Genomic DNA, 240,820 nt, shown 5'->3' on the forward strand with positions numbered 1-240,820 from the left:
GATTGATGAATTAGAGATCACAGTGTAAGGAAATAGTATCTCTTCAACATCCCAGTGTTAGGGAACTGGGACCCCCCACAATCTGGAAAATCTGCATAAAAATTATTGACCCTTTGTACCAGAGAAATCTGAATTGTTTACTGTTTAACAGTACTTTACATACATTTGTGAGTAAATAAACTTTTAAAGATATCTCTACATGTCTAGCCTTTGTGTGTCATCTGGTTTTCATGTTCTTTTCATAAACTTTAACTTTTTACTTATTTTAACTTTAAAATGAAAACTGTATACTTAGGGTACTAAAAGAAAAAATATGTTGATATTATACAATGTACTACATATATTTATGAGTTTCTAAACTGTTGTCTGTGTTATCTGCTGGCCTTCGTGTTTGTCTGTGGTTTCTGCAAAACTCAAGATTCCGATGTGATTTCTGATGCTGACCTAGGGCCAATGGGGAAAGTTGAGATCTGGAAGGGATTACCTATACCGGGTTTAGAGTTGCAATGCAGAGGGGAAGGCAGAATGCCCATAATTCCTCATCAGATAAAGATTTCTGATTTCATGAACATGAAAGTGGCTCATTGGGGGATGACGGCAAGACCAAAGGTATGGCTGTCTTTGTGTGTGGCTGAAGTGAGGTGGAATACTAGATCATGCAAAATGAACAAATTGGAGAATTAGGAAGTTAAGTATTTGAAAGAGTATGTGTGCTGAAATCTTCTATTATGAGGATAGGAGTTGGGAAGGAGAGAGAGAGAATGAGTCAGGTATTAAACTTCACATGGCTGCTGATGATAGTCCTCCTCAGGGCCAAATCTAACCATGCCATCATTCCCTTTCTGAAAAAAAAAATCAATGGCTCCTGTTGTTTTGAGGATAAATACAAACCTGACATTTCAGCTCTGAACTACTATTCTATCCTCATTTCACATGATTACATACTGCCCACCTTTTATCCCTTGCCATGGACTCTGCCTCTCAGTCACACTACAACTGCTTTTTGATCAGCATGCCGTCTTCTGCTTCTGTTATTCAGACAGGTTATACTCCTGGCCTGTCATTCAATCCCATCTTATCATATTCCTAAAGTAAAAGTTTAGGCTGGGGTAGTGGGGTTGCTACAGCTGACAGTGCCAACCTGGAGTCAAAAAGATTCATCTTTGTGACCCTGGACAAGTCACCTAATCCCCATTGCCTAGCCCTTACCACTCTTCTGCCTTAGAGTCAATACATAGTATTGATTCAAAGACCTAAGGTAACAGTTTAAAATGTTTTATTTATCTAATAGACAGTTATAGACTAAGTTGTAACTTTTAGCAAATAAAGAAAAATAAATTGATTCTAGGGAAAGAATACATAGCCTCCAAAAGAATCCACAGATTTGATAATGTCACTCCCCTGCTTTAAAAAAAAATGGTAGGACACCATTTTCTCTAGCAAAAGTTGACTAGCTTTTTTTGATCTCATATCTCATTAAAAAATTGAGCATGCAGATACATGTAAAACCCAGTGGAATTGTGCAGCAGCTATGGGGGGGAGGGAAAGAGGGGGGAAGGGAAAGAACTTGAATCATGTAACCATGGAAAATATTCTAAATTAACTAAAATGTTTACAATTTAAAAAATTGAGCATGCACCCTAATTAGTGTAGGTTTTTCCATTTGTAAATGACATATACATACCTTTATGCTAATAATATTTATGAAACTCAAAAATATGCATTTTTATAAAGATGAAATAACGTTTCACTCGACAGTCACTGAGGAAGTATTAAGTTCCGTGAATTGGAGAGCGACATAATCTGACCTGCACTTTAGGAAAAGTTCTGTGACTGCTTTGTGGAACATGGATCTGAGGGGAGGGAGAACTCTACCTGCATAAAACTGGAGAAGGAAATGGCAAACCACTCCAGTATCTTTGCCATTAAAACCCCGTGGACAGTATTAAAAATGCTAAAAAGACATGACATTTGGAGATGAGTCTCTCAGCTTGGAAAAGCATGGCATGTTCATGGGGTCAGGAAGAGTTGGAGACAACTGAACAAGAGTAAAGTCGAACTCATTGACATCTAGGGTAGCCCATCTCCCTTCTGAATAGCTCTACCGAGGCAGAACTTTGTCCTAGTATCTTCAATATATTCTCCTTTTGATAATTCCACTCATTTCTTTCAATATTGTCCACTGGAGCCAAATAGAAGGAGCCTAATTCTGCTTGCATGTCATACATCTCTTCAGACATGTGAGGGTACTTAGTGTGTTTTACTCTGCCAACCCCTGTCAAATCTCTTCTCCAGGCAAAACAGCCCCATTTCCTTAAACAAGTCCTTATATGGCATGAACTATAAGACTGTTATCGTAGGGACTTAATAAATGTTTTTTAGGCAGCCAAAATGGACCTTAAGTTGAGGAACAGCAAGTTGATTCCGAGGAAATAAATGAGACATCTAATTAAGTGAATGAGCAATAGAATTGAGCTGAAATCATAAACTATTTTGAGGTCCCTGAAAAAAATTAGATAGAATGATGTAGTGGCTTAAGAACTAATGTCAAAGTGGAGATGACCTGAGTTCAAGTCCCATCTCCTACACATAGTGGCTATGTGACCTTGAGCAAGGCACTTAACTGTGTACTGCTTTTGGCCAGTATATTAAACTTGGGTAGCAATAGGGGCCACTAAACTATATGATAGGATCCTTGTAGACACATTGACTTAGAAAAGCACATATTAACATTGTTTTATTTCTCTTTATTTTGTTATCTATTTCCTAATTACATTTTTGTCTGGTTCTGTGCATACTCAAAATTTTGTAGACCACAGGCTGGTCAGAGGGCTGACTAGTTGGGCACTTCTGCTTTAGGCAACTCTCTGAGATCATAAGTTGGAGAGAAGGTGCCTACTTGCATCAGTTAGGAGACTTCCTTGTTCCTCACCTGGGAATGCCTTATAGAAATGAAATCACAGGCCCAGTTCTTATCTTCAGAAAAATTACATATATATGTTTTTATATATATGATTACATCTATATATTACATACATGTATAAAATTACATATATATATAAACACATATATATGGATAAAAAGGAATAAAGTCATATCAAAGAATTTTAAAATGTAAAAAGTAATAACAAAAAAGTTTGGGCTTTCAGCAAGGGGGAAAAAAAACCCTATAACTCCAAGGCAGTAGTTGTATTGTTTGGCCTTAAGTGCAATTTGGAATTTCACTCAGACATTTGTAATGTTTGGCTAAATGCTAATCCGGTGCCGCAGAGCCAGCTGATATTCCCCCGATAGATTCAAGAATTTCTCTCAGTGATCCCAGGCCTCTGTCCCAGTGGCATTTGATTTCATTAATTAGCTCATTCATTCGCTCAACATTTATCAAGCACCTGCTGTGTTAATATTACTGCACTGTGCCTATGGAGAACAAATACAATAATTTAACTCATAATATACAAAATACTTGCATACTATGTAAAATAGTCTAATTATGATCTTTCGTACCTCCAACTTCTTGAGAAGAATGTTGTGGGAGAAGAGAAGGTTTAGAACTGGATAAAGAGTAGTAAATCAAGTAACTCGAATGGATTTGGACTAGTGAAATAGGTAAAAGGTTATTATTACAGAGATATATGGTAAAATTAAAGAAAGACCTAGAAAAAATTGAAGGAGAACAATCTCCAGGCCTGGATACCAATCAAGTGAAGGGTCAAAAAGCAGGATCAAGGACATTTATTTTTAATTGTAAATTTTTATTTAATTTAGAATATTTTTCCATGGTTACATGATTTGTGTTCTTTCCCTCTCCTCCCCCCATAGCTTACACACAATTCCACTGGGTTTTACATGTGTCATTGATCAAGAACTATTTCCCTATTGATAATTGCACCAGGTGAGGATCGAGGACATGTAAAAGCATATCACAGAATTAAAGAATAGAACCTAAAGTGGTATTGCTGGGTAGGGCAAATAAATGAAACAGATAAAAGGTTAGTACAAGGCTAAACTTGGTATGAAGTTAAGCATTTGTATATCACCCACTTCAACTCCTAACTTTCCCATTAAGTCATTCTTGATCAATCCGTGGTGACATTTTTCCTCATATGATCAAATAGTATTTAATATTTATATGATATATTTGACATCTATGTATACATTATGTTATTATTTGATTTTTCACCAGCACCAGTCTTGTCCCTCTATTAAATATTCCTTGAAGACAGCTATAGAATCCATTGACAGATGTAGAAAAAGTAGGAGTCATATGAACACTAAAGGGGAGAGGAAGTTATTTGAAAGTATCGGATAGACTGAGAAAACATCTCAGAACCAGGATCTTACAAGGTCTTTTAGGCAATAATGAGGAGAGGAGATTTCCTGGAGCACAATGTTTAGAGTAGGGATTGCACCTGTGACTTTATTAAACAGAGTTGCCACAAGTAAGGAAAGTTACTCAACCAATGCAGATCAGCACTTCACTGCAACTTAAAAGTCTTAGTTACTTAGATCACTGAGAGATTAAATAACTTGGCTAGGGTCAAACTCCTAGTATCAGTCAGTGGGGGGTTTTGTACGCAGGTTTTTCTGTTCTCCAGGGCAGCTTTCAATACACTAGGTCAATGATTCTTGAACTTTCTGTTCTCTTTACACCCTTTAAAAATTTTAAGGACCCTTTTATACTCTTAAAAATTATTGAGAGCTTTTAAGAACTTGTATTTATAGCAGCTATACCTATTGCTATTTAGCATATCTGAAATTTAACATAAAATTATAAAATATTTCATTAGTTTATTTTAAAAACAACAAACCCATTCTTTATTTCCAAAGCATATTTTGATGAAAAATAACTTTTCTTTTTTAATTTTTTATTGCCATGCAAAACACACTTCCATATTGGTCATTATTGTAATAGCAAAGTCATATATAAACGAAACCCCAAAATAAAACCATTAATACACTAATACACAATGAAAGGTGACTCCTACAGTTCTTTCTCTGGAGATGGAGAACATTCCTGGTCTTAAATCTTTCAGGATTACCCAAAATCAGTGCATTGCTGAGAGTAGCCAAGTTTTCAGAGATAATCAGTGTCCTATTAAAAAATAGTTGTATTTTCAAGAAAAGAGGAAGTGGCTTTATTTGACACGTTTTTATAATATCTAGCTAAGTAAGAGTCAGTTGGATTCTCATATTGGCTTCTGAAGTCATTTTGGTTTAAGTATATGAAGATTGGCAGCTCGGTGGCACAGTGGACATTATGAAGATAGTTTTGACTTTGCTGACCCCTTAAAAGGGTCTTGGGTAATTTCAGAAATTCATGGCCAATATTTGAGACCAGAGGTAGTATGCCAAACTGCCTCTCTGTTGAAAATTGTAGAATATGTTGTAGGAAAGACAGTTTGAATATGATTCACTTCAATTAAATAAACATTTATTAAGCACCAAAGATTGTAAAGGGATTTGGATTCCAGTCTAATTAGTTTAGACTTTATCTTATTCTTTCCACTTCACAGCTCTATACTGATAGCTGATTGAGACCTATGGAGCATATTTGGGCAGCATATAATGGCATTTTAGAAGATTTATCTTGAAATGGTATGTAGGACATAATGGAAAACAGAAAATCATGAAGCCATGAGGTCAGTTGGAAATCTATTACAACAACACAGGCATGAGATGAAAAGGGTGGGAACTATACTGTAGGTAATGAGAATAGCTTCAGGTAAGAAATGTGGCAAAGAAAGGATTGGCAGGACTTGATGACATGGAAGTAGATCTTCATTTTTCAAACCAAAAGAAGTCAACTTTTTTTTCTTTTTCTTTTACAAGGAGGAAAGAGCTATATTTCTACAGTAAACTGTTAAAGGGAGAAAGAAGAAGGAAAAGTTGGGAGAAGATAGACCAGTTAAAGATAAATAAGAGTCAAGAAAAGGATCACAGATTCTTTGCAGGCATACATAGTATACATATGGGACATTTTATAGGATACAATAGAAGTTAGCTTCCTGGATGCTGGCTTCTAATAAGAGATCTTTGGACTAATCTTGCCTAGAGTCCTTCTTCAATGATACTTTTCACGCAATTTCCATACCAAAGCACCGTGAATATAACCCAGTCCTCTTAATGTGTGGTCTTGGCTCATTAGAACATAAGTTTCTTGAGGGCAGGGACTATTTTACCTGTGTTGTATTCCTAGAAATTAACACAGTGCTTGGCACATTGATTTTCAGTTATGTCTGTCTTAATGACTCTATCTGGTATTTTCTTGACAAAGATCTTCTCTAGCTCATTTTAAAGATTAAAAAACTGAGGAAAAACAGGGTTAAATGACTTGCTCAGTATCACACAGCTAGTAAGTGTTGAAGACCAGATTTGAGTTCATATCTTTCCCCAACCAGGACAGTGCCCTATCCACTATACTATCTAGACGCCCCTAGCCAGGCTTAGTTGCCTGGCAAATAGTAAGCACTTAAGAAGTGCTCTTTCTGCCTACCCATCCATCTATTTGTCTATCTCTCATAAGCCAATGGTAACAGACTAGACAATCACTAACCACTTCTAGTTATAGATGTCATCATGTAACATTATTACTAGGAATGTATACCCAAATTCAACACATGCATAATGCAATTATCTTCCCTCCTCCTTTACAAACTAGTTCCTCCTTTAAAAGTCTGGCTAGCATAGTCCTGGAATCGGGAGAACCTGGGCTCAAATCTGGCCTCAGACACTTCCTAGCTGTGTGACCTGGGGAAATCACTTAACTTCAGTTGCCTAGCCTTTGCCACTATTTTGTCTTATAATTGATACCAAGAAGGTAAGAGTTTTTAAAAAGCCCTCTTTTCTATCATACACAGTCTAGTCACCAAGGTTTACCATCTCCATCTCAACACTTCAACTCTTTTTTTGCCTTTATCTCCCATATTCAGTCAGTTGCCAAATATTGTTCATTAAAGGGGTAGCTAGGTGGTTCAGTAGATAGAGTCAGGGCGTCCTAAGTTCAAATCTGGCTTCAGATACTTCCTAGCTGTGTGACTCTGGGCAAGTCACTTAATCCATTGCCTAAGCCTTACCATTCTTGTGCCTTGGAACCAATATATAGTATTAATTCTAATTTGGAAGGTAAGGATTTACTAAAATGCATAATATATGAAATAATAATTATATATAATTATAATTTTATAGATATCATTAAGACTCCATAATTCACTTCAGTCCTGGCTCTTATCCTGATGCTCTAGACTTTTTTACTTCCTCACAAATACATCTTCTCACTCTGGAAATGCATCCACCTCTGCAAATCTCTCCTCTTTATTAACGAGTCCCTAAGCCTGGGCCACCATGTCATGAAATACTTAGGTTATCCATGCTCATTCTACTCCCAGATTCATTCCTAACTCACTAGACTTTTCTTCCTCCTAATAAATAGCTCTCTTGACCTCTTCCTCCTGCTCTTCCTCTTCTAGATCCTCAAATCTCCTTCAAACTCCCTTTTCTGTGTTATTTTAGAATATGAGCTCCTTATATCTAGTAACTCTTCATGTTTGCATTTCCAGTTTAACACATTAGCACAGTGCCTGGCACATAATAAATTTTTAAATAAATGTTCTCTCATATGTCTCTGTCTCTGCCCCTCTCTTCCTCTGGCTCCCTCTCTTCCTCTGGCTCCCTTTCTCCCCCACACGCATGCACACTCTCTGTCTCTCTCTGTCTCTCTCTGTCTCTCTCTGTCTCTCTCTGTCTCTCTCTGTCTCTCTCTGTCTCTCTCTGTCTCTCTCTGTCTCTCTCTGTCCCTCTCTGTCTGTCTCTCTGTCTCTCTGTCTGTCTCTCTGTCTGTCTCTCTGTCTGTCTCTCTGTCTGTCTCTCTGTCTGTCTCTCTGTCTGTCTCTCTGTCTGTCTCTCTGTCTGTCTCTCTGTCTGTCTCTCTGTCATCTCTCAGCAGCCCCCTAATCGAATTCTCTCCTTCCAAGATTTCCTTTCTCTAATTCTTTATACATCTAAATAATTGTATTAAAGCAAAGTCTGAACATATCACTCCCTTGTTAAATAAAACTTTAGCATCTCTTTAGGATAAAATACCATCTTTTCACTTTGACATTTCAAGTCCCCCACAGTCCCTCCAGATGACTTTTTGGGATTTTGTTCCCTTTTCTCTTCCTCACAAATTCTCCATTCCAGCCTAACTGGCTTATTTGTAGTTCCTAAAACTAACATTCACTCCTCAGGTATCTGCATCCTTGTATAAGTATATGATACATAGAATAAACTTCCTTTTCTTCACTGCTTCTTAGAATCCTTAGCTTCCTTTATGGCTCAACTCAGGTGGAACTCATTCATGAAATTTTTCCTGATCCTCCTGGGCAGTAGTGCTCAATTCTTCTTCCAATTATGTTGTGTTTGTTTCCAGGGTTTACTCACCCCAATGTGTATAATGTAAGGTCCTTGAGAGCAGGCACAAATGTTTTGCTTTGTCTTTTTATCATGAGAGCCTCATTTTATAAAGGATGAATGAATGAGTAAAAATATAGGAATGTGAAAAATGTTCCAATTTAAAGGAAAAAAGAGGAAAAGGGGAGCCTTTCAACTATTTTTTGTAAACTTGAGTTTGATTCCTGCTCTAAATTTATAGTATATTATTAAGGGATAATTTCTAAATGGAAAATGGAAAGGATCATCACTAAGAGTTATATGGGTTCTTCAAGAACAAGTAGAGCATTCCATACCAACTTTTTGACAAGATTAGAAGACTAGAAAACATTTTAGCCAGCATGCCTGGTTTCAACCATATACTCCATGAAGTCTTTATTAAATTCTTTCTGGATAAATACAGAAATGTGGGCTGGATCTACAATTTGAGCACCCCTTCCTAACCTAAAAACAAACAAAAAAATAAAGCTACTATGAATTTGGTAACACAAATTTGTATTTTTTTTAAATGTGACATTTAAAGAGTCAGCTAGATAAAGTAGATAGAGATATTAGGTCTGAAGTCAGGAAAACTGAGTTAAAATCTGGCCTTAGACACATACTTGTGTGACCTTGGGCTAGTCATTTAACTTCTGTTTGCCTCACTTCCTTCATATATCTCCCAGGGGTATTAAGGGGACCAAATGAAACATTTGTGGAATCTTCAGTATGCAGTATATGCTTAATAAATGCATTTTCCTTATTAATCACAACAGCTATATTTGAAAGAAGAATTGTGTGTATGTGAATGCACAAAACATTTTTTCAATTCATAGAAGCAATGTTTGCTTAGTCATTTAATGAGCTGGCTAGTGCTGTCCAATGGCTTTCAGAGATTTGAAACCTAGGTAAACCAATGCAGATTGTAACCTAAAATCTGGTACCACTTCCAACTTTCTTCAAATTTAAGTTTTAAGCTAAAAATATTTTTAAAATCCAATATACATTGTTGGAAAGAGTCTCAGCTATCTCTCTAATTGAGTTAGACAGTAGAGGATGCTTAGAATAAACATGTGGCCAGGTACTTCTTGCATGAAGATTACTTTTAGGTAACTTTAGCTCTATTAGATATAAATTGAGCATCAATAATGTAAGCCAGTAGACACAAAATCTATTATTCACATGGCATATTTTGTTGTAGGTAAATTGATTTAAAAATGAAAATGCTTGGCGTGGTTATGGGTTTTTTAAATCATTGCAACAACTTTGAAACTCTCTTGGCAACTGGTGTCCATAGGTTGTAAACCAACAGCCTCAAGTGAGAGTCTCCAAATGGGCAAGAGCTCTGGGGGAATATGGTCTGAACTCAAAGGGGTCATCCAATGGGAAGGTGGATTGTATCCTACCCTCCCCACAATATTTAATTTATTGTAAACCCTAACTCCAGCACAACTATATGTGTGCTTATATCTAACTACACTCTCTCCCCTTTTTTATGCAAACTCTTAACTCCTCAAAAGTCCTTATTATCATCAGGATACTAGTATTTTTCCAGTAACCCAAGTCTCATCTTGAACTCTTCAATTTCCCTTCTTCCACATATCCTATTAGTTGTCAAATCTTGTTATTTCTACCTCAAAATCTCTCATGTTTATCCCCTTCTCTCTGCTCACACAGCCACTATGCACATGTAGGACTTTATCACTTTGACTAATATTGTAGGCTGCCTCAAGACTCTCCCTTCTCTAATCCATCCTCCATATACAGGTATCCTTTCCATATTGTTACTTTCTCTCTATATATTCTCAATATATTGTGGGTCACCAAAAGAAATTAAATGGGAATGGAGGGGAGTCAGTTACAGAAGCTACAGACAACATAGAAAAAGTTTAGAAGGTCAGAAATGCATAATATATATGATTTTACAATATCAACATATTTTATCTTCTGATGCCATAAATAAATACATACAATTTCTTTTTTAAGTTAAAATATGGAAAAAGTTTGTGAAAAGATGAAAGCCAATAGGCAACACAAGCTGGAAATTGTAATAAGGATTATTTGAATGATAAATGATAACTAAGATCAGAGCTGCCGGTCTCCTCCCTTCCTCTCTTCTTCCTCCCTCCTTCCTTCCTTCCCCTTTCCAGTTGATTCTTCTGTTGGTCTCTCTAAATCAACTCAGGGTGAGTTTTATGATGTCTCAAATAAAATACTCATTCTCTTTTCTAAGATTAAGTAAGGGGTGTATTAGGGAAAAGGGAAAGATGAGGAAATGGAAGGAAAGAGGATTTGGGGTTTCCCTAACACTAAAATAATTCCTAGGTTGGTGGATGGTGGAATATAGTTCAGATTGGGGAAAATTGGTTAACAGGTCTGGAAATTCAGTTACTATAGCACAGCAGAGAAATCAGAGAGAGCTGGACTTTTGTCCTTCTTTCCTTCTGTCTGCAAGCCAAGAGACCCTTCTTCCTTTCTGTCTTCAAGGCAAAAAGGTCAAGATTCTCAGTCAGATCCTTCTCAACAGTCCTTCCTGGTCACCATTCCAATTAGAATGTTCTCCTTGAGTGACAGCTCCGCAGTCTCAGCTGTTGCATCTCTGTTGCAGACTTTTCCATTTTCTCTCTTCCACAACATTACAAAATGTAGAGATATTTTAACATTGACCTATGTATAGCCTGTGACCAAATATTGAACTCAATTTTACAAATAGGGTACTGTGAACAACCCATAAAAGAAAAAAAAAGCTTCAGACTTCTCTGGTACAAAGGGAGTTCCAAAAACTTATACTAGATTTTGCAGATCACTAACCACTGCAATGTGGAAGGAATACCTGTAGTTCCCAAAGTCAGTTTCCTAAGGGAAGATCTGACCTTGCCTTTCCCCTTCTCATCTTCCTTGACACCTGATGGCCTCTAGAGATAAATGTTACTTTATTCTTGTTGCTTTAAAATAAAATTGATTTGCTTTGTAATCCTGTATGTTTCAATTAAAAATCATTTTTCTGAGAAAAAGGTCTAATGCTTTCAACCAAACTGCCAAAAAGTTTCAAGGCACAAAAAAGGTTAAAATCTACTGGATTAGAGAATATCAGAGTCCATATAAGCAACATTTTCAAAATGCTAATGATATCTAAGTACTCTGCTAGGTACTGGTGATACAAACAACACAAAAAACAAGAATGAAATAGTTCTTTCCTCTCAAGGAGCTTACCTTCTACTGTAGTGAAATGATGGGTTTATAAAAAATGCATTCAAGGAAATAGGAGGGAATAAACAGAAATAACTGGGGTAGAAAGAGGAGACATCAGGGAAGACTTCATGAAGGAAGATGAACTTGATCTGAGACTTGCAGGATGATAAATATTCTGAGAGGCAGAATCCAGTCCAACAAACATGTATTAGTTACTATAAGTAAAATACTGTGCAAAGTATTAGCGATATGATAAAATCAGTTCCTGTCCTCAGATGCATTTTTCTTAGGGGGATACAATTGAAAAAGATGTAAGTAGATATCTATAGTCTCTCTAAGAACCTAGAAGAAACTACATTCCAGGCACGAGACGGCTTGCGCAAGGGTATGAATGTGGAAGACGGAATGTTGGATATGAGGCACAACTAGCACCCCTGTTTGATAGGAATCGAGTGCATTAAATCAAATAATGAGAACAAGGCTGGCAAAGTGTTTGAGAGTCAGAGTCGGAGGGCCTTAAATGCCAGGACAAGAATTTTATATTTTGTCTTAAGAGGTAAGGGGGAGGCAATGTAAGAATTTCAGCGGTAGAGTGATATGGTTAGATTAGTGTGATAGAATATTATTTAAGCAGCTCTTCTGAATAGGGGAGAAATAGAAGCAAAAAAAGATCAATTAAAAGATTATTGATGTCATTCCATAAAAGAGGAGATGGGGACCTGGATTACATTGTTGGGCCTGATGAGGAGAAGGGAGGTGGATCATAGGATCATAAATTCAAATTTGGATCTTCTAGACTGACAAGTTCTAGACTGATTCTTTGTCTATGAGGAAATGGAGTTTTAGAGAATTTAAGTGACTTACTCAGGGCTATGTAGTTAGAAACTGAGGCTAGTAGAATTTTAATTCATTTTCTGAATTCCACTGTTCTGTATTTAATACCTAGCAGCCTTGAAAGAATTTAGGATCTCTTGACACCCTGATTCTGTGTCTGCATATGATTCTGTTTTGGATTCAGCTGAAGAGAATAAGGATATATAGTCCTATCTTTTCTTTTCTTCCATGGCTGATCCAGGCGAATGTTAAAAGTTCATACTTCGAAATTCCTAGTCAGATTTAAAAGAGAAGGTGCCTAGGAAAGAAATGATAGGATTACAGCCTCCAGAAGAGGCATGTGCCTGTTCTTTGAGTTAGAGGATTTAGTCCTTAGCTTTTTTTTTTTTTAACTTTAGGTATCCTGATTTCAGAGAGCAAGGAATAAAACTCTGCAGATGTAATTATAAGCAAATCAAAGGAAATTCATTGGTATATGTTTAAAAAATAATTTTCTAAAATTTCATTCCTAAACCAGAAAAGTGATTCTAAAAAGAAAGAGAAATTTAAGTATATTCAATGCTGCCTCACTCTTATTTATGAAATATTTCTCTCCCTTTTGTGAATATAGAAATTTGTCATTTGATATTTTTGTGGTCTCAGCATATTTGTATTTTGCAATATTAGATTTATTTGAAACCTTAATCATATCTCAATTTGGAATAAATGAAACACCACATGTAATATTTGTGCTTAGTTCTCTCTAGTCCCTTTATATTCTTGAAATCCTCATATTATTGACTAGCACTTTTGCTATCAATTATCAAAATTGTGAACTTGCTGAGCTTCACTGAACTATGATGACCAGAAATTTCTGGTCAATTTATTACTTCAGGTCGTTACTTCTTTGCCCTTTAATTATTTTTTTTTGCAGTAAAAATATTTTTAATTAAACTAAGCTCATTATTATAAACTATGCAATACTTGATTCCAGGTAATAAGTCTAAATGTGCATGTGCCTGGCAAACTAGAAGATATTTACAGAAATCTCTAAGCTATAACTAATTAAAATTTTTTAAGAAATTTTTTTTAATTTTTTGCCAGCCTAACTCCAGGACTCTGGCAATTCCTTCTCACCTTGATCATCATGCAGGGTTATCTGCTCTGCAACCATGCATGTAACAATTCCATTTCTCCCTCATCTCTAATTCACTCAGTGCTTCTTTCAAGGATAGATGACCAAATGAACATGGGCTTTGCTACTGTGAAGGGAATGACAACACTATCTCGTGACTCTACTCAAAATCCCTCTGATTTTGAGTTATGGGCGGCATAGGCCAAAGTTCCTGTCTTTGACTACCTTACTCTGCCCTCTTACACTCATCTGTATCAGGTTTGCTCCTTCCTATTGTCCCTATTCTACACTTCTTCCATTGTGAACTCTGGGACTTCTGTTCTGTTATTAACAAACTGCCCTTCATATTAGACCTGTGTTCTCCTCTTGGAAACAACCTTATGAATTATTTTTATTTACTTCTAGGTAAATTTTGTGTTTCCCCTATCACTCCTAAGTCCAATAATACACCAACTCCTTGAGAGTTGGAGCTGTTATTTTGTCTTTGGAGCCAAGTCTAGTGCAGCAATTGGTGAATAATAGGTACATAAGTGCTTTTCTAATTTAATTCAAAACATCATAAATGTTGGTGTCTAGGCTATGGCATAGCACAGCTGCAAAGGATTAGCTGAAACATAGCCTCACAGGAGCTGTGTCTGCACTTAAAAGGCAAGCTTGCTTGGTTACAAGGTAGAAAACATGTAATTTCCACCCATTAGTTCCATATCTGGCTTCCCGTGTGAATTGTTTTTTTCATGTCTGGACTCTTAGATTCTATTCCCCCATTTCTTAGGAAGCTAGGTGATACAGTGGGGAGGAGAGTAGGGCTTGACATCAGGAAGACTTGAGTTCAAATCCTGTCTCTGATCCTTTCTACTTGTGTGACTCTGGGCAAGTTATTTATCCTTTCTGTAAAATGGAAGTAACAGCACCTACCAGATTGTTGTACAGGTCAGATAAATGATCATATGTGAGGCATTTTACATATCTTAAGGTATTCTATAAATGCTATTCTTGGCTCCCCCTCTTTTTCTTTGGACAGTTCTTTCAGCATGTCTGGGAAACTACTGAGGCTGTGCCCCACTCCCCCTATCCTCAGGTTGTATTCAGTTCTTCCTCTCTACTAAAGCATGGAGGAGTTATAATCTGTTATTCAATCATGTCTCACTCTTTATGACTCTGTGGATCATGCTGTCCATGGGATTTTCTTGCCAGAGATCCTAGAGTGATTTGCCATTTTCTTCCCCAATAGATTGAGGCAAACAGAGGGTAAGTGACTTGTTCAGAGTCACAGAGCTAGTAAGTATCTGAGGCCAGACTTGAAATCAGGTTTTCCTAAATCCAGGTCCCATCACCTAGCTGTCTCCTTTACATATTATGTACCTATGGAATAAATACTCATTCTGAGGAAACCACCAAGTCTTTGCAATTTTGAAAAAGAAAAATGGGCATTCAAAAAATTCACTGGAATATGAAATGCATGAGAATCTAAAATTTTAAAAGGAGGGTGAATTTCACTAATGTCTTTATATTTTCCCCCATATAAGATTAATGAAATATATTTTTGAAAAAAGATATCTTTAAGTATCTTTTGAATTTTTTAAATTAAGGTACATACTCCTAACAGGTACTGAGAGGCCTTAGAAAAATGATCATTTTCTTCCTATTGTTACATATTTTCCTGAGGATTTATTCCAATAAAATTGTAAGAATCATGTTAAATTATAAGAATAGGGGATAAGGAAATTACCACTCATTAGAAAAGGTTTATTGAAACAGGTTTAATTTTCTTTCAAATATTCTATTAGAACATAGTACACAAAATACAGTAAAATGCACTTTTCCCATTTCAAATAAATATATTTTAATTTTTTTAGAAATTTCATAATTTTTGTAACCCCAGTGTCAAAATTGAAGTGACATAGCAAAAAAATTACTAATCAAACAATATTTAATTTATTGAAATTATACCTCAGGCATGTCACTAGATAATAAGAATAGTATATGCTATAGGCTGAGGGCAACAATAAGTGTCTAAAAACGCGCTAGTTTTCATACTGAGCCACAATTTAGCAAAGTACAGCTCTTGAGTCTTACAATATAAACCCAGTTAAGTGAGAACTACCTCGTTAAAAATTTTCTGAAGACAGGACCACATTCTTTTTTGTATGTGTGTGTTTTCTTTTTTAATTTTATTTAGTCAATTTAGAACATTATTCCTTGGTTACAGGAATCATATTCTTTCCCTCCCTCCCCACTTCCTGTAGCTGATGTGCAATTCCACTGGGTTTTACATGTAATATAGGACCATATTCTGAAAAATGATGCCTATTTATCACATGTGATTTTCCAAACCTAGTGATTTTTAATAGTTATAAAATATAGGACAGGACGCTAAAAATAAAGGTGCTGTGCAAAGGCAATATCTTCCTTTTCACAATTGTTTTTAACATTTACTGGATTGAAATCTACTAAAATATACAGATTTATTTAACACACGAAAAAGTCATTTACACAAATATCCCTGATCAGCTTTAAGACATTGGGTTAGTTTTTTTAAGTGGTAAAGTTCATTTTTAGAAATTTTAAAGAAAGTCACATTTAATTTGTTAAGCAACACAGAATTTTTTTTTCTGTAGAATCTTTTCAAAACCCTCAAAATAATTCACCATCAAAGAGTAAAGGTCATTATTAGTACTTTTTACTTTCCTAAATTAGTCATTAGTCAGTGCTTTATAAACTAAAAAGCCTGTGGATGTAAGTCAAATTTTATCATAGTAAACTTCCAAACGTAACTACATCTACAAACAATAAGAATCTTACGTGATGGTCTAAAAGACCAATGTTAGTTCTGTCCCCCAATACTATAAAGGAGGTGTTTTTTTCAACTGTACAGTCATTTGGTAACTTCTAGTATGACATAAAATCCTTTTCTCCCTTGTTTAGGAAGCAGAAAATCAAGTCTGAGTATTCTTTTATGGAGATATTTCATAAACAGATGGACAAAGGATTGTATGATCTAAAAAAAAAAAAATCATGAGTCCAATCCAAAAATTTTGTGGTCTCATCATCTTGTATTATCTACAGCTCCTCCATTTCAAAGTGTGTATTAAAGCTGTTTGCCATGGTTGTATGTTCAAAGATCCTTGACAGACTTGGTTTCAGCAGCTCTACTGAATGACATGACAGGTGCTGTGAGGTATCATTCTTCAAGGACATCATCTGATCTGTCCCAGGATCCCTTCTGTCATAATACAAAGCCCACAGCAGAGTAATAGTGAGGATCATTGCCAGAATTTGTGTAACTCCAATAGAAATACCCAAGAATCTTAGGACTTGCAATTGTTTGGTTCCTCTCAAGAAGGTGTACATTTTTTTCCCACAACCCTGTAAAACAAACAGATGCAGTCAATATCATTTCAGATCTCTTACAACTCTTTTTAAAATATAAATTTTGCACTAGCTAAAAATACCAAGTCATGTTTGCACAACTCTATCTCTTTAAGAAATTAATTTACTTTGCATGATGTTATATGAGACAACCAAACATTCTGGCTTATCAATAAGTATTAAGTTAAGCACTATACACCAGGCACCCTGCTAGGCAACAATAATACAAAGAAAAAAATGTCACAGTCTTCAAAGAGCATACATTTCATTTATAATGACAACATGCACATAAATAAGCATATGCAGAATTTTTAACTCCAGTTTGCACTATATTTTTTCAGATGAAAACTCAGTCTTTTCACCTGTACTAGTAATTTGAAATGGAATATAATTAATAATGCATCTACTATTTATGACCAATACTTTTTTATCAATGATAAGCATAGTTTTTCCTAATCTACAACTTAAGTGGCAGTAAATGTGTAGAGATCAAATCTCAGCTCTTGCTTATTATTCTATGTCCCTAGGAGGAGAGACCAAGGGAACCTGGGAGAAAGAATTATATTGGCCATCAGCTATTGTACTGCACAGTACTACTGGCAGTCAAGAACAGGGGCACAGGACAATTCTACCCATTAGTTGCTATTTATGCAAACCTGATCAAGAGCTCCTTACATACCATGCAAATTCATGCCCATCTGGGAAGAGTTAAAAATCTCAAAATATCAACTGATGCCCCACAATATCCTTTAAAAAACAAACAAAACCAATATATGAAGGTCACTTCGCACACTAACACTTACAATAACTTTTGTTTATAAGTGACTGGAGAAGCTCTTAAATAGGCACACAGTGAGGAGGAGAAAAGAGCATAAAATATAGTAAACACAAGTCATTGACATATGGCTTTAACTTACACAGTGATACCTGCTCAGACACACACACAATGACTTCCTTGTTCTAACATCTCTGCCTACTCAATTTTATCAGGAGCCCCATCCAACAATTACCTGGAGAGGGAGGAGGAAGATATAGCTAATTTATTTAAGAGGTGTCTAATGAAATTCTAGATATCTGTTCATACACTAAGACTTTAGGTTCCTATCTTTTTATGCAAAGAAATTAATTTTCATTTCTCCAAGGCAGAAGAGATAGGAGCCTAGAGAAGGACAAGTCATCCTCAATTGTACTCTGCTCCATGCTGTGGATTCTGACAGTTCAAGGCAATTTGGTAGCCTGAAAATATAGAAGACAAAAGATTCAAGAACAACTATTTAAGTTTCTCAAAAGAAATGTATTATAATCTATTTAAGTGCTTTGATTTTAGTCATTTTACTTGCATAATTCAAAATTATTTTCCAAAATGGCAGTAATAATTCATAGCTTCACCAAGAGTGTATTAGTGTGTCTAATCTTCTTTTGTATTATTACTATTTCTAACATTTACAAAAATATATCAAGTTATATATACTTGGCAGCTGGATAGAGCAATAGGCCTAGAGTAAGGACGACCTGAGTTCAAATCTGGTCTGTGAGACAGTTTTGGGAGTCTGGGAAAGTCACTTAACTCTATTTGCCTTGGTTTCCTTATTGATAAAATGCACTAGTAAAGCACTCTATCATTGTCCAGAAAACCCAAAGTGGGGTCAAGAAGAAACCGAAATGACTGAACTACAACAAATCAAGTTATAGTGAGGAGAGTGGGCATACATGCTTTATCCCCATATTTACTATGTAATATTTTTACTGAAAGATGGGTGATATGAAGAACAGGGGATACAGAAGGTTTGTAGCAGGGAACGGAGGAGTTGAAGGGAGAGAGGGATTTTGGCTGCCAGTGAGGCAAAGGAGAGAGATGCCCCCTGTTGAGGAGGCTATTTTTGAACAAAATGGGGTGTCTGAGAAATGGGCCACATATGATGGGACGTCTTCTCTATAGATTGATGCCGAAGATGCCCCAAAGCAGGTAAATATGGAACCTCCTGAGGTACAAGCCTCCCCCAGACTTTGGTTGCCCAGTAGGGGTCCAATAAGGACCATTTGTAGTTGAATGACTGTCCTGAGGTTCAGCTCCCTCTATGCCCCCTGAAAAGATAGTCCTCTTATCTGACTGTGATATTCAAATAAGATAAATTTTAATAACCAGTTCGGGTTGGAGAAGTATCAGGAAAGAGGGCTTTCACTAGATAAGGTTTGAGTCTCTCTCAGCATTGGAGCTGAGGCCAGGCCTCATAGGCTGGTGGAGGGTTTCTCTTATTCCTGTCTAGTTTTCTTAATTTCAAAATCTTAGTAGTAGCCAGCAAGCAACAAGAAAAGTTCTGACCTTTAGAGCTGGTTGGGCCTGTTTATTCAGGTTGAAGAAAATAGAGGTACTTCTATCCAGAGACTGGTAAGGAAAAACTCCTCATACTTCCAAGGCCAGCAAGGAAGTGCTCATCACAATACCAACTACCACTCCCAGTTGCCCCTTCCCCCTCTAACTGTCCTGTCAGTCTTGTCAATTTCTTCTCTCTCTAATATTCCCACTGTTGCTTGTTGCAACACAGTGGCAGAAAGTCCAGAACTTGTTTGTTGCCTTTCCACAACTAGAAGAGGTTCTGATGTAGCCACATTGTATATGTTTACTTTTTATTTTAGTAGATGCTTTTTCAAGATGTTAAGAGATTTTTATATCATGATTTGTAGGGTTTGAACACTGAAAATTGTTATTTCCTCTCTAATTTGCAGGATATGAAGTGAAAACAGTGATGTGTTGAATTGCATTTCTCTTATTATTAGTGATTTGAATATCCATTTACATGATTTTGAATATTTAGTAATTCTTTTGAAGACTTCATATCATTTTACAAATTAGTCTCAAACATGTTGATTAATATTTGTCTTAGAAACCAAAACCTAATCATAGAGATTTGATACAAAGATTCCCCATCCCATTCAACTGCTTCCCCTTCTATCATGTGTGCATTAATTTTATTTGTTCAGAAGCTTTTCAGTTTGATTAAACAAAGGTTATCTAGTTTAACTTTTGCATGTACTTATTATTCTTTTTGGGTTAAGAATGCATGTTCTACCTAGAGCTGTGAGAGGTATGTGTTCATCTTCTGAGCTAATAATTTTACATTATGAGTTGAATGTTAATTTCATGTATCCATACAGAATGTACTGGTGAATATAATGTAAGGTTTAGTACAAGTCTACTCTCTACCAGACTGCATACCGAAGGGATCTTGTCAAATATGGAGTTCTCTCCTAGGTAACTTGTGTTCCACTTTATCAAACATTGTGTTGTTGAGTTCCATTGATCTAGCTATTTTTTAAAACCAGTATGAGGTAGTTTTGATAACTGCTGTTTCATAATAGAGTTTGAGTGTAGAAGTGTTGTTCTCTCTTTATGCTCACCTTTTCTAGTCATTTCCCTTGAAGGATGAAACCCTAGTTTTTTTTTTCCAAATGAATTGTATTATTCTATCAAGTATCCCCTTGGTAATTCGACACTTTGGTACTATTGTCATTTTTTATTATATTGGCATTGCCCAATATACTGAATACTCTTCCAGCTGTTTAAATTGTTCTTTTTTAAAGGCCACTTTGTAATTGTATCTTCACAAGTCTTTGTAGACCTCAATACTTCAATTTACAGAAAGTTTATTTCATAGTTATTGGAATAAGATTTTCTCTGTTTTTTATTGTTATACAGAAATATTTTTGACTTTTGAGGGTTTATTTTGTAACTTGAAATTTTGCTAAAGCTATTAGTTATGTTTCTGATTCCTTATAATATACTTGGAAAAATCCCAGTAGAAAAGAAATATTTTCCTTTTTACCTATATACCTTTAATTTATTTTTCTTTTTTATTACAGTTTTATTATAGTTAGTAGATTTTTTTTTCTAGAACTACTTCAAGTGGAGAAATTGCACATCCTTTTTTTACTACCCTATTTACAAGACAAGGTTTATTTTATCCCCATTACAAATACACACTCTGTTTGACAGGTGCCCTTTATGTTAAAAAGGTGCCTCTGTGTCTATTTTGCATAAACAAACATTCTTTATCAAAGGCACTTTCTGCACTTATTAAGATAATCATATAGTTTTGGATGTTGGGATTTTTTGAAATGATTGTTGACTTCCTTATTTTGAACAATCTTTGTATACCTGGTAAAAATCCCTCCTTGGTCATAATGAATGGTTTATAAGATAAATCACTAAAGTATGCTTGATAGGATTTTGTTTTAAAATTTTGAGTCAATACTAATTAACTATATTGTCTTTTTTTCTTGCTAGGACATCTGTCTCATAAGAGAATAAGGTAGGATGCCTTCTCAACTTGAGAATAGTTTAGGTAGTGATGGCATAATTTACTCTTTATAAGTCTGATAGAATTCTCCCATAAATCAGCTTTCTGTGACCCCTTCATTATTTAAGGTTTCATTATAAAATCTCTATTTGACTTTGTCTCTTTTGTGGTCCCCAAACCAATGCCTGTCTTTTGTTGTTGTTATTGCTATTATGTGGGCTATAAAGGATGTATTTGCCTTGTCTGCCTTTGAACATTTATGCTGAATAACATGCAGTGATCAATTTTTCTAAAGGTGCCAGATGGTGGTCAGAAATACATATTCTTTGACAGTTCCTCTTAGAAAACACAAGTCTTTTTTGCTCTGGTTAACCAGCATTTATTTCAGTTCTTTATTTTTTTTTTGTAGAGACCCTTTCATAAATCTTTGCAATCTCCCTCACTTACTGTAGGCTCTTCTGAGAGACCATAGGAGTCATTTCCCTCAATCCTTCCCCTTTCTATATACTTGTCCAACTTATAATTTAGTTCCACAAAATAATATTGATTAACTTCTAGTCATGGTGCCTCAAAGTTCTGTCTTAATTTGTGACAGACTTATTTCCAGCTTTCCAAGGAGATTGTCACATGAGGTGTTCTTTCTTCAGTAAAATTTGTTTTCCACTTTATGAAACACTGACTCATTAAGTTTCATTGTTTTATCTGTGGATTTTTCTTAACAGATACTAGATAGTTCTGATGACTACTGCTTTATAATAATTAATTGTCTTCTCTTAACATCTTAACAGGAAAGGATCAATTTTTCTAAAGGTTCCAGGTAGTGGTGAGAAATACATAGTCTTTGAGAGTCCCTTTAGGAAAAGACAAGTGTCTAGTGAGTGAGGGAGTCAGTGCTCTACTGTCACCTGAAGGGATCAGCATTTTTCTGAGAATGAGACAAATGGATGAGGAAGAACTGGGGGACAAGCTATGCAAAAAAGATGCTTCTGAGAGAAAAGCCCATAATAGATACTTTGAAGACTTAATGATGAAACCCTAAATATATATGGGTGAAAGAAAATAAATTCACAGGAAAATTTTGTCAAATAATTAGTATCCATATTGGGCAAATTATTGTCAAAATTTAAGAACGTGCCATATTAGAATGCTATGAGACAAATACATCTCTAATGCCTACACTAGGAAAGGATAAAACAGTAGAGAAAATGTAACCCAATATCATTATTAATGTATATTTACTCAAACTTCTTAACAAAATCCTATCATACAGGCTACAGAAATTCATCTAATAAATCATTTATTATGACCAAATGGGATTTATACTATGGAAGCAAGGGTGTTTCAACATTAAGAACCAAAATCAACATAAATTAATCATATTAAAAATCCAATCATCTAAAGGCAAAAATCATATGTAATGAGGACACACTAGAGAACCATTTCCAGTAAATATGGAATCTATAGAAGGATACCCACTGTTATTTGACATAATTCTGGAAATGCTATTAAGAAAAATAAGATAAGAGAGAAATATTTGGAAAATTCTAATGAATCAGCAAAGTAACTGAGACAACAGCAAAGTTAACAAAATTCATATGGAAAGAGAAAAGATCTTGACTGTCAAGGAAAATGATGAAAAGAGATAGGCATAAAGAGGGAATAGTAGTTCTAGAACTCAAATCACATTATAAAGCAGCAGTAATCAAAACCATCTAATTAATATTGGTTTAAAAATAGAAAGCAATGGAATTTAAAAACGTTTGATAAAGTATGAATAACACTACCTAGGAACAAATTCCATCTTGGACAGGATATACTGGGAAAATCAGAAAGCAGTCCAGAAAAAAAGGAGGCTTAGTACTATGTACCTTGTACTATGTCACAATATATAATCTAAATATATACATGACAATTGAGATACTATAAAATATTAGAACAGAAGATAATCATATATTTCCCTCACATATAGACAAGTTACATATAATGTATTATTAAAATATAATATATAATTTAATGATTAAACATATTAAAAAACAAAATAGATAACTTGGGCTTCAATTAAAAAGGTTCTAAGATAAAATTAATGAACCTATGTTAAAAAGGAAAAGTTAAATGATTAAAAAAATCTTTGCATCAAATCTGTGATTGGGTTATCCAAGAAAAATAAACCCTTAATAAACATATCTGAGTCTCTTAGTCATTCCAAAATAGTTTATCAAAGAATTTGAATAATTTTCAAAAGAAATAGCTTAAGAATTCACAACAACATAAAGGGATGCTTCAAATTTCTATTAATAAAAATGCAAAAAATGGTGACAAAAATGGCAGTATTCAGTGCAGGGTTGTGGGAGGTGAGAATTGGTACAAGCAATTTGGAATTATGCAAATAAAGTGACAAAATATTCTATCCCTGTGACTCAGAGATTCTATTTGCTAGGTTCATATCCCAAGGAAACCACTGATAAGAATGCCTTTATGTCCACCAAAATATTTATAGCAGAAATTTTGGTAATGGCACATAATTGGAAACAAACTAGATGCCCACTATTGGGGCAATGGATAAAAACATAATACATAATTTTAGTAGAATATGACTGCATTTAAAGATCACATGAAGGTATCAGAGATAAGAAACCAAAGTATACAATAACTAAAATTATATAAACAGAAAGCCCCAAGTACATAAAAAATCCAAAGTGGATATAGTAAAATTACAAAGATCAAGCTTAACTCAAAGAGGAGAGAATACCCCTCTGTAAAAGTGACAAGTGTGCAATCATTGCATGGTTTTTAGACTTTTGAATGTATCACTTGTGCTGATTTTTCTCCTTTTGTATAAAACGATATAGAGTGTTGTATGGGGAAAACCATAATATAAAAACAAGACATTATTAAAACATTTTTGGGGCTGATGAAGTAGAACATAGAATATAGTAATAAAAAGATCTTTAAAGCAAGAACCTAGGTGTGAATCATGACTTTATCCCTTACTTAATGATGTTTGGCAAGTTATTTTACTTGAGTCCCTGTAGTCATGTTTTAGAATGATGAAGAGGGTTGGTCTACATGATCTGTAAGTTCCTTTCACTCTCTAAGTTTATGATGTGCAGGGAGAGAAAGAACCTGAGTGCACACACACACCTCTAAGCAAACTCAGTAAAAGAGCAAGGTTACACTGCTCTGTTTCTCTAAACACTAAATGCCTTGTCTATTCAAAGTAATAGTTTATCTTCAGCATTTGAGTAGAATCCTCAAGATAGCCTGTGAGTAAAGGGGGTGTGGGGTGGGAAATTAAGTCACTGTACTGTGTTATCATAAGGCACATGGGTTAACAGAAACAACAATGTATTGGGAGTCAAAAGAACTGGTTCAAGAGTTTGTTCTGTCTTTGATTCATTGTGTAGAGGCTGAGCAACAGGAAGTCTAACAATCCTCCCATTGCCCTTCAAAATATTCTTGCATATAGACCTAGAAACTGTTCCAGAAAGAATCCTGATGAGAGAAATCCAAGAAAAAAGTCAAAGTGAGTCATTTTTCCAGTCCATGTTAATACAAGGAGACAGATGTTGAAAATGAGAATGGGGGGTATTGAACTACCTGAATGCTAAGATAGCATCACAAGACATTTCAAAAGAAAACTGCCTGGATCTCTTAGAGCCAAGAGAGTAAAATGGAAATATAAAGAATTCACATATCACTTCCTTAGAGAAACCCCAAAATGAAAACTTCCAAGTATGTTACAGCCAAAATATGGAAATTTTAGGTCAAAGAAAAAATACTGAAAGCAGTCAGAATTCAAATACTGAGGAGTTACAGAATTGCACACAACTTAGCAGCTATCACCATAAAGGAGAAGAGAACTTGGAATATTATTTTTAGAAGGTAAAGGATAGGTGCTCATAGCCAAGAAAAACTGAATATAATTCTATGGGGGTGGGGGGGAATAGGCCTTTAATGAAATAGGCCTCTAAGCATTACTAATGAAAAGACCTAAGCTGCAGAAAAAATTTCAAACATGAGAATTAAAAGAAACCTAAAGATAAACACAAATAAACAACCATAAGGGACAAAAATGTATAAATTTTTCCATTAAGGAGAAGACATGTGTCTCTCTGAACTCCATAATATTTGGGAATCTAGAGAAGGGTCTAGGAGTGATTCTGCTATTGATGATAAGAGAAAGGGGAAGAACAGTACACAAGGGAGAGGAAGGTTTGGGCATAAAAGTAGATATCCATACAACCAAGAAGGAAGTGTGGACAACTGAAATAAACTTTATTTTCATCTGATCAAAAGAAACAATATACCCAAAGAGTTGGGTAGAGAAATATATTTTACACAACAGAAAAATAGAGAAAGAAGAGAAGGATGCATTAGAGGGAGAGAAGACTAAGAGAGAGATCAGTCCTAAGCAAAACAAACTCCAAGGTGATACAAAATGTAACTTATTAGGTGGAAAATGAGTGTGAAGGAGTGCCCATAACCTTCATAATGATTATGATGGGATACTGATGTGCAGTAAGAAATGAAGGAGGTGGTTTCAGAGAAACCTGGCAAGACTTGTATGAACTGGTGCAGAGTGAAAAGAATCTGGAGGGCAAGTTATACAGTGACAAGTTTGAATAAATCAGCTACTCTGATCAGTGCAATGACCAATGATACTTCTATAGGATTAAGAGGGAAGCATGCTTTCTACGTTCTGAAAGAGGGGCAAAGGACAGAATGAGACATGGTCCATGTAGAAAATTGTTTTCCTTGATTATACATGTTTTTAAAAGTGGTCTTGCTTTTATTTTTTTTGTCTCAATTGGTAGTGGGGTGGGAAAGAGTAGGTAGGATTTTGCTGATTAAATATATATACATATATTTATAATTTTTAAATTTTATTTTTTGACTTTCAAAAAAATTACTTCAAATTCCATGGCTTCAATTTTTTCATTCATAAAATAAGATCAATTCTGATGATTCCATGATTCTTTTCACTTCTGAAATTCTACACTCCAATGCCTATTATTGATTCTTGCACAAAGCATAGGGAAAATAGAATTTTGAAAGAGAAAATAAGGAAGTTCAATAAAGAGAAAGATGAAGAAAAGTAAATAGAAAAAGGAGTGATGTTGGCATGCCTCTGGAACTGTCTGAAGTGCCTAGGACCTATGCCATAGCTGACTTGATAATGCAATAGTATGATTCAGTCCTTGAAAGAGAAATTATACACAATAGTTTCATCTGTCTTAAAATTTAAATATCTTCTAATGGCTTAGTGCTATGTTTTTCTTAAATTAAAAAAGAAATGTTCTAGAATGAATCTAGAGAGGGCTTTTGAGGCTGAAGGAGGGAATAGATTTCAGATATGGAATATAGTGAATACAAAGGCAAAAAAAGAGTGGAAATGAGTTAGATGTAAGATCAGAGTAAATGTCAGTATGACTAGATGATGAATGGGAAGAAGTATTATGCCCAATACTGGGAAGATGGGTTGAGGTCATGGTTACATAGTTTTAAAAGCTAAACTGAGGAGTTTCAATTTTATTCTCAATACACAATGGACTTGGAGTTCATCTGAATTGGGGGATCACAGCCGGATCTATATATACTTTGACAGCAATGTATAAGATGGAGTAGAGTATTGAAATTTATGAGAGGATGATCAGTTAGTAAGCTCTTGATCCTTTAAGGGAGAGGTATGAGAACCCGAATAAAAGTGGTAACTATGTGAGTAAAGAGAATGGGTCAGTTGAAGAAATGGGAACACCGAACTGGCAAGATTTGGCAACTAACTGAATATAAGGAGGTGGGAGATTAAGGAGTTGAGGATAAGAGTGAAGTTATGAGCCTGGGAGAAAGGAAGGACTATGTCGTCTTCCCCCAAAATAGGGAAGTTTAGAATAAAGGAGGATTTAGTGGAAAATAAAATGAATTCAGCTTTGGATATTTCTGGGACAGCTAGTTTGAAATGTTCAATAGGCAGATTCTGGAAACAGCAATGGTCCAATTGGATTTAAATAGAAAATACATTAAGGGGAGCATTGTAAAGCAAGACCTAAAATGTAGTTTTATCCAGATTGTGAAGCATTCAATTCCAAACTGAGGAGTTAGTATTTTATCCTAAATGAATTAAGTAGCTACTTATGATTCTTAAACACTGCAGGGATATGGGCAAAGGTGTACTTAAGGAAGTTTATTTATACTTTAATGTGGAGGGTCAATTGGAGAGGGGAGAGATCAGAAGCAAAGAGGATTTAATTAGGATACTGAAATCAAGTCAAGGAGAAAAATGCTGAGGGTCTGAGCTAGGATGATGGCTGTGTGAGGACAGAGAGGGAAGCAAATGTGAGATATACTATGAAGGTAGAATAGATAAGACTTCATTGCTGAGGATACAATCATTGTCCCAGTGACTCAGGCCCACATCCTACCTATTATCCTTTATTCTTCATTATCTCTCACCCGTGATGTCTAATCACCTGCCAAGTTCTATTGATTCTACCTTCCTAACATCTTTTGTATTTGCTCCCTTCCCCCCAATGCCAATACCACCACTCAAGTGTAGGCTTTTATAACCTCATGTCTAGGCTATTGGCGTAACCTTCTGGAAGGTCTACTGTGCATCAAATCACTTCCCACTCTAGTCTCTCTTCAACTCAGCTATCAAATTGACCTTCTTTTAAACACAGGTATGACCATATCAAAATCCTATCCAGCAAACTCCAGTGGCTTCCTATTAGATCCAGGATCAAATATAAAATCCTATATTTGGCGTTTAAAGTCCTTTATGACCTGGACCCTTTCTGCCTTTCCATTCTTCTTACACCCAGTTCTAACACATACTTGTAGGATCCAGTTAAATGGGCCTCATTGGCTTCCTTGCCATTCCTTACGTTACATATTCCATTTCCTGAATAGACATTTTCATTTACCTGGAATATTCTTTCCCCTTATCTTTGTGAATGTTAAAAACTGTAAATGCCAAACTGTAAAGGTTTTGGCCAAACTGTAAAGGATAATTTTTAGTGTTTTGACTTAAAAATTTAAGACAAATGGTCTTAAGACAAATTCCCCAAATATGAAAATAACCGAGTCAGCTGGGATTTATGGAGATTTTTTTTAATATAAATGAAGGAATTAAGGGAAGGAGAGGGAGAAAGCGTGAGGCCAAGCAGTAGAAAAGGGCCGAGGTCAAATGGCCTAGGCTTGAGCCTAAGGGAGAGCAAGTCAGTCTTTATCACTCACCACAAGACCGGTTCCAAGCAAGCTCCTGTCCTCCACTGAATCTCCTGAACTGAGTTGAGTCTAATTCCAAACTGAATTCAATTGCGAGCTCCATTCAAAATGTCCTCACTTCAACTTAGAACTCCAACTCCCAATTACCTTTTACCCTTTCCTTTTAAAGAAATTTTCTCTTATGTCACCTCCCCTAAATTTTCACCAATCACAGTAGACGCTTTTCCCCAGGCCTGCCCATTCTTAGTTCTCATCTTCTTTGGTTAGATTAAATCCTCTGAGTACTTCACATCTCTTGTTAAGCTTACCTTTTGTAAATTGGTGACCTTTAAGTGATTAATTTAACCTTTATAGGTACTTAACACCCTTTTGTATTGGATCTAAAAACAGACCTAGCTTAAGGTTCTAGCTCTACAATAAGTATGAGTTGGGGACTTTTCATTGTTCCATCAGGAGTTTACAACTTTATCTTCCCCTAAGGCACTGTCTGAATAGGGTGGAATAATTTTAAAAGTTCTCAAAACATTCCTGATCAAGTACCTCCATTGTTAAAATGGGGAATAGCTTAATCAAATCTTTTAGAGTCTGAGTAGTTTTAAGATTCACATCTTCATCTCCTGGTTTCTCTGACTTACTTTAACTATAGGCAAAATCCCTTCTATCAGGAGCTTTTCCTGGACCTCCTTAACACTAATGCCTTCATTCTGTTAATTATCCTCAATTTATTCTGTATTCTTATTTATATATAGTTGTGTCTATGTTGTCTCCTTCATTGGACTGGGCAGAGAGTTGTCATTTTTGTTGCCTTTGTAGCCCTTGCACTTGGCAAAATTTCTGATACAGTGTAGGTACTTAATAAAGGCTTGTTGATTTGCCTTCAATTCATTTAAACAATTTAAACAACTTCCCATTTCCCTTTTTGTTACATCTGTATCAGTTATTGTACTCCCCACAAAAGGCAGAATACTTGTTTAAAATGTACAATTAAATAAAAAAATTAAATGCATTTTTGAGTTTTAAAGAATATGCATTAAGGTTATATTAAAAAAATTTTTTGTTGTGTTGTAGAAAAAAAAAACATTCATCCAAGGAGACTAAGAATTTAAATGTTGGCTGAATCAAATGTAGCCCTATTCTCTGCACAGCTTAACTTCCTTTTTAAACCTATTTTTTATTGGAAATTTCTAATCTTCAGATTTTTTTTTCAGAACATATCTTATGGAAAACTAAAAAGACGGTGACCAATTATCTTAATAAAAAACAAAGCTGGAATGTCTGAAAAGCTCCTTTCAACTATGGAACCATCTTTTATACATCTTATAGTATCATTCTCCATATACATCTATGTATATACATAGACTTATTATTTTTATTATATGAACACAATCAATATATCAAAGGAAGAAGTAGAAGAATACCAATGGCCTTGTAAGTCATGGTGTATGAAATTTTGTTTGAGTCATTTATTCTGGTCTATTAAAAAGGTAACTTTTTTCCAAATCAATCTTATCACTACTATCAGTCTAGAAAAGAGTTTTCCTTGCTGGTAGTGCTATCTGGCAACTGATTATACTAGAAAGAAACCATAAAACAACAGTGTTTTCTAAAACCAATTTAGATGGCCTATACTCAGTGATGACCTATCAAAGTCTTTTCCCCTCTTAAAGAAAACTGGGTATTCTTAAAAAATATATATTTCTGTTATAATAAACCTTTTCAAGTATTCTCTGAGCTCTGTGTAGAGCTCAGGTAGCAAGTTTCATGCCAATATTAACTCCACAGGGCCTTCCTCTGTATTCCATTCATATCTCATTCAGCCATTTTCTTGCTATTTTTCCCTGCTGTTGTACCCAATGGCCTAACAGACCTCCAAAGACCATGCCACTCTTCCCTGAGAATGTGCAGCCCCAGCCCTTAGCAAGTAAATGACTGCCATATTCTCAAAGCCCACTATATTTAATTCCCTATTCCATCCCTCAACCAGACTCTATTTTGAATTCCATCCATTTATACACACCAGCTACCTTCTTGCAATTCATTTTGCTGGCACATGTACCTCATCCCACATTTTCCATCTCTTGCTCTCAGAACTACAATTAAACTAATACATTACTTTGGAAGGATATGTCTTGTGTAGTGACACCATCCCCTTGTGACTTCTCAAATCAAAAGACTTTCTTGCAGCCACTTGTGTACTGCTGCCCCCATCATTAGAAGGTAAGCTAACAGAAGGCAGGAAATGGCTTGATTTTGCATTTGTATCCCTCAGTGATTAGAGTCCTAGCCACAAAATGAGCTTATAAATTAATTAATTAATTAATTCATTCATTCATTCATTCTGATAAGGCTTACTCTAAGTGCTCATCTCTTAACAAATCCCACTGTGCCCTTTGGAGCCCCAACTTCATACTTAAAAAACTTTGCAACCTTCACAAAAATTTCAAACAACTCTATCATTCTATAGCCCTACCCATCTACCCTTGTTGCTGCAACCATTCATCTACCAACCCTACAGATCATTCACAATTTTCTCAATTATTTTAGCACTTGGCTCTTCATTTTCCTCTCTATCCTACATCCTGCCATTATCTTCAGACACTTCAACATTTATGTTCAGCACCTCTCTAATGACCTCACCACAAATTCTTTGACTTCAGCAACTCCAAAGACCATCTCATATCCATTCTGGCTAGTCAGGTTCATGGTCTCCCTTATCTCTCATAATTGTTCCACCTCAATGATCTGGAGTTTTGAAATTCTACTGTACATGACAATCTTCTCACATCTCTTAATTCATTTATCAAATCTACTCTTTGCCCTCAATATTCTTATTATGACCTCTATTTTATTTTATTTTAATTTTTTATTAAGAACATGTTTCCATGATTACATGCATATTCTTTCTCTTCCCTCCTCCCAACTCCCTCCCATAGCCCTTAAGTTTTACATGTATGACTTCTATTTTAAATCACTCTCATTCCTCCACACTCTAACCCAAATTGCTAGTCTGTTATTCTTCACATATGGCACTCCATTTTCTATCTCCATGCCTTTGTACAGTCCATCCTTTATGCCAAGGAATGCATCCCACCTCACAGACTGCCTTACTTCACAGCTCAGCTGAAATGCCATCTTCTCTATGAAGCCTTTTCCTGATCATCCAAGAGCTAATACCTACTCCGACCATAGTTTATATTTATTTCACATTTATTCTGTATATACGTTTATGTACATATTGTCTCCCCCAAACAAATGTAAGTTGCATGAGAGAAAGGATGGTTTCATTTTTATCTTTGTATCCCCCCAATGACACAATGTTTGAAACACAGCATGTAACAAATGTTTTTTGACTGATTAGTAATCTACTACTTTGACTAGTCACAATTCTACCAGTCTATCTCCCTTATTCCAGCCTTTACCTGGGACCTACTTAAGCTAAATTTGACTAATCATTGCCCTATAATTCTTTGTTATTCTGACATTCTGCTATCCTTATATTTCTAACTATCAGTGCTAGGTAAGATCCAGTTACTTTTGTCTTCTTCCTTGTCCTGAATATCATTGGAGACAATCATTAACTTAGCTAAATTCACCCAACAGCAATGTGTAGTATATAAAGTCAGCCTAAGCTCTATTATTTGACAAAGTCTACTCTGTTCTTACTGACTCCCTATTTCATCCTTTGACATGCTGCAAATTTAAAAAAAATTTTCCTGTCAAGTCATCAATCACCATTCTCACTCCTCACTTAAATGATTTAGTCTTCTATTTCATTAATATGAAAACCATGTTACTATCTTCCACAATTCTTCAAAGTTCTCAGCATTAATTTGACATATTTTCAGCATCTCCCACTTCCCTGGCTCCCTACAAACATGTTAAACTTCTCTACAATCCTGAAAAAAAAAATTCCCTTCCATTTTTCTAGTCCAACCAGCTACTATTAGGTATTATCCATTTTCTCTCTCTTTCACTGCTAAACTTCTTGACTAAGTTGCTAACATTTGATGTAAATATTTAAACACTCTTTCCTCAACTACCTGTAATTATAATAGCATCATTCAATTGAAACTGCTCTAAGGTCGCCACAGACCTTTTTTTCTAATCACCAAATCCAATGTCATTTTTTTTCCTGGTCTTCATACTCCTTAATCTTGCTCTAATATTTCATACTACTGTACTTCTTATGGGAAACTCTTTCCTCCTTTGACTTCAGAGAAAAATTTTTTTGCTTGGTTATCCTCCTACTTCTCTAATAGCCACTTCTCTCTCTCTCTCTCTCTCCTTTGCTGACTTTTTGTCCCCTCCTCAAACTTTTACTTAGGATATTCAATGATGCCCCCTTCTCTCTCAACAAATTTTCCCAAAGATTGAGATGGCCAATCTCAATAAATGACAGACTCAACTACCAACTCTATGTAGAAAGTTTCAAAATCTCTACCTCTAGTTCTGATCTTTCCCCCTTCTCTAGATCATCTCTAGCTGCCCAAAGAATACCTTGAACTGAGTATCTCAGCACCTCAAATACATTTTTAAAACTGAATTCAATACCATTTCCCTTATCCCTCTACCCCAAACATCTCCCACTTCTAATCATTGGCTAAGTCCTGCTGATTCTACCTCCACATCATTACATCAGTTGCTTCCTTTCTATTTTGACTTTTGTCAAGCTAGGAACCTGATGTCATCCTTTATAGCTCTTCCTACAATAGGTTTTCCCACCTCAAGACCCTGCTTCATCATACACTTTAATGCCCCAGACTAATCTTCCTTATATAGATAGGGTCTTGTTAGACATCTCTATAATGTTCACAGCTCCTGATTGACTGTCATTTTTTATGTGATTCTCTATTATTTGACATTAACATACCTATCTCATTTTATTCAATTCTCTGTACTTTGAATTCAGAAAATTTGTCATTGCTCTACTGGAAAGAAGTTTCAGAGTTCAAATCTCACCTCTAACACTACTTCTGTGACTTCAGACAACTTAATTAACCTCCTTGGGCCTCAATTATATTATCTAGAAGGTTAGGAAAACATGCAAAGAACTTGGCAAACATGTCTACCATTTTTTTAAAGATTATATTAGTCACATACATCCAAGAAGTCAACGATAAAAAAATATTTCACATAAATCACAAATTTTGTCTTCATTATTAATTGTTCTCTGACCTACATATACACAGTTTCTATATATAGAAAAAATGTTTATTCAAAAACTTTAGTAACATAGGTCACAGAGGCAGCTAGGAAACTCAGTGGATAGTGAACCAAACATGAATACAGGAGATCCTAGGTTCTAATCTGGCTTTAGACCATTTCTAGCTGTATGACTTTGGGAAAGTCATTGGCTTAGCCCTTAGAACCAATAGTCAGGCATCAATTCTAAGACAGAAGGTGAAGATTTAAAAAAATGAACACACAGGGAGTGTTTGTAAACTCATGAAAATGAAATATCAGAATTAATAATAAATTTTAAGTTCAATACATGTTCTTATTGAAAATATGATAAAATATCAACCTCTAGTTTTAAGAAATGGACTCATCTAGCAATAACAGCTGACATTTATACAGTAATTTAGGGCTTACAATATAGTTTAGTAATGCAGCATCTATATGTTCCCTTGCAACCCTCATATGGATCAGTATCCATTCAAAAATTGCAGCCACAAATTCCTATGAGTAGGGTTCCTTTCACTATGTAGAAGGAGAAATTAATTCCACACAAAGTCATTTAATGAAATAGTAGCAGAACATTTTCTCCATAAATCTGAAACATATTCTTTCATAGACATACCATCCATGAAAATAATGCTCAAGACTAGATGATATGAGTAAAAAGACACAAGTTACATGTGTGACCAAGGCCCACATATGGAGAGGCCAATCATGCCTCTAATGTGTTCTCGTGAAACCATACTATTCCTGCTGATCCTCACTGTTCTTATGAGGCATAATGTCTCTGCCAGGTCAATATTCTCTCCCACCTCTATAGGCATGGTGTATAGGCTCTGCCAAGCATTGTCCCCAGATGACTTCATGGGATCATTGCTAGATGGTGCAGTGCTCATTCTTTGATTACTTTCAGCTGAGATGCTACTACACCCACCCACACACACCCAACCACCTGGAAGAAAAAGTGAACATTCTTATTTCTCTATAAGTTTAGAGCTCAAAAGCTTAAATTTTAGCTCTTTTAAGACAGTAACCCCCTAATACACCCATTATCAAACTAAGAAAAAACTTTAGGAACTTTTATTTGCACAAAGAAAACCTGCCAAATCTCAAAGCTTTGGCTACTATAGATTTTTCTCTTCCAAGTGGAAAAATTTTACTTTCAAAGGCTGAGCTCTTTGGGAACACAGAAGAGTCAGTTAGTGCCTGCAGGCATTGTCTATATTTTAACCTTCTTCCAGCTTAGCAGAAGCAAGAGGTCTATGCTCAGTTCCCATTTGACTTAGGTTTAGAAAGTTCCAGGAAGCCAAATTTAATTTCTGATTGCCAAAGGAGAAAAAATGGCTCTAAAAATGACTTGAGTTCAAATCTCACCCATGACATTTAAAATAACCCTGACCATATCACTTAACTTCCTTAGGCCTCAGTTTCCTCATCTATAAAATGCAAAATTTAAAAGATAGGAGCTCCAAAATCCCAGCTAAATCTAAATCAATGAACTAACAAAGGCCCTCTGGCTCTGAGCACTTTCATACTCATACTTCTCCCTCACCAAGTCTGATGAAGAAAAATGAAACAAAACCTTAGGTGGAACCACCTGAAGGCATTTTCTACCTTAATCCTTTCTTCTAAATTCCCGCTTTTATTTTCAGCTTGCCACACACTTTTTACATATGTAATCTCATTCATTGATCCATCCTCAAGTCTTCAGCCCATTTGAACTTCAACTGATTGGCAAAATCACCACAGTTACTGGAATTATTTTTAAACTTAAAGTCTGAGAATAACAGCCAATGCCTAATAAGAAAAGTACAAAAAAAACTTTTTTAAAAAGCAAGAAACTGAATGTTGCAGGAACAGAGAATAAGGAGGCTGCATCTAGCTCTGGCTCACACTCTCACAGCCATTGCGTTGAGCTCCACAGAGAGATCTGGAGCAAGTAAGAGCTGGCCAGGATCTGGGATACCCTGTGAGATGCCGAGGGTAAATAATTTTTAAATGGGCTGAGGTGATATTAAGAAGCCAAAAGGGAAAATGTCTTCATATGTCTTCTTTGTGCAAACCTTCTGGGAGGAACACAAGAAGTACCCAGATGCTTCTGTGAACTCCAAATTTTCTAAAAAATCCTCTGAAAGGTGGAAGACAATGTCTGCTAAAGAGAAAGGAAAACTTGAAGACATGGCAAAAGCTGATGAGGTTCATTATGAAAGAGAAATGAAAACCTACATAATACATAAAGGAGAAACAAAAAGAAGTTTAAGGATCCCAATGCACAAAACAGGCCTCCTTCCACATTTTTCTTATTCTGTTCTGAGTATCTTCCAAAAATCAAAGGGGAACATCCTGGTCTTTCTACTGGAGATGTGGCCAAAAAATTGGGAGAAATTCAGAATAATACTGCTGCAGATGACAACCTTATGAAAAGGAGGCAGCTAAGCTGAAGGAAAAGTATGCAAAGGCTATCACTGCATACCAGGTTAAAGGAAAACCTGATGTGAATAAAAAGGGAGGAACTGTCAATGCTGAGAAGAGCAAGAAAAAGTAGGAGTAGGAAAAAGATAAAGAAGATGAAGACGATGAATAAGTTGGTTCTAAAGCAGTTATTTTCTTTTCTATAGAGCACTTAATGCCCCTGTACACAAATTTTAAAGAAAAAAAATTGAAATGTAAGGCTGTGTAAGATTTTTTTTTAAACTGTACAATGTCTTTTTCTGTATAGTTAACACTACCAAATATATCTTTAGATAGCCCTGTCCTTTAGTGGTATTTTCAATAGCCACTAACTTTGCCTGGAACAGTATGGAGGTTGTAAATTGGCATGGATATTTAAGGCAGGTTCTTGTTGGTGCACAGCACAAATTAGTTATATATGGGGGTGTAGTTCATTTTCATCTTCAGTTGTCTTTGATGCAGCATATGAAAAAATTATTGTTCTTTTTACTGAATACCAGTCTGTAATTGCATAAAAAAGTTGCAGCAGTTTTCTTGACATTCTGAATGCTTCTAAGTAAATACAAAATTAAAATAAATAAAAGGCAAGAAAGAAGCTTGCTTAAGAGAGGTGACTCAGTGGTTTGAGAGTAAGTCCCAGAGACAAGGATTCCCAAGTTCAGATATGACTTTAGAATCTTCCTAGCTGTGTGACCTTGGACAAATCATTTGACCCCCATTGCCTAACCCAAGCATAATCCCTGCCCTGGAACAAATACACAAAGTACTAATTCTAAGACAGAAGAGGAGTTTGCTTGTTTTTTTTTTTTTAAGTAAGAAATTTGACATTTTTCTTAAATATCTACTATAAAACAAAACCAAAGCCAGTTCCTTCAAAGAATTTATATTCTAGTAGGAGATACAACACAAAGATAAAATGTATGCACAATAATACAATATAATTCCAAAATCTAAAGTGTAATGACTATTAAAGGGGAAAGGGCACAGATAAGAAAGGCTTCTTATAAGAACTGGCATCTGAGCAATGCTTTATAAGAATTTAGGTATTTTAAGAGGCTAAGGTGAGGAGGAAATGGTTTCTAGATGTGGAAGTTAGCTGTGTTCAAGGAATAGCTAGAGGCCAGAGTGACTGAAACAGAGAACAGATAGAAATAATGGGATAATGACTCTAAAACATATAGGTGGAAGTGCATTTTAGATAGCTGGGATAGCCTGTAGGAATTTACTTTCTCCAGATGCATCTCTTTTCCAAGATGAACAACTGTCCTCTATTATTTGGAAACTCAGAACTACAGCTAGGGGATAGCCTATAGGATTCTAACTATAGCTTCCAGGCACTGAGGGTGGATACAAAACCTCTAAGAGGACTTTTGAGTTGAGATGGCTATAGTGTAGAACCAAGGATCATCCTCTACTCACCAACAACCTCAAAAGGACAAAAAAAAATCAGATAAGTGAAGGCGCTCCACAGCAGGACTCAGCCTTGAAGGTGGCATTTGCACACTAAGGGGGTTAAATTATTCCCACCAAAGCACGTGCTGATCACCCCTCCCTCACTACACCTACAGCACTAGAGTCAAAGCCAGCATTCCAGAATCAGAGTGAGAACAAGGTAATTGCTAATTTCTTGGGAATTGGCTGAGGATATCACATACTTAGCCATGAGAGCAGCTAGATTTGGGACCCCAGGAGGCTGAAAAATGTGTATCTTGGGCTCAGAAATAGAACATAGAGGGGCAGCACATAGCAGATACCACGGAAACTTGAAAAATAGCCTCAGGGCAAAACCCTCTCTATTGCTCAATACACAGAGAGTCTGCATTCCTCCCTCAAATTTCTGCCTGGAAAAGGAAGGAAAAACCAACAAAGCAATGGCCACCAACACCCAAGAACTACAATCTATAACTACCACAAAAAAAAAAGAAAAAGCCTTTGACTCTGGATAACTATTACTTAGAGTAATAACAGACTACAGAGGAGATAGAAGAGGACAACAAATAAGCAAACACATCCAAACTTTAAAAAAATGGAAATTGGTCACAAAAAAGCTATCCAAGAAATCAGGTTGGAATTTGAGAACCAAGTAAAAAAGATAGGAGAAACATGGCAACAAAAGTGGAAAAATAGTTCAAAGAGAAAATAACAGTTTAAAAGACAGAATCTCCTACTTGGAAAAAGAAGCTCAGAAATAAAATGAAATGAAAAGCAAATTGAAGACCAGAAATGACCTGCTGGAACCCACGAAAAGCAGGATAGACCAAAACAAAAAAGGAATATCATAGCTGAAAAACCAGTCTTTAAAGACCAGAATTAGGCAAGTAGAAGCTAATGATCTCACAAGACAGCACAAATTAATAAAGCAAAGTCAAAAGAATGACAAAATAAAAAGAAACATGAAATATCTCACTGAGAAAAATGACTGACCTGGAAAACCAATCTACAAGAGAAAATTTGAGAATCATTTGTCTACCTGAAAACCTAGAAATAAACAGAAACCTTGACATCATACTACAAGAAATTATCCAAGAAAATTGCTCTGATGTACTTCAACAAGAACAAAATAGACATTGACAGAGTCCATAGATCACTCTGTACATTAAATCCTCAAAAAACAACCCCCAGGAATGTAAATGCCAAATTCAAGAGCTTCCAAGCTAAGGAGAAAATATTACAAAATGCCAGAGACAATTCAGATATCATGGAGCCCCAAGCAGGATTACACAGGATCTGTCAGCTTCCACACAAAAGAATTACAAGGCTTGGAATAGGATATTCAGAAAGGCAAGAGAATTGGGTCTTCAGCTGTAAACCTTGAAATTTCTTAGACTTGTGAATGTTGGAAATTTCACCATTGGAAAGTTTCATACTTGGAAAAAATTTCCTACTGATAGTAAGAACTCTATTGGAATGTAAACCCCCTTGGCATGGAAGGATCCTTCTCCTCCCTACTTGGGACTGCTTTAGGACAGAAATCTTTTGCTGAACAATGGAAAGGGCTTTGACCTATGCTTAAGCATAGAACAGGAAGTTCTTTGACTCATGATTGATTTTAGAATTGCTACAATAGAGATACTTGGAATGACACAACCAGGTCTTGAAACTACAATCTCCACCCTACTCAGAGTAAAAGGATTTAGGAAGGGCTGCAGCAAGGATCAAGATTTAATTATTTGAGAATATGACCTTCAACAGACATGTGCAAAGGGGCAGACCTCTGGGAGGTCCTGGGTTAAACTAGAGCCACCATTGGCACAGGGAAGACATGGACAGTGATTGGTAGATGTGAGAACTGAGGGGAGGGAACTTAAGATGGTTTCCTTAAAGATAGCGGGGTCTGAGGACTGGCGAGGTGGAGAGGTTTTGCTCTGAGAGGTTGTGCTCTGAGAAGGCTTGCTCTGAAGGAGGCTGGAGGTGGAGGCCCCTGAGACTGTTTCTCCATTTTGGTCAAGTGAGTGATAGGGACTGATCTCTTTTCTTTGCCTAAGCAATCTAAGGGCTTGGGCCTTTTGGCCCAGCCTAAACAGAGGGGGTATTTAAGCCCTATTCCCTTCTCCCCCCCCCCTCTCTCTCTCACTATCTCTCTCTATCTCTCCATCTCTAATACCTTTCTTCCTGTTTGTAATTAAAAACTCCATAAAAGGTTGACTGCTGACTTGAGTTTTCATTTAGGAATTACATAGCTGAATTCCTTGGCAACCTTAAATTAATATATATCAGTCTTTTAAAGTGATTTCCTTGTCACAAAACCAAGGGTCACCTACCCATCAAAATTGACTATATAATTCCAGGAGAAAGTATGGATATTTAACAAAATAGAAGATTTTGAGAAACACACTTGAGGCAGGTAGACACACACAGGGTAAAGGTAAAAGGGTGGAGCAAAATCTGCTGGGCATCAAATGAGAAAAATAAGGCAGGAGTCACTATCATAACATCTACAAAGCCGAAGTAAAAATAAATCTGATTAAAAGAGATAGGAAAGGCAATTACATCCTGATAAAAGGCAGTATAGACTATGAGGAAATATCAGTACTCAACTGTATGCACCAAATGGTATAACATCCAAATTTCTAAAGGAGAAACTTTAGGAGGAAATGGATAGTAAAACTCTTCTAGTGGAAGACCTGAACATTCCTCTATTAGATCTCGATAAATCAAACCAAAAAATAAAGGAGAAAGAGTTAAGAGATGTGAATGAAAACTTAGAAAAATTAGAGTTAATAGATATGTGGAGAAAAATAGAGACAAAAAGGAATACACCTTTTAAGCAGCACATGGTACATTGACAAAGATTAACCATGTACTACTGCATAAAAACATTGCAAACAAGTGCAAAAGAGCAGAAATAATAAATGCAACTTTTTCAGATCATAATGCAATAAAAATGAAAATTAGGGTACATGGAGAGGTAAATAAAATATTAATTTGAAATTATATAATATGATTCTCCAAAATAGGTTAAAGAACAAATCATAAAAAACAATAATTTCATTGAAGAAAATTATAATGATTAAACATCCTTTCAAAATCTATGGGATGCAGGCAAAGCAATACTCAGGGGGGAATTTATATCCTGGAGTACAGATATTAACAAATTAGGGAGGGCAGAGATCAATGAATTGGGCATGCAAATAAAAAAAGAAAACTAGAAAGTGAACACATTAAAACTCCTCAGATGAAAACTAAACTAAGAGAGATCCTAAAATTAGTAAATTAGTAAAATTGAAAGTAAAAGAACTCTTGAATTAATAAATAAGACTGTAAGCTGATACTTTGACAAGTACTTTGTCTATTTTATTTGTTTTTTTTTACATCTAATTAAAAAAAGGAAATAAGAAAACAAAATTAACAGTATTCAAGATGAAAAGGGAGACCACTTCTAATGAAGGGGAAATGAAGGTAATCACTATAAAAGTATTATGCCTAATTATATGGCAATAATTATGGCAATCTAGGTGATATGGATGAATATTTAGAAAAATATAGATTGCCTAGAGTAACAGAAGAAGAAATAGAATACCTAAACAACCCCATATCAGGAAAAGAAATTGAATAAATCATCAAAGAGCTCTGTAAGAAAAAATTCCCAGGGCCAGATGGATTCACAAATGAATTCTATCAAACATTCAAAGAACAACTAATCCCAATATTATATAAACTATAATAATAAGCAATGAAGAAGTTCTACCAAATTCCTTTTATGATACAAATATGGTACTGATTCCAAAGCCAGACAGGTCAAAATAAGAGAAAGAAAACTATAGGCCAATCTCCCTAATGAACATAGATGCAAAAATCTTAAAGAGAATACTAGGAAAAAAAAGACTCCAGCAAGTTATCATGAGGGTTATACATTAGGATCAGGTGGGATTTATACAAGGAATGCAAAGATGGTTCAATATTAGGAAATCCATCCACATAACCAACCATATTAACAAGCAAACCAACAAAAATTACATGATTATCTCAATAGATGCAGAAAAAGCATTTGACAAAATACAACATTCATTTGTATTAAAACACTAGAAAGTAGAGGAATAGAAAGGCCTTTTCTAAAAATAAACAATAATATCATATCAAATGTCATCAGAAAGCATCATCTGAAATAGGGATGAATTAGAAGCCTTCCCAATAAGATCAGGAGTGAAACATAGATGTCCATTATCACCTCAATTATTTAACATGGTTCTAGAAATACTAGCAGTAATAATTAGAGAAGAAAAAATTGAAGATATTAAAATAAGCAATACACTCTTTGTAAATGATATGATGATCTACTTAAAGAGTCTTAGAGAATCAACCAAAAAAGCTAGTCGAAATAACAACTTTAGCAAAGTTGCAGGATACAAAATAAACATACATAAATCATCAGTCTTTCTATTTATCTCTAACACATCTCAGCAGCAAAAACTAGAAAGAGAAATTCCATTTAAAAATCACCCTAGACAATATAAAATACTTAGGAATATATTTGCCAAGACAAACACAGGAATTATATGAACACATCTACAAAACATTTTCCAACCAACTAAATCTAGATCTAAACAATAGGAAAAACATCGATTGCTCATGGGGAAGACATGCTAACATAATAAAAATAACAATCCTACCCAAATTAATTCATTTATTCAGTGCCATACCTACCAAAATACCAAGAAACTTTTTTTTACTAAATTAGAAAAAAACTACAGCAAAGTTCATTTGGAAGAACAAAAGATCAAGAATATCAAGGAAAATAATGAAAAAAATTGCAAAGGAAAGGAGACTAGTAACTGTGATATTGAAATCACTTTAAAAGACTGACATATATTAATTTAAGGTTGCCAAGGAATTCACTTATGTAATTCCTAAATGAAACACTCAAGTCAGCTGCCAAATTTTTTATGGTGTTTTAATTACAACAGGAGGAAATAAGTATGAGAGAGAGAGAGACTATTTGACAAAAAATGCTAGGAAAATTGGAAAACAGTATGGGAGAGATTAGGTTTAGATCAATATCTCACACCCTACACCAAGATAAACTCAGAATGGGTGAATGAACTGAATATAAAGAAGGAAACTAAAAGATTTTAAGACCAAGCAAGATTTAGGAAAAATTACAAAATGTAGAATAAATCATTTAGAGTACATTAAACACGTTTTGTACAAATAAATCCAATGCAACCCAAATTAGGAGGGAAGCAAATATTTGGGGAAAAATATTTATAACAAAGACCTCTGACAAAGTTCTCCTTAATCATATATATAAGGTGCTAAATCAAGCCATTGTACAAAAAAATCAATTGTACAAAAAATCAAGCCATTCCCCAATTGATAAATGGGAAAGGGGCATGAGTAGGTAATTTTCAGATAAAGAAATCAAAACTATTAATAAGCACATGAAAAATTGTTCTAAATCTCTTATAATCAGAGAGATGCAAATCAAAACAACTCTGAGGTATCACCTCACACCTAGCAGATTGGCTAACATGACGGCAAAGGAAAATAATGAACATTGGAGGGGATGTGGCAAAGTAGGGACATCAATGAATTATTGGCAGAGTTGTGAATTGATCCAACCATTCTGGATGGCAATTTGGAACTAGGCCAAAAGGGCTTTAAATGACTGTCTGCCCTTTGATCCAGCCATACCACTGCTGGATTTATACCCCAAAAAGATAATAAAGGAAAATATTTATACCTAAATATTTATAGCCATGCTCTTTGTGGTAGCAAAAAATTTGAAAAACGAGGGTATGCCCTTCAATTGGGGAATGGCTGAACAAATTGTGGTATATGTTGGTGATGGAATACTATTGTGCTAAAAGGCATAATGAACTGGAGGAATTCCATGTAAACTGGAATGACCTCCAGAAATTGATGCAAAGCGAAAGGAGCAGAACCAGGAGACCCTATTACTCATAGACTGATACACTCTAGTACAATCGAATGTAATGGACTTCTCTACTAGCATCAATGCAATGATCCAAGACAATTCTTAGGGACTTTTGAGAAAGAATGCTATCCACATCCAGAGAAAGAACTGTGGGACTTGAAACACAGAAGAAAACAACTGCTTGATCACATGGGTCGATGGGGCTATGATTAGATATGTAGATTCTAAAGGATCACCCTAGTGTAAATATCAATAATATGGAAATAGGACTTGATGTCCTATAGGACACATGTAAAACCCAGTGGAAATGCTCATTGGGTAAGGGAGATGGGTGGAAGGAGGGGAAGAAAAGAACATGAATCATGTAACCATGGAAAAATTTTCTTAATTAATCAATTAAATAAAATTTAAGAAATAAAAAATACCCTCTAAGACCCAAGACACAGATAATCTTTTATTCCCCAATTCCAATAATATAAGCACAAGTTTAAGACCATCTTATTCCCTATATACAGTTCACATCCATGAGATATAGTCACAGGAACATTGCATGTCATATTTTGCTCTTTTTCAAACAAGCTTTCTCTGGGCCAAACCAGTCTGTAGTCTCTATTACTGGTTCTACTGGAATTAGAGGAAAAACCTGCAATAAGATATCATGAGGCCTTTTTGTTAATAGTGATCAATCCTTGGGGACAGGTGGGTGGATCAATGGATTGAGAGCCAGAGTTAGAGATGGGAGGTCCTAGGTTCAAATCTGGCCTCAGACACTTCCCAGCTGTGTGACCCTGGGCAAGTCACCCCCATTTCCTATCCCTTATCACTCTTGTGCCTTGGAACCAATACATAATATTGATTCTAAGACAAAAGGTAAGGGTATAAAAAAATTATGATCAATGCTTGGCCTCTCTCCTTCTCAAACCAAGTAGCAAAATTCTAGTACAAAAACTCAGGGACCAGGGAGAATATGAAAAATTGGGAAGGGGATAAGGAGGAAGGCAAAGAGTGTAAATTTTAAAAGCTATGCTACCAAATCTCCCCAAGTGTAAGGCATGACAGAGACTGAGGGACTAAACAGGGAAGTTGTTGCTCTTACATGGCCCTTTAGAGAAGTCATAAAGACTCCATTATCTGCCTAGGGGAACAACAAAATGAATTCTGTAATTAAGATACCATAGAACTCTGACCCACTGTTCACCTATAAATCCATCTTTACTCTAGTAGCACTAAATATTTTAAAACACAGATGGACATAAGATGAAAAAGTATGTGGACCAAAACTATCCTTTTAACACTGCAAAAAATATCATAAATGCTAGACTCTGGGGAAGAAGATAGTAATAATCATGATTTAATGTTTTGTTTTTTAAACAAAGTTGGTATGAGAAAGCAGTGAGTTGGCTCAATGGATACAGTACTGGGTTTGGAGTAAGGAAAATCTGAGTTCAAAACCAGCCTTCAGCACTCACTATCTGTGAACATAAAGGGTTCTGCCCTGGAGGGCCAGAGGGTACAGGAATTGGGGGATTCATATATAGGTCCCATCCCTCCACTTTGCTCTCAGTCACTAATAGATTTCTTGGAGGGGAGTGGGCAGGGAAGGGAATGAGCATTCATATATTGCCTACTACATGCCAGGCATTATTGTACGTGCTCTACAAATACTATCTCTTTTGATCCTTATAACAACACTGTCAAGCAGGTACTATTATTATGCACATTTTACAGTTGAAGAAACTCAGGCAGACAAAGGTTAAGTAATTTGCCCAAAGTCAGGTGACTAGTAAAGCTCTGAAACTGGATTTGAACTCAGATCTTCCTGACAGTGATCTGTTCATTGTGCTACTATGTTTGTGCTTGCTTTCTTGGTGAAGAAGTGCTTTATAAGAATTTTAGGTGATTATTCAACCCAAAATGGAAAGAAAAGTTCCCAACAATAGAATTTCTCCACCCTGAAGAACCACCAAAGGGTGCATTGAGGTGGGAAAATGGAAACTTCACATGCTCACCCATGTGGCTTGAAATTATCAATGATGTTCCTAAACTCCAAACTCCTGTGGTGAGGGAGGGATAAGGATGAATAGAGCTAAATTTCTTAGGCTGCGTGGTCCTAGACTCTAACCTAACAAAGGTCAGGTGGTACAAAGCCAGCTTTGTGGGTTACCTCAAGAGTAACTTCAAAGAGCTGAGGAATCAAATCTTCCAAAAGAAAATTAAAATTCCTTAACGACTTCTTGAGGAAGTAAATAGATTACAACCCAAATTACAGTGCAGTAACAGATTAACACTACCAGATGGAGGCAGAAACAACAGGTACTTTGTTGTGCTCTACTATTCCTATGATTTATATCAGTGAAAGACAAATGGGAAGTGATTTGCTTGCCTAATTCTAATGTATATTTGCCTTCTGTGGGAAGTCCAACCCAAAGGGGAAACTATGAGTCTGGAAGGTTCTGTTGAAGGCTCTGTGGAAGAACTGAGATTCACTACAACATTGGACTGCTGACCATTTTAAATTCTGTTTCCTTCCAAGAAAAGGCTATGAGCTATTGTAATTACTATCTGAGTTCTCTACATCCATTCATGGACCTTTGAGTGTTTAGTATGATCTTAGTTTTCTGAGTAGTGAAATAAAGGCTGACTTCTATCCCATTCTCAAAAATAATGCTGAAAGGGTTCAATGTCAATGAACTCTTTTCTCTACAAAGAGAGGCAGTGCTGGAGAATGGAAGGAATATTAGAATCTGAAGACGTGTTGGTGTTTATTAGGTGTGAGCTGGGGGAAATCATTTAGCCATTTGTAGCTCATTTCTTGTCTATAAAATAAAAATAGTAACACATACACTTTCTTTCAGAAGGTAGGATACCAAACATTTTTAATAAATATCACAGATGTTATTAATAAACTGAACCAATGCATTTTGAGAAAACATAACTATTGATCAATATGCCTCTTTTCCATCCCTACAAGATCTTTATGAAAACTATCTAGCTATGTTTCAAGAGCATTTTTGATGAAAATATTAGAAGTAAACTGATGGGCTGATAATTCTATAAAAGACTACAGCCAGAATGTTCTGTAATAGACTTCTTTAAAGAACTGATCAAAAAGCACAGAGTAAAAAATCCCACTATAATTAATGGGTTTTTTTTAAACATAAAAAGGCATGTAGAGGCAACTAGGTAGCTCAGTGAAGAGATAGCCGGACTTGGGGAAAGGAGATCCTGACTTCAAATCCACCCTCAGACATTTCTTAGTTGGCTGACCCTGGGTAAGTCACTTAACTTCAATTGCCTAGCCTTTACCACTTTTCTGCATTGGAACCAATACTCAGCATTGATTTTAAGACAGAAAGTATGGGCTTATTTTTTTTGAAAAGCCATTTGATTCAGTAGGGCAAATTTTCACCTTAAAGACTCTCCTCTAACAAGATTTCTCCCATCCATATTTTAACTAACAAAATGCTTTGAAAGATATAACATTTTTATTCAATAACCTTCTGATTAATATCAAGCAAGGCATAAAACAGGGAGTGCTATGCTTTCCAACAGGGTCCAAAGAGAAAAGTGTGATCATTGCAGAATCTCCTGACAAAGCAGTTTGTCCCAACTATTGTGATAATTAAAATATTTAAAGTGGTTACTGCCATAAACTGTGGCAGTTAAAAGAGTTAATGCCATAAACTGTAGTGAGTAAAATAGTGGAAGATACAAAATTATGATAGATATAAGAGTGGGTGAGTAAATTTGACTGCAGAAAATATGTTTCACTACAGCATCTTGGTTTTAAATTAAATATAAGGTGGTCGCCAGGGAATACATTCCCAATTATGAATATGCCCAAGTCAACTGGGTTTTATAGAGAATTTAATTAATAATACAATGAGTAATCAAAGAAAGAGAGAGAGAAAAAAAAGTATAAGTATGAAGGGCCTTAAGCCAACATGGCCTAGACCTGAGTCTTAAGAGAGAGAGAATCAGTCAGTCTTTTATCACTCACCATAAGATTTTTTGTCCAAGTAAGGGATTCAGAGGGACAGAGTCTCCCCAGAGGGAGTTCCAGCCAGAGTCAGCCTCCCTTGAGAGACCTCCTTAGAGAATTCCTCCAAGAGCTCCTCTCAAGTGATCTCCAAAAGAATCTCCTTCTAAAAGCCTCCAAAACCTCTCCTGAAGAGATCTCTAAAAGGATCCCTCATCAGAGATTCTGCTTTTTCTTATATAGGGGGTTTTCTCCTATGTCACCTCCCCTAAGTTCTTCCATCTACCAATCACTGTAGACGTTTTCCAAAGGACAACCCATTCTAAAAACACTGCTGGGTTGACTAATCCCTTTAGGAGAAAACCTCTGAGTAAATCTGAACCAGAGAAAACACAGCTGAGTCGACTAATTCCCTCAGTAAGTTTGAACCAGAGAAAACACAGCTGAGTCAACTAATCCCCTCAAGAGAAAACCTCTGAATAAGTTTTCACTTCTTTGCTCCTGGCAAGTTTACAAGTTGCCCGACTTTTATAGGTACCTAGCATCCCTTTGTATCAATTCTAAAAACAGGCATGGCTCAAAGAACTCCCTGCCTCATCATAAGCATGGGTCCAAGTACTTTCATTGTTTAGCAAGGACTTTTCTCCCTTAAAGCAGTCTTAAGAAGGGGTGGAGTAGAGGTCCTCCCATTTCTGATCTTGGCGAGTTCTCACAGTCAAAATGGGGAATGTTCCCCATAGGGAATTGTTCCAATTGAGAATTCCCCGATGGGGAAATTTTTAACATTCACAAGTCTGAAAAATTTCAAGATTTACACTATTCAACATAAGAAAAATTAACTGATAGAAGAATGTTTGTCATCTTAGCTGTCATATACTGTTGTATTGATAATCAGAGAGGCGGTGGCACAGTGCCTGGGACAAAAAGTGATTATAAATGCTTACTGAGTGGTCAATCGATACTTATATCTTGAACACAAACTAGTGATGAAGATTAAACTGGGTTTATAATTGATTAAGTGAAAGACAAAATATAGGACTATAGTTGAAGATACAACTCAGCTTTTAGTGACACCATGATTCCCACTGATAGATACAAGTTCCATATTTTAACACACACTTTCTTCCAGTGATGCTATATGACCAGAAATCATGTGATGATTTAAGAATTGGCTTGAGAGGAAGTGGAGTCAAGATGGCAGCCTAGAAGGAGCAGAAGTTCAGATCTCTGAATACCCTTCCTTACCGATCACAAACTGAATGCTCCTAGGGGACTGAAAATCAAACCTAACAACAAGACAGAGCCAAGGAACCCTCCTACTGGACTCAATTCAAAAGGTACACCCCCCAAAAGCCAGAATCTGAGGACACTCTGGTTTAAGGGGAAGGCAGAAGGAAGGTCCCAGGACAGCTCCCCCCACCCCCGCCCACCTAGAGTGCTGAGACTCCAGTGGCAGCTGAAACTTCTAGGTGGACAAATGTGCTGCTCTGGAGGGTGAACCTTGTGGGCAGGGCTGTGCCAAGCTCAGAGCATCGAACACAGATGGCAGGGAAGGAGCTATAGAGGAAATATAGAGCTGGCAGCCTGCCCAGAGCTTTGGAGATCCTCCATATTTGCTCCAGCCTTACAGGAGGTGTTGGCCTCAGAGCGTACCTAGCCCAACCAAGGTGAACTTAATCCCATCAAAAGTCTTCAGAACTCATGGAAATCCAGGCTCCACACCCCTCCATCATTGACTGCTGGACTTTAATCCAATCAAAAGCCTCCAGAGGACAGGAAAGCTCAAACCTCCAACAACCTTCCCCCAGAGATTGCACCAAGAGATCTTCTGTCAAAGCTCCAGGAGGGGAGACTGACAGAAGCCTGAAAAACCAAAAAAATGAGAGGATCAAGAGCACAGACAGATACAGGGAGCAAAGAAGGGGTGGTTATGAACAAACAACAGAAAAATAGAAAGAAATTACAATAGATAGCTACTATAAAGTGAATGGAACTGAGCGGGAGGGATCAGCAAATGATAAATCAGAAATCCCAGTGAATTGGATACAGGCTTTGGAAGAACTTAAAATGCAATTCAAAACACAATTAAGAGAGGCTGAAGACAACTTTAATAGCAAGGTAAGTCATCTGGAAACAGAAAATAGTGTCTTGAAAGCCAAAATTAATCAGCTGGAAAATGAGGCAAAGGAGATGAAATATGAGGTAAAGAGGATGAAAGATGACTTTCATAGAAAATCAGACCAGAAAGAGAAGGATGATCAAAAAGCCAGGGATGAAATCCAGTTTTTAAGAACCAGAATACAACTAGAATTAAGCAACCTCACAAGGCAGCAGGACACTAAAATACAAAACCAAAAGAATGAAAAACTTGAGGAAAATATGAAGCATCGCATTCACAAAATAGAGGATTTAGAAAATCATTCAAGGAGAGACAATTTAAGAATTATTGGTCTACAAGAAGACCATGACAAAAGAAAAAGTCTGGACATCATACTACAGGAAATTATGAAAGAAAACTGCCCCAATATCCTAGAACAAGAGGGAAAAGTGGAGATTGAAAGAATCCACAGATCACCTCCTGTACTTAATTCCCAACTGAAAACACCCAGGAATGTTATAGCCAAACTCAAGAACTATCAGACTAAAGAAAAGATATTACAAGCAGCAAAGAAGAAGTCATTCAGATACCACGGAACCACAGTGAGGATAACATAGGATCTGGCTTCATCCACACTGAAAAACCAAAAGGCATGGAATATGATATTCTGGAAAGCAAGGGAATTAGGTCTACAACAAAGAATCAACTACCCAGCAAAACTGACTATATTCTTTCAGGGGAAAGTATGGTCATTCAACAAAATAGAACAATTCCAAGAATTTGCAAAGAAAATACCAGACCTGAACAGAAAATCTGATGTCCAAGCACAGAACTCAAGAGAATCATCAAAAGGTAATTAAAAAAAAAAGGAATAAAGAAAAACAAAAAAAAACAAAAAAATTTAAGAGACTCAATAAGTAAAAATGATATGTATCTCTATAAGAAAAGAAGTCATTGGTAACTCTTAAAAACTGTTGTTATCACCTGGGCAGCTAGAAGAATTACACTTAGAGGGAACAGTGACAAACTGTATCTGATGAAAGGACAAGATATAAATAGGTATATAGATATATGCATGCATAAATACATATACGTGTGTGTGTGTGTATATATATATATACACACACACACACAACAAGAGCTAAAAAAGAGAGGTTAATACTAAAAGAAATGAGAAAAAAACAAATGAGGGCAAATTCAAATGTCACAATGAAGCTCATGGAGGGAGGGGGTAGAACATCAATACACTGGAAGGGTAAAGAGATTGGAGATAGGAAATACTCAACTCTTATGTGCTTTGAAATTGACCCAAAGAGGGAAGAACAATCTAATCCATTGGGTCAGAGAGTATATTTGCACCCTATAGGGGAGTAGAAGGGTAATAAACAGACTAGTGGGGAGGGAAGCAGTACAAGGGAGGGAAAGGGTGGTGGGGGTAATTTTAGAAAGACTACAGGGAAAATAAGGGGGGAATAAGAAGGGAGGGAGGTAGAAAGGGAAATAAAATAAGGATGGGAACTAGGGGTACTGATTAAAACAAACATTGGTGTAGAAGGAAATAGTGAAAGAAGAAAAGGCAGGATCAGGAGTAAAAATCAAAATGTTGGGAAATACACAGCTAGTAATCATAACTCTGAATGTGAATGGAATGAACTCACCCATAAAATGCAAGCGAATAGCATAGTGCATTAGAATCCAAACCCTACCATATGCTGTCTACAAAAAACACACATGAGAAAGATAGATACACATAGGGTAAAAGAGGATGGAGCCAAATCTATTGGGCATCAACTGATAAAAAGAAGGCAGGAGTTGCAATCATGATATCTGACAAAGCCAAAGTAAAAATATATCTAGTTAAAAGAGATACTAAAGGTAATTACATCTTTATAAAAGGCAGTATAGACAATGATGAAATATCTGTACTCAACATGTATGCATCAAATGGCATAGCATCCAAATTTCTAAAGGAGAAACTAGTGGAGCTGAAGGATGAAATAGATAGAAAAACTATACTAGTGGGAGACCCAAACCTTCCTCCATCTGAACTAGATAAATCAAACCAAAAATAAATAAGAAAGAGGTAAGAGAAGTGAATGAAATCTTAGAAAAATTAGAGTTAGTAGACATGTGGAGAAAAATAAATAGGGACAAAAAGGAATAGACCTTCTTTTCAGCAGCACATGGTACATTCACAAAAATTGACCATGTATTAGGGCATAAAAACATTGCAAACAAGTGTAAAAGAGCAGAAATAATAAATGCAACCTTCTCAGATCACAATGCAATGAAAATAATAATTTGTAAGGGTACATGGAAAGGTAAATCAAAAATTACAAAATAAAAAATACACAGGAACTATATGAACACAACTACAAAATACTCTCCATACAATTAAAACTAGATATAAATGATTGGAAAAACATTAATTGCTCATGGATGGGATGAACTAACATAATAAAAATGACAATCCTACCCAAATTAATTTACTTATTTAGTGCCATACCCATTGAACTACCAAAAAACTTTTTTACTGAATTAGAAAAAAAATAACAAAGTTCATTTGGCAGAACAAAAGATCAAGGATATCCAGGGAAATCATGAAAAAAAAATTGCAAAGGAAGGAGGACTTGCAATCCCAGATCTCAAACTATACTATAAAGCAGTGGTCATCAAAACAATTTGGTACTGGCTAAGAGACAGAAAGGAGGATGAGTAGAATAGACTTGGGGTAAATGACCTCAGCAAGACAGTCTATGATAAACCCAAAGATCCCAGTTCTGGGGACCAAAACCCACTTTTTGATAAAAACTGCTAGGAAAATTGGAAGACAGTATGGGAGAGATTAGGTTTGGATCAACATCTCACACTCTACACCAAGATAATCTCAGAATGGGTGAACGACCTGAATATAAAGGAAACTATAGGCAAATTAGGCAAACAGAATAATATACTTGTCAGATCTTTGGAAAGGAAAGACTTTAAAACCAAGCAAAAGCTTGAAAAAAAAAACACAAAATGTAAAATCAGTAATTTTGATTATATCAAATTAAAAAGTTTTTGTACAAACAAAACTAATACATCCAAAATTAGAAGAGAAGCAACAAATTGGGAAACAATCTCCATTATAAAAACCTCTGACAAAGGTCTAATTACTCAAATTTATAAAGAGCTAAACCAGTTGTACAAAAAATCAAGCCATTCTCCAATTGAAAAATGGGCAAGAGACATGAATAGGCAATTTTCAGTTAAAGAAATCAAAACTATTAATAAGCATATAAAAAAGTGTTCTAAATCTCTTCTCATCAGAGAAATGCAAATAAATCAAAATAACTCCGAGGTATCACCTCACATCTAGCAGATTGGCTAACATGACAGCAAAGGAAAGTAATGAATACTGGAGAGGATGTGGCAAAGTTGGGACATTAATTCATTGCTGGTGGAGTTGTGAATTGATCCAACCATTCTGGAGGGCAATTTGGAACTATGCCCAAGGGGCGATAAAAGACTGTCTGCCCTTTGATCCAGCCATAGCACTGCTGGATTTTGTACCCCAAAGAAATAATAAGGAATAAGGCATGTACAAAAATATTCATAGATGAGCTCTTTGTGGTCCCCTCCATACCTAGAAAAGAGGTTTATAGGAAAAGAAGAGGAGATTTAGACACTGAACCACTGAAAATGTGATCTATTGCTTTCCTCACAGGATTGATTTTTTAAAAAAACTGGGCAGTAATGGCATTAAGTGCTTTTTTTGCTTATTCATTCAATAGACATCTTTTTTTTGCCCCCTTATAATAATTCCATATGAGATAGATAGTCCTGGCATTAAGCCCATCTGACAGATAAGGAAACTGAGGCACAGAAAAATTAAAGTGCTCCATGGTAAGCAATAGAACTAGAATCTGATTGAAAAACCTCTCACTCCATGTTAGGGTTCTTTGCACTATACCAGAACACTAGCCAAAAATTATATCCATGTTCTTGCCAAGGTGAATAAAGAAACAAAGACCTATCTAAATTATATTACAAATAGACCACAGTAAAATGAAATTAACCCATACTCACTGCATGATATAAAACAAAAGACTTGATTGTCTTTCAAAGATGAATTTTAATTGCACATAAGAAGTAGTTCCATTCATCTTATTTTAAGTTTAGCTTACAGCATGGTAAATACTTTTGCTAAACGTCATACTAAACTTACTTTCACTAAAATTTTTTTCTTCCTTGTGAAAAAAGAAAAGTATAATCACTGAGTAGCACATTTTGTAACTATATTTGTTACTTGAAAAAAAAAAGATGTTTCATTTAAAAAAAGTTGCTAAACACTGTTTTGTTCTTCTGTTTTTAATCTTAAATGTTAATGATATTGGGCTTGGTTTCAAAAGGAACAACAAAACATTCCAGTTTGTTTTTTTACAAGGTTTTATTAATTTCCATTAATTTCACCAAAGTTTTTTCTAATGATTTGCCATGGAATGGCCATGACTTTCATTTGTCAAAGACTGTGAAAGTAGAATATTAAACTCTGATAGATCACATTAAGCTGGATAAATTTTAAATAAAGTCCTAGGGATGGACTTGCTGTCTATTGTCCAAAGACTAGTCTAGATGTTTGAGAGGTTCTTCACTGACAGCTGCCAAATTGTAGCAGTTCTGTCTCTATATCTCTTAAACCCATCCATCTCCTTCACTTCACTCACAGGGTTTAAGTTACTTTAGAAGTTTCTTAATTATCTGCCTCCTCTCTCCCTTCTGTAAAGCATTCTCCACTTAACTGCCAAACAATTTTCCTAAAACACAGGTTCAAACCATATCATTTCAGGCTTGTTAGGATCAAATACAAGCATTTTTAATTTTTTCATTTAAAGTCCTTCACACCCTGGCTGCAAATTGCCTTTATAGACACAAAAAGGAATAATGTGAAGGCTTTATAATCAATAAAAAAGAAGAAATTTCTTAGGTTTGAATGACAGGCCCCTGTGGCAATTGTTTGAGAGTCAAACGCCTTTTTCATGCCTCTTTACAATGTAACAGAGGTGACTGCCTCTTCTACTTAAATGTAAAGTTGGCCGAAAAGTTACTCAGTATCTAATTTTTTTTCTCATTTCTTTTTTATAGACTTAAAGTAATGCAAACTGTGTAAAGAATAGATTATAATAGAAACAATAATAGAATTTATATTAACCTATTCTAATATGAAAAAGAAATCCATCAGGAATTTTTAGTTTGAGCTGGTAATCACGAAGACCATTAGATATGAAAAATTATTTCTTGATTTAATTCTTGGACTCAATACAAGAATCTTTTCTATGAAATTCATGATGGCCTTTGTAGACTACATCTCATTATGAAGATAAATACTTAGTAATGGAACTAGTTCAATTATAAAGCTTTAGTTGGAGAATTTTTAAAGTTCTTCTATATAATGAATTAAAATTGGACTTACTCTAAACTTCATCTGCAATTCCTAATTTTATCTTTGGGGACAACAAGTAGGCAAAAAAAAATAGGGTCTATTTCATCATTTATAGGAAACAAATGGGAAAAAAGATGGTTCCTTCTATGCCCTAGTTTTATAGGCTTAACATACCAGACCCTTAATTATGCTTCATATTAGATTATTTCAAGGCTCTTCATCATGCTAGTTATCCTTTAGAAGAAATATAGACTACAAATAATAGTTCACATTTGCACAGTGTTAGAATTAATTGTGGTTGGAACTCTGAAATATATTAATTAGGTGGTTGCCAGGGGTTTTATTTCTAAATCCCAAAATGAATTACTAAAGTAAATGGAATTTATGATAGCTTATTTACAATATTTATAATAGAAGGAAGATATTAAGGAATGAGAGAGAGAAAATTCTGGCTTCTTCTTATACCAGTTAGAATTTCTAAGTCCCAGTGAGGGGAAGAGAGTCTCAAGAAGTTGGGCCTTTCCTGGAGGCTTCATGCCTCTAGAAAGGTGCGGTCACCAAGTCTGCTTTCACTCACCAACTGTGATAGTCTAAAAAGAAGTCTGGGTGTCTGTATTCCGTTCGCTTCTAGGAGTCAGTGCCCTAATGAATCTGAATGAATCTCCGAATGTCTGTCTTCCCTTCAGCTCCAAGTGACTGATCCTTTACTCCAAGCCTGGGTGACTGACTGTGTCTTCAGTCTTTTTTTTTCCCTTTAAAGACCTTTTTTTTCTTGTGTCACCTACTCTAAATTTTCATGTCTACCAATCACAGCAGATGCTTTTCTCCAGGACTGCCCATTCCTTAGTTCTCACCTTCTTTGGTTAGATTTTATCTTTTTGGGTTACTTAAATCCTCTTTTGTTAAGTTCACCTTTTGTAGTTACTTCACCTTTTGTATTTACTTAACACCTTTTTGTAGTTAGAATCTAGAAATAGATTGTAGCTTACAATTCTAGTTTCACTATAAAGGAAGAGCTAAGTATCTTCATTGTTACAATCAGGAGATAGCTAAATCCAATCTTCACAACAGAAATTTCTAATTAATAAATTTCTTTATATTAACACACTTGGATAACATATGAAGAAAATGTTATTTAAAATAGGGAAATGACTTGCCATAGGATACATAACTAGAAAATGTCAGTACAGGGCCTTAAATATATGGCTTTTGACTCCAAGAACAGTAAATATACTTATCATGAATTCACCAGGGCTAAATCAAAGTGATGTCCTATATCTTAACTATTAATTTAATCTGTATTCTGAATTTTTAAAATCTATGTAACTCCACTATGAAAAGTACATATTAAATGACATACTTTTTGATTATGTAATTAGTCATATAGCAAATTAAAGTTAATTAATCTCATCTACCTTTGCTTAAAAGCATAATAAAAACTCATATTAAATACATGTATATATCATACATGAAACAGATATACACACATGCTCATACATGTGTAGTGCTTTAACATTTGGAAAGAAGTTGGACCAGCACCCTGAGAATGAAATTACACCCCTGTAAAACAGAAGCTGTCTTTGTCTCTACAGAATCTAGCACACACGGTTCTTCATACTTGGGGAAGAGGGAGATCTGAACCAATTTTTTCATCAGTCTGGGGAATCTTTAATTTAGAAATTTCTCCACTGATGAAGGACAGCAACTTGCATTCTTAAAAAGTTAATTGGGTGTGACAGAGGCTGGCACTAAAGAAAAAGTGCCAGGCTAAAGAGTGTGTGAAATTGATCATCTTGATGGGGGAGGGGCCCCAGGAGTTTGGAATCTTGAGGAGGAGAAGACTCAGGTTGGTGGAGGAGTTAGTGGCTCTCAGTCTTGAGAAGCCGAATAGAGAGGGGGGAAAAGACTTTCTCCTGAGGGTTACCCACTTTTTCCTGCTGGTGACTGGAAATCCTTCCCCCCCAACATTTCCCAATTGAAGGGACTTTCTGAAGAGATACCTGAGCAGACTTTACTTCAGCTCCTGTTGCCCTGAGTCTGAACTGTGGCCAAGGGGCCAAACCCAGGGTGAGTCAACCTGACTTTCTCTCAGGGGGCTCAGGCTGCCATGGCCTGAGTTCCCCCCAAACTCAAGGAGGGAGGGGAAAGGGTTTAGATAGAGCTAGGGACCCCTTTTTCCCCACATTCCTTTTCCCATTCTTCTCTGCCTGTTATTCCTTTTGTGTTACCTGACTGAGTTGACATTAAAAGTTATCTGTTCCCCAAGCTGAATATGAGTGGACAGATCAAAGGGGAGACCCTTTGGTCTGAAGTAGTGGAGGGGGGACAAGATGGACAAGAGCAAATTGGGGATAGCAGCTTTAGCTAAGGAGGGAAGGCAGAAGGGGGAAAGTCTTCAAACCCCCTCTCCTCTCTCTGAGCCAACCCTAAACATCAGCTGTCTCCCCTGAACCCCACTTTGGAGAAGGGCGGTCTCCACTCTTTCCCTCTCTCAATACTGAAAGTCTTAACCCCTCGGGATACAAATTAGCCTCCCCTTTATAATACATGGGACACAGAGTTTAAGTGATTTGCCTATGATCACAAGACTTAAATTCAGGTCTCCCTAACTCCAAGGTCAATCCCACACAACTTTTTGATTTGGAGAGAGTCAGCACTAAATAAATATTTACCAGAATATGTCAATCTCAATCAGATAAAAAATATAAGTATTAGTCCAATTTACTGAAGAGGAGATAAATTTAGAGAGCTCACAAGATCTCAACATTATTAGCATAGAGATCTGAAGCTAGAAATGACCACAGAAAACTAGTCTAAGTCTTTGTTTTACTGAGAGTGATGAGGCTTAAATGGCTTACTACTCACATAATAAATAGCAGCTCTGGGATTCAAACCCTTATTCTACTATACAAGAAGTTCTTAAACTTTTTGGTTCCAGGACTTCTTTATACTCTTTAAGTCATTGAAAAGTCCAAAAACTTTTATGTTGATTATATCTATCAACATTAACAGGATTAGAAAATCAACAATAGGAGGAAAATTGCTTTGAATTTGTGGGACCCATGAAAGGGTCTCAGGGACCCCTAGATATCTCCAGACCATTCTGTGAAAACCACAATACTATAATGTTTCTTTATGGAAGCACTTTACAGAGTTCTGTGTTTTGTTAAAAATAATTAAAGTTTTATATATCTCAACTGATTATAATGTAGATTAAATGAGATATATGAAAACGTGATAGGATGGAGTTTTTTTTTATTAATGTAATTTACAATCTACTTCCTGCCCCTTCAAACCCCACCCCACTCAACCGTCATTTTTATAATTGAAAAGATTAGAATTCTGGACACCATAAAAAGATACTACCAACTTGGAAACAGTAATCATAAAAGTGCTACAAGAAAAAAATGGACCAAAACTATGATTTCATTAGTTTAACATACAAGAGATGAGCACATGTTCCTCAAGTGATCATTTTAGGCAGCTGCCTGGGGTACTGAGAACTTATATTACTTGTTCAGAGCCAGGTTGTATCAGAAGTGGAGTACTATATCTTATGTCCTCCTGAGGCTAGTTCTTTATCCCCTATTCCACTCAATAAATACTTTTAAAAATGGCAAAGGAGATAAAGAAAAAAAGTGAAACAATCTGCTAAAATAAATCTTGAGACAGCTTTAAAAACAAGAAATAGAGTTTCCAAAAGGAAACAGGAAAAGCAATTTTTATTAGAACTACTTTAAAATAAAGTGCTAACATATTTGTCCAAACTCTAAACATGATAAGGGTTTGAGTAGATCTGTTCATTTTTGCCATTTTCATAATCAGTCCTGATGGCTGCCTGTCAGATCATTCAGTATCAATGAATGAGGATGGTAGAAATGAATGGATTTCCAAGTTGTCCAGTCACTTTTCACACTGAGCTGTTATATTCAAAGAGCTAATAGGGCAAAATATTGCAGTCACAAAAAGCCTATTTATTCTCTATGTTTCAGTCAGACTTTTACTGTCTCTGAGTTTACATTACTCAGTATATGCAGTAGGTATTTAACAATGTATAGAATTTCTACAAGTTTTGTTTGACTTTTACCTGTCTTATCTTTTTCACAGTAGAAGCAAAGGCTCAACATTGTGGTAGTACTCACCCTGGACTATAAATAATAGGTTCTTATTAAAAATGCACATGTATAATCTTTAGTATGGAAAAGACTCAACTGTTGGAATATTTTAATGCTCTTCCTGGCTACAGATAATGGGCAAAAAATAGCCTTTCATCCAGAATGCAAACTCCCTAAGCTCCTAAATACCAAGGTCACAAACTTAGAAAATCTGACTGAAGAGCCCATAATGCTCTGTAAACCAAGTCAACAAACATATATTAAGAATTTACTATATGCCAGCAATGTGCTAAACATGGGTAATACCTAAAAAAAAAAAGGCAACTAAAAAGTAGTCCCTGCCCTCAAAAAGCCCACAGTTTGCAGTGGAACAATATACAATCAACTATGTACAAATAAAGTATATATAGGATAAATTAGAGATAATTTCATAAGGAAGGCCGAGGCATTAAGGGGGACTAAAAGACTATTTGCAGATGGTAGGATTTTAGTTTTATAACCCTTATGATAGATAAGGGGCAGAGAATTGGGTGGGGGGGGGGGATAACCTGAATGAGAACAAATAAGCTTTAAAGCATATTATTATAAATAATATTTCACAGTACACTCAACTCAATTTAATTTGATTCAACAAGCACTCATTAATTGCCTACTAAGGGCCAAACAGGAACAGTGCTAGGCAATGGGGATACAAAACAAAAATTCCACTAAATATAAAATCAAAGGGCAGAGCCAACATGGCAGAGAAATTATACAGACCTATATGAGCTCTATCAAATTATACTCCAAACTATGAAATAATGCCTCAAAACAAAATCTGAAGCAGCATAACCCACAAAAAGACAAGGTGAAAATTTTTTAGCCACAAACAACTTAGAAGGCTGGTACAAAAGATCTATTGCACCAGAATGGAAGTAGAGCACAAAGCAATACACCAAAGCAGGCCCTACCATGGCAACAAGCCTTGGGGGTTCCTGAATCAGCAATTCCAAGTCTTCCAGAGCTCTCAACCACAGACAATAAGGTGGAGTTGGACAACTGCTCAGAAGGAGATTACAGAGGGAACCTTCACTGGCTCTGGGTATTAGACTTTTGTTGCATTAAACATAAGTAGATTCAGATTGCGATCCTGGGTCAAGTTCTCAAGAAGAGAATTGGCATGCACCAGTGCTCTCAGCCATAGGGGAACAGAGAATACAGGTCATGGTTACAAGGAAGGAAAAAGTACTTGTGAAAAGTACTTGTGAGAGTGCATTTTGGGAGAATATTAAACATCCCTCTCCTTAAATTCCACCACCTTAGAAGAACTGTAAACTTATAGATGCCCTAGAGTTAGCTTTGAAGGCAGCTACACAAAGAACCTGAATGCTTGAACAATTATTTTGGTGACAGGAAAGACCAACACACAAACTCAGAAGATGACAACAAAGTCAATACTACTGCATCCAAAGACTCCAAGAAAATATTAATTGGTCTCAAAATCAAAAAGAATACATGGAAGAGTTCAAAACAGATTATAAAAATCATATAAGAGAGATAGAAGAAAAACTAAGAAAAGAAATGAGAGTGATAGAATAAAATCATGAAAAGAGAGTCAACAGCTTGATAAAGGAGGCACAAAAAAAGAACCAAAGAAAATAATACCTTAGAATTTAGACCAGGCCAATTGGTAAAAAATAAAATAAAATAAAATTCAATGAAAAGAAGAGCTCCTTAAAAAGCAGAATTAGTCAAATGGAAAAAGAAATACAAAAAAGTCACTGAAGAGAACTCCTTAAAGGGCATAATTGACCAAACAGAAAAGGAGGTACAAATACTCACTCAAGAAATTTATACATTAATAACTAGAACTGGGCAAGTGAAAACAAATGACTCCATAAGCCATAAAAAAGTAGAAGAAAATGTGAAATCTTATTGGAAAAACAACTAATCTGGAAAACAAATTCAGGAGCAATTATGTAATGATTACCATACTACCTGAAAGCCATTATAAAAAAATAATAAATTATAAAAAAAACCCCTCAAACATCATCTTTGAAAAAATTATCAAGAAAAATGCCCTGATGTTTGAAAGTTAGAGGATAAAATAGAAATAGAAAGATTCCACTGATCACTTCCTGAAAGGCATAACTCCTAGCATATCATAACCAAACTGTAGAACTACTTGGTCAAGGAGAAAATATTTCAAGCAGCCAAAAGGAAACAGCAAATACCATGTAGCCACAGCCAGAAGAACACAAGATTCAGCAGCTTCTACATTAAAGGGCTAGAGGGCCTGGAATATAGAGGGCAAAAGAGCTAGGACTTCAACCAAGAGTTACATACTCAGCAAAACTGAGTATAATCCTTCAGGGGAAAATGACTATTCAGTGAAATAGAGGACTTTCAAATATTCCTGATGAAAAGACCAGACCTGAACTGAAAATATGACTCTCAACACAACACTCAAGAAAAAAATAAAAAGGTAAAACATAAAGAGAAATCAAAAGACATGCAATAAGTTTAAACTGTAGGTTTACTGTAAGGTAAAACTTATATGGGAATATGATTCTTGAAATTCCTAAGAACTTTATCATTATTAGGACATTTAAAAGGATAGATAGATAGATAGATAGATAGATATGTATACGCACAAATATGTATATATATGTATTACTAAATAAGAAAAAATAATAACAAAGTTCATTTGTAAGAATAGCAAAAATATCAAGGGAAATAATGAAGGAAATGTAAAGGATGGGGGTCTAGAAGAATCAGATCTTAAACTGTACTTATAAACCAGTGGTCATCAAAATATGGTACTGGTTAAAAGACAGAAGGGAGGATCAATGGAATAGAATTAAGGTAAATGCCCTCAGAAAGATAGAATACTACAAACCTAAAGATCACAGCTTTTGGGACAAGAACCCATTGTTTGACAAAAACTGCTGGGCAAATTGGAAAACAGTATGGGAGAGATTAGGTCTAGATCAACATCACACACCCTATACCAAGATAAATTAAGAATGGGTAAATGTCCTAAATATAAAGAAGGAAACTTAAGTAAAGTAGGTGAACATAGAATAGTATACCTGTCAGACCTATGGGAAAGAAAAGAATTTAAGACAAAGCAAGAAATAGAGAATATCACAAAATGTAAAATGAATAATTTTGATTACATTAAATTTAAAAAGGTTTTGTACAAACAAAATCAATGCAATAAAAATTAAAAGGGAAACAACAAATTGGGGGAAAAATCTTTATAACAAAAATCTCTGACAAAGGTCTAATTTCTCAAACATATAAGGAACTAAATTAATTGTACAAAAAATCAAGCCATTCCCCAATTCATAAATGAGCAAGGGACATGAATAGGCAATTTTCAGATAAGGAAATAAAAACTATCAATAAGCACATGAAAAAGTGTTCTAAATCTCTTATAATTAGAGAAATGCAAATCAAAACAACTCTGAGATTCCACCTCACACCTAGCAGATTGGTTAATATGAAGGCAAAGGAAAGTAATAAATGTTAGAGAGGATGTGGCAAAATTGGGACACAAATGCATTGCTGGCGGAGTTATGAATTGATCTAACCATTCTGGAAGGCAACTTGGAATTATGCCCAAAGGGCTTTAAATGGCTGCCTGCCCTTTGATCTAGGCATCCCACTGCTGTATTTGTACCTCCAAAGAGATAAGAAGAAAAAAAAAACTTGTACAAAAATATTTATAGCCATGCTCTTTGTAGTGTCAACAAATTGGAAAATGGGGGGGGGAGGTGTCCATCAATTGAGAAATGCCTGAACAAATTGTGGTTTCTATTGGTGATGGAATACTATTGTGTTGGAAGCAATAATAAACTGGAGGAATTTCATGTGAAATGGAATGTCCTCTAGGAGTTAATGCAGAGTGAGAGGAGCAGAACCAGGAGACCCTTATACATAGAGATGGATACACTATAGCACAATCAAATGTAATGGACTTCTCTACTGGCAGCAATGCAATGATACAGGAGAATTCTGAGGGATTTATGAGAAAGAATGCTATCCACATCCAGAGAAAGAACTGTGGGAGTAGAAACACAAAATAAAAACATTTCCTTAATCACATGATTCGATGGGGATTTAATTGAGGATGTAGGCTCTAAATGATCACTCTACTGCAAATATTAATAATATGGAAATAGGTCTTGATCAATGATGAATGTGAAACCCAGTTGAATTGCTCAGTTGGCTACAGGATGGGGGATAGATGAGGGGGGTGTAAGGAGTATGAATCATGTAACCATGGAAAAATATTCTAAATTAAATAAATTTTAAAAGGAAAGAAAAAAAGCAGGGCAGAGGAGATTAATAGAGCAAATCAGAAGATGTGATAGTCAGAAGCTAAACACTTGTGAAGATGAGGATGGACAGAATTAAAAAATAGAAAAAAGATAAATGGAGGTGGGAAAAAACAGGATGGAGTATAATGCACAGTTGTCAAAATGGCAAAAAGTATTTTTATACTAATTCTCTTTAATAAAGGCCTCATTTTTTACATAAATAGAAAAATGACTTTAATATATAAGAATACAAGACATTCCCCAATTGATAAATGATCAAAGGATATAAGCAGACTATTATAAAAGTAATTAAAGCTCTCTAAAGTCATGTAAAAATGCTTTAAAGCATTATTAATCAGAGAAATGTAAATTAAAAGAACTCTTAAATGCCATTTCACACCTATTTTGAAAGGAAAAGAAAATGACAAGACTTGGAGAGAATGTGGGAAAATTGTTGTGAGTTGTGAACAGATTCAAACATTCTGCAGAACATTTTGGACCTTTGCCCAAAGGGCTATAAAAGAGAGTACATACCCTTTACCCTAGCAATATTATGAATAGGTTTATATGCCCAAGAAATAAAAACAAAAAGAGGAAGGACCTATATGTAGAAAAATATTTAAAGCAATTCTTTTTGAGGAGGCAAAGAATTAGAAAGTGAGGGAATACCCATCAACTGGGGAATGGCTCAATAAATTATAATCTATGATTGTAATGGAATACTATTATGTTGTAAGAAATGATGAGCAGGAGGAACTCAGAAAAACCTGGAAAGACTTAAATGAACTGAAGCAGAGAAGAAGCAGAGCCAAAAGAACATTGTACACAGTAACAGTAATGAACAACTGTGAATAACTTAGCTATTCTCAGCAAAACAATGATGCAAAACAACCCTAAAGGACTTGTGATTTTTAAAAATGCTGTCTGCTTTCAGAGAAAGAACCAGTGAAGTCTGAATCCAGATTGAAGCAAAACTTCTTTTTCACTTTATTTTTTTTATTGTTTCCTTCCACCAAAGGATTAATATGGAAAATATTTTATATGATTGCACATGTAAAACATATATCAGATTAATTACCATCTTAGCTGAGGTTAGGAGAGGGAGGAAGAAAATTTGAGAATCAAAATTGTTTTTAAAAAATTGGAGACTGTTTTTACATGTAATTGAGGGAAAATAAGTTAAAATTTAAAAATAAATATAAATTCAAGATCAACAAAGAATAAAGAATATTTCAATAAAACTCTGAAAAATCAGGAAGTAAACACTTTTCATCAAGTCTCTTCATTTTATAAATGAGGAAAATGAAGCTCAAAGAGGACCAATGGCATACTCCAGGATCAAACAGGAAGTTAGAAGACAATTAAGACTAAAAGCCACATGTGAAGACTTTATAAATTGTTCGTTTCTAGCATTATTGTGAATAACAGTGACTATAAATTAATAGCCTTCATTTTCGGGTGACTATATAACATAATATATAATTCAAATGAACATTACCCTATAATATTGAGAGACTAAAGAATCAGCTATCCATCAAAACTGACTATATACTTCCAGGGGAAAGTATGGGCATTCAACAAAATAGAAGATTTCCAAGTTTTTGTAAAGAAAAGAACAGAGCTCTGTGGAAAGTTCGAGATCCAAACACAAAGAGCAAGGAAAACTTGAAAAGGTAAATATGAAGGAAAGGGAAAAGGAGAAAAATGTTATCTTTTTCTTTAATTCAAACTCTCTTCTATAAGGACTACATTTATATCACATTATATATATTAATATGTGAGGAAAATGTAATGAGAGACTATACACTTATTCTGATGACTCTACCATTGCTTAAAGTATTTAGGAATGCATGTTTTTGAAAAATAGCTTTCAGAGTCTATGGAATATTCTTTTCAATGGTGGAACATTTTTATCCTTCGAGGGTATATTTGATTTCTGAAGACAGTTAAAAATCATTCAGAGGCAAGTCTGAATAAGGTGAATAATGAAACCAGGCAATACAGCTGTTGTTTAAAAATGTGGTATGGCTATATAGTAATGACATGGAATTTCCTCTGTGTCTGGTAAACTGTCTCTGAAGACAATTCCAAAACATCATGAGTAATGGTAGTATTACTGGCATAATGCATATCTTGCTAATGTGACTACATTACCGGATAGCACTTATTCTGAGGCATAAGTTCTAAAATGCATTTTAAAAATTATTCTTAACATTCATGTCTTAGCATTCTTGTATGAAAACTTCTATTCTTTAAATGAAAGGTTGGGACACTTCTGCTTATAAAAAACTGGAAGAGTAAAAATAACTGCATCTGAAAAATATTAAGAAACTGGAGATTAAATTAAAAATAATTTTTATTAATTTTAAAGTAAATTAAATCCTACAGCATAGAGGTATGGATTTAGAACTGGAAGGAAACTTCAAGGGCTTCTACTCCAATGCCTTCATTTTATGGATAAGGAAGCTGATGGCCTTTATCTTTAAAGGTTTCCTGTAAATATAGATTCTGTCTGATAATTCAAAAGAGTCCCAATTTCTGGAGTTTGAATATTTCTTCTTTTATTGAGGACTTTCTCCTTGAGATAATAGACTCTTGTGTTTGAGTATAAGGATCTCTCTTGCTTAACTTTGTATCCTACTATTGACATCTAGCACTGTCTCTTCCATAAGATGCCCCTCTCAATATTTGTTAACAATGAATAACTACATGAAATTAATAGCTTTCATCATTAGCCAGCAGGGGGAACTGGAGAATGACTAAAAACTTTTTTTAATTTAAAAGGATCAATGGTTTCTAAACTTTTTGTGCCTCTGTACAACTTCTTTGGTATATGTTATTCTCAAATAATCCAACCCTAAGTACGATATTAATAGAGGCCAAATACAAATACATTGTTTATATATTTGTATGGAAACTTTTTAAAACATCATAAACACTCTGTGATTCCAGAGAACAAATTCTGAAATCCATTTTATATAAAATCAACTTCTAGACATGATCAGCATTTTCTGTTGATGTGTTTTAAACCTAATCACAAGTTGTTTATATGTTTACATCTTAATGTTTAGAAATATTTATTCTTCTTTGACTGATGTTCTCCTCACCTCACCAACAAAAAACTTGGCAGGCGAGGGAGGGTGTTTAGGGGAGGATAAAGCATTTCTACAGTACCTACTACGTGCCAAGCACTTTTACAATTGTTATCTCATCCAATTTTTGGTAACTTAATTTTTTTAAAGCTGTATCTTTAATTCAGTAGGAAAATGTCTAAATTCAAATATTGACTTTCAAATACTCTTTTCATTTTTTAAAAGTAAAATCATAGAAGAGTTGCACTTGAAATATTATTTTTTCCCCATACCTCTTGAAAAAGGTCACTGAGGTCTTCACGATTTGCCTGCTTCGAACATCCTGGAAACTCCTTAACACAGCAGGAATCTGGAGGCCAGTCCATCTCTGTCATTTCTAACCAATCTGTGAAATACACCACTCCACAGCACTTAAACTGAAAAAAGAAGACTAGCATGATCAGAGACAAAAGAACATTCTCTTTGCTCAAAGGAGAGAAGACAGTCACACTTCTTAAATGTCCATATCAAGGTCCTATTTCTGCTATGCATAATTTGTTATATATATTCTGTATCAATAATGTCAGTGTGGTAAATTACAGAACCAGCAGAGTTCTAAAAAATAATGTGCAAAATATACAAAAAGTGACCAAATTTTCCATTTTAATCCCTGAGCTCTAAGATATTTTTACCAAAATCTTACAATGTCATATTAGGCAAAAAGAAGAGAAACAAGAATGGAATTTGATCACCATAATAAAATCTCTTACCACTGAAGAGCAGATGATCAAGGATATATATACTTTCAAGTTACTTATTTAATTTCTGACTAAATCTAAAAGTTTCTTGTGTCTGTATTTTGTGAATTGAGTGAAAAGACCCAAATCCACTTACATATGTTTCTAAATCCTTTGAAATTTGGATGTCTTCTCTACCATCATTACATATGTTTTTAACAATATCCTTTAGCCTTCCTTTGAATTTGCTATTTCTAATATGTGTTGGGAAAAAAATAAGATAAGCAAGTTGTTGTTTTTAATAGATCTTATGTTAAATAAAATCAAGAAAGTTCTGAGTAAAGACCTACAGAGAAAAGAAGAATAAGTGGAATGAGGGATCTTGAGTCACAGGAGCCTACTGTGTGAAACAGGGAAAGTTACCAGCTATTGCCAATAAATGAAAAGGGTTGAAGAAAATTATTTTTAAGGTCCCTTTTGATTCGATTCTGTGATTTTTGTGAATGAATTTTGCAATGCTTAATTTGGACTATTTTAGGCTACTATTTTTTTTTTTGCTTTCTATATCATAGTTTGGGGATGATAATGAAAGACCCAAAAGAATGATCTCTGGAGAAGTAGGGTAAGCATTTTTAACTTCATGTGTCTAGGCAATTTGAATGAATTAATGGTAAAATAAGTCACATCATTTATAATGCTGGATGTTACCACGCTGTATCTGGGGAAGCTTCATTTTTGTCAAAATGTGGTTTCTTTGGCCGTTTGAGGGTTTGGACTTTTGATTTCATAATATCACAAGACTGTAGAGTTTCAGGAGATAGTCTTCTTCACAATTTCTAATGCTTTCATTATTTTTCTTTGTGTTCTTTCTAATCCAAATACAAACTAAACAATAAAATTAAGAAGTGTTTAAATAAATAGGAAATCTATGCTGAAGTAAATCTGAGCACAATGAACCAGATTTAATCCTAGGAATAAAGATTTCCTACTTACAAAAAAAAGCAGCTGAGTGTCTTTTGATCCTCATCTTAGAATCAAAAGCCCAAGGTTCAAGACCAAATCTAACATGCAATCACTATGGGAATATGGAAAATTCACTTCAATTCACAATTTCAATTTCCCAATATGTAGAATGAGATAATATTTGTAGTAAATACATCACAGGGTTGCTAAGACAAAGATACCCCCATATATGTTTGAGTGCTTTATAAATATAAATTGTTATCTGCTGTAATCACCTCTCAGATTCTGTCCTATACCTGAGCCATTGCTTCTATAAAGGAAAGAATTGCAAACTAAAAATGCTATTACAAAGAGAAGAGTTATAACTAGAGTGGGGCAACTGGAGTTTTATTCTATAATCTAGAGAAGACTGACTGCAATTACACTCCTTCAACAACATAGAAAAAAAAACTGAACTTCGCACTTAGCAAGAATAATTAACTAATATATGATGCTACCATATGGTGACTTTTCTCCTTGGTCTAAGGCCTGCTTTGCTCCCGTTGCCTTCAACTTATCTGGTTTTAAAAAAGAACATATCCATGCCATTTCCCCCAGATGCAAAAATTGCTAGTTATGGTCCTGGGAGTGGGGAAACAAAGTGAAGTAATGTGTCATGTCATGGGATTTAGAGCAAAAAGGGACCTCCTTTAATCTAATACAATTTCATTTTATAAATGAGAAAATAGCTCAAAGCCAAACTATGAAGTTAGAATTTGTACCTATGTTCCCTGATTCCAAATCCAGAGCTTTTTCCAGTATAGTATGATAGTCATTAAAGAGAATACCTACAGTCTGGTTTGAAAGTTCAAGTTTTAAACTCAGGAGTTAAAATATCTAACTAGTGAAGATGTTTATGTCCCTAGGTGAAAAAGGGAATGTGGTAAGAATTATTAAATATAAGCATGAACTTTATGTTCCTGTTTTGTCAGATAAAAATGATCTAAATATTCTTAAGGGACTAAGTCAATTATTAAAGAAAAATTAAAACTTGTTATTGCTAATGGCATTAAATGCTTTTAAATAACTTGCTTGAACAGAACTTGAATGTTTTTTAAGTATGCCCTTTGCTCTCACCCCTAAGAAGAATTCTGGCTGCAGTTCAGTAAGAGAGTCTTGAGAAATTCTGAAAATACTAAAAATAAATCATATGCAAGAAGAAAAGTGGGAATGAGAAGAAGAAAAGTAGTTAGTACTTCAGGAATTTGAGATATTTCTGAGTGAAATAAAAACTCTCCTGACAATGACTTCAGCTACAATTGAACCACAGGTTTAACTTTTTATCACAAATACATACAGCAAAAGTTTCATTTCTACCTTAAATACAACTACATACATAAATGGAAAAGATGAATGATGCGTCATTTAATTCACATTCACTTATTTCAATGGGGTTCTTACCTCTCTCTGAAAAAAGTTCCAAGCATGAGTCAGCCATCGGTATCTAGGTAAGCCATAGTTTGTCATTCTTGCTTTCAAAGTGACCATATCTGACCACTGCACTGGGACCTACAGGGCAAAAACAAAATAATGAAAACAAATAATGTTCTGCTCTAAGCACTCCATTCAAAATATGTATTTATTAGAAAAAGGTGAGCCATAGTTCATATTTATTTAAGGATTGAATTAGACACAAATTCAATGAGTGTCTACCACTTGTTAAACAGGGTTCAGCACTGAGTGCAAAAACATTAGCTGAAGAAGGTAAAAAACATGAGAAATAGTTCCACTTGCATGTCTAACTATAATCACAGTGGATAAAAGTAGGAGGATTTCACTTAACAAGCTATATCCATATGTAGAAAAGGACACAGGGGTATTAGCCAATCTTGGGATGGTTACTGAAGTTTTTTTTCAAGTGATGGAAGTTAGGTGAATCTAGACCAAAAAAAAAAAAAAGAAACTGAGAAGAAACTTTTGCTGAATTTAGAAGAAAGAAATACTATAAACCATGGAGGAGAGTACTGTACAAGTCACCTATTTCAATGACTCAAAGACAACGGACAAGTGTTAGCAAACTATAGGACAGAATTTATTAGTCTACTTATCACATCATATTTATTGTCATAGCCCTGTTACAAAAAATAAACCTGATTTCAATTGTCCCCTAGTTACCTACAAGAAAAAAATCAAATTCTTTAGTCTACCAAGAAGTGCATTCCATGTCTTTCTAAGTTTGTTTTCAGCTGTTTCTTCGCAGACAAGTTCCAGGTAAACTAGTCTAGTCACTGTTGAGCTTTTACTAATTCCATTTTTTTGCCTGAATTTTAAAATGTTCTACTCATGCTCTTTTTTTTTGGGGGGGGGGGTTCTAGCAAAATTCACAAATTACTGGCACCACTATCTTTTCCTGAGGAAAAGTTCTCTCTTACAGCAAATATGCAGAGACCAACAAAATAAATCAATACATTAGTCAACTCTGATTATAAAATGTACTTCCTCAACTACATTTCACTTCTTATTCTAATTATTCTCCTAAATATACTCTTTGTTCTAATCAAAATGGTCTCAATATTTGTTAAACACATTATGCTGATTCCCAATTTTAAAGGCATTATAACTATAACTAAAGATAAAACTTTGGCTAATATGCCCCAAAATGATAAGCACCTCAAACCACAGTTTCAGAGAAGGAAGGGAACTTGGAAATCATCTAATATAACTCTGATTTCACAAGTTTAGCAATTGATACCTAGCAAAGGTTAAGTGACTTGCCCAAACTCATACTGTTAATTAAGGGGGCAATGCTGTGAAGAGACATCAAGCCTCCTGACTTCAAGTAAGTCCTATGCTCTTACCATTGTCATATAAACTTACAACTTTTAAATTGTTCTTTTAATTATAATTTTACTCTCAAGATTATTTTAATTATTTAAAGAAGTTATTTAGTTAGCAAAAGAGAGAATGTATATAAAGGGCTTTGCAAACCTTATAATAATGTTATACAAGTTATTGTTGTTGCTATTAGTACTAGAGGAATGTAGCTCTACTTGATACTGAGGAAGTAGGGAAACAAATATTCCAGGGAATATTAGGTATTTGCCATGCTTTTCTTTGTTAAAGGCCCTAATCAATTATGTATGTATAAAATACAAGCTTCTTTCGAACAGCTAGAAAGGAAGGTAAAAAGGTCTTAAAAACATCACTATCTTTTGGTCTCTCTTCTGGCCAATGAGAGAGTCCTAGCTAGGATAAGGAAAACAACCCGAACAATCTAAGGAAGTCAGGAAGAAAACTGAAACTAAAATTAAGATGCTGATGAGCAGAACAGCAGAACACAGAATAGAAAAAGGAGAAGAAAATCCAAAATGAAATTAAATAAAAGACATGAGGAAAAATGGAATTTATATCAAAGGAGATTCTATTTCACAGTCTCTTATTGACACCAGAACAAAATGTTAAGGCTACTGATTCTAGTTGAGGAGTATGGAGACAAGACCATGAATTAAGTAATATGACACAGTAACTGTTTTCAGCATAACTGCTCAACCCAACCCAACACTCCCCTCGCCAAAAAAAGGAAATTACCTGCCAAATTTCTAGTAATTAAGGCTGAATCAACAAGATAAGAAGGCAGAAACAACACTCAAGATAAAAGTTTTATGGAATAAGATCAGAGTTAAAATATTTATAAGCACCCACTCATTTTACACATCTGAAGCATACCTGTCAGGTTCAATAGATGTATGAAACCTCACAGGTTTTTATTTTGGGGTCTGGCTATGGTGGCTATCCTGACCAGTCATAGGAAGGAAAGGGAATACAATTGTTTGAGTCTGTGTTTCAGGTGGGGGGGGGGGGGCCCGCTAGTGACTGAACAATACAATAGTATAGAGAGCTAGAGGTAAAAGTAATTCTATGAGTGAGGGAAGGAGAAATAGCATTCTATCTATGATTAGTTCTCTTTCATGGAGTTTACTCTAGCCATGGAAGAACCCAGAACCCAGATATCCAGTCTTGGATGGAGGGAGTCTGTGCAAGGGAAAAGGTGCGTGCTAGAAGAGTGGAAAAAGAAGAACTTGAAAAATGAAGAAGGAAGTCAAGATAAACTATTGGGAGTACTTTTTAAATAGCTAAAACATAACATTAAAGAGAAAATCTGAGCACAAGCTGAGTTAATCAGATAAACCAACAATAAAATGAAACTCATCAAAATAGAAGGGAAAATGGGTAAGAATCTCCTCAACAAGGATATGATCATAAATTATTATGATGTTTTGAAGGAAAATAAACAAAAAAGAGAACTGTACAAATTCCCCAAAGAAAGTTAAAATGATTCAAAAGATATCTAAAACTTTTAAAAGACATAAAGGTCAGAAATCAAGACTCTCATATAAGGAATAAATAAGACAAAAATAAAAATTTTTTAAAGAGTTACAATACATAAATGGAGACTCCAAAACAATAGCACTTTAAAGGCAATGAAGGTTTGAAACTCAAAAATACAAAAATATACAGAAAAATGGCAAAAGAGAAGCAAAAGACAACACTGGCATTAATTCTGTTATACACATCATAGTAAATGGCATTAAAATGGAATTTGCAGAGTTAATTTAAAGATCATATGCCTCTCAGGAAAAGATGACTTTAAAATGAACCTTAAGTATCAAATACTACAGGAAAAAATATGAGAAAATTACCCAGAAGTTATGGATATAAATAATGTCAGGATTGATTGAATCCAAGACTGCTATCAGAGGAAATACCTCACTTCTGAAACACCATTGAAGATAGCTGATAACTTTCAGAATTTCAATGCCAAGCAGAGAATTTTAAAAACTGTCAGAAGAAATGCCTCCATTTATAATGAAATACCAATTCAAATATCCCAAGATTATTTTAGTTCCACTTTCTGTAAAAAGGGTGTTATGAGAAAATAATACTTAAGCTGAAATATTGGTTTTAGGAAAGGGGGCGGAAGAGGATTTTGAAGTAAATGCCTATCTAGTTTCAAAAGAAGAGAATGTAAGAGACAACTAATAAAAAGAAAGAAATGTTAGCCCTTTCAGTAAATTCATGAAACTTAAGGGAGGACAATTGGACAGGAGTTGGTAGGGAGGAATAACCTCAGCTATAATCACAGTGCCGGTCTCTACTTATAGTAGAAGCTGGCTACAAATTTGATCTGGTTGCTTGTATGTCATTAATATGGTTTTGACAATCTTAGATCATGAATACTGGAATTATCATTGATATTAAGATAACTTTTGTGAAGTGTTATGTGGACAGACTACATTCAGTATGATTCAGTGCAGGAAAATAGACTAGATATAATGAAATAGTTATGCAAGACAATTAGGTAGAAATAGTATGATACACTGGATGAAATTAATAATTAGATTTTAGAAAGATATTTGAATTATGGCAGAGTTTTAAAAAATGCAGCAATGATGGTGCTGCCATCCAAACTGCCTACTGATTCCATTGGCTTTGTTGTTCAGTCATTCCAGTCATATTTGACTCTTTGTGACCTTCATTTGGGTTTGTTTGGTTTTTTTGGACCAAGACATTGAAGTAGCTTGCCATTTTTCTTCTCTGGCTCATTTTTCAGAAGAGGAAACTGAGGCAATCAGGGTTAAGGATTTGCCCATGATCAGCTAATAAGTGTCACATCTGTACTCCAGAAGATGTCTTCCTGACTCAATCCATTGTGCCATCTAGATACCTAAATGGTTAACTACTAGGAAATAAGTGCTTTTGGTCACAGTAATTCATGAAGACGGTGTGCTCCTATACTATAAAGGGACTGCCTCATGCATATTATAGAAAACACAGATCTTTTGAAATATTAGAATTTACATGGATTTACTTTAAGTACCTATAATACTATAAAAGTTCAACAAAGTCAAAAATTCAAATGGGTTAGTAATGCTCACATGCCCAAATATTCTAGTAGTATATCATCTAAAACAGGTTATATAGGTAAACATCTAAAGAAAACATAATAAATGAGAACTGATTAAAGTCAAAGCATAAATATACCAGAGGGACACAAAGAACATCTAATTTCAAACCCCTTGCCAAAGCTATCAAAATACATCCTATTTCATTAAAGCCTTTATTAATTTATTATTTTATTAAAGCCTATTATCAATAAAATAGACTTGATATACTACCTCACCAAAATTAGTCCAAGACTAATTTTAGAACAAAAACAAGGTCAGTCATTGAGAATCTAGTTTAAAATGTTAGAATTTGACCTCAAACTGGGAGGGAGTTAAAGAGAAACTTTTGCAGGGATAGTAAACCCAGGTTTACCATTCATGGCTAATGGATAATAAATTAAAAGCTGGAGGGGTCCTTGAAAACTATCAACTATAATTCCTTCATTTTACAAATGAGGAAATTAAAAGCTTAAGTGGCTTGTCCACAGTTATACATGAAGTAAGTAGAGGTGGAATTTCAATCCAAGTTCAAAAGTAAAGATATAATTTAAGTTTAGGTCCTTTGACTCCAAAATCCCATGCTCTTTTTGTTAAAGGGACTGGAAAAAACTTTCCACACATGTTAATTACTAGCCCTCTTTCCTAGTGAGTAAATGGGGGAACAATTTACAGGCACCATAGTAAACATCCCTAAGTACTTTAATAGAATTATACAAGCATACATGTATTCAGGACCTTTTTGAGGTAGATATTACAATAAAAAAACTATAAGCTGCTACAGTTGGTGGAATTACATTGTTATGGTCAGAATAAGGTAAACTGAGGCACAAAGTTCTAAGCACAATCAATTTATTAGTAAAATGTGAATTTACTAATAAGTAAAATTTCAGTTTATTCAGCAAAGCTAAGACCCTGAAGTGAGGAATACCTACCCTTTTTATAAGATGGAATTTTAGAAGTGAGGAACAAGTAATGATTGGTTAAAAGAATTCAAAATAAAAAATGGCGAAATAATTATGACTGATTACAGAGTTAAGTTAGTTGAAAATTGGGAATGGAGGGCTAGGAACAACCCCTTATTTTCTTCCTATGACTAAGAAATGTTTCTTGTTTGAATCTGTCTGCTAGGTTAGAGATAGTGGCCTAGACATCCTTGGTGGTTTAAAGATACTTGACAGCCCTGGTGCATCACTCAAAGGTAACAGACTTCCTTGACACAAGAATAGAACAATGGTTAACAAGAGAACTGGATTTTTAAACTTAACTCATTACAGGTCAGCTTAATTCTGAGCTAAATTCAGAGTCAAAGAACCATGACTTAGGCAATTGTAGGACAAAATTAATTAACTGTGAATATAATCAATGAAAAATTATATAGAATCAATCTAATTATTTCAATTTTTAGAGGAAGATCAGTGAGTCTAAACTGCAAATCAGCTTTTAATTCCACTAATTTGTGTGTTTAATATGGTTGAAGTAAAAATCTATCTCCTTTGTAAATATTTTAATTTATGTTTAACTTTTAACAATTCAGATTGTTCAAATCTCAGTAAAATTATCCATGTAAAATATTAAATGTATAAATATTTACACATCTAATGTATAACTTAACTTTAAAATTAGGAGGTGGAGTTGATTGTAATTTAAATCTCCTAACTTTTAAGAATAGCATAAAGAATACTATTCAAAAGCTAATGCTAAGACAAGGGAACTAAGTTTATTTTAAGAATTGCTCTCTGCTGCATGAACACTAAGTTGATAGATTTATTTTTGAGGATGAGGACAATTTAAAAAGAGTACTGACTTTACCAGCTATGTACACAGTAGCAGCAGAATCAATTCTTGGAATCAACTGGCTTTATCTTACCCCTTGAGAGACCCACCATCTGGACTTAAAAGTGAGATGAGATTTTTGAATGTAAAGAGTACAGTTATATTTTCTTCCAGTTTAATAATCTAGTATAATTATATAACATTTAGTTTTTAAGAAAAGTTTATTACTTTATATTTGATGGAGTCTGCCCTAGCTATTTAATCTTGTGGGTGGGAGAAATTAGTCATAAGTTCTTCTTTCATGGTTAGAGCAGTCATAAATGGGAAGCATGAATATTTATACAGGGTCTCAGATTTGTACATGTGCCAAAACATTCTCTGCACATGTCATTTTCAATGCAAAAAAAATCAGCTTAATCTGTGATTTTCACTTAGTTTTCAAAACTTTCTTACATCAAAGAAGTAGATTCACCATCAAATCTCTAGTCAAAGAAAAGATACTACCCAAATTTGAGTAACTGCCAAAAATTCCTTTGGTTTTGTATAAGAACCAAATATTTCCTCTCTGCCTACCTTTCCCATCTAATAGGAACCTAACTGCTATCTGATACCTATGTTTTATTCAACAGGATGAAAAAGACCTATCTTTTGGATATAGTAAGAAAGTCTAAAAAAATTTTCTTTTTCTCTTCCAAAGATGTGAGGAATAGTAAAAACAAGATTATTCTTTCATTCAATAATTTATTTAACAAGCATTTATTAAAGATCTTAATTCTATGAGGTAAATTGAATTGGAAAAAATTATTAAAAGGTTCCAACTCTATTCTTAAAAAAAAAGCATAAAGTACAGTGTTTTATCATTAAATGCCTTTCCATTTCTCATATTAATCTATTGATTGTACTAAATTAAAAAAAAAACTATATCAGGCAAAAATCCATGTATAGCCCACCGAGATTGGCTGCAGTTTGTGTGTATATTTTGAATAGACACTCCAGATGTACCATAAATTGGGTACAGAATTAAAGAGGAGGAGAACCAGCTGGACTGCATTTGGTAAACTGCACAGTCAGTACCTTTAATGACCGAACTTCTCTCTGAAATAAAGATCTATCTCTTTAACACTAATATTCTTCCAGGGATGCTATGAAGCATGGAATACCACAATCTCCAAAGAATAAAAGTTGCAGGTCACCCAAAGGACAATGAAAAGTCACATAGTAATTATAAGCATATTACCATTTAAGAAGTGCATAGCAAAATCAGATACAGCCAATGTATTGATTTGTTTTGCTTGAATTAACATTTTCCTTAAGAGTTTCCATGAGAGAAGAAGTGATAAATTAGTGAGAAGTGATAGAAATACAAAAAGGGCATTATTAACATATTATTTAAAAATACATAGAAGAAAAATATGTGAGAACAAAATTTTCTTATTTATTTCTGTTAAATTTATTCATTTATGGGGGCAGCTGGGTAGCTCAGTGGATTGAGAACCAGGCCTAGAGATGGAAGGTCCTAGGTTCAAATTTGGCCTCAGACACTTCTCAGCTCTGTGACCTTGGGCAAGTCACTTGACCCCCATTGCCTAGTCCTTACCACTCTTCTGCCTTGGAACCAATACACAGTATTGGTTCCAAGACAGAAGGTAAGGGTTTAAAAACATTTTATTCATTTATTATATATTTTTAAAAGCTACAAAATAGAAGACTCTTTCTAGACCTTTCCATATTAAATTTTATTATTAAATTCAATATATACTTTAAAAAAATTACCAGGCAGAAACACCTTTCCTGTTCTTTCTATATTAAAATGTTCCTATTTGCTGATTATTGACATTCATAATATATTTTTTAATTTTTAAAGATTTACAAAATCTGTAAAAAGCACAATATTGAAGAAATGTATGACCAGGAAAATCAGTGGGTTAGTTATAAAGTGAGAACAAAAATAACCTCTAAAATTAGATAAATTCATGTACAATTGACATGTTCCATTGATACCCACAAAATACCAAGAGATCTAAGGAAAAACCCCCAGAATGTGATGTGTGGCTTTGTGAAAGATTTATAATAGGAGGGCACAGAAAGTCACATGAGATGAGAAGGGATTAATTGGGCATGAGCTGCACCCCCTGCATATAATATCCAAGTTGATAAAATAAAACACTATCTACAAATGAAAATTTCCAAGAAAACACTCTAATCCTACCCTAAAAATTAGTATATAACTTCATCATCCAAAACCTTCTATTAAAAAGTTTATTCATCGAAATGAATGGCTAACAAGACATACAAAATAGAGGGCTAAGAAACACAGTGAAAATAGATTAAATTAACACTATTTCAGGGCACTTTTCAACTGCTTCTACATTAAAGTAACCACATGAGATGGAGTAATTCCAGCTTTGACAACAGGAAGAGGAAAAAAAAAAGTCAATTAACTGTGACCTTAAAGGTGTTGGAACTACCCAGAAACCCTTGTGTAAGGTCTTGAGTCCTTGTGAGTTCTTGAGTCCAAGAGGAATATGGAAAAAAGGTGCTAGCTACTTGATAAATGCCATTGCATATGGCAGACAGTAGTTACAAGTTTAGAACAAACTTTCCCACCACAGGTATTACAAATGTCCCTGACTAAGCTACCAACAATTAGCCATATAACTTTAAGTGCAGAGACTTGAAGGAAGATATAAAAAAAGAATATTTCCACATCATATTTAGAAATTTATGAAATTCTTAACCCTGAAGGGCAAGTAGTAACAAAGAGATAAAAGGTAAACACATTAAAGACTATATATCATACTGAAATCTACTCAAGTTCATTTTAACTTTTTATCCAGGTTTCCCTTGACTTTTCTTTTTAAACCCTTACTTTCTGTCTTAGAATCAATATTGTGTATGAATTTCAAGGCAGAAGAGTATAAACGTCTAAACAATGAACATCAAAATACTTGCCTAGGGTCATACAGCTAGGAAGTATCTGAGGTCACATTTGAACCCAGGACTTATAGTCTCTGAGCCTGGCTATCAATCCACTAAGCCACCTAGCTTCCCCCTGCCTGAATTTTTAAATTTGAACCTGAGAAGGGTATTTTAATTTCTAAAAAATCATTGCATATGTATGCTGTGGAAATGATATAAATATCACTAATTTTATACTGTATTTTTATACTGAAGTACCTGTAATAAGGATATGTCCTAACACTAGTTGATGTAAAAAAAAAAAACCTGATTGTCACTTGAAAAATGAGGCTAAAACACTAAAAAGAAATTTGGTTTTGTATTTAAAAATTCATGTAAATAATATTATTTTGTATTTTTTAAAAAGTATTATTCTTACTTCCTCTAAATCATATCAGTCAAAGAGGAAGGAGATAGAGGAAAGTAGGAAAAAAAAGGAAGAAGAGAAAACTATTCTTCAGTAGCTAAGATCAAGATGTTGAAATGTTCATACACTGAAGCCAAAACGTCTTAAAACCACACATGTTAGCAAACTGGAAGCTAGTTTGGCCTGTGTACCATGAGTGATATGTGCTTTATACTGACAAGTATACATTTAAGACTGGGTATAACTTCTTTTTTTCCCCCTAAAGGCATGTGATTTTTTCCTTTTTCTTATTTAGACCATTTCCCCATGGTTACATGATTCATAACCCCCCCCCCCCCCCAGAGCTGAGAAGGTATTTCAATTTGTTATACGCATATCATTGTTCAGAACCTATTTCCATGTTATTCATATTTGCAGTAGAGGGATTCTTTTTTTTTTTTAAACATTTTTTTATTTGGTCATTTTCATACATTGTTCATTGGAAACAGATCATTTTCTTTTCCTTTCCCCCCAAACCCGCCCAACCCCATCCCTAGCCAATGCAGGATTCGTCTGGGTGTCACATGTGTCCTTGCTCTGAACCCATTTCCTTGTTGTTGGTATTTGCATTAGGGTGCTCATTTAGCGTCTCTCCTCAATCATGTCCCCTCAACCTCTGTAGTCAAGCAGTTGCTTTTCCTTGGTGTTTTTACTCCCTCAGTTTGTCCTCTGCTTGAGGATAGTTTTTTTTTTTTTTCTCGTAGATTGCTGCAGATTGTTCAGGGACATTGTAAAGCCATTACTGGAGAAGTCCATTATGTTCTCTTCTACCACAATGTGTCAGTCTCTGTGTACAATGTTCTCCTGGTTCTGCTCCTCTCACTCTGCATCACTTCCTAGAGGTTGTTCCAGTCTCTATGGAATTCCTCCACTTCATTATTCCTTTTAGCACAATAGTATTCCATCACCAACATATACCACAATCTGTTCAGCCATTCTCCAATTGATGGGCATCCCCTCATTTTCCAATTTTTGGCTACCACAAAGAGCGCGCAGCTATGAATATTCTTGCACAAGTCTTTTTCCTTATTATCTCTTTGGGGTACAAACCCAGAAGTGCTATGGCTGGATCAAAGGGCAGTCTTTTATCGCCCTTTGGGCATAGTTCCAAATTGTCCTCCAGAATGGTTGGATCAATTCACAACTCCACCAGCAATGCATTAATGCCCCTACTTTGCCACATCCCCTCCAGCATTCATTACGTTCCTTTGCTGTCATGTTGAACAATCTACTAGGTGTGAGGTGATACCTCAAAATTGTTTTGATTTGCATCTCTCTGATTATAAGAGATCTAAAACACTTTTTCATGTTCTTATTAATAGTCTTGATTTCTTTAACTGAAAATTGCCTATTCATGTCCCTTGCCCATTTTTCAATTGGAGAATGGCTTGATTTTTTGTACAACTGGTTTAGCTCTTTATAGATTTGAGTAATTAGACCTTTGTCAGAGGTTTTTCTTATGAAGATTATTTCCCAATTTGTTGCTTACCTTCTAATTTTAGTTACATTGGTTTTGTTTGTACAAAAACTTTTTAATTTGATGTAGTCAAAATTATTTATTTTGCATTTTGTGATTCTTTCTAAGTCTTGCTTGGTTTTAAAATCTTTCCCTTCCCAAAGTTCTGACATATATACTATTCTGTGTTCACCTAATTTACTTATAGTTTCCTTCTTTATATTCAAGTCATTTGTCCATTCTGAGTTTATCTTGGTGTAGGGTGTGGGGTGTTGATCCAAACCTAATCTCTCCCACACTGTCTTCCAATTTTCCCAGCAGTTTTTATCAAATACTGGATTTTTGTCCCAAAAGCTGGGGTCTTTGGGTTTGTCAAAGACTGTCTTACTGAGGTCATTTACCCCAAGTCTATTCCACTGATCCTCCTTTCTGTCTCTTAGCCAGTACCAAATTGTTTTGATGACCGCTGCTTTGTAATATAGTTTGAGAACTGGGACTGCAAGGCCACCTTCCTTTGTATTTTTTTTTTCATTATTTCCCTGGATATCCTTGATCCTTTATTCTTCCAAATGAACTTTGTTATGGCTTTCTCTAATTCAGTAAAATAGTATTTTGGTAGTTCAATGGGTATGGCACTAAATAGATAAGTTTGGGTAGGAGGGTCATTTTTATTATGTTAGCTCATCCCACCCATGAGCAATCAATGTTTTTCCAATTGTTTAGATCTAGTTTTAATTGTGTGGAGAGTGTTTTGTAGTTGTGTTCATATAGTTCCTGTATTTGTCTCAGTAGATAGATTCCTAAGTATTTTATTTTGTCTAGGGTGATTTTAAATGGTATTTCTCTTTCTAATTCTTGCTGCTGAACTGGGTTGGAGATATATAGAAATGCTGATGACTTATGTGGGTTTATTTTGTATAGTGCAACTTTGCTAAAGTTGTTGATTATTTCGATTAGCTGTTTGGTTGATTCCCTGGGATTCTTTAAGTAAATCATCATATCATCCACAAAGAGTGACAGCTTGGTCTCCTCATTGCCAATTTTAATACCTTCAATTTCTTTTCCTTCTCTACTTGCTACTGCTAGTGTTTCTAGTACAGTATTAAATAATAATGGTGATAATGGGCATCCTTGTTTGACTCCTGATCTTATTGGGAAGGCTTTGAGTTTTTCCCCATTGCAGATGATGTTTGCTGATGGTTTTAGGTATATACTGTGTATTATTTTTAGGAAAGGCCCTTCTATTCCTATACTTTCTAGTGTTTTCAATAGGTATGGGTGTTGTATTTTGTCAAAGGATTTTTCTGCATATATTGAAATAATCATGTGATTTTTGTCGGTTTGCTTGTTTATATGGTCAATTATGTGGATGGTTTTCCTAATATTGAACCATCCTTGCATTCCTGGAATGAATCCTACCTGACTGTAGTGGATAACCCTTGTGATGACTTGCTGGAGTCTTTTTGCTAGTATCCTATTTAAGATTTTTGCATCTATATTCATTAGGGAGATTGGCCTATAGTTTTCTTTCTGTTTTTAACCTGCCTGGCTTTGGGATCAGTACCATGTTTATGTCGTAAAAAGAATTTGGTAGAAACCCTTCCTGGCTTATTCTGTCAAATAGTTTGTATAGTATTGGGGTTAGCTGTTCTTTGAATGTTTGATAGAATTCATTTGTGAATCCGTCTGGACCTGGGGATTTTTTCTTAGGGAGTTCTTTGATGGCTTGTTCAATTTCTTTTTCTGATATGGGGTTGTTTAGGTAACTTATTTCTTCTTCTTTTAGTCTAGGCAATTTATATTTTTGTAAGTATTCATCCATATCACTTAGATTGCCATATTTTTGCCATATAATTGGGCATAGTAGTTTTTAATGATTGCCTTGATTTCCTCTTCATTAGAGGTGAGGTCTCCTTTTTCATCTTGGATACTGTCAATTTGATTTTTCTCTTTCCTTTTTTTAATTAGACTGACTAGTACATTGTCAATTTTATTTGTTTTTTCAAAGTACCAGCTTCTAGTCTTATTTATTAAATCAATAGTTCTTTGACTTATTTGATTTTTAGGATCTCTAATTTAGTCTTCATCTGAGGATTCTTAATTTGTTCAGTTTCTAGTTTTTTAATTTGCATGCCCAATTCATTGACCTCTGCCCTTCTTAATTTGTTTATATATGAACTCAAGGATATAAATTTCTCCCTGAGTATTGCTTTGGCTGCATCCCATAGGTTTTGAAAGGATGTCTCACCATTGTCATTTGCTTCAATTAAGTTATTGTTTCTATGATTTGTTCTTTAACTAGCTGGTTTTGGAGAATCATATTGTTTAATTTCCAATTAATTTTTGATTATCTATCCATGTACCCTTACTAATTATTATTTTTATTGCACTGTGGTCTGAGAAGGTTGCATTTATTATTTCTGCCCTTTTGCACTTGTTTGCAATGATTTTGTGCCCTAGTACATGGTCAGTTTTTGTGAATGTACCATGTACTGATGAAAAGAAGGTGTATTCCTTTTTGTCCCTATTTATTTTTCTCCATATGTCTACTAACTCTAATTTTTCTAAGATTTCATTTGCTTCTCTCACTTCTTTCTTATTTATTTTTTTATTTGATTTATCTAGTTCGGATAGGGGAAGGTTCAGATCTCCCACTAGTATAGTTTTTCTATCTATTTCATCCTTGAGCTCCTCTAGTTTCTCCTTTAAAAATTTGGATGCTCTGCCATTTGGTGCATACATATTGAGTACAGATATTTCCTCGTTGTCTATACTGCCTTTTATCAGGATGTAATTACATTCCCTATCTCTTTAAACTAGATTTATTTTTACTTTGGCTTTATCCGATATCATGATTGCTACTCCTGCCTTCTTTTTATCAGTTGATGCCCAATAGGTTTGGCTCCATCCTCTTATTTTCACCCTATGCGTATCTACCTTCCTCATGTGTGTTTCTTGCAGACAGCATATGGTAGGGTTTTGGATTCTAATCCACTCGGCTATTTGCTTGCTTTTTATGGGTGAGTTCATTCCATTCACATTCAGAGTTGTGATTACTAGCTGTGTCTTTCCCAGCATTTTGATTTCTACTCCTGGTCCTGCCTTTTCTTCTTTCACTATTTCCTTCTATAGCAATGTTTGTTTATAGTCAGCCCCCCCTCCCTGTTCTCTCCCGTATTTTACTTCCCTTTCTACCCCCCTCCTTTCTTATTCCCTCCCTTATTTTCCCCTGTAGTCTTTTTAAAATTCCCCCTCCACCCTCTCCCTCCCTTGTACTGCTTCCCTCCCCACCAGTCCATTTTTTACCCTTCTACTCCCCTATAGGGTGCAAATCTGTTCTCTTCCCCAATGGATTGGGTTGTTCTTCCCTCTTTGGGTCAGTTTCAAAGTACATAGGAGTTGAGTATTTCCTGTCTCCAACCTCTTTACCCTTCCAGTGTATCGATGTTCTCCCCCCTCCCGCAATGAGATTCTTTGTGACATATAAATTTACCCCCATTTGTTTCTTTTCCCATTTCTTTTAGTCATAACCTCTTTTTTTTTAGCTCTAGTCATATATATATATATACACACACGTATATGTATTTATGTATGCATATATCTATATACCTATTTATGTCTTGTTCTTTCATCCTATACAGTTTGTCACTGTTCCCTCTGAGTGTAATTCTTCTAGCTGCTCAGTTGATAGCAACAGTTTTTAAGAGTTACCAATGACCTCTTTTCTTATAGGGATACATATCATTTTAACTTATTGAGTCTCTTATAAAATTTTTGTTGTTGTTTTGTTTCTTTTTTCCCCTCTTTTTTAATTACCTTTTGATGATTCTCTTGAGTTCTGTGGTTGGACATCAAATTTTCTGTTCAGGTCTGGTCTTTTATTTATGAATGCTTGGAACTCTTCTGTTGTGTTGAATGACCATACTTTCCCCTGTAAGAATATAGTCAGTTTTGATGGGTATTTTATTCTTGGTTGTAGACCTAGTTCCCTTGCTTTCCGGAATATCATATTCCATGCCTTTCGGTCCTTCAGTGTGGATGCAGCCAGATCCTGTGTTAACCTCACCTTGTTTCCATGGTATCTGAATGGCTTCTTCTTGGCAGCTTGTAATATCTTTTCTTTCATCTGATTGTTTTTTAATTTGGCTATAACATTTCTTGGTGTTGTCAGTTGGGGATTAAATACCGGTCGGGGGTGATCTGTGGATTCTTTCAATCTCCACTTTCCCCTCTTCTAGGATCTCGGGACAGTTTTCCTGGATAATTTCCTCTAGTATTATGTCCAGGCTTTTTCTTTTGTTGTGGTCTTCTAGTAGTCCAATTATTCTTAAATTGTCTCGTCTTGAACGATTTTCTAAATCGTCTGTTTTGTGAATGAGATGCTTCACATTTTCCTCAATTTTTTCATTCTTTTGGTTTTGTTTTATAGTGTCCTGCTGCCCTGTGAGGTCACTTGTATTGTTGTATTCTGGTTCTTAAAGATTGGATTTCATCTCTGGCTTTTTGGTTGTCTTTTTCCTTCTGGTCTGATTTTCTTTGAAGATCTTCTTTCATCCTCTTTACCTCATCTTTTATCTCCTTTGCCTCATCTTTCATCTCCTTTGCCTCTGGTTGATTTCCAGCTGGTTGATTTTGGCTTTCAAGACACTATTTTCTTGTTTTAGTTCAAGTGCCTCTGTTTCCAGATGACTTATCTTAATTTTTAAGTTCTTTTCCCAATTATCTTCAGCCTCTCTTAGTTGTGTTTTGAGTTCTTCCACAGCCTGTATACAATTCGCTGGGATTTCTGGTTTATTGTTTGCTGATCTCTTCCCCTCTGTCCCATTTGCTGAGTAGTAGCTGTCTATTGTAGTTTCTTTTTCCTTTTTTCTGTTGTTTGCTCACATTCACCCCTTCTTTACTCCCTGTATTTGTCTGTGCTCTTGTTCCTTTCATTTTCTTTGTTTTTTGGGGGACTTCTATCAGTTTCCCCTCTTGGAGCTTTAACAGAAGATCTCTTGGTGTAGTCTCTGGGGGAGGGTTGTTGGGGGTTTGAGCTTCCCTGTCCTCTGGAGGCTTTTGATTGGCTTAAAGTTCAGCAGTCAATGAGGATGGGTGGGAAGCCTGGGCTTCCCTGCGTTATGGAGACTTTTGATGGGATTAGATTCAGCTGGTTCTTTCAGAAGACTCTGCTCTCTAAGGGGGGAGGGGTCTTGGCCTCCCTGGGCTCTGTGGGCTCCTGATGGGATTAGGTTCAGCTTGTTTGTACTGACTGAGCCCTAAAGCAAAAAACCTCCTCCTCCACAATCTGTGTTGAATGCCTGGAGACTGGCCCAGATTACTTACAAGGTAAGCTCTTCGGAGCAACCCCTTTGCCGCCCCTAAGATTTCTCTCCTTTCAGTAGCTCTGAGGGCTCCTGATGGGATTGGGTTCAGCTGGTGCCCTAAAGCTGGGCCCTCCCTTGAGACTCAGTTGGAAGGACCCAGCCAGGGGTCTACAGGCTTCCCCCTTCTCTCTATATTTCCCTGCCGTCTGTGTTGTGTGTCCCAGAGACTGGCTCAGGTTGCTTTCAAGGTGAGTCCTTCAAAATAGCCAGCCCTGGGGCCCTTTTGCTGACCCTTAAGTTCCTGCTGCTGCCGTGGGCTCAGCACTCTGGGTTGGGGGGGATGGGTCCTGGGACCTTCCTTCTGCTTGCCCCTTAGATCCGAGTGATCTAGGGTTTTGGCTTTTGGGGGGCTGTACCTTTTGATCCAGGTCTGGGAGGAGGGTTCCCAGGGTCTGTCCTGTTGTTCAGCTTGAATTTCAGTGTCCTAGGAGCTCTCAGTTTGCAATCGGTAAGGAAGGGTTTCTGAGGTCTGAACTTTCACATCTTCTAAGCCGCCATCTTGACTGGCTAGAGGGATTCTTAAACAATAAAACCTTAATCACATCCCTATCGCATTATGTGATCCATCATATGTTTTTCTTCTGCATTTCTGGTTCCACAGTTCTTTCTCTGGATATAGTGTTCTTTATCATAAATTCCTCTGGATTTTCCAGCATTGCTGCTAGTAGAAAAGTGTATTACATTTGATTATGCCATAATGTATCAGTCTTTGTGTACAATGTTCTCCTGGTTCTGCTCCTCTCACTCTGCATCAATTCCTGGAGGTCTTTCCAGTTCACATGGAATTCTTCTAGTTCATTATTCCATTCAGCAGAATAATATTGCATCACCATCAGATACAACAATTTATTCAGCCATTCTCCAATCAATGGACACCCCTACCCCATTTTTCAATTTTTTTGCCACCACAAAAAAGCACAGCTACAAATATTTTTTGTACAAGTCTTTTTCCTTTTTATCTCTTTGGGGTACAAGCCAACAGAGGTATAGCTGGGTCTAGCTATAACTTCTAAAGAGTGTTTAAGACTAATCCAAAATAAATTCAGCATATGAATAGTCTTTTCTAAACTTTTTTCTAAACAAAGTTGTTTTTGAAGCAGATACAGGTTATATATATTTAAGCAACTTCTACATGACTACCCTTTCCCCCTCAATCAACAAGGCTAAAAATCATCCAAGAAAATGCTCTAAATTATTATAATGTAAACTTTGGAAAAAATACACACAGAAGATAGGACCTCTTTTTCCAGAAGAGAAAAAGATCTTTATTATATGAATAATAATTGGAGAAAATGTACCTTCAAATGAATAAAAGAGTATTAGGAATAATGCATATTTTGAAAGCTGGCTCAATTCAACTTTTAGAATATTGTAGTTTCCCCTTTTGAACTTACCATAACTTCCTGCTCATAAGTCCAAACACCACAGGCTAGTTCCACGCAGAAAATCACAAGCAAACTTCCAAAGTACTACCAAAAAAGAACAAGATAGAAAACATATTGGCAGAGTATAATTAAACCGAATTTCTGTTATCAAAGCCAAGCTAAGTATCATCCATGCCATGTTTATTTAAGGGAAAAGAAAACAGATGTAGATCATTACTGAAACAGGGAGCTACTCTTGTCAACAGATGGGGGAGAACATCTTACAAATTTAAAAACATCTGCAAAGGACATTCATTTTTACCTAAATAGGCCATTGTTTATTAATTACTTCTTGAGATAAATACCCTTGAGAAACTTCAGTACTTCATTAGCTTACCATCTGAATTAGCATGTAAAAGCCTAATAAGAGTATATATGATGAATCTAAATTGTGGGTCAGAAACCATGCTTACCCAACCCAAATCCAAACTCAGATCCAATAAGATATTATCTAGAGGTTTTTTATGTTTGTTCCCTGTTTGTGGGCAGGTTTTATTCTCACCATTCCAGATAAGTGTGCATCTATCAATTTTTAAGTCTACAAGCTACAGGAAAAAAAACCTGACAATCATGTTCAGTCAATTAGCAAATCAATATTAGGTGTGTCTGCTCTGGGTGAAGTACACACAGCTAAGAATGATTTGTAGTTGAGCAAACATGATTAAGTTGGGTTTTTCTGTGACTTGTAAACTTCCAAGAAGTATGAAACACTACAAAATAATTAACTAACTCAAAATATAAGACAGCTTTTCTTCAAATTTGATCTTTTCTACAATTTCCTTCTTGTCATTTGACTCTAGCATCCAAATCAGTCTGTATTTTTTTTGCTTCAATAATACTACATGGCACTTCTAACTCCATGTCATTTGGTATTAGATGAATTACTTGTAAGCTTTTATTTAAAGCCTTTGAAATATGTAAAGCCTTTGAAATATGTAAAGCCTTTGAAATATGTTTATCAATAGAAAATTTAAAAAAATTGAACATATTATGAAGTCAAAATTTTCCTGCAAGTCTTCCATAACTTTTTACTTATAACCAAATTGCAAGCAGAAAACAATGTTTAGAATGTAACTTATAATGAGATCAAAAGTCCAGACTGAATAGCTCTCTTATGAAATCTATCCAGTGAAAACATTTCACAATTTGATCACTCTTAACAGGATAGGTCACACATACACACACCCATTCCTCCAATCCCTAATATTTGAAAATATGTCACATCAGAAAAGAAACAAGAGAAGTTAAGATGTCATATAGTAGGTTAAAATGAAAATTAAAGATGGTCAAAGGAATGGTAGATAAAAGCTTGGTGACTTTGCTTGGTAACTAGAAGATACCAGTCTACTAATTCCATGACAAGTATTAAATATCAAAGCCATCCTTCAAAATGTACCCACTGCAGAAGCCAGCTAGGTGGCTCAGTGGATTGAGAGCCAGGCCCAGAGACAGGAAGTCTTGGGTCCAATGTGGCCTCAGATACTTCCTAGCTGTGTCATCCTGTACAAGTCACTTAACCTCCATTGCCTATCCCTTACCACTCTTCTACGGGAACCAATACACAGTATTGATTCTAAGAGAGAAGGTACAATCATCTCTATTTACTTGTAAAAAATCTTCAGTCTTCCAACTATCCTGGAGCCAGAGAGAGAATTACCATCAGATTGCTTATCTCATTGAGGATGATTCTGATAAAACATTGCATATATGCTATTGTTTAGTCAGGTGCATTATTTACTAATTTAGACAGGAGCATTATTTACTTAACAATAGAGGCTCATATTTAAATACAAATATAAAAGTCCCATTCTAACCCCCTTCCTTCAAGAATGAATGTAGACTAATCAATCCTCTTAAAAAGAATTCTATTTGGACAGTAGAAGAGTCTATCATTAGTATTACTTATCTGACCTCCTCCTACATCTTAGGCCACCTTTCTAAACAAAGAGAGGCAGTCCCCAAATGCAACCCCAGTGGACTCTTTCCACTTTGCCATTAAGTCTTTTCATGGCAGCATGAGTTTCTTTGAGTGGCTCAAAGTTGACCTGTTTATAGCATCTGATGTATGCTAGAGAGCTATCCAAGTTGATTTCCTTATATTCTGTAAAAAATGTGATGAGTGCCCTCTTATGGACACCAGTTGCAAAGAAAATACTGAGGCAAACCAAACTGTTTTATACTTTGCTAATTTATGATGACCCTATAAAATGACAGAAGTGATGGCTTATGAATACACAGGGTTCTATAACTTTTAATAACCCCCAATTATTTTAAAAAGAGAGTACTGAATGTTGAGAATGAGTAAGGTTGTATTGATTACAATGCTGGCAAAAATACAAAGGTATTTGATAACATTTGAATAAAATATGAATTGCTCCAATGTTCATTGGTAACTTTTGTACTGTTATTCAGTAAAACTTCATTGTACTATATTGCTCAGGATGTAATTCCAACTTGTAAAATAAATTAAGATATGTATGGTAAAATATCTGTATAAGGGGGCAGCTGGGTAGCTCAGTGGATTGAGAGCCAGGCCTAGAGATGGGAGGTCCTGGGTTCAGATTTGACCTCAGACACTTCCCAGCTGTGTGACCCTGGGCAAGTCACTTGACCCCCATTGCCTAGCCCTTACCACTCTTCTGCCTTGGTGCCAATACTCAGTATTGACTCCAAGATGGAAGGTAAGGGTTTTAAAAATAAAAAAATAAAAAGATATATCTGTATAAAATCATTCTTGGAACTATAAAAAAAAGGAAAAAAAAGAAAATACTGAGGCAAGCATAGTGTTAAGTGACTCACCCAGGATTATACAGCTAAGTGTCTAAGGCCAGATTTGAACTCCAAAAGATAGGTCTTTCTAATTCTAGGCATAGAATGTCCTGCTTTCCTGATCAAGGTCATAATCAGCTACAGTCAAATGCAATCCTTCCATTTATTTGCTTTTCCCCTTAGTTTGATGATACATTGATCCCTCTCTTCTTCCATGCTAAAATCTTCCTTTCTAACTCTATGAATCATTTTGTAATTTCATTTGTTCCTCACTCCAACTCTGCAAAGTTAATAATGCATTATTATCTCCATCTAATGGATGAGCAAACTGAGAATCAGGCTAAGTAATTACATGCAAAGTCATTTGAACTGGAACTATCAAATACTTTAAATTACCAGGCTCCAGTGTGTACCATGATATTATATAAAAAATGAAACAATATAACATATCCTCACTCAATACTTTCTACACACTTAGGGCATTAACCCACCTTTCTCACAAATGTCTACTTTTCTGTTTAGTACAAAAATTATATCAGCCATAGGGCAAGTATAGGTTGTCCTATACTCTCAGGCACATATTTCCCTTTCCTTTTTGCTGCCATATCTAGTGATTTTGTGCATAACACAAATACTGGGCAGACATTTTGCCCTTCCTCTTAGTTTATCTTAACTATATTATCTTACATCATAATTTCCCTCTTTCAAAGCTTTGTGCTGCCTTGATACTTTACCCTGTTCATTTTGATCTTTCTCTTCCACCATTCATTTGAACTTTTCTTGTCTTTCTTAACCAGATGCTCCAGTTGTGTAGCATCAAAATACCCCAAACTATCATGTCTTACAAAATTTAATACAACCGAATTGGTCAGCCAACCTACACAAAATATATGGAATTTCCACCTCTGTTTACCAACTTCCTTTGACTCAAAAAGTAGCAAGCTACCTATTATTAGAACTCATCAAATGGAAGCTAGGACTCCCTATCAAGAATATGTTTTTAAAAAAGCCTTAATACTTCAGGTACACAGACCATTTGAATTCTAAGGTACCTTTAAAATCTAGTGGATGGAGTATTGAGCCTGAAGAGTATAAGGCCTGAATCCAAATCATATTGCCTCAGCTACTACCTGTGTGAACCTGGGCAAGTCACTCAACATGTTGGCTTCAGGTTTCTCTTCTAGAAAATGGAAAAAATAATAGTATCTACCCTACAGGGTTATTTTAAGGATAAAATGAGATAATATTTATAAAGTGATTAGCATAGTGCCTGGCATACATTAAGGTCTATACAAATGCTGATGATTCTTAAAATTTTCATCTATTTGTATATAGGCACATTTCAGTTTTTTGTTATCATGTAAGGCAGATTTTTATTGCAGGAAGTTTTTTTTTTTTCATTTAAACTTGTCATTTCATCAATGTAGTACCTCCCAGTGAAGAAAGTCTCTACTAATGAAAATTTGCAAACATTCCACAATTTAGGGTCTCATAAAATAGTCTGGAGTTGTGGAAAGGTTAACAGAAAGCCAGGATGTATTAGACAATGAAAACTGAACCCCACGTCACCTTGACTGCAAGGCTCCTGGACTTTTTACTGCCACACTGCTTCTCAGACACATACACACCCCTCCCAAGTTTTCCCTTTAAGCCCATTGTGCTAATATTCTTCAGTGTCAATGTTGATAACATTTAGAAAATGCTGTCTTGCACAGCTCCATATACTCTGCAACTCCTCTGACTTTTACCCAGGTGATCACATCAGAGATTTCACCATCAATCAAAAATTGATCCACCTATGAAAACCCTTCCACAATCCCTGGTCTTACTTATCTCTCCCAGATAATATTCCACCCATTCTTAGTCTTTACCCTCACTAAATTGGTTTTTTGATTTTCTTTCTGTATTCTCTTAACCTTTAATTCTTGTCTCAATTCCCTACTTTCTCTTTTAGCTTTTATTCTATAATCAGTGACTGTTAAAACTGTATCTTGTTCTGATCCAACTAAAGACTCCCTCTACTTCTAATCAGAAGGGTAACTAAGTTTCTAAGTAGCCATTATAAAGTAACAATAGTAGGAAGGAAGATTGAAAGGGGGAAACTAGAAGCTACATACAAACTCTTCCAAAAATCAAAGGAGCATAATTTGCAAATTGCATCAGATATTAACCAAAAATCACATCCTGACATTACGTACTAAATCAGAGGAAACCAACTAGACCTTGCTGTCAGGATATTTGGTGCTATGATAGGTTAATTTCAAATAAAATCCAGAAATCTGCAGTGAGACCTATAAGACACCAAATGTTGTGGAAAACTTTAAGATGTGGATATGTTAATGAACTAACCCCAAAGTGGCACAGATAAGTCTGCTTCACCACCAAAACCTAATAAAAATGAAACCCTAAACTCCTGCCCTCCCCAGTGTCAACATGGAATCTAGAGATCCCCAGACTTGTAGCTTGGAGGGATTTGGTGATCCCCAGTTTATTTAGTTTGGAGGTAGAAACCCCAGGTTTTCACCTTGTCACAGGAGAGTTCCTTGCTGAGGGAAAGTCTTATTACTTCACTGATCTCAGGCTAACAATAGTTCTGAGTGGGGATGGCTAATCCCATCAGATGCCTCGTTTTGCCTTAGAAGCTTCTCCCACTGTATCACATTCCCCTTTTGAGGATAAAACTCCAGACCTTCAGCTTATGAGACTGATGTGCTACCTACTTTGCTATAACTCAAGGTGTTTCCCTCAGGGAGGAACTCTCCTATGACAAGGTCAAAACCTGGGGTTTCTACCTCCAAACTAAATATACTGGGGATCACCAAATCCCTCCAAGCTACAAGTCCAGGGACATCTAGATTCCACATTGACACCAGCATTCTTACATCTCCATTTGGGTCTTTGTTGCTGAGTGCTCTCAACTTTAATTCATGGTTATGTGAGTTACTCTGCCTTTCTCCCTCCCCTTTTTCTTCCCCACCATACCAATCCCATCCCCATTCCCATTCCCATCCCATCTGCCATCTACCTCTTTATTCTACTCTTTGTGCTACTTGTCTCTATACTATCTGCACTATTTGCCTTGTACCCTCTGTCTTATTAAAGTGTGATTGAGATATTACTGTCCTCTACAATTGTGGTCTTTCTTTGAGTAGTCAAAAAAAAAGTGGGCATTCCTGCTCCCATTTCATAATTCCATAAATTAACAATTCAGTGACATTTTAATCATACCCTTTAGTCCACCCACTCTTGCCCCTCTGACTGTTAACAATTTCCCCCCTTGTAACGCTCAAAATGGGTACATTTTTATTATCTTCCTATCACATTTTTGCTTCTGTGTGAATTAATGCTGCTAAAAGAAATCAAGGAAATTATGCTCTATGCAAATGAATTCAAAACCCATCCACCTAGAATCACTCCTCTGATTTTAGTTCCAAATATCCAACTTCCTGCTAGATATCTCTTCCTAGATATTCAACAGCACCTTAAATTCAACATATCAAAAACTGAACTCATTATTTTCCTCCCTAAACTTGCTCCTCCTCTCATTATCTTTATTTTTACTTATGGTCCCACCATACTCCCTGTCATCAAGTTCAAATCAGAGCAATTTTTTGCCAATTCTCTTATCCTTACTTCCTCAATATCTAGTTAATTTGCCAAGATCTGCCTATTCTAACAGTATAATTCCTCACATTCATCCTTTATTCATATTTTCACCATCCTAGTTCAGGCCCTCATTATAGCTTCCTATATATTTAATAGCTTTTTAATTCATCTCTCTGATTCCAGTCTCTTCCCTTCCCAATTTAGTCTTGCCATGACTGCCAAAACAATCTTCCCAAGGTATAAGGTTGATCATATGTATCACTGCCATTCTCAAAAACTTTCTGTGACTTCCATAAAATAAAATGCAAAAGAATTTAGCCAGTAAATAATTAAGACATTTAGCAATATGGCTAACTACAAAGTTATGCCTATGCTAATGAGCAAGTTTTCACAATGAGGAAAACTTCCTCAAAATGACAGATTTAATGCCAATAAGTATCATAAAATCTTACAACCTGAGAATGTTTAGAAACAGTTATCCAAGCCCATCTAAGCCAGGATGTCACAATTATAAATGAAGCCATCCTCATTTAGGATAAAATTTTAGCTAACCAGAACCACTCAAATAATAATTTTTTTAGGACAAGGTCCAGAAAGTCAAGGCTCAGAGAAACCAAGAGATTTAAAATTGATTGAAAAAGTTTCTTAGAAGCTTCATCCACATTGTCCCAATCCCCCACATATAACTTCAGAAGTAAGGCATGGTATGGTGGGAAAAAATAATGGAAAAGAAAAAGATTGTAATACATCTATCTCTACCTCAATTTGAGTCCTTTCTTTGATACTGTTTGGAAGCTTGAGAACTTATTAGCTTATACCACACAGGGCTTTTGTAAAGAAAGTATTTCTTTATGAATCTTAATTGACTTATAGAAATGTGAACTACCATTATGCAAGTATGGAAGATTATAAATATGGCCATCATAGTCACTAGAAGCCATTAAATTTGGGATTATTGAAACTTGAACTCATTTCTATAAAGAAGACAATTTATTTAATGATCTTGTTAGGTTTGTTTTTTAAACATATCTTTAGATTTAAAAACATATTGAGAGATAGCAGTAAATTTCACTATTTTAGGAAACAATTACACCTACAGCTTTTGAAAAATTCTTATCTTTTTTTCAATTGAAAAGAAAAATCTAATTTCCTGCTTTGAAAATGAGGGGAGGGATAATTGGATCTCATTTTGAAGCATATAGGGGTTCATTATCCCCATTCTATGAACTTTTAATCAAGAATTACTAGATAAAAGCAATAGGTAAGAAATGCATATGAGAAATGTATTATTAGACATAGTTAATGTGTTGATTTGCTTTGTTGGACTATACTTATTTGATTCAACAGAGCTTCTAGGAAGGGAGTATGGATGGATTAGTGAGTAGTGTGTTAGACACCAAAAAAAGAGCAAAAATAAAACTTTTTTTAATGAACTAAAGAAAACAAAAATAAAGAAGTTGGGCATCTAGGTGGCTTAGTGGATTGAGAGTTAGACTTGGGAATAAGATATCTTGGGTTTAATTCTGGCACTCAGATGCTTCCTAGCTGTGTGATCTGGAGTAAGCCACTTAACCCCAATTGCCTGGCTTTTTCTGCAATTCTGCCTTGAAACCACTAAGCAATATTGATTCCATGATGGAAGGTAAGGGTTTAAAAAGGGAGGAGGGAGGCACACAAACAGTATTTAATTATACTGTAAACTTATATGAATTAAATTTAACATGTGTTCCTTCAAAAAACTTATATGAGAATATAAGCCTCTTGTCCTTGATGATTAAGTTCACAATAATGAAGAAAATTTAAATTAAATAAAAAGAACTATTAAAACTCATTTTTATCACAATGCATTTTATGACAAAAATTATCAAATAACTAAAAAAAATAAAATCAACTAGATCTAATTTCCTTAAAAAAACTAAGATGTCTTTTTTACCCATAATGAGACATTATTGCTTTTTCAAGATATCCCCATGTATTTTATTTATTTTTGTATATTTATATATTTTTATTATATATTATTATTATATATTTAAACATTTTCATTATCTTTTGTTTTCATAACACCTTAACATTCTTGAAAATATCCTTCTTCCTCCCTGTTATGATTAGAATTCCATGGAAACAACGTATTAATTTATAATTATTTATTAGAAAGTAAAAATTAGAACTGAAAATAGAAAAAGAAAACTACCTAGTTGTATAACCATATCTACCTAGAGGCTTAGAGGCAGAGTGCTGATTACTAGCCAAAAACCAAGACCTGCCCCACCAGGAAAGTCCAGAGAACAAAAGAGCCAAGAACTGAAAAGCCAAAAAAGATCTTCTGGCTTACTCAATCTTCTCTCTTATAAAGTCACTGACTTCAATCTGGGTCAGAGGCCAGTCTTCCAGATGCCAGGAGTCATGGGAACATGAGGCAAGTATATTCTGGGATGCTGGGGAGCCATGAGGCCTCTGGCATCCTCCAATATTATGCAGGAGCACCCAGCCATAGGATGGGGTTGATACTGATCAAAGTGGTTTTTCAAAACTTTCTTTTTTTTTAAAAGGAAAAAGGAAGACAATTTATATTAAATTTACACATTCCCTCCCCAGCAAAAAAGAATCCAAAAACAAAGAAAAGGTGCAGTTTAGCAAAATTAGTCAATATCAGCTGAAAAGAACAGTAAATCCAATATGCTCTACCCACTGTCCTTCATCTCTGGAAAGATGGGGGGTGGGGGGTGTCATCACTTTTCCAGGGCCAAACTAGTCAATATAAATTACAAAGTATTCTATTTAGAAATTCTTGCCCTTTTCATTTACATTGTTGATATCATTATATGCATTGTTTTACTGGTTACTCCTCATTTCTACATCAGTTTATAAATCTTCCTATGCTTTTCTGAAATCTTCATATTCATCACTCCTTATGGTACATTTCTTATATTGCTGTACCAGTATAGACATCCCCCCATCACTAGACATCTACTTTATTTCCATTTCTTTTGTACCAAAAAAAAGTGCTGCTATAAATTTTTATTTTGAATGTGAATGTTTCTCTCTCTTTTTTTATCTCAGTGAAACATACATTAACCAGTGAGTCTGGGTCAAAAAATTATCACAATATTTCATTCATATTAATTATAAACTGAGATTGCCACAGGACTACTTTTGTCACTAGCCATGTAGTCATAAACATAGTTGAAACATGTTAGGATCCAGAAATAAAGAATGACATCCAACAGTTCTAAAAAACTCCTAAAGCTTGGAAGAGAAGGTTTGAAATCTTGCAAAGAAATGAACTTCGAAGAGCTGCAGAATTCTACAGCAGTGGGGGATGGGCAAAAAAGTAACACAGAATTTTGGAGAGAGAGGAGGAAGTGAGGGGTTGGGAACTGACTTCTGTCTGGAAGCCCTCACCAAAGAGGTTGGCTCTGGCTAATTCCCTGATCCAGTGATCTCTTTCCCTGTGATTCCTGATCTCAGATCCTCACAAGAAGACAAGCCAATTGAACAGACTTTGAAACATAAGCTGTCCACTAAGAAAGATTTCCACCAACCTCCTTGAATTTGAACTTGGGGACACTTTCTGTGCAGCCAAGAACAAGAGTCTCTTTACTCTGACCCTGAGAGGATCACGTGAACCAAACCTGATCTGCCTGACTTTGGGGGGAAGGGTATTAGTTAGATAGGGACCCCTCCTTCCTTCCTTCTTGAACCTCAAATTCCTTACCCTCCATCTGCCCTGTTCCCTTTCTGTTTCCCTCAAATAAACTCAGTTAATAAGACCCAGGAACTGACTCAACTGTTACTAGAGGGAAACTTGAGATTAAGGGGGAAGAGAAGTGACATTTCTCTCCCCAGGAAGAAAGGAGGCTTATCACCATAAGCCTTTTCAACAAGATCTTTCAGAGAACCCAGCAGTTAAGAGTTGGAGGCAGACATGAGGGGATGGGGGATTGTCAAAGAGTGCTGAGTGTGGAAAGACAAATCCATTCTCCTTTCTCTCCCTTGGCTTATCAACATCACCTCCTCACTCTGTCCCTGCCTAAGAGGGGGGAAGATTCCATTCCCTTTTTCATCTTTCTTCCCTTATAAATCTCTCCTCTTTCATCCCTCTATTACAAGCTCTAAGGCAAGAATAAGAAAAGAAATAAATGGCAGAATAAGAAGAGTACAATCCATAATTGCTTTAAGTATACTCAGGATACTGTGGTCATAGATGTCTGCCCTGTCCCCATGCCCCATAACCTATTTAGTCACCATTACATGCTGCCCTAACAGTATAATGAAATTCTTGAGAAGTCAAAAGTCCTACTTTCATCTTGGAAGTGTAATGAGGAATTTTTTTCACCTGAGGCAAAAATCAACCAACTCCTCTCATAGAACTCCCCCCCCAAAAAAAGGGTGGTGGTGGGGGGGGAGAATCAGCCATTATGTACATCTGTTGAGCAGCAGACTGAATTGGGATGGAAAGGGGCAGACTTCAAGATCCTGAACCTTTAACAGACAGGGTTCAGACTACTCAAAACAGAATGATACGGTTCACCCGGTGAAAGAGAGTAATACATTGTAAGAGAATAAGACTGCAGAAAACCTGTAGAAAAGATGCAGTGAATGGAAGCTTAGAGATCTGTCCATCAAGGAAAAAGTTTGCCTGGCCAGGAGATAACAATACAGGGAAGGCAGGCATTGCAAGGTGCACAGACTCCAGGAAAAGGAGTTAAGTTAGAGTTCTAGGGAAGATGGCCTATGCTTTTGCAGACCTCATTCCAAAAGAGACCAGGTTTCTCTGAGTGGGTGGAATAACTCTTCTCCATCAGTGGTGTTGCCTGAGGAGATAGAGTACTTCAGTCCCACTTTCAGGTCCTCTAGGAAATCTGGAGATGAGGCATCAGATCAGGTAACTAGAATAAAATCCATGGTGCACCACATTACCAACACAGCACCAACCCTATATATTTGTCACCCAGTTATCTTGCAAAAGAGAACCACAGATACCCCTCCTTGCCCCACTTCATTCTCTGTTGGTCTGCAACCTTGACCCTGGCAGCCTCTTAGGACCTACTTTCCTCTTCAACTTCTATAGAGGCATAGTCAAGCAATCATGTGAAGGGTTGGATCTAAATCTTACTACAAAAATCTTACTACAAATCTTACTACAAAAACAACCTAACTGGAAAATAAAGGGGAGACAATACAGGGATACTTAGGTTTTTGTTGATAATCTGTCCAAAAACAATTGGCAAAATCCCAAACCAACAAAAACCAAGTCAATTATATTCATATATATGAATCAATGTAAATCCAATTAATTTGTTCTAGATACTCCAAAATACATACCAAAAACACATTTTATAGAGAATAAATAAAACAATAAGAAATGATTATAAAAGACTAATGTAAAGAATAAATGAACATTTAACATGGTATTGCCTTTCTGAAGACTCTTCTTGGTATATGAAAGATAGCTAGGAGAGGAGAGAGAGGTTATTGTATAGAAGAGGAATCCCTCTCCATAAGGATCTTAGGTATCAAGGCACTATCTGAAAAGACTTTGGATAGAAGCTGGCATGCAGAGCAGTTGTTACCTTGATTATGTCTCTCTTCTCAGCTGAGATACTATGGGAGAATTTCTACTTGGCTGAAATGAGATATCTCACTCCCCATGAGAGAGTTCATTCTTTTTGTATATTGTCAGGTATATATTCTCCTCTCTATGCTTTATCTGATTTTTGTTTGCAATCTGTATAGATAAATGGACTTATTTATTTTCAATGCATATATTACTCACACTGAGAAGGAGAATGTGTGGGTTGCCCTTCGCATCAAAGTCAAGTGAGCACACTGAGGAAATCTGAGGGGACCAATGAAAAACAAATTTTTCCTGGGAAAAAAATCAATGAAAATCAAGACCACCTATGTCAATGAAAACCAAGGTATTATTGTGTAAAAATTGTTAGACTCCTGGAAATTTATGATTTAAAAAAAAAAGCTTAAACCATACTCCAAGAAATCATTAAGCAAAACTGTCCAGAAGTTCTAGAAGTAGAGGGTAAAACATAAGTTAAAAGAATCAATAGATCACCACCTCAAAGAGCCCCCAAGATGTAAATGCACATGAACCCCCAAACTAAGGAAACTAAGGAAAAATACTACAAGCAATGACAACAAAAAATATTAAATATTGTGGTGTTAGTCAGAACAACACAAAACTTAGCAGCTTCAACACTAAAAGAATGAAGGCATGGAACACATTATTTCAAAGAGCAAAAGAGCTAGATTTACAACCCTGAACAACATACCCAGCAAATCTAAGCATAATTATACAAGAAAAATAATAGGTATTTAGCATGTAAAAAGTTCCAACAATTATATTGGGAAAAAATAGAACTTAGTAGAAAATTTGACATAAAATTATCATAAGAAGGTAAACATGAAAGACTTATTCTAAGGGACCTGACAGGTCAAATTTTTTTACTTCATGTTAGGGAAAATGTTATGTACAACCCTTAAGAATGACATCACTGGGGGCGCGGAGTCAAGATGGCGGCTTAGAAGCAGCAAAAGTTTAGACCTCTGAAAACCCTTCCTTACCGACCACAAACTGAATGATCCTAGGGGACTGAAATTCAAACTTAACAACAGGACAGAGGCAGGTAACCCTCCTTATGGACTCAAATCAAAAGGTACGACCCCCCCCCCAAAAGCTGGAATCCGAGAACACTCAGGTCTAAGGGGAAGGCAGAAGGAAAGTCCCAGGACCCCTCACCCCCCAACCCAGAGCGCTGAGCCCCCAGTGGCAATGGGAACCTCTGGGTAGGCAAAGGTGCTGGTTTAGAGGGTCTACCTTGTGAGCAGTGGGGCCCTGGGCTAGGAGCATCCAGCGCGGGCAGCGGGAAGGAAACAAGGGAGAGAATAGGAAGCCTGTAGCCCTGTGGCTGGGTCTTTCCATCTGGCTCCAGTCTCACAGGAGGTTTTTGCCTCGGGGCACATCCAGACCAACCCAATTGAACCTAATCCCATCAGAACTCCTCAGAGCCCAGGGAGGCCAGGACCCCTCCCTCCCCAAGAGTGCAGGACCTCCCACAAGGACAGGAACCTTGGGGCAGGCAAAGGCACTGGGGAACCTTGCAGACAGCAGAAAAGCAGCTGGAGAGAACTGAAGAGAGAGCCTGGGCGGCACCAGCCTTCCAGGAGTCTTGAGTCTCAGAGCATATAAAGCCCAACCCTGTAGAACTTAATCCGATCAAAAGCCTGCAGAAGACAGGGAAGCTAACATTCCTCTCCTAGAGACTGTACCAAGAGATCTGCCAAAGCTCCAAGAGGGGAGACTGAAATCCCCAAAACAAAAACAAAAAAAATGAGAGGAGCAAGAGCACAGACAAATACAGGAAGCAAAGAAGGGGTGAACTCAAGCAAACAACAGAAAAAGAAGAAAGAAATTGCAATAAATAGCTTCTATACTGTTAATGAGCAAAGAGTGAATGAAAAAGAGGGGGAGGGATCAGCAAAGGAAAAATCAGAAATCCCAGCGAATTGGATACAGGCTTTGGAAGAACTCAAAATGTAATTCAAAACACAATTAAGAGAGGCTGAAGACAATTGGGAAAAAGAACTGAAAAACTAAGATAAATCATCCGGAAACAGAAAATAGTGTCTTGAAAGCCAAAATCAACCAGCTGGAAAATGAGGCAAAGGAGATGAAACATGAGGCAAAGAAGATGAAAGATGAGTTGAAGAAGATGAAAGATGAGAAAAAGGAGATGAAAGATGAGGTAAAGAGGATGAAAGATGACCTCCAAAGAAAATCAGAACAAAATGAAAAGGATGACCAAAAAGCTAAGGATGAAATCCAGTCTTTAAGAACCAGAATACAACAACTAAAATTAAGTGACATCACAAGGCAGCAGAACACTATAAAACAAAACCAAAAGAATGAAAAAATTGAGGAAAATATGAAGCATCTCATTCACAAAACAGAGAATTTAGAAAATCATTCAAGGAGAGACAATTTAAGAATCATTGGTCTACAAGAAGACCATGACAAAAGAAAAAGCCTGGACATCATACTACAGGAAATTATGAAAGAAAACTGCCCCAATATCCTAAAACAAGAGGGAAAAGTGGATATTGATAGAATCCACAGATCACCTCCTTTACTTAATCCCCAACTGAAAACACCCAGGAATGTTATAGCCAAACTCAAGAACTATCAGACTAAAGAAAAGAGCAGCCAAGAAGAAGTCATTCAGATACCACGGAACCACAGTGAGGATAACGCAGGATCTGGTTTCATCCACACTGAAAAACTGAAAGGCATGGAATATGATATTCTGGAAAGCAAGGGAACTAGGTCTACAACCAAGAATCAACTACCCAGCAAAACTGACTATATTCTTACAGAGGAAAGTATGGTCATTAAATAGAATTTCAAGAATTCGTAAAGAAAAGACCAGACCTGAACAGAAAATTTGATGTCCAAGCACAGAACTCAAGAGAATCATCAAAAGGCAATTAAAAAAGGGGGAAAAAAGAAAAACAAAACAAAACAAAAAAAATTTTTAAGAGACTCAATAAGTAAAAATGATATGTATCCCTATAAGAAAAGAGGTCATTGGTAACTCTTAAAAACTGTTGTTATTACCTGGGCAGCAAAAAGAAGTACATTTAGAGGGAACAGTGACAAACTGTATAGGATGAAAGGACAAGACATAAATAGGTATATAGATATATGCATGCATAAATACATACACATGAGTATGCATATATATACATATATATGTATATATATAACTAGAGCTTAAAATAGGTTAATATTAAAAGAAATGGGAAAAAACAGGGGTAAATTTATATATCACAAAGAAGGTCATGGTGGGAGGGGAGAGAACATCAATACACTGGAAGGGTAAAGAGGTCGGAGACAGGAAATACTCAACTTTTACGTGCTTTGAAATTGACTCAAAGCGGGGAAAACAATCCAATTCATTGGGGGCAGAGAATAGATTTGTGCCCTACAGGGGAGTAGAAGAGTAACAAACAGACTGGTGGGAAGGGAAGCAGTACAAGGGAGGGAGGAGGCTGGGGGTTAATTTTAGAAAGACTACAGGGAAAATAAGGGGGGGATAAGAAGGGAAGGAGTAGAAAGGGAAATAAAATAAAGGTGGAAACTAGGGGGACTGATTAAAAACAAACATTGGTGTAGAAGGAAATAGTGAAAGAAGAAAAGGCAGGAACAGAAGTAGAAATCAAAATGCTAGGTAATACATAGCAAGTAATCATAACTCTGAATGTGAATGGACTGAACTCACCCATAAAAAGCAAGCAAATAGCAGAGTGAATTAGAATCCAAAACCCTACCATATGCTGTCTACAAGAAACACATGTGAGGAAGATATATACCCATGGGGTAAAAGTAAGAGGGTGGAGCCAAATCTATTGGGCATCAACTGATAAAAAGAAGGCAGGAGTCGCAATCATGATATCGAACAAAACCCAAGTAAAAATTAATCTAGTTAAAAGATATAGGGAAGGTAATTACATCCTGATAAAAGGCAGTATAGACAATGATGAAATATCTGTACTTAACATGTATGCACCAAGTGGCATAGCATTCAAATTTCTAAAGGAGAAATGAATGGAGCTCAAGGATGAAATAGATAGAAAAACTATACTAGTGGGAGACCTGAACCTTCCTCTATCTGAACTAGATAAATCAAAACAAAAAATAAATAAGAAAGAGGTAAGAGAAGTGAATGAAATCTTAGAAAAATTAGAGTTAGTAGACATGTGGGAAAAAATAAATAGGGACAAAAAGGAATATACCTTCTTTTTAGCAGCACATGTTACATTCACAAAAATTGACCATGTTTTAGGGCATAAAAACATTGCAACAAGCGCAAAAGAGCAGAAATAATAAATGCAAATTTCTCAAATCACAATGCAATGAAAATAATAATTAGTAAGGAAACATGGAGAGGTAAATCAAAAATTAATTGGAAATTAAACAATAAGATTCTCAAAAACCAGTTAGTTAAAGAACAAATCATAGAAACAATTAATAACTTCATTGAAGAAAATGACAATGATGAGACATCCTTTCAAAAACTATGGGATGCAGCTAAAGCAGTACTCAGGGGGAAATTTATATCCTTGAGTTCATATATTAACAAATTAAGAAAGGCAGAGGTCAATGAAATGGGCATGCAAATTAAAAAATTAGAAAGTGAACAAATTAAAAATCCTCAGATGAAGACTAAATTAGAGATCCTAAAACTCAGAGGAGAAATTAATAAAATTGAAAGTCAACAGACTATTGATTTAATAAATAAGACTAGAAGCTGGTACTTTGAAAAAACAAATAAAACAAAATACTAGTCAGTCTAATTAAAAAAAGGAAAGAAATAAACCAAATTGACAGTATCCAAGATGAAAAAGGAGACCTCATATCTAATGAAGAGGAAACTAAGGCAATCATTAAATACTACTATGCCGAATTATATGGCAACAAATATGGCAATCTAGGTGATATGGATGAATACTTACAAAAATATAAGTTGCTTAGACTAAAGGAGGAAGAAATAAATTACCTAAACAACCCATATCAGAAAAAGAAATTGAACAAGTCATCAAAAAACTCCCTAAGAAAAAATCCCCAGGTCCAGATGGATTCACAAATGAATTCTATCAAACATTCAAAGAACAACTAATCCCAATATTAAACAAACTATTTGACAGGATAAGCCAAGAAGGACACAAACATGGTACTGATCCCAAAGCCAGGCAGGCCAAAAACAGAGAAAGAAAACTAGAGATCAATCTCCCTAATGAATATAGATGCAAAAATCTTAAATAGGATACTAGCAAAAAGACTCCGGCAAGTGATCACGAGTGTTATTGACTAGGACCAGGTAGGATTCATAACAGGAAGGCAAGGATGGTTCAATATTAGGAAAACCATCCACATAATTGACCATATTAACAAGCAAACCGACAAAAATCACATGATTATCTCAATAGATGCAGAAAAAGCCTTTGATAAAATACAACACCCATTCCTATTGAAAACACTAGAAAGTATAGGAATAGAAGGGCCTTTCCTAAAAATAATAAACAGTATATATCTAAAACCATCAGCAAACATCATCTGCAATGGGGATAAACTAGAAGCCTTCCCAATAACATCAGGAGTATAATAAGGATGCCCATTATCACCTCTATTATTTAACATTGTACTAGAAACACTGGCAGTAGCAATTAGAGAAGAAAAAGAAATTGAAGGTATTAAAATTGGCAATGAGGAGACCAAGCTATCACTCTTTACGGATGATATGATGGTTTACTTAAGGAATCCTAGAGAATCAACGAAAAAGTTACTCAAACTCATCAACAAGTTTAGCAAAGTTTCAGGATACAAAATAAACCCGCATAAGTCATCAGCATTTCTATATATCTCTAACCCATTTCAGCAGAAAGAATTAGAAAGAGAAATACCATTTAAAATCACCCTAGACAATATAAAATACTTAGGAATATACCTGCTGAGGCAAACACAGGAACTATATGAACACAACTACAAAACGCTCTCCACACAGTTTTAAAACTAGATTTAAACAATTGGAAAAACATTGATTGCTCATGGGTGGAACGAGCTAACATAATAAAAATGACAATCCTACCCAATTAAATTTACTTATTTAGTGCCATACCCATTGAAGTACCAATAAACTTCTTTACTGAATTAGAAAAAAAACCATAACTAAGTTCATTTGGAAGAACAAAAAATCAAGGATATCCAGGGAAATCATGAAAAAAAATGCAAAGGAAGGAGGACTTGCAGTCCCAGATATCAAACTATACTAAAAAGCAGTGGTCATCAAAACAATTTAGTACTGGCTAAGAAACAGAAAGCAGGATCAGTGGAACAGACTTGGCATAAATGACCTCAGCAAGACAGTCTATGATAAACCCAAAGGTCCTAGTTTTGGGGACCAAAACCCACTATTTGATAAAAACTGCTGGGAATATTGGAAGACAGTGTGGGAGAGATTAGGTTTGGATCAACATCTCACATCCTACATCAAGATAAATTCATAATGGGTGAATGACTTAAACATAAAGAAGGAAACCATAAGTAAATTGGGTAAACACAGAATAGTATACATGTCAGACCTTTGGGAAGGGAAAGATTTTAAAACCAAGCAAGACTTAGAGTCACAAAATGTAAAATAAATAATTTTGAGTACATCAAATTAAAAAGTTTTTGTACAAACAAAACTAATGTAACTAAAATCAGAAGGGAAGCAACAAATTGGGAAACAATCTTCATTACAAAAACCTCTGACAAAGGTTTAATTACTCAAATTCATAAAGAGTTAAATCAATTGTACAAAAAAAATCAAGCCATTTTCCAATTAATAAATGGGCAAGGGACCTGGATAGGCAGTTCTCAGATAAAGAAATCAAATAAGCATGAAGAAGTGTTCTAAATCTCTTATAATCAGAGAGATGCAAATTAAAACAACTCTGACGTATCACCTCACACCTAGCAGATTGGCTAATATGACAGCAAAGGAAAGTAATGAGTGCTGGAGGGGATGTGGCAAAGTAGGGACATTAATTCATTGCTGGTGGAATTGTGAATTGATCCAACCATTCTGGAGGGCAATTTGGAACTATGCTCAAAGGGCCATAAAAGACTGTCTGCCCTTTGATCCAGCCATAGCACTGCTGGGTTTGTGCCCCAAAGAGATAATAAGGAAAAAGACTTGTACAAGAATATTCATAACTGTACTCCTTGTGGTGGCAAAAAATTGGAAAATGAGAGGATGCTCTTCAATTGGAGAATGGCTGAACAAATTGTGGTATATGTTGGTGATGGAATACTATTGTGCTCAAAGGAATAATAAAGTAGAGGAATTCCATGGAGCCTGGAACAACCTCCAGGAAGTGATGCAGAGCGAAAGAAGCAGAACCAGGAAAACATTGTACACAGAGACTGATACACTGTGGTACAATCGAACGTAATGGACTTCTCCATTAGTGTCAATGCAATGTCCCTGAACAATCTGCAGGGATCTAGGAGAAAAAACAATATCCACAAGCAAAGGACAAACTGTGGGAGTAAAAACACCGAGGAAAAGCAACTACTTGACTACAGGGGTTGAGGGGATATGACTGAGGAGAGACTCTAAATGAACACTCTAAATGAAATACCAACAACGTGGAAATGGGTTCGAATCAAGGACATGTGATACCTAGTGGAATCGCGCGTCAGCTATTGGGGGGTGGGGTAAAGGAAAAGAAAATGATCTTTGTTTCCAATGAATAATGTTTGGAAATAAATGTTAAAAAAAAATTAAAAATTAAAGTTGACGGGAAAAAAAGAATGGCATCATTCCTTGAAATGTGTGAAAGAGCATATAAGATAGAAGACTCGAAGTCAAGTTGAATATAATAGAATAAGCTAAAAATAACAATAAAGTAGGGTAAAAGAGGTAAAATGGAATGATTATCTCATATAAAAGAGTCATAAGAGACAGCTAAGTGGCATAGTAGAAAGAGCCAGGTCCAGAGACAGGAGTTCCTGGATTCAAATCTAGCCTCAGACACATCCAAGCTTTGTGACCCTGGGCAAGTTTTTTAACCCCCAATTGCCTAGCCCTTACTGCTTTTTTGCCTTGGAATCAATACTTATTAATTCTAAAATGGAAGGCGTTTTTAAAAAAGTGGCATGAGTCTAAGAACTGTCACAGAAATGGGGGAGGAAGAAGTAGAAGGATGGTAGTTGTAGAACCCTATCCTCATCAGATCTGGTATAAGAGGGAATAATGATATATACAACTAGAAGGGTAATGTCCTCATAGCATACAAAAACAAGATGCTGAGAAGATAGGAAAAGGGAAGCACTAAGCATTCCCTTAAGGGACTAAGAGATAAGAGTATAGATTAAAAGAAAAAAAGGCAAGAAGATTTAAAAAATAACAAAAGGAAGGGATTTCTAGTAGGGAGTATATATAAAGAAATAAGAGGCAAGGTGAGAAGATAAGGGAGGGTCTTTCAGTACAGGAAAATGTAAGAATTTTTGGAAGAGAATTTACATAAAAAAATGAAAAAGTAGAGTGGGAAGATAAGGGAGGGACTTTTGGAAGTAGGAATAGAATAAGAACTAGGAAGTAAGGGGAAAAGGACTAGAGATGGAACCTTGGAAGGGTAGATTGACCTAGAACTAAGAATGGTAAGGGAAGAAGAATAGAGTCCTAAGAAAGGACACAAATTGGAGAGGTCATAGACAGAAGACATTGGACTTTTAAAGAGGAATACAGTAAAAAGAGGGGAATAGAAAGACAATGTGTAATTAGAAAATCTTGAACTCTTCGACTCCATCTCCCAGAATTCTTTTTCTTGTCCCAAAATTCCTTTTCCCTTCATCCACATAGTGTCCTTACATATTGTAAATAAGTTTTGCTTAACCCAGCCTCTCACTCTTTTTTCCACATGAGTGGCTGAATAAAGGAAACTTTAAGAAATCATATCCCTTTGTGGTTGCCAAATATGTAAGATTAAAAATTAATATCCCAATACCTCAAGTATTATATTTAATAAGATTCATTAATACTAATGACTTTAAGTTAAAGGAAAATAAAAGCAAGAGCAAAGAGGGAGCTAACACAGCCCTGGTCACAGGAAAATGGAGAGAGAAGGCAGAGAAAACATCCAACTATATACAAACATGAGCACACCACATGGTGGAGAGAGGAAAGAAATTTTGGGGAACATAGTTCTGGGGTACAATACTCTACACAACAAATTATAAAAAAAACAGAATGGAGGGAAATATGTAATTAGTAATCATAACTTTCAATGTGAATGATCAATTTGGAATTATACCGAAAGAGCTATGAAACCATGCATATATGACATTGCTGGATCTATTTCCCAAGGAGATCAAGGAAAAAGGATAAGAATTTATGTTCCAAAATATTTATAACTGCTCTCTTTGTGGTGGCAAAAATTGGAAACCGAAAAAATGTCCATTCAATTGGGGAATTGCTAACAAATTGCTGTATATGATTGTGATGGATACTACTGTCAGAAAAAATTAACACATTTAAAAAAAAACCCTTACCTTCTGTTTTAGAATCATTGTGTATTGGTTACAATGCAGAAAAGCAATAACAGCTAGCAATGGGGTGTCACTCAGCTAGGAAGTGTCTGAGGCTATATTTGAACCCAGGATCTCCCATTGCTAAGCCTGGATCTTAAGTCACACAACCACCTAGCTACCCCCAAGTAGATTTATTTTTTTTAAAAAACTTGGGAAGAACTACATGAGATAATGAAGAGTGAAATGAATAGAACCAATAGAACATTATATAGTTATACATTTAGTATTTGAAGAATAATTTGTGAATATTCACCTCCAGAGAATGACCTTAGAAATGGGAACATGGTAACCTATATTTTGCCAGATGATGCCTTCTGTAGTGTGGGGAGGAAGAAAGGGGTTGAATAAAAAATTAAAATAAAATAGGTTAATTTTCTCAAATTAAAATATGCATTTGAATTTTTTTAAGTTAATAACTTTTTGTTTATCTCTTGCAAAACATAACACTCAACATTTACTGATTTCCCACTCTATGAAGACTAGTAAGCAAAATGGAAATCAAAAGAAAAAAATTACTTTAGTTGGTAGAAACAAATTGACCTCTAGTTGCCACATCTCAAATATTAATGCATTCCATATGTTTGAAATTTAATGGATGTACAGTCCTGTGAAAAGCAGCACATCTAGAAAATGAATAATTTTCTCAGTCATAAAGATTCTACAAATATTGGGGGACAGGCACTTTATAATTTATTTCTAAATAAAGAACAATTAGCTTGAGTTTCTTGATATAAAAGTATTCCCATTTTTTTCATCTGGAGAATCATAGGACTTTGCAATTGAAAGGATCTGCTATGTAATTTAGTTCAAGCCTTTTATATTACAAATAAGGAAAATGTGGACCAAAGAGATTAAATGATTTGCCTAAAGTTATGAAGTCACTATATGAGTTATGATTGAAATACAGGTCCTCTACCTCATATACAAAGCCCTTTCCACTACATTACCAATGAACCATTTTAATTTGGTTTCTATGCTAATTTGTACAGGCAAATAATCCCCTAAGGACAATAATAGTTCCTAAGCATATATTTCAGTAAGACAATAATGTTAAAAAGAAATATATTGGTTTTTTTAGCCTACTTCCAAAATTACTTATATCTGAAAACACAGTCTTTTCATTTAAAACCCCAAAATGTGCTCTTTACTATAACTTATTTAAAATTTTGGGCACTATAATAGAACCAGAGATCTAAAATTGAATGGAACCTCAGAAGTCATCCAATCAAACCCCTTTATTTTACAGATGAGGAAATTGAGTCATACTGAGGCAAATGAGTTGCCTTAAGTGACACAAATAGGCAGCAAATAGCAAAGCTAGTATTTGAACCCACATGATCTGACTCTACATCTAATATTTTATTATCCAAGCAAATTAGCTTACTTGGGAATTTGTTAGCCTGAATTCAGAGGCAATGTGGTACAGTATGTGAATTTCTGGGCTTAGAGTCAGGAAGATATACATTCAAATCCTGCCTTCAGCATTTTACCAGTTGTGTGAAGTGGTGGGGCAAGTAACTTAACTTCTATGTACCTTAAGCAATTTCCTAAGATATCTACATGTAGTTCCACCTTTCTTCAATTTGGCAACCCTCATATGTGTGTGTATGCATGTGCACAAGCACACATACACATACACATACACATATGTGCTTCATTCCAAAATATAATAAACTTTACTAGGGATGTTTAATGTTAAATAAACTGTGTGCCCTTTTCTTTCTAGCTATATTTTAAATACCTACATTTTAAGCAACAAAAAGTTTGATTTAAAGGCTTGGATTGTGAAAATGATAAATGATAAACTCCAGTTTCCATCCTGTCTAATGCTAAACTTTACAGACTTCAGTGTTAAGTAGCTCTCTGTCAGTTGCTTATTTTTCTTATCCCCCAGATAGGAAATTTTAAAATATTACATTACTTGTAGTTAGTAAATAATAGAAGTCCAATGCCAAATATTTGTACAAGGTAATGGAATGGCTGTCATTCTGTTAAGAATCTACTGACTCTAGGATATACGGAATATTTTCATTACATTAGTACCTGCCCCCTTAGAGAAAGCCAAAGAGATAAAAATCTTGGTTATATCCTGTGCTCAAAGTGAAGTTGTAAGGAAATTAAATCAGTTCTTTATAAGTGCAATCTGTAACAAAGTTCAGTATTTCCAAAAGCATTTAATGTTTTCTGGCTAACCTGAAACAGGAGTACCCCAAAACCTTAATAAATGGAAATAATTAAAGGAATAATCAGTCTAATAGTAAAACATTTGAATTATAGAATACTTTTAAATAAATGAAAATTCCTTACTTTCAGGAACATGCTGTAATTCAAATTGAGCTATCAAAGCATGGGCAAGTATAAAGTTCTTTATGGGACCCTGTTTGAATTTAAACACTTTTTAAAAATAGTCTGGCTATTGTGACACAAAGTTAAGCAATTTTCTCATAAATAGGTCACCTATTCCCTCTGAGATTTGTTTCTTTCAGCTAATTTGCTTACCTTATCTTTCTCCAAAGCATAAAGTCAAACACTAACCATGCCTTTACTTTAAGCATTCCACACTTATGAATTTCAGTCAATCCAAAATCATATATTATGTGCCTTCTAAGTGCTGGGTATACAAGTACAAATAATGAAACAATCACTACTCATAAAAAATTTACATATTAATGTAGTCCACTTTAATGATATTTTTTTAAAATTTGGTTCAAATGTTGTTTGTCAGTTAACAGCATAAAAGCAAAGTGATATCATCTTTAGAGGGCCTGAAGGCTAAAAAAAAAATCTAAAAAGTAAAGAAAAATTCTTGAACTCGGGAATTTTGACCCTCCAGTACTTTAGAACATTACATCCGATATTATTTTGTAGACATCAGTTTCTTGATTTTAGTCACATTTCTTATTAAAGTTTATGTTTATTATTATAGAAGTTCATGTCCAGAAAGTCTACATAGGCAGCAGAAGGAATTCTAGTTAAAAACTAAATGGAATGTTCTCAACAGGAGCCACAATACATCTGTGGCAATAATTAATCAAACAACTGTCTCATGAATTCTGCTACCTTTTATTTCCTTAGGTCTGTCCTATTAGTTGTATTTATTTTTTCTTTTAATTTTTCTTTTTTAAAACCCTTACCTTCCATCTTAGTTGATTCCAAGACAGAATAGTAGTAAAGGCTAAAAAATAGAGGTTAAGTGACTTGCCCAGAAGTTACACAGTTAGGAAATGTCTGAAAGTAGATTTGAACCCAGGACCTTCCAACTCTGGGACTGGCTCTCAATCTACTGAGCTACCTAGCTATCTCCTGTTAGTTTTTAAAAGTCTTCACTGGTTTCCAATAAATCAATGGAGCAGAGGTGGGTAGACAAGTGAAGAAAATCATGGTTCTGGATAGAAGTGTCTAGACCTGGCATCATAGCTTTCTTATCTTTTGGTTGCAAGTTAAATAAGCACCATGGACACTGACAAAATGGATCAAATAATAATGATTTTCACTGAAAACTGGAATAGCAAAAAATAATCCTAAACGGATAGAACACACACTTGATATCTTTGGGACCAGGATCCAAGCCAACTTTGCCCACTATTTTTTTGTTGAGATTTCTTTTCAGTAACATATGTCTAACATGCTCCCAGATGCAAAGGAGAAAATAAGGCTCATTATTTCATACATCTATATAATATCCTATATGTAATAGGTGGGGGAAGAATCCTGAAGATATGAAGAAAAATTATTGACCATTTCTTGCATTATTCAGGATATTCAGATTTTTTAGTACTTTAGAAGATGATATCCAATGTTATTTTGTAATTTTTTTGTTTTTTTATTATTTTGTAAATATTAAACTTCTGTATTTTGGTCATTTTTCTTGTTTTACTTTTATTTGCAATAAAACATATTGACTTTAGTTTTCTTATATGTGATATATACACATATATCCTCAAAAACAACTAAATTGAGCTGTCTGAATTTATTTTTCAAGAAAAAGACCTTTCCTTTTATTTTAGTAACTATGATATGAAAATGTTCATCTGAAGTATAACAATAATTAAGTAATTGTGCTTTTTACCAGAGATGTGGGAAATTCAATAAGTTGTCATTTCCTACCCTATTCTTCAAAGGATTCTTTAGTTGTAATGCCTAACACTTCTTATTTTTTTAAAAAGATTTAATTAATTTTAATATTAATTATAAACTTACAATGTGAAAACTATGCCAGAAACTCTGGTAATATAAAAACAAAAACTCATTCCAAGTCCTCAGGGAGGGCACTTTATAGATTTACCACACAGAGATAAATACAAGGGAGTTTGAAGTAAAAATTGCCAATAACTGATGGGAAGAGAGAAGACTTCATGGAAGTGAAACCACTAGGCAAATAATTGTGACAGAGAAGAGAGAAAGGGGTGAAGGTGAAACGTTACAGTAGTAGAACTGATAGAACTTGGCAACTAAATAGATTTGAAAAGATAAGGAGGAAGTTAAAGAAAACTCTTAAATTTTAAATCTGGGTAACTGGGGAGATGGTGGTGCTCTTGAAAGCCAGGAGAGTTTACAAGAAGGGTAAATTATTCAATTTTTGACATGTTAATCTGGAGATGGAAAATGGACTAGAATTTAAGAGAGAAATTAATTTGATAAGGAGAACTGAGTGTTTTCTATGTAGAGATGATAATCAAAACCATGAGAATAGAGGAAACTATGAAGAGAGATGGCATTTTGGAAGATTATCATGTTTAATGGGTAGGAGATATATGACAATGATTCAGCAAAGGAGAAGGGAGAGGTACTATCAGATTAAATTCAAGATACGAAAATGGGTCCAGGAAGCGTGCTTTTCAGAGCCAAAAACTATAGAGTGATCAATAAAGATGTGGCTTGTGAAAATACCATCCAATTTAGCAAGTGATATCATTAAATTCTCAACTAAAGGAAAGTTAGTTATAGGCTGATAGATTGAATGGATGGCACAATCAACACAAGAACAAGGGAGATTTGACTGACTCATTTATGGGCAGAAGAGAAAGAACAAGAAAATGTAGAGAAACTGAAGGTGACAGAGAAGGAATGATCAATGGGACAGTCTCTAGGATGATGGGAAAATGAAATGATGGAACTGAGAGCATGTGGAGGAAATTTCCAAAACCTGTGGGCTGGGAATTTGGGAAAAAATTTTCCCTAGAAAGATCTCTTTGATCTTTAAAGCTGCTAAGATGTTCCACCTTTATTCCACTCTTCATCTATTTCCAAGGGAGAATCCTTCTATTTTAGACCTCCAGCTCCATCAAGGTAGTCTAATGAAGTTAATTACAGGGAACTACTCCAACCTGAAACAGACCTGATCTTAGGCAACACCAAGGTTATCTCAAAGTTTAGACATTCTTAGAAAAAAGGTCTTTCTGAATTAGTCTGAATTATAGAATAGTTTGGAAAGATGCAGTTTCAGTTCTTACAAGTGCATTGGAAGCAGAATAAGCAGTGTTGAAGGTACCCTTTGTGTACCTATTTCAATGAGTACTTCAGAATGATTTATTAAATAGCACATAGATATGCATGCAAATGAGTATTTCAAAAATGATAGATTTCTTTTCAAGTAGCAAACTCCAAGTACAATCTTATAAATCTATGCATTTGCTTAGGAAAGTCCTTTTTAATGGCAAAAAAAAAAGTCAATCTTGCTTTAGCCCACACCAGACTTTCACAAAATCATAAGTGCATCAATATTAATAATAAAAGCTGAGGATTATACTGTATTTTAAGCTTTCTAAAGTGCTTTATGTGGGGGCAGCTGGGTATCTCAGTGGATTGAGAGCCAGGCCTAGAGATGGGAGGTCCTAGGTTCAAATCTGGCCTCAGGCACTTCCCAGCTGTGTGACCTTGGGCAAGTCACTTGACCCCTTTGAGTAGCCCTTACCATTTTTCTGCCTTGGAACCAATACTCAGTATTGACTTCAAGACAGAAGGTAAAGGTTTAAAAAAAATAAAGTGCTTTATGTGCTGCATTTCATTTAAGGCTCATAACATTAGCAGTCTTAAACAAGTTGTGTCATTACTGCCATTTTACCATTCAAAGACTGTTATAGGCATGCCTATCATCATAAGGATGTGTCAGAAGCTAGACTCAAATCTATGTCTCTACCAACTACAAGTGCAATGCTTTCTTTGATCTCATTATGTTTTATAAGATTTTACTGTAAATCTGAGAAATATTTGATAGAATTATCTTCTTCAAATGTACCACTAGCTATTCAACAATAAAAATATTTCTGTTAGATTATGAATTCATAACATAATATGCTGAATTTCCCTAATCAAAAGGTGTTCAAGCAAAAGTCAGATTTGTTGAGAATACTGTAGAAGGGATCTATAATACTACTATTAGGAATAACCTTCAAAATTTCTCTTTGAAATCACTACTGGTGTTTCAATAAAGATACTGTCATAAAACAATTATCTATTTTTTCTCCTCAGGACATGCCCTCAAAATTAGAAAAATAGGTTTATCAATTTGGCAGCTCCTATTCTTTATTGCTTGTTAGGTAGTACTTAAGCCAAATTCGCTAATGTACAACAGACTCCTTTAAGACCTTGCTTGTACTTTTAAAATCCTTCACTGTGCTAGCTTTGTGGAAACGGCATTTTAAAAATAAAAATTTGTTTATAATTTACTTAAAATATATTTTATATGCAAAATCATTAATTAACAAAACCCCAGGGATGAAAAGAGTGACTAATGGAAAATATAAACGATTAGAGATTTTACATAAGTATCTTTATGACTTAAATCACTTTAAGGAAATTAAACATTAATAGATTCATTATTAAAATATTTTGGGGTTTTTAATGCACTATGGGGGAAAGCATAGAAAACTCAAGACAAGTGAAGATATCCTTTCCAAGTATGTGAAAAATCTCTTTGCAGAAAAATACAGTTCATTACCTAGCAGAAATAAAGTAATTCAACTGCAGTACACATATATTTTGAGCTGAAGTTTAAATTACTGCTATTAGAATCCTAGAGCTACTATAAAATCTTATCCCTATTCTTAGGTAACACACACATCTTACTGCTACCTCCTTCTAGCTGAAAGAAGAAAGAACCATAATAATCAAGATCTGTGATATATGATTTGGCAAAGATTTTTTTTTAATCATTATCTTAGTTACCAGTGTCTTTTGTAGTATCCTATACAGTAATACCTCGGTTTTCACTGATGTCAGTTTCAGTTTTTGTTGATTTTTTCCCCAAAAAAATTGTCTCTGTTTTCATGGGCTACCTCAGATTTCCTCAGTGTGCCCATTTGACTTTGATGCTAATTTTGTGAAAACAAAGGGCAACCCACACATTCTCCTTCTCAGTGTGAGTAATGCATATATTGAAAGGCAAATAAATCCATTTATCTATACAGATAGCAAACAAAAATCAGATAAAATATATGGAGGAGAATATATACCTGACAATATACAAAAAGAATGAGCTCTCTCATGGGGAGTGAGATATCTCATTTCAGTCAAGTAGAAATTCTCCCATAGTATATCAGCTGAGAAGAGAGACATAATCAAGGTAACAACTCCTCTACACGTCATATTCTTTCCAAAGTCTTTCCAGATAGTGCCTTGATACCTAAGGTCCTTATGAAGGAGGATTCCTCTTCTATACAATAACCTCTCTCTCCTCTCCTAGCTATCTTTCATATACCAAGAAGAGTCTTCAGAACGGCAATACCATGTTAAATGTTCATTTATTCTTTACATTAGTCTTTTATAATCATTTTTTATTGTTTTTAGTATTAAACACTATATTTATTCTCTATAATATGTGTTTTGGTATGTATTTTGGAAGTTGCTAGAACAAATTAATTGGATTTATAATGATTCATATGGAAATTATTTCCATGGTTTTCATTGGTTTCAGATTTTGCTGATTGTTTTTGGGAGGGAGGGAAGGAGGGAAGGAGGGGAGGGAAGGAGGGGAGGGAGGGAGGGAGGAAAGGAAGGAAAGAGGGGAAGGAAGGAAGGAAGGAGGGGAAGGAAGGAAGGAAGGAGGGGAAGGAAGGAAGGAAGGAAGGAAGGAAGGAAGGAAGGAAGGAAGGAAGGAAGGAAGGAAGGAAGGAAGGAAGCAAGGAAGCAAGGAAGCAAGGAAGCAAGGAAGCAAGGAAGCAAGGAAGCAAGGAAGCAAGGAAGCAAGGAAGCAAGGAAGCAAGGAAGCAAGGAAGGAAGGAAAGGTTTACTATATGCCAGGTATTGTGCTAAGTGCTGGGTATACAATACAAACCAAATAAAGAACTAAAGAGCAAGCCTTCCAGGAGTTTATATTCTAATAACATTATAATAAAAAGAGAAAACACATAAAAGGGAGATGAAAAAATGGGAGAGGTAGAAATAAGGTGGAGAAATCCTGAATATCAAGAATGGAACCAGGGGAGGAGTGAAGAAGTAAGTGTGGCTTACTACAGTACTTCTCCAATGGAGGTTCTGAGAAAGAACTCACACATTATAAGAATAGATCATCAATTAGAGGAGTGGGTTCCAGAAAAGTAGGTACCTTCTAGAATGAGAAGGCTGCAAAAATGAAGACATCTTCAAACCCTACAATATTTATTTTATCCTTTTCACATTAGTTTAAGCTAATTAATTATCAATTCTTCTCATTTCTTATTAACTTTTATTTAAACTCTAAATATGAATAAGGATATAAAGTCAGTGTGACATAAGAGGGAGTGAAAGGAGTTTCTACCATGATAAAAATCTTCTAAACCCTGTAGAAAATGGTGTGATTACTTAAACAGCCACTATCTTATGTTTGCCACATGTAAATGATATTTGGAACCAAGTCCATTTGGAACCAAGTTAGATGAAGAGTGAAAATACTGTGCTCTTGGACCAATCCAAAATGATAAAACAGAAATTATGGAAACTAATAACATATATGATGCCAGAGAATTTCAGTCAACCTTTGAGCATCACACACTCTAACAACATCCTCAATATCACTAGGAAACACCTATACAGTTCTCTTTTTTTCCTAATTAGCATTTTTGCCAAAATTCTGTAGACTATCTTAATTTTTAAAAGTTCAAACTAGATTATTCTGTAACTCATAATGGCTAATGGTGTTTAGTAAATAAAATACCAAACTAAATTTTAAATGTTTAACATATTCTCATTGCCACAACTGAGCCAGCTACTGGTTTGCATTCCCTCACCACTGAAAACTGATTAGGAGGAAAGACACTACTATAATTTGACAAAGCCAATACATGTAAACTTGTGGGAACATATATTCTGCCTTCCCTCTCACTGGGTTTTAGATGCAGAGTCAAAAGATAATATACTGTCAAAAATGTAGCTTTTGATAGCTTTGTAGAATCAATATTTGTCAATATTTGTATCACTGGTTCATATGAAAGGAAAAAATGTGCCCAATACATGTAATTATAACATTACAACCAAACCTACCTCAAATCTCTGTGTGTGTGTATATATACACACACACATATGTAGCCCTCTATAGATAACTATACATGTATAGTTATATAGTTATATAAAAATATTTATAGATGTGTGTATTTTATACATATGCTATAAACACATATATTGTATTGTATAGATAGAAATATAATTGTAGATGTAGGCGGAGACTTTTTTCTATTTTTACTGGTCCAAGGTTTCATTCATAGAAGAGTGCTCCATGTGAGGAATACCCCCTCCTGGTATAAATCACTGTCTTCTTTGTAACTGAAAATCCTAAAGGACTTCCTAGTACATTCAAAGATAAAGTGATTTTCTTAGGCTCATTAGCTAGTATGTGTCAGAGGTAAATACACATCTGACTCTATAAAAAATTATGGTTTTTTGTCTGTACTATATATATCTATTCATCTAGAGATGGTTATATGCAATATTAATCTGTTATATATGTGAATATAAATAAGAAGTAATGTGGCAGTATAGATGATAGATATCTATATTTGTGTGTATATTTTGATATTGTGATATTGCTGAAAAATATGTTTAACACAATATAATGGCCAATTACTTCTTAGAATCAGACCTGTATCCACCACTCATTTAACCACTGAAATACAGCCTAGCCCCAAATGTAGTTGAACAGCTTCTATAAAGTACCCAAAACAATGCTTAGTGATAAAAAATAACTAATCTTCTTCACTCACATCACTTAAGCAAATAATATTTATTTGTTCCTGGTAGAAGAGTTGGGAGTTGATGCTCAAAAAGACAGGAAAAAAAAATACATTCTAGGAAGATACTCATTAACAATGCTTTAAGTAAATCTGGCAATTAAAGGAATGGGCAAAACTTGGGAAATTGCATGTTTGTTTTTATGGATAATTATAAATAACTGTACCATTATTGTAATATGTAGATACATATGTAATATGTAGATTAATTCTAAAAATAGCTTATCTACCATCAATAGAGTAGAATACTCTCATAAACATAATATATTTTAGTGAAATAACCACATTATCATCTACTCCTTTTTATGCTATATTGTGTTGTGCATAGAAAAAAAGATGGAATCAAATTCCACCTCTACCACTTTACCTTTGTGTCCTTGAGATAGTCATTTGACCTTTATGTATCAATTTCCCTTTAAAATGGAAATCTGACCTAGAATACTGGCTTTAGCTTTACAGATAGGAATACTACAGCTAAATCTATAAATATTTGGGATAGAGATTGAACCTAAAGACTCCAGGTGAGCAAAGTTTTTCCTTTGCAAAAAAGGCATCTGCAGGGTCTAATTATAATTAAAAGCTGTGCTAAAGGGTTGATGGGTTGGAACTACCATTGGGGGAATAGAAAACTCACTTTTTGAAGATACCTAAATGCTTTTAGATCACTAGTGTACAATTTACTGTGCTTGTACACTAATGAAAATTAATGTATTTCTAAAAAGTTAATTTTTCTTCAGTAGAAATTTTAATGTCTAGTAGATCCCTTTAATACATGAAAAAAGACAATGGTGAAAGCTGTTTTGTTTTTTTTAATAGCAGTATTATTTGAAAATGACCAAAAAAGGAAGCAACCAAATTTCCAAATCTACCTATATTACTAAAATAAGTTTGATAATTCACATAAAGAAATATTACATCTAAAACCAAAAGGGAGGAAAAATACAAAGAAATCTATAAAAATCTCTATGGAATAAATATAAAGAGAAAAAAACAAAACCCAAAGAACAGAGTATATACTAACAAAAATAAAAAGAGATATATATGATAGAGATTTAGAGGGAATGAATAAAAAATTATAGCATTCTGTGCATTGTAATTAATTTACTTAAATATAAATTGTTGCAAAAGCTATGTTAGCTAATGATGCTACTTTTAGGTTTTTCTACAATATAGTTTTTAAAATATTTAAATCTTATAAATTAGATGAATCTTGAATATTAAATATTTTCTCTTAAGAGAAACATTCTTATTAATCAAAGCTAAACTACAAAGTTGTATTTCAGTAACATAAGAATAACATAGCTATGAAAGTTTATTTGCAAAGAAATGAAAAATTTCATGCAAAAATATTTTCATCTTTGGGAAATAAAATGGATTATTTTCTAAGCTTAAAATTCAAGTCTTAGATTAATGGCATATGCCAAAATACATAATTCTGAAATTTATGTTATGCCATCTACTCCAGAGAAGATCTTAATAAGAAATGAATCATTATGAAAATATACTCTATGTTAGCATGATAATTTAAAACGAGAAGAATAAAATTAATGCTTCTAACATTCACAATAGCCTGACTTTCATTAATGAATTGATTTCAGAGACTGTTCTCTAAATTCTGGATTAAAAACAAAACAAAACTGTAAAAACACACATAGAGAATTTTTCAGTAATGGAAAAAATAGGCAAAAACCTTAGAAAAGTCAAATTGAAAAATGTACCACATGGTTAAGAATAATGGAATGATCTTAAATGTTTACAGAATCCTAAAACTTTGTTTTAAGTCTACATTTTTATCACTTAAAGTTTGCCTGCAACTGAATGTACATAAGTATCACAAGATGACAAATGACGATTTCCTGATGGTTACATTTAGCTGCTGCTGAACACAGTAAACATGTCAGCTCAATTTGTTTACATCCTCACTGAACAGGCAAAGCTTTCAAAATACTTGTTTTAATGGCAAGGTAGAATTGCAATAACAAATGAATTCGATGATTGTCTATATAGCTAAAAGCTTTCAGTAGTACCAATCTGCTGCTTTCATTTCTAAGACAAAAACAATTTCCATTTAGCTTCAATTTCTCTTTTGAAAATAGAAGGAAGTTCTATTTGCAGAATTACTCTACAAAATAATAGTTGATTCTATGTTATTTTTCTAATCATGCTTTTGGCTTTAATTCTAATAATGCTGGAAAAACTGTGATTTCCCCCCCTGAATAATCTATGACAAATATTTTTAATATTCTGTCTCTATATAGCAACCACATTTAGTTTTTAAATGCAATTAATTAAGGCTTTTCAATTACTTGAACCTTTATTTCAACAAAAAGATTAAATGAATTCTTAGAATTCACTAGCAATGTTTTATGAGAGTTTGCCTCTTACCTCTGGCTTATCTGATTTTATTTTAAACAAGTTAGCTCCATTAATTTCTTATTTTTTAAACTGGTGTTATGGACAAAATTTAACTTTGCCTGAACATCATAACAGCTCAGTAGGAGTTGCTTATTAGTAGTTATTCAAAAAACATGCCAAAACCCAGGTTTGTTTGTTTCTTTGATCATTTTGCTCAGATGGTTTTTCAGTTCCAAAAATAAAATAGCTATAGATAAGTCTTTCTGATTTTATGTGCTCTGCTTGTATAAAAGGATACAACCAAATTGGTAGGCTAGAACTTTCTCAAAGTAATATCAGTTTATTTAGAAAAGAGCATTTGATTTATCTTAATTATGAAAATATACATTTTCCTTCATAGTGATTAATAAGATACTAATGTAAAAGAGGCCATGTGGCACCCTTTTGAGGCCCCCTCAAAGAGAGATTCCAAATTTTTACCAATCAATATCAGTCTATCTTTTATATAACTCCAGATTTTGGAATTAGAAATTTACAGCTACAAGGAACCTCAGAAGCCATTTAATCTAAGCTCTTTATTTTGTTAAGTAAAGAAAACTGAAGCCTAAATACATTATTTGCCCATGGTTGCAAAGCTAGATAGTGGCAGAACCAAAGCTAAGTCCCCACTGACTTCTTTCCACTGCAAAGTTCTCTTTGTTTCATTCACATTGATGGATCTGAATACTTGGAGTTTGTTTAAAGCAATCTGGTAAGTAATATGACTTAAAGAAAATTTCTTGTGGTCCCTCTGACCTCTTGGTCCTCTGGCCTTATAGGGCATGTCTGGTGGTAATATGGCCTCTGAGATTAAAAGAAAGAAAGAAACAAACAAACAAAAATCTCCACTCCAAATTGAGCCTGTAACACAGAGCCTGAGGGAAACTGTTCATGTATTTACAACTCCTCAAATGAGCATAGGACTGTAAATACTAATTTCAGTCATATCTCTCAGGAAAAGAATGTGTTCTTTCCCACAGCATATTTGGCAAACACCACCAGGAATCGCAATGCTATCACAGATCCCCAGGCATTTTACTTGTGACAGAGATTAAAAAACAACTCAACACATTACTATTTAGTCTTTTAAGGATAAAATCAAGGAAAATGTAAGAATCTTACCCATGCAAGAAGCAGCAAATTTCTTTTGACTGTTCCACAGTAGCCTAACATCCCCACAATGATAAGAAAGCAACAGACAGCAATCATGATGGGATGAACCACAGGAAAGTAAGTTAAGATGACAGCCTCCTCAACCCTGAAAAAGAACAAAAAATAAAAAGGCATCACAAATAAATGAAAAAAATACTTCTTAGACAAAATGCTTATATCAAAAGAAAAAATCATGATATTTTCATTAATAACTTTAAATCACCATGTGTAAATGTAATGCAGTTTTTAATTACTTTGTTTTTTCTATCAAATGAGATAATCTCTCAGCCTATTATGAACATTTTAGGCAAAGTTCTCTCTAACACAGACTGGAATCAAGAGGAAAACCTTGAAACTTTGCTAACAGAGCTCCAAGAAGACTGCCACTAGCATAACACTTTGTTCAAGGTTCATAGGGAATGGTAAGGCATTAAATGGTGTATGTGGAGAAGAACTAAGAGAAGGTTGGGTCACTAGAATATACCCACCCTTACTTATTATCCTTCTCCTATTTATAAACTTATAAACTAATCTGCTTCATAAATTGGGTAGGGATTTGAATAGTCCCATATCAATAGAAAAGTGAAGTAAGGGAATGGACCATGAGCAGAAGGTGGAAGATATAGACCAAGAATATCAGGAAGAACATATGAAGTGATTTTTTTATAGTATCTAAGAAAATACACCATTAAATATGTAGTCCCTCATACAAAACGGATACTACTGATTCAGCATCAGCAAGAAATGTGCTTTTCTAAAAGAGATGATCTAATGATTGATCCTTGCATGCAGTCATTCATCTGGTCCTCTCTGTGACAAATTTGTTTGTAAAATGGCCTGAATGAGCAAGGAGCCATTGATGATATGGGGGCAGGGGGAATCATCAAGGACACACAAAAGTAGGTGAATCATCATGGAAAAGACAATGCACCAAACAATTTCCAAACAAGAGGGGGAGGAAGAAAAATCCCTCATAAGTGATCTAATGGTCAAGAGTGTGTTGTACCTAAGAGATTAATAAGATCATTATTTGAAAAACCGCATAACCAACACCACTAAATATATTACTGCATAATTATAAATCCTACCTTGTTTCTGCAGTTAAAGTCAGAACATTATTCAGATAATCCCTCATCCATGCAGAAACTGCCAACACGCTGATGGACATCAACTAGAGGAAGAACACATTTGTTATTAAGTATTTAATATAATGATACCACTGGAGAAATTTTCAAATACATGATTTGATTGTTCAGAATGTTTGTGTCATTATTCATAACAACCACTTATTACTTACTGAACCACCTCACTTACTGAATATCACTACTATAACAATGAGAAAAAATTATAGCATTTTAAATCTAGGAGAGAACCTAGAGATCATCTCATTTATTGGTTACCAATTATTTCAAGTATTCTTTCTTATATCAAAAAAATCTTCAAGGATCCCAACATGATAGATCTAATATATGACACATACTAAGTGCTACATGGTAAATCTTTTATTCTTCATTTACAGACTGATAAATGAAAGCATTTTATCATAGTAGCTATTTCAATTTTTTTCCAATACTAATTCCAAACTCCGTCTTCTTAGAAAATGCCATTCCTCTTCTTTACTATGAAGAAATCTAGACTATCAGTCACCAGCTCACTCATCTCTTCTACTCCACACATCAAAACCCTTCTACACATCTACATCTACCCTATCCCACTGATTCAGTCACTGAGAGAAAAGGATTCCTTTCTCTTTGCTCTAGGCTACTAACCCCTCGGTTGATAACATACCTTTTCTTCCAACCCATGTTCTTTGTAAGTTTCCTATCAATCACTTATTCTTTTTCTACATTTTCAATCTCTCTGACATTATGAGCTGAAGAGACTGGGATAAGCCTTCTGCAGAAGCAAGTGATCATCTATCCTCTGTTTAAAGATTTCTAACGAGGAAGAACCCAATGTTTCTTGAGGGTTTCCATTTGACTTTGGGTTAGCTTCTATGTCTCATATTCTTAAACAACAACAAAAAAAACCCTTCCTTTGACTCTACTATCCTCTAACTATTCTATTCTATTATTTTATGTCTGTGTATTTTTTAAATTAATAAAAATTAAAATCATAATATGTGATGTGAATATGGATTCAAAGATTCTTTTTAATATCTCCTCCACCACTTTGTCAGGCCCCAATATCCACAGGTTAGGAAATGCCAACCTACATCAATCATCTCATTTTGTCAATGAAGAATATTAGAATTAGAGAAGTTATTTAATATGCTAGTAAGGTCAGAGTCAAAACTATAAAGGAGTTGGTCTTCTAACTCATTGCACAGTCCTCTTTCTTCTATGTAACATAGAATCCGAGGGAGTAAAAGTTAGAAAGCACCTCAGAGACCATCTCATCTAGTCCAGACTATAATTGATAAAACGCTCTTTCTATTCAGTCTTTTGTATACCTAGTACTTATCATAATGTCTGGCAAAAAGTAGCTGCTTTGGTTATTGACTGGTTTATAAATCTGCCTCTCTGAAATAAATATATATTTATCCTACTTCAACCCTCTAGGGTTTATGCTTCCCTCACTGATTCCAAGTCAAATGTTATAATTATTTTAACACAAAACAGTTTTATTAACTTTCCAATTATATTTAAAAGTTTATTGTACAAAATGAAAGTATATTTAAAAATACTACATTCATTGTTAATGATCAGCACTATATCCTTCTAGCAAGAATAATAATATTAACAGGATATAGCCAAATATACAATAAACTTTGGTTATCAAGAATGAAAATATTTTGAAAGAAGATTTTAGGAGAGACTAAAGTCTTTTATGTGCCAATATTTTTAAGTGACTTACAAAATTCATTCTAAAATTTCTCTAATTTTTCAAATGTAAGGAATATAAAATACAATTAATAACACTGAAAACTCAAAATCCAAGGGAGGGGAGAGGAGAGAGGAAAAGTGATAAACATTTATTATGTACTACAATATGATGAGCACTGTGCTAAGCACTTTGTAAAATGTATCTCATTTATCATCCCAACAACCCTAGGAGTAAGTGCTATCATTAACCCAAGTTTACAGTTGTAAAAATTGAGGCAGAAAGAGATTAAATGACTTGTCCAAAGTCACACAGCTTAATAGCTGAGATTTGATTTAAATTTGTGTTTTCCTGAATATCTGGCTCTCTAGCCACTTTGCCACTTAAATGTCCATGACAGGAGAAAATAATCTGTGTCAGGTCTAATAAGATGGTATATAAGTTTTGGCATTAATCTTGTGACAAATTTCATATCAAATTTCATAACATACCAGAGATCAGTCTACCCTAAGTGTAGAAAGGCTTATCATCAGCACTCTGGCCACTGACTTTTTTTTTTGTCAAATCAATGCAATGAACCATTTACTAAAGCATGAAGGGATTTCATAAGCAAAAGTAGGAATACTCACATTGATAAAATCACATATTATTTCAAATATCAACAATGTTAATTCATGTGATGTATTCTAATAAATCCAGTGGCAAGAGGATACCATGTGGCTTGCACATATGCTATAGGAGTATTGATCCAAGCAGTGGTCCTAGAAATTGCTTTCATGAAAGGAAGAGCAATAGGCAGAGGCCCTAAACTGAAGGAATTAACTCACATTTCTAAAGTTCTTTATAGTTTAAAGTTCTTTCTCCAAGAACCAACCTATGAGGTATGTAGTAAAAGGAGAATACCCATTTTACAGATTAGGAAACTCCAGCTCAAAGAGGTAGAATGACTTTATCAGTAATATAACTAATATGTGTTGAAGGCAATATCTGAATCCCTGAAGTGCCTTCTATCATATCATGATGCTGGCTGCACATCTTATCTTATTGTGAAGGGTTGTTTCTACTCTAAAGTTGTAAGATCCATGTAATATGCTTCTATAATTCTGACCAGCCTTCTTTTTGGTAATTTGTATTTCCTCATAAAGTTGGAGTGAAACAGGGGCTGCATGGCCTTCTGAAGAGCATAAAACAGCTTGTTTTCTGCAAAAATTAAGGGGTAAATCAAAGGGTCTACTACTCTTCCCCAAAACATGGTTTTTGTCCTCTTGAAAACCATGCCCTTCACTCGTGCAGTCAGTGTTCTTGAGCTTGTCAACACTACTCAAAAGCCTCACTAGGATTTCTGTTTCCCAGATGAAATAAAACAAAGAACCTGATATTCAGCGTCTCTGAACCTTGCATTATTTTTTAGAAGTGAAAGAGGGAAGAGGAATATCTATCACTATTTTAAGAACTGATATTACATGGAAAAAAGGCAATATGTCACAATTGCTAGGGAAGCTAGGTAGTACAGAGTCTAGAGTGCTGTCCTTGAGTCAGGAAAACTCATCTTTCTGAATTCAAATCCAGCTTCAGGAACTTCCTAGCTGTGTGACCTTGGGCAAGTCACTTAAACCTGTCTACCTCAGTTTCCTCATCTGTCAAACAAGCTGGAGAAGTAAATAGCAAACCACTCCAGTATCTTTGTCAATAAAACCCCAAATGGGATCATGAAGAGTCAGACATTACAGAAATGATTGAACAACAAACACAGTTGATCCAAGTGCTAAAAGAGTTATACAACTAATATATGTTAAAGGCAAGATTTGAATCCTTGAAGTGCCTTCCATCACACCATGATACTGCCTGCACATCTTATCTTCTTCTGAAGGGCTGTTTCTGCTCTAAAATTATATAGTCCTACCTCAAACACTGCATGAGCTGTGTGACTGGGTAAGTCACTCAACTCCTTTGTGATTTAATTTTCTCCCAAATCATGATGAGGTTGGAATTCATAATCTCTAAATTCCTTTCCAGTTCTAAATCTATGATGCTATTATCTTGTGAATAAAATGATACAGAATGAAGAAAGCAGAATCAAAAGAAAAATACACAGAACAACTATAAAAGTGTAAATGAAAACAAAACAGCCAGCTGAATCTAATTAATGGTAATGACCTAACTTGAATCAAGAAAACAGATGATGAAAACATTCTTCCTCTTCTTAGGAAAGAAAGTGAACACTAAAGGTACAGAATGAGACATACACTGTTATGCTATTAGATGTGCTTGTTATGTCTGTTGGATTTTGCAGAAGCATTACACTCCAACCCTATAAATTCTTCCTTCACAGGATCTTCCACAGTTTGGCATCATCCTTCCTTTCTAGATTTATATCATAACTTCATAGCACACTCTGCCCATTAGCCTCTTGGACTGCTCTCTATCCTGGAAAACACTCAGTGAGCCTTCCTACCTCTCTGCCTTTGTTTACATTTTTTCATTATTGTTGTTGTAAGTAGAAATCAGTGTTAGTAGTAGCAGTAGCAACAGCAATAACAGTAGCATCTCTCTACTGTCTGAATTCTGTCATCAACGTATGTGAAGTTTTGAAGCCATTTCTCTTTTCCAGTTAAATATTCCTGTCTTATAAATCGTTTTGTAGCACTTTCTTTTACTATTATTAATCACCTTTCTATCCTGAAAATTTTATTTCAAATTGATCCTTTTGTCCAAATTTTCTACAGCTTTCTCCATTTGTTGTTCTTTAGTCATTTTAGCCGTGTCTGACTCTTAGTGACCCCATTTGGGGTTTTCTTGGCAGAGATACTAGTTTGCCATCTCCTTCTCCAGCTCATTTTATAGATAAGAAAACTGAGATAAGCAGGGTTAAGTGATTTGTCCAGGATCACAGAGCTAATGTCTAAGGCCAGATTTGAATTCAGAAAGTTTGAGTCTTCTTGACTCCAAGCCAGGACTCTAGCCACTGCACCACCTCGCTGCCCCCATACTATGTGTTTATATACTATTCCCTATATTTGGTATACCTTCTCTCTCTTTCTTCATATGCTAAATTCCTCTCAATCCTTTAAAAAGGTTAAATCCTCCAGGAAGCCTTTCCTGATCCTGTGGGTCAGTAATGACTTCTCCCTTCGACTTCAAACAATAGTTTGTCATTTTTTTTTCTAATGGATTTCTTCTGTGAACATGTATGATAGTAACTAGTATGTATCTATGCACAATAAACATTTAACAAATGTTTGCTGAATTGAATGATAGCAGTATGTAATTTTCTCCAGGCACAAGAAACTTTTTAAAACATCACATCTTTAAGGTTATAATAACACTATAAAAGTTATAATATAATGTCTTTTAATGACTTCATCAGCTTCTGCAAGCTCATAAGATCATATATTTAGAGTTGAAAGAGACCCTAGAGACCATGGGAGTCCTTCCCTGACTCCTCCATTTTACAGACTAGAGAAATGAGGTATTGAGAGGCTAAGTGTTTGGGTCATATAGCTAAATAACATTTTCAGTTTTCTTCTCTAGGAAGATGATTCTAGGATCTATGTATCCTATATCACCAAATATCAATTGGACACTTCATACTGGATGTTCTGTAGACGTCTCAAATTCAACATTTTTAAAAAAGAATTTATTACTGTGCCCCCTAAATCCCTTCTCCCTTCCAAATGTGCCATCATTCAGTTTTATCTACACAAAACACCTCTTTCATCCTTCCTTTCCCTTCTCACACAGCCCCAGCCCTAGTTCAAGCCAGAAGGGAACTTAGAGATCTCAGCTCCCTTGATCTGAATGTACTGAAACCTATAGAAATTAAGCAATTTGTAAGCAATTAATGGCAGAGTGGGGTTGAAACCTAGGTTCTCTGACCTTAAGTGTGTTCCATATCTCTGGTCTACTCCTTCTTTTATCTAAGCCTTTGAACGGCTTTTCTTTCTTTCTTCCCTTACTAAAATCCTGCTCATTCTTTAAAGGCAAATTCAAAGGACACTACTAGGATACCCTCCCCACTTACCCCCACACACAGCTGACCTTGGACCTAACATCACACTTTGTTTTACAGTTCTGATAGTAACCATGTAGTATTTTATACTGTTGTGACATCCTCTTACTAACCTGGAAGTTCCATGAGGGCAGGGGCTCTTTCTTACATATACTTTACAACTTCCCTAGGACCTAACCCAGTCCTCTACAGTCAGAAAGAACATTAAAAACTCTAGTTAAACTAAATATATTCAGACCTATAAATGAGTGAAGGGAAGAGTCAAGAGGAAACTGTAAACCTTGAAATTTCTTAGACTTGTGAATGTTGGAAATTTCACCATTGGAAAGTTTCATACTTGGAAAAAATTTCCTACTGATACTCTATTGGAATGTGAACCCCCTTGGCATGGGAGGATTCTCCTCCTCCCTACTTGGGACTGCTTTAGGACAGAAACCTTTTGCTGAACAATGGAAAGGGCTTTGACCTATGCTTAAGCATAGAACAGGAAGTTCTTTGAGTCATGATTGATTTTAGAATTGCTACAATAGAGATACTTGGAATGACAGAACCAGGTCTTGAAACTACAATCTCCACCCTACTCAGAATAAAAGGATTTAGGAAGGGCTGCAGCAAGGATCAAGATTTAATTATTTGAGAATATGACCTTCAACAGACATGTGCAAAGGGGCAGACCTCTGGGAGGTCCTGGGTTAAACTAGAGCCACCATTGGCACAGGGGAGACATTGACAGTGATTGGTAGATGTGAGAACTGAGGGGAGGGAACTTAGATGTTTTACTTAAAGATAGCGGAGTCTGAGGACTGGGAGGAGGTCGAGAGATTTTGCTCTGAGAGGTTGTGCTCTGAGAAGTTTTGCTCTGAAGGAGGCTGGAGGTGGAGGCCCCTGGGACTGTTTCTCCATTTTGGTCACGTGAGTGATAGGGACTGATCTCTTTTCTTTGCCCCAGCTATCTAAGGGCTTGGGCCTTTTGGCCCAGCCTAAACAGAGGGGGTATTTAAGCCCTATTCCCTTCTCTCCCCTTTCTCTCTCTCTCTCTCTCTCTCTCTCTCTCTCTCTCTCTCTCTCTCTCTCTCTCTCTCTCTCTCTCTCTCATACCTTTCTTCCTCCTGTTTGTAATTAAAAACTCCATAAAAGGTTGACTGCTGACATGAGTTTTCATTTAGGAATTACATAGCTGAATTCCTTGGCGACCTTAAATTAATATATATCAGTCTTTTAAACTGATTTCCTTGTCACAAAACAGAAGTAGTTCCATTCTATTACTAAGTATAGGCATATAGGAGCTTCTAAAATATAGACACAGGGACCTAGAAATGATTTCCCAGGCAAATATGATGGCTTTTCTCCAAAATGTGATATGCTGTCCAATGAAAGAAGGATTCGAGTCACTATGTGGTGGTCAGAGGAAAGAAGGAAGATCAGTTGGCATATGTCTCTTCCCCATCTCTCCAACCCCAATTTACACCATAAGCTTCTATAGAACAAGGAATTAGATGTTTTTTTATTTGTATCTCCATAACTAAGTGTAATTCTTTGCACATAGTAGGCACATAAAAATCTATACTAAATCAACAGTTGCAGAAATGAAGTTTTAGCTCAACATAAATGACAAAACTATTAACAATTACAGCTGACCAAAATTATAATATGCATCACTGAAAAGTAGTGAACTCTTGTCACTGGAAATGTTTAAACAGAGGGTAGATAGCTGTTAGAAACATGTAAATCTATTGAGTATCTTGTTGGAGTTGATGAGTTCTATGGTTCCTTCCAGTTGTTATAGTTTTCAAAGTCAGTATCACCTAGTAAGATTAAGTACTGACTTGAGTCATAACACAGGAGTTTAAGTCCCAGCTCTGTCATTTACAAGATATATGACTTTGAGCCAGTCTCTTAGCCTCTTTTAGCCTCAGCATCCTAATCTTCAAAATGGGAATAACTATATTTGCATTTATCAACCTTCAACAGGAAGTCTTTCCCAATTTATCTTAAGCCTCTTGTTTTCTATTTAATATTTCCAATTTATCCTATATGTCACTGATTTGTAAATAGTGGTTGGCATGTGATCTCCCATTAAAATGTGAGATCCTCAGTGGCAGGGACTAGCCTTTGCCTTTCTTTGCATTCCTAGGACTTACCACAGAATCTGACACATAGTAGTATAGTAGGTGCTTAATAAATGACTGACTGATTTACCTCACAAAACTATGGTGAGGATCAAATGAAAAAATATGCACAAAATTCTTTGTAACCATCAAGTTCTAAATAAATGTAAATTATTATTCTAACAGGGTCCCAGGAACTCTATAGAAACATAACAGCTACCCAACCAATGCTACTAAAATAAATATTGTAAATAATAATTTTAACCCCACAGTAAATAAGAAGCTCTCAGAGAAAGTAAACTCATATCTTCTATGAAGTCAACTAAATGCCCTGAAAAAATCCATTTAATTCCCATTACATTTTCTTGACCTAGAATAATAATAATAATACATGTCTAAAACAAAGGACTACAACAAAAAGGTGAAAATACCAATTCAATAACAAACCATGAAGAGAATTACCAGATATTATTAAATCCAGAAGTTCAGCTTATTTGGTCATTTCTGAGTCTTTTACAATAAACCAATTTCTAGTATGCCTTCCAACTATGTGGTTGAAAATAGCTGATCAACCATGACCTGAGTTTACTGAACTGCTAAAATACTGGGGCAATCCTATTTACATAAGATTATGTCTTCTTAGGCTTTCCAAATTACAATTTTTGCACTTATCTCAGAACATTATTTAGAAAAAATGCAAGCAATATACATTAGCAATACCTTTCAAGGACCTCGTCTAAGGAATCTGTTGAAGACCATTTTTTGTAGGCAATATGGAAAAATTCATTTGTTTAGTAAATTAATTCATGACTCTAGATGAATTTTCAGCAACATGTAATTTGCTACAAAGGTCATGTTTTGGTTTTGAAATTGATTAGAACTTTGAATTAAGGTGTTTACTAACTCGGGATTATACTTCTCAAATTTGCTAATACAATTCATTTACACTTGAGATTAAAGAAGGGAGTATAGTCAATTTCCAAGCCATTTAAAGTTTGCAAGTATTTGTGATAAACAATACACAGTAAAGAGAGTACACAGTAAGACAACAATGTGCTGTTAACATTTAGAACTTAGGAGAGACATTATATCTTCTTTCAAATATTTGAGTCTGTCATTTAGAAAAGCAATTAGACATGGACCTATGCAGCCTAATCAGCAATAATAGCTAGAAGTTGCAAATAGGTTAATTCAGGCTTGACCCAAGAGAAAACTTTCTAAATGTTTAGGTTATTTTAGGAGTATGTTACCTTTTGCCTTGTAAAGTTAGGAATTACCTTAACTTCAAAGGTTGAATGATCTTTTTTCTTACTCATAAGAAGTTTTTTTTTTTTCAGGTATTTGAAATTCCTTCTAATTCTGAGGATATGAGAATCTTAACTTGTCTATAAAAGATTGATGGAGATGCTGACTAGAGGCATCAAGCTGGAATAAGAAAAGTTCTTTATCTCCAGGGTCTCACCCTTACTGGGTGATTTGACATTCTCTCTAAGCTTTATTTTCCCTATCTGTAAAATGGGGATAAAATTTGTTGCACTAACATACAAAGGGCTGTAGTGAAAAAGTAACATTTCATGAGAAGCTCTAATCATACTCACTTCACTCTCAGCTTGGCTCACTCTTTGTACTTCTCCACTTTCTAACAGTCATCCACTCATGTGAGTATCTTCTCTCTCTCTTTTCTCCTATTTTCCAATTCTTCTTTATACACTGTCTTCTCCTACTATAATGGAAGTTCCTTCAGGGTAGGGACTGTCTTATTTGAGATACTATGTCCCCTCGGTGCTTAGCATAGTTTCTGGTACATTAGTAAGTGCTTAATAAACACTTTACCCATCAATTGAGTAAACCATAAAAAATGCATAAAAATGTAAAATTTTAGAAAGATGTCCAAAATCAGGTTTGAGAATTATTTGTGGCTTTCTTTAAGTCATCAACACCAATGGGATTCCAGATTTAGAGGTGAAAGGAAACTCAGAGACTGTGTAATCCAACCTACTCATTTTACAGCTGAGGAAACCAAGGTCCAAGGAAATTAAAGCCTTGTTCAAGGTCACACATCTTGCATATGGCAAAGAAGGAATGTTAAACTATTGATCTAACTCCTTTTCAGTGTGTCCTTTTCACTATATTATATGCCTGATAATTATGAGCTGGCTTAAACTTAAATAGTACTTTATAGCTACAATATACTTTCACATGATTTTTAGATCTCACTTCCCTCTTATAATAACTGTTAGGTGACAATACATATATTAATTTCATTTTACAAATGAGGAAATTGAAGTTTAAAAGATTTGCCCAAGGCTGCAAAGCGAAGTAAATGGTAGAACAGGTATTCCAATCCACATCTTATCAAGTCCAGAACTCTTTCAATTATATCAAATTATCCTGCAGAGTAAGGAGGAAAGATCCACAGGTAGGGGAGGGGATAGGCGAGAATCTCAGTAGCAAAATAGTAGATTTAAATAATCCTCTACACTCTTCCAAAAACTCTTCTTATGAAGCTGACAGTGGTTCACATAAGCCACACCATTGTGAGCTATGCTACACTTTATAAAGAAGTAGCCAGCTTAGGCATGGAAAATTGGGGAATAACACATTACTTAAAGTAACTGAATGATATCATTACTCTAGGGAACATGCAATGAATTTTAATGGACTAGTAGTAATGGTAACATTAGTTACAGGACTCTGTATTAGCTTACACTTTGATTCCTTAGATACAAATAAAAGTGTTTACAATATCTATATTTAAAAAGTTGAATGTGTGAATCAAATATGAATGTGAATTCTGATTTACCTAAGATTATTGAGATCTCCAGTGCTCCAAGTCAGTATTATACACATTAAAATCAAAGAAATTCTGAGATTTTACCTAACAGTCACCAGATTGGTGAAGACAACAAAAAAAGATAACAATAAATATTAGAAAGGCTAATGGGAAACTAGCAACACTAATATACTATTGATGGACCTGTGAATGGGTAAAATCATTCTGTTAAGCAATTTGTCATTATATAAAAAATGTTACTGAACAGTGCTTTACCTGGGTATGCCATTTAGAGGCCTATACTCCAGAGATCATGAAAGAGGAAAGATCCTGTAAATACAAAAATATTTACAGTGTCTCTTTTTGTGGTGGCATAAAACTGAAAACTTGAAATACTCATCAACTAGGTAAGAGCTAAATAAACTGTGACATGTTAAATAATGAAATACTATGGTGCTATACAAAATGTAGAGATAGATTATTTCAAGGAGACATAGAAAAAAGACATATGAACTGATGCAAGTGAAGTGAATAGAAACAGAACAATTAATACTATACTATCAACATTATAAAAATGAATAATTTTGAAGACTTAAACTGGAGCAATTTATACAATAGCAGCAACAGTGTGTGTACAACTTTGAAAGCTAAAAGAAATCCAAGAAATGTAATGACCATCCATGATTGTAGACAACCAAGGATAAGGTTTCCATATTCTGACAAAGAGGTGATGGAAACAGGGTGCAGGATGAAACTTTATTTAATAATATCAATGAGGGAATTTGTTTTGCTTGACTATTAATACATTACCAAAAGAAAAGTTGTTCTTTTTTTTTTAATTGGAGGGTGGTAATAGAAAATAGATTTCATTAAATTTTTTTAATTGATATTAATTCTTTGTTGTACTGTTAGAGGACTAAGTATAGGCTCAGTGAACAGTAATGGAAAATAGTCTATAGGGAAAGAAAAAGTGTGCTCAATTTACTGTGTTCCATACTCCCTCCCTAATTTTGCTGTGTAGTGAATCAGGCTTTAACTCAACCTTGTTATTGTATGTTCTAACAAACATGCCATGATGGTCCTAGTCAAACTCGTGTGTGAAATGAAGGCTTTCACAAAACTGCAGAGAAACTATTATACTTTTTTTAAACAGAAACAATTACACCAGAAATGTTAAGTGCTATCAATTTTCAGGCATTTCCAAAGGGAAAGTAAAAGGAGAACTCTGCTTCTAATTCTGCCCATATTGGTAGGAGCAGAAAATTACCATCTGAAAGCTATTTGATAATCTGTAAAATGAGTAGATAATTCTAGGACTATTGAGCAGATAACTACTCACATCACAAAGCCACCAGTTTTAGCCCTAAAATTGCAAAATAGTTAAGAAATTCAAAGAATACTACCACCTCCACTGGAAGTGTTCCATAAATGGTAACTGATAATGGCAGTAATAGGAAGGATTTTCACATACCCATTAACTCTGCCCATCATCTTTTGATCAGAGTGAAGGTGCCTCTAAGGTCTTGGTTTCCCTGCTTTTATGCACTGGCTTTTACTCCCTATTGCGAACAAACTGACAAAAGGAACACTAAGAGATATCTATGGCCAAACTTTACTTCCTTCCACTAGGTTCTCTGTACACCTCTCAGAAAAGCCACATAGTGCTAATCACAGACCCAGAGGCAGTTCAGGACTTTGGCCAATTACTGGCCCCTCCACCCCCACCACTTACACCCTTTGCCAATCCCACGTCAGCAGCCCTGAGCTCATGTTTCCCCATGCCTTGGGAAAGCACACTGAACACATGAAAAATCAAGTAGCAAGGTAATTAACTTAAAAAAGAAAGAGAATATACATTTTGTAAATGAATGTTGCAAATTATTTCCTCTTGAGCCTATATTATACAAAAAGAACATTGAACCATCAGGAAATCAGGTTTTCTTTTTTAATGTAAAGGTGTTTCCACTATTTTCCCTCCTCCTCTGCCCAATAAACTCAACACATCCATAAAGATAAAACAATACACTTTTTAGAGGGGAATCTTTTTTTCACTACTAATTCTTGGGGTTGGGGAGGTGTGAAATGGCTGATATCACAAGTCACTGATGGGATTCGGGTGGGGCTACTGTAAAGGTGCTTGAGCCAAGAGGAAGGGGTGTGCCTCCAACTATGAACCATAAGGCCAGATTCCCAAGTTGGAGAATACACCCTCAAGAGCCAAAAAAAGGAAAGTCCTCCTTCCTCTGCCCCACACTCAACATGTGATGTCTGGTTCAAGTAGAAATCAGTTAAGCTGTAGCTGTCAAATTACTACACTGGCTAGCTGTGACATTTCCCATGCCTAAAAGGTATAAAAGAAAGTGTTGAAGCAGTTATTCAAGGCCATGGCTCCAACCCCAGAAAATGACCAGAAGCCCTTATAATTCTGCTGATTTGCAAGGATCTCTCTCTCTCTCTCTCTCTCTCTCTCTCTCTCTCTCTCTCTCTCACACACACACACACACACACACACACAAACTATCCCATTCCTACATCCTATGTGGGGTATTTCCTATATTCTCCTATATAAGGCTTCCCTTAGGCAATTTGCAATAGTGCAGTTTTTCTCTACTGGGATAAATATCATACAGTTGCATGAATGAGAAAAATTACCTATAAAATATTAAAATCACAGTAAGGTGGAAACAAGAATACCAGAATAGTAATCACATTCCTCCCAATTAGATTCAATGAACACGAAAAGATAATCATAACTAATATTTACAAAGTACTTACTTTGTGCCAGGCATAGTACTAATCACTTTATGATTCTCATCTCATTTGATCTTCACAACAATACTGGGAAGTAGATATAATTATTATTCCCATTTTACATCTGAGAAAACTGAAGTCTTCTCTTTTTAGAAAGCTGAGTCACAGAAAAGTTAAACAACTTGTCCATTGTCTAAATTTTTATTATTTACCAGCTCAAAGTATTTTTCTTTATTTGAATGGGAGAATTTTTGTTACCAATCAATTTCAAGTTGCAAAATTCAAATAAACTATATGAAAGAATACTTCCCCATAGGTCAATACTAAGTTCTAGTCTTGGTTCTTTAAGTCTTTTAACCTTGAAATTAATATCCATTTTACTAAATTATATATAAGCTATCTTCTTTGTCTAAATTTCTATGACCATACTATTTTAAAATAAATTATCTTAAAGTTAATAACTTTGAGAAACTAGAAGTAAACAAATAAAATATAATAAAGTCTCTTTTGTAGCTGATGGGAATTATCACAAATGAAAGAACTTCCAAGTTGAGAGAATTTTAAAAAAATTAATTAGGATGCTGTTTGTCAAACTTTAGCATCTACAATAATTGGTTAAATGCTGTTTTTGGAATTCCCTTTTATAGTATGGTATAAGACAGCTATGAATCTGAAAAAAAAAAGGTATAAAATTCTTATCACCCCTTTGTGGAAAAACCAATGTATGTTCCTTTTCATAGTGAATAAGTGTCATAATCAATAGTCAATTCCAATAACAAAATTTTAAAATAATGTACCCAGTATCAGATTTCTTGTATTAGCTCAGCAGTAAAGAGTAGGTATGGGGGATTGGGTAATTTTTAGGAAATATAATTTTTTAAAATAAAGGGTCTTAAGATATATTTTCAAATAAATTTTATCACTTATTCAATTCTTGTAAAAAGTTCCTAAGATTTTCTTTATGAATATTCAACTTATTTCCTTCATGAAGGCTCCATTCTCTGGTCAAATCTAGATTTATCTAGGTGACTTATCAAACTTATCTAAACTTTCGTAAAAGATTTCCTTCTACTAGAAGGTAAAGCAGCATAACTCAGAGGAGGAAAAATGTGAGGAAGCAATCTAAAAAAATAAGTGTTATGAAATGCAGGGTATATTATTATTATTAATTATTCCTAAACTCTATTTTGTTAGAGGGTCAGCTATGTGGCTAAGTGGAGAGAGGGCCAAGCCTGGAGCCTGAAAGATTCATCTTCCTGATTTCTAATCTGGCCTCAGGCACTTACTAGCTATATGGCCTTAAGCAAGTCACTTAACCCTTTATGCCTCAGTTTCTTCCTCTGTAAAATGAGCTAGAGAAGGAAATTGCATACTACTCCAGTACCTTTGCAAGGAAAACCTCAAAAGGGGTCACAAAGAGTCTGACAACTAAACAAAAATTATTTTCTTACAAAAGATTTTAGACCATAAATTATTTTGAAAACCCATAACAAAAGATACCCAAGACAGGCTACTTTTCTGTAAGAGGTTTTACTGATAGTTTTTATATTTTATCATTGATTTTAAGTAATGGCCATTATGATGACAAAATATGTTATAAAATATTGGCAGAGCTTATAGGTTTTGATCAAGGACACATATAAAACCCAGTGGAATTGTGAGTCGCCTATAGGGGGAGGGGGGAGGAGAAGGGAGGGAAAGAACATTACTCTTATAACCAAGGGAAAATATTCTAAATTGACCAATTAAATAAAATTTTTTAAAAAAGAAAGAAAAACTATCTCAAAAGAAATTAAATTTTTCTTCAGCTCATTAAATTTTCTTTTGTCTATTTCATTAAACAGCATATGTCATTTTATACACACAAAACAGAAAATGCCTTGAATCTTCTCAAACATAGAATGGTTGCATAAGAACTATTTTTTCCGTTGATTCCAAACCTCCCCAAAAGTCTTCCTAAATAGCACAGCCAGCTAAACTTTTAATAAAATGCTTTATGTAAAAAGTATGAATGTGTGTAGAAAGAATTTGCAATAAACAGTAAGACTTTTTTTTGCAGGCAAAAATTACATGCTAAAATTGGCTAAAACAATTTCTGGGTTGCACAGTTATCTATAACTCATGAAAACAAATAGTTCCCTCAGCAGTGTGTCACAATTTTCTTATCTGTAGCTACAGACACATGTATTTATTTATAACCCTAGATTAACTTCAAACCTAATTTTACTGCAAGGGTGTTTAGTGATTTTGCCTTAATTAGTAAATGGAATGTTTTGTGGCTCAAACTTTGGAAGGAGGGCACCCTTTACAAGTTAGGAAAATAGAGGGAATAATCCCATGTAATTAATTAATGCCTAGCGGTGCCCTTTAGTGCATTATCTGGTGACTGGTTGTAATCTGAGTCCAGACAGTGCCACCTGTTTTAAAGAAGTACTTACCCAAAAGAGCAGATTAAGGGCATAGAGAAGGCAGCGGAGGCACTTGACGGAATCTTCTCTGGCCATTGTGAGCTCTCCTTTGGAGAAACCCCATCCTCTTACCACATCCTCTGCCACCAGTCAAGGCAATAGCAATCTGCAATAGGGACAGCACAGGAAGACAGGAAAAAGGAATCAGACTATTGCCCTTTCTTAATTCCACCCACAGACATCCTCTCACTGGCTTCAGAGTAGATTTTGTCTGACCAATGGGACACAGTCACTTCCCCTCATGATCAAAAAGCACTTGCTAAGCATATGGAGTTGAAGTATAACCTAAACTACATAAAAGTCTAAACTAGGCCCTGATTACACCTGCTGGAAAGGAAAAATATTTGCTTTGTTAACAAATGAGTGCAGAGCAGACTATTATCTTGGACTGTTTGTTTTGGATCATTTCCCCATCCACCCCCACCCCCACACACACACATGTTTTAATGAGATGCCTTTAAAAACTCATTCAACTCAACTTTGACTTTGGAACTGCCACTTCTTGTAGCAGTCCAGAAGGATAGAGACCATAAGTCCCGGACACGTAAAGAGAATTATAGTAAGAGGCTGATGTATGGAAGGGGGTGAATGCCCCTTCTCATTAGGGAAGTTACATTTCTTTAAATCACTGTTCTCACTTGCCACCTATCACAAAACGTCAAGTGTGAAAGTGTTTGGAAAGGGGGAGGGGAGACAAGAGCTAGCTCTAATTCCGCTCTGCGACTTGGGTTTCTTTGAGAGAATGTGAGAAATGATGTTTTCTGCTCTGGAATGATGGATTATAAATGGGGAGGGGAGGCACATTGGAATTAAGTCCAAGGCAGCTGTGCAGACACCAAGTTTCACACACTCAATCTCTCTCTCTCCCTCTCTGTCTCTCTCTCTCTGTCTCTGTCTGTCTGTCTGTCTCTCTCTGTCTCTCTCTCTCACTCTCTCCCCCACACACGCACACGACTTCTTCTCCACCCCATCCCCAGTCCCTGCCCCAAAGTTGTTTGAACACATTAATTATAGCAACCAACAAAGACATATCTCACCACCATCAAATGCCCACTCCTAATGCCTGCTCGAAGAACCTGGGAAGAGGCAAAGGAGAAAAGAACCCAGGAGGAGAGCAGCACAATTTAAGAGGAAAACGAAATCCCATCTTTAAGTAGTTTAGCTTGCCTTTAGGAAGACGTCCAATGCCTCCCCGGGGACAGGAGCTATCGCCTAGCCGGTGGCTGGGGGTACGAAGAAGGAGGAGGGAGTTGTGGGGTGGGGGTAGACCCCGTCACTCACCGCGGGCGCTGGGATCCGTCTCCCACTCCCGCCCAGGGACTGTCGGGGACACTCTGCGGGGATTCATCGGGGCAGCAACCCGCCACGGGGAGCCCTGCAGCGTTGCATTGGCTAGAGTACGAGACGCTTCCTCCTCTTCCTTCCACCACCCCCCACCCCCCACAGGCCGTCGCTGGGGGAAAAAGTGCTGGGCAGCAGTGGCTGGAAAGTCTCGGCTGCTCAGCCCCCTCCCAGAGCTTCTGTCCCTCCCCAGTCCTCGCCAACTCCCCAAGTCCAGGACAGACTAGACGAGGAGGCAGCAGCAGCCGTAGCCAGCTGCAGGAAATCTGCAGCGCATGCTCCGAGCCAGCTGCTGCTCCTAGTTGGGTCCTAGTGGGCGTGCTTCTGTTTGCCCCCTTCTTAGGATGACACCTTCCTCCAGCAGGGGCAACCCCTAGAAAAAAAAAGTGAACCCAGAGACTTGAGGAAAATCAGTCTAGTGGGACCCTTTTGGAAAAATATTGTTGGAGGACGGAATTAATAATATCTGTATCAGACCCTAACTTTGTTAAAAAGGGATTCTACTTGTAGATATTTGCTTGTGAAGATGGAAGTTTAGCCTAATCTCTAAAAATGTTTACTGATCCCTAAAACTAAAGTGTTACTATAGATGTGATCTTTCTTTTGTTCTTGATTTTTTTTAATTGCATTTCAAAAGATTTTTGACGAATATTTGGAATTTTAACTTTCACTTTAAGGATAAGTAAACTGGGGCCCTGGAAAACCAAAAGACTTATTTAAATTCACACTGGCAATTAATAAGAATTAGTATTGTTTTGTCTTTGTATGCCTTACACAGTTCCTGGCACAAAGGTAAGTGCTAGTTGAATGATTGATTGATTGTTTTATTGCCAAAAAGGACTTAGATTCTTAAAATAGGTTATCTTTGGCTCTAAATTTAAGCTGCTTGAAGTTTTTACCCAGTGACTGATCTTTGGAAATCTGAATTATTTTAAAACTAGAGGAATTATCTATTAATATAAAATTAATACCAGATACTATCTCCAAAATATACTCTACATTGTAGGGTTGTTTGGGTTTTGTTTTTTTTTTGGAAGAAAGAAGTTCTGTGTATACTTCAAAAACTATTGTTCTAAATTCTCTTCTTAAATACTTGAAGATTAACATGTTCTCTAGTTCTTTGGGCAAATTTCTTCCTTCGGATCTCAATTGTACTATCTTAGTAACTAATTCCCTGTGGCACAAGTGTGAAGTAAACATTCTGTAAGTTTTTAAAGGAAATCCTTTTTTAGGATTCTGTCTAATTTCCTATAAAAGAAAAAACCTAAAAGTTCCTTCAATTTATAATTTTAAATCTATTTTCCTTTCCCAGTCAAACTCCTGAAAAATGTTCACTTCCTAACTTTCCAAAAATATTTCAACTCTTTCCAATTTGGAAACCAAACTCAGTTGAAACTGCTCATGCCAAAGTTAATAAAGATCTAACTCCCAAATCTGATGGCCTTTTCTCAGTCCATGCTTCTTGACCTCTGTACATCACCTGACACCACTTCCTTCTCTTTTCCTCCTGGTATTTTTTTCTTCTCTGGGTTTTTGTGATATTGTTCTTATTGGTTCTCTTCGTACTTGTCTGATGACTCCTTCTCAATCTTCTTTTTGCTGGTTCATTATCCATATTATACCTCCTAAATTGTGGCTATTTCCAAAGTCTCTAATCCAGTGATGATGAACCTTTTTGAGATATTGTGCCAGGCCCCCTCTTCCCCCACATCATCCCCCAAGACCTAGTGCCATGCCTGTCCCCCCACTGAGTTCTGGGCACACCCTGTCCCCCTTTACCCGACATAGGAGACAGAAAATGACTCCTGATCTCTAGTCCTGAATCACTAATTATGCATTTGAAACCATGTCTCAAACTCAAAATATTGAATCCAGAACTTATCTCCAACCCCCTCAAAATCCATCCCTCTTCTGAACTTCTCTATCTCTGTTCAATATGTCACCATCTTCCTAGTGACCATAGGTTCACAATCTACATATTATCTTTGGCCATTCACTATCTCTTAATCTATATACTCAGTAGATTGCCAAAAACTGTTGTGTTTACTTTTGATAGCATCTCTCACATCTGTCCCCTCTTCTTTTTATAAATAAAGCCATCTTCATCCCCTTCTTTATGTCCAAATTACCTTTCCCCTGAACTACTGCAATAGCCTCCTGTTTAGTCTCTCTTCCTCAAGTCTCTTTTATGTACAGTCTACCCTCTACACAAATGCTAAAATGATTTCCTAAAAGTACAAGTCTATCTCAGAAATCTTATTTGATGAATTTCAGTGACCTCTTATTCCCTCTAAAATAAAATATAAATTTCTTTGTTTAGAATTTAAATCTGTTCACATCCTGGCCCCACCTACCTTTCCTGCCCTAATATCCATTATTCCTTTTCCCTACACTCCACAACAAAACTATATTAGAAAGTTATCATGTATCAATCAGTGCTCTAAAAGTCAAGGATAGAAAAGAAAAAAAAAACAAGAATACAGTCATAATGCTAAATTCATATTCTAACTGGTGAGATAATATACAAATAACTATATCAAATAAGTGCTATATATGAGAAGATGCTGTCAGTATTATGGGTGAGAGTGAGAGGGACTAGGAAAGCCTCCTTCAGAATGCAGGATTTTAGTTGTGATATAAAGGAAATCAGAGAACACAAGAAGAGTTAATGAGGAAGAATAGTTCAGGGAGGAAGATGCTTAAGAGATGGAAGGTCTTGGGTTAGAACAACAAGATGGTAGGTAGGGTTGATCAGAAAGTTCAAGGACTAAAGTCTAAAGACTAGAAAGACTTTCACTAAAGTGAAAGAATGAAAAGGGGCAAGTTTGTGAAGGGTTTTAAATGCCAAACCAATTGTTTCATATTTGATTCTGGAAGTAATAATCACTGACCTTTAATGAGTAGGGGTAGAAGACCTGTTCTGACCTGTACTTTATTAAAATCCCTTTAGCAAGCCAGTCAGACGAGCCCTCTTGCTATTCCTCAAGAATGGTATATCTCCCATATTTATACCTGGGTACTAGCTATTCCTCATGCTTGGAATGCACTTCCTCCTCACTTCTGCCTCTTAGGATCCTTTGTTTCTGTCAAAACTCAGCTCAAGCACCACTTTCTGCAAAAAAGCTTTTCCAGATCTGATATTCATCCTCAGTTCCTTTCCTTCCAAATTACATAATATTTATTTTGTATATATGTATGCACATATGGGTGTATACAAACACACATTGTCTACACTAATAAAATACAACCTTCTTGAATTCTCTCCTACTTTTTTTTTAATGAACAAAGCCAAGCACAGGGCCTGATCCATAGTCCAAACTTATTTGTTGATTGATTGATCCATTTCTTACTTCTGTGGAGAATACCACCATCCTATTAGTTAGCTAGGATTACAACCTCAGCATCATCTCCTCTTTACTCTCTCATTCCTTTTATCAGACCATTGCTAGATCTTATTGATTCTACTACTACAACATCTCTCCTCATCTACTGTAAAATCCCATCAGTCTGTCCTACTTGCTATTCTCTTTACATGATATTCCATCTCCTATCTCCATGATTTTACATAGCTTGTCTGTCTCTCATATTTAGAATGTTTTCTCCTTCCTCTGGAAGATCTCTAGCTCCCTTCAAGGCTCATCCTAGTGTAATACTGACTTTCTAGCTTTTAAAATCCTACAAATGGGCATTTGAGTGTGTGTGCATATACATATATTGTGCCATTTCACTGGTTATTAAAACTTTCTACTCTCCCCTCAAAATAGTTTCTACTCATACTATATATGTTTTATGTACTTATCTATATACAAGTATACCACTCCAATAGAATCTAAAATCTTTAAGGGTAGGGACCTTTTCCTTATTGTCTTTTATGATATTATTTTCTTTTATTTTTGTATACCCCCCAAAAAACAAAGGTTTTTTTTTTAATCTTTGTATTCCCAGATACTAGCACAGTGCCTTGCACATAGTAGGCACTTAAATGCATTCTGGATTAAATTAAAGTGACTCACATTGCATTTTAAATTTGTGTTAAACTGAATATTGCTAAACACTAACCTCCCACTGTAAAGATTAAAATTTAGGGGAGAGGGGGAGACTGAGGCAGGTAGAAATTAGTTTCTCTCTGCAAGGAGTATTATATTTTTTTAGAGGTTTATTAAAGGTTAAAGATTAAAAATATACAAGTAAGAAACATGTGCCTAGGCCAGAGGCCTAGACAAAATAACCTCACATCATGCAAGAGACGCCTCTGCTCCAAACGCGGAAGTCCAAAAAAGGGCCAAACCCTTCAAAAGCCTTTGCTTAAATATCTTCTCGATCTCGGCCCAGGTGAGATTACAAGGCATTCTGGGGAAGTGGAGCAAAGGCTCATGGGGATTGTAGTCCTGTATTCGAGTCTATTTTTTACACCACCCAAATAAACCCTCAGCAATAATATATGCTTATTGATACTTTCAATTCTTTCTTCTAAAAGTTATTTGAAAGTCACATAAAGAGGAGATATGTACAGTGTGAATTTTAGATTTATTCCACCCTCCCTAGTCTTTAGAATTTTAGTAATCAGGAATGTATACACCCCCACTTAAGGATTAAGTGTGGGGTAGGAAGATCTATGACCCACTTGTGTTAGCAAGTGACAAATCAGAAACAACTGACTGACCCCCTTTGCTGTCCAAAGCCAAGTTTAAGCCACCATTGGTACATGTAAGACACAGGGAGTGACATAAAGAACTGTCTTTATATTTGGCAGTGGAACTTAACTTGGAAGAGCTGGAGCATGAGACCTCAGACTGCTTCCCTGAGAGAATCATGTGGTAAGTGTTAAGGCTGATTCCCCTTTCCTTGGCTTTCTGGAGGTACCAGCCTCAGAGGAGGTCCCTCAACTTGGAGGAGGCCTCCTGGCTGGAAGTCCAGCTAGATTTAATCTTCTGGGAAGGCCCCTTGGCTGAGGCCTCTGAACTCCTGCATGGCTCAGACCAGGCTAGAGCAGATCTTCTTCCCTTTTCCCTCCCTCTCTCTCTCTTTCTTAATTTCTTCCTTCTATTGTAAATAAACCACCATAAAATTCCATTCTGACTTGAGGATTTCATTGGGATTTAGAATTTAAATCCCTGGCCACCAACTAAAAAAATATATTCAGTCTCAATCCTAAATTTTACCCTTAACAACAGTCAGTAAGATGCATCAAGAATCCTAAACAGAAGTATATGTTCCTTGTCTATCAACATATGTTTTTTTTCCAAAATAAGAAGATAATTAAATATTTTTTTCTTTTCAGGCACAAACTTTTAGCAACCTAACTAACCATTATAAATCTATTCTTAAAACTCAAGTATCTTAGCAATAATCTCATTCAGACCCCTCTTTGTACAAGAAACTGAGACAATTCATGTAATCTAGAAATTTTGTATGATTTTCCCATGGTCATGAAAATAAATAATAGCAAAGTCCTGACTGCAACCAAGGTCTCTTATCTAAAAGGTCATTTCTCTTCTCACTATGCAATGGATCCCTCAAAACTTTTCTCACCAAGATATTGAACAAGTCCTTCAAAGTTAAAAAAAAGCACTTCAATGACAAAATTAGGAGAACATAGATCTGATTCCAAATTGTAAGCAAAATACTCAAGATCTTCTGTTCTTTGAAAAAATGTAAAATATGTTCCTCTGTAGCATCAGTACATTTTATATGTATGTTCAGTTATGGAAAGTTGGGCAGTGCTCACCAATGAGTTCTTGGAAAACCCTAGAATGCTCTAAATATATTTCAGGTTTTATTTAACTTGGCTTCAATCTGCAATACCAAAATATGCTATTCCTACTATAAGTGAAAAGATGTGAACTCTGGGAAATAGTTATTGTTTCTGGCAAAAAAAAAAAAAAAGCAGGAGCTTTTCAAGTGACACTGTGTACTTAACCAAGCTAGATATTATATAATTCTTAATTTTTCTACTATTTATGAATGGATCTGAGTGACAAAATTCCCATAGAATTAGATGAGCAATGCAGTCCAATGAAATCTACCTAATCAATATACATTTCTGTGTTCTAGTTGACCTTTCAGATGATTCTGTCTATGATGATGGAAAATTAAATTCAAAATTGCAGCACTTACTTATATGATTCAAGACCTACCAAAGAACAAGAAAAACATTTTCCATACCATTCTGAATCCATCCATCTCTAACATTTTTGTGACCTACATTATCTCTCTAATTATCTCAATTTAATACTTTATTTTGTGTCTGAAGATAATGTAGCTTTTAAATTCTTTATATGGCCAATGCAACCCTATTTTGGACTAAATGACATGAAAAATATATTATTTTCAGTTATGGAATTTTAGATTTTAAGGCAGAAATGGGGACTTACTTAATCTAGTCCTCTTTCCTATAGATAAGGAAACAGACAAAGGGAATAGTTGAACCCAGTTCTTCTGATTTCAAATTCAGCGTTCTTTCCACTACACCAAAATGTTCCTTCTTTTCTAAATCAAGGAATGCATATTATCTCTTTTCTTTAAAAATCAGCTCTCATGAACCTAATTATTATCTCAAAGCAATTGGCTCTCAAATTTCTATCTACAACTCTAGTGTCTCTACTGAGCTCTAGACTTGCCTCACAAACTGCCTATTGAACTCTGAAAACTGGATGTCTTGGTCTTTAGTCATCTCAGTCTCAACATATCCAAAATAAAGCCTATTATCTCTCCCTCAACTCCCCAAACTACCTCTCTTCTGAATTTCATTTATTTGATATGGTCACCCAGTTCATCAGTTTCTTTCTCAACTCCCCACTCTCTCACCCTACATATTCTGTTGCCAAATCTTGTTTCTACTTTCAAAGCATCACTCATATGTATCATTTTCTTGCCATTCACAGAGCTACAACTAAATCTAGTTCAGACCCTTATCACCAGATCTGTACTAAGGCAATCAGTTCTATCCCCATTCCAATTCTTCCACCACACAGTCATCAGTTATATTCCTAAAGTGTAGATCTGACCAAGCTACCCTCCTATTCAAGAAACTCAAATAATTCCCAGGTACCTCCTTAAAGCTCCTTAAAATCTACCCTTTTCTTACATTTCTGACCTGGTAATGCCCTCAATTCAGTATGGGACCAGGTAATACTGGCCTTCTAGTTTTTCTCATACAACATACTCTATCATCCTTTTCCATGCCTTTGCCCCCATTGTTCAGGTGTGCCTTCTGTTCTCATCTTGGCCTCTTGGAATCCATGGTTTCTTTCAAGACTTAGCTCAAGCACCATTTTCAATAGAAGACTTACCCTGGTTTACTCAACTACTATCTCCCCTAAAAGTACTTTGAATAGATTTGAGATGTATTGTGTACATTCCCATATATGTACATATTACCTCCTCCATTAGAATGTCTACTCTGAGGGAAAGGACTGTTTTGCTTTTGTCTTTTTATCTCTAACCCCTTAATACGGACAGTGCCTGTCACATAATAAATGTTCATTAAGTGCTTGTTGAGTGTTCTTTGAGTTGATATGTAAAGCACAGATTTGAGCCTAGCATTCAAGGCCCTTTGTAGTTTAATCCCAATAAACTACTCTAGCCTTATTTTTAATTATTCTCCTATTTAGATTCTCTACTTTAGGCAAACTGATTAGGCAAAAAGATTCTTGATTGATAAATTTGAATTAAAATGATGGCAAGATCTGTTGCTCTATGCTGAGGAGAATGAATCTATTAGTAGTAATGAATTAAGCCTGGCCCACTATGCACCAAGTACTTTGTTACATACTGGAGAAAGAAAAACAAAATGATTCAGTCTCTGCCATAAGAGAGGTTATAATTAAATTAAATGAGGTACTTAATGTGTAGCAGTACTAGAACTCATAGCCTTTGAACAATTGTAAGTCATTATATCAAAGACTTATTTGTTGGTATGAGAGTTCTCTCTATCTCCTTATTAATTATTGCTTTGAGAATTTACTGAAGTTCAGTGAGGTTAACTGACTTAACCATGGTCACATACCTATTAAGCATTTGATGAATGTTGAATGAATAAGGAAGCTGGATGATCAAAGATAAGTGACCTGGAGAAGTATTTTGATCATGACTACTCATGCAATTTCCCCATTTACAACTATTCAAAGAGAGGCAACTAAGTGACTCAGTGGATAGATAGTGGATCACCAGAGTTCAAATCCCTGCTTCAGGTACTTTTTAGCTGCATGATCCAGGACAAATCACTTAAATTTCCTCACTTATAAAATGAAGGGCTTAAAGTCAATGACAGTTAAGATATTTTCCAACTCTAAATCCATGATTCTAAGGGACAGATAGGAATTTGAACATGTCTTCCTGACTCCAACTCTAAACCTCTATCCCTTCTAAACCTGACGCCCTCTAAGTAGCTGTACCACTGAGAAAATAGCATGAGTGGATAGGATAAAAGTATTTCTATAATTCACTTCTTGATGACCTTCTAATTTCTGAATATACATTTTAAAAATTAATATCCAATACTCCAAGTATTATATTTAATATTTATTAATATTTAACTTGAAACAAAGGGAAAGTAAGAGGCTAAAGAAACTGAGAGAGCTCCCCCAGTCTTCCACATGCACAAGAGTGCCTGAGAGGAGAGAACCAAAACTAAATACCAAATCAACTTACAGAAACACATACACAAAAGGGGAAAAGGGAATTGTGGGAAATGTAGTCCAAGGGTTCAAGATTCTAATTAATAAATATACCCCTGTGATCCTTTGGGAGACCAGTCTCCCCAATGAATAATGAAAACATAACTAACATAACTTGAACTAGAGGTATGTAAAAATATTATAGTTTTTAAAGGGAAATTACAATAATTTGCAGATAAAAGGAAAACTAAGAGGAAAGAACAAAACCAATGTTAGGTACATCGACAAAAAAAAAAACAATTAAGGGGCAGTCCCCTTTTGCATAAGAGTATACATACAAAACAAATGCATTCAGCCCCACACAGTTCAGATCGCCACATCCCAAAGTTCACTCTGTATCTTCTGGTGCAGTGTGTGGTCTGTGGAGGCATCTTCATGGTGACTTCTCCAAACAGTTCATTTTCTAGATTTGGAAAGGTAGCAAGTTTCTTATCCTAAAATTGTTGAAATTCAAATCAAAGTTCACAACGATAACATAGTATCCCCTGAGGTGAATAATAATACATTGCCCCCTGAGGAGGATATACAAATACACATAGGAATCATACATGGATACATGGTTGAGTTATAAGGCATATGAATCAATTAACAAAAACATCAAAGAATCAAAAAAAATTAAAAAATAACCTTTGAGTGAGATATAGAATACAAAAAAATTTGAAAAATTCTGGGAAGAAGGGGAAAAAAAAATTCACAAATCACAACAGGTTCTTATAGCGATCCATATCCCATAAGCGTGCAACAATTACTCACTGGCCCAATTTATTAGCCTGTACTACAGTAAGTTGCCACAGCATGGAAGAAAATAGAAAAAGATACTAGATCTCCAGGGAAATGGGAAATAGAATTCCCTGGTTTGACCCTTGTCTTTGCTTTCCTGGGATAATGGAGGCAGAACAATTGATGTTATGTACTTGATTGATATAGAGTGTGGTATAAGGAAGTCCTGCATTTAACACATGTTAAACAACTGCAACCTCAAGTCTCACACATGATCAAGTCATTGAGCTTTTTTTTTAAAAAAACGTTTAATAATATTTATTAATATTTAACTTGAAGCAAAGGGAAAGTAAGAGGCTAAAGAAACTGAGAGAGCTCCCCCAGCCCTCCATGTGCACAAGAGGGCAAGCTAGGAGAGAACCGAAACTAAATACGAAATCAACGTAATGACCCATGTACTTGAAAGGGAAAAGGGAATTGTGGGAAATGTAGTCCAAGGGTTCAAGACTAGTTAATACACTTACTTATTCCTTTAATATTCAACACATATGATTACAATTATGTCATGCAGCATCAGCAGCAGAGGTGGTGGCAGAAGATCAGGTAGAAGTAGTAAGTACTACTCTGAGCCTGCCAACCACCCTCCAAAGGACCACAGAAGAACAAAAACACTTCAAAAAGAATCCTGGAGCAGCAGAACCAACAGAAGGGGTGAAGCATTGCCCTAGTGCAGAACATCATGGAGAGACAGCAAGCAGGATTCATTTCACTAGGGTATAAGGAGAGATTACCGAACAAAACTTTGAGAATATGTTTTCTATAATGGGGATCTGGTACATGCACAAATCCTATAAGTTTGTTTGCCTGGTGTATCTCTTCACATGGAAGATGCTAGGGAGCTTGCTTCTCAGAGAATTATAATAATGTATAAGAAAAATATCTTGATGAGACTGTGGAGCAGGTGTTGGCTTTTGGGCTGTCAAATTGCTTGGTAAATGAAAAGCTCTTTGGTTGCCTATAGAGACAGCTAAAAGACTTAGTCAGCTTCTGCCATTTTGGTTTGTTTCTTTCTGTGGCTCCTTGTATCTAGGGCATCTATTGAAAAGAGAGAAGTATCACAGCCTGAATTCAAACTCTAAGATGCTCAGATTTATTCATCCAGCTCAACCCTTTCTGCTGGTCTCCAGTCTTGCATCTCTAGTAGCCTACAGGATACTTTAAACTAGATGTTCTATAGACATTTTCAACTCAGCATGATCAAAACTGAATTCAACTTTCCCTCCAAGTTCTTCTCTCTTCTAAACTTCCTATTATACTGTCAAGGACACCATAAGCTGGGGGGAAGAATCAAGATGGCGGCATAGAGACAGCGAAAGTTCAGACCTCTGAAAACCCTTCCTCATCAATTAAAAATCAAATACTCCCAGGGGACTGAAAACCAAATCTAACAACAGGACAGAGCTAAGGAACCCTCCTGCTGGATTCAACTTGAAAGGTACACTATCCCCACCCACCCCCAAAAGCCTGAATTCTAGAACACTTGGGTTTAAGGAGAAGGAAGAAGTAAGGTCCCAGGACCCCTCCCCCACCTACAGTATTGAGCCTCCAGAGGTGGCTGGAAACTCTGGTCTAGCAAGGGCACTAGTATGGAGGGAGTACCTTGCAGGTACAGCTGTGCCTGGCTCAGGGCTTTGAACATAGGCGGTGGGAGAGGCAGCTGGAGGAGAAGCTCAGAGAAGGCAGCCCAATCTCAACTGATACTCCATATTTCCCCCCACCTTCCTGAGGTTTTGGCCTCAGGGCACATCCAGCTCTGCAAAATCAACTCCACCCTGGCTTAATCTTATCAATAGGGCAGATAAGAAGCCTTCAGAGGGCAGGAAAGCTCAAGCTCCAATACCCTTCCTCCACTGACTCCACTGAGAGCCTGCTGACTAAACTCCAAAGGTGAAGGCTGCAATTACTACGGAACACCTTAATAACAAGATGGTAAGTCCAGTTCCTTTTCAGCTTTTGCTGACAGCTGGTGGTGAAGATTTGGCATCAGGGCTCAACCTGACCAATCAGCAGAGCAGAGAAGAAGTCCCTCCAGGACAGAATAGCCCAAACCCACAAATCCAGCACATGATGAGAGAGGCAAGACTACAGGCAACTACAAGGGGGAAAGAAGGGGGAAAATATGAGCAAACAATAGAAAAAGAAAAAAAGAAATCCTATCCAGGCAATGAACAAAGAGCAAATAAAACAGAGGGAGAACAAGGAATGCCAAGCACAAACACAGAAACTCCAATGAATTGGACACAGGCTTTGGAAGAACTCAAAATACAATTCAAAAAACAATTAAGAGAGGCTGAAGACAACTGGGAAAAGAACTTAAAAAGAAAGATAAGTCATCTGGAAATAAAGGCACTTGACTAACTAAAATGAGAAAATAGTGTCTTGAAAGTCAAAATTAACCAGCTTGAAAATGAGGCAAAGGAGATGAAAGATGACCTCCAAAGAAAATCAGACCAGAAGGAGAAGGATAACCAAAAATCCAGGGATGAAATGCAGTTTTTAAAAACTAGAATACAACAACTAGAAGCAAACAACTTCACAAGGCATCAGGAAACTATAAAACAAAATCAGAAGGACACCAACATCTGCCAGTCAACCAGGCTTGCAGCATAAGTGTAATCCTCAACTCCTCATTTTCTCAATAACCACATCCAAGCTGTTACCAAGGGGATATAACATCTCTTGCATATGCGTCCTTCTCTCCTCTTACAATGCCATCATCCCTGCACATAAGCTGATCATTGACTCATGCATGGATTAGTGTAGTCGTCTGCTGGTGGATCTGCTTCCCACAAATTTCTTCCTATTTCAGTCCATCCTTTCCTCAGCTGATGAATTGATATCCCTAAAGCACATATAAGATCATGCTATTCCCCTGCTCATTAAACTCTAGTTTCTCACTATCACCTCCAGGATCAAATAAAAATTGCTGTATTTGGTGTCCAAAGTGCTACATAACTTCCCCCTCCCAATTTTCCAGTCTTCCTACACCTTATACTCACACACATACTCCCTATTCCTCACTGGGCATTTTCACCAATTGCCCCCTATGCCTGGAATGCTCTGAGTTCTTTGAGAATATGGAAGGGTTTTTTTATATTTTGATTATTTTTTTTATTCCTAGCACTTGTCACAGGGCCTGACATATTGTAGGCATCTAATAAATATTTATTTATTGATTGATTAACTAAAAAAAGACCCAGAGCCCTGGCATTCCATAGCCTGGATTTCAAGACCAGATGTTGTAGTCACTGAGGCATCAATGCTCCAAATAACAAAGGACAATGATTTGAATGCAGGCCAGTGGAAGTTAAAATGAGAATTTTAAAGTCATGCCACATCTGGACTTGACACTTAAGGGACCTATGCTACATAGAAAGTGAACTAAAATTTTAAGTCAGTTCCCCAGACACTGAAGTGGTGCAGGAGAATATACCCTGGAGGTACTTGGAGGAAATGTGCATTTGTTCATATTATACATTTGTAATAAATATCCTTTAGTAAATGTTAATGTATATTAAGGGATTGAATTGAGCTAAGGCACTAATTAATGGCCCTAACAATGAGGGAGACACAGTGGAAGTTAGTAGTGGAAGTGGTAGTAGAAGCTCAATTCAATAACACTGTGGATGTAACAGGTTTGATTCTAGAGGAGAAAGCCAGGGAGTAAATGTATGAGTTAAAAAAATAAATGAATAAATTAAAAAAATATATATACACATAATTATATAAACACACACATGATGTTATGTATATGTGTGTATATACACAAATATATATATATATATATAAACACAGATATAGACAGACAGTTGGATATATAATATATATATAAAGAGAGAGAGAGAGAGAGAGAGAACCCCCACTCCTGATTATCTCTGAGATTTTTATAAGAAAAAAGTATAGCAGAAAAAGATACTGTTCAAACCAGATGAGACTTGGAATGATGAGGCTCCTGAAGTCACAGGAAGATGGTGAACAGCCAAAAACCCAAGATTTCCCTTGATTTCCAGTTACCAAAACTCTAAAGACTCCTAAGAGTAAATTGACAAATAATTCTCTCCCTTTGTTGAACTGATATTTTGCTTCACTCTCAGGTTGTAGGGCCCCCCAATTCTTGTGTTTCTTATTGCCTAAACTAAGCTCTATAGCTTTCCTGATAACTGGTTTACTGCTTACTCTGATAAATATCTCCTTGCTTTCCAGGATTCTCTGTTGTGCAATAATCATATGGTAAGAGGGACAGCTAAACAGGTTGAGATTGTTACTTATTAACCCTTTAGCTCTAGGGTAATATTACTCATCCCCCATACCACCCCCACAAAAAAAAGTAAAATGATCTCATCCTGAATCAGCCAAAAAGATCATGCCCCTAGCCTGTAAATAGCTTGTGAAAGATAAAATTTCAAGCCCCATACTTTCTTTGAAAATAGGAGTGTATGAGACTGATTACTCATCCATGTCTGTATCCCTAATCTTTATACTTCATCAGTACCTTGTACCCCTGAGGCCCCTCAGATTGTCGGACAGAAAGCTCCTCCCAGAACCTCCATCTAAAGAGGGCACCCACCCTTAACCATTTCTTCACTTCCCCAATCAGCTATATTCTTTTGGACTTCTCTGTCAGATATTTGAATCAGATACTTTCTCTCCCTTCATGTTTGAGTCCTTTTGTATATTTCCTTCTCATATTAGATTATAAATTCCTTGAAGGCAGGACTGAATTTTTTATATGTAAATACCCAGGGCTTAGTGTACATAAATGTTTTAAGGACTGAGACTTTCTAGTCTCCTAGAAATGTAGGGAAGATAATTCCAGATCTATCTACAAAACTAACCTGGGCTTCTAAGACTTAGTTATATGTTACCCTATATTACGTACAATCATGGAGCCCCTATCTTACCCAGTTGGATGAGAATTCTAACACATGGACATGTCATTTAAAGTTGTGAAGTGAGAAGGGCAGAGAGTAGCTAGGGTACTGTAATAAGGGATTATATCACATATTACATATATATTTATATATAGATATGGGTCTCTCTCTATATATATACATATATACACACATGCATGTATATATACTTAAATGGCTGACTAGTATTGCTATTACAATATTTAAAAATGGGGAATATCGAGACATGATGATATTATAACATCTTCACTGTTATTCAGTGGACTATATTTTTCCCTTTTGGCAACAAACTATGAAGATTTTTGGACATCAAACAGTGATGGAACATTTCTATTGGTAAATACTCCTTTGCATAGAAAAATAAAAGAAAAGAAAAGAGGAGTTTGTGTTGTTTAAACAAAGCTTAGGAACAAGGGAAAAAAAGAGGAATATACCTTTTTGCTGCTTGAGATGACAAAACTAGTAGGAAAATTCCTAGTGTGGCAAAAGTGATACTTTCTCTCAGAGGCCTATCCCAAATCCCACTTCCTTTCTCCTCTATTCAAGTAATAGATAAATTCTCTCTTTAAAAGAGTGGTTATATACTCTTTTCTTTATGGCAATCTATTTACCCACAAAACAGAGAGAGAATTAAGTAAAGGTGATCCCTGTTTAAAGTTTTCCTCTTGAATTTTTTGCAAATCAAACTTCTGATCCTAATTAGAGATTCAGATGCTTTCTATATTCAACCATTAGTACCAATAGATGAAGTTAGAGGTATAAAATCAGTATAATAACACAGCTTCAACCCTTAGACCAGTTTTTTTCCCTACCACTTTAAAGCTATTTATAATTAAAAAATAGAAAACAAAATAAAAACTCTTCAAGAAGAAAACAAGATGAAAACAAGTGCAAAAGAGCAGAAGTAATAAATGCAACCTTCTCAGATCACAATGCAATGAAAATAATAATTAGTAAGGGTACAAGGAGAGATAAATCAAAAATTAATTGGAAATTAAACAATACAATTCTCCAAAACCAATTAGTCAAAGAACAAAGCATAGAAACAATAATTTCATTGAAGAAAATGACAATGATGAGACATCCTTTCAAAACCTATGGGATGCAGCCAAAGCAGTACTCAGGGGGAAATTTATATCCTTGAGTTCATATATTAATAAATTAGGGAGAGCAGAGGTAAATGGATTGGGCATGAAAATTAAAAAACTAGAAAGTGAACAAATTAAAAATCCTCAGATGAAGACTAAATTAGAGATCCTAAAAATCAAAGGAGAAAGTAATTAAATTGAAAATCAAAGAACTATTGATTTAATAAATAAGACTAGAAGCTGGTACTTTGAAAAAACAAATAAAATAGACAAAGTACTGATCAGTCTAATTTAAAAAGGAAAGAAGAAAACCAAATTGACAGTTTCCAAGATGAAAAGGGAAACCTTACCTCTAATGAAGAGGAAATTAAGGCAATCATTAAAAACTATTATGCCTAATTATATGGCAACAAATATGGCAATCTAGGTGATATGGATGATTACTTATAAAAATATAAATTGCCTAGATGAACAGAGGAAGAAATAGATTACCTAAACAACCCCATATCAGAAAAAGAAATTGAACAAGCCATCAAAAAATTCCCTAAGAAAAAATCCCCAGGTCCAGATGGATTCACAAATTAATTCTATCAAACATTCAAAGAACAACTAACCCCAATACTATACAAACTATTTGACAGAATAAGCAAAGAAGGACTTCAACTAAATGAATTTTACAACACAAATATGGTACTGATCCCAAAACCTGGCAGGTCAAAAACAGAGAAAGAAAACCATAGGCCAATCTCCCTAATGAATATAGATGCAAAAATCTTAAATAGGATACTAGCAAAAAGACTCCAGCAAGTCATCACAAGGGTTATTGACTATGACCAGGTAGGATTCATAACAGGAAGGCAATGATGGTTCAATATTGGGAAAACTATCCACATAATTGACCATATAAACAAGCAAACTGACAAAAATCACATGATTATCTCAATAGATGCAGAAAAAGCCTTAGATAAAATACAACACCCATTCCTATTGAAAACACTAGAAAGTATAGGAATAGAAGGGCCTTTCCTAAAATTAATAAACAGTATATATCTAAAGCCATCAGCAAACATCATCTGCAATGGGGATAAACTAGAAGCCTTCCCAAATACATCAGGAGTATAAAAAGGATACCCATTATCACCTTTATTATTTAACATTGTACTAGAAACACTAGCAGTAGCAATTAGAGAAGAAAAAGAAATTGAAGGTATTAAAATTGGCAATGAGGAGACCAAGTTATTACTCTTTGCGGATGATATGATGTTCTACTTAAAGAATCCTAGAGAATCAACCAAAAAGCTCGTCGAAATAATCAACAACTTTAGAAAAGTCGCAGTATACAAAATAAACCCACATAAGTCATCAGCATTTCTACATATCTCCAACACATCTCAGCATCAAGAATTAGAAAGAGAAATTCCATTTAAAATCACCCTAGACAATATAAAATACTTAGGAACCTATCTGCCAAGACAAACACAGGAACTATATGAACACAACTACAAAACACTCTCCACACACTTAAAACTAGACCTAAACAATTAGAGTAACATTGATTGCTCATGGGTAGGACGAGCTAACATAATAAAAATGACAATCCTGCCCAAATTAATATACTTATTTAGTGCCATACCCATTGAACTACCAAAAAACTTCTTTACTGAATTAGAAAAAACCATAAGTAAGTTCTTTTGGAAGAACAAAAGATCAAGGATATCCAGGGAAATCATGAAAAAAATGCAAAGGAAGGAGGACTTGCAGTCCCAGATCTCATACTATACTATAAAACAGTTGTCATCAAAACAATTTGGTACTGGCTAAGAGACAGAAAGGAGGATCAGTGGAATAGACTAGGGGTAAATGACCTCAGCAAGGCAGTCTATGATTAGCCCAAAGATCCCAGTTTTTGGGACCAAAACCCAGTATTTGATAAAAACTGCTGGGAAAATCAGAAGACAGTGTGGGAGAGATTAGGTTTGGATCAACATCTCACACCCTACACCAAGATAAACTCAAAATGGGTGAATGACCTGAACATAAAGAAGGAAACTATAAGCAGATTAGGAGAACACAGAACAGTATACTTGTCAGATCTTTGGGAAAAGAAAGACTTTAAAACCAAGCAAGAGCTAGAAAAAAATCACAAAATGTAAAATCAATAATTTTGATTACATCAAATTAAAAAGGTTTTGTACAAACAAAACTAATGCATTCAAAATTAGAAGGGAAGCAACAACTTGTGAAACAATCTTCATTACAAAAACCTCTAACAAAGGTCTAATTACTCAGATTTATAAAGAACTAAATCAATTGTACAAAAAATCAAGCCATTCTCCAATTGATAAATGGGCAAGGGACATGAACAGGCAATTTTCAGATAAAGAAATCAAAACTATTAATAAGCACATGAAAAAGTGCTCTAAATCTCTAATAATCAGAGAAATGCAAATCAAAACAAGTCTGAGGTATCACCTCACACCTAGCAGATTGGCTAACATGACAGCAAAGGAAAGTAATGAATGCTGGAGGGGATGTGACAAAATTGGGAAATTAATGCATTGCTGGTGGAGCTGTGAATTAATCCAACCATTCTGGAGGGCAATTTGGAACTATGTCCAAAGGGTGATAAAAGAGTGTCTGCCCTTTGATACAGCCATAACACTGCTGGGTTTGTACCCCAAAGAGATAATAAGGGAAAAGACCTGTACAAGAATATTCATAGCTGCACTCTTTGTGGTGGCAAAAAATTGGAAAACCAGGAGATCCCCTTCAATTGGGGAATGGCTGAACAAATTGTGGTATACGTTGGTGATGGAATACTATTGTGCTTAAATGAATAATGAACTGGAGGAATTCTGTGTGAACTGGAACAACCTCCAGGAAGTGATGCAGAGTGAGAGGAGCAGAACCAGGAGAACATTGTACACAGAGACTGATACACTGTGGTACAATTGAATGTAATGGATTTCTCCATTAGTGGCAAAGCAGTGATCCTGAACAACTTTGGAGGAATCTACGAGAAAAACCATTATCCACATTCAGAGGAAATGTGTGAGTAAAAACACCAAAGAAAAACAACTGCTTGAATACATGCGTCAAAGCGATATGGTTGGGGATGTAGACTCTAAATGAACATCCTAGTGCAAACAACATGGAAATATGTTCTGATCAAGGACACAAGTAATACCCAGTGAAATTGCACTTCGGCTATGGGAAGGGTGGGTGGAGGGGAGGGAGGAAAATAAAGTGAGTATTGTAACAAAAAAAAAGGAAGAAAAGAAAAAGAAAAAGAATAAGAAAAAAAGATATCACTCAAAATAGCTTCTTAGATCTTTTCCAAAGAATGGTCTCCCAGGGAACATTCTGTTTACCTCTTGAAAAAAAGATGTTTGTCTGTGTGTGTGTGTGAGTGTGTGTGTGTGTGTGTGTGTGTGTGTGTGTGTGTGTGTGTGTGTGTATGTTTCCTTCCAATATTAGAGATGTCTCCTGATACCCGCTCTTCTATCAGTCCCAGGCTCCTGCTTTTAATCTTTAGGTTATTTTAGATTGGACAAAAACTACACAAAAATGACATCCACCTACTTATTGGAATAGCTTTAGTTATTAGGAAATTTTATTTCCTCAAACTTACTAAGCTGAAATTTGCCTCTGTGAAACTTCTACCTATTGATTTTAGTTCTGCTTTCATCTTGTCTCTCTACCCCTTAAATATATGTTCCACATGATTGTGCCCTGGATCATTTTCTCTGACTCCCTATACCTTCTCCTTTATTAATCCTTTCCCAAATTTCAATAATCTCACCTATACAAAGAATCCCAAGTCTATATTCCATCCCTATCTCTACAGAAGTTAAATTCCATATTGTCAACTACTTTGCTAGCTATTTCTATTTGGATGTATTAAGCCAAACCTATCATCTTCCTCCCAACCTTTAAATTCTTTTCTTAAATTCTTTGTTTCTTTTAATACCATCTCTCCATGATCTCAGTCTTCTAAACAGTGAGTCATATTTTAACTGTTTTCTTCTTCTTCATTCCACAAATTCATTCAATTTGGCAATCAATTACCAAATATTTTCATTTCTGCTTTTAGATCTCTCATATCAGTCCCTTCTCTATTCCACAATAATTCTAGTTCAAAGCCCTGTATCTTTTTGCCCAGGCTATTAAAATAGCCTTCTAATATCTCTTTTTGCATCACCTTTCCAACTTTTCTGCCACATTGTTGCCAAGTCATTTCCCTAAGGTACTGATTTGATCATGTCATCTCTCTACTCAAAGGTTCAATGACTTTCCATTGTTTATCAAATAAAGTATGTCCCTGACCTTGGCATTAAAGGTCCTTTTTGAATTAGCTTTCAATTGTTCCTCAGAGCTAACTTCCATTGCAAGGTTTCCCTTAATGCTAAACTGAACTATGTTCGTATTTTTTTAAATTTAATTTCCCCCCAATTACATGTAAAAACAGTTTCCAACACTTTAAAAAGAATTTTGTCTCGAATTCTTTCAATTTCCTCACCACATACCTTTCCTGCAAGAATGGTAAGCAGTCTCATACAGATTTTACATGAACAAACATGTAAAAATTTTTCCATATTAATCCTTTTGTGAAAGGAAACTTAAAAAAAAAAGCTTAAGAAAGAAAGTGAAAAAATTTTGCTTTGGTCTAGATTCAGACACCATTCATTCCTTCTCAGGAAGCAGATGGCATTTTTTATCTTGATTCCTTTGGAATTGTTTTGGATCATTGTAATACTGAAAATAGCTAAGTCATTCATGGTTGTTCATGTACAGTATTCCTGTCATAGTTCTGATTCTGTTCATTTCACTCTGCTTCAGTTTGTATAAATCTTTTCATGTTTTTCTGAGCTCCTCTGGCTCTGTCATTTCTTTAGCAAAATAATATTTCATTACAATCATATACTATGATTTGTTCCCTCATTTTCTAATTTTTTGCTCCCACAAAAAGAACTGCTTTGAATATTTTTGTACATATAGGTTCTTCTCTGTTTTGTTTTTTTATCTTTGTGATACAAACCTATTAATGGCATTGCTGGGGCAAAGGGCATGTACTGTTTTATATCTCTTTGGGTATAGATCCATATTGTCCTCTAGAATGGTTGAATCAATTCAAAACTCCCCCTAAAGTACACTATTTTCTCAGTTTTCCCACATTCCCTCCAAGTCTTGTCATTTTCCTCAAGGCTGTTTTAATTTGAATCTCTCTGATTAAGAGTAATTTAGAGCAATTTTTTGCATGACTTTAGAGAGCTTTAATTATTTTTAGAATTGCCTGTTCATCTACTTTGGCCATTTAACCATTTATCAATTGGGGAATGACTTGTATTCTTAAACATTCAATTCATTTCTTTATGCATTTAAGAAAGGAGGACTTTATTAGAATTGCAAAATATATTTGCATCATTTTTATTATTATGCACTACTTTCTATCCTATTTCCCTCCCTTTAGTTTCTGACCACTATCCAATTTGGAGTCTTTTCTATCAGCCCAACCCCCACCACTGGTTTTCTTATCCCCTTCCCCTCCAACTTTCCTTAGGTTAAAATGGATTTTTATACAGTTGATTGTGTATGTTCTTCACACTTTAAGCCAATTCTGATGAGAGTAAGGTTCAAATGTTCCCCTCTCTATCTCCTCCATCTTCCCTTCCACTAAAAAAGCTCTTTCCTTACTCTTTTATGTGAGCTAATTTAACCCATTCTAATTTTCCTTCCCCCTTCCCCACAAAGCATTCCTCTTTCTCATGACTTAAATTTATGTTTTTTTAAGACATCATCCCATCATAGTCAACATACACAACACCCTTGCAATCTGTCTATGTATACTCCTAACTGCTCTAATAATAATAAAGTTCTTGAGAGTTGCAAGAATCATCTTCCCATGCAAGTATGTAAACAGTAAAAATTTCTCTTTCTTGTTTACTTTCTTATGTTTCTCTTGGACCTTGTATTTGAAAGTCAAATGTTCCATTCAGCTCTGATCTTTTTATCAGGAACATTTAAAAATCCTTTTTTTTTTTTAGTGGATACTCATTTTCTCCCCTGAAAGATTATGCTCAGTTTTGCTGGGTAAATAATTTTTGGTTGATTTTAGCTCCTCTACTCCCTGGAATATCATATCCCAGGTCTCTGATACTTTAATGTAGAAGCTTCTAAGACCTGTGTTATCCTGACTGTGGCTTCATGATATTTGAATTTCTTCTTTTTGGCAGCTTGAAATATTTTTTCCTTGACCCGGGAGTTCTAGAAATAGGCTATAATAATTCTAGGATCTCTTTTAGGATGATTGTGGATTATTTCTATTTCTACTTTACCCTCTGGTTCTAGAATATCAGGGCAGTTTCCTTGATAATTATTCAAAAGATGATGTTTAAGATCTTTTTTAAAATCATAGCTTTCAATAATTATTAGATGATCTCTACCTGATTTTATTTTTTAGTTTGTTTTCCAATGAGATAATTCTCATTTTTCTTCTATTTTTTCATTCTTTTGACTTTGTTTCATTGATTCTTGATGTCTCATAGAGTCATTAGCTTCCATTTGTCCAATTCTATTTATTAAGACATGGTTTTCTTGAGTGAGTTTTTGCCCCTCCTTTCCTTTTTGACAATTTCTACTTTTTCCCCAATTTTTCTTCTACTTCTCTTATTTGATTTTCAAATTTCCTTTTAAGCTCTTCCATTAATTCTTTTTGGACTTGAGAGCAAATATTTTTCTTGGAGACTTTCTTTTTGGATGCAGCAGTATTGACTTTGTTGTCTTTGTATAAATTTGGTCTTTCCTGTCACCAAAATAACTTCCTTTGTTGAGTTTCTTTTTTTTGTTGTTTTCTCCTTTTCCTGCCTTTTTCTTTTTCTTTAATTAAAAATATACATTTTTTTTAAGTTGACTCCATGACTGTAGCAAAGAAAGCACCATTCTAAGCTTCGGTGCTTCTTTGTAGAGCTTCTTGTAGAGCTAATTCAGAGGATCTATCTGCTTTCAGTTCTCCCAAGTTGGCAGGATATAAGAAGGGTATTTAATACTCTCCCACTATGTTCTTGTCTGTGAGTAAACTGTGTTTACACTCTTTTACCCCTTGAAATCGTGATCTGAATCCCCTGCTCCTCTGTAGCTTACAAGAGCTGGTATGTGCTACTGGTCCTCTTCACACTGAGATCATGCCCATCATTGTAACCTGGTTCTGCTTATGGGTAATTTGATAAAAGTCTTGCCCCCAGAACTAGGAAAGAGACCCCTGAAATATTCTTATAAGCAGTTATCTGACAGCCACCTCTTACTATTTCTGGCCGATAGCTCCAGAAGCCTTTGATGATGAGTCAGTTGCCCCAAGGCCTCCTGTAGCAGTGGGGTCTGCCTTGCCATGCTGCTTTGTGCTCCACTTCTACCCTGGTGCACTAGATCATTTGTGTTTCCCTTCTAAGTGGTTTTGGGCTGAAAATTTATTTCACCCTGCGTTTTTCTGGGATTTGCTGCTACAGAATTCATTTTAAGGTATTATATCATAGTATTTGGAGTGTAATTTGGTACAGATTAGTTGGGACTGTATACCTTCCCTAGCATCTTGGTTCTGCCTTCCAAAATATGTTCTCATTAAAAAAAAAAAAAACAAGTTCCATTCTCCTAAACACAAGATACAATGTGAAAGCTGCAAACTTTGTTTTAACTATTTAAGCCATCAAAGTGTTATTTATTTCCAGCTAGGACTAAAATCTTATCAATTTAATTTGTATGTGGGTACTTTAAATATGTAATGTTTTTCTGTAAGAACTGATTGATACAAATTATGATCTTGTATATGATAGAATTTCCATTTCCCAGTGTTAATATGTTCCTTTACTGCCAAAAAGAGGTAGAGACTGAGAGGAGAGAAAGAAAGACAGAGACAGAGACAGACAGAGACAGAGACAGAGACAGTCAGAGAGAGAAAGGTCTTTTGTTGTTGTTGTTGTTTTCAAGAATTCTCCAGGAGAATTGGCCAGACATTTCTTAAGTATCTCAAAAATGTTTCTTCCATGTACATTTAAATATTATTATAGATACTATAAAGGGTGCATGGGGTGCTCAGTGAGGGGTAGTATCTCTGGTATGGAGGGCTTGTTGTGCCCTCCTAGGGCAGCTCTCCTGCCACTGACCCCCACCTGACATCCAGCTCTCACTTGTGGCTCCCAGTAGCTGCTAGCATGTGGCAGCGGCCACACCCCGGGCAACGGCTTAGACAGACCGGCTAAACCTTGTGAGGGTAGCCATCAGGTCATTGATCCCTGGTGAACCAGGGCTTTGCTCACCCAGCATGTGAAGACTGCTTCGGCGGAACAGGCGGAAGAAACCAATAAGAAGGTTCAACGGCTGAGAGGGCGACGCAGCAAAGCACTGTGGAGTGCTTAGGGCGTGTTGGAGCACAAAAGACAACATTGCCATCCAATGCAGCTGAGAAAGTCTCCAGGTGTAACGACTTTTCATACCACTGGACCCAGGCTTCCAACGCCGAGAGAGTGGGACTGTCTCTGTGCATCGACTTGTCCACTTAAATCTCCTTCACACATAAGTGTCTTTGTGCACAAAAACACACAAAGACAATAGTCATCCTCTGTTACCGAGAGACTACTACTATACTATACTATAAGATATCTTCCTTTCTGGCTTGGAGAGTTGTATAAATTGGAATATTCTATAATGCTATGTGTATACAAGCCCAATGTTAGTACTCAGTTTTGTTAAATTGAAGGAACTCACCATATGTAAAATTATGAATTCATTGTGACTATCTTCAGTAATCTTTATTCATTGGGTTCCTTTTATAATTCAAACTTGTGTTAGTATAATGCCTCTTGGTGCTTTTTGACTCATTCCCTTTAATGCACAGAAACAAGAAGATAATACTTTAAACTTTTTCATCAACTGAAATTCATCACAGAATTATCCCTGCACCAAATATTCAGTGATACATGAGCACACATGCCTTTGACAGGCTATTTTCAAACAAGGCCCATTATTCCTGTGGAAACTGATAGAAAGATTTTGTGATTTAGGTTAACAATTCATTAACAATAGGAGTAGAAATGACAAAGTTATTTATATTGGTTAATTCTCAAATACAAAAAGGTTCTCCCCTTTCTTTATCCTTCCCTCCCTCCACCAAGAAAAAAAAATTGACATGCAATAATAAATGCAACAATTATGTTATAAAAGAATCATTAGTTCATCAGAATACATTAGAATGGGTATGTGAACAGCTAATTAGACTCACACTATAATTACCCTTCATTAGAGAAATGTTCTTAATGTAAAAATGATAAAACAAATCATGAGTATTTGCTTAGTTTAATTAGCTATCGGTACTTATGTGGATTTGTTTTAAATTAATCTGTGTATCCTTCTGTATTTATTTCCTTAATTTCCTATTTTCTTGAGTAATGGAAATGTAACTTTTCACATTTTTTCCTCATTAAACAATATGAATACTCCACAAACTTTCCTTTCTACCTTCCTAACTCTCACACCTTCCTGACAACCTTCTGAGTTAGCCATTGCAAAAGCTAGAGGTAAGGCATGATGGGTTGGTATAGTGAGTCAAGTTGGAGCAGAAATACAGAGGAGAATTTGAAAAGGTAGCAAGGAACAGAATGATGAATGGAAGAAAAAGTAGAGATATGGAAAATGAGGAAAATAAAATGAGGGGAAACTCTAGATTAATAATATTCATTCTGTTATATATTACTCCCAAGTTATCAAGAACTAGTCCCTATTATATCACTGAAAGCATATTTTATATGAATGACTCAAGAAATTTATAAACAGTTATGGGGCAAAAATTCATATTCCTTAAAAGGAAAATAAAAATGATCTAATCTATCAATTTTTCTTGGAAGGAATATTCAAGACAGTGGCCCATATTTTCCATTACTTTCTCAAGGATAGGTTATTGTAAGTGATTGTAGAACTTTCCCTGGCAATTCTTATCTTCCTTCAGAGGCCTAGCATACTTTGTACCACCCATATTATTTTCGATCCATCCTTACCAATGAGATCAAGTCATGGGTTCATGCTCTGAAAAGAGTCCAGCAATTTCCAAGGACCAAAGATTCCAGGAGATACAAAGTCTAGTCCGCTATAATAATGTTAATATTAATAATTTATGTTATTTATTATACTTTGATGTTTAAAGTTCAATAAACCTTAATTTTAAAGTTAGCAAAGCACTTCATAAATATTATTCCATTTTTTCCTCATAGCAACTGTGGGAGATGGGCACTGTCATTATCACCATTTTTGTAGATAAAGGAAATGTGACAAAGAAAGTTTAAATGACTTTCCCAAGGTGGCTCAGCTAATACATATCTAAGGCTAGATTTGAACATAGGTCTTCTTGACACCAGGTCCAACACTCTCTCCATTGGACTACCTTAAAAATGTGAGTTCTTAGAAGTGGGGTGCTACAGTAACAGAACACTTTGTATGATGTCAGACTCAGTGGTTTATTTGTTGATTTTGCTAAACTTTTAATATTTTTTCTATTTATTTTATTATTTTAAAAATTATTTTCTTGAAGGGGATTGAGTGGGATCATATATGGAATTGTAAGTGATACTAATATATATTTTAAAACATGTTTTGGTCATTAACAAGGACATTGAAACAATATTAATGGATCTGGACAATTAACTAAAAGGTCTTATATTAAGGACAAATTTAGTTGGTAGTATGGTCCATTAATTCATTAATATAAGTAATTTCTCATAAGAAAACCCTCTCTACTAATTCATATTATAACAATTCTTTAAATAATAGTCTTAGATAGTTAACTAAAATATTGAGAAAATATATTATTTGTCCAGAGCCACAACCGCAATATATTTTAGAATTGTCATCCTAATTTCATTGCCAGCCCTCTATCTGCTATTTTGCAGCACCTTATGAATTATGCCTTATTAAATTTAATTTTATTAAATTTCAACTAATATTCTATTACATGCTATTTCCACTATGCTTTGTTATTAACTGTTAACTATATTTCTTTTTCTTGTATAAGTTTGATAAACCTTTATCCAAGTTAGTGAAAAAAAGTTTGAGTATCACAGATCCTTTAGCATTCCATTAGAGACCAACTTTTAAACTGACATGAAACCATCAATGACTACTCTTTGAATTGGGCTATGCAAATAATTCTGAATCCATCTAATTTTACTATTACCTATCCCCATCTCTACTTCTTCTGATGGGATGCTTTGTCATTTTGCTAAGATCTAGATAAGCTATAATTATAGCATTCATCTTATCTACAGGGTCAATAGCCCTATCAAAAAAATAATAATAAAGCTACTCTGGCATGATCTATTTTTTTAAGGTATCCATCCTGGTTACTTTGTAAACATTGATTCCTCTCCTGAAGATATCTACTAATAATCTTTTTTATATGACATTAAAAATTTTCCTAGGAATTGAATTCTAGTTCAGTGATATAATTATTCTCTTTTATTTGAAAATTGGAGTAACATTTGTCCTTCAATCTTATTGTTCCTTGCCTTACTTATCTTGATATTTCAAGATTCATTAAGAATGACCTACCACTCATATTTTCCATTTCATTCTATATCTGAGAATGTATTCATCTGGGTCTGACTTGGAAACCACCAAGGACAGGTAGTTGCTCTACTATTTCCTTATTCCTATTAGTTAATTCCCTGTTAGCCATCTTTTTTCTGTTTTTTTTTTCCCCTAAAGATTATTTTCCTTGATAGAGAGAAGAGAAGCAAAATAAGAATTGAGTAATTTTCTCTTTCTGTTGTCAGTTATCATTTCATCCAACCTGAGCAGCAATCCCTCTCCTTCTCTAAATCTTTTTTTTAATAGTATAATTAAATAGTTTCAAATAGTTTAAAAAACAAACCCTTCTTGTCATTCATAGGCTTCCTCACCATTTTCATCTCTCTCCAGGCTTTAGCACTCCTAACACTATTCTTCTAGAGGGCTTTGGCATGCTTTGGATTCATTGTCTGTTAACTGCCCTTGCTTATGTCCTCTATAATAACTATTATATGTATATATATATATATATTTTTTTTTTAAGTAAATTGGAGAATTATCTGGACATGTGCCTTCAGACAACTCCCATTTTCCCTTCTCATCAGTATTAAGTTTGTAACTTGCTTTTTGTAGATCATTATAGTCTTTTTCACATATGAAGGATGGTATATGAATTCATTTTTTTAATAAACTTCAATTGGTAGAATCATGAAGCAAATTGCATTAAAGATCAATGCTTGAAATTATCTGGCTTTGGGAGGGAGGTTGTTTTTCAAATAAAAGGCAGACCTGGGACAATTTGGGCATAAGGAAGAAATATATATAGAACTAGATAGACCAGTCATTTTTATGAATAATTTGAACAATTTTCTGGCCAAGTTATGCTTTGATCAGTTTATGTTTATTTAAAAGTTAATTAAGAAAGACATATAAGCCTATTTCCTCTAGGACCAGGGTTCTTTCCTGGGGTCTACAGATTCTTATGAGGTCCAAGGAGTGATTCAAAAGTTCATAAACTTAGATGGGAAAAAGACACACACACACACATATATTTAAATTTTTCACCTACCTCTAATGGAAATCTAGGATTTCCTTCTATTATTTAAAAGCATTATTTTAAGAAGGGATCCATGTCAGTCATTTTTCAATTGTATCTGACTCTTTGTGACCCCATTTGGTGTTTTCTTGTAAAGATACTGGAGTAGATTGCAATTTCCTTCTACAGGTCATTTTACAGTTGAGAAAACTGAGGCTAATAGGGTGAAGTGACTTGTCTAGAGTGACTCCATAAGTGTCTGAGGCCAGGAAGATGAATCTTCCTAACTCCAGGCCTGGCATTCTATTCACTGTACCACCTACCCTCCCAAGGGGTTCATATTCTTTGCTAGACTGTCAAGCAAAAAAAAACCCAAACCCCAACATCTATATATGACATAGTCTCTAAAATATTTGATTCTTCATATATAAAAGACAAAGTGTTTAGCTATGTTGCAATTTTATTCATATGAAATGAAAAACTTATTTAAAATGTGTTTAACTTTTATACTTATTTTGAAATTACTACAACTTTATATAAATTTGAATTATAGAGAAAAGTAAAATAAATGTTTACAAATGTCTTTATTGTGAGAATTATTAACAAAATAAATTGCAAAGGGATGGTTAAAAAATTTCTACTCAGATTAATTCAGACAACCAATTTCTAAAACATATGTTGCACACCATTGACTTAAGTTTATGTGTTACTGGTAATATTTTTTGAAGCATAAATAAAAAATTATTTTGGAAGCAATTTGTCTGAAAGTATTTCCTTCCTAAGGGAAATAACATTCTTCCTATTAACAGATAAAAATATTTAATTCTACTTACAGAAATGTCTGAAATTACAAGGTACATAGAAGTTCTTTGAATGATATATTTGTTAATTATATAGATTCATATTATATGTGAAGTAATTTTAATGTCTTCCTATATCTTTTGTGGAATTTTTATGTTACTGATTGATACTCATGATTCTTCGAACTCTTCTTCACCAAAGTCCATTTTAAAGATTTTGTAAAAGAACAGACATGATGGCTCATTGACTTGCTGTTACATGACACTTGCTCTTTTTCCTCTCAGCACTAATGAAAACATTTACTTTCCACTTAATTAACAAGTCTTTTATTTAAAACTTGTTGAACTTGTTTTTTAACTTAGTAACAACAATGCTGACTAGGGATGCTTAGATTTTCATCTCTTTTACCTAGAGTAAAAGAGAAAACCACTGGACTTTTATTCAATCAGAGGAAGAAGCCTAAAATTTTTCTTACGTTAAACTAAATTATTACTATTACATTCATATCGCCATCAGTGATTACTTTTTAATGGTATACTTATTTTAAACAATTTTATTTTACTATTTGTAGTATGTGTGCCTTTTCTATGTAGTGCCATGTTAGCCAGAATGAACAAAGAAGATTTTAAAATATGCTGTACTTACTACTAGTCATTCATTCAATAAGTATTTAGCATTTACTAGGCATCAGGCACCATGCTAATTGATATAAATGGGGCAAAAGGTAAGGGATATAAAGAAGAGTAAAAGATGTGACTGTTGTCAAGGAGTTCTCAGTCTTACAGGAAAACCAGCATGAAAGCAATTAGTTGATAACCTGGGAGAATGTGACTCTTGGAACAATAAAGATATTTTATGCACCTTGCTGAAGAAAAGACAAAAGCAGTGCTAGTAGTAGTAGTAACTCATTTTTATATAAATTTTAAGGTTTACAGAATGATTTCCTGTGAAAGTAGGCAGTACACACATTTTTATTCCAATTTTATAGATGAGGCTCAGGGAGGCTAAATAACTCGTCCACATTCACATTGCAAGTAAGCACAGGATCCAGGATTCAAACCCAGTAGTTCCTGACTCCAAGTCTATTAATTGTTCTTATATACCAAGACATTTCTCCAGAGTTAACTAACATGAATAATAACAAAATATTTCCTTTTGATGGTCTATCTATTTATCTATCTAAATTTCCTCATTAACATACACATATAAATAAATATATATATGCATACATACATACATATGTATATATATATATATATATATATATATATATATATATATAATGCTAACTGAGAGGAAATGAGACATGTGCCAGACAAATCAAACCACCACCACAACCTTGACTGCTTTCTCCCCTCAAACCACATAGAGGAAACATAGGACTCTTAATCCAAGAATCTTGGGCATAGAAGTGTTTTCCAAACCACCAGGCTTTCATACAGTCCCTCCTTCTTCATCATCACCAGCAACACCTGCTGACTATATGCCACCAGGAGGTAGATGGACATTTGGCAGTTGCAGCAACATACTGACCACCAGTTCTGCTTCCATTCCAGCCTTCACAGCCACCATCCATGAATGCAACTCCTGTAGAAATGGGGTCAGTTATCCCCCTAATTACAAACAAACTGACACTAGTAGAACAAGTAAGCTAACTTTGTTGAAGCAGCAAGATATCCTGATGGAGAAACAGGAGGTAACATGTTAACCTCATCAAACCACCTTGACTTATCTCCCTTCAGACCCTAATGAGAACAGTACAGGACCCTGAACACAAGTTATCTTGGGAGTAGCAATGTTTTTGGCTTGATGAACTTAATCATCAACCTGGGAAGCAACCCTTTCTGACATTCAGTCCATAAACTGTTCCTGTAAGTGCTCCAGCTAGATCTATTGAGAACCTAAAAAACAGGGTTTTTGCTACTAAAATCCTTGCAAAGTCAAATATTCAATATAAGAAACATAATTTTAATATTGCAAATAATACTAAAGAAGAGGCATTCTCATAGGCTTTACCACTATACTCTAAGGACCACAGGATATTTCCATATAACCTGCACCTCAGATTTTCTATAGGCACCCCAGTAGACTAGGACCTCCTTGAAAAAAAAAAAAAGGACTATCTTTACTCTTCTATTTAGATCCCCAGTGCTTAGCACACAGTAGGAGCTTAATAAATGCTTTTCTCAATCTCCTGAATTTTAAATGATAGCTCACTCTTAGTTCATAAATATACATTATGATCTATTCAGATTGATGGCAATTCAGGTTCTTTAAATAATCAGCAGAAGACTTTCTGAGAAAGTTGGTTATATAGGTGATGAAGTTAATTACTCCTTCCATATTTTTCATTTCTCTTCCTATCAGGCAGGAGAGTGTATGATTTTCCATGGTCAACACCTCTACTTTTTTATTCATTTAGGAAATGAGAAGCTACATGTACTCAGTACCCTGGCACTTTGTACCAATGGCATTTTATTTACCCAAGGCCCATTATCTAAAGAGTAAATTGTCCTAAGTCATATAGTCAGTTTCCTTCTGTTATTTAAAAGATTATGCGTTATTCTTAAAAGACCAAAACCTCAAGTCTCTTGTGATTATACTTGAGATCACCCAAAGCCTGGACAAGCCCTATTTTACATCTGAGTTTAAACTGTTGTCCTACTTTAATGCTTTGTATTTCAGGTAATTTTTGGTTTCCTCCATTGTCATCCCTCTGTTCTTTATGAACAGATAGGAATTTCAAGGCACTTATATTTTCATAGGGTCATAGTTTTATATGAAACAAAACCAGGAATTGGAACTAGATTAGTGAAATAGAGAAATCATGAAGGATATGCCCGACAATTGCCATAGTAGAGAGAGAACTTAAGCCTTCAATGTCCTTTCATTGCCTTCAAGGAGCAAAAATAGCTAGCAGCTTCAGTCAATCCCAGCTTCCACCCCACACCCACTCCCTCTGCCCACACACACTCACACACATCCTTTCTGATAAGTCTGATTAGGCAGACCAGTGAGAAGGAAAGAACTCTAGCAGCATCAGTGATCCCGATTTTAATGACTATCCAGTCAAAGCACCCCTTGGAATGATTTTATCTTCCTGATCATCAGACTGATTCCCATCATTATGGAAACACTATCATGCTTCCTCTTCTCTAAACCCAATCTAAACTTTGCACTCAGGTGTCTGGGCTCACCATCCTCCTCTGTAGTCTGGCAATAATTCTGCCTAGAGAAAGGGAAAAATCCATTATATCAAAACTACCATTCCCAAAAGTCCATTTTTCTTTTGGGGAAATTAGTCTGAATATTTGATTATGTTGATATAATCAAAATATCCATATACTAATTGATACTGAATTCCTTTTATGAAACCTACTATTGCACCTTAAAAATAAAGACCAGTAAAACTTGGGGGTCCAAATATTCCAGCATAATAATATGTCTAAATGTGTTAGTTGCCAAATAAAATTGTTCCACTGGACCTAATTAAATAGCTGTCAAATTGCTATCCAGAGGAGTTAGCAGCTGCTTCTATTTTAAGGCTTCTGTATGTGTGTCTATTATCTCCTCCCTACTCCATCAATTCATTTAAAGGATGATCTAGAGAGTCCCCCCCTCCCCAGGATTCTTTCCCCCCAGTAATGGACTGGGAGAGAATGGAATGGGGAGCAGCTGCAGCTATTTGAATTTTTCTTTAATACCCTTAGCCTACCCCTTCCTTATTGCCTCATCTATAAATCTCACCACCTTTCTGGGTTCCTGTTTTCTTTTTTAACTGTAGGGAGAGTAGCCAACTAAGTCAAAATATATGTAAACCTAATTAGAATTGGGCTGGATAAAGGGAAAAATGCATATTAAATTCATTGAATTAAAGAATTTCATTTATATTTTGATCAGTTTAAAATAATTGGTGTAACAAATTTTGTAATAGTTTTATAATCGAAATGTATACTACTATAATTCTCTAAATAAAATGCAGTTCTGTGTTTGATAGCTTTTTTTTACCAGTTATATTGCTTTTTGTCAGTCAGATTTTGGGTTCCCATAGCTAGCCCCATTAAATATTTCATATATTCTAAAAAAGCTTCCTTTAGTTTTTCTTATTTTTGCCCTTCTATTCCAAACTCACTGCCAAGGGCTCTTCTAATTAAGCCCTAAACTACTTTCATAGTCATTTAAAAATTAATAGCTCACATTTATATAATACTTTAACATTTGCAAAGCACATTACTTATGTTATCTCATTTGAGTCTCATAATAACTACATGAGGTAGGTGCTATTAGTATCCTCATTTTTCAGATGGGGAAATGGAGGCAGGTTGCATTGAAATTATTGTCTACGGTCACAAATCTAGTGAGTGCATGAGGCAGGATTTTAAACCAAATCTTCCTGATGCCAAGTACAACATTCTAGCTACTTTGTCACCTAGCTTCCTTAAGACACACACACACACACACACACACACACACACACACACACACAAACACACAACTATATCATATGAATAAACTGAAACATTTCAGCTTGTATTAATTTATTACATACATTATTATACCTATATGTTTACATAGACATACATACATTATACATTATATACATACACTCAGCATGTAACACATTAAGTTTAGAAATTAGTTTTTCAGTAATTACATTTTTGGAAGTGACTATTTCTCACAATAGCAGTATGATACAAATGAACTTTCAGCTCTTCTCCAACATATAATATATAGATAATATATCATATTATGTATGTACATATATCTATATCTATCTATTTCTATTTGTTGGAATAAATTCAGTCAATATATAGGTCAGCATTGGGGCTGTTGATCATGGTAAAAAGGATCAGCATGTAGTGTATGCCTATTGTTTTCAGTGTCATCACTGTCAGAATAGGTTAATAGTTTCTACAGAAGTGCTTCACAGGCGACCAGGGAATGATTTATAAACTGGAATAATTTGGTTCTTGGAGCTCCAAGGATATTCTCTTCACTTTGCATAAAAAGCACAAGAAATTAATAACATTAACCATTATGGTTTTAAAAACTCACAAAATGAATGTTGTCAATAACAAAGGTATTACAGGATCATATTACTTAGAGCTGAAAGAGGCCTTAGAGATAAATTAATCCAATGCTTTTATTTTCCAGATGAGGAAAATAAAATTCAAAGGTATGACTTCTTCAAAAATAAAGATACTAAATAGCAAAATTGGAATTCAAGCCCAGGTCTTCAAATTCTAAATACTCCTTCCCCTACAATATACTGCTAGGGAGAAACAATAAAGTATAGTGAACGTGATGATAGAGTATCTATCTGGTTTCAAGTTCTTCACTTCAAACATGGTGTCAATTTTCTTCTGTTATTCATTAGCTCCTAGCTAATTTACTCAATCTATAAGGTGTCTTTAGGTGTACAAAACCTTCATTGAAAGAAGTGAATTTTAATAAGGATTTTAATAAAGGAGGTGCCTTCCTTCGGAAAAAAATAGCACTCCAAGTAACTCTCCTTTTTTGGCTCGAAATTTGTCAGCATGTTTGATTCCTGTCCCTATTCCCTTTCCTTATCTAGGATCATTCTTTGATTCTTTAAATGTTAAATTTCATGCTTTTGGTCTGGTTAAAAAGTACCACATTCAAGATTTCATCATTGAGGACAGTGTATACAAATTATCTTTTCCCATTTCCCACATGAGGTTTCAGCTTTGGAAACTAGATTTCTAAATCTGGGGAAAAAGCAGTCATCAACTCACAGTGTGTAAGTAGATTCAGCATAAGTGGGTGGCCATTTGGCAGGTCAGGTGATAAATGAAGAAGCCTTTATAAAGGGGTGCATAACTCTGGTAAACCCAACATTGTGTAGAAAATCTGAGGTCACGTGAATTTCTGGAGGTTCTAGGGATTTCATCCTGGTGTTCTCCCCAAAGATGGATAAGGGAGGAGGGGAAGTAGAGAGGAGGTATAGGGTAGCTAAGACCTAGAACTAAATGAACCCTTGATATATTACAGCTATCTGTAAGGACTTATATGTGCTTTTAAAGGGAATCATATCTGATCATTGCTTTCCCTGCACAGGGGCATCGAGAGCCTCAGCTTGAAACTCCGCTGGCAGTGAGCCAATGCAGCAGCATACCATTAAAGCAGCTGTCCCTACAGGCTGGATTTTGTCCCAGTTTCATGAACTCCTGCTCCCTGGGATAGACATACACACACATTCTTGAACCCAATGCAGGAACTCCCCTCACCACTCAAGATAGAGGTTGAGTTCTATTTCCTTCCTAGATGAGAATAGAGACAAGAGATTTTGTGAATGGAAATATGTGAATAGCTTGTGAAATGAACAGTATTCTGTTATGTAATTTCCAAGTTCATTTTTATTATTGTCAGATGTAAACTCCCTGAGAAAACTATCAACCTAAGTCTATATCCTAAATAAATATCTATTTTTTAGTGTAAGGGGGAGAAAGGGTTTTTTAATAAAAGGTTTGACTAGATTATTCAAGAGTAGGATCACCAGGAATTTAATTAAACCCCAAAGACATTTATTTAACAATTTATTTACAAAATATAGAAAGAATGAAAGTAAGAAAATGAACAAGAGGATAGGGTAAGATATCTAGTCTAAGCTCTATGTATTTTGCTCTGACTCCTGGCTCAACTCAGGACTTAGCTGGAGAAAATTTGGCCTTGAACTGAAGATATAGGGATGCAGGGAGCCTCTCTCAAAAGAATAGGTCTCTCCTCAGGCTAGTCTTTTCAGAAAATCCAGGAAAGGAGTCAGTTCTTTACACTCACCACGTGTCAGTCCAAAGGGAGAGATTCAAGGACAGTCTCACCTGGTACAGGGTCTCAGGTTCAGTCAGCAGATTTTTCATCAGCCTCCAATTCAAACTCAGAACTCCAGAAGTCGAAGTTCCCACAGGAAGTTATTGCTCTATTTTAAAGACACTTTCTTTTGCATCACTTCCTATGCCTTCCTCCATTTTTATGTCTACCAATTACAGTTGAAGCTTTGCTTAGGACAGCCCAGGAGGTGGTCAGTTTGATTTTGATTCATCATCCACTATCACACATGTGGGTCACAGACCTCCCCCACTCAATGATTAAGTGATGTTTAGACTTTGGGTGATTAAATCTAAAAATGGGCAGGGGAGTTCATTTAATCTTTATATTAGCTAAAATGAATAATTATATTTTCATCATAACACTGTGTGGAATTTATGGAAAAACTAAAGAATGTCACTTAAGAAAGCAGATTATTAGTCCCAATGTAGTAAAATGGACACTAATTTATTCCTGAAGTGTAGGATTGGAAGGGAGATGAGCAAAAACCTAGTCCAACTCCCTGATTTTAAAGTGCTGTGTTAAAGAGTAATAGTAATATGGGTATCCTCCTCTAACTACTTCATTTCCCAGTGTCTCAGAATTGGGCAAAGATGATCAACTGCTTATAATCCCAGGTTGTTGTTTTTTTTGTCCAATGTGCAGATAAAAATCATTCACAACTTTTCTTTATTTTTGTTCTTTTATTTTTTCAATTATGTGTAGAAATCATTTAAAAAATTGTTATCTAACATTTTGTAATTCAGATTCTTCTTCCTCCATTTTTCACCTCTAGCATCCCAGAGGCAGTAAATATTTTCATTTAGGTCATACCCAAAATAACATTTCCATATACCTCATTTCATGAAAGAAAACACATATCAAGTAAACAAGAAAAAAACGCATGAAGGAAATAAATGGAAAAATGGGATTCTTTGATATACAATCAGAATCCAACAATTCCTTCTTTGGCTTTGGATAGCACTTTTTATTCTTAGTCCTATCTGGTTATCTCAGAATGCCTGTTTTGCTGATAATAGTTTAGTCTTTCACAATTGATCATCATACAATATTTCTATTACTGTATGCAGTTTCCTTCGATTTGCTTCAGTTCATATAAGTCTTTCCAGGATTTTCTGAACTCAACCTGCTCTTATGGTGCAATAGTATTCCATTACAATTAAATAAACACCAATTTGTTTATCCATTCCAACACATGGACATGCCCTCAGTTTCCAATTCTTTAGTGGTAGTCTCTCAGTGACCGAGAATGACTATTGTCTTTGTGCATTATCATCTATTGATGTACCCTCATGTGGCTTTGAAGTCCAAAGACTGAGGCGCAGAGTGTGTGGCACATGGGGCCTGGGACGCCAGTTGATACAGGAGGTGCGGCTGTGGCCTGGTGTCGGCGTTCACGCGCAGCGGCAAGACGTCAACGTCGCTCATCTTCAAAGGTGGTGGCGGCATGGTTAATGTGGGTTCGCCAGCTGCTTCTGTCAGAGGCAGCGAGTTCTAGTTGCTTTGGTGTAATGCCAGCCCACTTCAAGTTGAACTTTAGCTGATCCTTGAATCTTTTCTTTGGTTGGCCTTGTTTCCTGAGTCCAGCTGACAGTTCACCATAGAATACCTGTCTTGGTATTCGCTGTGGGTCCATGCGGATGACGTGTCCAGACCGTCGTAGCTGGGTCTTGAGGACCATGACTTCGATGCTGGTGGAGTTGGCTCTGTCGAGGACTTCCTGATTGGTGATTCAGTCCTGCCATCGGATCCTCATGATTGACCGGAGGGAGTGTTGGTGGAATTGCTCCAGCTGTTTCATGTGCTTCCGGTACAGTGTCCATGTCTCACAACCGTACAGGAGTGAGCTGAGGACCACTGCGTTGTACACTTTGAGCTTCGTCACAGTGCTTACACCTCTGTGTTGGAGGACTTTGCAGCACAGCTGCCCGAGTGCCTGGCTGGCCTTTTGGATCCTGGCATTAATCTTGTGGTCTAGGGACCCGTCGTTGGCGATGGTGTTGCCCAGGTACTTGAAAGTGTTGATGTTAGAAAGCTGCGTGCCCTCAATTATAATGCACAGCTGGTTAGTTGGCCTCCCTGGTGCAGGTTGGAACAGCACCTCTGTTTTGCTGAGGCTGATAGTCAGATCAAACAGTTTTGTTGCGGTGGAGAACCTGTCCACAATGGTTTGGAGATGATTTTCTTGGTGGGCCATGAGAGCACAGTCATCTGCAAAGAGAGCTTCCAGGAGGAGTCTCTCTGTTGTCTTTGTTTTTGCAGTCAGGCGGCGAAGGTCAAATAGTGAGCCATCCAGTCGGTATTTGATGTAGACGCCCAGTTCTAGATCCATCACAGCATGTCGTAATACTTGGGTGAAGGATAGGTTGAATAGTACCGGAGTGAGGACACAGCCTTGTTTCATGCCATTAGAGATGTTAAAGCAGTCGGAAGTCTCTCCACCAGATAGGACTTCCCATGTCATGTCGACATGGAAGAGCTGGATCAGTTTGACAAATTTTGCTGGGCAACCGAGCTTGCTGAGGATCACCCACAATGCGTCCCTGTTCACTGTGTTGAACACCTTTGTCAGGTCTATGAAAACAATGTAGAGACTTTGGTTCTGCTCAAGGCATTTTTCCTGCATTTGCCTCACCGTGAAGACCATGTCAATGGTGCTGCGATCTGGTCGGAAGCCACATTGTGATTCAGGCAGGTTCTGCTCTGAAACAGATGACAGGAGTCTGTTGAGTATAACACGGGCCAGGATATTTCCAGCAGTGGAGAGTAGTGAGATGCCTCAGAGCTGCTATAAATATTTTTGTATTAGTAGTTCCTTTTCCCCTTTCTTTAATTTCTTTGGGATACAGACCCAATAATGGTATTGCTGATCAAAGGATAGACATAGTTTTATGGCCTTTTTGGCAGGGTTCTAGATTGTTCTCCAAGTAGTATCAGTTTGCAGGTCTTCCAATAGTGTATTAGTACCCCAATTTTACCACATCCCCTATGACATTTATCATTTTCATTTTTAGCAATATTAGCCAATCTGAAAGGTGTGAGGTGGTATCTCATTTCTCCAATCAACAGAGATTTGGAGCATTTTAAAAATGGTTATAGGCAGCTTTAAGAAGTTATTATGAATATTATGAGAAGTGAAATGGATAATTTTGACTACATTATAGCAAGTGTCTCTGGAAAAGGCCTCATTTCTCAAAAATGGAATCAAATTTATAAGAAATACAAAGCATTCCCCAATTGACAAATATCAAAGAATATTATTTTTTAGTTGCATGACTAATTAATTGATTTGCTCTTTCTCTTTCTCTTTTTTTAATTGATGTAAGCATTTAGAGATATACCTTTCCCCAAGTTTAGCCTTGGCTATATCCCATAAATTTTGGTCACCAAATCATGACAAGACTTCAAAATAAGACTTTTGTGGTAGATAGCTTATTGTCATGAAGAGATGAGAATTTTTTTTATAGTGTAGAGAAGACAAATACTCACACATTTTTTGTACAAACTTATAATAAATACTAATTTTATGTTGCCTTCAACATAGTAAATTTCCATTTGAACATAGTGTGAGATTTTGCAGGGTAAGTAATATTATATCCAGCTATCTGACTGAAAGCCCCATAAGGCCAAGGAATATGTCTGATCTAAGTTTTACTTTTCTCTCAGAACCTTACACAGTCTTCTACAGACATTTAGCTGATAAAAATTGATTGAATTAAATACCTATGTCTTGAAATAACTTTTATTATGTGCTTATGACATAACTAACATCCATGGGATGCAGTTCAAAGAAGAAAGTATACTAAATCCACTAAGAACAGTTTCCAGATTGTAAGATTCCAAAGCTTCTCTCTGAGCAAGGCTTCCCTTACAAGATTCAAGGAATTCTTCTCTACTTTTGGAGCCTGGTTTTTGGCTTAGCAGAGATAGAAGTTCAAAGGCACACTAGTCAGTTCAATGAAATAAGTACCTTGGTTACCCATTAAATTTGTCTTTGTAAATAAAGCACAGTAAGTTTTCCTTTGATCCTGTGAAGATAGAACCCAGTATGCTATACTTAGCCCAGCAATGAAAGCAAGAGTCTGCTTAAAATGAAGCATGCCATAGAGTTATATAAAGCATTTGAACACTTTGAACTGAAGCAGACCATTTCTTCTAAATAAAACCCCAACTTTTTTTTGTATCATGATGCATTGAAGGTTAGTAATTGGGTTATTTCTGACAAAAATGAGAAATCAGTGGCCAGTTTGGCAAAATGTTACATGAGATTCAGCATAAAATATAATATTACACAATGTTATTTTGTTTGTTTAAAATTTTCATTTAGCATTCTTGATACCTTTAATTTAGTAGCTATTAAATAATACCCGTAACAGATGTAAAGGTTAAATTTAATGGTTGGATTTAAATTATATGAAATAGCATGGTATCTGAAATTATTATATCTCAAGTCAGAAGTTTATTTACCAAAATAGAGGGGAAGCAATAAAGTAGAGAAATGGGAGAGGTTAGAGAAAATATCTATACTAGTCCGCAGCCAGTAGTGAGTAACCACAAGACCTCCTCCAAGTTGGAAGCTAGTCTCTTAGGAAACTAAGAAGGGAGTCAGCCTTTCACTCATCCAAAAAGTAGTCCAAGAGTCAGAGTCTAAGTTCAAGTCATGATCCATGCTGCAGTCTCCAATGAAGTTCCCTTGAAGACTATCTCCAGGAGACACTCTCCAAGAAACTCAACTTCACCAGACTGCCCTAGCAGGATTTCATGGCTTTTGTGGTGGTTTCCTGTCCCTGCCCCTCTTCACAGGGGCCAGGCACAGTTTCCAAATTGTCCAGCCCTGCCCAGGGGCACTATCTGTGGGATTGACTTGTCACTTCTAAAGGTGTTAACTGTCCTCCTAGGATTCACAGGTTTCTGAGTTGTCACCCATTTGCAGACCTCCCCCAACATAAGGTTAAGTAGGGGTTGCTTCCTTTTGGAGGTGTAAACTCCTGTAGTAAGAGTTTGTGGATTTCCCTTACTTTAGGGTTAAGTATGGGTGTATTGCTTTTGGTTTGTTTTTTTGGTTTGTTGTTGTTTGTTTGTTTGTTTGTTTGTTTGTTTTAAAACCCCTACCTTCTGCCTAGGAACTGGAACCAATACTATGTATTGGTTCCAAGGCAGAAGAGTGGTAAGGGCTAGGCAATGGGTGTTAAGTGACTTGCCCAGGGTCACCCAGATGGAAAGTGTCTGAGGCCAGATTTGAACTGAGGATCTCCCATCTCTAGACCTGGCTCTCAATCCACTGAGCCACCCAGCTGTCACCTCCCATTGCTTTTGCTGATTAATTCAAAAGTAGACAAAGGAGAATTAATCCTGTCCTGGCAATCTAGTGAGGTACTAGCAGGGGCACTTAAGTTCTTGTTAACCAAAGTTTTAACTCCAACTAGGCAAAGAGAATAAAGGATTCCCTTTTCACAAGTGTAAACTTAGAATAAGCAAAGAGAACCAAGAATTTCCTTTCACACAGGGTTTCCAGAAATTTAGATAATTTAATTTATAATTCAACTAAAAATGTTCTCATATTGAAATTTTTTTATTTTAAAATTTTGATTTATGCATCTACTTATACATTGCCTTCAATTATGAATATATACTTCCACTACCATGGCAAGCCATCATTTGTAACAAAAAAAAATGTTAAAAAGAAAGAGAAGGAAATAATACAACTCAGCAAAGTTAACCAGGTGGTCAACTGAGTTTGATGTGAGAGAAATGTTCCACTCCCATAGTCACCCACCTCTGAAAAGAAGGAAGTTAGGGAAAGGTGATTTCTTAGCTCTTGTTCTGGGAAGAAATTAATCATTGTAATTTCATATTGTTCAATTCCCTTTTTTTCCTTCTTTTTCCTTTACATAATTGTGCTTATAGTGGTTGTGGTTTTTCTTATTCAGTTTACTTCCTTTTGCATATTATTCTGCTTACTTCACTCTCTATGCATTCATATAAGTCCTCCCATGCATCTCAGAATTTATTACATTCGTTGTTTCTTATAGCTCATACATTTTCCATTATTTTCATGTACCATAGTTTGTTTCATCATTCCCTGACCAATTGGCATATGCTTTATTTCTGGTTTTTAGCGACTTCAAAATGTTGCTGTGGGTATCTTGATGTATATAACACTTTTCTTTTTCTTTTTTATCTCTTTGAATATCTTGAAGATATGATCTCAGAATCAAAAGATCTCCATATTCTTGTATACTATGTTCTCAGCTGGTTGATATGAATTGAATATTAAACAGTTGACAGCAGGACAAATCAAGATAAAATGATGAAATCAATAGTTTTTATCTGATGTTGTTTGTTTAATGTTTTTGTATCTTTTCCTTCTACTGAAGCTAAGACAAGCCCTGTGTCTTATTCAAATAAGGCTTGGTCTCTGCTATCAATCAAGAAATCAACAAGATTAACATTTACTATGTGTGAAGTACTGTTCTAAATTCTGAGAATACAAATAAAAGAACTGAAAGAATTCCTGCTTTCAAGAATTTGTGTTCTAATGGGGGAGAAAACAAGTCCAAGTATAGAAAGAATAAATGTAAAAGTAAAAAATGTGAACAAATACAAGGTACACAAAATATACAAAATACACAAAATATACACATACACAAAAATAATTTGTATACACAAAATAATTTGAGAGGAAGAACACTAACAGTTGAGGGGAACTGGGAAAATTTTCATGTAGAAAGTCATGTTTTGTGTTGCATCTTGAAAGAAGAAAGGGATTCCATGAGATAGAGATGAAGAGGAAGTATATTTCAGGTGTTGCAGAATAAGTACCATTTTAAGGAACAGAGAGAAGGCCAGTTAGGTTGGATCCAAAGTCAGTCAGCAAATATTTATTAAGTGCTTCCTAAGTGCTAGAAGATACTGTGCTAAGTGTTGGGATAAGAAGAGGAACCAAAAGAAAGATACTTCCTGACTTCAAGTAGCTTACATACTAATGGTAGAAAGACATCAAGTGGAACTTAAGAGGAAGAGAGGGAAAAGTTACCAGGCCCCAGACATTAGTAGAGAAAGTCTTTTGGAGATGAGTTAGCAGCATATCCTGGAAAGGGACAAAGAGAACAAGAAAGGGTTGGCAGTAAAGAATAATGAGACTAGGAAGATAAATTAAGGTCATATTTTGAAGGTGGTAAAAACTAAAAATAGTACTTTGCATTTTATCCTGTGGCTAGTAGGAACTTCTAGAATTTATTGAAAAGAAGAGACACATGGACAAATCTGAGCTGAAAGAAAATTGCTTAGCTAACTTTGTGGAAGGATACAAATGGGGAGAGACTAGAGATATGGAAACTAATTAGGAGGCTAGTAGAATCTGTCACCTAATCTCAACTAGATTTTTATTTTTATAGCATGACAAAAGAATGTGTATTTAATGATTGAATTTCAATGTTGATATTCAGCCATCTTACAATTGTGTTCAACCATTCATTACCCTACTTGGGGTTTTCTTGGCAAAGATCCTGGTAGTAACCCTTGGTTCAGGAGGTCTATACTAAAGAAGCATAAGAGCTGGCATATTCAGCCAAGTAGAAAAGGCTTCATATAGGGATTTGACAACAAACTAAATCTGCTGTCTGAGGACCAGCCTAGTTAAGTACAAAGAGAACTGAGTTACTGTTAAATGAAAATGGAATAAAGCATATGGATAGAGTTGGTTCCATTTTGTGCCCAATGACAATAATAAATGTAATTTCCTGGAAAATGAGGGAACTAATTAACCAATTGTTTCATTGCTTCTTTAAGAATTTGCAAGACATCCTTCAATTAAGCTGTAACTTCTATATTATTCTCAGTTCATTTTTAGTGATGATTCCAAGGTTGATGTAATTCAATGCCTCCCTCAAAGTAACAATTCATTTGTTATTGGGCAAAGATTGTACATTTTACAAAATACCACCCTACTTTCACCACTCATGACCTCTTTCATGAACTATTGCAATAGCTTCCTTATTGGTTCCCCTGATTTCACTCTCCTCTCCAACACAAATTCCACAAAACTGCCAAAATAATCTTTATAAAGCCCAGGGTATTATTCTCCTGCTCAGAAAATTTCAGTGACTTCACATTGTCTACAGGGTAAAAGACAAATTCCTCATCCTGGTACCTACTGTTTGGCCCCTTCCTACTTTTTCCAGATTTATTTTACATTGCTCTCTTTTACATAGCTTTTGTTCCAGCAAAATATACTATTTACTGCTCCCGAAACACAAATTGTCTTTTCCTCCTTTAATGTGGAACACGCTGACCTCCACACCTAGAATACTCTCTCTTTTCTCTAATTGTCTTGTATTATCTATTTTACTCCCTAGGTATTTGTTCTACGACCCTAGCAGAATATAAATTCTTCAAGGGTAGTGACTTTTTCTTTGTTTATTCATTTTTGTTCCTTTGTCCCTAGTAGTTAAGAAACACATAAGCAATACCTAATAAATGTATTTTGAAATGAATTAAGTTGAATATAATATCATGAGACCACCATTATACTCTACCAAACTATAGTAAGACCATTACTGTAGCTATAGTTTTAGATTAGCACATTATTTTGGATTTAATTCATAAATGTTCATATACACATAATATAATGTCCATATGTCTGAGTCTTGAAAATTCATTCTTTGTAAGGAGTAAAGAGAATGTTGAATGGATTGCTTAGCAGCTGTTTGCATTTGTTCAGTTTTCACTGCTTAATATAATTTGTGAAGTGCAATAGTTTTTCTACCAAAAATAGAAGGTAGGTTTTAGTTTCATTAATGTATTAATTTTATTTTCCTGCAGTGGAAAATATCAAATGAATTTATGTATTACTTCAAAGTAATTAATAATAGCAATTGAATTTAAAGTGAACAAATTATATAGTTCATCAATATGAAAATGAAATTCTCAAGGAACAACAAATAATAAGAAGCAAAAGGTTTCGGAGTAGGAAGTGGCAAATGATTTCTAATTCCTAATAATATAACATGGACTCAGATCATTTAGATCACATTAGACACAACATATTTCTGATATTTTTTACCTCTTTCCCTTTTCCAACAACTACCCATTTGCCAACATTTTAATACATTAAAGCATGATGCAAATGCTATCTACTTCTGATTCACATAATTTTATTACAGAAGTTTATATGATCACATTCCTTATGAAAAGAAATGTTGAGGCTTACATCAAGACCAACTTGAATCAATAAATATATAGATGTACATATAGGCATAGCTATCAGGCATATTCTAACTAGATGGAGCAATAAGTAAACTTAGTGAAACAGAAGAAAATTATTTGAGGCACATTTATTTATTATTGCGAAAATATTATTATTCTCCAACAATAAGCAAAAATTCTTAGAATATATGACAAATAGAAACTACTAAGTGAAAATTATATTGTCTCATTTAAAAAATAAAAGTTTCCAAGGGAACTGATGATATGATGAAGCTTTTGAGATGATGAACAATTTATTCATATGGGAAAGTTTTTTAAATTACAACTTAAAATAGTTATTAAAATCCTAGTTACTGATAGATTTTTCAAAAGGGCATGTTTTTCTAAAACTAATATTTTAAGGGAGAAGAGACAAGTAAAAAATTACAGAAGAGCATATATGCTATCTGATATAGATATTCTATTCTATCTTACTGCTTTATTTCAATTTTACAAAAGCAGTGAATAATCTTTCTTAATAAGTGAGTGATTTAGTAATATAAAAACTATCTTGATCAGCAAGGGAGCAGAACTGACTGATAGTCAGCAGGAACTAATACCCTGGACTTAAGTGACTTATGGATTATAGTCAGCTAGGCAAGAACTGTGGTCTGTTCTTTAGAATTGAAAAGGTTTAGCAACCTTGTCCCCTATTAGGAAGTCAGAAGAACACCCTTCTGATGATTTTATATCTAGCAATTGCTGAGTTAATTATTAGACTTTCATCCTAACCAATTCAGTTTTGAAGAGCACTAGGACAACAAATATTTGCAAGAATTGGACAAAAAATGAGGTGGACAATTTGAAGGGGGGCACATGGTGGGGAGGAGGCTCTGGGAGTATTCCTAAAGAATAGGGTATAAAATTGGAGCAAATGCCTCCAGAGTTGTGTGTACTCTGTTGGAGAGTTTCCCAATGATGATCCATGAAAGTGACATCTATGAGTAGTTATTCTAAAATATACCATAACTTACTTACGTCATTTTATTGCTCTACTATAGTAGTTCCCAAAGTTTTTTGTTCTATAGCAATAGCAAGATTGTTACTTGAATTACAGGGATAATTTATTATATTGGTCATAAAATTCTCTTAGATTTATCTACTAATTGCTTATAATACGTGTAAAGACAACTTTTCCCATCAAAAGCTCCAGATTAGGAAAAAATGTATTTGTACTATAATTGGGAAAGTATTTACTGCTTAGTATGCCATTATAGAAACTAACATGAACCCCTTTGGTGTTTATGAACTACTAAATAGGAAGCACTGCTCTATTAGTATGATTTCAGGGCATTTTGTAGGCTTTCTATAGGACTATACAGCTTTAAACAGTTGCCAAAAACTAAGATGAAATCTATGTGCTGTCATTTGTTAGAGAAAAGATGTATAAGATCAGAGTTGGGGTACATGATCAAGGTTGCTAAAAAAGCAAGAGGAATTCAATTTTTTTTCTTACCTTAAAGTCCTGAATTTGCATGTTAATATATATGAACTTGAAAATAGCAATTATTTAAATGCTGGGATAACACATATCAGTTAAAAATATTGGGTACAACAAAGGTAGAATTTTACTAAATGCTAGAAGTATATTAAAACAGTAACGTAAATTCTAGGTGTAAGAACTTCTTAAGTTGAATCCATTTATTAAAAGTCTTGCTGTATTTGAATGTATAGGTCTTTTTTTTTTAACCCTTACCTTCCATCTTGGAGTCAATAGTGTACTGGCTCCACGGCAGAAGAGTGGTAAGGGCTAGGCAATGAGGGTCAAGTGACTTGCCCAGGGTCACACATCTGGGAAGTGTCTGAGGTCAGATTTGAACCTAGGACCTCCCATCTCTAGGCCTGGCTCTCACTTCACTGAGCTACCCAGCTGCCCCCTGAATGTATAGGTCTTAATTGGAATTATTATGAACGAAGTTAATTACCACCAAAAAACAGTTTATAATACTGACATTTCAATAAGGTAGAATGAGAAATCACAAGAGGCACAGCAGCTCAATCCCATGTCCACTCCATGTTTAGATACAAACACAGCAAGATAAACAAACAAAAAAACCCCAAATAAAGGGAAGAAGAATAAGAAAAAATACCTCAGAAGAAAATAACTTCTCAGATAAAGACAAAGGGAAAAAAAAACATGAAGCACAGATACAAAATCTTGTACCACTGCTTTTGTAACTTTTTTATTTGACTCTTCTCTCTTAAAATATTATTTTTTAAAAAGCAAGTGCCATTTTGAATGATACCATTGTACTATAAATATTAGAGACTAAAAGATCTTGAAGAGAAGTCAACAAAATAGTAAAAGAGCTAACTTAATGAAATGAAAACTGAACCTAACAAATGACACATCAAATTGGGTTTTGAGCATATCCAAAAATGGAAGAGGGTCTGGTGTCACTAAAGAATGAGAAGGTTTTGGCAAAGAAATACCTAGGATCTAAAACAAGAACCTAACATCCTGAACAACAAACAACAATGAAAACAACAACAAAAAAACATAGGACAAGGCCAGATAAAGAAACAATAATGGAGAATGTTGAGCAGCTTAGGTGGTGAACTAGAGAGAGCAGCCTGGAGTCAGGAATTCTTCTCTTCCTGAGTTCACACATGGCCTCAGATACTTATTAATTGTGTGACACCTTCCCACCACCCCTTGTCCCAGCAAATAGCTTAATCCTTTTTGCCTCGGTTTCCTCATCAGAAAAATGAAAGGAGAAGAAGGAAATAGCAAACCTCGCTAGTATATTTGCCAAGAAAACCCCAAACAGGATCATGAAGTCAGACACAATTGAAAGGGCTCAACAACCAACAAATGGAGAAAGTTGAAGAGAATTAGAATTTTCAGGATGAAAGGGCAGTTAGTAGAAGCAGAAGAAAATACTGCAAAATAAGACATAAAGCTAAAGGAATACAGGTATCCCTTCCACATTGTGACTTTCCCCATCTTGGGTTTATGTTGTGGGTCAGCATAAAGAAATTAAATGAGAATTTTCAAGTTTTGCAGAAACTGCAGATGACACAAAAAGGCCAGCAGATAACACAGAAAGAATAAAATGTATGTATAATACTGTATAACATAAAAATATATTTTATCTTTTAATACTAAAAATATATACAATTTCTTTTTTAAAGTTAACAAAAAGTTAAAGTTTTGAGAAAGAACATGAAAGCCAGCAGACACACAAAGGCTAGATAGAAATCTAGAGGTATATTAATACTGACCTACATATTGCCTGTGACCAAATACTTAACCAGATTTTACAATAAGATACTGTAACATTCTATAAAAGAAAAAAAAAATCAAACTTCTTCTCTGTTACAAAGAAAGAGCCAAAAAATTTTATGCAAATTTTCTAGATCACAGGTATGCCTTGCCTCTAAACCATATGATATAGAACGAATAACTGCATTTAACTAGAAAAAAAAAAACTTGAAAACTTTATGTGCAATGATGAACAGAACCAGAATTCAGAAAGTAGAGAGATTCTACTGCTGCTGCTGCTGCTGCTGTTGCTACTATTGCTACTAAACTTCTACTTAGAACAACAACATCAATATATCTTTATATAGTGCTCTAGGGTTCCAGGGTTTGCAAAGCATTTTATCTATCTATCTCACTGAATCCTTATGTGAAAAATATGAAGAAAGTGTTTGCTCCCATTTTTAAGGAATTGGATAAGAAATCTTCTTAGAATTAATAATATCAATAGAATTCAGCATCTGTTTTCAAAAAAAGAGCAATTCTCTCAGGTTCAACTCACACAGAAAATACATTGTCTTCAAAACCCAGTTCCTTAAATAATCTTCTTAAAGATCTTTCAGCCAAGAAAAATATTTTCCCATAAGGATATATCAAATCAAATGGTACAGAATTATCAAAAATGAGATGGCAGAAAACCTGGGTCATTTATGTTCTTCCCAGCTAAATTCAAAATATTACATATCTCTCTAAACACACATACCTAATACACACATATAAACATGTGTATATGTAATATGCATATTGTGGAAAGGAAAACTTTGTCAAGTTCTGGACTTTCTGCCACAGAGTTAGAACAAAAAAAAAGTGGGAATATTAGAGAGAGAGAGAGAAGATATTGACAAGACTGACAGTTGGTGGGGGAAGGGGCAATTGGGAATGGCAGTTGGTCTTGTGATGAGCTCTTCCTTCCTGGCCCTGGAAGTGGAAGGAGCTTTCTCCCAGTCTCTGGATAGAAGTGCCTCTATTTTACTGATTTTCCCAACTGTGTGCTCTCCCTGGATTCCTGTGATCTTGTCATCAACAAAAGCACTTAAGGGAAGCAGTTTGAACTGTAAGGCCAGTCTTTAGGGGCATCAGTCTGAAGAGACAGGCCCAACCATCTCTGAAGATCAGAACTTTTCTTCCTCTTGCTGTCTACTGCTAAGACTTTTGAAATTAAGAAAGCTAGCATAGATATAGCATAAACAGAAATAAGAGAAACCCTCCACCAGCCTGTGAGGCCTGGCCTCAGGTCAAAAGCTAAGAGAGACTCAAACCTCATCTAAGGAATCCTTCTTCCCTCTTCCCTGATACCCTCCCAATTATTAAAATTTATTAAAATTTGTCTTTATTGGATATCACAGTCAGATAAGAGGACTAACATTTCAGGGGTCATAGAGGGAACTAAACCTCAGGACAGCCAGTCAACTATAAATAGTCCTTATTGGACCCCTGCTGGGTGACTAAGTCTGGGAGGAGGCTTGTCCCTCAGGAGGGTCCATGCTTACCTGCTCTGGGGTATCTGCAACATCATTTTAAAGAGAAGACATCCCCTCAGGCCCATAAGTGTCCCATTTCTCAGGAATCCCATTTTTCAAAATATAGCCTCTCGGCAGGAGGCATCTCTCTCCTTTTAACTCACCGGGGCAGCCATATTTCCTCTCTCCCTTTAACTCCTCCATTCCCTTGTTATAAAAACTTCTGTTTCCCCTGTTCATCAATTCCTCCCTGTTTTCCCAATCAATATTACACTATATAAGCATGTACTGAGACAAACATTTTCAAAATTTTTAATTTTATTTTAAAAGTTTTTATTGGTGTTTTTGTTTTTATATATCGCCATCATTTTACCTAAAACCTTTCTTCCTCCTCCCCTTCTCAGAGAGCCATCCTATATAACAAATGGTACTTTTTAAATATTAAGAGAAATAAAAAGAAGAGAAAAAAGCATAGTTAATCTATATGCTCCCAAAGTCTGAAAATATGTGCAATGTACAACTCTTAAGGACCTCCCACCACTACAGAAGGTGACAAGGGAATATATTCACATTTTTACTTTTAAATTATATCCTTCCTATAAATTTTGCAACACTTACTTTTTTATTTTTTACACACATATTTGAGGTTATACTTTCCATTTACATTGTTGTAGTCATTGTACATATTGATTCTTAGCACTACCTTACTCCACTCTGCATCAGCTCATATGAATTTGACCACATTTCTCTAAATTCCTCACAGTCATCATTTCTGAGGCCATAGAATTATTCCATTATATTTGTATACTGCAATTCCCTGAGTGGTGGGCATCTACTTTGTTTCCATTTCTTGGTTATCACCAAAAGTACTGCTTTAAATATTTTGATAACACAGGCACTTTTCTTCTCATCAATGGCTTCCTTGGGGTAAAAACTTAGTAATATAATCTCTGGACCACATAATATAGAATATTTTAGTCACTTTATTTGTATAATTCCAAAATGCTTTTCAAAATGGTTAAACTGATTTGCAATTCCACTAATACATCAACATACCTATCTCCCCCAAAGTCTCCAACATGGACTAATTTTGTCTGTGGCATTTTTGCCAATCTTCAGAGTGAGAGGTAAGATCTCAAGATTGATTTGATTTGCATTGCCCTCATTGTTAGTGAATTGGAGCATCCTTTCATGTGGTTAATGTTTATAAATCTTTTCTGAGAACTGTTCATTCATATCCTTTGATCACTTATCTTTTCAGGAATGGTGTTTTGTATAAATATATATGCAGATGCATATTGAAAGGGCAGATTGTACACAGAGTTGAGATGGAATGCTGGAGAAGCAGAGATGACAGACAGGGGCAGTTGGAATGTTCAGGGACAGGGATTCTGGGAACCAATGAACTCTAAGGTCAGTTCTGAATTCTGGAGTAAAACAGATCCCATTCCCACCTCAGGATTGGAAACCCATCTTTTCCTGAGCATCACCGATCATATCCGGTGCCCACAGTGATTGTTTACTGATCCTGTCTCTCTGTTAATTCAAGACCTCTGTGGACTGCCTGGACATTCAGCTGCCTGAGAGGATTTTACCCTGAAGGGCAGGCTGAGTCAGTCCTGAAGCCTGCAATGTCTCCCTCTGTGCCAGCTACACCTAAAGACATTTGCTGCTTCTTTAATATTAGATTAGGTTAGGCAGCATCAGAGAACAAGAAGACAGAGAAGGCATCCAGACTGGTCCTGGCTGTTGGCCAAAGCTGGAAGGACCCATCATCAGTCTGTGTTTTAGCCTAGGGAACCCCTGCTTGACCTCTTCCCAAACCTTACCCCTGTCCTATCCCAAAGAAATAGCTGCAATTCATAATTAGCAGTCAGGTCTTTAAAGGAAGAAAACAGAAGGTTTCTGGGCAGAAGGTTTGGATCCAGGAGGGAGATCACTATTAGATCCAGGTTAAGACAAGTTCTGGATGGAAAGTCATTGATCTTCTTCCAGCAAGGGTTTGACCAGAAGGACATCCAGGAGGGGTTAGGTTTCATGAAATTACCTACCCAGCGTCAATTTCCACTCCTGTGGTGTTCCCTAATCTGGTACAGACCTCTGCATTACCCATGCCTTCACCTTACTCAGTCTAGGACAGAGGGCAGCCATCGGATCTCTGTCCGGATAGGAAGGGAATACCTTTGGACCAGCACATTTTGACTAACCATTATACCATCATCCCAGGGGTTTCCCTCTTTCCCCTTTAATGATATATACACCTGTATATATGGCACACTTGTATGGTACATTTGATACACACATATCTAATCACATTATGACTACATATTTGTGTACCATGTTTAAGCAATACATATATTCTATGCATATATGTAATGCTGTATATATGCTCATTGTTTATATATCTTATAAACCAAGCCCCTTAGAGAAATTTGATATGAAGACTTTTTTCCCTCCAATTCAACCGGCTTCCCTTCTTATCATAGATACTAATTTTGCCTCCATAGAAGCTTTTTGGTTTCAATGTAATCAGAGTTTTCTGTCTTACCTTTTATAATTGCTTCTACTTTATCTTTTTTTTTTTTTTAATTTTAATATTATTTTATTTGGTCGTTTTCATACATTATTCACTGGAAACAAAGATCGTTTTCTTTTCCTCCCCTCCCCCCCCCCCCCCCCCCCCCCCCCCGCCTTTCCCTCTCCCATAGCCGACGCATGATTCCACTGGTTATCACATGTGTTCTTGACTCGAACCCATTTCCCTGTTGTTGGAGTTTGCATTATAGTGTTCATTTAGAGTCTCTCCTCAGTCTTATCTCCTCCAACCCTGTGGTCGAGCAGTTGCTTTTCAGCGGTGTTTTTACTCCCACAGTTTATCCTCTGCTTGTGGGTAGTATTTTTTTTTAGATCCCTGCAGATTGTTCAGGGAAATTGCATTGATACTTATGGAGAAGTCCATCACCTTCGATTGTACCACAATGTATCAGTCTCTGTGTATAATGTTTTCCTGGTTCTGCTCCTTTCGCTCTGCATCACTTCCTGGAGGTTGTTCCAGTTCACATGGAATTCCTCCACTTTATTATTCCTTTTAGCACAATAATATTCCATCACCAACATATACCACAATTTGTTTAGCCATTCCCCAATTGAGGGGCATCCCCTCATTTTCCAATTTTTGGCCACCACAAAGAGCGCAGCTATGAATATTTTTGTACAAGTCTTTTTGTCCATTATCTCTTTGGGGTACAAGCCCAGCAGTGCTATGGCTGGATCAAAGGGCAGACAGTCTTTTATCGCCCTTTGGGCATAGTTCCAAATTGCCCTCCAGAATGGTTGGATCAATTCACAACTCCACCAGCAATGAATTAATGTCCCCACTTTGCCACATCCCCTCCAGCATTCATTACTTTGCATAGCTGTCATGTTAGCCAATCTGCTAGGTGTGAGATGATACCTCAGAGTTGTTTTGATTTGCATCTCTCTGATTATAAGAGATGTAGAGCACTTTTTCATGTGCTTATTAATAGTTTTGATTTCTTTGGCTGAGAATTGCCTGTTCATGTCCCTTGCCCATTTGTCAATTGGAGAATGGCTTGATTTTTTGTACAATTGATTTAGTTCTTTATAAATTTTAGTAATTAAACCCTTGTCAGAGGTTTTTATGAAGATTGTTTCCCAATTTGTTGCTACCCTTCTGATTTTGGTTACATTGGTTTTGTTTGTACAAAAACTTTTTAATTTGATGTAATCCAGATTATTTATTTTGCATTTTGTAATTCTTTCTAATTCTTGCTTGGTTTTGAAGTATTTCCCTTCCCAAAGGTCTGACATGTATACTATTCTGTGTTCGCCTAATTTTCTTATAGTTTCTTTCTTTATGTTCAAGTCATTCATCCATTTTGAATTTATCTTGGTGTAGGGTGTGAGGTGTTGATCTAAGCCTAATCTTTCCCACACTGTCCTCCAATTTTCCCAACAGTTTTTATGAAATAGTGGATTTTTGTCCCAAAAGCTGGGATCTTTGGGTTTGTCATATACTGTCTTGCTGAGGTTGCTTGCCCCCAGTCTATTCCACTGATCCTCCTTTCTGTCTCTTAGCCAGTACCAAATTGTTTTGATGACCGCTGCTTTATAATATAGTCTGAGATCTGGGACTGCAAGACCCCCTTCCTTTGTATTTTTTTTCATTAATTCCCTGGGTATCCTTGATCTTTTGTTTTTCCAAATGAACTTTGTTATGTTTTTTTCTAAATCAGTAAAAAAAATTTTTGGGAGTTCCATGGGTATGGCACTAAATAGATAGATGAGTTTGGGTAGGATGGTCATTTTTATTATATTGGCTCGTCCTACCCATGAGCAGTTAATGTTCTTCCAATTGTTCAAGTCTAGTTTTAGTTGTGTGGAAAGTGTTTTGTAGTTGTGTTCATATAGATCCTGTGTTTGTCTCGGGAGATAGATTCCTAAGTATTTTATTTTGTCTTGGGTAATTTTGAATGGGATTTCTCTTTCTAGTTCTTGCTGCTGAGCTGTGTTGGAATTATATAGAAATGCTGATGACTTATGTGGGTTTATTTTGTATCCTGCAACTTTGCTAAAGTTGTTGATTATTTCAATTAACTTTTTGGTTGAATCTCTAGGATTCTTTAAGTAGACCATCATGTCATCTGCAAAGAGTGATAATTTGGTCTCCTCCTTGCCTATTTTGATGCCTTCAATTTCTTTTTCTTCTCTAATTGCTACTGCTAGTGTTTCTAATACAATGTCAAATAATAGAGGTGATAATGGGCATCCTTGTTTCACTCCTGATCTTAATGGGAATGGATTTAGTTTATCCCCATTGCAGATGATATTAGCTGATGGTTTTAGATATATACTGTTTATTATTTTTAGGAATGACCCTTCTATTCCTATGCTTTCTAGTGTTTTTAGTAGGAATGGGTGTTGTATTTTATCAAAGGCTTTTTCTGCATCTATTGAGATAATCATGTGATTCTTGTTGGTTTGCTTGTTGATGTGGTCAATTATGTGGATAGTTTTCCTAATGTTGAACCAGCCCTGCATCCCTGGTATGAATCCTACTTGATCATGGTGGATGACCCTTCTAATCACTTGCTGGAGTCTTTTTGCTAGTATCCTATTTAAGATTTTTGCATCTATATTCATTAGGGAGATTGGCCTATAGTTTTCTTTCTCTGTTTTTGGCCTGCCTGGCTTTGGAATTAGTACCATGCTTGTGTCATAAAAGGAGTTTGGTAGGACTCCCTCTTTGCTTATTATGTCGAATAGTTTGTGTAATATTGGGGTTAACTGTTCTCTGAATGTTTGATAGAATTCACTGGTGAATCCATCAGGCCCTGGGGATTTTTTCTTAGGCAGTTCTTTGATGGCTTGATGGATTTCAATTTCTGATATGGGATTATTTAAGAAAACTATTTCTTCTTCTGTTAGTCTAGGCAATTTATATTTTTGTAAATATTCATCCATATCACCTAGATTGGTAAATTTATTGCCATATAGTTGGGCAAAGTAGTTTTTAATGATTGCCTTAATTTCCTCTTCATTTGAGGTGAGATCCCCCTTTTCATCCTTGATGCTATTAATTTGCCTTTCTTCTTTCCTTTTTTTAATTAAATTAACCAGTACTTTGTCTATTTTGTCTGTTTTTTCAAAGTACCAGCTTCTAGTCTTGTTTATTAGCTCAATAGTTCTGTCACTTTCTATTTTATTAATTTCTCCCTTAATTTTTAGGATCTCTAGTATGGTTTTCTTCTGGGGGTTTTTAATTTGTTCATTCTCAAGTTTTTTGATTTGCATTTCCAATTCCTTGGTCTCTGTCCTCCCTAATTTGTTAATATATGCACTCAGGGATATGAATTTTCCTCTAAGTACTGCCTTGGCTGCATCCCATAAGGTTTGAAAGGATGTTTCGCCATTGTCATTTTCTTCAACGAAATTGTTAATTGTTTCTATGATTTCTTCTCTAACTAAATGGTTTTGGAGTATCATGTTATTTAATTTCCAATTAATTTTTGATTTGGGTCTCCATGTACCCTTGCCGATCAATATTTTAATTGCCTTGTGATCTGAAAAGGCTGCAGTTAATATTTCTGCTTTTCTGCATTTAAGTGCCATGTTTCTATGACATAGTGTATGATCTATTTTTGTGAATGTGCCATGTGGTGCTGAAAAGAAGGTGTATTCTTTTTTGTCCCTATTTATTTTTCTCCATATGTCTATTAATTCTAATTTTTCTAAGATTTCATTCACCTCTTTTACCTCTTTCTTATTTATTTTTTGATTTGATTTATCTAAATTTGATAGTGGTTGGTTCAAGTCTCCCACTAATATGGTTTTACTGTCTAATTCCTCCTTCAATTCTCCTAGTTTCTCTATTAAAAATTTGGATGCTATACCATTTGGTGCATACATGTTGATTAGTGATATTTCCTCATTGTCTATACTTCCTTTTAGCAGAATATATTTACCTTCCCTGTCCCTTTTGATCAGGTCTATTTGTACTTTGGCTTTGTCAGATATCATGATTGCAACTCCTGCCTTCTTTCTATCGGTTGAGGCCCAAAAGGTCTTACTCCAACCTTTAATTCTAACCTTGTGAGTGTCAACCCGTCTCATATGTGTTTCTTGAAGACAACATATGGTAGGGTTTTGTGTTCTAATCCAATCTGCTATTTGTCTGCGTTTTATGGGTGAGTTCATCCCATTCACGTTCAAAGTTATGATTGTTATTTGTGGATTCGCTGGCATTTTGATGTCTTCCCCTAGTTCTGACCTTTCTTCTTTAGCTTTCTCCTTTTGAACCAGTGATTTACTTTAGGTCAGTCCCCCTAGTCCCCTCCCTTGAGATGCTTCCCTTTCTAGCCCCTCCCTTTTTATGCTCCCTTCCCCTCCCCCCTCTCCTTCCCTCCCTTTTTGTGCTCCCTCCCCCCTCCCCCTCCTTAATTTTCCTTTCTTTCTTGCCCTAATGGATAAGATAGAATTCAGGATCCCACTGGATCTAGATGTTCTTCCCTCTCAGATTTGATTTCACTGAGAGTAAGGTTTAAGTACTTCCACTTCACGCTCTCTTCCTCTCCTTCTCATATGAGAGTTCTTCCCCTCCCCTTCCCATGTGTATCTTTATATGGGAAAGTTTATTCTATTGATTCCCCCCCTATTTCTTGAAGTTAATCTTAGTATTATCACGGTTCCCCCCTCCCTTTTCCTTTTTTTGCCCCAACTTTCCCCAAATCTTCTTGATTCCCCAATCTTTCCCTATGCATGTTTCTTCTAACTACTCTTATGATGATACAATTTATGAGAGTTACACAAAACATTTTCCCCACATATTAATATATATAATTAGATGTAAATGTAGTCCTTATAGAAGAGAGTTTGACTTAAAGAGAAAGATAAGATTTATCTCCTTTTCCCTTTCTTTCATATTTACCTTTTCATGTTTCTCTTGCTTTCTGTGCTTGGATATCGAACTTTCCACAGAGCTCTGGTCTTTTCTTAGCAAATGCTTGGAAATCTTCTATTTTGTTGAATGCCCATACTTTCCCCTGGAAGTATATAGTCAGTTTTGCTGGGTAGTTGATTCTTGGTTGGAGACCCAGCTCTCTTGCCTTTCTAAATATCGTGTTCCATGCTTTGCGGTCTCTTAGTGTGTTAGCCGCTAAGTCATGTGTGATCCTTATGGGAGCCCCCTTGTATCTGAAGCTCCTCTTCTTGGCTTCTTGTAGGATTTTCTCCTTTACTTGGAAGCTCTTGAATTTGGCAATTACATTCCTAGGCGTTGTCTTTTGGGGATTTAGTATAGAAGGTGTTCTATGAATCCTTTCTATTTCTATTTTGCCCCCTTGCTCCAGAACGTGGGGGCAATTTTCTTTTATAATCTCCTCTAGAATAAAATCCAATTTGTTGTTTACCTCTGGTTTTTCTGGGAGACCGATGATACGGAGATTTTCTCGTCTTCCTCTGTTCTCCAGGTCCGTGACCTTCTCAGTGAGATATTTTCTGTTTTCTTCCAATTCATTAATTGTTTGGGTTTGCTTTATTGATTCTTGCTGTTTTATCATCTCACTTTCTTCGAGGTCCTTAATTCTGGTCATTAGGGACTGGATTTGCTTTTCAGCCTTGTCTGCCCTTGTATTGGCTGCTTCGAGTTCTTTTTCCAATTGAGCAGTCTTATCTGTCAGACAGCTGATCTCTTTCTCCCATTTTTCTTTCCAGAAGGTTTCCATCTTTTGGATAAGTTCCAGTTTGAGATCTTCCAGAGCTTGTTGATAGTTTCCATTTTGGGAGGCGTGTTCTGAATTTTTTTGGATTTCCTCTTCATTCTCCTCTTTCCCTTGGGTACTTCCACCATAAAAGTTTTCAATAGTCACTTTTTTCCCTTTCTTCCTGGAGGCTTGATTTTGGGCCATGTGAGCCATCCCTTTGGTGGTTTTATTTCCCTTTCCTTTTTGGTCTGGGGTCTGGGTTATAAGAGCGGTTTTTCTGTGAATTTAGGTTGCTTCAGACTAGTTCTTCCCAGCCTCCGAGCCCAGGTATTCAGCTCCGCCCAGATAATCCGTGCGCCTTGTTCAGCGCAGCCCGCCCGAAGTCCGCTGGCTTCTCCAGTGAAAGCGCCCTGAGACGTTTTTTCCTGGCAGTCCCCAGATCCCAAGGACCCTGGAGTGCCCCCCCAGACAGAGACGCTCCCCACTCACTCGCTGTCCCGGTGAGCGCTCAGGTAGCTCACTCTGGTTTAGTGGGGGAGGTGGGGTGGGGGAAGGGCGGCTCAGTTCACTTTTCTGTGCAAGCTTTTCCTTCTTATTTTAGTGTGGAAATGTTCAAGCCCCACGTACCTTTGCCTCTGTGGGGTACTGGGGAGTCCTTCTGTTCCTCCAAAGGTGATTTTATGCTCCTTTGATGTAGTCTATTTCGTTCGGTGCTGGGGAGAGGAAACGTGCCGCGTCTAGATTGCAGCCATGATTACCCGGAAGTTCTACTTTATCTTTTATAGTTGCTTGTATTGCTTGGTTTGGTGAGGAACACATACTGCCCCTATACCTGTAAGAGGTACATGATCTGCTTTGCTTCTAATTTTTATATAGTATGGTCTTAAAGATTAAGGTCGCATACCCATTAGAATGTATTATGGAGTATGTATTATGGACTATAATGTACAGTATTGCTCTAAGCCTAATTTTTGCCAAGCAGCTGTCCAGTTTTCCTAACAGTTTTATAAATATGCAGTTCTTTCCAATGTAATTTATGTTTCCAGCTCATCAAAAGCTAGTTCATTGAATCTCATTGTTTCTGATTCTCCCTCCTCTAGTCTGTTCCACTGACCTACTTTGTTTATCTTTAAACAAAGTTTTAAACCTTTTTTAAAAGGAGAAACTAGCTACAGTCTTTGATATACAAATCTATCCAGAAACAAATCTCTAGATAATTCCTGGAGAAAATACAGTGGTCAGGAAAATCTCATGTATGAATCAAAAGTGATAATTTGGTAAGGTTCAGTATATCAGTGGAAGGAGATTTCATGCAAAAATTATACAAGGTTAATAAAACAGTAGTGGCTTAATAGTAATAGGAGTTGTCTGAAGAGCAAAGCAGTTAAATAATGCACATATACTTTCATAACAAGGAAGTGCCAGAGGCAGAGTCTGAACCTAGTTCTTCCTGACTCATTATGCCCCAAAGCCTTCACATGAAAGCATCATCATTTGTTTAATTATTGCAATTATTTTACTTCCTGATCATATCTTCTTTTCATCCCATTCATTCCTCTATATTGAAATTGATTCTGACCTGTGATCTAACAAAGGATCCTAAAATGATGGTTTCACTTTATAAAGGCAATTTATTGGGTAAGGACTCTTACAACAATAAAGATTTGTTTCCCATTTCCTAAGATATAGTCAGTTTCATTTTGTGTAATGTTATCTGGTGAACCACATATCTCTTGGGGTCTCTTCCAACTCCTGTTCTGACAAAATATTCATACTATAAAGGAGCCATGTTCCTATATAGTATATAAGCCTCCTAGATTTCTTAATCTGGAGCCATATTTTCTACTCTATTTTTTACAACCCTTCCCTTTTCCTATGTTTGCATCAAAGCATTCAAATTATTTATTTTAGATGGTTTTATAGAGTTCTTTGTAGAATTTCACTACCCCCTTATCCTGTTCAATATATAGGCATGTAACTTTTAATTTTCTTCATGGTGGTCTTTTAATAAATGTTCTTTATCAGCACTGTAATACAAGATGAGTAAGTGTCCTGTGGAATAACAAAATAACTCTACTATCTTTTTTATTTGTCTAAAAATAGTTTAACTACAACTTTTTTCTGTCTTCTAATTTCATTCATAGTAAGAACATCAATATTGATAGATAGAACTAATGTCTCTCAGTTGTATATCTTCTCACTCATTTCTGAACAAAGATATATTCGAGTACCAATAAGCACATCAATATTTATAGAAGATTTTAAAATTTGGGAAGTCAACAACCTCTCTGTCCCCTTTCCTATACCTCTGCCACTATCAATACAGGAGCAGAACAGGCTAGTTTGTATTAAAATTATTTTTAGTTTGGAGGATTTCCATAGCCAAATAATTCATAATTTAGTGGCCAGTTCACTGTTCTAGGGTCTCTGCATCCTTAGATAACTGGCCTGCAGAAAGCAGACAGAATGTCACAGGACTACATTAGAATCTTTTCAGACCTATATGGGAACTTTCTATATAGTACTTCTAAAATAGCCTTCCAGAATCCAGGGATACTCCATAAAACGAGGACACATTGTAATAAGACCTTATGGAAGATATTATCTTTAATAATATAAACTATTAATTAATTAAATAATTATTACTTGAAATTTGCAATATCAACTATATCAAGTAAAATCACATGTAGGGTAAAAATTAAAATCATCTTAGTAGATGCTAATAAAACACAATACACATTAAGTAAGCATAGTACCTTAAAAAATTTGGTACCATAATCAAGTATTATAAGTAACAAGGAATCTTTCCCCCTTTGAACATGTCTACTCACTCTCACTATTGTTGTTTGATATTATCCTGGAAGTGCTAATCATAAAATAAAACAAGAAAAACAACAACAACAATAACAAATAAAAGAGGTTCAAATGTCTATCAGCAGATGAATTAATGGTTTATTTAGAAGACCAAAGAAATATATTGGAAGCTCCCAAGAAAATGAAATTCTAAAGACACAAAGAAATAATTCCAATGGCAAAGAAAGGGAGAATTGCCTAAATAGATCAGTGTGTCCACAAAGGGGACTCACAATGCAAATTAAATTTTTAAAAGACATGCAGCAAAGATAGAAACAAGAGAACATAATAACAATGGCATGTTCTTATGAGAATAGTACCAAAACAAGATTTTGTTTTGTTTTTGTTTTTGTTTCATGCTACACTGGAGAAAAGAGAGTGATAGGACCAGAAATTGGGGTAAATAGGATGATGACAAGGGAAGATTGAGTGAAAGTAGAACTACTCAACTTCTATTTTGTTTGTTTTCTATGTCATTGGGACTGACCAAAAAGGACAGATAAAAAAATAGATAACAAGGATTTGATATCTAAGGTCAGTAAAAAGATACTAAAAGATCGCCTAGGTGTTCTTAATTAGTCTAATCCATCAGTCCCAGATATCTTAACTCTAGCCTTAGAAACTGAAAGAATCAATCAACTGAAAAGCATTTATTAAATAGCTACTAAGTTCCAAACAGTATTTAGGTGTTTAGGCATACAAATACAAAGAATATATATATATATACATATATATATATGTGTGTATGTGTATTATATATATAGATATAATGTAAGCTCTTTGACATATATACACATATAAAAATCAATAAAAATAAAAAAGAATTTAGTCAAATAAAAAGGTAGTTAAAGAAGGGAAGCACTCTTGGGAACAGGTCAGGAAAGGTTTCATTGTAGGTGGAACATGAATTATCTCTTGGTGGAGCAAAATGGTTCGATGAGACAAGCGGAGAAAGGGAGTGTATTCTAGGCACAGTGAAGGAATTGAGATAGGAGCTAGAATGGTTTATGAACTGAGAGAAGAAACACAGAGTAGAAGGGGGGGAGTAATGAACAATGTTTCTGGAAAGATAAGTTAATGCCAGGTTGTAAAAAGTTTTAAAAGCTCAACACAGCAGTTTGCTGTATTTTAAAAGCAGTGGGAAACTTTGGAAATGTATTGACTAGTAGAGTGGTCAGATCTGAAATTAAGGAAAATCACTTTGGTAGCTCTGTGGCTGAAGGATTGAAGTCGAGATAGGTTTGTATCAAGAAGAGCAAGTAGGAGATTATTGTAATAATATAGTTGGGAAGTAATGATTGACTGCACTAGGATGACAAGAGTGAAGGGATCGGGTAAGAGAAATTGTGGAGGTAGGAATGGCAACTGATTAGTGAAGAGGGAGGAATAAAAGCAATAGAGGACGCCAAAATTACAAAGCTGAGAAGATGAAGAAAAATAGTGGTGCTTTTAATAGAAATAGGGAAGTTTGAAAGATGGATGAATTCAGGAGTAAAGATCATAAACAATGTTAAACACAAATTTGATCTATTTTTCCCCTTCTGGGAATTCATTTCTAGATGGTTCAACTTTTTTTTTCAGAGAAGACGTTATTTAAAATTTTCATTTCTTCATCTACTAATCTATATATTTTTGTCAATATTATAAAATCATAGGAGCATAGATTTAGAGCTACAAAGGAACTTAATGGTCATTGAGTCAAATGATGATGAAGAAACTAAGGTTGAGAGAGGTTTAATGACTTGCCTAGGATAGTACAGCTGTGAATTTTCCTTTTTTCATTTTTGATACTGATAATTGGTTTTCTTCTCTTTTAAAAAAATTTTTATTTTCTAAAATTTTATCTATTCTTATTTATGAAAATGGAGTATTGTGTGTTTCTTCTATGATTTTAAGATTTCCTATTTTTTGTTTAGTTTTTTTTCTAATTTTTAAGTTGCATTTTAACTTCATTCTTTGCCTTGGAATATTTTCTTCCTATTTTTAATCAATAAAAATGTTTAGTACCTAACTTTTCCCCTAAGGACTACTTTGGCTTCACCTCAAGAGTTTCAATTTGTTGTCTCATGGTTATCCTTTTTTTTTTTTTTGGAAAAACATCTATTACTTCTGTGTTTTATTCCTTGAATTCTTATTCTTTAGGTTTAAATTATTTAATTTCCAATTAAGTTTGAATCTTTTCTTCAAATGTCCTTTATTCATTAGATTTTTCATTGAATTATGGTCAGCAAGGATGTATTTAATTTATATAACATTATTTTATAAAGTTGTTATATGCTAGGTCCAGGTCAGTTTTTTAAAAGGTGCCAATTATAGCTGATATACTTACATATTTATGTATGCAAAGAGCCTATTCTGCTTCCATTCATCTAGCTTTTCTAATATTCTATTTAGGTTCTTAACTACTTTGTCTATTTTTTGTTATAGTTTTGAAATCTGAAAGGGAGAGCATAAAATTGCTCAGCTATTGTTTCATTAGCTTTTCTGTTAAGTACTTGGAGGTTATTCACTTTGTTATTTATAAGTACTGATATTATTTCCTTGACTATGGATTTATGGATGCCTTTAAAGATAATGCAATTTCATTCTTTACCTTTTTGACCACATGCATAAATTACTTATGGCTTGACTCATGACTACTATCCCTGATTTTTTTAAATCACTTGAAACATAATGAATTCCTCTCCAGACTCCCATTTTGACTATGGTTTTGTGTTTCAAATCTAAAGAACATATTGCTGAATCCAGTTTTTTGATCCATCTTTCTATCCTCTTCCATTTTGGGGGTGATTTCATCCCATCTCATTCACATTCAGATTATAATTGTTAATTCTGTATCTTGCACTATCATATTTTCTTAAACTTTTTTTTCTTTTGTTTCCTATGCATTCCTTTCCAAAAAGAAAGAAATTTTAAAAGGTGATGAAAGAAAAGGAATGTGATCAATAATTAGTAATCTGAAGTAGACTGCTTCAGTTCCACTGTCTTTCTTTTCTTCACCTAATCTAGATGCTGAATAAAGGAATAATGTTTTAACTCAAAGGAGGATACTTTTGATGATGGAGTTTCTGGCCTTATATAGTTTAGTCAGTATTGGACCTGGAATCAGGAAGATGTGAGTTCAGATTTGGCTTCAGACATTAGCTATGTGACCCTGGACAAGACAAACAATACCTATTTGCCTTCATCCACCAAAGAAAGAAAGGGCAAACCAATCCAGGATCTTTGCCAAGAAAACTCCATGGCTAGACTAGCATTGATGCGGTATGATCTTTGGGGTCACAAATAATTTGACATGACTGAACAACATTAGCTTATTGAGCAAAATGTTTTTGAATACTCTTCAAAATTTTAGCTTATAAGCACCTTCTAATTCCTTCAACATTATAATACCAGTTCTGGGAGAAAGCAAAAATATGTGAGAAAATAAGGACATATCTTATGAGAGATATTTATGGTTTGGAACAACGAGAGAGCCACTGATAGCTTTTAGACATCTTAGTTGCTTCAGAGCAAAGATAAGCTATTCAAGCCCCAAAAAGTACAGATGCTGAGCAGAAGAAAAAGGTAAAGATAGATGTTAATAAAAGATCTCATAGAATCTGAAGCCCTCCAGTGAGGAATATGTGCCAAGACCAGAATATAAACTCATTGTGTCCTGCCCTGAACTCTATTTCCTGTGTACGTGACTGGACTGTTTGTTGAACCTGACCTGGCAGCCCTATTTCATGCCTTTATGGTAATGACTTCAGGAACTTTGTTGGCTTCTGTTTCTTGATTCCCTCTTCTGGTTTTATTGATCCTTTAGCTTATCTGTCTCTAAATGACTTTGCCTGATTTCATCCTGATGCCAAATTAACAATGGATTTTGAGGACTGGTAAATGTCCCTGGGTCTTGACATATTGTACTATCTTTCCTCTTCCATTAAATTTTTGTCAGGTACCAACTATATATGAAATACAATGCTATCTTTATATCTCTTTATAAGTGACTATTAATCACTTCCTGTTTCAATTATGAAAACATTTTGCGTTGATCATAAGTAATTTATTTTCTTATATACCTTTTCACTTCTTGCTCCAAGTGTCAGGCATATCTAAAGTACTTCTAGATGTAAGCAGAAGTCAGTTTAGAGAATATCATTCTTGAATACCCCTACAGTTGTTTTTAAGAGCTAAGCAAGGAATTTCAAAATTTATCTTTAACTTAGAAATAAAAATTTTATTTAAATGACAAGTGAATTTTGGATTCACTAGGAATTTCAAGTATAATAAAGCAAAACTTGAATATGATTTTAGACCATATATTAATCTAGAACAAATACTATTATATATATATATATACCCTGAAATAATAAAAAACTGAACTACATCATATTTATAAAACCCTAGTTCAAAATAACCATTTATTTTTACTTTCTTCTTGCTAAAGGTTTAACAATAACAAAAAAGTGATAGCAAATTCAGAATCTCAGGTGAGTAGATTTTTTTTTTAATATGGAACTTAAGTGGTTAATTTATAAATGGCATTTCCACAGACTGGAAGGAAACAGAAGCTGCAAGGAAACTATGACTAAGTCAGCTGCAGATGAAATTAGCTCAAAGAGAAGGTGTATTTGCTTGAATCTGGAATAAAAGTCAGGCTTGAAGATAAACGGAAATTCCATTTTCCTGCTGGTGATTGCAGCAAATTAATGACCCAGAGACTGAAATAAGTAACTAGTTCTGAGAAAATTATTTTTCAGATGATATAGCTTCAGTTATGTCCTTTTAGAATGATGTATTTATTGGAATTGTTGTTTCATTTTATATGACACTAAGAATGATTTGGGTTCTTTTAAAATACAGATTTTTCCCTGAGACAAAGGGTTTGCCCTCTGGGAGCTTAAAACCTGAGATAGACAAATTGACTTACATTATAGGCAGCACAGTCCATTTTTGTTTAAAAACTGTAGTTTTTGTCTATTCTGTGTTGGGGGTTGGGGGAGGATAGGGGCAAACACTTTTACCAAGCAGATTTAGTATAAGCAAAAAGATTGACTGAGTGATTAAAGAATCTAGATTTGATTTAAATTTACTTTTATGCCAATTGTAAATTTCAAAGGCAGGAAATCAGACAAAAGTTGTTCTGTGAAAAATGAAATGTCCTGATGGAGATAAGTTCCTTGACCTTGCCCTTTTACTATTTTTATCAATAACTTGGATGAAGACATAGCACACATCACTATTATCATCATCATCATTTTCATTGCTATCATTCACATAACACCTGCTATGTGCCAGATACTATGCTAAGAACTTTTTACAAATATTATCTCATTTGATCCTCACAATTCTGAGAGGTGAGTGATCTCTTTATTCCCATTTTGCAAATTAGAAAATGAGGGAGATAGTGGTTAAAGTGACTTGCCCAAAGTAATACAACTGGTAAGTGTCTGGGCTGCATTGAAACAAAAGTATTCCTAAGTCCAGTCTCAGGTCTTTATCTACCTAGCTGCCTCTGATAGCGCAAAACTGGGAGGGATAACTAGCATATTTGATTGCAATTTTTGAAAGACTAGAACTTTGGGTTGAAACCAAAAAGATGAAATTTAATAGGGACAATTGTAAAGCACTTCCACTTGCTAAGGGATTTTAAGTGCCTACAAAAACTCACTGATTAATTAGTATTGAGAAATAGAGAGGTGGACAGTTCCATTATACTCTGCTCCAGGAAGACCTTATCTCTAGTACTGTATTCAGTATTAGATGCTACATTTTAAGAAGGACATTGATAAATTAGAGAGCATCCAGAATATGAAGACCAGGATTGTACAGGATCCTGAGATGAGGATTGGTCGGAAAAAAACTCAGGTATTTAAACTGGAGAAATTGAGATGTGGAAGTTGTTTTCAGGTTTCATGTGGAAGAAAGGATTAGATTTGTTCCACTTCTCTCCATAGGTCAGACCAGGAATAACAGGTAAACAGTGCAGAAGGACAGATTTAGCCTTAATGAAGGAAAACTTATATAAAACTGAAAAAGTGCTGCCTGGAAGAGTCCTGGATTCTCCTTCAATGGAAGTTTTCAAGCAATGGTTAAATCACCATTTACTGGCAATGTTGTAGAAGGATTTGTAGGTGGGACTAGATTACCTCTGAGGTATCTTTTAGTTTAGTTGGGTGTGATCTTGAATGAAAACTGCTGGGACTTAAGTGGAGTTAAGTTTGGATAGATTGGACAATGGAGAAAAAAATAGAGAAGATCTGGAGGATGTGAGAAATTATTAGAAGGGTTTCAGCAGAGAAGCATTCTAATTAGAACATAACATCCTATATTTGGAGCTGAAAGGGATTCAAGAATACATCTATTCCAGCTTCCAGAGAGATTAATTGATATGCCCAAGAACATACAAGTAGTAAGTGACAGAGGCAGATTTTGAACCAAAGTCCTCTGGGTTCAGAGCCAAAGCCCTTTTCCATTGTATCTTGATGCTTAAGTATTATTTTTCTGGTCAAAATTAAATATAACAAGCCTAAAATAAAACATTAGCTAGTTCATTATTTTGAAGCTTATTGTATTAAATCTACAAAAGATGAACTAAAAAACAGTAATAGAAATAGAACATTCAAGAATTTTTATAGTTTCCTAAACTGTAAAATGGGAATAATAATAACACTTCCCTTGAAGGGTTGTTGTGAAGATCAAATGAAAAAAAATTTTAAACTGTTTAGCATAGTACTTAACACTTGAGTAAACATTATATAAATGCTTCTATCATCCCTTCTCTTCACTAATTCAGTTATATTAGAATTACCAATCATTCAACAAGTATTTATTTCTATCTTTTATAGTCTAGACACTGATAATTGCTTTGTTTATTTTTTCATGAGTGCATAGTGTAGAAAATTAAGCAAGAAATAGAGTTATGCTACTATATAAATTTTAAAAAAAGACAGTCTATTGGCCAAAGAGGATAGAAAGCCCCTACTTTCCTAAATTATTAAAAACCCTTACTTTTCCTTCTTGATTTAATATTTTTGCATACTAACATTAGCTATATTTCAGTTCTAAAAAATCATGAACCAATTGTTGGGTACACATAAATTCTCTAAAAATATGTACTTGTTGACCAATACTTCTGTATAAAATTCTTTCATATCTTTTCACATTTTTTTCACTAACATTTTCCAGGATTTTTAGAAATAATTTGTTTACAACCTTGCCCCCCCCCCCTTGAGTCTTTAAAGCTAGAAGAAGGTTTAGCACAGCCATTGTAGGAAATTTGAGTAGAGGAAAAACTGTACCACCCAGATCATGACAAGTAGTTAAATGAACAGTTCGTTGAATTAGCTCATTAGTATATATAGGGTGTCACAAAAGTTTTAACAGCTTTAAACTGCAATAAAACTTTGGGGACATCCTGAAATTATTGACTAGGTGATGACCTAAAGGGAGAATTAAAGAGAAGATATCAGACATTTGGGAAATCATGGAACACTTTCAATGACCTCAACTGCAAAAGTACATTTAAAAATGAGGTTTTTTTCCCACTCAATGCTATGGCTCTGACATATAGCAGAACATAATTTCAGACGAATTAAAATTGCATGAGATCTAAAGGGCAATAGACACACATAGTGGCTATATGAAGGCTGAGGATATACCAACATGTTCTTCATATGAAGTGTCATAAAAAAATAGAATTAAGAGCAAATGCAGAATTTGGGATTCAAACTTTTAAGAAATGATTATTAAAAACTTTTTAACATGAAATTGGGAAATATTTAAAGAAGTAAAAATAATTTTAAAAAGGATATATATGATATTAATAATATATGCTGATCATACCTGTATCAGGAGAGGATAAAAGGCATCCCAAAGCTAGACATATATCTCAATTAAGTCAAAGAAAGAAAGAAATATCTCATTATTCAAAATATTAGTTGGAGTACTTTTATGTTAAAAAGAACTGAAAATAAAGTGTCAGTCCATAGATTTGGAATAGTTAGTAATATTTCCATTCATTAATGTAACAACATTACTGTGCTATAAGAAATGACAAGAATGAAAAATAAAAACAAAAATATGAATTGTTGAACTGAACTAGAATAAGAAAAATAATATATTCAAAGACTTCAAGAATTTGAACAGAAAAACAAGTGAAACTAAACATTGTTTAATTCATGCTAAGCATGACCACTGTAAAGAAAAAGAGATTGAGAAAATGCACATATCTACCTTCTCTGCAGAAATGGCAAATTATGAGCACAGAATGCAGCATATGGTAATAGATACAGTTTTGAAATTTTTGTTAAAAGGGAAGAATCATTTGTTTGTTGTTCAGTCATGTGTGACTCTTAATGACTGCCTGTATGTTTTGTTTTGTTTTTTTGGCAAAGATACTGGAATAGTTTGCCATTTCTTTCTCCATCCCATTTTACCAATGAGGAAACAGAGACAAATAGGGTTAAGTGATTTGCTCATTTGAACTCAGAAAGATGAGTCTTCCTGATTCCAGTTCTAGGACTCTACTGTTGTACCACTTAACTGCCTCAGTTTCAGTAAGTAGGGGTATATTCAGAAATGAAGATTGTATAGCATCAAAAATCATCAATATTATGTCTTTAAAAGTAGTAAGTGACTCCAGATGGACAGCATGAGTACTGCACTAGTGTTTATGAATCGTATGTCATGTAGTATGGAAAGGTTGTGATTTGCACAAACATGTTAAACTTTCACATGGTTTAGGTCAGAGAGTCAATGAATTAATATCATGAAGTGTTGAGCATTTAGCCCTGTATCAAAATGAAAAAACTATAGGCATCAAATGATTTTCTAACATTCATCAGCTTATTTCATTATCTAATAGGCTATTATAAAGAAGATGACTATCATCTATCAGTTTTCCAGGACAAGACAAAATGGACAATTGAAATTTATATCAGATATAAAGGGTAACTTCCTAGTACTAAGAACCATTAACAATAAAAATTGTTAGCCTTTTATTGTTATCTCTAAAAATAAAATTTGTTGCTCTTCAGCCATTTTTTCAGTCATGTCTGACTCTTGTGACCCCATTTGAGATTTTTTTGGCAAAGATCCTGGAGTGATTTGCCATTTCCTTCTCCAGCACATTTTACAGATGAAGAAACTGAGACAAAGAGAATATGTGACTTGCCAAGAGTCATATAGCCAGCAATTGTCTGAAGTTAGATTTGAAGTCAGGAAGGAAGTTGAGTCTTCCTGACTCCAGATTGGCATTCTATCCACTGAACCACTTAGTTACCCCCCCCCCCCAAACCATCTAACTATTAGTAAGAGATAGTTTATTCAAGGCATTTCTAAAAGCAGGAGGATATATGTGACCTCTCTATTCTTTCCAGATCTGGTTTAGTATTCAGTGGTCTTTAAATAGTTAAATAGTTTCATCTAGTAAACTCTTCATATCAGATATTATACTGAAAATGGATGTGATATTTGAGTGGTGAAAACATTTCTCCATTATAGAATCACAAAATATTACACCTAGAAGAAAACTTAAAGATCGTCTAAATATTAATATACTACAAAATAAATAATTAAATGCTAATTTTAGAAGAAATGTAATCCATTCCTTATATATTATACAATTGTATATAATAAACTATATTGAAGAGTATAAGTAATTTATACTTCTTTAGTTGTTTTCATAATCTTATAATTTGATCAACTTAATTATATCTAGATTATTTTCAAAGATTTGAGAGAAAGAAAATGAAACTTCTATAGAAAAAATATGAAAAAAAATTCAATTATCTCTAAGACAAAATTTTAGATCATAATTATCATCTTAAATAAATGAATTAGCTTTAGTTTATATTGTTTTTCTTATAATTATAAATAATGCTAACTTAAGAAACAAATGGAAAGATATTCATGAAGTGTTATTAGTTTCAGCCCAAGTTTCAAACCAATTAAAAGATAAATACACATAACTGTGTGTTAGAAAAACCTATTATGGTTTTATTACAACCAATTGAAACTACAATTTACAAAGAATACTTGCTGGGCAAATGTCATCAATGGTAAGTAATCTTGCAGTACTGCATCATGACTCCTGGGGACTTCCATTTTTCTGCTAAGCAGCTTGATGTATTCAGACTAGAGCTATAGAACAGGTTTTGAATAGCATTCAGTGAAGTTTGAGAAATAAATTTCTATTTTCACTCTAGCTCTTTTCATTTGTACCAAACTGGAGTATAGTTTTTTATGAAGTTCATTTGCACCTCAATATGATCTGCTATAAGGTCTCCTCCTTTGACCTTAAGCAATTAAGGGTCTCAAAAACCAGATTAGCCAAATCCGCAGGATTTCTACTTTAATATACACCTGAAAGTTTTCTTTTTAAAAAATATCATGTTTCTTATTATGGATTTAATAAATTATGAGAAGCCAATAGTCACGGTGCCATATATTTCTCAGAACAAGTATATAATTAGAAAATTTGAATTGAATGATAGAAAAAGTGAGGTCTGAATTTGTTCCTCACTGTTTAATAACAATGGTTATCTTCTTTGAAAAAGAAAGCTTACTAATCTATTTTGTTTTGACAAAAGAGATTTTGAGTAACCAACCAAATAAACTAAAAAGTCCCATTTCCACAGTTTATTACTCTTAATATTAGGAAGAAAGGAGTCATCCTTTAACTATGACAATATGGGATTCCAACTGACTGTTGTCAGCCAGTAAACAAATATTTATTAAGCACCATTACGTATTAGGTGCTGTTTTAAAACCCTGAGGATACAAAGAAAGGCTAAAACAAGATCTCTGCCCTGAAGGAACTCACATTTTGATATATAAATAACATGTAAAAAACTACCTATTACAAAATACACATTGTAAGTGGAAGGCAAATATCAGAGGGAAGGCATTTGCAGAGGGAGGTAAGAAAGGCCTCCTGAATAAGGTGGAAATCAAGCTGAGTCTTGGAAAGAAGTAGGGATGAAGAGATAAGAATGAGGAGAAAAAGCATTCCAAGCTTGGGAGACAATCAGTGAAAAGACCTAAAGACAGGAGAACAAGTACCTTTTGAAGAACAGCAAGATTTAGCTTAGAGTACAAGAAGAGCAAAGTGTACTCTAAAGAGGGGAAGGGCTTTAAGAGACAGAGGATATCATATTTCATCCTGGAAGTAAAATAGAGTCATTGAAGTTTACTGAATAGGAGAGAGAAATAGACTCGAACTTTGGGAAAAACATTGGCAGCTGAGTGGAAAGTGGATTAGAGTAGGGATAGATTTGAGGCAGGGAGACCAGTCAGAAGACTATTGAAATGTTCTAGCCAGAAGGTAATGAAGGTCAACACCACAATGATATCTGTGAATAGAGAAAAAATGGACTTAAATAAGGAAATATTTAAAATCAGAAATTATAAGACTTAGCAATAGAATGGATATGTGGGATGAGTGTAAGCAGTGGAGGATAAAGAATTTAAGAATAGGAAACTAATAGAATGGTTGTTAGTTAATGGAAAGCTGGAAGGAGAAAGGTTTGAAAGAAAATGAGTTCTGTTTTGGACATGTTGAGTTTGAAATTCTTGTGGGATATCCAATTTGAGATGTCTAAAAAATGTAGTGGGATTATACTAGACTTAAAGAGTGAGATTAGGGCTGTATATATAAAACTGGGAGAGAGCTGGAGGATGGTCCAGTAAAGGAGTAAGAGGAGAGACCATACAATTAGGAGAATAACCAGGAGGAAGTACTGTTGTGAAATCCTAGAGGAGAAATAATACAGAAAGGTAAATGGGTTTAATAACAGAATCAAAGGATGTAGAGAGATCAAGGAAGATGAGGATTGAGAAAAGGTCATTATATTTGGCAATCTAGAAATCACCTGTGACTTTGAAGATAGTAGTTTCAGTTAAATGAAGAGGTTGAAAGCTATATTAGAGCAGGTTTAGAAGCAAGTAAAGTAAAAAGAGGTGGAGGTGACTTGTGAAAAAGGGAGGAGAGCTATTTGATGATAGTTAGGGAGGATAGAGAGGGTTTTTTTGGTTGGTTGAGTGTTTTGAAAGTTAGAAATGGGGTAGGAATATTTTGTAGATAGAAGGGAAGATGCCAGTAGTTAAAGATTACTCAAGTAGTTGAATGACAGAGAGAGTAAACAGCTGCAGAAGACTGATTGGGATGGGATCAAGAATGCACTTTGAGGAGTTTCCTTTGACAAAAGGAAGGATCATCTCCTCATGGGAGACAAGTGTGATGGAGAAGATAATGAGGGAAAGATACCTGAATGATATGAGATGAGGGTGGGAGTAGAGGGAACTCTTGGTGAATGTTCAATTGTGCTTGACTAGGACTTTGTTAACTCCTTAATGTTTACTTTACTTATATTGTTGTAGTGATTTGTATATATTATTCATTTTGTCTTCATTTTTCCTCCATGGCACTTCATGCATTCATATTTGTCATTCTTTATAGGAGTTCTAATACATTAATATAACATAATAACTGGACCAATTAATAACTCGGCCAATGGCACAAATTTTAAAACTTCTCTGAAGTTTCATTCCATAATATACAATTGACAAAGATGATCAAAACAAAAACAAAACAAAACAAAAAAACAACCAAAAACAAATGTTTGAAGAGTTATGGGAAAATAGGCTCATGGAAGCACTGTTCATAGATCCAATAATTCTGGATATCAAATTGAAATTATGCAAGACAAGTAATTAAATTGTACTTTCTCCATCACTCAATAATCCTTCTTCTGGGCTTATGTTTCAAGGAAGTAAAAGAAATAAATCAAGGTTCAGTGTTTTTCATAATATTCATCATAGCATTATTTATGGTAGTGAACACATGAAAACCAAATGAGAATCTTTCAATTTAAGAATGACTAAAAAACTTTGATATTCAAATTTAATGGAATATTGTTATATAGAAATAAATGATGAATAAAATGAATTCAGAAGAATATTGGGAGCTTCACATGAACTGATATATACATAAATAAAAACAACCAAAAGGAAAATAAATATATATAACTACAACAAAGTAAATGAAAAAATAAATAAATTGCTAAAAGAAAGTCAGACTGAGTAAATGAATGACCCCTGAAGGACCTGGAAAATGGATTATGAGACATACCTTTCATTTTATAGCAAAGAAATGGAAGATCATGAAGACAAAATGATATATAGATTGATGTATTCACTATATATGATATTTTTACTTACTTATTTTTTGTTGCCAAGTAGGATTCAAAGTGGTAGGAGATACTCCTTTCTCAGAAATAACTATAATATAAAGGCAAAATGGTTCCATTAACTGTATTTTGAATATTAAAATTAACCTAAAAAGAATTAGTTTTTCTATCAACAAATATTTATTTAGTGTTCACAATATTGCTTGTTCTGTGCAAAGCCCTGTGAAAATCAGCCTACCAAGAGTCACAGGGGCCTTTTCCTTGTAGAAATTGCATTTGAAAAACTATAGCAAAAAATTATACACAAATAGCATATAGTTTCTAAATATAAATTTGGAACTACCCTAAAGTATAAATACCCTAAAGGATATTTATAACAGAAAACTGAAAATGGACTAAGCTTTAAGATTTTTATCTTAGATCAGATCATTACCTGGATATAAATTTAGGAGAAATAAAATAAAGCTTTTTGTTCATCTCAGTTTATCAGTCAATAAAATATAGCTGTGGTGGAAAATATTTGTTTTTGGTCTTTGTTTTAAATAGACAGCCTGAAATTGAGTAATGTGAATGCTTTAAAATTTTAGTCTGTAGATAATATGGAAATAGGTCTTGATCAAAAACCCAGTGGAATTGTGCATTGGCTATGAGGGGAAGAGGTGAGTGAAAGGACATGAATCATGTAACCATGGAAAAATATTCTAAATTAATTAATTAGATAAAGTTTTTCAGTTCAAAATGAAACAAAACAAAACAAAATTTAGTCTGTAGAAAAAAACCCAAAACAACAATAGTCAGCTAAGTGGTACCCTGGATAGAATTCTGGGCCTGGAATCAGGAAGATCTGAGCTCAAATCTGGCCTCAGACACTTACTAGCTGTGTGACCCTGGACAAGTCATTTAATACTACCTACCTCAGTCTCCTTATTTCTAAAAATGAACTGGAAAGGAAATGGCAAACTATTGCAGTTTCTTTGCCAAGAAAACCCCAAATAGGGTCACAAAGAGTCAGCTACAGCTGAACAACAACATAGGATTATTAGTAAAATGAAATTACAATGTAATATGAACTTTAGACCAAAGGATGAACTTATACTGTTCTGAATTTAGTACCAAAAGCTATAGATTTTGAAAGAAAATGGTCAGGGAGAAATAGCACAGCATTATGGTTAAAGAGTCAGTCCCAAAGTCAGGAAGCCCTACTCTCAAGACCTCCCTGCTAATAGGTGCTGATTTGTCTAAAGTTACTTATAGTGCTCCAGGAAAGCCTCTGAGACTAAGTTGTGAAGAAGGTGTTGCTCTGCATTGGAAGAAGGATATTCCTCAGCAGAATTCCCTGTGCCAGTCAAATCTCTCTAACTACAATGGGAGAAATTTAAGGGTAAAATGATAAACTTCATCTTTTCCAATGTGGAGATTCAATGTCAATCAAAATGGTATCTATTGAGTGCCTGTACACACGTTCCCATAATAACATTAAATGCACTCTACAAGTAACAGAAACTTTTACTCCTATGGCTTATGGATGATAAAATACATTTCCTAAAAATTACATCCAGCGTTTTCTACATTTCCCTTTTGCTCTCTTGCTTCAGAGGTTTGTAGAAATGAATTAAAGAAAAGGGCCAGCACTGGCTGACTTGGTATAAATGTGTCTACTTATCCCACTCCTTACTACTAGGGATTATACCTTCTCAAATATATGCTAAAATCTCCGTATCCCTTCAACATTCCATGAGATGGCATGCTAAGGCTTAAATAGCATAGCATATGTAAAGGGACTACTTGTAAAGCAATCTAAAATTTAATTTATTCCAATATTATCTTTACATTATACTTCAAGTTCTTTCCAAGAATGTCATGGATGTCATTGTCCTCATCTTTCCTCCCATTTACTCATATATCTAATCTAAGGTCAAACAATCTATTCCTATCTTTAATCCTTCTCTTGGTGCAATAATTGAAATCTCACCATCACCATAATATTAGTCTGCAAAACTACGTTGTTTTCATCTGAATGTATCCTGAAAGCTCCTTATCTTTTCCATAATAATAATAAAATATTAATTTCCTTGATCCACCTGGGCTCAAATTCCTACAATATAGCCTTGAGGCTAATGATGAAATTAATCCTTTTTTTTTACTTGACAAATTTACTTCTTTGTGATGTAGTTATATTTTATTGTCCATTTATTTATAAATTTACTGTTTTTATTTTGCTATCTGCCCACTACACTTAAGTCAGTTTTCAATATTAGTAGATATAAAGACCTTCTAGGACACAATATGTCAAGTTTTTGAAACTTGGGGTCAAAGATAAAATTTTACAAAAGTCAAAGAAAAAGAACTATTTCCACCTGAAATCGACAAAGGTTAATTGGTTAGCCTCTGTGGTAAATAGGAACAATGTTACAAGTGAGCTATGCATCCCAGATAGATGATAATGGTCAGATTTTAATAATAGTAACCTATGTGCATAGCACTTGAAAGTGTAGCTAATATAATTTGCCTGCCTTTTTATCTCTTTCAGTTATTTTCCTGTAGGTCTAAGGAAGTCACACACGCACTCTCTCTCTCTCTCTCTCTCTCTCTCTCTCTCTCTCTCTCTCTCTCTCTCTCTCTCTCACACACACACACACACACACACACACACACACACACACACACACACACACACACACACGAGCAATCCTTAATGATTCTGGGACAGAGGACTGTTTCTCCTTTCCTTAAGCCCCTGGATCTTGATTATCAACCATGTTTTTCAGGAAAGATGCAAAAGTATCTTGACAGAATAAAAGACTAGTGTCTGTATTTTTCAATTCTCTTTTTTTATCTTCAAATGATATGGCAGCTTTAGAGGTTAAGATGGAAGAAAAGTATTATTAATGTTATACAAGGAATTTAGAGCAATTTGATGGATCTGATCACTATGGATCTGAGCCATAATTGATACATGCCAGTAGAATCTAAGGACTATTATCTACCATTGCTTATGTTTGTCACTCTGAATAATGATATAAAAATAACATATTCCTTGCTTTCCCAAATAATCATTAAGCCTGAAAATGCCCCTTCCTCATTCTTTTTCCACAAGCTCCCAGGGATTTCTCATATGGACTATAACTGGGGTGATCTGGGACATTATAAGTTTTGGCAGGGAACTTCAAAATTTTTCTTTTGTATTTTCTTTTATATTGTTAAAAATGGTGTGACCGTTACATATTAAATAATCTGAGACAGTAAAAGGCCCCTACTGGGTGGAAGCTCTAAGTCAAGTAAAACTGGTAGGTTTCATATTTTATTATTTAACACTGCATTACATGTTGGAAACTAAATAGGAACCTGACAAATAAGAGGTTAAACTAAAAGTACCATCCAAGTTAAACCTGGAAGCACATGACCACCAAGTTGCAAAACAACATAGTGAAGTAGAAAGTACTTTGGATTTGAACTCAAGCTCTTCAGTTTGCATCATAGCTCTACCAAACTCTTTGTGACCTTGAGCAAGTTACACCTCTTGGCACCTCAGTATCCCCATCTCTAAAAATAAAGGATTGCACTAGCTGTCCCCAAGAGCCCCTTCCAGCTTTAAATATAGTCTATGTTGGGAGTGAGGACAGATTCTGGAAGTTTAAGCCCAATCTCTGCTAGAAAATGACCAACCAGGGTTCAGTCATGTTTGAGGAACCAAGACAAACATGTTTTAGAACGCCTGCCCTAAGGGTTCAGGCGTTTACAGGCTTTCAGCACCATCTGGTGGTGGCTTCAGACACCATATTAAGTTAATTAAATTCCCTTGCCTTGATGTCAGTTGTCTCCCTGTAGGGGAGGTAGCACCAAAACAAAGTATCATAGCATTTTAAAATATTAATTTCTTCTATTTATTATGAATTTAAACATAAACAAAAAATAAAAGACCAATATACAAAAAAGAAAGACGGTGGTATAAGAAAACTGTAAGTTTCAATTATGCACAGGTTTTTATTTTTATGTAAAATAAATCAATTTTTCATAGCAGAAACAAATCACCATGCTTTCCTGGGTCCTCTTTTGAACTTCCTTTATCTTTCTTCTGTATGTTTATTTATTGTTTAATTGACATTCTTTTCTTACTTTGCTTACTTTTTTGCATCATTACCATTACCCATCAATTTTCCTCTACTCCACTACCACTGGACTGTCATATAGGCACATCAAATAGAAACCATTCCTTCACAAAAATTTACATATATCCTCACTACAAACTTGTGTGTTTGGCAGCATATTATCTCCTACTTTTTACAAGAAGAAGCTGAGTTTCAGTGGATTGATTTCAGTGTTATAGAGATGGGACTATAACCCAGATCCTCTGATTACAAGACAGCTACTTTATTTGGTTTAATGCAGTACTTAAACTTTGAGTTTCAGCTTCTTAGGTGAAAACTTAGAAAAAAGAGAGGAAGAAAAAAGTGTTTTTTTTTTTTTACTATGTTCCCAAATTATTCAAGAAGCCCTTACTAAATGGAGTTTTAAATAGTTTGGTCAATTTAGCTCCCATACTATATGTATGTGTGTATACATGAATGTCATCAATTTTAAATCTTTTTTTGGCTTTGTATTACTTCCCCATTTAATGGAGGTCTAGTATATGCAGAGTGTTACTGATGACATTTTCTCAAGTAGATAGACAGGAAAGTCTGTTTCCTGCTTTTTAGTATTATGTCATGTAAGCCTATGGAATACTCTATATAATTAAAAATCCTTTCTAGAGAACTTCTGGGTCAAGATGGCTACTGAGTAGAAGCAGAGCTCTTCTTCTCTCCATCGATCAAGACAGAGTGCCTCAAATAGACAAAACTAAAATCAAATGAGCAAAGGAGTTCACGATAGGACATAGCACAGAAGTTAGGCAAAGTTAGGGCATTTCCATGCTAAAAGGGGACAAAATTTCCCCCACCAAGGTGCGAGTTCACCATCCCTCCCCCACTTTACCTACCTTTCCAGAGTCAGAACAAGCACAGGACACACTTCTAAGTTCTAGGTGGGAGGCTGGCCGAGTTCAACACAGACTTACCTCTAAGAGATATGACTCAGAACACTGGGAGGTTGAGAAAACATGTAGATAGGTGGATGCAGAGCTTGGGGACAGGGGGTGGCTCACAGCAAAAATGCCACAGAGAACTGTAAAAATCCCTTGTGCTGAAATCTCTCCAGTGCTCAATACAGAGACCTCTCTACACTCTACACCCAAACCTCTTCCAGGCAAGCTCTAAGTTCTCTGTGGCTGGACCTGCATGTAAGAACAGAAAGACTAGGACACCAGGAGGTGGAGGAAATATGGAGATAGGGCACAGAGCTTGGGCAGAGAGGAGAGGCTTAAAGCAAAATGCCACAGAGACCCAAAAAATAGCCTCTGGACAAAAACCTCTCCAGTGCTCAATACAGAGACTTGCCTATACTCCACACCCAGAACTCTGCAAGGCAATCTTTAAGTTCTTAGGGACTGGACCTGCTACTAAAAGCAGCTAGACACTGGGAGAAATATCCTCAGGGCAAAAACCTCTCCAGAGCCCAATATAAAGATAACCCCCATCCCTCACTTAGACATCTGACCAGGAAGGAACAAGGCAATGACCACCAACTCCCAGGAATTAAAATCCACAAATACCAAAAAAACAAACAAACAAAAAACCCAAGAAGAAAATGTTCACCCTTGATAATTTTTATACAGAAAAACCCAGACTAAATAAAAGGCAGCAGAAGATGACCAACAATTAAACACATCTAAACCTTCAGGGAAAGGTTCTTGAAGACTTTAAATCTGAGATTGTCAGAAAAATGAAAGAGATGTGGCAAGAAAAGTGGGAAATAGTCCAAAAAGAAAATAATAGTTTAAAAGATGGGATCTCCCACTTACCACTTAGAAATTGAAGCCCAGAAATCAAATGAAATAATAAGCAAACTGAAGACCAGAAATGACCTGTTGGAAGAGATGAAAAGCAAGATAGATCAAACCAAAAAAGGAAAATTAAAAGATATTAACTGAAAAACAGTCATTAAAAACTAGAATTGCTCAAGTAGAAGACAATGATCTCACAAGACAGCAAGAATTAATAAAGAAAAGTCCAAAAATGATAGATTAGAAAGCAACACAAAATATCTCACTGAGAGGGTGGTTGACCTTGAAAATAGAAGTCAGAGAGACAATGTGAGAATCATAGGCCCACCTGAAAACCTGGAAAAACAAACAGAAATATTGACAACATACTAAAAGAAATTATCCAAGAAAACTGCCCTGAGGTTCTGCAACAAAAGGGGAAAATAGACACTGGAAGAGTCCATAGATCATCCACCATACTAAATCCTCAAATGACAACCCCCAGGAATGTAATTGCCAAATTCAAGAACTTTCAAGCTAAGGAGAAAATATTACAAGAAGCCAGAAAGAAACAATTCAGATATCAAGGAGCACCGATCAGGATTACACAGGATCTGGCAGCTTCCACACAAAAGGATTACAAGGCTTGGAATAGGATATTCAGAAAGGCAAGAGAATTGGGTCTACAACCAAGGATCACCTACCCATCCAAATTTAATATATACTTCCAGGGAAAAGTATGAGCATTCAACAAAATAAAAGACTTCCAAATATTTGTAAAGAAAAGACCAGAACTAAGCAGAAAATTTGACATTGAAATCCAAAACCCAAGAGAAATAAGAAATAAGAATAATAATAAGAAAGAGAAGGGTCTTTTTTTTTGTTTTGGTTTGTTTTCTAAGGGCCTCAAATAAGGCCAAATCATTTATATTCCTATATGGAAAAATGTTATTTGTAACTGTCAAAAATTGTATTTACTATTATACTAGTTAGAAGAATTATCCATAGGTAGAGATTGGGGTACTAAGTGATGTAAAATCATATATAAAAAAGAAAGAAGGAGGGTGGGGAATGGCATCAAGAGAAACTTGAAGGAATAAGAAAATTAGGATAACCTATACTACACAAAAAAAAAAACACATGGGAGAGGGAGGGAAAGAATACAACTATAAGGAGAGGAAGAGAATGCTAAAAGGTAATACTCAAACCTTATTCTCAGTGGAATCAATTCCAAGAGGAAAGAGCATCTAGATCCACTGGGGTATTGAACTCTTTTTTACCCTATAGGGAAGTAGAGAGAGGAAAATTAAAGGAGGGATTAGGAATGGGAGTTATAAAGGGGGGAGGGAAAAGAGGGAAGAGAATTTAATAGACTTTAAAAAAACAAAAGGAGAATAAAAAGGGAGGGGGCAGAAAGGAAGGGTGGAGAGGAAGTAATTCAAGGGGGGAGAATGTGTGGGGTAGCTTAAAAAGACCCCAAAAGAAAATTAAGAGAGGAATAAGAAGGGAGGGGGGAGAAAGGAAAGTAAAATAAGGGTGGAGATTAGGGGGGCTGATTAAAAACAGAATACTGCTGTAGAAAGAAATAATGAAAGGAAAGAGCAGGACAAGGAGAGAAAATGAAAATGTTGGGAAATACAGAAGTAGTAATCATAACTTTGAATGTGAATGGAATGAACTCACCTGTAAAGTGGAAGCAAATAGCAGAGTGGATCAGAAACCAAAATCCTACCATATGTTGTCTACAAGAAACACACATGAGGAAGGTAGATATGCATAGGGTAAAAGTAAGCAGATAGTGCAAAATATATTGGGCATCAACTGATAAAAAGAAGCCAGAAAATCTCAATCATGATATCTGACAAAGCCAAAGTAAAAATAGATCTAATTAAAAGAGATAGGGAAGGTAATTACATCCTGATAAAAGGCAATATAGGTAATAAGGAAATATCAGTGCTCAACATGTATGCACCAAATGGCATAGCATACAAATTTTTAAAGGAGAAACTTGTGGGGCTCAAGGATGAAATAGATATAAAAACTATACTAATAGGAGACCTGAACCTTCCTCTATCAGAATTAGATAAATTGAACCAAAAAATAAATAAGAAAGAAGTAAGAAAAGTGAATTAAATCTTAAAAAAATTAGAGTTAGTAGATATATGGAGGAAAATAAATAGGGACAAAAAGGAATACACCTTCTTTTCAGCAGCACATGGTACATTCACAAAGATTGACCATGTACTAGGGCATAAAAACATTGCAAACAAGTGCAAAAGAACATAAATAATAAACACAACCTTTTCAGATCACAAAGCAATAAAAATAATAATTAGTAAGGGTATAGGGAGAGGCAAATCAAAAATTAATTGGAAATTCAATAATATGATTCTCAAAAATTGGTTAGCTAAAGAATAAATCATAGAAAAAATTAATAATTTCATTGAAGAAAATGACAATGAAGAGACATCCTTTCAAAATCTATGGGATGCAGCTAAAGCAGTACTAAGTAGGAAATTTATATACTTGAGTTCATATATTAATAAATTAGAGAGGGCAGAATGAATTGGGCATGCAAATTAAAAAATTAGAAAGTGAACAAATTAAAAATCCCCAGATGAAAACTAAATTAGAAATCCTAACAATTAAAGGAGAAATTAATAAAATTGAAAGTAAAAGAACTATTGAATTAAAAAACAAGACTAGGGGGCAGCTGGGTAGCTCAGTGGATTGAGAGCCAGGCCTAGAGATGGGAGGTCCTAGGTTCAAATCTGGCCTCAGACACTTCTCAGCTGTGTCAATACAGAGTATTGACTCCAAGACAGAAGGTAAGGGTTTTAAAATTTAAAAAAAAAAATAATAAAAAAACAAGACTAGAAAATGGTACTTTGAAAAAACAAATAAAATAGACAACATACTGGTCAGTCTAATAAAATAAAAGGAAAGAAGAAAACCAAATTGACAGTATCCAAAATGAAAAGGGAGACCTCACTTCAAATGAAGAGGAAATTAAGGCAATTATTAAAAAAGTATTTTGCCCAATTAAATGGGATAAATATGGCAATCTAGGTGATATGGATGAATATTTATAAATTGCCTAGATTAGCAGAAGTAGAAATAGAATACTTAAATAACCCCATATCAGAAAAAGAAATTGAACAAGTCATCAAAAACTCCCTAAGAAAAAATTCCCAGGGCCTGATGGATTCACAAGTGAATTCTATCAAACATTCAAAGTACAACTAATCCCAATACTATACAAACTACTTGACATAATAAACAAAAAAGGAGTTCTACCAAATTCCTTTCATGACACAAATATGATACTGATTCCAAAGCTAGGTAGATCAAAACAGAGAAAGAAAACTATAGACCAATCTCTTTAATGAACATAGATGTAAAAATATTAAATAGAATACTAGCCAAAAGACTCCAGCAAGTTATCAGGAGGGTTATTCATTATGATCAGGTAGAATTTATACCAGGAATATGTGAAGATTGGATTTAGCTATCTCCTAATTGTAACAATGAAGATACTTAGCTCTTCCTTTATTGTGAAGATTAAATTGTCATCCCCTGATTATAACAATGAAGGTACTTAGCTCTTCCTTTATTAGAAAGAATGAATTATAATCCAGTCTGTTTTTAGATTTTAATCCCCAAAAAGTGATAACTCAATATTTTAAGTAGATCTACCCAGTTTAAGTACAAAAGTGTTAAGTAACTACAAAAGGTGAACTGAACAAAAAAAAAAGGTGTTAAGTAACCCAAAAAGGTATAATCTAACCAAAGAAGGTGTGAACTAAAGAGTGGGCAGTCCTGGAGAAAAGTATGTACTGTGATTGGTAGACATGAAATTTAGGGGAGGTAACACAAGAGAAAAAGATTTTTAAAAAGTGGACCAGAGGCCAAAAAAGGATATTCAATTCGAGGAGATCAAAGAGCTCTCTGACTCAGAGGAAAGACTGGAAGACAGACATTTGAGGAGCAACCAGAAGACAGATGCCCTGATTTTTTTCCATTTAGATAGTCACCATTGGTGAGTGAAAGGCTGATTTAGTGACCCCACCTTTCTGGATGTGTAAAGCCTCCAGGAAAGGTCCATCATCTTGAGACTCTTTTCCCTGATTTGGGCCTTAGTATTTCTACCGTCTCAGAGGAAGCCAAAGTTTCCTCTCTCTCTCTCTCTCTCTCTCTCTCTCTCTCTCTCTCTCTCTCTCTCTCTCATTCCTTAATATCTTCTCTTTATTGCAAATAAAACTACCATAAATTCATTTTACTTTAGTAATTCATTTTGGGATTTAGAAATTAAATTCCTGGTGACCACCTATATAAATAGGAATAAGCATAGGAATAGGAGGGCCTTTTCTAAAAATAATAAACACTATATATTTCAAACCATCAGCAAACATCTGCAATGGGGATAAATGAGAAGCATTCCCAGTAAGATCTGGAGTGAAATAAGGATGCCCATTATCACCTTTATTATTTAACATTGTACTAGAAACACTAGCAGTAGCAATTAGAGAAGATAAAGGAATTGAAGGTATTAAAATAGGCAGTGAGAAGACCAAGCTATCACTCTTTGCAGATGATATGATGGCCCACTTAAGGAATCTTAATAAACTAAAAAGCTAGTAGAAATAATCAACAACTTTAGCAAAGTTTCAGGATACAAAATAAACCCACATAAATCATCAGCATTTCTATATACTTCCAACTCATCCCAGCAGCAAGAGTTAGAAAAGAAATTCCCTTTAAAATCACCAAATACAGTCTAAAATACTTAGGAATCTATCTGCTGAGACAAACACAGGAACTATATGAACACAACTACAGAACACTCTCCACACAATTAAAACTAGATCTAAATAATTGGAAAAACATTAACTGCTCATTGGTAGGACAAGGTAACATAATAAAAACGACAATCTTACCCAAACTAATTTACTTATTTGGAGTCATACCCATCAAACTAAAAACTTTTTTATACAATTAGTAAAATCAATAACAAAGTTTATTTGAAAGAACAAGAGATCAAGGATATCTAGGGAAATAATGAAAAAAAAATGTGAAGGAAGGTGACCTAACAGTACCAGATCTTAAACTGTACTAAAAAGCAGTGATCATCAAAATCATATGGTACTGGCTAAAAGACAAAAGGGAGGACCAGTGGAATAGACTTGGGGTAAGTGGCCCCAGTAAGACAGTCTATGATAAACCCAAAGATCCCAGCTTTTGGGACAAAAATTCACTATTTGACAAAAACTGCTGGGAAAATTGGAAAACAGTATGGGAGAGATTAGGTTTAGATCAACCTATCACAACCTATACCAATATAAACTCAGAATGGGTGAATGACCTGAATATAAAGAAGGAAACTATAAGTACATTAGATGAAGACAGACTAGTATACATATCAGATCTTTGGGAAGTAAAAGATTTTAAGACCAAACAAGAGTAAGAAAAAATTAAAAATGCAAAATAGATAATTTCAATTACATTAAATTAAAAAAGGTTTTGTACAAACAAAACCAATGCAAGCAAAATTAGAAGGGAAGCAACAAATTGGGAAACAATCTTTATAACAAAAACCTCTGATAAGGGATTAATAACTCAAATGTATAAAGAGCTAAATCAATTGTATAAAAAAATGAAGCCATTCTCCAATTGATAAATGGGCAAGGAACATGAATAGGCAATTTTCAGATAAAGAAATCAAAACTATTAATAAGCACATAAAAAAATGTTCAAAATCTCTTATAATCAGAGAAATGCAAAGCAAAAGAACTCTGAGGTATCACCTCACACCCAGCAGACTGGCCAACATGAAAGCAAAGTAATGAATGTTGGAGGAGATATAACAAAGTTGGGACATTAATGTATTGTTGGTGGAGTTGTGAACTGATGATGATGATCCAACCATTCTGGAGGGCAATTTGGAACTATGCTCAAAGGGCACTAAAGACTGTCTGCCATTTGAGCCAGTCATAGCACTGCTGGGCTTGTACCCCAAAGAGATAATAAGGAAAAAGTCTTGTACTAGAATAGTCATAGCTGTACTCTTTTTTTTCTGGCAAAAAATTGGAAAATGAGGGGATGCCCTTCAATTGGGGAATGGCTGAACAAATTGTGGTATATGTTGGTGATGGAATACTATTGTGCTCAAAGGAATAATGAACTGGAGGAATTCCGGGAGGAATGACCTCCTGGAATTGTTGCAGAGTGAATGTAGAAGAACCAGGAGAATACTGTACACAGAGACTGATGCACTGTGGTAAATTCAAATGTAATGTACTTCTCTACTAGTAGCAATGCAATGATCCAGGGACATATGAGAAAGAACGCTATCCACATCCAGAGAAAAAACTGTGGGAAAAGAAACACAGAGGAAAAACAACCACTTGATCACATGGGTCAGAGGGGCTATGACTGGGAAAGTGAACTGTAAATTAAATGTTTCCTAGTGCAAATACTAATAATAAGGAAATGGGTCTTGATCGATGGCACATGTTAAACCCAGTGGAATTGTGCGTCATATATGGGAAGGGCGTAGGGGGAGGGGAAGGAAGGAATATGAGTCTTGTAATCATGGAAAATTATTCTAAATCATCTAATTAAATAAAATTAAAAAAATTAAAATCCTTTCTACTTATAGAATTATGCTAAGTTTTGTAGGATTGGATTTTTTCTTGCCTATGAGTCTATATCTGTTATTTTTGGAATATTGTATTCTAAGATCTCTCATTTAAAATCAAAGCTACCAAGTCTTGTATAATCCTGACTATGGGTCCTAGGACTTTTCCTTTGTGAGCTTCTTTGAGGAGGTGATAGGTACATTCTATTTTCACTTTACCCTCTGGTTCTAATAGATCTATTAGATGGGCAGTTTTTCACTCATAATTTCTTGACATATTGTGCCCCAGTTTTTTTTATATCATAGATTTTAGAGAATCCAATGATTCTTAAATTATTTCTCCTTGAGCTGTTTTCTCGATCAATTTTTTTTATACAAGAAATCTTATACTTTCTTCTATTTTGTCATTTATTGGATTTTGTTCTAATATTTCTTGCTGTCTCCTAGAGGCAATAGTCTGTCTAGTCTATTCTAGTTTTCAATGTACATTACTTAGGCAAAGTTTACCACTTTCTCTTGCAAGCACTTATTCTCCTTTCCAATTATTTCCTCAAAAGCTTTTATTTCTTTATTTCTTTTTTCTTTTGCTCTTGTTTCTTTTAGGTATTCACATAGTCCTTATGAAAAATCAACTTTTCTTTTGAACCTCTACTTGTATCTGTTGCATAATTATTCCCTCGTTTTTTAGGGAGGTCTCTAAATTTGCAGAATATATATTTTTTAAGTTAGCATTTCTTTGACATTCAGAGCACTGGATATTCAGGGCCCTATCAAGTATCTAAGCAGTTTTAGGGACCTCAGAGTGCCAGTATAAACATTATCCTAGTATAAACACTGCAGCACTGCATTAGATGCTGGTGTTTGCCATTCCCCAAGACCTATATGACATGCAATTCTTGTATTTTCTGACTTTGTTGCCTTTAGACATAGAGCTGTGTAGTCCACCCATGTCACGTCATAGCACTGGGAGATTACAATGTATTAGTGCTAGGGGGAATCCCTTTCTTATTTACTCTTGCCTTGATTGACTTTTTGTGCATTTTTGGTAGGAAGAAGTCACTATATTTCTCCTTTCTTGATCATTGTTTTGTCTTATGTAAACTATATTGCTTAGGCTTTGTAGGAACGACTTAGTCTGCCTCCTGGTCAGGCAGCCATTGGCTCTCTGTCTCAAATAGTCTTTGCCATATGCTTCAGGAAGGGAGATTTCACTTCAGTACATAGTTGGAATGAGTTCAAAGAGCTCAGAGCTAAATCTACCCAATGCTGGTAGAGCTCTGATTGAATGATTAGTCTCACTTTGAAAAAGCCCAGAATTCCCCCTTTCCACAAGTATCCCATGGCCATCACAGGCTTCTCCCAGGACTACTTAACCTTCAGGCCAAACTACTTTGTGTGCTGTCTTCCCTTGAGTCCAGTGCCACATTAGACTCTCAGAATGGAGTAGGAAGAGGATAGGGGCAAAGTCTGTAGGCACTAGCCCCACACTGACTGTACCAAGAGAATTTTTTGAAGGCAGGGACTGTATTTGGTTTCCTCAGCACTAATGATAGCACCTTACACAAAATAAACATTCAATAATACTTGTAATGATTATGGCAATAATTAATGTTTCATGTCAAACAAATAATCCCCTCTGCTACCACCACTCCTTCCTACTCCAAGCTATAAATATACCTTGGATACTACACCTCAGTATCTGGATCTGCAGCCCTTGGCACACCACTTTGGAGTTCATTTAGCATTTTTATATTTGGTATTTACCCAGCAAGAAAGGAAATTGTCCTTAGAGTAAAAATACAAACAAACAAACAAACAAACAAACAAACAAACAAACAAAAAGTCTGAATTCAAGTCATGCCTCTGACATATTAACTAGCAAGTGATTTAGCCTTTCTCTATCCCAGGCAACTCTCTAAGACAATAAATTACAAAGAAGGTGTCAATACACACAAGAAGTTAACACATTGGGAGTTCTCTCTACCAGTGAAATCACAGATTCAGTCCAGTCCTGCTTTAGCCCATCTATTGCTAGCAAATTCCCACCTCCTGTTTTTCAATTCCCTGTGATTCAAAACTACTTACTGTCTAAGCAGAAAGCTTTTCTTCCTCTTTCTGCACTCTTGTCCTCATCTAGCTTGGTATTTCCTAGTTTTCTCAAATCCCTAATGTCCTCTGCTTTTCCTTTCCCCTGTGGCCTCTGTGACTGCTCTATTGTTAGCAAACTCCTTTCATTCTAGATCTCTTCCTTCCATTTTCTGGGGCTCACTGAAATCTACCTTCCTTTTGAGCACCCCACATCCATTGGTGTTGGAAACCTTCAAAGCTCCCTGTTACTTCTTTCATGCCTCCTCATACATGAGGCCAGGGGAGGAATTGGTGTACTTCTGGCTCTCTAATGGCACTTTCAGACCCTCCCTCTACTACCATTTAGCAACCACATCTATTTTCATGTTCACCACATCCTGTTATTCTTATCTATGAATCACTAGATTATTCCTTCACCCCAATAAGTTCATGGCCTTGTTTATGGCTTTCATCACATCAATCCTATATTCCTGTGAAAATCTTGACCAGATCTTCAAACTCCTAAAATCCTATGATCTCTGTCTCCAGTCTAACTCAGATAGAAGCTCATGCACATCAACTAAATGTGCCCCATGTGCCAGAATTGCTAATTAGAGTTCTACTTCAGCAGTTCCAGTCAATTCAGGAATTAAATTCAATAATCATTTATTAAATACCTACTGTGTACAAGGAATGATTAAAAGAAAAAAAGGAGAGTCCTTATTTTTTCCCTTTTGGACTCTGATAAATTTTGAAGAGGTGTAGCTGGTGAAAAAAATCAATTTCCAGTAGTTCTAAACCAAATTCCTGAACCTGGGGTTATTGGTCCTCTTTGAAAAGGGACAAACAACTCTATGAGTTGAGTGGGAATGTAGGTTTATATGTACACACCTGTGTATACATACATACCTATACATATTCATATATATTTATAGATATACACATATAGTTGCTGTTTATCCCTTTTTGAAGAAAACCAATGATATCATGTGGAAATATCTTGACTAGTGTGTAAATTAGCTTGAAGGAAGAGATGCACAGTTGTCAGCTTCACTCTCTCTTCCAGGCACCAAAATTCTGTGGCAGGACAAAAGTCAAGATGACTAGCAATGACCCAGGTTACAGTGGATGTCCTTGGCATGTTTAGTGCTCTAGGCATTCCACAGTGCCTGCTTCAGTCACCTTCAAGACTGTTGGAATAAATTGTTCTCATCTGCCATTTTGTCAGAAGAGTCTTGGCATGCCTAGGGTAGACATCTCCTTAACTCACTGGTGGATTTGAGGCCCATCAGTTACCCTCAGCCTGTTTAGCTAGGCTGCCCAGGTGTTTTTACCAAGATGTGGCTGCTTTACATGCTACAGCTTCTTGGAGCCACAGGTGAGTGTCAGGTGAAAGGTAGGCCCCAACGGTGGATAAGCAGTCCTAAAAAGGGCTCAACAAGCCCTCACACCAAAGGAGCTAGTTCTCCCTGAACCCCACAGACAGCCCATACCAGCTATGATTATCATGTTCAAAGGCTGCGGTATTGAGACCATTCCTATCAAAGAAATTATCCTTAATCAGAATTGGTTCTCAATTGCCCCCCAATCTTCCAGACCCAATTATTGACACATAATAGCTTCTGTTAATTGTCTATTCTGTGCTACCTGCCCAGATATCTCTATGGAAAAGTAGGTCAGAAATTCATTGCTAGCAGTCATCATCATCCTTTCAATCTGTTCCATTTTCTTGAACCTAATGAATAATAGAGTAGCTGAAGTATTATTTTTGTTTACAAATTCCTTAGATAACTATGATAAATACCTCTAGTAGTTTTTGGTGATTTTTGTCTTACAAAGAATTTTGACCTATTTCAGAGGTTTTAGATAGAATTAGGAAACCACATATTGAGCAATGCCAAGAAAGAATCTACCCTAATCAAGAATATAATAGCTTATGATAACTCAATTTAGATGAATTACCAATTGGTTATTAAATATAGAAGAATATATGGTTTATGTCAAATACTGCATGTATTTATAATATTTTTTTCATTTCAGCATCAGTTCTACAACATTTAGTCAGTGAGTTAATAAACATTTACTAAGAGTCTATAATGTGCTAGGCATGGTGCTAAGCAGTGGGGTACAGAAGGAAACAAAATATAGTCTCTTCCCTCAGAGGAACTTGTAATCTAACATGGGAGACAAGCAAACGAATATGTGCTAGCAAAGTATATACAGGAAAAGTGAGAAATAATTAAAAGAGGGAAGGCCATAGAATCAAGAGGGACTGAGAAAGACTTCATATATAAGATGAAATTTCCATTGGAACTTGAAGGAAGGGCAGGAAAACCAACAGGCAAAGAGGAGAAGGTAGAACATTCCAGGAATGGAAGACAGCAAGAGAAAATACCTGGTTAAGAAATGGAATATATTGTTTGTAGAATAGCAAGGAGGCTAATAACTCTGGATCAAAGACTATAGGAATATAGAAGAAAACTGGAAAGGTAGGAGGGAGATAGGCTATGAAGGGTTTTAAATTCAAAAAAGAGGATTTTGTATTTGATCCTATAGGTGACAAGGAATCACTTACATTTATTGAGTGGTGAGAGATTATATGGTTCCACTTGAGCTTTAAGAATATCACACTGGTAATTACATCAAATTAAAAAGTTTCTGTACAAACAAAACCAATGCAACCAAAATTAGAAGGGAAGTTACAAATTGGGAAACAATCATAACAAAAACCTCTGACAAAGGTCTAATTACTCAAATTTATAAAGAGTTAAATCAATTGTACAAAAAATCAAGCCATTCTCCAATTGATAAATGGGCAAGGGACATGAATAGGAAATTTTCAGTTAAAGAAATCAAAACTATGAATAAGCAAATGAAAAAGTGTTCTGAATCTTTTATAATCAGAGAGATGAAAATCAAAACAACTCTGAGGTATCACCTCACACCCAGCAGATTGGCTAACATGACAGCAAAGGAAAGTAATGAATGCTGGAGGGGATGTGGCAAAGTTGAAACATTAATGCATTGCTGGTGAAGTTGTGAATTGATCCAACCATTCCAGAAGGCAATTTAGAACTATGCCCAAAGGGCAATAAAAGACTGGCCTTTGATCCAGCCATAGCACTGCTGGGTTTGTACCCCAAAGAGATAATAAGGAAAAAGACTTGTACAAGAATATTCATAGCTGCACTCTTTGTGGTGGCAAAAAATTGGAAAATGAGGGGATACCCATCAATTGGGGAATGGCTGAACAAATTGTGGTATACGTTGGTGATGGAATACTATTGTGCTCAAAGGAATAATAAAGTGGAGGAGTTCCATGGAGACTGGAACAACCTCCAGGAAGTGATGCAGAGCGAAAGGAGCAGAACCAGGAGAACATTGTATACAGAGACTGATACACTGTGGTACAATAGAATGTAATGGACTTCTCCATTAGTGGCAATGCAATGACCCTGAACAACTTGAAGGAACCTACGAGAAAAACCACTATCCACATCCAGAGGAAAAACTGTGGGAGCTGAAACACCAAAGAAAAACAACTGCTTGAATACATGGGTTAAGGGATATTGTTAGGGATGGAGACTCTAAATGGATATCCTAATGCAAACATCAACAACATGGAAATAGGTTTTGATAAAGGACACAAGTAATACCCAGTGGAATTGTGCATCAGCTATGGGAATGGGTGGGGGAGAGGAGGGAGGGAAAGAGTATGATTCTTGTAACCAAGGAATAATGTTTTGATTTAATTGACTTAATTAATTAATTTTTAAAAAAGAATATCACGCTGGTGGTAAAGGTGAATTAGAATGGTGAGAGACTTAGAGCAGTAAGGCCCATCAATAGGTTATTACAATAGGCCAGGCATAAAATGGGACCTGATCAAGGGTGGTGGCTATGTCAGAGGAACAAAGGGGGAGGGGATTTATTTAAGAAATGTCATAGAGGGGGCAGCTAGGTGGCTCAGTGGATTGAGAGTCAGGCCCAGAGACAGGAGGTCCTGGGTTCAAATTTGACATCAGATACTTCCTAGCTGTGTAACACTGGGCAAATCACTTGACTCCCATTGCCTAGCCCTTACCACTATTCTGCCTTAGAACCAATACACAGTATTGCTTCTAAGATGGAAAGTGAGGGTTTAAAAAAAAACTGACATAAAGATAAAATATACAAACCTTGGCAACAAATTGATAGTGGAAGATAGAGAGATGTCAAAAATGACACTTAGATTACAAACCTGATGGTCCAGGAACATGGTGTCAACTTTGATAGTAACAAGAAAAATTAGAAGTGACACAGGATTTAGAGGTAAAGATAAAAAAAAAAATTCAATATCCATTTATTGCGGCATATAGTGTGGAAATTTTGGTCCAATTCTAATTTCTATCAGACTACTTATAGTGTTTCCTGCAGTTCTTGTCAGAAAAGGCGTCTTTATGTTAGTTGTGGACCTTGGGTTTATCAAATACTATCATACTATATCCATTTGCTTTTGAATTTTGTAAATCCAACTTGTTTCATTAATAGTTTCTATTTTTAACTAGTAATAAATGCTTTTAACGACTACTGCTTTGCAGTATAGTTTGAAATTGGCTACTACTGGACCCTTTAACTTCCCATTTTGTTTTTTCATTATTTCCCTTGAAATTATTTTCTACAGATGAATTTTGTTAATGATATATTTTTAAGTTCCATAAAGCAAGCCTTGGGCCATTTGGCTGGTTATGAAACAGAATGTACAAACTAATTTAGAAAGTATTGCCATTTAATCATATTGGCATGACCCGACCATAAACAGCTAATAAGCCACAATTATTTAGGTCTGTTTTTATTTCCACAGAGTAGAAGACCTATAGGATGAAAGTATTTAAGTAATATGAGATAAATAAGAAAGGAGAAGAGGGAGCACATGACAAGAGGCCCATTTTTTTCTGTAAAATGTGAGGCAAGTTTCTCAGTTGTGAGAGGAGGGGGAGAGGGGAGTCATGGGAAGATTGAGGAAAGATAAAAAGTTTTGGAAGAACTACTATAAAGAGTGGGATAGTGAGTTGATAAGGAAGATGGAGAAAGAGTATCTAGCAGCATTGAGGGCCCAGTTGTGGTAATGCAATAAAATTCATAGTGACCCCAGACAGTTCCAATATATGATTTTCTTTACCTTCATTCAGTAGCAGGGATGTGGAAGCAATTAGTGAGCATAATCCAAGGTAAAGGCTTGGTAGGGTGACACATGCAATATAGCCAAGGTGTGAGGAGGAACTCAAGAGTTGAACTGGTTCAACAAAGGATCAAGATGTGGTAAAGAGAAGAGAGTAGTTAGTGAAGGGTAGATGTCTTGTGAGAAAACTGAAGAATTGAGGGATTGAGGGTCAATATGTGAATGAAGAATAGAATCTAGTAAGGGAAGGCAGAAGAAGTCAAGAAGTAGTCAATAGATTATGGTAAAATAAAGGGATTTTAGAATTCTTTAACATGGAGTTGATGCATTTATGAATGATGGCAAAATCAAGGGTATAACCATCTTTGTGTGTAACTGAGGTGGACTGAAGGTCAAGGAAAATGAGTAAACTGAGGAACTGATGGTTAGATATTTGAAGGAGAGTCAGCATATATACTAAAGTCTCCATGTATGAGGGCAGGAATTGGGAAGGAAAGGAAAAGTGAAAGCTAACTCACTGAGAAAGAGATGTAACTTGGAGGTCTGTGGACAATAGCTATCAAGTTTTAATGGGTTGTACATATGAATTGAATGAATTTCAAATGAAAAATTACTTAGTGATGAAGATATGGGGAAAGCTTGGAAATAAAAATAGGGAGTAAGGAGTATTCTAATTCCCTCTTTGACCAGTAAGCCAAGGAAAATGAGCGAAGAGTGCAGTCAGTCCTGAAAAGGGTAGCCAGAGAGACTGTGTCATCAGTGGGGAGCCAAACTGCCATGATAACTAAAAGATGGAAGGAGTGGGAGAGGAAAACATTTAGGTTGAAGGGAAGATTTTTTGTTTATGGAATAGGCATACCAGAGGGCATGGTGGGAGGACTGCATGCTATTTTTGATATATCTTTGGGGTGGGATGGTTGAAGAAAATGGGTACAAGTAATCAGATGGTGAGGGATAGGCAATAGGATTTGGATGATGACCTATAGGGGTTCAGAATCAGTGGGATGAATAGGGTATGAGCAGGTATGAGACTATTCATCATTGAATAGAAAATATTACTCCTCTTCCCAGGTGAGGTTGGTGATCAGGCTAGAGAGAAGTGCAGAAGGAGATGGAAGGCACATGGTCAGGTGGGTTGCCCCATTTCACTATACCATCCTCTGAAAGCTAGAGGTCAAGCAGGAAGTAGAACAGTAGAAAATAGATGTCCTACTCTCTACTAACTTTCCTCTTCACTGCAATAAGAGATGAAAGACCTGAAGTCAAAGGGAAGGCATCTTCTCTTTGCAACAGAGGTTGTCCACTTTGAGGTGGAAGTCACTTTCTCTGCTTCCAGTAGCCTTTCCCCAGGGAACATGCACAGCAGGACACAAAAGGCATGTAGTCAGAGGAAGTTTTACTTTTTTCTCTCCTGGGGCTGGATATCGACCTCAGTAGGAGGTGGAAGTCTTTTTTATTTTTTTTAATTTTAATTTAATTTTATTTTTAAATTTATTTACTTAGAATATTTTTCCATGGTTACAAGATTCATGTTCTTTCTCTCCCCTCTTCCCTCCCACCTCCTGGAGCTGATAAGCAATTCCACTGGGTTATACATGTATCATTGTTCAAAACCTATTTCCATATTATGGATATTTGTAATGGAGTGATCATTTAAAGCCCAAATCACGTCATATCCCCATCAAACCATGTGATCAATCATATGTTTTTCTTCTGCATTTCTGTTCCCACAGTTCTTTCTCTGGATGTGGATAACTAGGTCCTTCAGGATTGTCCTGGATCATGGCATTGCTACTGGTAAAGAAATCTATTACCTTTGATTGTGCTATAATGTATCAGTTTCTGTGTACAATGTTTTCTTGGTTTTGCTCCTTTTGATCTGTATCAATTCCTGGAGGTCTTTACAATTGACATGGAAATCAGGAAGTGGAAGTCTTGAGGGGCAAGATGAAGTAGCAAGCAGGGGTAATCATGAGCAAGAGGAAGTTTCATTGGATGGATGGAAATGAGCTCAGCCTCTTGCCACCTTCCCTCAGGATCTTACAAGAGATAAAAGGTATAGATAGGATCAGATGAAGGTCTTACTCTTCTTATTACCCAAAGTTGTAGATCAGGAGGGCAGGGCAGCAAGTACATCATCCTATGTGGCTTTCATTCAATGCTTTTAAAAGAATGAAAATTAATATTATGCCAAATGTAATATGCTAAATGTAACATTTAGAAGTTGGTTCGGAAATATTAGTTTAAAAAATGGTTGTGGTTGCTCCAAACAGAGACTGTGATTGGCTCCTAAGATGAGATAGACAAGTGCACAAGAAAAGGAAGTGATGTGGAGAAATAGAATGATAAAAAAGGAGACCATACAGGAGATGAAGTTCTTCTCTGGAGGTCTTTGGCTGAGGGACTTTCTGCAATTCAACATTGGTGGTTGGGGCAGAAGACACTCTTGTGGGCTGGTAAGATTAGGTGGTAGGCTAGGAGGAAACATTTTTTCTATTTCCTTCATTCCTTATTTCTTTCTTAGATTAAATTGTTAAAAGCTACTATCATCTTCATGACTTAAGGTTTAATTATTTTATAAATGGCAACCACAACAAATTTTTTTACTAATTTACTATATTTCCAAACCAATTTCTAAATATTATCTTTAGCATATTACATTTGGCATATATTAATTTACATTATTACACTTCCATGAGAAAAAAATGCCATGATATACAATATGCAGAATAGCCAAATATATAATGACCACTTTTTGGAATAACAACACAATTTTTTTTCTTAACTTAAGATACATCCTTTATGGGCATATTGATGTTTGTGCTCATGTTAATGGCTTGTGAATTGCCTAAATTTCTCTGTAATGCTACCCCCTCCATTTTTGGTTCATGCCACTAACCAATGTAGGATACTGTGAAGTTATCTTGTGATTTGACCAACCAAGAGAAGTCTTCTGATGTCAAAATTTCCAGTGAAAATTACATAATGCTTTAACAGTACAAAGCCTGTCTTAATGAAAAAAGTCTCAAATTTAATTTCACTACAATTTGATAAACATTTATTAACTGCCTCCAGGTGCCAGGCATTTTACTAAGCACTGAGGATACAAATAAGAAAAAGATAGCCCCTGCTCTCAAGGAGCTTACAGTATAGAAGAGAAATATAATACAAAAAAGGAGGATGAAAAGAGTGCGGTTGAGGGGAAAGATATTAAGGGGTATAGGCAAAGATGTGAGAAAATATGGAATAAAATGGGCTAGAAGTCTAATTTCTGCCCTCTACAAAGGAAGGTCTTGGGAGGAGTTTTGTACTTCCAGTCAAAGTGGAAAGGAGGGTGAGGAAAGTAGTGTCCATGGTTTGAATTAGCAGCATGGTGATAAGCAGTATACCCTCTCAAGGTGGTCTTTCTTTTTAAAAAAATCTGGATTCCTGAATCTGCAAAAATGTAACCTTTAGTATCTTGAAGAACATTTAGGTTTATTTCTCTACCTGTGTATTAAATGGAATTTATATTAGAAATCAATCGTTTAATGTCTTATATTTAATTACAAAGGCTCTGTAGATAGTTCCCTAATGGAATCATTAGAAACTCTAGATTTAGTTTAGTTGCGTAATTCCAACAGTAAAAGTCATTGTGAATTCCACTTACAAGGTGATATACAAAGTGTTATCTAGGAAATCCTCCAAATTTCAATGTTGAGACAGATGGAATAGCTGCAATAAATATAGCAATGCCCTCATCAAGTTGTTGATTACATTTATCAAATTTAAATCTCAGTGCAATGATCAATGGTGCTGATAAGATTCTTCAATGATTCTAAAAGTTCATCTAACACTTAAATCCAAAATTTGGCTTGTTTAATGAGAAATCTTGTAATAGCATATATTTCATTCACACTATCTAGGGAACAATATGTTGTTTAAAGTTGTCAATCTTGTTTAAAATGGAAGAGCAACCTTTATAAATTCCAGGAATGCCTTAAAGTTTCAGGGTGAGAACCATATTCACTGCTGCGCAGGAAGTATTTAAATACTAGATTAACACTATTTGTTGTATGACTTTAAAAGAATGTCATCTTTTGTGCCAGAACTGATGTTCTATCAGGTATCATTTAATAGGTAAGGGACAAGTAGGTTTGGTATTGTAATACAAATCCAAGCAAATTATTTTTGTATATACTTCAGCAATTTCAGAAATTGGACCAGCAAAAAAAATGTGGAATTCAAAAAGAACAAGATTTTATGGAACTTGGGGGAATAAAAAGCTAACATTGTACCACACAACCTCTAGCACATATAACTAAGTCCCCAATGTCATAAGACTTATTAGTTGTTTTTGTCATTGAAAGTTAGTTTTGTTATTGAAAGTACTTAAACAAATGGTGAGTAAAGCAAGAAATGAAAGTTCATTTATTCAATAAGCATTTATTAAAGTTAAGTTTAAATATTCTAGAGCAGATATGAAGTACAAGAATAGAGTACCAGGCCTAGAAATGGGAGGTACTGGGTTCAGACTCAGTGGCTTTAGACACTTCTGAGCTGTGGGACCCTGGGCAAGTCACTTAGCCCTGACTGCCTAGCCCTTGCTGCTATTTTGCCTTTGAATTGAAACTAAGACAGAAGATAAGGTGTAAAAAGGAAATTGAAAAAGTGTGAGTGTACCTAATGCATACAAAAAACTGCAGTATGTGCTGGGGTAGATGCAAATGAAATGGGACATGGTTCTTGTTCATAAGGAACTTGGTGAAACATAAATGAGAATAATCAGGAAAGATGGAAGGAAATAGTTGTTCTTTTCTACTAGGAAATGAAAACACTCAGTTAAAGTAAATATGCCTCCCCTGAAGTCCAACTTAGATGCCTCATCACGACATGGAGGTGGTCTTGGGTTCTCAGAGACTATGCCCGGAGAGTACAAACTCTGGAAAATACTATCAAACTGGAAAGCTTTAAAATTCAGTCACAGTGGCTAATCCTATATCTGTCATCCAAGGACTACTGTCATGCAATTTGGAAAATATTCATCAGCAGAAAGTTGGTCACTAGATTCTGAACATTTTTGATTAAAAGTTTCATGAAACTATCTACTAATGCATGAAAAGATTACCTGGAAGGAGTATACATGATAAAAAAAATTATGGATCATTGAAGTAGGAAGTAACTATATCCCTTGCTAAGTACAGAGAAAGAAAATAAAAGAGCAATGGCTTAAACAAGTCATTTAACCTCCGTTTTCCCCAGTTTCCTCAATTATAAAATGAGCACAATGGTAACTACTTTACAGATTTGTTGTATCAAAAGAGATACTTACATAGTGCCCAGCACACAGTAAACACTTAAGTGTTTGTTCCATTCTCCATGTGAATATGGACCAATGAAAATTAGAATACATCAACGAACATTTTAGGGGAAAATATATTGCTGGACCTTCTTGGAGTATTTATGGTAGAGGAGAACCTGAATGGATTGTAATTTTCAAGGTTCTAGGAAATACCTCAGAGATAAAATCACAGATCCATTGATGTGCTTTTCACATTAATGAAAAGGCTGAAAGTGGGTCTGCCACTTCACCTTCATAGCTGGCCACTTGTGACTTTTGGCATCATTCTGGAACAAAGTGAAGTTGAAAAGGAACTTAAGAAAAAATAATAATTAACCTTTACATAGCGTTTTATGGTTTGCAAAGGGCTTTATGGTTGTAATAGATATCACTTGTTCTCCACAATGCCATGTTTAATCCCCTTTTTACTGACTAGGAAACCAAGAAGGGATTACGAGACTCGGCCCGGGGAGATGGTGGTAGTGGGGTATTCACTCAGTATCTAAAGGCAGGATTCGAATTCTGGACTTCCTGACTCCAAGTCCAAAACTCAAAACACTGTCACTCTAGCGACAATTAAGTCCTACCTCGTAAGGAAGATACGAACACCTCTAGAAACGTGGACAAAACCTCTATTCCAGTTACTAAGTACGTTCAGTAATATAGAAAGCTTTGCTAAACCTACTTGCGGGTGCTATTTCTGGAAGGAAGATACTGGCAAAGTGTTAAAAACAATCCAAACTGTTTGCAGCCCCTCTGTCGCCTCAGTTCCAGGCGACCTGCATTACATCCCTCCCGTTATTCGCTTCTCACAAGCCCAGCCAGCATACCACGGAGAGAGCCATCAGCTGGGGCATGAACTCACTGAACCCAGGAGCCAGTGAAAAGTT

The 240,820-nt window shown here is 35.4% G+C and overlaps 1 protein-coding gene and 1 pseudogene across 2 annotated transcripts; one reads left to right on the forward strand and one right to left on the reverse strand.

Moving 5' to 3' along the window:
- Positions 1–15,291: 15,291 nt before the first annotated feature.
- Positions 15,292–141,275, reverse strand: TSPAN12 (tetraspanin 12). 2 transcript variants are annotated; one of them, XM_007504202.3, is made up of 8 exons: positions 140,922–141,275; positions 139,611–139,746; positions 123,797–123,879; positions 122,679–122,814; positions 87,408–87,482; positions 69,571–69,678; positions 66,724–66,867; positions 15,292–16,912 (listed from the first exon to the last, which is right to left on the reverse strand). In XM_007504202.3, the coding sequence occupies exons 2-8, from the start codon at positions 139,674–139,676 to the stop codon at positions 16,607–16,609; spliced, it is 918 nt and encodes a 305-aa protein (XP_007504264.1). In that variant the 5' UTR covers positions 139,677–139,746; positions 140,922–141,275; the 3' UTR covers positions 15,292–16,606. The 2 variants fall into 2 exon arrangements, with proteins under 2 accessions (XP_007504264.1, XP_001364876.1); XM_001364839.4 differs by having other exon boundaries at positions 140,808–141,253.
- Positions 35,614–36,531, forward strand: LOC107650133 (high mobility group protein B1-like; annotated as a pseudogene).
- Positions 141,276–240,820: the final 99,545 nt, after the last annotated feature.

Source organism: Monodelphis domestica, chromosome 5, assembly GCF_027887165.1.
Source record: "Monodelphis domestica isolate mMonDom1 chromosome 5, mMonDom1.pri, whole genome shotgun sequence".
NCBI lineage: Eukaryota > Metazoa > Chordata > Mammalia > Didelphimorphia > Didelphidae > Monodelphis > Monodelphis domestica.

Excerpts from the sequence above, each read along its gene's own strand:
- TSPAN12 (XM_007504202.3), bottom strand. The coding sequence starts at position 139,676 with ATGGCCAGAGAAGATTCCGTCAAGTGCCTCCGCTGCCTTCTCTATGCC. Across the intron at positions 122,815-123,796 it reads ACTTTAACTGCAGAAACAAG|GGTTGAGGAGGCTGTCATCT; the intron begins GTAGGATTTATA and ends GTTCTTTTTCAG. Across the intron at positions 16,913-66,723 it reads TCAGTGACCTTTTTCAAGAG|GGTTGTGGGAAAAAAATGTA; the intron begins GTATGGGGAAAA and ends TTTGTTTTACAG.